General features: G+C 39.0%; 3 protein-coding genes across 5 annotated transcripts in view; 1 reads left to right on the top strand and 2 right to left on the bottom strand.

Annotated features, from left to right (window-relative positions):
- Positions 1–65,885, bottom strand: part of AP3B1 (adaptor related protein complex 3 subunit beta 1) — a 157,426-nt gene extending 91,541 nt beyond the window's left edge. The window contains exons 1-11 of one of the 2 annotated variants that reach the window (XM_071580024.1): positions 65,342–65,885; positions 52,792–52,867; positions 45,123–45,197; positions 39,646–39,741; positions 37,273–37,433; positions 31,473–31,539; positions 22,733–22,912; positions 6,463–6,624; positions 4,749–4,846; positions 2,188–2,242; positions 2,037–2,108 (exon numbers count right to left, since the gene is read on the bottom strand). In XM_071580024.1, coding sequence (XP_071436125.1) covers positions 2,037–2,108; positions 2,188–2,242; positions 4,749–4,846; positions 6,463–6,624; positions 22,733–22,912; positions 31,473–31,539; positions 37,273–37,433; positions 39,646–39,741; positions 45,123–45,197; positions 52,792–52,867; positions 65,342–65,472 — 1,173 coding nt within the window. In that variant the 5' untranslated portion in view covers positions 65,473–65,885. Of the gene's footprint in view, positions 1–2,036; positions 2,109–2,187; positions 2,243–4,748; positions 4,847–6,462; positions 6,625–22,732; positions 22,913–31,472; positions 31,540–37,272; positions 37,434–39,645; positions 39,742–45,122; positions 45,198–52,791; positions 52,868–61,168; positions 61,185–65,341 lie in introns of those variants that run through there. The other variant, XM_071580026.1, reaches the window with a different exon arrangement.
- A 33,611-nt stretch (positions 65,886–99,496) lies between these two features.
- On the top strand, positions 99,497–140,335 carry SCAMP1 (secretory carrier membrane protein 1). Its single transcript, XM_071580173.1, has 9 exons — positions 99,497–99,751; positions 113,516–113,593; positions 123,696–123,794; positions 124,058–124,169; positions 127,423–127,551; positions 133,172–133,331; positions 133,727–133,828; positions 135,511–135,628; positions 137,095–140,335. The coding sequence occupies exons 1-9, from the start codon at positions 99,695–99,697 to the stop codon at positions 137,257–137,259; spliced, it is 1,020 nt and encodes a 339-aa protein (XP_071436274.1). The 5' UTR covers positions 99,497–99,694; the 3' UTR covers positions 137,260–140,335.
- Positions 140,336–146,436: 6,101 nt separating this feature from the next.
- Positions 146,437–268,631, bottom strand: LHFPL2 (LHFPL tetraspan subfamily member 2). Of its 2 annotated transcripts, XM_071581122.1 has the most exons (6): positions 268,456–268,631; positions 210,402–210,471; positions 206,880–206,932; positions 172,083–172,184; positions 162,639–163,418; positions 146,437–147,698 (listed from the first exon to the last, which is right to left on the bottom strand). In XM_071581122.1, exons 5-6 carry the CDS (start codon positions 163,066–163,068, stop codon positions 147,442–147,444), a joined length of 687 nt encoding a protein of 228 aa, XP_071437223.1. In that variant the 5' UTR covers positions 163,069–163,418; positions 172,083–172,184; positions 206,880–206,932; positions 210,402–210,471; positions 268,456–268,631; the 3' UTR covers positions 146,437–147,441. The 2 variants fall into 2 exon arrangements, with proteins under 2 accessions (XP_071437223.1, XP_071437224.1); XM_071581123.1 differs by lacking the exon at positions 172,083–172,184.
- Between the last annotated feature and the right edge of the window lie 19,727 nt (positions 268,632–288,358).

The raw sequence follows: 288,358 nt of genomic DNA, 5'->3' as shown, positions 1-288,358 counted from the left end.
AACAACTAATGGAAGACACAACTGCAGCTAGAAAGAAATAAATTGTCCCTTATAATCAGATGAACTATAATAAAGGACATTTCAACTCAGTAAAGAAACAGTTGCATCTATCAGATACCTCAGATCTTAATCAGTATCAACAACATCAGACAATGAAACTCTTCTTCTTTGTTCCCAGTGAATGAAAGGATGATATACAACACTTGGCATATATTGCTAAGATGCTATACTTCCAGACTGTTTTAACTTTGAATGAAAGAAACTGAAAAGACAACCCTGTGTCTCTACAGGGAACTTAAAACTCAGAAATCTGTTGGCATTTTTTGAGTTGCAGGCACTCAGAAAAGGATACTAATTGAAACATTCCACCTCTACTTCAAAAACAATTGGGTAACAGCTATCAGCAAAGTCTCTTAAAGATACATATCTAGCATAGCATAGGAAGCAAGAGGATAAATGAAAAAGAGGAAGGAAAAAGGAGACTATTTTATAGTACATGATGTTATCAATGGAGTATCATAAATACTTTTGTTCGCCTTTTTCATGTATGAACTATGAAAGTTACTGTAAGACAGGTGACAAAGTTTTCAACTGATGCGACAGTTTTCAGGGAAATGAAGACAAAGGCTGAATAAGGAAAGCTGCATAAAAACTCCAAATAGTAGGTGACTGGTTAATGAAACAGTAAAAAAAAAATTTCAACTCATATATCTGCAAAGTGATGTTCATAACTGGGAAAAACCCCTACCTGTATAGAAAATGATAGGCTCTGAAATGATCACAACTAAATATAACGGAGAATTTATTATTAAAATAGATAATTGTGAAAATATAAGCTCAATGTTAACCAGTGATCAAAAAATCAAACTTGATGTTAAGAAAGAAAAAAAGAACAATATAGAAATCTGAACAGCACAGCAGATGAATTACAAGGTGCTCCTACGTCTTAAATACTGCCATGGTCTCATCAGTCTGTCTTAAACCTGATACGCTGGAACCACACAGGTGGGAAATGTAGAAAAACACAAGATTTTCTTATATATGTAGCAGTTTAGGCTGTCTTAATGTTTTCAGCCACCAGGAAACAAATAAGACCACAAAAGGAAAAAACACACATTCTACTTCACCTCTTCCACATTGTATTATCAATTAATATGGGATCTTAAATATATCAACTTCACTTATTTTGGCACTGACTTTTCTTGGGTTACAGTAAGACATTCCTGACACTATTCCTGAAAGTTATCATAATCATTAAGTGTGGACAATATCTTTTTCCCTTCAATTGCCTCAAATTTACCCAGACTTAATGTTGGACATATAAAAATATGATGGGTTTGGCACAGACATCCTGGACTGCACCACTCTTGCACATATAATGAGGGTGCAACATGCATGTAAAATGAAGATAAGGAAAAAATGTTTCAGAAAACTGTACCTTCCACTCTAAACATAAGGACAATCTAAAGGAAAACAAGAGAAAAGGCACATAATAGTGCACAATTTTTTAGCTATTGTCTTGTCAAGGATTTCACATTTGTTACAAAACATGTATAGAGAAAACAAAAGTCAAAAAACATGCACTGAGATGTGGCTTTGAGGTAAGCCTACAGTATTTCTTACATCAAATACTGACTTCAAAGGGAATTTGGAACTGTAACACTGCCCCATTTTGTACAGGAGAACAGACATAAACTCTTTTTAAGCCAACAGTATTAAAGACTCTCTTGCTCCCATGAAAATAGTCAAACTCTAGAATGTTAGAATGGCTGGTTGGATGGCTGGTAGAATGGCTGCAATGCGCTCTATCCCAGAATGCTCTAGAGGAAAATACAGCCCACCTGCCACCTGCAACACAATAACAGGAGAACTTCCAGACAGCCTGACAAGGGCACTTATGGCCTTAACTAAGTACTTCACAGTAAAGACAAGAAACCACACAGAATACTCTGTGTCATATCAGTGAAAAACATTTTACCTTATTGTTGCAAACTGATTAGTCCACCATATATAGATGAACGTGCTTTTGAACTCACCTTCAGTGTTTTGATCATAGTTGGATCAGTTGATCTAACATAGAAACTCTTCAGAAAAGGTTCAAACATGCCCTGAAAATCAGAACATATTTAAGTTGTTCTCCTATGTTTCATATAAATCATGATTTAGAAAATTCTAAGTAAGGTATACCTTTCTCTGAATTGACATAGTGGCAATATTTTGCAGAACAATATACTGCACCTCCCTAGAATGTGAAAAGAAAAATAAGTTATTCTGCAAAGTTCCAGATACATAGAATAATGCAACATGACAAAGCAAGTCCAATTCTATTTGAATACCAAGTTAGTTACACATTTGTTTTGGCGCTAACATTGAAGGCCAAGGTTGTTGCCAGCTGCCACAAGTTCATCATCTGCTTCACAAGAAGATGCACACAACCAAGCTCTCATTTTCTAAAATGCCAATATGCAAAAATATTCACTGACATCAGTGCAATGGTGCCTCTTGGGGGCCTTGGTTATTTACTTAAACCAGCAATCTATTAATCATTTTAATATCATGGGAATAGCTTACAAAAACCTTAGATTTCAACCACCTTCTTGGAACAAATACTTTAGCATGACACAGCTGGAGAACAAAAACATAATAAGCTTTATCTGCAGTGTTGAAATGGCTGCAGTAAGTTAAAAACAGTTAATCCCTTGCACAACATGCTCTGACCTGTCTGCTCTTTGAAAATTTTTCTAAAAATTCTCAAAACACACCAGAGTCTACGGTGACTTACGGGTATACACTGGCAGGCATATACATCTATAAAAAAGCAGTACTTTTACATAACAGACTTCCTCAAATACAGACAACAGATTTATGTAATATTCTAAACACAAACATATGAAACATGTCCAGAGGTCATTGCATCCTAACATAGCTGTTAAAAGCCTCAGCAGGAGTGAGCAAGAAGAAATCTGGTTACCAGTCTAAAGCTTTCAAACTCCAGTTTGTGCCACCAGCTGTTTAAAAACACAGCAATAATCTACACACAATTTTTCTGAACTATGAGTCCTCAAATCCTTGCATGCTGCAAATCATATCCTAATAGAGATCATCATATCCATTATCTCCTCTTACTCAAAACTGTCTTACAGCCCTAAGGTAATTGCAGCTGTTACTTACAAAGAAATATAATAATAGAGAAGTACTTAGGGTATTTTAAACCTATTCTTATGTAATTCTTACATAGGTACATGGAAATAATCAGCTTCACACGACGAACCAAGACTGGAAATTGCTATGAAATGCTCTTTCAGGCACTCACACTCTAACTAGATTATATCTTAGTTGACATTAATTTAAAGGCCATAGGCACATAAGCTTTTGCTGTTTGCCCTTGAAGTTATTTCAAAGTGGCTCTAATAGTAAAAGTGTTTCACCCAGAATGGTAACAGGAAACAGACAAAGCTATTCAACATTGCAAAATTAGACAACTAGTGACATTTTAAGCACTAGTTAAGGTAAAGGAAATAAGTGACTTCTCTTTTAAGGAAATTTGAGTATAAATGAGCAAAAAACTACACTCAAATAATCCTTTCAACTGTATACAGTACTACAAAAACAATCACAAAAAGAATAGTGATTCATTCTTATCTGAAATAAAATCATGAATATCTAGGCTGCTTCACTAATTTTTAAACCATAAGGTATTAGTCGTGAGTAAGACACAGAAGTTCACAGGGGGAGAGAGAACTCTATGATGCCAGAGCTTACAAAATTTAAAGTGCATCTGAGTAAACCTACCAGACAGAACAAAAGTGAATTTTTTAAAAAACCCTTTTGCCTGTTCAACACAAATGAGGAATTTTAAATGTAAATCATCTTCACAGTGAAGTTCTAACCAAAAATGCCATATCTAGTTGGAAAGGTATTCTGAAAACATCTTAATATGGTCACACGTATACATGGAAAAAACAATTTTATTGCAGAAAATACTGGCATACTATGCCAAAGCTACAAAACACAAATGAAAAAAATACTTTAACAATCTTATGAAATGTGGTGAACGAGATCCTTCATACAAAAGTAGATAAAGTAACAATGAAATTACTAAGCCAAAATTAAAAGTCCTGAATTAAACACAACTTTTTTCTTTAAAAACAGTTCAAGGATTAATGAAACACAAGAGAATAAGTAGCATCAAGTAATATTTGAATGAATATGTTGTCTCCTTTCCTGGAGGTATTCGAAAGCTGACTGGACACAGTTCTGAGTATTGTGCTCCAGGGGACTCTGCTTGATCAGGGGGTTGGACTACATAATCTCCAGGGGTCCCTCCCAAACTCATCTATTTTGAGATTTGTGTTAAAGCAAAAGAAAAGAAAATATACATCAGGAGACTTCTCTAGTGCCTAGCAAGACAGTAAGGAACTCAGCAGAACTAAATGTCCAATAAATTTCAATAATAAAAAAAAAAACCAAGGCACTAAGGAAACCAATTTGTACTGCCTTTATTTCAATAACACCAGGCATCCATGAGTCTTGCCAGAACGGAAGTCATAGGAATGAAACACAATACTGAATCATCCCTGGATGTGGCAATGAAAATGATGGAATTAGTTTCAATGATCCTAATTTTTTTGAGTAAAAGTGAGTATTACAGGGCAATTTTAAAATTAAACTAATAGTGAAATAATTGTTACAATTACGGCTAAGCAAGTATACACAAAAGCTCTCACAAAAAAGTGGACTTGACCTACCTATTGCTACGGAGTAAACGCACCAGAGACTTAGAAACAATACCAGCTTCTGATTTTGGTGCCAAATGCCAGTAAAGTTGTGCAACCGCCATTACCACCTGAAAGAAGAACATTCAGAACAACATGTTAACTTCAAATCATTCATATGTATCTACCACATTTGCTTCACAACTGCAGAACTGCCAACTCACTCTCTTCCAGAAAGCAAAGTGCATACCTACAGTCTTCAGAATCAACAAAGCACACTGAGGAAGAACACCAGAATAAATGTATTTTTACTAATTAAGTATCTTCCCTTCCTCCCAGTATTTATTGCATGCTATAATAAACAGAAGGTCACAGGAAGAGGCACAAAGAGAGAAAAAAGAGTAGGTAATTCAGATTGTAAACATACTGATGTCATCCCTAACAAGTCAGTATTGCTAAAATCACCTGTACAAATTAATGAAGAAATACAGTTTTAAAATTCTACTAATGTTGTGCTCTTATTTTATTAATACAAGTTCAATATCACCTGTTACCTAGTTTCTATATAAAATATTTCATTCCATTTTTCTATTATGCAATTTATAAAATAACAGCCGCCTTTACTGGCAACTTTTAAAATATCAAATCCAGCACAAAGTAAAAACTAAGGGTTAAAGATCATAAAGGTGCAAATCAATACCATACTTAACAGCTACAAAGAAAATTGTTTATAAAATGTGGGCAAAAAGTAACTAAACCTTTTCTCAGGGAAGTGTGATGACAAACACATAACATATACTTGTTCTTTGCATGAAATTACGAATATGGACATCAAACAGTGATTTTTAGCACAATCTTGTAAAAATTTAATCGATTTGTTTCCGAAATCTGCTTGCAAATTAGAAGTGATTTTGAAATGAGTCAGACATCAGCTGGAATCTAGAAATTTGTTCCAATGGAGAACTAAAACCTGATCTGCTTAGTTTATCAAGAATAGGTTGCAAGGTGACTTAGTCATGGTGCAGTAACTGGTTTTGCAGTGGTATGAATCAAGGTGACTTTTCTCTGAAAACATCCTAGTCTAACCTCAGGACAAGCTGAAGTTAGAAATAACATTTTGTAATCTGATTAACATCACAGTGATTCACTATCAGCATGGCTTTTTCTGTTTCTAAAAATGCATGTGTATTTTAAAATCTCACAGAAATAATGCAGAATATACTATACTCACAGTGTTATATCTGTCTTAGAACCCTGCCAAGGCAACAACACTATGCATCTGGCTTGAACCAACAAATTAATTCAGGTATATAATTGTCTAATTTTAAAATATGCGACTCGAAAGAAAAAACAAATTAATAAATCAGTAACACCTACGATTTTCTTTGTAGATCTGTACCAGTAAAACTGACAGATTGTGCCATCCTTGCTGCTGAGAGCTTTCAGATTAAAAGCCAGCAACAGTATAGCCACACATGCCACCTAAGTTGGAATCAAATGTTCTTATTTTTTCACTAATATTTTGTTTGTCCGTATTACCTGGAGCACGTATCACAATCAGTGCAGGTGTTTTGAATATAAGCTAAGTCATGTTCAAAACAGATCCACCATACCTCTCCTAGAGTTACTAAGGAGTGTTATCTCCACCTTTAGAGAGGTGTAGATTTTACTTTGCAATCCTTTAAATTTTCTAGAAACATAGATATTTAGTAGTTTAACATTTTCATCAAAAAGGAATAAGTCATACTGCAGCATTTCGGCTTTGAAGCAAGGGCTTTGTATTTCGTAACAGCAGTCTGTGATCTGGGTCCATAGTATAGGTGGTTTTCAACTTCTGATCCTTCTCCTTCTGTTCTTCATCAGATTCATAGAAATTATTTTCATTATATTCGTCCACCACCTCATCAACCTACCAAAACACAAAGTGACAAAGGCATTCACAGAATGCTTGAATCAACTGGTTATATTCACTCAAAAGTAACATGGAACACCTTATTTGCATGCAAGATTTATACAGGGTTTTTTTAAATTAGCTATTGGCTTTTCTATCCATTTGCTAAAAACAGCAGATGTACTGACATGAAAACAGATTAACAACATATACGAAATTTCTTTAGCAATAAGATGAACTGCCAAATTAAACACCTTCATTATTACTCTATAAACTATTTTAGGTCTATATGTTGGTCATCTCTGAACTTAAAGCCTATCATCCAAAATGCACATTTCTGAAAAGTTGCTTATAATTCCACCTCTTTTTGAAAACAATGCCAAGTATGTGCAATCTTCCCTCTCAAGCAATACATAAATTATCTGCGAAAATAGCAAATCTCAAAACAAGGACAGATTTTTTTTTTTAAGAAATTAGGTGGGTAAAACATTATGTATTCTGAGCCTAGTCTTCTCTGATGAACTACAAATCCCTGAACTGTTTAAATGAAGTTGGGAAAAATCAGCCTAAAGTCACTTAAAAAAACAATATGCTTTGAAAGAATTCATTAAAGTTTGAAATACTAGTAAATTAGGCCTTTCCTTTACTTCATAGAACTAAATAAAAGAACATAAAGGAACACATCTTATGCAAACACAGTAAATTAAATATTAAGATTTCTGCTGTTGATCCCAAAATGGATAAAGAATATAGCTGAAGTGTTTCATTATATTTAAATTTAATTTGCTTTAAAATTCCATAAACTTAGAGAAAACTAAGATGGAAACCATCAAGACAAGATCAAAGCAGATCTCAGATGCTGTTGTCTGGATTACCAATATTGAGAGTACTAAATATTAAAAAACTTCTTAAAAAATAAGTTACCAACTTCCACAGCTTGTTATATCCAACAGTGTACCTGCACTTCTAAATTATTCCATCTCACTTTGTTACCAGAATATCCAGTTGCAACAAAGAACCTACCTGGGCAGCTGGAGCAATTCACACTACCATGGGCTTGCTGGCACCCGACACTGACACTACCAATAGCTCTGCTTGTCTGTCTTTGAAGTCTCTGTCCAACTATCTAAGGAACATCCAACCGTACACAATGGTTTAAAGTGGATTACTTAAGCCATATACCCAAATGCTGTTTTTTGAAAGACAGAATTACTTTACAGACGAATCTTTTTAATTTTAAATACAACAGCTGATAGTACCAATATTATCAAAAGTGAATGACAAAATAGCTAGAAATTAAAATGAGACATAGGTCTTCAGAAAATTATGCAAGGGTAACTTTGAATCAGTGCTGCACGTCTTGCTCAAAACTCAGGTATAGTGCAAGAATCCATAAAAGTGTCTTCAACAGAGGTTAAGAGGACAAGGGAGGAGGAGGGAAGAAGTGACAGTACATTAAGGTTCTCTTTTTGTTGTGGTTTTTATTATAATCTGAAAGGACACTGCAAATAAAAAAATAAGAAGAAATGGGAAGGGAAGTTTTACTACTTGAAGCCAACAGTGCTTTCCGGAATCTCTAGCAAACTGCTGGATTTCTTATGCAATAGTAACTGAAGTACTTTAATTTCTTTACTTCTCTTTCCACAAATCTTTGTGTCAGTCACACTTCCAAACTAAAAATTCAGGATGTTAAATCAAGACTAGTGGCAACTGAATTTCTCCCTTGGCTACAGGACATGTAACTTGATAGCAAAACTCCTGATCCTAGTGAGTCACAGCCCTGCACTGAAGAAGCTTCCTGTAACAGGAGTAGGATAATTCAACCTTCATTGATTCAGTCTTCAGCCTTCTTGCCTTCACTGCTAATAGACACACACATCACTACTACTGAACTCAACAGGAATACAGAGTTGGAACTGTATTTAACTCATTACTAACTGTTGCAAAGGAACAGCCTGAACTCTCACACTTATGACTTTTTGTTAAAGAACTGTTCATTAGAAACATACTTGGAGCAGAGTTTCAACTAATTATAAAGCAACATATGATTCTTATAAAACCATTTTTAATTTAAATCTCATTAAACTCTTTATATCGAATCACTTTCTTCACACCCCTACAGCAGAAGTATTAATTGTGGTCTTTCCTCATAGTCATGTATTTTATTGCAGATTTAGAACATTCTTCTTCTCTCAGATTTGTTAAGATCTGGTAGGAAATAATTATGTTCCAGAAAAAGGATGATGATACACAGGGAAATAAGTTTAATGAACTGAAATTCATCAAAATCAAGTTGATGAATTCCTAATTAGTCAGAATTCACAGGCACAAGCACCTACTAAAACAAAGAGGACATGTAATACTGCAAGATTTGCACAAGACCATGGAAAGAAAAGCAAAGTATTATGAAAAAGTGCCAGAAGACTGTAAGATAAAAGCCTGCAGGCTTTTTTGTGTACAAGAATTGTTGTTTCAAATTCTGTTAATCATCCCACACATGGAGACCAGTTACCAGGCAATGTGATAACATTCAATCACTCACAACCCCTTAAGCCTCAAGCTGAACTATTGACTATATTCAATGCCCAAGGCAGACATGTAGAATCACAGAATTGTTCAGGTTGGGAAAGACCCTTCAGATCACTGAGTTCAACCATCAACCCAGCACTGCCAAGTTCACTACTACATCATGTCTTTAAGTGCCACTTCTACAAGTCTTTTAAATATCTCCAGGCATTCTGACTCCATCACTTCCCTGAGCAGCCCCTTCCAGTGCTTGACAAACCTCAGTGAAAAAATTTTTCCCAGTACCCACACTAAACCTCTCTTGGTGCAACTTAAGGCGATTTCCTCGTCATGTCACTCAACCCACACGTGGCTACAACCTCCTTTCAGATAGCTGTAGAGAGTAGTAGGGTCTCCCCCAAGCCTCTTTTTCTTCAGGCTAAATAACTCCATCTTCCTCATCCATTCCTCCTAAGACTTACTCTCTAGACCCTTCCGCAGCTCTGCTGCCCTACTGTGGACACGCCCTGGCACCTCAATGTCCTTTTTGCTGTGAGGAGCCCAAAACTGAATGCAGGATTTGAGGTGTGGCCTCACCAGTTGTGTAAGGCTGACCTGACAAAATGCCAAATGCCCAGCACAGAGAAAGAAAGACTCCACTCCCCAGCCAAGGGAAGAGGAGGGAGTAAAAAAGAAACCAAAGAGGAGAAAAATAACCCAACAAAACCCAAAATAGCAAGCTTCTTACATTATACAAAAAAGAGACAATTAAAAACAGAATATATGTAATACATATATTTACAAATGTGGGAAAAAATCAAGCCAACAACAAGAACCACCACCAAGTTGCCCACCCAACAACACGTTCTCCACCACCCAGCTCACAAAAACACCCCAACAAGCTCCCCCCAAAGGATACCCAGCAAGAGATGAGAAAATCAACAACAAAAAAAATGGGTACTTCCCAAACTAAACTGCTGTGAAGTGGTGATGAGACCCAACACCCCCAAGCAACAGTGACAGCACCCAGCCACGAAGGGGAAAGAGAGCTAGGCACCTCCTACACCTTCTTTTATACTTGATTTTGACATCAATGGCATATCTCTTTGGTTGCTTAAGTCAGGTGATGCTTGTCCCCTCTAATCTACGTAGACTCTCTGGGCCTGCTGAACTAAGGTCTAGCTAAAACTAAAGCCAAAACTATCACACCAGTATTGAGTACAGAGGGACAAACAGTGCCCTGGTCCTGCTGGCCACACTACTGCTGATCCAAGACAGGATGCCATTGGCTTTCTTGGCCACCTGGGCACACAGCTGGCTCACATTCAGCCACTGTCAAACAGCACCACCAGGTCATTTTCCCCTGGGCAGTTTTCCAACCACTCTTCCCCCAGCCTGTAGCAGTGTCTGAGGTTGTTGTGACCCAAGGGCAGGACCTGGTACTTGGCCTTATTGAACCTCATACTACTGCCCTCAGTTCATCAACTAAGACAGTCCAGATCCCTCTGCAGGGTCCTCCTATCCTTCAGCAGATCAACACTCCCATCCAACGTGGTGCTATCTCCAAACTAAGGGTGCACTTGATCTCCTCATTTAGATCATCAAGGAGTTACTAAACAGCACTGGTCCCCCTGCTGATCCCAGGGGAACACCACTGGTGACCAGCTGCCAGCTGGATGTAACTGTTTTGGCATGTACCAAGTTACTTTCACAATTTCTGCTGTCTCCAACTAGCTTATTTCTTGACAGAACAGAGTTCAGGATTCTCCTAAGTCATTTAAGGCCTACACAGAAAACCTGAAACCGAACTGCAGTGCCATGAATTGCAGCCAAGAATTCAGACCACCAAGGCAAAACCTCACCTTAAGACACCTAGATGAAATACTGCCAGATCAACTTTACAGTAAAAGTATTGAAGCCTGTACTAAACAAAGAAACTGGGACAAGCAAAAACTCTCCTCTGAAGTGGCACAGAGCTAGCTTCAAGGAGGCAAGGACAATCAAAGCCTCTGTGCATTCTGACAAAGGGGGAAAGCCTTGTGCAGAGATCAAAGAAAGGGGCTTCATGCTCATCAGCAGCAGTAGGGGTGTTAGGAGAACAGCAAACAGAAAAGCACGTCCCTTACCTTGAACTTCAATCAGGAAAAGAAAGTATGAGTGGGGTATAAAACAAGCTCTGTTAACGCTAATATTTTTACTGCCAGCACAGGACTGAAAATAAGACTCCTACAATTTGAGAGATGAAAGACTTCCTGTTTTAACTATTATTGTTGAATCATCAACTGGCAGCTTCTACAGATAATTTCCTACACTCTTTCCCATCTTCAGAGTACCTACACTAAACTGTGGAAGACATTTCCTCACATATCATTGAAGAAATGCTAGATATTGGTGACAATCAAATTTGACTTTTATAGATTTATAGGTAGAGCTCAAACTGATGACAACCAGCAACTTTATCAGAAAAAATTTCACAATATTCTGATCCTTTTTGACACTGGAGAGACAGCATGAGAATTATGGGAGTAGATGCAAATCTCCCATGCTTTGTCCTGTCATCTCACCGCTTTTAGATGCAGAGTTGACTTAAGACTAATCAGTCCAACAGAAGTTTGTTGCTTTGTTTGCTTTTCTAAAGGCATCTTTTGTTTTCACCAGGATGAGTACAATGATCTGTCTCACTTTGTGGTCATAGGATCACTGGAACTACTGGATTTTCAAAAGAAGTAGGTGGTAAGGGGAGAAGAACAGACCAGTGGCAAACATTAGTTAAACTGTATTAAATACACTTAACAGTTTGTAGTAGCACATGATTTAATTGTGCAGTTAATAGCTTATCTAAATTGCAAAATTACTAAAAACTTCAGAACCCTGAGAGAATAACGTGATTAAAAACTGAGACCACTAGCATTCCAGTCTAGGAATTGCAAAGAGACTCTGCATTCCCTATTTACTGTGATTTATTCACAGCAGGGAAGTGAATATTTCAGTGTGAAAGAACATGCCTTAATTCTTTCATACATTACTCCAGGCATACAGTTTAGGGACATACTTTATAATGTATCAACAGCTTAAATGAAGAAACTGACAGACAACGAATTCCATTAGCCTGTTTTTAAAGTCCCTAGGTAAATGAGCTAACATTTAACTGAGATTTTGCTTGAAGTTACACTTCATATGGCATAAAAGTTGAACATGTGACTCTATTTATGAAGGCACTCACACATTATGTCAATGCTACAATTACCTCCAAACAGAGCTTCCCAGACCCATGAACTGAGTCAAAGTAAAGCTACAACGAAATCCAAAGCATAAACATATTGTATTTGCCTACTTCACCAGCCTTAAATCCATTTCTTATTCAAAAGCTGATTCAAATATTTGTATTTGTAGGTTGGGTATCTGATTTGAAGTTATAGGACTTCAGTTTTTCTCCTCAGATTCATAAGGAAATACACTCACAGCTGTTTGGTTTTTGGGGTTTTTTTGATGGCTGCAATAGAATCTTTGGCAGGGAAGATTTTAGCTGTCTTCCAGAGGCCTCTGTATTATTTCCATAAACTGTTCTTAAGAGAGTTTTGGAAGTTAGGTTTTGCAGGAAAGAACAGTTTGGGGACTATTCACTAGCTGGCGAATCTGATTGCAATACCAAACCCCCTTAGCCCACCAAGATCAGTAACCATTTGCTGCATCATGAAAAGTATCCTTTAAGAAGGAAAATGGTACACAATGCACAGAGCGGTTTTCTACTTAAAACATTAATCTCCAAGATAGATCTGAAAATTTAATGTTGTGTGTGAACTTGACTACCTAAATCCCTCCATTTGCTTCAGAGATGGTTTTCAGAACACTGGAAAGTATTTATCTTTGGTCTGTCAGAACAAACCTACAGTGCCCTCTTACGAAGACCATTTTTCAGATTACGACTTAATTCAAATGAGTGTGTTGGAATTGTCCTGAAAATGTAATATAATCATACGGTTATACAGAATATGTAATTCCAATAAATTACAATGGAAACTGGTACTTCAGTTTTCAGGTTTTGATATGGGATTTGCACACAATTATATTTGTGAGTTTTAAAACTTTATATGAAGAGACAAACATACTTTCAGCTAATAAAAATTGAAGCATTAATGTAAATGGTTGTTGGGAAAAACTGAAGAAATATTTGGGTCACACTGTCAATTATATTTTCTGATTTTAACTCTCAGTGTATAAAGTTCATATTGGACAAACAGCGACATGATGTTGAAAAGCAAATTATTTTTCAAATGTAAACATCTTCCAGGAAATGATACAATATGAAAAAGGATTTGCAATGTGACTGCCATTGAAATTTTTAACCAGACTTTCTACGATTCAATGGCCATACAGTCTCAACAACCCTTAATACAAAAAGCCAAGAGGCACAAGAAAAGAGGCAAGTTGAGAATCTATGATCTAAAAACGCAGAATGGGATAAGAAGTGTTCGAATTAGAAAACTCCTCCCTTCCTTTCTGCTTTCACCGTGTTCATACAAGTCGATGCTCTTTCCTGTTTTCAGGGTACTTACCAAAGCCAGGGCATTTTCATCCAAAAGGCATCCCACTCAGAAATAATCATTTTCCCACAGATTTAATCTCACGGGGTTATACATGTTCTAAGGTGGTTCTGAGGTCAACTAATCCCTTCACTAAAATGACTTCGAATTTTACCACCACGCTGTTTCAATGAGGTTCAACGACTGAGGGAAAACAGGAGTCCAACTCCTAGAGTTTTATTTCATAAAGGCTCAAGATAGTGGCAGCGGTTTCATGGTCTAAAGATCAGTTGCACAGTCCCATGACTTAAATAATCTGGAGTTTAGTATCATCCAGACCTAGATGATCTCAGGACAATTATGCACTACCTGTAAAAAAGGGCTGTATCAGCATGTGACAATATTTCAAAGCTGCAAGAAATAAGATTCAAATGAGGTGAAGTAATCAACGGCATCTATTCTTTGCCGTTCAGACAGCAGCTTTAGTCTCAGTTCAGTTCTGGCGAACAAGAAAGCCATAGCACAAAGTCCCCAAGCACATGCTTGGTACTCTTAGCAGTTTACAGACTGATGTTCTAACATCCCTGTGAACAGCTATCGCACAGCATCCTTGAGACACTGTTCAGTATAAGGACTTGTATTCCAAGTCAGCTTACTTTGTGATATTAGCCTCTGGAATTGCATGTTTCATACACAGCAAAATATTTTCACATTTCTTTAAAAAAGCCAAATTTTAATGTGGCTAAGGAATCCACAATAAAAATTCTACTAGTTTAAAGAGATTTTATACACAATTCAAAAAAGTTTCTTATTTTTAAATATAGTAAGCTTTGATACCTAAGCCACACTAAGAAACCAAGATACCTACTCAGGCTTGAGAATCCGACTGTGGCAGGTGAAATTTAATATCAAGGCATTTTCACTCACATTGTTCTTAGTTTAACTTCTGGCATATGTAAAAGTTACGTGATCAACAACACATAAGGCAAATTTCACTTGTAGCTTACTAATGATATTCTCATCTATAGAATACCCTGTGTAATAGGGTACATGTTTATTTCATTCTAAAAATTGCCCCACAATTTCCCCATACAGTATTGAGTATATAAACTCATTTATTACATGAAAGACTCTTCAAATTCTTCAATCCAGCCTTACAGTGGCTTTTAAAAACTCACTTAAACAATTACATAGTTTTTAAATATAAACTCAAAAAGGTAACAAAATAAAAGAATTAGTGAAAAATAAATAAAAAAATATAAAACATTCTTCAGAAAGCCTATATTCATAAAAGTTTTATACTACAGCATTGAAACAAGAGCAATGCACAGGTGGAAGTACGGGTTTGAGGTCCACTGAACATTAAATTTTCCCCAATATATCACAATTACAGTAACATCTGTGCTAAGTAACTTCATAGCAAACTAATGTGAAAACCGAAGAACTGCTCATTCTTGTTTCTCTAAGAAGCAGCAATTAAAGTCTAGGACTGGTGTCTAAAAATAGGATCTAAGACTTAACTATGCTGCAGTAATGAACATCTTTCTGCAGCAACCCCAAATGTCCAATTACTGTTGTAACAAAGTATTGTTACACTTACAGCTAGAATTAAAACCATTCATTATGATTTTTAGCTCACTTTCATTTATTCAAAACAGTTTCATTCTCCTTGAAGCGGAAGTAAGGCATAAAATAGCTTTCGCTTACCACAAAAAACCAGTTCCTTTCAATATTGTGTAGAAAAGGCACGTAACGACAGCGCAAAAACAGAGATTCAAAGAAAGAACAAAAAAAACATTTAGAGAATAAGAGGCAGAAAGTACAAGTAAGAACAGGAAGGGATAAATTAAAAATTGCAAAATAAAACTAAGAAGGAGCAAAGATGAAGGAATTAATTAAAGGAAAAAGTATCATTTGCTTCTAGCTAGAAGTTCACAATTTTATTTCTCTAGTCCAAAAATTAAAGTGAATTTGGAACTTTATTCAGATATTTGGTTCAGTGCTTGAGCTGTTTTTCAGGTTTTTATGATTGTTAAGGTTTCATATCAGTTTAAGTGTTTGAAGAGGCAGATAAGCCATGAAGACAGCAAGCATATATGAACCAACTGTCAAGCAAGAGTATTCTTCCACAGTGTCGCACAATATGTGAACCATGAAGAAAACAATTTAAGTGTTAGTTACTTTGGGACTGCAACCATTCTGCATGCTCTAGAATTAGTAGTCACAACTACTCATGAATTATAGGCAAGGCATGGCAGAAGAGGAATCTCACATACCGTCAGCCTGCACAGAACTGCAATTGTTCACAGTACTTCTCCTTTTGCAGTGTTCCAAGTATACAGTCTAGTTACAACAAATCATATATAATTACTCCTTGAAAAAACTCAACTTCCTTCTCTCTGGGAAAAAAGGGATGCTTTTAATAAGTAAATTTAAAAAGAATATTTCCTATATATGCAAACAGACTTGTATCTTGAGTTTTCATGTACCTTTACGATTGTTTACAGCTACCAAAATGTTTACCCGATGTTTAAACTGTATTTGGACTACAGCCCTAGCTCTAGACATTAGTTAGGAGACTCGCATTTCCAAAACACAAAATTATCTGAAATCTCTGAAGAATGCTAACTGCACCTGCACTTAGATCAGCAATCTGAAAAGTGGAACTTTGCTATCCTCACCAGATAGCTTGCCCTACTCATCTAAACATCGTCAACAGACATTAAATTCTGCATTACAGAACTTCTTCTCCTTCATCCTAATGCCTAAGTTGCCAAACGAGCTGAAAGCATCTTAAAACATCTGTGGATTCACTTTACTGGTATTCTCACACTAAGAACTGCTGTTATATTTATTCTCATGATAAAAGGACATGTTCCTACAATTCAGGCCTAAATTGCCCCTAGTCGTCTTTTCTGGCACTTTTCCAATCATGAACTGGAACAGACTTGTGCTTACACTGTCAAAGAGATGAATGATTCAAATAATTTGGAATTTTTTATGTTTACTCTTCCCCACAGTCCTTTAGAGATCTGCTGTAACCAATCAAGAATTCTACCTGATACTACAAACAGCAGTGTACAGGATCAGATCAGGACTTTTTTAGTTTCCTCAGAGTAGAGGTCTGACCTCACGTAAGTCTTCTTCAAACAGTGTAAAAATCAGTAATTTTTTACTTTTGCAAAGTAGCTAGGGAAGCTTATTTTGCAACTCGTCTAATTACCCAGAGAAAATTCTGGTACAACAATGAAAGACCACACAAGTTACTAGCCAAGAGAGTAATATCCCACAGAGAGATGGTCAGAACAGAATCCATGAACACTTTGGCATCCAGAAAGGCTTCAAAGTAATCTAACACAGCATTCATTTCATGTTGCTTACACAATTTTCTACAAGGAAATAGCATTTGAATGGCAAAAACTAAAGCCAGAAAATTTGGTGACTCATGGTATGGTGGGGATCTGCAACATCTGATATTTAAATGAAAAATTATAAGCAGTTATAGATATTTAGATGTCTGTAAAAATATTTCTGTTTCCTTCCAATTAACTTTCATCTCTGTAAGTCAATGATTTAGACAGAGATAAAAGCAATTTTAACAACTCATTTGTAAGAGACACCTCGAATGCCTCTTATCCTACACATAAATAATAAAAATAACATCATTCAGAGTAAAGAAGGTAAGACTACAGCACTGCATGGACTACATGCGAACGCTGCAGCTCAAATTTGTGAGAAAGTCAGGGTTTGCTTTCTTAATTTGAGTCGGCACAGATGTCCTAAAGAACTTGTATACACAGACTCTACTCACTGCCACTATTCCACTGCAAGCCTATCATGGGACAAAGAGAAACCACAGCAATACACTGCTGAAAAGATAAATGGAATTTCTCCCTACAGACTGTACTACTCTTACACCAGCAGACAGTGTTTAGCAGCCACAAAGCAAAACAAACCAGGAAACTAATGTGCCTGAAATTTAACCCTCTCTTCAGTTTTTCTTCTGCTGGATTAATTCCTTTATCCAGACTGCCTTACAAACACTATCCCTACACAAGAAAAGAGCGTGAGAAGATGGAGTAAAGACAGAAAAACAGTAATGCTCCCATTCAGTGGCAGAAGGGGCTATTATACAGTGATCAGGAAAACAGTCTTAGATTATACCCATAATGACTAAAAAAGTTTTGTTTAGAATTTCAAGTAATCAACTTTCCACAACCAACTTGAGGTAATTTTTTGTTATCAATCCATGCTTTAAGTTATTCTCATCTTATTAAGCAGTACATATGATAAAACTGATGCGATAGTAAAATAGCCAGCTGGTCAATTTTATGCCTCAAATGCTTCACTGAATATCTTCAAATAAGTGCACTTGATAATAAACATTAACCCCACTTCATGAAAATCTAGAAGAACCTGGCCAGGCAGTAGTGCACTCTGATAAAAAGGGGAACAGTTACTGAATCCAGACTGCCCCAATGCAGACTGAGGATTCTGATAGGTACACTGAGAATGGAAAAAATAAGTAGAAATGAAAGAAATAAATGCACTGTAAACTAGTTTTTCTAACTTCAATTAGTTGGTCTTGTCAGGCAAATCAGGGTCAAGTAAATCTACTGGTTTTCTTGCGTCTGAAGAGGACAGCTTAGCAGAAGTGGAATGTGACATGACCAGTTTGGATCACTAGGAAAAAAAATTCTCTGGACTCACAATGTCTTAGGGCAGTGGAGAAAATGAAATAAAATCAAAAAATCAGTGAAACTATTATCTGATATATCTACAAAGAAACTTCAATGAAGTCTACAACAGACTGTAGATGATATGTTAATTAAGTAATACAGAATATACCATGATTAATTTTACCTTAAAAGATTGAATGCTTTTCTGAATATTTCTTAAATATGCCTCTATGTCTCCTTACTCATTTTCTTATGGCAGGAGAGCATAATAAAACTTCTAGATCCTCTACTGAGAGTTGAATTACAAAAGAAAGGAAAGGAATATTCAGGCTGATTTGTTATTAAATGAATAACATACATATATAATATTTTTAAAATATTTAAGCTTGCTTAATTTTTACTGCTTTATCTAGTTATTAGTAGGCTTTTACCCTCCACACACCTTTCTCTTCTGTTGTCAGCCTCTCAGCAGCAGATTTAGATGCTTTATTAAACCAGTAAAGTAGCAGAAGTGATTCAGGATGCTCATTACTCTGTCAACAACTTCTACAAAATTTAAGAAGAGACAGTATTTCCTTTGTGCTATGCCTGAAGCTTTATCATTCACAATTACAGATCACTCAATGCATACCACAACACAGGGAACAATCTTAAAAATATTTAAAGCAGTATTAGATGCTGCTGAGCTGACTCAAGTAGCCACCAGACACTGAATTCTAACACACATAACCAAGACCTATATGAATACACTAAGAATTCCTAACTAAAGGATACTACAAAAAACACTGCAAGAGCAGGAAACATTTTGAAGGATTCAACAAAAGACAAGAGATCACAGAACAGGTGAGGTCAGAAGGGACCTCAATATTTTGTCAGAGCTATCAATCCAATATTTTCAATCTGTTTCTTTCTGTAATTCACTAAGAGCTGGGCTACTTTCTTCAAATCATAGTTCTGGATATATACAAATTCAAACACTTCACATATTTCTTGTAAAAATCCTTACTCTTATGCTTCCAGATAATTTTCTTCAGGCTTAATTCCCCCTTCCCTTCCTCCTACCTCATCAGTTATGCCAAATTTTGTGCTCTCTAAATTGAGCAATACTTCAATAATCAATTCTAAAAATGCAAGCTAGAGATATGCTTCTCCTAAGTACTTAGCAGCAACTTTATTATAACTAAAGTCCATGATCAATCTGAATTCACCAGTCCGAAATGAATGCCAAGAGAGTTTATTTATGTAATGGTCAGTTGCCTGAAATGAAGCTGAGCAGCCCTGAGAGTCACTGCTCTTTTGCAAGACTACACCTCCCAGCACCATTCTGCTTGATACAAAGACTGTCAGCACTTCTGACCAAGTCAGCTGTTTTTAGAAGACACCCCTCCCAAATGGCACACACGCCTGTGGTACATCTGTGTACCAGGACAACCAAGGCAGCCACCACCTCCTGCCACCTTCACCTCCTTGCAGAAATACGGATGGCCTGAAAATCAGTTTCTGAGCTGCCAGACTGCAACTCAATGCATTCATTGGAAACAACCACCACTTTATTTTAAAATAAGCTGCAAGCTGTTATGGTTCAGGACATGGTTGCAAACAACATGGCAGTCCCAACAACTTCTGCAACAAGAGCAGGGCAAAACATTTAAGCTAGAATTCATCAGGTTTATCTGCTATGAAGTATGTTACTTTCCAGAAAACCTGAAATTGTTTTTGCTGGTTCCAGTCCCAAGCAGGTAATCAGAATATGAGTCTGCTCTCATTCCAGGTAACACATGTGAAAGCTGAATACAGCTTATATAGGAAAAAAAGGCTATTATGAAATTCATGTGTAACTATTTAAAAAACATCCTCCAAGTATTTTAAGACAAATAAGATAAACCAAGGACATTTTTCCTCACAGCATTCACAAATGGAGTTAAAAATTGTATCTTTCAAAGAAGGTAAAAATAGGAATATAAAACTTAATATTCTTGTTTAACAGGTAATTTGATTAAAGTTTTGAAACTATTTTAAGTGCATTGCTTAAACAAGATCTTCCTCCATAACTGGTAAGTATTACAAATTTTTCTTTAGATTTCTAAATGCACAAGAAATCAATTCATAACATTACACCTTTACTTGCTAGAGATTAGCTCAACCTGAACAGAGCAACATATGTTTCTCAAAAAGAAAGGTAAATTTCACTGAATAAAAATGCAAATATGCATTTTAGCAGCCTTGAATTTATTAATCTGATAGGTTTAATTTCCATTTTCCTGCATCAGCTTTATTTATAAAGTGTCGTACCCTATAAATATGCTGTTATTTTCTATAGTCAAGCACCCTCTTAACAAATCTTCTCATTAATATGTAAATTTAAAGTCAATCGGTCTTCTCCCTGACAGCACCATGAATTCCTAGTGCACTGTATAATCGGCTTTGACTTGGCATCCACTATTTATCATCAAAGATGTCAGTTAGAAGAATTATGGAAAATGCACTGCAATTGATATGACTGCAATCTACTTTGTCAACACTTAATTGTTCCTCAAATCATACATTTACATATAAACAGCCTAAATACTTATCCATAATGATGCAAATAAACTAAATTAAAAATCTCTTCTACTGCACAAGATGGTCTGTTGTATGATGAGTTCATTTAAGAACCTATTGATGAAGGCATGCATTTCAACTAGCACCACAAAAAAAATCTGTTAATTTAATTCCTGACTAGGTAGACAAACTAAATTTTACATTGAAGCTCTTGAAAGTGGAAACAAGTGTTCTTAATACTATACTACTGATGACTAATTTTCAGTTGACACAGACGGTATTGTCACACAAACCTTTTATAATCCTAGAGCAGAAGCCACAGCAACAACTGTCATCCATTCAGCTTCAGTGAAAAAAGTACATTATAGTCTTACAAGAAACCAAATCCTATCAAGGCCTCAAACCTCTCAGTCCAAGACAGGAGACATCCTTCTCTTTTAACCTTCCTTTGTCCAGTCACAGACTAAAATTGGATGAAACAAATTGTAGAACTGTAGCTTTAGGTAAAGAAAATTATCAATTTTGATTCCTTCTAAATGTCAGAGAGAAGAATGTAAGCTGCTTTCTTCCAATAAGCAACATGAAATAAACATTCTGCCCCAAGGACATTAGAAAAACATACAACCTAGATGTCTCATTATCTAAAAATACTTTCCTTATTTTAAGCAATTTTATGGGAAAAAAGTGTTCTTACAAACAACTTAATTTTCATCAGAAATGAAAAACGATGTTTCAGAATATAACTGAAAGTATGATTCTACTTCTGACATTTTTGCTATGTTCATTATAATCCCTGCTTATTTAAGAAGTGAATATAATTGTAAACTAAGTCAGGCTGAAATTAAGCGTTTGTCCAAACACATCTCTTTATAATTATTTTCATATAATAAATTATAGATACATTAACACAGAATACCACTGCATTTCAGTCTTGATTCCCAGGCAAAGGGTATTAAAAGATAGTTTGAAAGAATTTAGTGATAGCTGGTGCCATTCCCTATTCCAATGCTGAAAAAAGGAACCTTTAAAAATTGTTAATATGCTAATTAAAAACCACAATAATCTGCACTGAAATGTACATCTTTAAACATGAATGGGTTTCGAATTAAATGGTAAAACTTAACAGTAGTAATATCCCCAAGCCTATAATAAATGCAAACAACCAGAACTGTGGAGCAATTTTATTCAGTTCTTTCTAGAAATATTCTGTCTTTTAATTTAGATTGTTATTCAGAGTTAAATCCCTGTTGAAACAATAGCATCAATTTCTTGACCTGTGCACTATTTTAGTGTAAGAAGTGACAGGATTTGTATTTTTAATATCTCTTTTTACAAATGCTAGAGTACACTCATATTTACATAAATAAAATTAAAATACAACATTGTTTTTTATATTGCATATTTCACATACATGTATTCAAGTCTTCACACAGTGCATCAGTACATTAGCAAAGCCCAGGTAAGTAAGGCAATGTTTGTCATGCTGTGATAGTGGGTTTTTGTATCTGCAGAGAAAGTACATTCTACACCGTTTCAGGACAGAATGGCAAACCTCTGTTATTTTGGCTCATGTAAAATTGTTTTGAGCAAAGAGCCACGTGGCTTGAGGCACCACAGAAAATGGAGTCTCTCTGCTGCCCAGGGGTAAATCAGGCATGGGGAAATCATGGGTAACTCTCCTGGAAGAACAATTTTCATACTCTGAAGAGTGGATCCCTTGCGTTAGTGAAGTCTTAGAGAGTTAAGACTCATGTATTTGATTTCTATTTTTACTAAAGTCTTCACAGAAATGCATCTTAAAAGTCTAAGAATATCCCAACAATGGAAATAATTCAGAATGTAGGCTCACATTAGTAATTTAAGAAGTCACAAGCTTACCTTCCATGGGCTCACAAACTGCGTACGTGCGTATCGAGTTAACATGTGGATTATAACAACTTGACCCCACTCTTCCACATCAACCAACAAGTTACAGAGTTTTCGGTAGTTCTTGTGAATCAGGTCAATTCTATCTGGGCACACTTCCTCAAATGCCATGACGACACTCCCAGCTACCAGCTGCAAAACAAAATACAAACCAGAAGGTCAGTATTCCCTCTGCAGTTCATCCACAAGTGAGGATCAGAATTAATACCAGCGATTCTCAGCAATTTCAAACTATTTCTATTCAGCAAAAACAAACAAAACAACAACCAAAAAATAACCCCATAGAAATGGTATCTTACTTAAAATAGAATTGGGGTAAGATTATTACAAGAGAGAAAACACTTGCTTTTTCTATGACACACATAAATCTTAGTTCCCAACCCCGAACACACAGTGCAATGTAAGCATATTTTTTTCTTACAATTTTAGCTTCCAAATAAATTATAGAACATAGAATTAATTCACAAATAACAGGAAACAACAGGAAGTAAAACAGAGTGATACGTTCAACAAGATCTTCTGGGATTCTCTCATCGACACTGGCCTGATCAAACTAAAGAGGAGCTTGGGCAAGTTCCCCAGCATTACTAGAATTCGAACTTCTCTTTCAATAAGAAAAAGTTAACTGTCATAGGAAATTTAATATTTAGAGTTCCATGAATACACTCTGGGAAAAAAAAGGGCACAAAAATCAGCAATACAATAGATATAATAATACTTTCCCTCATAGAACACAAACAGAATTTCTGCATGTTGTTCAGCATTTCCCTACCAGTAACAAAATTACAGGGATGGATTATTTATGCGTTCCTGTGTTCTCACACAATTTTTTTCCTCCGTAAGAAATAAATCTTTTTTTGTACAAAAAGATCCTTATGCTGATTATGGTTGTAAAATAGCTTTGTTTTTATGAGAAAATTAAATAGATTATCAACATTCTAACAGCTTGGGGATTACCAAAACCTTCTGCCAGGATATTTTCTTTTAAAATAAAGGAAGGGAACATATACTGGAGTTCCAGTTAAAGTTCTGTCACCAGGTCACTGAAACTCTAAGAAAAGCTCAAAAGCTGACCATGCCTTATAAGGGCATATCACAGTGTGCCTGGAATTACTATTCTTTCTCTTCTAATTGCTTTAATTAAGATTTGTTTTGTGTCAGAGTACATGCTAAGTCAAATAACTAAAATGATGAGACTTTATATGAAGCAGCTGATATGTATGCAGTTAGCATGCATGCAGTATAGCCTTCTGGCAGCAAATTAATGTCATATTCTATCTCAGCACCAGGGATATGCATTTCAACCTCTAAAATTTCCCCAATGACTTAAAGTAAGCAATTAAATAGAAGCGTAGTTTATTGAAATGGTACTTTTTGACAAATATTAAATACAATGATATTCATATGTTACATTTTTCTCCCTGTATTTGTCTGACATGTGGTTTATTAGTATGCGCCCAACATTACAATTGAAAGAAAACAGCTCAGAATATAGTCTTGCTATTATGCTAAACAAGTCTCAGGCTCAGTGGGGATTTTATGAATTACCAATAAGAATAAACGTGAAGTTGCATTTATTGCCTCCAGCCTCATCCACATACTGGTACCTGCTGGTCCCAGCAAGAATGAGACTCATTCTAGGGAGCAAAATTTGATTATTTGATAGAGCTAAATACACTTTACATCTAAAATAATTTGCTATTTTTTACTGTATCACAAAAACAAAAGCTCTTTTTTATATGCTGTACTAAACTTTCTTCTCAATAACGTGTAGCAGTAAGCTATTGTGTAGTTAAAAACTGCTGCAATCTGGTGCTTATATGGGGGTTCAAAACTCACAGAAGGCAGCGGTTAATCCCAGGCAAATCACGATCAGTCCTGAGGAGGTATTCAATTAGGCTACAGAAGCTGAGAATGGAGGACTAGAAAGGTGGGAGGTCTCTTTATCGGGATGCAGAACTCTGAACTGCAGTTAAGGCCACCTGGCAGAGGACAGCGTAATAGACCTGCAGCTTTAGAATAAAGGGATGATACTTTTGGACCACACAAAGAGACTTTTTGTAGATCACTGTCTCATCTCAGGGGCAAGACTGACACAAAGAACAGCTTATGACTATTAAGAACAGTCCAAGTCTAATATTTAAAAATACTGTTCATAGGTGAAGGGCAACACAGATGTCCAGCTGTAATTAAGCAGTGGATACACTTGCCTTTTATTACTAGTGACCCAGAACAAACATTTTGCTGTTCTTCTCTTTCATCTGGATATGATTTAGTTTGAAAGCTGACATAAAATACATATAACACTAGCTCAGATAATTTAGAACTGAACATATATGCTATGAATATTGCTGGCTCAGTTATTGTGAGTAAAACACAACAATTTCACACAAAGAAAGAGCCAACTGAAATACAGGAATTCTAAATAATTTTGTATTTTAAGTCACATCAGTGACTTACTCCAGTTTACAATGAGAATACTGTTCCTTGGAAGACATTAATAAAAAATTGAACATACGCTATGAAATGCAAGAAGTGCACTAGACGAACAAGCATTTTATTCCTGTGGCAAGTACCTAGATTTACAAGTTAATACAGGAATTGCCATTCATTCATGACACTGTTTAAGATCATGCCTCTCTCCCCATTACTGCATTTTCTAAAATTAGGCTTTTCATTTGAAATGGGGAAAAAAAATTAAGAACGTGACAGATTGAAAATGCACTGGTGACAAGAGGATTTCTCTGAGAAAATTTCTTAATGCTTTCTTAATATGAGATTATTTTCTAGTCACCACTGTTTCCTCTGTAGTATCATCCTACTATATATCTAAACATCAGTGGAACAGCTAATAATCTTGTTTATTAAACGCTCAACATTCCATAAAAATATTTAGAATTAAAACAAAATGATTCAATCAGAACATAAAACCAAAAAATATCAGTTTCTAAAAAACAGTCAGTTAATTTCCATCTCACTGTGTCAATAGTAGCTTTTTGTATAAGGAGAAAATATAAATCACTCCAACAAAACTAGCAATGAGCTCATCAAATTCAAATGCTGCTTTCCATTTATGTATTTTTTATATTAAAGCAATAAACATGGTTCATTTGTCTTCCACTAGATGCCACATTTTTCTGCGCTGTTGCTATGAACTTCAGCCATTAGTTGTGCTCCAAGGTAAACTATATGAACCATCAACAAAAGTGACACCCAATCTATGGAGTTCATATTTTCTCCAGGTTATCTATGCTAGTTGACAAGCTGGTAATGAAAAAAATCACACTAAGCAAATGGTTCCTCTAATAACAATAAATTTTCTATAAAATTATGAAGGGTACAAAATGTTTCCTTGCATCTATTTTGTCATGAATTCTAATTAACGCTGCAAAAACCTGATAGTGCTGGGTCATCATAAGAAGTGCATCGAGGTTTGATTGATACAGTGCAAGTTGGCCCATGCTGCCAAGATTCTACTCTCTTAAATTAATGGCCACCCCACCTGTCCTAATCATACAGCCCAAATGATATTCCCCTTCTTATTTCAATTTTCTGGAGGCAAGGAAACTGGAAAGTATCAGTCATTTATCTTCTAATAGCTGGATAATAGATCTATCACAATAAAACATTTGCACAAACTCAGTAATTTTTTCCACAAAAGTGAAGCATTTACCAACATTAAATCAATAAGTTAAGAAAACATTGTCTTACACTACACATTTGAGTTCTCAACTGAAATGTTACATTATTAACTGAAACCTAGTGATGAAAAGAGGAGAGCCCAGCTTTCTTTCCCCATTATCCCCAAATACATTCCTTTAGTTTAAAAGATCGAGACCTTCATCACAAAGCCACCACCAATTCCTAGGGTCATTTTTTAATCAAGGCATCTCACTCAGAAAGACTCTCCACTTCATCTAGTAACCATGCAGTCTGCAAAAGAAATCTCAATACTCACACATTTGCATAAGGTCTTCCCCAACCACCACTCCCCCAAAACACTGTCAATATTAAGTTGTATATGTTATAATTAAGAATAAATTATCACATCAGAACAGCATAACAAATTCATCATAACAGTGGTACGTACCAAAACAAAATAAAACGAGATCAAAACTACAGCTGAAAACCTGAAATAAGTTTGGGCATTTTTAATAAACCCAGCATCCATATGACTATATTCCAACTACAATTCTACATTATGTTTTTTTTATCTTTAGATGCAGCTTTTGATAGACTTTGGGACATTTAATTTGGGACTGAGGAATGCAAGTCACAAGTTCTTTGTGCTTTACAGGTTTGGAGAGCAGACATGATTCCTTTTCAGTATCAACGTGGATTTTTTCTTTTAACTGCTGTAAGTCAAATACCACTAATGAACTTCATTTTTATTGTTGTTTATATATCAGAGCAGCACAGGCTGCTAACTACTGTCCCTCACAGTATGCCAAAAGACACTTAAGCAACAAATCTTGCCTTAAATCCTACCCATCAAAGCTAGTCTCTCAGGTTTAGTAAATGAATGGAAAAATTAAGAGTGAAACAATACAGGATTTAAAAGAAAAGGGAACTTGTTTCCTCTAAAACAGCCAATTAAACTTTCAGACCTGGCTACATGACTAGCCATATTACTTTCAAAGAAAATCATTTTAGCATAAAATACACACATGGTCTTGTCTTCCCTTCTACAGAGAATCACGTCAGCTGCTCAATTACCTTTAACTACTAGACAAACAGAAAGAGCAGATATTCATGTTCTTGTACTTCCTTATCAAAAAGCACTTTTTTCTGAAAGCAAGGGTAAAAACCTAACTAATATGAGTTGAGTCTCAACAATCAAAATACTTGTAAACATCTTACCTGTTTAATATTTAAATACACTTGCACGAAATCACAGACTTGTTGATAGACTCTAATTCCCTGTTAGCTACCCTTGAGGGTATGTTAACAATGGCTTGCACTTCCCAATTTTGCATTTTAGATTAACTAAGAGCTTGGCTTTTAATTAAATCTTTGTATTAAGACACTCAAGAAGTAAAGTGATCTTTCATTTATTTCACCAGAAATTTTAATGAAGTACTGGGATAAGGTTAGGTCTCATCTCACTTTAAGTTTTGCGTACCTCAGCTGATATTACAATTTACTACTGATTGAGACCTAGAAAAAATTAACACATCACATACCATCTCATAAAAGGGCTTAACTGTAGTCAAATTCCCATCCAGACAGTTTCTTGCTATTTCAAATGCAAAATGAATCTGACTAACTTAAACACATTGTGTCTTTTCTATGCAACAAAAACTGCATTATTAACACACAATATATGTTGTCTCTGAAAAAACGTCCTGGTTTACAGGAATTTAAAGGCATCTATATTTATTACCTATTCTATCTTTACATTAAGACAGAGATTATGCCAGTAAATTTCAAAAACCCTGCTTGAAGACAAAAAAGAATAGAAACTAAAAAAATTTTGAATAAAAATTTACTTCTCATCAATGTGCAGTCTCAAGTATCACTTGAACAATATTCAACCCTTCTATACATCGTTATAGTTCCTAATTACATTCTCCCTCCAAGCATGTCTAAAACAAATGGATTAAGAACAGAAAAAAAGTAAAAAAATAACATGGTGCATTTTGTTAGATCCAGTTGAATACATTGTGGTGTGTCTGACGATTATCAGGCCTTAAGTACACAGAAATGCCAAAAGTAACCTGACATTTACACCAAGTGAAAAAAAGCTGAAGTACCACTGACATTCAGTCAGTCCTGAAGTCACTAAGATTTTCCCATTCTGTTAAAGGCATTCTTTAAGGCACATGGTGATTTGCTGGTATTGTATTAGAGCTATCAAGAGATGAAAACTAATGTTCATATAAGGCAACAGCTTCTGTGCCTTTAAGTGGAAAGAATCCAAAGATTAGTGTCAATTAAACATTTGCGGTTCTAATTCCACATTATCATCCTGTGAATTTCAGGCATTTTGAAGTTGCAAAAAACTCAGAAATTGCATTAATCAAATACAGGCACTTCATGAGGCTATGACCAAACAATACAGTTCAATCCCATTTCTAGAATTCCTATGGCAACAAACCACACAATTTTATTCTACAAAACTGCAAAATAAAAAAGCTTTTGTCTTTTTTATGTACGTAGCAGGAGCTTTTTCTTTTAGACCAAGTGTGTGAAGTCCAGATACCCTGAGAGAATACAAAAGGTGGATCAAATTAACACAAATTTCCCAGGCACAGCCTCATTACAACCTAGAAAGTTGCTGACTTAAGGCTACATAGGCTACATAGGTACAACCCTGTACATAAGGACCACCACCCACAGGCAGCTGTATTTTCTCCAATCTTAAAAGCTAAAAATGGCTACAAGTGGCACTTTGGTTTTCCAATTGTGAGGAAATTGATGTTTTTCAATGAGGGGCAAAGAATAAGCTTATTCAGATAGGGAGTTGCCTGCTAACAAAACATTTGTGTACCATGTGCTGTTAGTACATGTGGCGGCCTTCTGGGAATATTGAATGGCACCTGACAAAAGGTAACTTCTTAAGCTAAAGTGGTGATGCTAGGTTAGTCCTCCAAAACTATTAAGGATTAAAGAGAGACTGACCCACTTTAGACCACCACAAGCTGTGGAATCTGCAATGAAAGATCACATATTAATACTTGGCTCTGATTCAGAGAGTCTTGAAGACAGCTTAGTATGGTTTCTTTTTGGAATAATTATTCTTCATATCTCTTCCCAAAAAGTAAGACTTCTGAAGCAGGTTTTGCTAGGGAACAGACCAAGAGGGACGAGAGGGAGGAAAAAGCTGCAGCAGTTAACCATATTATGTCTCCAAACAGGTCCAGAAGACCTGATTTTAGACTATCATTCTCAGCATCTTGAATGTGCCACCAGATAGCATAACTTTGCCTACTGCTTCAGCTGATATCTTCATAAATATGATGGCCATTATTCAGTCTCACAGAAGCACTAGAACCACGGCACATACAAAGCAATGAATATTTATCTCCTTATAATTAACTCCAAATCCAAGGAAAAAGAATATCCAAATCTACTCTATCCTTTGTTCCTCTAACAGTTTGTTAAATTAAATGTGTAAATAACTGCTTGTTGACTTGCTATTTACTATATGCAATAAGGACTAGAAAACAGAGTGAACTTGGGGATTTTATTTTCTTGATGGTTTTTTAGCCCTTTATGCCCCCACAGGTATAAACAATCTAATCTCACATTCACAGACTGGATACAGATCAAGACCATGAACCACAAGAAGAAAACACAAAAAGGACCACTGCAGGGGTAACTTCACAGAAGCAGGAAGGCCTCTGACAAGTACAGGTCAAGCAGAGGTGCAGTTAGGAGACATAACAAACTGATTTACTGTCTGCTGAGCCATTAAGCCCTAACACACTCCTTCAGCAACCCTTCAGTGGAAGCTGCAAGATGCCTTTTAGACAACAGCATCATTTATGTCCTGAATACCTTGTGACTGTGCTAGAACAATGAAGGCTGTAGTGTTACAAAATGTACATTACCGAAACACTTGGCAAATAGGAGATAAAGCAAAATACTACCCAGTACAGTAATATTTATTTCCTTTAGTCAAAAAGGATTACATTCATTAGATACCTGAACAAGATGAGCAAGAAAATGTTTTAATTTTGAACTCTAGTTCCTATCTGAAATCTAACTTTGATTCCTTGCTCAATTACCTTTCTAGTTTATACATGGAAAACAAAATCTATGACCACTCTGAGACTTCCAAGAGCTCATGCAGAAAACCTGTGCCTATATAGGGCAGGTAAAATATAACAGGAGGGTTAAATTTACAGAAATTGTGCCAGAAAGTCTTTCATTTACCAGACTCGAAGCGAAGATATTTGCAAGAACAAGTGCAGCACGTAGAATTTTTAATAACTGTATGAGCTACAACATAGAGGTATGCCAAAAAGAACACTGCATTCTAGAGAAGTAAGTTATTCTGGTATGGCTCGGCTTTGTGAACGCAAATTTGGGCAGGGCTCTCCCCACGTGGATGTGCCTTTCCAGCCTGCACAGTGGATGTTTTAGGTGAGGCACAGTGTGTGCAGAACTGGCCCACCCTTTAACTCCTCAGGTTCATCTGCCACGGCCGAGCGAGCTTGGATGGTGACAATGAAGTCCTCAGGACTAGAACCTACAGCCCCCGGTATTGCCAGGAGGTCTCCCATCCAAGTACTAACTGGGGCTGACCCTGAGTTTCCAAGATCTGACGGGATCGGGCATCAGGGTGGCATTTAACTGCCCTAAGTTATTCTTACAGTACTACAAACTAACTGAAATTACCCATGAAAAAGTGGGTATGAAGATTTATATATAAACATGTGTACAGAGATTCATATTATTACGTGACTTTAATTTGCAAAATAAAGTTTAAAGACACATACATAAAAACATGCTAGAAAACCAGATTAATTAAAAGACTCACGGTGCAATAAAATTACATGTTATTAAAGGAGATGGTCACTATTACAGTCATACTGTGATGCATAAATACACAATGTCACTTCTGTCCAAGAACACATAAAACCACATCAGCTAGGGTTAGAAGAGTGTATTACATACTGGTAAATGACAGCCTCAGTAGTTTACTATTTAAAAATATATGCATGTGTAATAGAAAACTGTTTCTTACCGTACTTCTATCCTTCAAAAGCTTTTCTATCACTTCAATTAACATTTCCTTTTGCTCTGGATCAAGACTAGAAGGAAAAATAAAATTATTTTTACTCATTCAGTCAGACATACCTAAAACTAAAAGAGGTTTGTTTTTTGCCCTTTAGACACACACTAGGAACAAAGAGCACTGAAGACCACTGCCAGAAAAATCAAGTGCTCCAAAGAACTCATTGTAAAAGAACTTAACTGAATATAAGTTACTAATTACTGAATTTCAGGACTATAAAACTAAATTATAAATATTATATCACTTATGTTTGTTCTACAAGAAACTTAATATTTAAACTCAAAATATTTAGGATTTAAGAAACATTAAGACAGGCCAAGTGAACATCTGAACTTCAGATGTTAAGTCATAAGGATCTCACTGCTTTTGAAGAAACGAATTTCAACATTATTTTATTCAGTAGTAAATGAAAATCAGAACAAAGAAGAATCATACCTTTATTATCTAATTATCAATATAAAGTTTCAAGTAGGATATTTTTTTAACCACTTATTTTAGTCAGAAGTATTGGAACTCAAAAATTTGGACACTTAATTCACATGTACCTATGCAATATTGGTGTGCAAGCGGATGAAAAATAGACTGCTTGAAGTCTTGCATAAATAGCAAAAACAGAGGAAAAAACCAAAAGCTGTAAACAACAATCTTTGAAGCATTCTTTCCATATTAAAAAAGAAGAGCAAGATTTGCCTGAGACATCCACTACTGTCAGACTTGCTTCTTAGGTAGGTAAGGACCAACTTTTCATTCCAGCTGCTTCCTCATCATGAATCTGCACAGCATGGAAGAATTCAAAGCCAAGGCAGAAGAAAATACAGAGGAAAAGTGAGTAGGGAAGAGCGATATAGATGTGTAGTTCTATGCCTTTGAAAGGTCATTTCAACATGGATACAGTTATAGAGACACAAAGGAGTGTTTGGCCATTACTGTACACTTCAGTTTTAATGCTGAGTGATGAACTGCCTAAATGCACAGAGTACTGTTTCCAGCTACAGATTCACAAAGTGAGTACTTAGTTGTGTACCACCTCACTAAGGCTCTAACACCTAGCAACACTGGAACATCAAAAATGGGTAAGAAAACTTTGTTAGAAGCCACCATCATGATAAGCAAAGCAACAGCCCATTGCTGCATAAGTACTGCTATGACCAGCTTTCATTCCAAGTTCTACTTTTGTCAAAGAAGCTTTTACTGATCTTCTGCCAAGGACCAAAACCTTCAGAAGAAAAGTCAAAAGTCTTCCAAATAGGCTTTACTCGAAATTTTCAAATTTGGTGTAAAATTTAGAGAGAAAGCAGTACTCATGGCCAAGAAACTTCTGCAAAACCAGGTTTCTTATGTGATCAAGAAAATCTTCACTAAGGGCTCTGATAACTGAATTTACATTCTTCCCCCGTCCTATTTCCTGACGTTTTAGACAAGGAAGGGAGCATTTGTGCAGTGAAAATAAAAGAACAGGCTAAAGAGCTCTGTGGTTTGCTCCCATTATGGCATCTGCTAGTAATAGTATGGAATCTATTAATACTACTGATGGGCCTTTTAAGTAGTCCTTTTCCAAATCTCACTCCAAGTACATGGTACAGTTTTCAACTGATAGACAGAAGCTACTAATAGCTTTAAAATGCACTCTTTCAACACACAGAAGGTCTGACGTTTTCAGTGATAAAATTACTCCAAAATACCTGGCAACGCTGATTGCATTGGGCACAAATGTTGCTGTTCACACTATGTCTGAAATCTTTTCTGTTTGATATGTAAGCTTCCTGCTGTTACAATTGATTGAACCACTAACAAACAAGCTCTTCTAGGGCAGACATCCATCTAAACACCATGACACTAAATACAAGGAAGATTGGAGTATCGAACTTCCCTCAACAATTCTGACTAGAGCACTAACTGAAACACAGGACTATCAAACAGGCAGAGAAGCTGGGGAAACCAAGAAGCAAATGGAGCACACAGACAGTATTAGAATAAACTTTTACTAATTCTTACCAAATGGTTGCACAAAATGGAGTAGTTTGATGTAGGACAGTATATAAACTGTTGACTGATCTTCACACTAAAAACCCATCCCCTCCAGAATACTGATTCTGACCAACCTAAAAGTAAGTCTTGTGAAATTACTTACTTGTTGCTGTAGGCCAATAGTCAGCCTTGCCAGCAGTAAATGATCAGTAGCACTGAATTGTGTAGCCACCAGCCATGAGTCTTGTTGAAACATATGCTAAGACTGCCTGTTAAAAACTCCCTATCTACAGGCAAGCCAACTGGTCCTGCCTGTGGACACGTTACTGTGATAGCCTCTTCACCAGTTTCCAGAACTGCTACTTCTTCAAGCAATCAAGAAAATTATACACTCTCTCTTGGTCCCACAGTAAACCAGCACTATCACATAGAGCATTTGCACAAGTTTATAAAATGTGGAAATAACAGTTCACATGCTTTTTATAAGTAGCTCCCAAATCCTACTACCAAGAACACAATTGTTTTAATACCACTCACAAGTAGCCATGAAACTTACTCTAGTCCAGGTAAAGAGGAATTTGCAGCTACAGTAGTTTGAAAACTTGCATTACGATGTCTAGGATGTTTGCATGAAGTGAAAACTTATGAAGGATGTACGGGCCCTCTAAACCGCTAAGGAAACCTTTATAGAACATTAGTTTCATTAGTTTTGCTTTTTGTGTCCTAGTTCAGCAGCTGGGACCAGTTTATCACTATGTGGGTGTGACCAAAGCTGTGTATTGTACACCCTCTGTGTCATTTCTCATGAACTGTTAACAGTGGACCATTTGCAGCAGCTGCCCAGAGCACACCTGACCCCTCAGGCTGAAAGCTGGGTGTTAAAGACACTTGTGAGATAAGAGCTGTGATAACTCCCTTCCAGGAAGTCATTAGCACCTCCATACCCAGCCTGAGGTGTCATGTCTGCTCATGGGCTATCAATGATTCCAAAACTACCCCATGACTCAGAGTTACATCACCCATTGTGGAACTCCCCACCCTGGGTGAGGGACTGGGCCTTCCCACCTGAACCTGAGGGTATATAAATCTTGGGGTTTGGGGACTGCTGGGACCACTTGTCGGATCCACAGGAGGACCAGAATCTTGGCAGGAGGAGACCACCACTCTCGACCAGACTGCGATCGTCATCTGCACCCAACAGGTGTTTCCTTTCCTTTTACTTTGGACTCAAAGGAACCACGTGGGGCTCAGCACAGGGCTAATGAACACCATTCTGTTTGTGCCCCAGAGTGCTGGGTTATACTACTGGGTTTTGTGGGTTACAACCAATTACTCTTTGTGCCATTGCATTTACTGTAATATTTTTATTAAATTGTAACTCTGACTTACAATCTCTTTTGTTCATTTCTCCTGACAGTTTATCTTTAAATCAGCACATTTTGTGAACAAGATTCCCATTTTACCACCAACAGGAACTCATGGAAGATAGAAAGCAGTGACGTTGTGCTGCTGTGATTTTTACCATGTACTGTATCTTTTACCATAAAAAATACCTTTTCATTTTAGTTGATAGGATGATTTCCAAATATTGCCACTGACATCACAGAAGCATAGAATAACACATGAACCAGAGATAAGAAAAAATACAATTATATCTGAAGATGCAACCATATCTGGAGATTAGATGAAAGAAAGCTAAAAGATCTTTTTTAATCATTAGATTTCAGCATTTTTCAGTTTTGCACCAATTACCAATAAACTCTTTAATCTGCTAGTAAAATTAACTTTGCTGTCATGGGCAGAAGAAATGGAAGCATCAATTTCACTTAAAATTCCATACAATAGCCTGCTGCCCAGATACTGCTGTGCCTTGCTGACACTCACAGATCACTTCCTCCCTCCAAACTTCTCCAAAGAGTCTTGATACTATAAGGAAAAAAACTACTCAAACAACAGGAAGAGACTTGGAATCTATTCCCTTTTGTTAGGTTACATGTAAAAAGGGTTTTCTGCACACCAAGGAATACAGAGGTGGGAAACACCAATAGCATTCTGATCCAGCTACTTCCAGGGCCATCATATGAGAGCACTCAGGAGTCCCTACCCAGGTTTTTCAGAGAGCTGCCATGGAACTGAACATACTGTGAGACCAGAACTCCAGAGCACCTTCCAGACTTGAAGGAGTATTACTGATTACAGGGCTATGACACTTAACATGCAATGCCAGACAAAGCCTTCTGGGATCATACAAGATGGGATGGTTATGGGAGAAATGGAGGGATCTAAAAGGCCTTGGGAGGAATAAGAGTCAGAAAATAGAGAAATGGGTGAATAAAAGAGGCCAGTTGTGTCTAAATGCTTTGCTGCTCAGCACACTTGTCTATCCATGCTGTGCAGCCAATGACTACAGAAGCAGTTTCTATTCCATGTGCATGTGTGATAGGGAGGTCTAAGCTCCAGCAGCTGGTGCTAAACCATGGGTTATACAAACTTGCGTAACTGAGGCACCAGCAACCAGAGCAAGTATGCATGTCAATGTGTGACTCCCTGAGAATATCAAACCAGTCGTACCAGGGTATCCAGGCCAAGTATTGGAGAGACTATAAGGTCTGAAGATTGATTGAGGGAACCATTTTTGTGTCTCAGCCTTTCTGTTTTCTCTTCATTTCCCCTCCAACTACTGCAAGACAAGTGGAGGAGATGAGGAGGTATATGGGCCACTCACAGCATAGTCTGAGTCTCTAAATCCAGATACTGGGGGATTCACAGTGTTGCAGTGAAAGGGCAGGACATGTGTGCATCTGACAAAGGGGGTCTGTAACAGGAAGTGCACTGTGTTTGCAAGCCTTATGTGCTTGTGTGTGACAGTGACAGGAAGGCTGGGGATCCAAAGCCAGTGCCTGGAAACACTGAGCATCTGTCCATATTAAATACATCAAGACACACTAATGTGTCTGTACATTGATCAGCCAGAGAGTGCTACAGAACAAGGGTGCTGGTGCTGACATTGTGTGCATGACTACTGATTTCTGCCTCTGCTGATTTGTACAGACGTTGTGTGTACATGTGTTGTACATATACCTTGTATGTTTGATTATGAATACACGCTCAGCCTTGCTCCTGAGCGGTTTGAGGGGGCACAGAACTGCAGCCATCTGAGGTTACCTGATTCAGAACTTCTAACACCTCTCAAACTCTACATTTTGGCATAAATGAAATAAAAGTGAAGTAAGTATTAGAATAAATGCCTGATGATGATTTGCAGAACTACAGGTTCTGCTGACCCCACCTCTGCAAACCAGCACCCATGTCTTCATAAGGACTCTTTCACTAGAATTTCTGAATAGGAAGATCTGGAAGATTTGGACTTGCAAGATAAAATTCCTAGACATTAGGATTCTTCTGTCACATGTACTGCAAACTACAGCAAATGCCTTCAAGATGAAAAACGAAGACTTGAACAGAGAAATCTTAAAATTCTGAGAATACCCATCAAAACATTTGTTACACAGATGAAAATAAGTGGTACATTAAACCCCAAAAGATAGTGTTATCATTTTCTTATTGTATCACTTTATAGTTATCTCTTTAGTCTAGCAAGCAAAAGAACTGCTTGAATAACAACCAAAACAGCTGAGTGACAGAATGTCTGAGCACACTTTATATTTTTTAAGAAATTGAACTTAAATGTAAGACATGTCAAACCCCCAGTAGTCTTTATAAATGTAGCCTACAACTATCTTAAAATTGCTTTTTTTTAATATCTGCCAGAATCACTTACCTATATAGTTTTTGGATTGCATGGGCTGCGTTCTTTCTCACATAAGGAGATAAATCAGAAGAGGCTTCCTTAATAGCAAGCATCATAATAGGAACAATAATTGGGACACGGATACTGGATAAGACTCTTAAAGCACTTGCGCGGATTAACTGATTGGGATCCTAAAGAACAGGAGGGAAGGGGAGAAATAAAATAATGCAGAAACAAATATTAAATTTCCTGTTGTCTTTACACTAATTAGTGACAACACATTAAAAACACTAAATCTGACTGTAAATCAGGCTTTCAAGTGAAGGTCATGCTAATATGAAAACATGCCACACTACACAGAAAGCAACTTCCAACAACCAAGAAAAGGAAAACAAATAAAGAAAACCTTAAAACATCATGAAAATCTGAAAATTTTACAAAATAAAACATTAACATAATGCACTTTCACAAATGGGAATAATGGATAAAAAATACTAATATTTTATTTAATAATCCAAGTGGAATTCAGATGTTCTCAAAAACACATTAGACTTGTTTTATTACTTATATTTAAAAAAGGTCAAAAGAAAATATTCTCAGTTGCAACACTCACACTCAAATTATTGAGAAAAAATGCATTTTATGCTTTTCTGCAAGATATAAACTGAAGACAGTAACAAAACAAATTTTTAAAGAATACATAAAAAAATTAGGCTAAATGTTCTGAGACTTTTTCTATTTCTTATCCTCCCTACTTTTGCCCCACTTCCTGGTTCTCTTACAACACTAGAGCTAGGAGAGCTGGAAGATCCAATACATTTGTATTTGCAGGAACAGTTACACAAACTTCTTCCACTAATCATGGGCTTGGGACACAAGGGAAAATGTTGCTTGTTAAAGTACTAAATTCTCCAAAATCTAGCAAACTGAAATTGCAGCATCGTTAACTCAGTGTACTGTCCTGTCAGAAGGGAACTTCCAAAAAGAACATTTCTCCCAAGAATTGAGGGCTGGTAACATGGATTTTCAGACTGGTATTACTTAATCATCAGCTCATGCAAGCTCTCAAAATTCTTAGTAGCCTCTGAGTAGGAAGAAGTATCTGATGGTGAACGCACCTAATCTGACAGGTTTTGGCAAAACAAGTTCTTGTTACCAGCATTTGCAAAGTTCCTCTGCAGTCATACATATTTAAAATATACTACAAAGTTCTTTCTACAGAGGGTGAAAAAAAATCTCCACAAATAAAGCCAAATTATCATTACAAATTGAGAAATAAAACATTACAAAAAAATGAACAGAGAAAATCAATTGCATTTGCCTTTTATAGCAGATTTCCTTAGTTGCTGACAATCTCCACTACCTTGGTGTCTTCTTCCTTGACACATCATCAGTTCTTTTTCTGCTGCTAAGCCACAACATTTGAGTTTTCCCCTCTCCTTTTGTTCTCATTACCCACAGCTTTAAAAGAGCTATGCCATGAGAAGCCTTCATTTTATACATATGTCACTAGAAACACAGGATACAAGAAACTCCAATTTTAACTTGTCATGGCAGTCACAGATGGCGCACTTGGCATTGAGATAAAAGTTGAAAGAAAAGGGGCAGAAAATTGTAGTCAGTGTGGGATGCTCCTACAGCTGCACAACTGGTATTCTGATTGCAACATTTTCCAACAAGATGTAAGGTCTGGGTTAAGTGACGTGACAGAAATTAATTCTGAACCTAGACTTACAAGAAGGGTACAGAGAAAAAGATAAAAGTAATCTTCTCTTTTTATAAAATCTGGCCAAATTTCAGAACAGAGACATAATTAGCCTTTCTTTTCCCCACAGTCACATTCCAAAGGCAGTCTTAATCTTTGCTCTCTAATCCCATTTCTCATTGTGATCTGATTTGAAACAAGGGTATTAAATGCTTTTTTTTTCAGTGCTTTTAATAAAAAAGTACCATGTGCAACACACTCTATTTTAATTTAGGTATTACTATCTTCCTTATCTTTTTTTCAATTCTCTGTTGTACACAAAGCTGTTTTAAATAAACTAAAAGGAAAACAGGTGGTTCACGCTAATAACAGGGTCTTTTTTCTCTATATGTAAGCTACGTCGGAATGAGAAAACACTTTCCAGAAATTAAATGTCAGGGATGTGGATTTGAGAGCACCGTTCTGCTGCTTTTCCTTAGTGAAATAATTTTACATCTTGCAGGCTTAGCTGCTTGACAAAGTTTGAGGTCGCACAAAAAACTCTGTCAATCATGTAACTTGAAACTACTTTATCAGATGCAGATCTTTACATGCTTTAGTTTACCATACCACACTTACAGATACTTATACTTTTGTGCTATCAGCTCAGAGTTCCCTTTGAAATGTCGTTTAGTAGTCACTTTTTAGTAGTCACTCACTTTTAAGGCACGCTGGAAAGTACTGATAGACAATAATGCTAAATCTTGCTGCTCCTCTGCGTAGCGCATCAGATAAACGTACACAAGCTTTTTTATCTGAAAAAGAAAAGGACAGAGAACATCACTATCAGAAAGTTTTAGAAGTCTATAAAACTAAGTCCTAGATTGCACATTTTCATCAACATTTTCTTTTTTGAAGAAAGAGCTAACATATCACCGGAGGACTCATATGAATCCCCAATGTCTTACAATTTAATTCTTTTAATAGAAACTCCTGAGGTGCTGCAATGTTGTTTAATTAATGACACAATCAGATGAAGGCTAATAACACAAAGTACTGTCTTACATTAGCAACTAGTAAATGAAAACTTGAATAATCTATGATGTTGATATGTGTCAAGTGATCACTTGAGCACTCCTCATATTTTTTTCTTACAGAAAATAGATTAAACTGCAATAGCCAAGAATTTAAACAAGCCCATTGTATTTTACCCTGAAACTCCAGATCAATTACTTTAACACAAAATGAATGTAACTTCCAGTTGAGGTGTGGTAATTTACACTATTTAGACCTCATTAAAAGAGCACTTCTGACTATGTTTTGCACAAAAATGAATGATATTGGATTCACCTTTCCCTGACTACAAGCACCCTAAAGATGTAGCCAATATAAGCAACTACAAAGGGTACAATGTTCAAAGATTAAGAAAACTGGAGTATGATTTTGGGGAGGAGGGTATTCAATTTAGTTCACTTTACCCCCTCATGGCCACTGTACACGCAGGAAGCAGTGAAAACATTCTTTTTACATTTGAGTTGCAAGTTGACTATTGGGATTTATAATGAAAAATTCTGACAGACCCTCAGCTACAGCTGTGCTAATAATTACTGTCACTATCAGAAGATGTATCTTTGTGCCAATTCTGGCAAAAATCCCATAATATTAAATCACAGAAGGTTACAACACACTAAATTATTTGTTCTTCAGCTATAGAGAAGTAGCAATCAACATTGACCACAAGAGGCCTGTGCACTGAATGACTGCAGGTGTGCAAAGAAAGCCTCCTTTCCTTGAAACCACTCTGTGACTAGAAATGGAAGCACTCTGAGCTTCGTGACTACACTATTCTTTTACCATTTACCTTCGTTCAATGTTAAAATGCTCTGTTCTATAAAACTAATCATAACAGGGGCACATTAGGCTTGAGGAACACAGGCAGATTTGTTTAATTAATTTATCAATATAAGCACATCAAACTTCATGAATTATTGATGAAGACTTTTTTTGTTCTATACCACCAATTGTTTATTAGGTCACTTTTTGTATCCTCACCATCCATGACACGATGCACTTAATCAAGCTGAGGTCGGCATGTACTTAAAAAAAACCCAAAACATAAGGCACTTCTGCAAACAACAAGATGCCATTTGCTTCTCTTAAAACAAATTAACATACCACTTCTTCATCTCCATTTTCCTGCATCAGAACTTTCAGCCCTGATTTAAAAAAAAAAAGATAGCAGCCATTTCTGGGCACAAAAGTCACCTGGATACAAAATTACTCAGATAAAGCAATGTAAGTATGCCACAGCATGGTATCAATTTGTACAGACAGATTTGCGTAACTGCTCTTAGGAACAGGGATAAATTTGGCAAAACACATTTTCAGAAAACAGTATCAGGATCAATATACTAAGAAACTGACTTAATCCAGTAATTTCTCATAATTTCAAAAGCATCCCAAAAAAATGACCATGATAAACATTCCTCAGACGCAAATGGTCTAACTAGATGGCTCTACATAATGCCCTAACCTTCTGACCTAACTCAACTTGATAAAAAAATTAGTCAGATAGCTTTACTGCATGTCCTGATCTCTTTGCAGTTTAACAGTTGCTTCCTGCAGAAACATGTTAACACTAAATGGTGGAAAACTAAGTAATGAGGGAACAGCATAGAAGATGACATATGTGAATTCACGTAACTATTTGTTTTAAAATTTTTAAAGAAGTCCACAAAATATAATGCTATGAGTTTAGCCAGGCCTAGATTTAGGCTTTAGTTTCAGAGCAGGACTCAGAACTGGGTCAGTCCAGCTGGTGGCTTACTCCTACTGGCCATGGTATTTCCACAGCATGTTCTGATGTCATCTCAAGTATAAATACAGTAGAGTAGGAAGAGTTCTCTCAGTTTCTGATGGCTGTGGTGCTAAGTGGTCATGCTCTGTGCTGCTCTGCTGATTAGGCCCAGTACCATCTCACCCTATGTTATCTACAGGAACAGTAAAGTGTTTATTTTAGTTTTCTCTACTTGGGTCTGTCCCTCGGGGAATTGAGTTCTCTTGGGTGATTTGTAGCTGGAATGGTTGATGGGGAGTGGGGAGTTATTGTTTGTTATTTCTAGTTTGTGTAGCTGTGTGTTATACTGTAGTTTTCTTTTAATTTTCTCTTTTCTGTATAAATATATAAACCTGTTTTAAGGGTTTTTTTCGCTTCTTTCCCTTTTCTCAGCAGAGGGAGGAAGCCTTTGACTCTGCACTGGGCAGCTGGCATTTTACCAGCTCAACACAATATAAACAGTGAAAAGCTTTTGCTAATTAATGGTAGGTTATGTGATAAGACCTTGTTTTCACACCCACAGAAGAGCCAACAGAGACAACAGGGATGGAGGAAAGCCTGCAAGCAACACCCTGTTCTAGTTTCTCCCAAGCCCATGATACGAACTATCAACCCAAAGATGCAGAGAGAGACACAGTAGTAGCAGGAAGACCAAATTTAGGACTGAGAGAAAGGACACCCTGTCACACTCCTCCCAGAACCACCTCAGGAAAGCCTCGGCTCCCAAGCCCAGATGTTAAAACCACCAAGAGTCAACAAACACAAGAGTACCTTTCAAACTTGAGGGTCTTTTATGCATACAGGTATGGGACACAGATGAAGAGCATTTTAGACAAGACTTATCATGGGATGTTTTGAGGAAAAACCAAAGTGAAGGCAAAGCAGGGAAAATCTATGTGATCTGGAGAAGAACAAGTTGTGGAAAACAGAGAGACACAATGGCTGGACACATCTGAACAGTTTGCTGGTTGGTACATCTACCCTCCTCTGTCCTGCACGTGATGAGTACAGTCTGTTGCATTTACTCATTAAATTCTATTTTTAACTATTTTCCTTGGTGAGGTACTCTTTATTCAGTATGAAGGTGAATGTATGTGTAAGCAACTATAGTCAGGCTAGAGGGGGAACATAACTCATGGGCATCAGCAACTAGAGAGACCAGAGCAAGGGGACTTAAGTGAGAGTCCAGTAACTAGAACATGACACCAAGCCAAAGAGACCTCTAGGTCTTTGATGGCCAGCATCTGGAACAAATGAGGGTCTGGCTGCCTGCATTTGGGCTGGGACCACAGGCCAGAGAGCCCAGAAGCGTGGACACCAGCAACTGAAGAGAACAGAGTATATTATACCAAGCACAACCCCATGTGTCTGCAGTGCCAGTGACTAGAACGGATGCAAGTGTACCTGTGGATCAAGCTGCACTGGCTGGGCCAGTAGGTGAAGTGGCCTGTGAAGGAGGTAGGTATGGGCATGGGCATCTAATGGCAAGAACACAGGAGGAACAGGCTATGGCACAGACCAGGGAAGTCCCATCCAGCTGCTGAAGAAACCATATGGCCTGTGGGCAAGAACTACATGTTTTTGTGCACCTCTCTAAGGGCATAACCACACGGATTTGGACAGCAGAGGACCAGGGGAGTTCTGCCCAGGTCCAGTTGTGCACATGTGAACACACCTGTGTGTCTAAGGGCGAGTACATATGGAGCAGTTACTGAGAAACCAGGGGAGTCCTGGTTTACAGGCATTCATGTATGTACAGCTGCTTGTACCAGCAAATGACACAAGGCTGCAGCCCCAGGGGCTCCCACATCCATGCGCTAGCAACAGGGGTGAATGCAATCCATACATGAGCCACTAGACAGACTCAGCGTGGATGGATCCACACTGTACATACATATGTATACACACACTCCCACTAGCAGACCTTTATCTTGAACCTAACAAGCTGCTTGTCCTGTTTGAGTTTACCAAAATTCCCTGTGACAATTTATGTGGCTGCCTCTGCACATACATATTTGTTTTGTATAAATAACATAAACAAGATTTATGTGTATGGGCACACCTACCAGGAATACACTCTCAGGGTCACTACTGTTGGGCTGAAAGCCTGGAGCATGGGCAGTCTTACCTCTGTTGGGCTAATGGTTCCAGTCCTAACAGTTAAAAGCACTCAAGGTGAATAACATTGTTTAACACATTCTTCTTGGTGTACGGTCTATATAAAACTGGATTTAAAATACTCATAACTTACCAACATGAATTAAAGAGGAAATGAATATTTAGATAGTCTGCTCCTTGTCCCATTTTCTTTTTACTGCCTAACTTTTACTGTAATGGCATTAAAAGTACAATCACAACTTCTAAAATTATTTTAATACAGTAAGTTCCACAAAGACTCTGAATTAGCCTCTTTGCACACTTAGCATCTTTGACTTACCAGAGCTCAGTATTTGCCTTGGCCAAATAAATTCACTCTCTCAAAGAATGGGAAGACCCAAAATTTTCAAAGCAGTAATTAAAAAATAATTTCTTTAATGCTAAAATTAGACTCAAACCTGACTATTACTATCCATCCATGCGAATATGGAAGAAAACAGATGTTTTAACTACTACATAACAGCATATTAGAGAGAGACAAGAGTTTGCTGGAGTCATTATTACAGAAAACATAAACTTCAGTACCATAAGCCAGGAAAAAAGTAATTTTTTGTTCCCACTAATAATAAAGGCTGAAGTACATATTTCCAGAAAAAGATGGAAGAATTGAAGCCTGCATTCAGTTGACTTAAAACCCAGTGCTTCAAACAATTGTTTCCTGTGTTCCATGTTCACTCTGCTTTCATCACGCTGATGCTTCCTAGTCTCAACAAGCATCACTGTGAGGTCTCAAATCACAAAGTTACAGATGGTATTTTTGTCCAAATCTCATTTGTCAAGTCACTGGCAGCTCTGCACTGGAGCAGCTACTGAAGCAAGCTCCACCTTACAAAGGAGCAAGAACGCACACTTTTTTTACCCAACCCTTAACTCTCTGCTTGGATCTGCAACGTACTTTTTCAAATACAATGTAGCACAACGTCAAACTTTGCAAGAAGTACCATTTCTCTAAACAACTACAGTAAGTTACCAAAACACTTCACAAACTTTCTGAAATCAGGAAATTTTTTGAAATGTGAATACCCATCACTCCTGCCTTCAAATCACCTAAATAGGTTTCCTTTATAAAATTACTACCATAATGCTGCTACTGAAATAAACCCCTAAGAATTTTTACAGTTTATACTGAAATGTGATACAATTAGATAAAATTATCATAATCAGATCTTCCATAACACTATGCTTAATGAGTTATAGGAATACCTCAATATTTTTACTGGCAACATTCTTCACAACAGCAGGAAACAGCTCAGAAGCATTTTTTCCCTTAGCAATCATCTGGGGAAAAAAAAGGAAGAGATAAATTTTAGTAATGCAATAATAAAGTTTATTAAAACAGTTTGGGTTTTGCTGATTTATTCCAGCTCTGTATTTCAAATCTAATTAATATGAAAATGAGGATAAAGTCCTTTTTTTTGTTAATTATTAGAATTTACAGGATACAATCCATACAACAAAAACACTGAGTGCTGGCTGGTTACAAGTTTGAGGGGGGGAAATGAATGAACTGGACTTTAACATATGAGATGAAAAATAACTTTTTGTGCTTTAAGAATGACTAGAAACAGAGATCTTGCTATTCTGAAAAGCCCTGCAAAATTACCTTTTGGGAGCTGAAAAGAAAAAGCCCAAAAAAACCCATCAGAAGTTACACAAGTTTAAAACTTGCTCCTTTTCTCTGGAAAATTCATGTTTTTTTGCAACGGAGCCAAGGATAAAAATAAAAATAGACATCACACTTACAAAGCAAGGTTGTTTTCCATAGCAAGTTAAATACAAAAGACTATAAAGTGTTTATCCAGAACAAAAAAGGATATACAAAAACAACACAATAAAAGCAAGATCAATCAACGCACTGATTTTCTGTTTTTTTTCTTTTTTGAAAGGAGGTTTTCATGTTTGATCTTGCAGAAATCTGAAACTAGGCATGTTGTAAACAATAAAACTGCCACAATACAGACCATAAACAGTAAAACTCTGGTTTAGCTTCAGTTCTTCTATGAACAGCTTAAAGAGGAAATTATTTGTAAGAAACCAAGTACATAAGAAGGAAGAAAATACTTCAATATACAGCTGCACAATGTTCTTACTTCTTAGATCTTCCAGCAGAATGTCTGGCAGTACTTTATGTCCCAACTGTAAACTCTGGAATTTCAGGAATATTTTACATCAAGTCAGAGTGCTGCTGAATACAGGTCTGAGAACCTGTATGTCTTGTCGAAGAGCAAAATTTGGTCAGCCAAACATCAAGTGAATCAGAAAGCTCACTAAGCAAATACAGAATCATAGAACACCAACCTTTAAGGCCACCTAGTCCAACCCTCCTGCAATGAGCAGGGACATCTTCACATAGATCAAGTTGCTTAGAGCCCTGCCCAACCTGACACTCTGTGTTTCCAGGGATGGGGCATCCACCATCTCTCTGGGCAAGCTGTTCAGTGCTTCATTACCCTCACTGTAAAAAACTTGTTCCTCCAATCTAATCTAAATCAACTGTCTTTTAGTTTAAAACCATCACCCCTTGTCCAATCACAACAGGCCCTACTATGAAGTCCCTCTCCAACCTTCTTGTAGGTCCTCTTTAAGTACTGGAAGGTGCTATAAGGTCTCCTTGGAGCCTCCTCTTCTTCAAGATGGCAAACCCTAGCTCCCTCAGCCTGTCCTCACAGGAGAGGAGACATGCTCCAGCCATCATATCACTCTTGTGGCCTGCTCAGGATCTGCTCCAACAGGTCCACATTTTTCCTGTGTCAGTGACTCCACAGCTGGAAGCAGTTCTTCAGGTGGGGTATCTGGTACCAGAGTGGAGTAAAAAGGCAGAATCCCCTCCCTTGACTTCCTGGTCACGTTTGCTGGGTTATTAGTAAACACTGTCATCTCACAACCAGCATTTCATTAACCAGCACCTCCAAGTCCTCCTTGGTGGAGCTGTTCTCAATCCCTTCATCCTCCAGCCTACATTGATACTAAGGGCTGCCATGGTCCCAGGGCAGCACCTTGTACCTGGCCTTGCTGAAGCCCATGAGGTTCACATGAGTTCCCATGGGTCTGCTTCTCAAGCTCACCCAGGTCCCTCTGGATGGCATCCCCATCCCTCAAGTGTATCAGCTGCACCACTCAGTTGGTGTTGCCTGCAAAACTGGTAAGGGTGCACTTGACCCCACTGGGATATCTAACATATATGGGATATTTAACATCTAATAAAGGTATTAAACAGTACTAATTCCAGTAAAACTGAAGTTCATAACCATCTCACATTCTGACCATTACTCAACATTAAACAGCTGATTAAAATTCTATCCTCAACTCTCAGGTCTGTTTGTATATGTTATATGGCCAGACTTTGGGAACACAGATTTGGGCAAGGCTCTCCCCACGTGGGTGTGCCCTTCCAGCCTGCACAGTGGATGTTTTAGGTGAGGCACAGTGTGTGCAGAACTGGCCCCACTGTTTAACTCCTCAGGTCCATCTGCCACGGCCGAGTGAGCTTGAACAGTGACAGGGAAGTCCTCAGGACTGTCACAGCACCCGGTACTAACCGGGGCTGACCCTGCTGAGCATCCAAGATCTGACGGGATGGGATGGCAGGGAGGCATTGAACTGTCAGGGGACGGTCCCACTGGGACTCGAACTCAGGACCTTGGGATTCAGAGTCCAGAGTGCTCTCCATTACACCACAGGACTGCCCAGTCTGTGTACTTCATTGAAAAGTACACATTAGAAGCATAAAGAATTAGGATCTCATGCAACAAAAGCAGTAACACACAAAACCAGGCAACACATGAGAAACTGTATATTCACAGAATCTTAGAAGAAAGATGCTGGAAGAAGAAAAAAGGCAGCTGTAGTTCAAGTTATTACTCAGTCTTTCAAAAGGGTTTAAGAGCAACTGTCTGGCATGACATTTCAATTTAGCATCTTAAACTATTCCTTGCAGCTGTATTAGAAGTCACAGGATGTGGCAAACTAAAAAGCAAGCATATTATATGGGTTTCAAGGGCATTTTAACTAAGAATCTAAAATAAACCACTGCTGTCAGGACCGCAGGAGGGCCTTAGTAATAAATGCCAAATTCAGAATGACTGGGTAGAATTTATCAGCAAGATGCAATGCAGAGAAGTACAATAGAATAAAATTCTATCATCTTATTTTGATGCAACAGAAGTTATATTACTCAAAAACAGTCAGATGATCCTTAGACTTCCCTGACAGGCTGTAACAGTATGACTCTAAGTGCTTGGACTATTAAACTGATCAAACACAATAGTTCCAGTGTACCATGTAAGTATGTATTTAGGGTCTTTTAAAAGAGTGTATTTTGATTCATTATTGCATAACAATTAGCATAAATCCTCCTTAGCTCATGGATCATTAACCTGAAAGAACATAATGGTTTTTTCCAAGACTAAGGTCTATCATAATATTTTGGGTGCTATGCCTAGAGATTTGCCAGTTGTGTTGTCTTATATACCTGGAGTTTCTGCACAAAAGCTGTCATTCTAGAGTAAGTGCTACATAATGTCAGGGTGTACTAAACTTTTTTTTTCCCCATGTGAGAGATACACAGACATGGATGATATACTCTGAGGAAAATAAGGCATGTGACTGCTTCCTAAATTTATGCTCTGAAATCCTCAGGAGTGAAATTCCAGAGTTTTTCCCCAGATGAGAAATTCAGATTGCTTTTAAGATATGGTACCAAGAACATCTTGGTTGTAATATCAGTGTGTTTTAAAAGAGGTATGAGCTACTGTGTTGCGCAAACAGTAGAATATGTATACACTTCAGATTTATTTCTAAACCAGCAGTACTGCTCGGTCTTCCAAAGATTGCAATTAGGTAAGGAGGAAACAGAAAATAACATACTAACTAGGAAAAAAAAAGAACAGTCACTGATCATGAGTCACACATACACATTTTACCTGTAGGTAAGCTTAGATACTTTTAATGTAAAAGGTGGCAGTGGAAAGATCAAAACTGGACTACTCCTATGCTTGAAGTTATGCTTTAGAAAGTCACTCTCTGGATGACAGATTTGCACTTATTTGTGAAAAATCTCCTCCCTAGGAGAAAGTTCATATACCATCTTATAGAGGAAGCAGCAGCAAAAAGTGCCATAAGAAGTATTCTCCTGGCAACTTCTCTATCATGCCTGTATGAATGTTCAGCCTCTTGTAGTCTACTAAAAGACTAAGGAAATTCAGTATCATAAAATGGTTTAAGTTGGAAGGGACTTTAAAGACTAATTCCTCTTTCATGGACAGGAACACCTTAAAGAGCATGTCCCCTATGAGTACAGGCTGAGAATTGGGCTTGTTCAGGTAGAAGAAGAGAAGGCTCTGAGGACATTCTACAGCACCTTCCAGTACCTAAAGAGCCCTGTGAGAAGGTTGAAGCGGGACTTATACAAGGGCATGTAGTGATAGGACAAGGGGTAATGGCTTTAAGTTGACAGATGGTAGCTTTACATAACATTTTAGGAAAAAAGTCTGCTGTGAGGGTGGGGAGGCACTGGAACCAGGCCCAGAGAACTGTGGAAGCTGTATGCATAGCTTTTTCCCCTAAGACTAGCAAAAAAAAAACCATTTCGGTGAGATACCTTAAACAACACTCTGACAACAGAGTTCCTATTCAGAGGACGCCTTTCATCTCTGGAAAACACATGCCATTCCTGAGAGAAGTAAGCCCCTCTCTATATACACACAAGCACTTTCATGCTCTGCACATTATCACCACTGCTACAAGGCCTCACACTAATTGTGCAATATCCCAGTCCTGGCCTGTAAAGCTCATTGTTTGAGTTTGTTATGTCAACCAGAGGCTGATACCAGGTGTCTGGTATGAAACACAGTTTAAACAGAGCACAGGAAAACAGCAAATACCTTGAAGATACGGAAGGAACTGAAAACAGAGGATGCAGTAATTCAAACAACCCACTTGCAGTCAAGTTTAGGTTTCAAGCTAAAAGGCTGTTTCTGCTGTAAGAAGAAGCAGCTGAGCAAGAGAAAATATCCAAGAAACAGAAGGTGTCTGCTGCTATTTGTGCCTGCTGTAGTGCTTTTCCTGCATTACACAGTGCTTAGAACAGGAACCAAGGACCATGAACCTAAAAAAGGACAAAAATCTAGAACTGGAAATTGGAGAGAATTGTCAGAATGGGAAAATGGGGAAGCAGAAGAAACAATGTGTCCAATTAGCTCTGTGTTTACTTGCTGAAGACTTCTTGAGCCTGATCACTTCAGCCTAAGACTCTCAAGGACCATGGCTATCAGTGCTAACCACATGTCTCCAGCTTCAGGGCATCACACCTTCCAGAAAATTAAAGAAACAGTTAAGAACTCTTTCGAATGTGCAGCAGCAGCAGGTATTTACAATGAGTGTGTATTTGCTCATTTCACACTCATTTATAATGATGGCATTGTTTGTAGGAAAAAAAGAAAAATAACCAATCTAGTAAAGCCTTGGTTTATAATTTAAAGCTGATTCAATTCAACGGTTTCTAATTCCCGACACATACATAAATACATTCAGTTGCAACAGCTTCTAAACACAGATAAAGATCTGGAAACTTTTTGAAACCAAGGGAACAGCAGGCAACTCTCCCCACCCCTCCTGCCCACAGCAATAGCCAGAATAACAACCTTTCTGAGAGAAGCACAAGAACGTTAAGTTACTGTAGGCTGAAACCATGAGACTGCGAAAGACCGTGTTTTTTGCAACAGCACTTTCGTATGCTGGTCAAAACCTCAGTAATCCCTCATCATATCAGAGAAGCATCATTGAGAAACCTTTCACGAAAAAAAAAAGAATGACATTACGAAATAGCAGTTGATAGGTTACCCAGATGTCATAGGTAACTGATGTCTCTGGCAGGACTTGGATCAAAGGCAAAAAGACAAACAGCTTAAGTAAAATCTTCATCACTGAAGGGTAATGAAGGGAGAAATTGCCAGCTCTAGAGTCAGAGGAACAAACAAATATGCATGATACAAACTGTACCTATTCACTTTGGTACATACTCAGATAGGATTAAGCATGTAAAAACCACACAAAACAAAAAAGCATGTCCAAAGACGACCAAAACCAAGAAGTCAAGTGGACACTGCACATTTTCCACAACACATTCTTCCAATATCTTTAAGAAGAAATAAAGGGAACTATCAACTTTATGTCTAATTCATAGAGTTTAAACACGTAATGGTATTAAACATTATTTCAAAGAATATGTTGAGTTGGAAGGGACCCACAAGCATCACAGAGTCCAATTCCTGGCCCTGCACAGAACCATTCCCAAGACTCACACCATGTGCCTGAGAGTATCATCCAAACGCTTCTTGAACTCTGGCAGGCTTAGTGCTGTGATCACTTCCCTGGGGAGCCTGTTCCAGTGCCCAACAATCCTCTGGGCAAAAAACCTCTCTCTAATATCCAATTTAAACCTCCCCTGACACAACCTCAGGTCATTCCCTCAGGTCCTGTCACTGGTCACCATAAAGACAAGGTCAGTGCCTGCCCCTCCTTCTCCCCTCATGAGGAAGTTGTAACTGCAATGAGGTCTCTCCTCAGCCTCTTCTTCTCCAGGCTGAACTGACCAAGTGACCTCAGCCGCTTCTCACATGGCTTCTCCTCAAGGCCTTTACCATCTTCACTGCCCTCCTTTGGACACTAACAGCCTTGTATCTTTCTTATACTACAGTGCTCATAACTGCACACAATATTCAAGGTGAGGCTGCCCCAGGGCAGGGCAGAGTGGGACAATCCCCTCCCTCGGTGATGGTGTGCCTGATGCCCCCCAGGACATGGTTGGCCCTTCTGGCTGCCAGGGCACTGCTGACTCAGATTCACCTTGCCACCCACCAGGACCCCCAGGTTCCTTTCCCTGGCACTGCTTTCCAGCCTCTCATTCCCCATTCTGTATGAATATCCAGGGTTGCCCCATCCCAGGTGCAGAATACAGCAGAATTCCCCTTGTTGAACTTCATATGGTTGAGGATTGCTCAGCCCTCTAATTTGCCAAGGTCTCTCTGAAGGACCTCCCTGCCTCTGAGGGAGTTAACATCTCCTCCTTTGTCATCTGCAGACTTGCTTAGTATCGCTTCCAGTCCTGTGTCCAAGTTATTTATGAAGCTGTTGAAGAGCACAGGGCCCAAGAGGGAGCCCTGTGGGACCCCACTAGTGACAGGTCACCAGTCTGATGTCAGCCCATTCACTGTTACCCTCTGTGCTCGACCCGTAAGCCAACTGCTCAGCCACCACATGATGTGTTTATTCCGCTGTGAGTTGGACATTTTCTCCAGGATATTGTGAGAGACAGTATCAAAAGCTTTACTGAACTACAAAAAGGTTACACCAGCTGGTTTCCCTTGATCAACTGGGTGGGTTACCTTGTCATTTAGTCACCTCTATGGGTGCACAGTTCACCTGAAATACCTAGTCAACTATATAGGCATCATGCTCAATTGAAAAAAGAAAATCCTTATTTATTCTAATAAAATAACAACAGTAAATTGAATTTTTCATTTTATTCCTGAAAATTTACGTTGTTCCCAGTCCATCAATTTTGGAGCTTTTCTTAAGCAGCTATTTCCTATTCAAGATCTCATTGAAAATAGTTATTTACAAGTATATTGGCACTGTTCCATAAAGATTTTAAAAGTACATGGCTGCATATATCCTGATAGAGCAATTTCTACACAAAATTCTAAATTAAGGATTTTACCATTTCACCACTACTTTAAAACATCATTTAGAGATTCAAATGTTAATGTTGTACAGGATCTGTAAAGTGAAAACATTATTCCAACTTAAGTAATAAAAATAATATTAAAACCTCATGTACCCTAACAGAAATAATAAAAAAAAAATCACATACCCCAACAATCCTTTTCATAGCATCCAACTTTGCAGAATCTTTACTGCTTTCCAACATCTGTTTCAGGTCTTCATTTCTATGGTAGAAACAGAGTAAAGCATCAATTAAAAAAACAAACCAAACATAAAACCCGATTACCATTTTTATATTCTTGCATCAATTCAGCAGCTAAAGGTGAAGACTGCTCCTTCTTGTCTGCTTTTAAATTGTCTTCACTAACATGCTGGCCTAGTATAATGAAAGCAAAAGAATCTATCAGATTCTAACAATAATGTAAGACCATGCAACTTCAATCTGCTGTTACCTGAACCTTGACTGCAGGGTTGAAGTCTCAAGGCACAAGAAGAGCTTAGTTTAAACCAACAACTCATTCACTTCTCCCTTTTCCCCCAGTAAGGGCCAGATGCAATCACCTGAGGTTGACATGTTTGTGTTAAAATATAATATCAGCTTACATAGTCATTGAAAAGCCCAACAGCAGATTTCAGTATGCTCTGATTTTCACTAAAACCCACACATATAACCTTGTGTTTTCATCTCCTTTTCTGAACTGTAAATTGCTGTCCTCTGTCCTCAGTGTTAAAAGCCTCATATCTGTAGTTTGTCTATTCTACAAGCCATATGATTAAGACAGCCTGATGATTAGACACATAACAGTTTCCAAGCACCTTTTACAGCTGAAGTAAAATTCTCACACAAAAATAACGTTAAGTCAATAAGGATGCTCTCCTGTACATACAGCTTCTCATTAGCTGTCATTAACCTCATCCTGCTTGGCTCTTTAGATGCAAACAGATCACGGTTCAACTGCATTTATACACTGTGAAGTTTATAAAAAAGATTATTTGAAAAAATAGTCTTTTGTAATGTCTGGATTGCTTAAGTACTAAAAAAATATGAAGCAAACAATGGCTCAAGAGACACCTGCAATAATCCCAAGAACTCTGAAAACTTTCTAAGTTTACAAACCCTGTGAGCTTTCACACGGTGAAGCACAGTGAGCACACCTTGGCTGGATGCCAGGTGCCCACCAAGCCACCCCATCACTCCTCAAGCAAGATGGGGGTAAGAGAAAATAAGATGGAAAAAAACTCATGTGTCAAGATAAAGACAGTTTAATAAAGCAAAAGAAAAGGCTGCATGCAGAACCAAAGGAAAACAAAGTATTTACTCTCTGCTTTACATCTGCAAGCTATGTCCAGTGACTTCCCAGGAAGTGGGGCTTCAGTACACACAACAGTTGCTCCAGGAGACAATCACAGTAAGGAATGTCCATCCCCTTCTCCTTTATTTGAGATTTTATTGATGAGTAGTCATCATACAGTATGGACTGTTTTTTCAGCTTGGGTCAGCAGTGCTGCCTGTGCATCCTTCCAAGATCTTGCCCACCCCCAGGCTCCTAGTGAAGGGGAATAGTGGAGAGATGTCTTGGCAGCTCTGCTAGCTCAGCAGTAGCCACAACACTGGTGTGTTATCAGCACCTTTCTAGATATTGCGACCCAGCACAGCATGATGAAGGCTTCTACAGGGGAAAAGAACTCCATCTCAGCCAAACCCAGTACATCCAGACAGGTTTTCAAAAGTGAATGCAAAACCTAAATGTATTGTGATTTCTCAATGCCCTTGGAACTTCAGATGGGGAGGAAAAAGACATTTAAGTCAAAGCCAGAATTAGTTACAATGAGACCAAATGTTGTTATCCATTCCTTTATAAACCTTTATAAAATGTTTTTCCTACTTGTAAGGGATAGAGACACTTTAATAGGTATTTACTCATCTTTTCAGACCCAATACTGTACCTATTTTGTGCCCCTCCATAAGAAACCCACATTGCCCATGTTTCAGTTTGCATGCACAAAATCACAAACAACAACCAGAGGAGAAAAAAACCCCATCAACATTATTTCCTACTGAGCTGTCTTTATTCTGGGCCACAGAAATAGCTTAATTTGATGACCATTTCCTCACGTCTATTCCTCACAGGATACCCAGTCTCGGTTCTTTTAGGTTAGCTTGAAGTACCTTGCCTGAGACTTGGCTGTAGCTGGTACAGAAATGCAGAGACCTCTAATTCTTCCTGCTTAAGTCTCAATCCTCACCTGTGCAAAAATCTGTATGACATGGTTATCAAAGTTACGTAGTAAAAGATTGGACTTGACCTAGAAAGTTGGTTCTAGTCATATGATTCTGCTCCCTACTGCTGTTTCAAAATGTGAAATATGTAAAAATTTTCTAAGAAAGGATGATACTTTCAAGCCTAACGAACAAGAAAGTAGATTTAATCCATGAAACAGATAGCAATAACAAGCAAGCTTTAAGTTATGTCTAGATGTTAAAAAGACAAATTACTTGTCAGTAGAACTGCCTTGTTAAGGGCTCCACATGTTTCAACTACCTCAGACCTAGAGGAAGGTTAATAAAGCTTGGGGAAAAGGATGTACCACTGATAATGGACACAAACAATGTGGAATTTATGGTTCACAAGGACATTTGGCAGAATCTCCCAGATAAGGAAGAAACTAATAAAGACAACGCAGCAGCAGTGCTGAATCAGCTCTGACTGGGTGAACGGTAATTCGGTAGTGGGAGGTTGAGATCACAGCCCACTGACTCAGGAAACCCACCGACCCAAAAGAAAAGGCAAAGCATGCGGACTAATTAGCATGAGAAGTGAGGGAAACATTAACCAATAGAAGACAGAATACCAATTAACATGAAAAAATAAGAATATGTCAGCGAAGTAGAAAATGTGAAAATAACAATTTGAACTTAAGGATCAAGGAGCAAAAATAGAGGAAGCTATACAGAACAAGATCCAAGTAAATGCTGAAGATTTTCTCCCACCACGTAAGAAATATGAAGGAAAAAGGAGAAGGTGAATTTAGCGTGAGAAGACAGAAGGAGTGTTAAATAATTAAATGTACTTCTAGCTGCTTATAGAAAATATTCTATCACACATTTCAAATTAAAACATTCTGCAATGTTAACTGAGAAGACATAAACTAGAGAAATTAAGATATGAAGACCTGCTTTCATTCAGCCTTGCTTCCATAACAGAAGAGTGGGGGGGGGGGGGGGATGGAGGGAAGGAAAGAAAAACAGAAATTAAATTACAATTACTCGATTAATCCATTTGGAAATTAACTGTTACTCAAACTGATGAGTTGTTTGGGGGTTTCAAAAATATTTTCTAACAAATTATGATCTAGGATTAGCAAACATTAGGTACTTACAGAATAAAATATTGCTCCACACATCCACATGGAGCAGCAGAAGCAGCAGTAAGTCTTTTTTCTTCTACAGTTAGACATGGTTTCAGTGTAACCTCAAAGTTTTGCCCCTTGAGAGCAGATTTAATAGTATAAGACACCTCAACTATTTTACCCAGCACTGTGGAACTTTGTTCCATTCTTTGCCTGCCAAGCTTGAGGGCTACTAAAAAAAAAAAAATCTTACTAAGTAGCAGGATACCCACTCCCTTGCTGTTTTAACTTCTAGAAACAAATATCCTACACAGATTTCAAAGGCTATTTCCCTCCAAAAACAATTCTTATCGGAAGCCTCAATGAACAATGGAAAACACAAATGCATTTCAGCCATTCATAATACAGTTTACTGTACAGTACAAAAATAATCTTTTGAGCATTAAGAAGACTTAAGGGAATTTCAATTCTTAAGTTAGATTCCTCAAAACTGAAAGCATAAATATAAGCATCACACTTTGCTTCATGTTCATTTACTCATTGGTTATTCTGAACTGACAATTCTTCAGCACAGAACATTAGACAATTAATTTCTTTATCACTTATGTCCACTTGCCAGGGGCTCAGGAAAATGCAAGCAACTCTTCAGCTGCATCAATACCTTTGCCTTTCCCTGCCAAAACTTAGAGGGTAATTCTAACTTTTTAGAACTAGGCACATATTACAGATGATTGAAATATAAGCTTTTTTACTTCAACGATAACACCAAGTTTAAAGAAACCTAATCTAACAGTTGACGAATGATGTGCAGCTATACAAAGCAAAAAAGTCATGGCCCCAAAAAAGAGCAGACACACAAAAAACCCCTTTGTAAGAGTAAATACAGTCTCTGAGCAATTTTCCCTAACAATAAGAAGAGATAAAATTCCCAAGAGCAAAAAAAGGATAAACAAGAAGACACGTGTCTGCCCAATGACATATCAATGAATGCAACAAGATTTCCCTGGGTTCCTGAGTCATAATCTAGTGTCTGAACATCTGTTATAATACAGCCCCATTGTCCTAAAAAGTTGCTATGGATTATAATTAGAAATATATATAGAAATACAATACTCTATATTTATAAATATCTATTATGTATTATATATAATTGTATTATAGTTATTTATTATTTTTATTTTATTATATATTATATACTACAGTATTATCATAGTTATTATTTCTATTATTAGAAATACTATACTCATACAACAGTGATATGAAATATGATCTTTACCATTTTTATATTATCTACCATAAAAGGCAATGAGTCAGGAAATAACATATTTAGAAATCATTTCCCACCTGCCTTTGTAATCTTTACCACCACATGCTTGTATTCCTCCATTTTAGAATTTGAAAGCTAAAGGAGTGTAAATTAGAAATGGAAATTCATCACCTAACTTTCTCTCATAACAAGCATCACAGATCTTGTGGCAGATCTGCAATGACACAACATGATGGGCATCACAAAACACATCCAGAATAATATGTTTTCCTTAAAACACTGGTTGAATGTTAAGTGGAGGAAGACGATTTCAAATTTTCTTTCATGTTTTCATATTTTTAACAGCCTAGAGTTGTATGTCAGAACCACCTTACCCTCCATGTTGATTATGGCAAACAGCAGCTGAAGAACAACTCTGAATGTGCCAACCCATCACTATCACCAGCACACACTCAGGGCATTAACACTGCCATCTTGCTTAGGTTAAACCTAGGATTACAGTTTCACTGAGCAATGTTACCCACTTCTACAGAAAACAAAACCGAAATAACAAAAACCAAAACGAACAAACACAAAACAAACAACCCCCCCAAACCAACCCAAAAATGGTGGGCATAACTACACTGATCACTGAGGTTTGCGCGCCGATGCCAGTGATAAATCTGCGCCTCTTACAGGAACTATGACAAACTTCTAATCACACTAAAATAGTAATCCATGACCTGTGGCATGCAATTTGCCACTGCATCTAAATATTCTGAACAATTCCTGTTAAGAGAACACTTGCTCCACTCTGGTAAAATAGACATTTATTTTATTTCCTATTCTTTTCTCAGGAGCACTCTAAGATGAAACCCATAAACTGCCAGGTTTCACTACAGTTCTAATGCACCCAGTTACTGAAAGAGGCACCCACTAATCATAAGGCTTTCTTTGTAAATAAGCAGAAGGTTCATGAGTATCAAAACTGAAACTGAAGCCCAGCAAGCAATGCAACAATAACCCTGGTTTAATCACCTCTGAGAAAGTAGAAGGAATTTTTATCAAACCTATGGTGAGACAAAGGGTCTTCATGTATAAGGATAGTGCTGTATTAATGTAAGATATAGGAAATGGCAACAAATCCACCATAGGGGAGGATGCAAGCTTACAGTTTTGGCATTATGGAGCAAGCTGTTATAGAACAGAAGTTACACAAGTCCCACTCGGTTGAATTTTAGCAACGCGTTTCTTGTATTAAATTTTCCATCTGCTGCATATTTTCAGTTACACAATATCAATTGCACTGTGTTCAAAGTCTTCAGCTGGGAGGACATACTTCTAACAAAGACAGGGGGTTTTTGCCTTCAGCACAGCAAAGCATTCCAACAGAAAGTTCAAGATACTGTGATTATTACCATGTTTGAAGCAGAAAATTCACACTGAGACAGCAGCTTAACCTTTGGTCCTGACACCTGCGTAGTAATGAAGTCCTATGGAGCATCCCATGTTTCCCCAAAAAATTTTTAAAAAATTGATTTTTGTTACATTTTACCGGCACCGCAAAATTCTTAAAATAAATTGGCTTATTCCAGGATGTGTTATTGCATAAACTCCAAAGAAGTTTGAAACTAACATTTAAAGAGGAACTGCATATTGATTTCAGAGCCATAAAACACAGAAGCTAAATCAGCAGCAAATACATGCTGCAGTATGAATCTATTTTTGCTGCTCATTGGGGTTTTCCTCTAGCAGGAAATTAAGAAACCTGAGTTTCTTAATAAGCCTATACCACAAACTCTTCGAATGACATCTTGTGGTTCTATTCAGTACTGCCATCCTCTTCCATTATAGCACCATACTAACTGTTATGTACAATGCAGTATTCAATGATTACTTCAAGGAAGACTCAAATCAAATGATTATGAGTGTAGCTATTCTATAGTTTAAAGAGAAATTGAGATAAGCCGTAACTCATTTCCTTTTCAGCGAGTCCTAATTTTTCAATCTGAAAAACAAACACCCTACCCAAAAAGCAAACTTGGTAGTTTAAAGGATAGCCTGCAGAGATGTGAGGATAACTACAGCATCCTCTGTAGGGCTGAGAGCCACAGGGAACAAGACCAGTTACAGTCTGACCAGCAACATAACTCATTTAGTTATTGCTTTGCCACTAGTTTCTCAAAGTACTTGCAATCTGGATGATTTAGGCATAGTCTTATCCTTCTGAGTGAGGAAACGGATAGAACAGTGTAAAGTTAAAACCTGAGTGAAGTATCTTCCCAGTTCTCTGTTGTGAACAGTATCCAAACAGTGCATCAGCAACACAGTGCATGAACATCTCTACTAAGTTGGTGCTACCACCAACATCAATGCAGACATGCAAACCACCTACACTTCAAATGCTCTAACCAGATGGCAGCTAGTACGACAAAGCAGTTTGAAACCCTTTCTGGATGACTACAATGTAATCTAAGATTATCTATTGTCAGTAGAGTAGTAAGACACACAACTTCACCCAGAGACAAGAAAGTTTTTCTAAAAGGGAAAAAAAAAATCAGTATTGCCATTCCACTGCCTAAAACCTCCTGTCATAGTGCCCACATCATCAACACCACATTGAAACTTCTATCAGGTGACAGAAATCCTCCTTGGTGGAAGGCACTAGATTCTCAAAGGTTGCAAAAGTGCTATCTTGAGGTGATGCTGCCACTTAACTGGTTGTGGCAACTCACAGCCTGTCTTGAGACAACTGATTAGAGTTTGCACACATTTGTAGATCACTTTGCAGCTTTGGTAGTTGTGAAGGGATTATAGGAAAGTGAGAAGCAGTATCACAAAATATCACAGAATATTCTGACTTGGAAGGGACCTACAAGAACGTCCGAGTTCAACTCTCAGTGTTTCCAGCTTTCTCAGAATTGGTGGGAAAAGGCTTCTTTTGAAGATACCACCACAAAGGTGGTATTGTCACTGCCAGAACCTACAGCATTAGTACATTTACGTGGATGTCCACAACACTTCAGAAACACTGTTAAAGAGTATTACAATGCTGTTCATCATCTGGCAGGATACCAAAAGAATTCTGGTTTCCTCAAAGGAACAAAATTACCAAAGGGTGGCAAAGACAAGGACAGCCTTCAAAAAAGCAGAACTAAGAAAAAGGGGAACTTCTTGCAAGCATCAGCCTTTTAACAGTTATAAAAATGTGCATTTAATACCATTCAGGATGCAGATCAAAACAAGTGTCCAAAGCAAATATACAACACAATAAATATGCAGAAAGCACAGTGAAGACGTGAAATTACAAAGCTTGCCTAAGAAAATAAAAAAAACTCAAAAAAATGCAATGACTCCAATACAGAGTACCACAGCAAATCAACAGTTCAATGCCTGCATCCTCGTATGTGCCAAGTGCATGGCAATAAGAGTATATTTATTCACTGTTTGTCACTTCCCATCAGATCTGACAGATTTCATCTGGAGAAATGTTCTGCAATAGTATTGCCCACGTTTGTACACTGCATTTAGTTCCTATCCTGTACTGACTAGAGCAATCAGATTTTATCTTGTAGACTCATCAGTTGATCCAAACCATTTATCTTTACTGGGATGTACATCCTACCGAAACTGGCATATCACCATATTAGTGGGCACAGGGCCATTTTAACAGATGGGGAAAGAAAGTAGCTGTGCCAATGAGCTAGTGGATGCATCAAGTTTGAGTATTAGAGCTGGAGTCTTCTCCAAGAATTTCGCAAACGGCAATCCATGTACAATCTCTCCGTGACTGGTTGAACAGAATATGCCAACACAAAACTAGATCAATTTAAGACTCCAAGAACACCTCTGGCAGCTGTTGAAAGCAAGTTTTTAGCTCCAATGAGTCTGGAAAAGTCTTCTGTGCAGAGAATTGGGGAATGAGTACCTTAATGAAATCACCACCTTCAGCTCTCTACAAAAAATGTCTGCAAAGCTCTGCAAAAAAACATGGGTTTGCAGTCCTGATGAATGGTTCAACAAAATGTAGCCAGATCTGCAGTAAAAAAAAAAGTCCAATAAATTATAAATGTATTTTGCTTGGCAGGAATACAGTTTAAAGATGCAAATCAGTAAAGTTGAAAATGTGCGTTATATATTTTGCCATCTGCTTCAATACTGTACTTATCAATCGATACCTAATGACTTTACTCCTGTGGTTCACCTGTAAGTTCTTACATTTCATTCAGCTAAAGCAATAGCTAATTTTATTACTGAAACTGTACCATTTTCAAGAACCAAATGTTACTATATTTTAATTTTACATGCAGGTCAATTTTCTTTAAAATGCAATTAATAGACATGAAAATCCTCTGTCCACCAGCAATTAACTGTAGAAAGTAATAGCTGCACCCTAATATAAGCAATTAGCAGGGATTGTGTTACTTATTAGCTCTCCAGGTACTCTTAGAAGTTGGAAGGTGGTTAGTTTTTACTCCTCCATATAGAGCAATAATAAAGTAATAATGCATAATGTAACTATTGAAATATTCTATTCATTTATGTGATGTGCATCACATGGTATCTCTCTACACTATACAGATGATTTGAGAGTCTTCAGTGCTTACTGCATGGATTCCATCCATCTACAGCACAGTGATCCACAGGCTGGATTCAGGTTATCCATAAAATTTACACGACCTATTGGTTCGTACTGCAGAAAACTCCTATTATAGGAAAAGACCTGTCTGCAGACTGTTTCCATTATTCTGGTGGCCAAAAGGTAACCCTTTTCCCTCTTTTTCAAACATGTAGGACATGTGAATATCTCCAGTATAACTAGTTCACAGACAAGTATCAGACCACCTACTCAGACACATGGATAAATTCCTAAAAAATGTAACTATCCAACTTGTATAAAGTAATACCATACATGTCAGTTCATGTGACAAGTGTGAAAGAGGGGAAGGAGAGGAACAGGCATCCCCAGTCATACAACAGGGCCCTTTCCACATAATAAAGTTTAGACTCATCTCAGGTACATTAGATCCTTCAATTATTCAGTTATTGAGATATTAAACAGAATGAATACGCAGTTTCCCCTCTCTGAACATAACATCCACCTCTGACATCCAAATAACCAAAAGGCTTTTAAAAGCAATACATACCAAAAAGACAAGTTGCATTTGCCTCTTCAGTCAACATTCAGTACTCACAGAAAAGGTGGGTACCAGTATCATAAATTTGCTGTGAAATCTCTTATTCAAGGACAGTTTCAGTTCAGCCAAAACCAGTAAGAAAACAGTTTCGTATGTCCATTTGTACTTAATAATACAAAGAGATTAGAAAAACTTCTTTTGTCCTGACCATTTACCCAGTTACCTGATACCAGCACGCTAAAGTTGTATTTTTACAGTATCTATTTTTTTTTCAACTGCATTGGATACCTACAATATATTAGCTAATGTGAAACATAATATTTGCATATGGTATGTGCAACCTATTGCACCAACTCTTACAATTAAGATAACTGTTTATTTTATGATTAATTTATCTTTATTAATCTTCTAACACCAAGGCTTTCCACTTCCTCAGAATTAAGATGTCACCAGGACAGAAGTGTTGAAGAACCAAGATATTTTCAATACTGATAGCACATGTCTCAACCAAACCACAACACTAAGTAGTGAAAATACCATGTTCACTAATCGAATTGTAATCCTATTTGTAATTGAGAGTTAATGGATAAATCAGAATGCTAAAGGTAAAAAAGACATCTTCAGCAGGAGAATAAGACACATGGGCATTTACACCAAGGGATACTCAGAACTTTTAGATGGTAAGTACCTCAGTTGAATATTTCCACTGAAATGTGAAAAGACAAAACAGGACAAATATTTTAAATTAGATCAACTTTTGATTTTATGTTTAGCAATACTTCTTTGTGCCTTTGTGTGCAACTTGTCATAGGCCTTTCTGCTGCAAGATCGAAGGCAACTTATCCCAATAAACAACTGGTTTATTTCAGAAGCTTTTTGGCTTGCTGCCTCTTCATGACAAACAGGAGAAGACAGACAACACAAAGAGAAGAGACTGAAATTTTTTAAAAGAAAGTGTTTACACTAGTATCTTCAACTGCATGATACTGTTCCATTAACTGGCAACAGGCAAGCCCAAGGTTCTGGTCCAACTATGTCTGCAGTAAGGTTAAGGACCACATATGACATATGTGTCTCTTTGCTGAGAAGTACTTCCTGTATCATCAGCAGGTCTAAGGAAGAATCCGCCTTTCCTCAGCAACAAAAAAGTTTGCCAAGCACTGAAACACCACAATGATATCAGACACAAGCATACCAGCAGTGATGAATGACAATCAAGAGAAATCAGCAAACAACCTCTGAAAAGCCCTAACAGTAATTTTCTTTTCACAAGTGGAATGCTCCACTATCCGCACACTTTCATATGCAAGAGGCAGGGACACATCTTGCACTTCTCTGGATTTCCTTGTATTACCTTCTACTCAGGTTTTGAGCTGTTACTAGAATGAACTATTAGAAATACAATCTACATGCTTGATGAATGATTTTCCAAACCAAGTGCAGCATAGTCTGCTTTTCTAACTGCAACCCTCACTTGCAGTCCAGCTATACAAATTTCATCATCTTCCCTGCACAGTGTCTGTTCCTCAGCTACCCAATCCACAGTCAGAGCTTAACCACACAAGTCTGAGTAGTGGATAACTTCCTATTTCAGCAAGAATTTCTTTTTCAGCTATAAAAGACCACTAAGATCAATGCCTGCTGTGCTCTCAATCTCTTTTGAGGACAAACCGTCTCCCTGCTCCTGTAAGTTAAGAGCAAGTCTGGAGTAGCAATTAATTAACCAGACATGCACACATATCTGTTTCCTCCATACTGAAGGACAACCATATACATACACATGTACAAAACACCTCAGGACCCCAGTGCTGTAATTTTTTGTGATCAGTGGGGAGCCTTGGGTAACATTAGTCATTTCAGCTTCTCCATCTAATGAAACTGAGCACTACGCTACTTCACCTGCAAAACAGTCTACTAAACAGTTTGAACTTTATGAGTTATATAGAGAATTATGGCCATGACCAACGACTGGGGTATGCCCCTCTGTAGAAAAAAGAATGTAGCAAAACAATAATTAAAAAATAACATGCAGAGCTGTTGCTATGGAGGAGGACAGGAAAAGAAAGGTGCAAACAACAAAATTCAGCTACAGCACATAGATTCACAGGAGGGCAATTATGCTAAAGCAGTGAAAATTTTAACTGGAAAGAATGAAAAAGCCGAGTACTTAGTGGAATAGAAGAAATGTGATTCATCTGGAAAACTGAGGAGGCCTATCAGCTGCCATCTCAGAGTTAAGCATCATGCAGCTCATGTTTTGATTTACTTCTGTGTGGCACACAAATAAACACATCAGTCGAGGTTTCTAGACCATGGATGTTCTCTTTGTGCAGAACAATCAAACTGAAGAAGCAGCGATTGATTTTCTAATGTACATGAGACCTTAGTTTATGGTGCTTTTTATTGGTTGCTCTTGGAATAGATTTCCAATTTGTTGTAGGATACAATTCCAGCTTAGCAAACCTTTTGATCCTTCTACCTGGACACTCTTCCTCTCCAATCCACTTTTCCTTTAAGGGGCTGACGGTTTTCTGTGCCAGTGCACTTGGCTAGGGTTTCTTTTCCCTTCTCCATTTCCTCGTTTTGACTTGTGACCAAGACACTGTTGGCACCGATAACACCCACTTTAGGCTGGCCACTTCGCCTAACTACGTCTCCAACTACAGCCCTCACAAATACTATTTTACAAGCCCTTTATATATATATATATATACCCACACACATTAAGTACATTTGAAGGCAAAATTAATACAATTCCAGCATGGTTAACTGTCGAAACAGAGGAAAAACGACAAGCAGTTTTCCCAACAAACCAACAGACAAGCTTCACCGATCACACGCTCGCTGTGCACACTCAGCCGCAAGCACAAGTGAATTTTTCCGCGGAGTGAGAGGGGCGGAGAGCGGCCCTGCCCGCGGGATGCCCTGCCCGTGCCAGCCCCGCGCTGCCGCCCCGCCCTTACTTCTTGGTGTCGCTGCTGAAGAGCCCGAAGGCCGCGGGGGCCGAGGGGGTCACGGTGGGCGCCGCCTCCTGCGTCAGCTCGGGCGCCGCCTCCCCGCCCTGCTCGCTGTAGGCGAGCCCGTTGCCGGACATGGTGACGGTGACGACGGTGCTGCCGCTGCCGCCGCTCCACGCTCGCCAAACTTGCCGTGCGGCGAACACGCACCCGCACAGTCACTCCCGCTCTCACACGCACCCCCACAGTCACACTCTCACACACTCCTACCAGACTCACTCCGTCACTCTCCCACACACCCCCAGTCTCTCCCGCACTCGCACACTCCCCTCCCAAGTCTCTCCCGCACTCCCACACACCCTCTACAGCCTCTCCCGCACTCTCACACTCCCCCCACCCAGTCACTCCCGCACTCTCACACTCCCCTCCCAAGTCTCTCCCGCACTCGCCCACAGCCCCCACAGCCTCTCCCACACTCTCACACTCCCTCCACCCAGTCACTTCCGCACTCTCACACACCCGCTACAGTCTCTCCCGCACTCCCCCAGTCTCTCCCGCACTCCCGGCCCTCCCCCCGGAAGCTCCCGGTCACGCGGCGGGGGTGGGGGCGGGCACAGCCGCGGGGCGGGGCGGGAGCGGCCGGGCTCGGACGTGGCGCTTCCCGGGGCCGGGCAGAGAGGGCAGGTGGGCGGGCAGCCAGCGCCCGCAAGTTGTGTTAGCCGGCCCTCTCCCGTACCTCGGGCGCAGCCCTATACGGGTCAGAGTGTGGTGTGCGGGATCAGCGCGGGGGCTGTTCTAAGGCTCCCCGGCCCCAGAGGCGCTCGTTCCGCACAGCGCCCGTCCCGCTCGATCCGCAGTGGGGCAGCCGCGCCCAACAGCTGCTGTTTTGTTTGCATGTGGGAGCCCAGAAATGTAAAAGGATAACTAGAAGTCGTCTGAGGAAAGTTCTCCCAATTTCTTTTTGCACTCTTGTTTTCCTGTGTGCATTTCCCCCTCTATCCGTAGTCGCTGGGGAATAATGTTTTCATCAAAAGGCCTTCTGTTCATCTCCTCACGTGTGTTAGTGGAGTGCAACCGTTTCCTCCTTAAAAGTGAACTCATTTCCAAAAGATTACGTATTCACAGTCAATACTTTTAATCTTGCAGAGAAAAATAAAATTAGGGAAAATGGCTTGTCATAAGATTTTTCTGAGGCAGCTTTTTGACCTGCTTGTCTTTTCAGCTCTCCTGTACTTTTCTGGTTGAAACTGAGTCATTACCAAGCAAAACAACTTTACAACAGGAGTTACCAACACAGGATTTATTAAGAGTGTGAGGCTGCTATAAGGGTAATTGTCCTCAATAGTCACCTTCTATGGATGCCAAAATTTTAATTTTATGATCTCTCACAGCTTTTTTCTGTGCAGCACTGTCTTGAAAGTCATGGTTTAAAGTGCAAAAGTCCCACAGTGAATATTCTTGGCCATCTCCATTTTACCTGTTGGTTATTTAGACTGCCATTGTTGTCCTGCCTTTTGCATTGTTTACAGCAACAGCCGTCATAGTTTTCTTTCCCTGTAGAGGGATACCTCATTATTACTACCATAAACAGTCACAGTAACTGTTGATGCTCATTCAATAATGTCACTTGGGGCAGACACCTCTCCAATATAGTAAGTCAGAAGGCATCCTACATCTTGATTTTTAAAAGATCAAAAACCACAGTGAGTTGCTGGAGAATTGGGTCTGAACCAGGCAAAAATGGACACCTACTTCTCTCTACAGAAAGATCTGAGAATTCCTATCAGCAGTCCGTAAAAATCATGTCTCTCTATTTTTCAAACCATGCTTTAATTTCAAATTGTAACAGTGACAGCACTTGAACTTTGAGTCCAAACATACTTATGGTTATATGACAATGTCTCTAGCTATGTCTTTTATTAGTCTATAAGGCACATACAGTGCAGGAAGGCGTAACCTACATTAGGCCAAGTCCATAGCTTGTAAGGTAGATCTGTTCTAGTTTCTTTTAAGACTCTCTGTAGCAAGAGGTTTAAACTGCTTTCTTCCTTGTATACATCTATAAAATAAGCGTTTATTAGACTGAGAAACCCTTAGGTACAAGAAATTAATTATTTTATTACTATACATTTCGCTTAAGTAATCTTAAAGACTAATGGGAAAAGAGAATAGTAGACTGGTAGAGTATTTCAGAGTAATTTGTGAGAGTACAAACATGGGGAAAATCAGACAAATGGGTTATTGAGGTGGATGGTAGTGGGACTGTGATATTAGAAGAGCACTAAATAGTAAGAATGACGCAGAGCTTGAAAGACCCTTGAAGCTGAGAAAAGAAAGCAGAGGTTTATTAAGTATCATTAAACTCTCCTATCAGGAAGCTATATACTACCTGTTCTCGTTAACTAGTTTTAGTCTGAAATATGCCACAACTGTTCAATGAGTAGCATTTCCCTGTCAATTTTAAGTCTTCAAAATCACCATACAGTGATAATATACTTGCATATTGAATTTATACCTGCAAATCTTAATTCTCCACTTATATTCATTGATTACAGTATTCTATATTTCAAGGCTTTGTGCAGCTTAAGAAAATCACCAGACAAGATATTAAAGAGGGAACATAGATGGGTTTTGCTTCTCCGTTTTCCACTTACTGTGTTTCTTTCTGCAACCATTTCACCTCCATATTCATACTATCTTCACAACTCTACTTCTATCATGATCATCATGGCTAGGCTTCACAAAAGATTTTGGGAAGGGCTCTGCCCCCATGGGTGTGCCCTTCCAGCCTGCACAGTGGATGTTTTAGGTGAGGCACAGTGTGTGCAGAACTGGCCCCACTCTTTAACTTCTCAGGTTCATCTGCCACAGCCGAGCGAGCTTGGACAATGACAGTGAAGTCCTCAGAACTAGAACCTACAGCCCCCGGTATTGCCAGGAGGTCTCCCATCCAAGTACTAACCAGGCCTGACCCTGCTTCCAAGATCTGACGTCAAGGTGGCATGGCTGTAGTTTCTACTTCTATAGTGTCTGGTAAATTACATAGATTTTTAGTTTTCCGTTCATAAATGTAAAAAACTATACGATATGTGATGTATAGACATAGTTTGTAAAAGATAATTGCACTGAAAAATAACTGCCAAGCATCAACAGAAGGGAAATGTGTTTATATAATTAGAGATAGATAGATAGATAGATAGATAGATAGATAGATAGATAGATAGATAGATAGGTATGCCTTTGCATCAAAACTCATGTATCATAGAATCATAGAAATGATTGGGTTGGAAAAGACCTCTGAGATCATCGAGTCCAACCCTTGGTTCAACTCTAGTCCATTTACTAGATCATGGCACTCAATGCCACGTCCAATCTGCATTTAAAAATCTCCAGGGATGGTGAATCCACCCCCTCTCTGGGCAGCCCATTCCAATGCCTGATTACTCTCTCTGGAAAGAATTTTTTTCTGATCTCCAACTTAAATTTCCCCTGGCAGAGCTTGAGCCTGTGCCCCCTTGTCCTATTGCTGAGTGCCTGGGAGAAGAGACCAACCCCCACCTGGCTAGAACTTCCCTTCAGGTAGTTCTAGACAGTGATGAGGCCACCTCTGAGCCTCCTCTTCTCCAGGCTAAACAACCCCAGCTCCCTCAGCCTCTCCCCATAGGACTTGTGCTCCAGTCCCTTCACCAGCCTTGTTGCTCTTCTCTGGACTCGCTCCAGCACCTCAAATGCATTTAAGGAGAAGATTCACGTGATTCAACAAGCTGGAATTTTGTAATTCCAACAAACATTAACTTGTTAGGCTTTCTAAAAACATTTACAGAAGATTTGCATCATTTTTTTACAAAGTTCTACACATTTTGTGGTTTTTTTAAGCTGAGCTGGGCTGCCAAATGCTTATTGGGTGCCCTCTTGTGGCTCAGATTATTAATAGGCTATTTGTCATGAAAAAGACAGCAGATTGGTAAGGAAATTATTTTTTAATGGATTTGGAGCTCTGTATAACAGAAATGTCAAGCTATAAGCTTAAAATATAAGCTTTGCTTATATTTTCTGTATTGCTCATAGTATCTGAAATACCCAAAATGTGCTGGTGTTGCAGATCCTACACAAGTGTGTAAGACTTTTGACTTGTAAATGTCATTCATGAAGGATAAGTAATGATACAATGCAAACTTCTAGTAATACAATTTTTCATTCAGTAATAATTTGGAAATCTGACATATAATAAGTTACTTTAAAATTAAGCATCAAGAACTCATTCCCAAACCTGGAATAATGGGTTTTCGGTCTTAGGCATAACTCAGCTTCTAGTATTCCTGAGTAGTTCAGGAAAACCCCTACACAAGTGAAAAAACTAATGAATCTGACAAAAACTTGATCTGCCTCTCTCTAAGTGAATAAAGATTTTGGACTGTAATAAAAGCATATGAGTACTCTTTCAAAAGTACTGGTTCTTCCTTCATTCTTAGCAGAGCTGGCTACTGTATTATCCACAGGAGTAGCTCACAGCAATATTGGAACAATTTTTTTGACATTGAGTGATTATGGCATGCTACTTTTCTCTGTATCTGGAGCACTAATACCACCTTCTTACTTATGCATCATGCAGTATGTGTCATGTCCCAATGGAGGAAAAAAAGAGTATACAACAAAAAAAGTCCCTGTCCAAGAAGATCAAAGAATCACATAGAATAGTTAAGGTTGGAAGGGGCCACTCTAGATCATCTTGTCCAACATCCTTGCTCAAGCAGGGTCCTCTAGACCAACAGTACTCAGGAATGTGTGCAGACAGCTTTTGAATACCCCTGGAGGAGACCTCACACCTTCTCTGGGCAATCGGTTCCAGTGCATGGGCACCCATGCAGTAAAGAAGTTCTTCCGTATGTTCAGGTGGAACTTCTGCGTTGCAGTTTCTGCTCACTGCCACTCATCCTATGACTCAGCACCACTGAGAAAAACCTGGCTCCATCCTTTTGGCAATATCTCTTGAGATACTAATAGGCAGTGATGATGTCTCCTCTCAGTCTTCCCTTCTCCAGGTTAACCAAAACCAGCTGCCTTCACCTTTCCTAAGAAGTGAGATGCTCCAGTCCTCTCATCATTTTTCCAGCCCTCTGCTAGACTCACTTCAGGAGCATCATGTCTCTCTTCCCGTGAGGAGCCCAGAACCCAACACGCCAGGTGAAGGCTCACCTGAACTGTGTAGCAGAGCAGGATCTGCTCCCTTGACCTACTGGCAATGCTTTTCCTAATGCATTCCAGGATACCACTGGCCTTCCTGTTCCCAAGGCCACACTGCTGGCTCATGGAGACCTTGTTGTCCACGAGGACCCTCAGGTCTTTCTCTGCAGAGCTGCTTTCTAGCAGATCAGCCCCCAGTCTGTGCTGGTAAAGGGATTTGCTCCTTCCTGGGTGCAGGACCCTGCACCTGCCTGTCATTGGACAGTGTAAAAAGCCTTGCTGAAGCCCAGGTAGGCAATATCCACTGCTTTCCCCTCATCTGTCCAGGTAGTGGTCTCATTGTAGAAGGAAATCAGGTTGACTAAGCATGATTTCCCTCTGGTGAATCCATGCTGACTACTCCTGATCACCTTCTTGTCATCCATGTGCTTAGAGATGGAGTCCAGGATGAGCTATTCCATCAGTTTTCAGCAACTGAGTAAGGCTGACTGGCCTGTAGTTCCCTGGGTCCTCCTCCTTGCCCCTTTGAAGACTGTGGTGACATTTGCTTTCTTCCAGTCCTCAGGCCCCTGTCCTGATCTCCATGACCTTTCAAAGATGATTGTGAGCAGCCTTGCTTTGGTGTCCGTCCACTTCTCCAGAACTGATGGATACCAAGTTTGAATAAATGATCTCTAACCCAATCCTCCTGAACCAATGGAAAGTTTTCCTTTCTCCAGACCTTCTCCCTGGTCTCCTGGGTCAGGAATTCCTGAGGGATGGCCTTGGAAATGAAGACTGAAGCAAAGAAGACATTCAGTAACTCTGCCTTCTCTTCAATGTCTGCCACCAGGTTCCCTGTTCCATTCCGTAGCAGGCTCACATTTTCTGTTATTCCTTTTGTTACTGATGTACTGATGTATTTGAAAACAAAATATAGAGTGGAGTGTGGAACTGAATAGAGGAAAGGAGAAAGTTCCTTACAGAAATTGAAAAGGAGCAAAAAGGAGAAATGAAGTCTCAGAAATCCATGATGGCTCTTTTAGGCAGTAGTGATCACAGAAGATGAAATTCTTAATGACAATGTTATAGGTTCTGGGGGATAAACATAGCAGTCTCTTACTGGAGGAGAAACAAAGTGAGAAATAAAAGAAATTTGCCAAGAAATGGTTATTCTTCACATTTTCCTAAGGGTGAAACACTTGCATTACTCCTAACATTTTTTTCAATGTATGATAATTCATAAATAATTTCTGGAAGTACATAATGACTGGCTGAGGATAAGGTCTGTAAGCAATTGCTATGCTTAAGTGCACTTGTATATGAAAGGGGTGAGAAGGTCAATGAATTATTTTTCTGGCAGACCAAGAATGAGAAAGTTGAAATAACATCATGGAAATAACACTGGATACCCAGAAGATAATTTCAGACAAGGAAAAGAGAAAACCAACTTAGCCTTTTTTTGCCAGACGCTCCACTTGCAGTCCCATCTGAATAGCAACCTTTCCTAACCTGGAACTTACAAGGCTGTGGAAGTGTGTGTTTGTATTGGAAAACATCTCTGGATTGTCTTGGAATGAGATAAAGGTTTCTCAACACCTTACAACTGTAAAGCTAACTCAGTTAACTAAATCTGAAGGGTTTTTCTTAAGACTAAGATGGCCCATTTCTCAAAAGAGATGCATGAAGTTCAAAGTAAAGAGAATTTATATTAATTTATACAAAAATTCTCCTTCAAAAATTATTTTAATGAACATTCTCCTTATAAATTAATAATAAGTTTATAATTATTTTATCACATTTAATATTGATAGTAATGATATTTATAGATATGTTCATATAGTTACAATTAATTTTAAATTATGACTACATGAATTAAGAAAAAATAAGTTTACATGAACTTTTTAATTAAAATATCAAACTGTGTCTCTCATTCTTTCGACTTCCACCAAATCACTGTAAAATACATAATTTTTCCATCCTTCCTTAAAAGTATGTGAGAAATATAGATTTCTTTCACTTATTATTTTCAGGACTAAAACAAAGAAAATATAATACACATTTATAAACTCCTATTATTAAAGCTATTTTGAATGTGAATTCACAACGCTTTTTAATAACAGTCTTCATTTAAATATAGAACATTTGTAGTCAGTCCTGTTCAGTACATCTCATGATGTATTTATCAAAACTTGAAATTATATAGAGAGATCAAGATAAAGAATGACTTACATATGAGAGGGAAAAACCTGAACAGATTTGAACTCTGTGACCTAGAAAATAGACATATGATAGAGATAGTTCTGGTTTATGATCTATGTCTATATAGTCATGAATTGCACAGAGAACTTGACTTATTATCTCATCTTCGAGTTGGCATCAAGTGAAACTGGTAGTTTGTAGGTCCAAAATAAAGGGATATTTTTCCTACGGCACAACTGAATATGTATTTTTTTCATGAGATATTGTAGCTGCAAAAGTTTCTGTGAGTTCAAAGAACAAGAAGAGAAATTCATGAGAGAAAAGGTTATTAAATACAATAATAATATCTCTGGCTCAAGCAGATCCAAACCCACAAGTTTATTACAGAGAAATGCCATTACATATTGTTCTTGTTCTGATGCTCTTCCATAAGCATCTGATACTGGTAATACTTACAAGTATAAGCATTTGGGGCTAGATAAACCCTTGGAGGTGCAACTCATCTGATATATTTCAGTTCACTATTCCTATTGCACCTAGGTAAATGTGTAGATATTTCCTTTATGACACAATTCAGTAGCTGAAATGAGAAACTGTATGGAGGTCACATATTATCTAATGGAATGGTTCAACTCTTACATAAGACTTCTAATCTAGTAGATTGGGAATGAAAGTCATCCCACCTTTCTGTTTTCTCTTCTAAGAAAAGGGAACACATCAGCCTACCCCATCTGAATCTGAAAAATGACGCACATGAGCCAAGTCAGGCTACACATCCCTGTCTGATCATAAAAGCTGAAACTTTAGTGAGACTTCCTGTTTTATTTGAAAGAAAAATAGAAACAGCCTTGTTTTCAGTCTTACTTACCCGCCAGGTCTTGCTTGACATTTCTGCTTTTTAAGTTGTGAAAGAAAATTTGTGTTCGCTCCTACCAAACCCTTGTGATGAGTCTCTAAAAAATACTAGATGTTAATAAGGCTATTATGGCTATCTTTTAAAATGAACTTGAGATGGTATAGCTAAGATAAATGATCTATTCTGCTTTCAGGGACACCAAGTCCCAGATTGCTGGTTGTCTAGACTTTGAATTGTAGTGCTTTGGTGCTTCATATTAGACCCAGTGCTCCACAAAGCAGTCCATGCTCTCTAATCACTTGAGTCAAGACAGCAAATAAAACTTACACAAAAATTATCTTTTCTCTGAAGTAGTAAACTACAATTCAGGTAGAATTCAAGCTACCTCAGTCATTCACTTTCCTATGAAAGAAACATAAAAGAGGATGATGCTACTGACATGGCAAAATCCTGTTTTGCCTTCTATATCTGTTCCATAACTGAACTCAAATGAGAAAAGCTTTTCTGCAAAAGTTCATTGGAAATGAAATAGTATCTTTTTAGATAGGAGTATTATTAGAACATTAGACTAGCAACTAGCATCTAAGAATAGCAGAGGCCTTAGATATAATGCCTGCACAGTGAATGTTTTAGGTGAGGCACAGTGTGTGCAGAACTGGCCCCACCCTTTAACTCCTCAGGTTCATCTGCGACGGCCGAGCGAGCTTGGAAGGTGACAGTGAAGTCCTCAGGACTAGAACCTACAGCCCCTGGTATTGCCAGGAGGTCTCCCATCCAAGTACTAACTGGGGCTGACCCTGCTGAGCTTCCGAGATCTGACAGGATCAGATGTCGGGTGAAAAGGACGTAGTTTATGAATCAGTATCGAAAGGAGATGATTATAATATATATTAAATTTTATTCTGTATTGGTTAATGAAAATTGTCTTGCCTGTGGCAGTTCCAATTTTGGCCACAAGAGGTGGATGTTTTCTCATGAAACCTCCATCAAAACCTCAACATTACTAATCAGCTGTTTCACTTCAAGATAAGGGATAGTCAGCAGTTGTTAATTTCCTCTTCTATGTTTTATGTAGGAATACATTTACAAAAGGTGAGATTAATCGTAAAGGTGTGATGGAGAGAATGGGAGTAGCCATGCATTTATGCATTTGGATTATCATGGTTATTTTCTTTTGCCAGAGGATATTAGGGCTTCAGAGGGATGCAGTATCTCATTAATATTTTGTTTTCAGGACAAAAATATTGTTATATGCACTTTCATGTACTTATGAGACCAGAGTACAAACAATGAAGCTGATTTTGTGGTAGATTGAGAATATATGTGACTGGAATTCATCTGACCTGTGCTGAATCTAGTGACTTTTTGCATGGGTTGGGACTCTTTTGTTAGTTTTTTCTCACGGCAACTGAAGCAGCTTAAAAAGCCAACCTGATTAAAAATCAAGAGTATCTGTACCCTCAGACACTATTAAGTTTTAAACAGTGTTGTGTTTGCATTGTATGCTTTGGGGTTCTTTTGATAAGAAGTCGTAGGGAAGAACTACATTAAAATATTTGAATTTTTGACATTGTGAGAACTTTTCTGTTCCTAAATATCACAGAGAAAAAGCAGCACACTACCTTTATTTATTTTCCATAGGAACACACACTCCCTAGTTAACTAATACATGAAGGAATGATTGTCAGTGATGTGATTATGAAATATTTTTGTATTAATGCAAATACGAAAATTGCTTTACATATTGACCTAAGTGAACCATTGTGTTCAAAAAACTATACTTCAATCTTCCCATAGTTACCTAAATATGATATTTGCTTTTTTAAAAAGACAGCAATGTAGGCTTTAAATGAACTTTTTCACAGACCTATGTGTTACACAGGCTCACAGGATCCAATGTAAAAACTGAAACTGAAATTTTAAGTAATTATTTGCCATTAAATTTTCTGAAATCCTGTGGACAAGCTCCTCTGTCTGTTTTCTATGACAATACTACCTTTTCTGTGTTGGAACTTTCCAGTGTTTGTATCATCAGCTTAAGCAATTATTTTGTGGTAATATGTTCACTGTGAAAATTGACCATTATAGATTCCTGTATTCAGTAAACTCACTTCCTTCAGGTGTCTGTGTGCTAAATTGTATCAGTTCAATTTTGCTCACAGGTTTGATGCTGTAAGTACATAATCCCTGCTGCAGCAGATGATCTATAATTGCTATCTCACACACTGCAAAATACCAACATTGACTTGTCAGTCATTAACTGTGTTCCAATATGTTGTTGAAGTTGAAAGAGAATAATTGATTTGAAGTACTGTATTTCACAATACTCTCAGAAATCCCTCAAATTTTATCCTACTGTTCCACATCAGTAAAGCATGAACATTATAACACTAGGTTATGCTAATTTCATTATTTTCTTCATGCACATATAGCATATTTCATGTAAAAGAAAACCGGTTGTGGAACAATAACTGAAGAAAACCCCAGTTAATGCAGTTTTGTACTTCCAGATTAACTTTATTCTTAAGAAACCCTTAAGATGAACAATGCAAATAGGTTCTGTAAATGCACTGTTAATACTTCAGGAATTTAAGCAGGAAAAAGCTCCAGAATGGGACAGGTTTATATAGTAAAAGGCTATCACTGATTGCCTCAGGGTGTTTCCAGAAACCTTCTTCAGCACAGGTTTGGTAAGTAAAGAGTTCTAAGGAAAACTAGTTCTGACTGCAGGAGCACCATGTGACTTTCAGTGAACCTCTTTTCACATCAGCCAGGCTGTTACGTACGGGCTGTTTCATACAGGGCAACCACTGAAGCTCTCTGCCCGGTCTCCCATGCAGTCATAAGCCAAAAGAAGCAAGCGTGCAATGTGTATTTTAGAAGACCAGACACCACAGAGAAGATTTGCAGTGGTTCCCTGCAGTGGTTCCCTTTTTTTGGCTTTGCATCCTGACTGATCCACCTGACACATTCTTAGTAACAAGGTTTGAAGCACAGCTGGCATCCTGGTTCTTTACTACGTAAAGCAAGAGCAGCCTACTGGAAGGTTGGCTTGTATGCCATAATACAGTTGTACATAGAACAATACATAAACTACAGCTTATGAGTACAGAAACTAGCTTTTGAATACATGAGCATGCCTCTGATACATGATTATTGTTTGTGAAACAAATAGTTGCAATGTACTTTTGTGCTAAATATAAAATAATGAGTCGCACCAGGAAACTGAAGCACAATGAAGCTACAAAGCTAGGTAGGTTTGACCTGAATTCATTTTCCTGTTTGAGTAGCATACCCAAAATTCACCAAACAAGATGGTAAATGGAGCTTGTAGAACCAGTGGAAAATAATGGGATGATGAATTTTCATAGCTCTTTCAAAATCCCCATCTGTTAACTTAAAATTAGGTGCGTGAAATTTAATGCTGTGCAGTTTACAGCTTTTCATGTTTTAGAATAACAATGTATGGAAAAAAGCTAAACATCAGAATTTAGTCACGGGCTTGAAAACCTTCTGATCCATGCCTGTCAGATTGAGCTGGAAAGTGCTATAGGCTTTTTATATAGAACTGGAAAGGATTACTCAAACTGCAGCTTTCATTTGAGGAAAGGTGATGGATACCTGGATATGGGGAAATTACCAATAGAATAATTTAGGCCATTTTGCATGGAGAGAATAATACTGTTGTCAAAAGGAGGTTTATTAAAATTTTTTGACAACAGCCCCACTGCTTATATTCAGTTATTCAGTTCAGAGCTAAGTTTCTCAAAATTTCTTATTGTTTACCGGACAACTCTTTCTGATATTAAAATGGTAACTAAATTGAGGTTAGAGCTAATGAACGTGCCATGAAAAAAACCCTCGTCTCTCAGTTAATAGCACAAATTTAGATTATCCCAGAAACATAATTACAAAAGTGTGGAATAAGTTAGCAAAACTGTTTTAGCCACTTTATCTGGGTCAGTAAAAATAATCCAGAAATTTTGGCTGTTAATTTTAACACAGAGCCTCTAAACATGTGATTGAAATTAACATGGCTCTCTTCACATAACTAAACTCTTTCTGAACAAAAGCTAGCTTTGAAAAAATTTATCTCTATTTAATGAGAATAATCTTGCTACTTCTACCACCTTAACTTAATATCTCCCTACCGCAAATTCCCCCAAACGGTAGGCACTATATGATTCAGAAAAAAAGCATACATCAATGTTTTCATTGATTAGACTAGATGAACATAATTTTAATATTTGTGTTTGAATAGCAAGAGACTAACAGATGTTCTTTGCTCAGCCTGGCTAAACTTTTAGAAATATGCTAACTAATTTGAAACCCAGAAAGATGCTCAATGCAGAGAACTGTGTGCCCAATGATGATGGTGATGATTTTGGAAACAGTTTTGCAGCCAAACAGACAGCTACCAAGAAACTGTTGCCGTAAAAGTTTGTAAAAAAAGACTCCGAGCCAAGTTTTGTAGGAGATAAGATAATGGGCAGGCACTTTAATGAGCAACCCCGCTCATCCAGGAATACATCAACGCGCACGTGTGCAAGCTTTGATTTCTATAGCTTTTACAATATAATCTATCCAATCACTACTGTCCACATGTCCAGTTCCACCTCTGTCCCCTCCCAGTTCCCACCCCCTGCTGAATTGGGGCTGGGGTCGTCAGGACCCTCTGTCTTCATCCACCTCCTCTTCCTCAGCACCCAAAGGTCCTTTGGACGCTCTCCAGGGCTTCGGGTCACACTGCTCTGTGTTTGTGTTTACCTCTGATATCCTCCAATATTGTATCTTGAGAAAGAGACTAAATAGCCTGCAGATCTTAGCTGCCTGTTCTGGAGCAGCGGTAGAGATAGAAAGACTTTATACTATAAACTGCTAAATATTAATCCAGCAAAATCTACAGTGTTACATTTACTGTGTTCCTACAATCTACAAAATAATAAAATTGGAAAATCAAACACCTCTCCAGCATCAAAACCAAATATTAAAAAGAAAAGCTATTCCTGAGACAGCAGTAATATTGTTTTCTCAACTATGGAACTATTATTTTAAGCATTAATAATAGCTTAGCCTTGCCAGCCGTTTGAGAGAACTGAGCCTGCCCCTCTACTCAGCCCTGATGAGGCCACATCTGAAGTGCTGCGTCCAGTTCTGGGCTCCTCAGAACAAGAGAGACATGTAGCTCCTGGAGTGGGTCCAGCAGAGGGCTGTAAAGATGATGAGGGGACTGGAGCATCTCCCTTATGAGGAAAGGCTGAAAGAACTGGGCAGTTCAGCCCCCAGAAGAGATGACTGAGAGGGGACTTCATCAATGTCTATCAGTATTTGAAGGGAGGATGTCAAGAGGATGGAGCCAGGCTGTTCTCAGTGCTGCTGAGCAACAGGACAAGAGGCAGTGGGTAGAAACTGGAATGCAGGAGGTTGAGGAAGAACTTCTTTACTGTGTGGGTGACTGAACACCAGAACAGATTCCCCAGAGACATTGTGGAGACTCCCTCTCCAGAGATATTCAAAAGCTGTCTGCACACAATCCTGAGAACTGTTGGTCTAGGGAACCCTACTTGAGCAAGAGTGGACTAGATGACCACCAGTGGCCTCATCCAACCTTAACCATCCTGTGTGATTTTGTGAACAAGAAAGGGTGTGAAAGAGACTGAAAGTGATTTTTTTACAACTTGAAGAAAGAGAAAGCCTTATAGAAACTTAGAACTTTATCAGTTCAGTTTGACTGGATAATCAAAAGAAAGATGAAAGATGACTTTATTAGGATGTGTATCTCATCAGGGGAAAAGAAAATCTAATGAAGAATGAAGTCACCCAAGATAAACACAATAGCAATGAGTTGAAATTAAGGCCATAAAATACAAAATAAGCTACTTACCAATAAAAATTAAAGTGTCTAGTTACTGGAACAAAACAAAACAAAACAAAACATATTTACAAATGAGGACTAAATGTTGGTTTTCTTCAATAGACTCCACTTCTTTGGTTTAAATTTGACTTATTTGGCTCAAAACTAGATTAAGCAGATAAAGCTTTGTGGCCCTTGTTACATGGGAAATCTGAACCACTGATTGTACCTGACATTTGACAACTGTGATTCTGTGATTTTCAGATTCTAGAAAACCCACGTTTATTGTATGTGACATAGACAAATTTCAAGAAAGCATCATGTATTTTTGTCCTGTTTTCTATGCCAAAACAAACACTGTAAAATAAAGTTGATCTGAATCTGACAAATCTGGGTCAGGTTATGGAGCTTGTAGATATGTATGCAATGTCAGTAAAGCAGTTCTATATACAAGTCATCTTATAATAACCTATCATTTTATTACTCTATCAACCAAGTAAATGCCTTCGATTCTTCATAACCCAGAAGTCACCTATCCTGAGATTTGGAGTAGTTATCACTATCTTCTCACCTCTCTAGTACCATCAGTATGTAATGGTCTCCAACCTAGCCCTGAAAAGGACTTACTGTATGGCCTGCCACTGTGGGTGGCTAATATTTCATAATGTTACTGAAAGATGATTTAGTAAGTTGATGAATGTGATGGACAGCTACTTAATTGCAAAGGAGAAAGTTAATTCTCTAGTGAAGTGTCATTATTTAAGTAATGCTTGTCTGTTCAACAGGCATCTACTTAACGGGCATGTTATTAAAGTTAAATTACAGCAAAGCTGTGAGACATCTCCATCTAAATAAGACAGGCAAGTTGAAATGAGTGATGAGATACTCATTTTACAAATTTTTAGTTAAGCCATTTATTATAATTACTATTGGCTGCTATATCTTTCATTGCTTCATTTGTCGCTTCGTGTGTGGAGCCACTTGATTTGTATTTTTGTTGTTCTAAGTAAATAACTAATATAGAAATTTATTTTTTTAAAACAGTTATTTAGTTGAAGAAGCGCTATGAAAAGAGGAAGAACTATGAAGCAACAGAAATTAGGATTTAATAGGAATTAAATTAACCTCAACTGTTAGATGAAAGTAGGTATGTGAGAATACCTATCTTAAATACTCAGCCTCTCATGGTTGCAACAGAAAAGCTTTAAAATGTAATAAAGTTGCTACCTGTGAGATATAAAGAATATATAAGAAAAGATATTAAATCTCCTCTCTTACTATTATTTAAATCTGACTTGGTTTTAGGGCACGCTTTTGTTCTGGAGTATAGAGAAGTTACATATTAATATAAATAATGGATCACAGTAATACCAATCTTTATAACAAAACTTGTATCAAAAAAACCCTAATCCACCCAAACCATTAAAAACATGGAGAATAAAAATTTAGTGGAAAGTCAGTCGCTCCAAAGCAATCATGTAGATACAACATTTAATGCAGAATTCCTGTGTCTGTTGCCAACTGCCTTGAAGAAGCTAGATGTTCCTTTAAAAAACTATGGAATTCATCTAAGAGACTAACACTACAAGAATTAGTTTTTCACACTAATAGCCTTAAAATTTGTTTTATTACATAGGTCCCAGATATGCTCCCCGATATGCCAAACCCAGCAGGTTTTAGTGCTTTCTTGCCTAGTATTAGCCAAAAGCAAATCCCACTTCCTTCCTTGTGTGCTTGTTGCACACACAACAGCAAACCAAGTGGGAACAGTCCTAACAAATGCCCACTACAAAGCAGATAGTTATAGGCTCTGTAAGTCCATCCTACCTTGCCTCCATCAGATGTCAGGAAGTTCGTGGCAGCCTCTCAGAGCCAGTAGTTCCCTCTCTCTTGCCCTCCCCTCCATTTTCCGAGCCCTTGCTACCAAAACCTTGCCATGCATACCCCATACACCACACTAGATAAGAGAGTGACTTTGAAGCTTTTTTTGGTGCAAATACAACCTATGAAAAACAAGAGGGTAGTGTTCACACCTGCTCTGCCTTATGTAAGGAAGTTTAGGGAGGCCCAGAACTGCAGGCTGGTCCTTTAAGGAGAGAACTGAACTGAACTGAATTGAACTGCTGATTTCTTTGTACTGAATGTGCATGTTAATCTTATAGAATTAGACAGGTTGGAAAAGACCTTGAAGGTGGTCAAGTCCATCTGTTTACCAAAATAAAGCCATGAAAATCTTGTGGCTTGGTGAAGAAAACAAACAAAAAAGCATTTTATCACTCCAAGTACAGTGACACAAGACTACTAATTTAGATCCAATTATTTGAATTAATCAAAGCCTCCCTTTTCACTCCCACTTGAGATTTTTAGGAACCAAAGGATAAAATCCCACTCTTATTTTGGTGGCAGTGGTGAGGACCTACCTTTGCAGCCCTCCAACTGCTGAGCAGGAAGCTGGGCCTGCAGAACACACATACTCAGGTTCTTTTTTCAAGGCAAATGCTGTGTTTGCAACACCAATCAAGTGTAACAAACTTTGGATCATGTTTTCATAAAGACAAAAAGACAGAATGGAACAAACTTTGGTTCAATGATTCAATAAATACAAAAAGAAGGAAGATAGAACATAACACCAAACCTCTTATATTTACTAATAAACTGAACAGGAAAAAAACCTCAACTCTAAAACCTAAAAAAAAAATCTTATATACATCAATTCCTATTCACATCTAACTCTTGCTATCCCCAGGCACCCCTTATTTGGTCTTTTCTTCTTGGGGAGAGGCTCATCTTCCTTGCATGGACAATGGCATCTCCTATGTGTGTTCCTTTCCTTCTTTGTTTCAAACACCCTGGAAGTTAGGAAACAAAGCAGCATTTTGAATACCTTCATTTTTAATTCAATAAACACCATTAATCCCAGCTTCAAGATTTCTGTTTTTAAGAATTTCTATCTTTTTGGGATGTGACCTATTCTGAATTTGATAGCCACCGGGAAACTGAGCTTTGTTATTTCAACTCTTTCAGATTTCTTTCTTTTCAGTACATCATATTTTTAATCTGATTAACTCCATTAAACCAAGTTTTGGTGTTCCTACTTCTGTGAACGCTGTCTTGTTGGGATGGGTTTATTCTGAATGCTGAGATTTAAATAAGCTGGTTGGGCTTAAAGTGGGTTGCAATGCTGAACGCAGCTGTGAGGGGTGATCCTCCAACTACCCTCAGTTTGCCCCATGGTGTCTTTGCAAAGTTCAGTCTGTTTAGTTCAAAGCAGCAGGTTTTTAGCAGAAAGAAGAATAACTTTCGTACCGTTGGCACACACTGCACGGAAAGGGGCCTCCTGCTGGGCAGGAGGGCTGTGACAGCTCACAGCACGGACACACTGTGCTGCGGGGCCTCCGCTGGCTTCTCCTCACCTTATCATTCTCCTTCTTGGGAGGGTCTTCACTCCTCTTTGGTCTGCCCACACTCTGGAAATCAAAGACCTTTTATAAATCTATCCTTGTTTTCAGAAACAGTGTCCAGCACAAAAATGTATTGGCCCAAGTAAACTCCTCCAAACACTACAAAGCTGAGAAAATGCCTGCATTTGGCTGTGAAGACAGAGAACAAACACAGTACTTGGAATAAAAAAAAATCTCATTTCTACTCCCCAAAGCAGTAGGATAAATATTTAATTATCTCCTACATCTATCATTTATACCTCTGTATTTAAAATCTCTTTGTATATTTTTTCCTCCACAAATGTCTAGAGAATGGGTTGAAAATTCAGTCAAATTACTGAAGATACAGTTACACAGTTTCTACCACCCGAAATAATTTCCATCTCGATGAACCAAATTCCTGTTTGCCGGCAAGAAAATTTTTACCAGAGCCTCAGCACCAGCAGCACCTTTAATGGAGTGGGCTGGGATGCTATGAAAGATCCCTGAAAATCTGCAGCGTCTAGTTCAATGCAATCAGGATTACTCATGTTAGGAAGTAGTGGGAAATTAAGGATATGATTGGAGTCAGTGAGGGTGCCAGCATTCAGAACAAAGTCTGTAAGAAGTCAAAGCCTGTTTTGGTTATGGCACTGCTTTGCTGGGTCATAGTTATTCTACAGAATTCAGTATTTCAAAGCAGCATTGCAATAAAGCCCTGGGCAGCATCTGATGCGCCTTTCCCAGCGCACAGGCCAGCAGTTTTCTCCCCTTTACCCAGCCTCTTGACCCTCCCTGCATTTTTAATTTTACCCCACTCACCTGAGCAGGAGTGGTAATAATTTTATGTTCTTTTTTCCAGGAGTAGTAGTACTCCACACACTGTGCCACAGTCTTACTTTGAATCTGTTGTGAGACAAACAGAAGTAATCTGAAATGGCAATCCTGTTTTGTGCATTGGAGAAAAATTAGAGTATGGAATAGGATAGCCAGTAAAAAAAATGGAGTAAAATTAATAGGGAGTGAAATCAAATAAATAGGGAGTAAAATAGGTATTCTGTGGTGCAGTAAAACATGCATTATGTGATGTTGTAAAACATCTAAGGCACAGATCAACAACAGATCCTTCTAGCATGGTTTTTCTTTCCCTCATTCTCTTTGGTTATCCCACCACAATGTGCTGGGAGAAGCATGGGCTCCCATAGAGGAGAGGTCTGACAGAACACGAACCTTCCTTTTCCAAAACAACTCAGAAAAAAGGGCTGGAAGGGCAGAATCACACCATTCACACAGGCAGCTAATGGAGCATTTCATTATTATTTTAATATTTCTGGTATTTGAGAAGAGAGATATTGAATTCTGGTATTTAGTATCAGAAATAATTCCATTATATTTATGCAGTAGGGCAAATAATGTCCAATGACTCTACCTCTTTCTGGATGAGATAAAAATTCTTCCCAGAGCTGTGAAAAGCCTTTTGAAATGACTTCTTCTCCTCTGGTGTCCATCTACTGGAGCCTGGCAATAAAGAGCAACAGATAAATCGACCACTCTATGAATTTGGAATAGATCCCTCTGGTAAAACAAATCACTCGCAGCTGAAGAGAAATAGCATCATTCATTATTCACCTATGGACATCTCTCCTTTAGAAAGCAATGAAGACAAGAACAGGCATTCCCCAGGGAAAAAAGCACTGAAAACAATTAAAGCTGAGGGGATAGATGCTACTGCTTTCCCTGTCCCTGAAGAACATGAGACCTTGTTCTCTTGTTACTTTTTTAACAATAAATACTTGACATGGCAATTAAGCAGATGGCAGCATCTGTCAGCAAAGAAAAAAGCTCTACTTCAGTTACCTGCATAATAATAATCAGCTAAGGGATGGCCTTGGGGTGTCTGAGGCCCTCCTGACAACAACATCTTCAGAGCCTCCTGAAAGATTGAAGGGAAAAAGACTTTAGCTTCCCAAATACGAGGAACCAAAAAGGTAAATGGTTTCTTTCCGCTCCTTTGCCACTTCAGTGCTTCAGTCCACTGGAGGAAGATTGGTTCATATCAGTATGTATGTATGGCCAGACTTCAGGAAAGCAGATTTGGGAAGGGCTCTCCCCACGTGCCCTTCCAGCCTGTGCAGTGGATTTTTTAGGTGAGGCACAGCGTGTGCAGAACTGGCCCCACCCTTTAACTCCTCAGGTCCATCTGCCACAGCCGAGCGAGCTTGGACAGTGACAGTGAAGTCCTCGGGACTGTCACAGCACCCGGTACTAACCGGGGCTGACCCTGCTGAGCATCCGAGATCTGATGGGATGGGATGGCAGGGAGGCATTTACTGCCAGGGGACAGTCCCACTGAGACTCAAACTCAGGACCCTGGGATTCAGAGTCCGGAGTGCTCTCCTTCACACCATGGGACTGCCTGTTTGTTCATATCAGTAAAACCTTGCGATTTTTCTCTTCAGTTCCTCATTTTGCTCCCCAACCTTTCGATTCCACTCCCCAGTATCATGATTTTGCTCACCAACCCAGTGATTTTTCTCATGTTGCATCCAGGATCACCTCAGCCTGCTGAGGCTTTTGGAAATGTTTCCTCAATCCATGCCAAAATGTCTTAGAGAACACAGATCCCCAGGAGTTTTAAAGGGAGCAAGCTGCAGAACTGTTCACCAGTGCTTCCAGAAGGGTTTTTCCCTCTGCTTGAGCCATTTTGGGCTCACTCCTGCTGCAGCAGGTGGGCTGGCAGAGCCTCCTTGTGGAGACACAGCACATAGCAAGTGCTCCTTGTTAATCCTTTCAGGCTGCCCCAGTCTGCAGTCCCCAGTCCTTATTAATTTCCTGTCCACTATTCATTCCACTCAAATATCTGCTTCTTACCAGAACACTGCCTTGCGCCTGGTGCAGGCAGTGAAGGGCAAGCTCCAGGTTAGCTGCTGCCCCAGGAATGCCACTGGAGCTAGCCATGTCAAGCAGATCTCTCACTACAAGCACAATAAAAACCCACAGAAAGTCAGATTTGGGCAAAGAAAGGGGAAAAGTTGCATTACAAGTAAAAGGAAAGCAGAAGAGCTGAAGACAGTCTGGAGAGTCCTGTTTCTCCCTTCAAAGCAGCCTTGGTAATGATAAATAGGGGTAAATCTCTCTTTCAGGCTTGCTGGACAGTGACAAATGCCCTTGAGCAATTCTGAGAGCATGAAAGTTGTTCTTTTTTGTTGGTCTACCAAAACTGTGTAATCTCCTTCTAACGTTACTAAATGGGAAGATGGGAGAGACAAAGAGACCAGCAGAGCATACAGGAAACTTCTGTTTACCAAAAAATGAGGGGTTTTAAACCCAAGTGTCTCAAGAGTGAAAGAAAAGCATGACAAATACCTCTGTCATGTGTTTCCATGTCAGAGTCAGTGTCCTCCCAGGGCTTCCAGACCAGGGATGCAGGTTCTTCATCCTCAGTTGCGGGTCTGGCCTGCAGCTCAGGGATCTCAGCCTGGAAGTCACTGCCAACACTGATGTGCCTAAAGGAAGAAGGAAGTGGAGGTGGAAAATGCAAGTGGTGAAGAGACACTTCCCATGGACCCATATGCTTGAACCAATCCCACCCTGACTCCAAACTGGCAGTTGCCTCCTCGCAACTCCCAGATGTGCTGTCCTTTAACTACTATGTCAGAACTCACGGCTTAACATGGACTCTTCCTTTCCTCTTCATTTGCCCTCTCCTATCCACCTGAAAGAGATCAAAACAATGCTCTGGGTAAAAATCATTCTGCTGACACTGCCTTATAGACTTCCTTCTCATCCTTGTTACAGACCACTAACTATTCTCTCTGAATTCCCCTCAGTTTGGTATAATTGGTGAGCTTTTCTCTTGGAACTTCTGAGGAGAGACCTTGTAGCAGTCTGTATCTTCCTCACAAGGGGAATCGGAAGGGCATGCACCTATCTCTTCTCTCTGGTGACCAGTGACAGGACTGAAGGAATGGCACAAAGCTGAGTCAGATTGGATATTCGAAAAAGGTTCTTCACCAGAGGTGGCTGGATATTGGAACAGGCTCCTGAGGGAAGTGGTCACAGCATCAAGCCTGACAGTGCTCAAGACACATTTGGACAATACTCTCAGGCACATGGTGTGATTTTCAGGGATGTCCTGTGCAGGGCCGGGAGCTGGACTCTATGGTTCTTGTAGATCCCTTCCAGCTCAGAAGATTCTGTGACTCTGTCCTTGAGAAGGACCATTCAGAATAGGATTTCATGGCTGCCTCTGACAACAGGGTAGAAGAAGCCCCACAGGGATTGGAAAACATAGGCAAACTTATACAAATATCTATCTAGAAAAGATATTCAATGTATGGGAAAAATAGAAGTCTATATATATACATTAAAATAGAATGTATCTATAATTTATGAGAGTACATAAAAATAGAAGAATCTTTAAAACCGGAACATTTTTATAGATGAAAGACAGTATTGGAGGACAAGTCCAGTAAAGTGGTTATGTTCCATGCACAAGAGAAATTGTAGAGGAGGAGTCACATCATTCTGTTTTTCTAAGCTTTGGGGAAGCTGTGAGCAGAGGCAGGGTCAAATGGTATTTGCTGACACAACTCCTGAACTCCTCAGTAGCAACAGATTGTTTTGGGGTAACCACAATGTAGTTTTAGTATTTAAACAGGTGCCAAAAACTGGTAATCAGGTCATCAGTGGATGAGGATCTGAAACTGTGCCATGATATCTCCCTATCACCTCTATGAAAATGACTATATTTCCACTGGAGGCATAATTATGCCTACAGAAGGTGGACCCCACTCTAAACCATAACCTCTTCTGGGGAAAGTGACCACAGACCATGTTAGTTATGGTAAGTGGGACAACCAATTGAACTCTCCTGCAGTTCTGTTAAGGGTTTGAGGGCAAACGAAGATTTTCTTACCTTTGACAGCCCTAAAGCACTCCTGGGAGCAGAGGAGGATATGAGGATGCTGACCCAGAAGCCAGATCCAGGGCTGAGGCTAGGAGGTGGCTTTTTAGGGACAGACCAGGACCAGATCCTGCAGCTGTTGCTCCACCTGTGATCTACCAATGGCTGCAGGAGCAGGGAATGGCTGTTGCTATGGGCACAGCCCAACATTCCATATAGAACCCCAGGGAACCCAAGGTGGGATAAGTAGGGATTGTGCTACCTTTACCTCTTTTACTTCTTCTGGGGCAAGTTTGCTTTGAGGACCTTCCCATCAGGGCATTCCTCATCAGTCCCCTGGACAGGGGAAAGCAGTGCAAGGAAGGCTGTGTGTCTTCTCTATGCTGCTCTGTCAGATGCTTCCCGCTGAACATGCACAGGATCCTGATACCCTCAGAGCTGGTACCACATTGCCTGAACTGGAGAACTAGAAGAACTCCTGCATCTGGCTCCCCTCTGGCTCTGAGAAGAGCAAGAGATTGCAAGACATTTAGTGGAGAACAAACTCCAAAGCTTCTCTTTAAGTGGAGGCATCCATCCTACTCCTTTTCTAAATGGTCTAATGTTGCTTACTGTTGCAAGTTTTCCTTCCTTTGGGGCACTAAAATGATCTCTTACCTCAGCACACATTACTTGAAACTTGGAGAAACAGGATGTTTTTAAGGGGAATTGATAGGGTCACACACATACATGGACACAATAACAGCAATTCCTTAGGAAACATTTAATAAAGAATTCCTATTTCTTTCTGCCAGCTCCCTTGAAGAAGCTAGATGTTCCTCTGAAAACACTGTGGGGGATTCATATAAGAGACTAATATGACAAGGATTATTTTTCCACACTAATAGCCTTAAAATTTATTTTAATACTTAGGTTCTTATTACTCCCAAACCCAGCATATTTTACTGCTTTTCTGCCTAATATTAGGGAAAAGCAAATCTCCCTTTCTTCCCAGCAGGCTTGTTGCACATGCAGCAGCAAACTGAGTGAGTACAGTTCTTAACAAAGGCTCACTGCAAAGCAGGTGCTTTGTAGACTCTGCAAGTCCCATCTTTTACTTCCAGAAATCAATGGCTGGAAAAGCAATGTCCCTTCATGCAGTGGAAAGCTCAGAGCTCCAGCAAGCACTAAGAACCTCCAAGTGATGAAGTGGCTTTTTCTTCTTCTATCTTTTCCAAACAAGGAATATCCCCAAAACTTAGTGATAAAACTCTGACATTTTCTGCCTGTTGAGAAAAGTGGGGAAATTAGTTTGCCAATCAAACTGAAGTAGGATAAGGAGAAATAAAACCAAATCGGAATATCTCTATCTTACTGCAGGTGTATTGTTTTTTACCCCTCCTTCTTAAATATGTTATCCCAGAGGTGCTCCCAGTTTTGGCCTTGGCCAATGGCAGGTTCATCTTGGAGCCAGCTGTCACTGGCTCCATCAGAGAGGGGGAAGCTTGTGGCAGATTCTCAGAGAAGCCAGCCTGCTAGTTTCCCATGTGGAGTGCAGTCAGAAGACCATCAGCTCTCATCTTTTCCCTAGGGAGCCTGTGAGCTGTGTTTGTAAGAGCAAGAACCACCAAAGAAAACTGCAGGGTTTTTTGTGAGAAAACACTGAAAGAATAAAATAATAAATTTAGACATTGTTCTGTAATTTGCTAAATTACTGAGTAAAATCCAAAGTATTTGCCTTGACATCGTAGCTGTTGGTACTTTCTCTGTCACTTTTCTTGATGTAATTTATGGGTTGCATATTATTTTGCCAATAAATAATTGCAGTGATAATTTTTTTATTTTATTATTCCAGTTCATTACTTATATGGACCCTGAAACCTTCACCAAACCTATTATTGCAGTAATTACAATCAAGTCCTTCACTGTCATGTCATTTAAATATAATTTGAAGTATCTCAGTATATTTTGGGGATGTAAAGGGGTCATAGTATTGGGCTGTGGGCTAAGAGAAACTCACAGACTGCATATATATTAAGATACTGAGGAACTTCATTGCTTCAAAAGTGTATAGATAATAAGCTCAGATATATTAGCACTAAATTTCCAAAGAAGGAAGACCTGCTTCAATGAAATATGGAATAGCAATTGCTTACTCTTTTGTAAATATGAAAATATTATTATCAGTGAAATGACCTGGTGAATTCCTCAACTTTAAAAGTATAGTTGGATTTTAGTATCTGTTTTTCTTGAACCTCTCTAAATCCACAGAATCTTGAAAAACTCTATTAAAAAAACTGAAGCAATTCCTAAAGGTTAAATTTCAGTTAATACACAAAACAGAACAACTGAATCAATGCTGTGGGAGGACAAACCAGGACAATGGTGTCACAGAATTCCTGGAGGAAATGTTTCTTCAGAAATAGTGATGGAACAGAACTTACTGACCTCAATCCTATAACGTAGCTCAGCCCAAAACGCTCACTACATTTGCTTGCCAACTCTAGCAAGCATGAAACAATCTCTAGAATTTAAAAGCACAGTATAGGGCACTTTGGGTGATATGGAATTAACCAATATAAATATAATACATAGATACTTACTAACATTTACATATACAGAGATAGAGGGGAAAGATGTTTTCACTCGGGCTCAAATTAATCATTGCACAAGTCTTGAAACAAGACTACGGATTTATGCATGGCATACAACCTTAGATGACATTATATTTTTAATAGATATATTTAAAGATAAACAACTGTGATAGGAATTTTTAAAAGCAGTCACTTATAAAAATCCCTTAGAAAGCAAGCTGATAAAGCTAATTACCTGATGAAGTTTTGTACAGAAATCTGCAACATGTAAAGGCAATGGAAATTGTTTTTCAATATGTTATTTCAATGCTATGCTTTCAAAAGAAAAAATTCTGAGTCTTTAAATTTATGAAGTGTGGATTGCAAATATGAACAACATCAAAAGATTATAATGAGCTAACACAGGTCACAATATCAAAATTAACCAGACAGCAGAAATTCAGTACTGTCTGTTTCAAGAAACATTTTAATCTTTATACAATTCACTAGTACTGCTGTCCCAGATACCAATGTGAAATGTAAAATTGCACAGGCCCTACTTTATACAGAATATGTTGGAGAAGGTAGAGCTCATGTAGGGCTGTAAAACTGACATGGAAATGAATTTTGCACCAGCATTCTGGGAAGATATGAGCAGTGAAAAACAGATTAGTCAGGGAAAGGTTATTATAGTAAATGAGATAGTAGATGATGAAAGCCTCACTGAAGGTTTTTAGCTGCTATGGTGGATAAGAAAGGGGGCCAGTGTGACTCTGTATTGCTAACATTTTCACTTCACTTTATGTTTCATTGCAAATGCTTGACAGAATCATCGACCAAGCTTATCTTTTGGATGGGATATCTACAAGAAATAGCATTGCTTTTTTACTAAGTGGTTGCAATACTAACTCTTTTGTTGTATTTTTTCACATCAATCTTCATCTGAATTAAATACCAAATATACTATTTTGCTCTCTATGTTTTCTCAGCATTTCTTCAATGCTCCAATAGATGTGCATTCACAAAAAATAAGAACAGTATTGTTTTATTGCTAAATATTACTTAACTGCTAAGTGCATCTCACTACATAAGCATGGGCATGAAGAGGAAAGTTTACAGCTTCTTTAATCTGTTACTACAAATATAAAAAATCAAAGAAATGTTTTACAATGCAATTGCCCTTTTAAATAGAAATTCTGCAAAATCAGTATTTTTGAATCAAAATTTTCCACTTGGCATTCTATATCATATTTGAATTCTGTATTATTCATATTTCACTGATTGTAAACATGGGTTTTCTTCTGAGTTACTCAGCAAGTAAGCAATTTTGAGTTACGGTCATAGCTTGTGTCAAAAAATGAACTCTGAGTCTAAGAATACGCTTCTCTACAAGTTTCCTAAAAGACAGTTTAATTTGTAAAGGAGAGAGGGAATTTTCTAAGGGGGAAATTTGATTTGCATGGATTCACCATATTTTAGTGGTACACATGTATTTCTAAGTGTTTTTCTTTCAATGATAATACAAGCTGGAACAAAGCCCTCTGCATGCACTGCAGCCCTACCACATGGAGATAATGGTACCATACTATATTTGAAATAGTTTGATAATCCAAACTAATAGATCTGTACTAAATATATGCTCTGTCTACCACTCTTCATCCACATAAATGCTAATAGTATTATCATTCTTATGGAAAGACTGAAACAAGAATATCCTTGCCAAGCTATTTCCTTCCTCAGTGGCGAGTCTATTTCATGAAGGACCTGCATGTATTCTCCCCAACACTTCAGGTCTCTATTTACTAAAATGATGATCTGACATTTACAATTTTGAAGTTATTCTGAGCTTTGAATTTTCAAGTATGGCATAGAGCTTGCTGCATATTTGTACTCTGGTATTTTACAGGGAACATTGATCTGACTTTAGCATAGTTACCAACAGCAGTTCTACATTAGTATCATGGCCCTTAATGTGAAGCATTTTTGTGAAGTTCTGGATTTCCTTAGCTGTTTGTTTCTGATCATGTTCGAGTTTATCAGCATATAAAACTATTTTGTGGTGTAATTTTTCATTATCATTCATATAATAGGCTGCATGGTCAATAAAGGCAATGGGTTTGAATGCAGATTAATGGGCATCCTTGGCTAATTTTGTAATTTATTTTAAACAGCTACATTTGAAACTAAGAAAAAAGCAGTTATCTGTTTTAAATGGGGGACAAAGAAATGTAGCTCTAGTAAGAAAATTCTTCTTCATGGATTGTATGTGTTCTTAACATGTAACCTCCTGAATAACCTTGAGCTTTTGAGCTAATTGTGCAGTTTTGCTTCCTTTTATGCAGTGCTTCAGAGAGTCAGATTGTTTTTCAAAGGCAGAAAGATATGTAGGGCTTTTCCCCAGTTTTGGTGCTTGCAGTGAGGTTTGTTTGAACCATTGAATGAACCAACTTTTGGTAACTTAACATGTTAAAGATTTTACTTACAAGACTTTTGTAAATAACAGACTAGGGCCACAATAAAATTAGTGCTCTGGTTCCAGTGTTCGATTTCTTTTCAGCAATTACATTTAGTGATATGCCTGTGTCCTTTGCTTTCTGCCACTCCCCCATGTTTTAAAACACAATAAAAAATCAGCACAAAATGGAATCAATGTTGAAATACTTTTCTCCAGAGATCTGCCGTGCTTTAAGGAAACAATGATTTTAGTCCTGAAAATGTGCACTGAACTACTGTTACTGAAAAGAGAGAGCAATTACTGCATTTTAACATTAAATATACTCCTTTTCTAACTTACTTTAAATCTGAAAGGCACAAGTTTAATAAAAAATTCATTTATGTTTCTTCTTCTTCTGAAAAAGCCTAATCTGCATGCTGAAATCTGTCATTTTTCATATCCGTAATTTGCCCCTTCTGAAAAGAAGTCTCTGAAATTAATAAGTAGGTGGTTTTTCTAGTTCTGCCAAGATGTTTTTTATTTAAGGATATGATTAATAACCTGTTATGAATGTCAAAGGGCAAATTCAAAGGAATAAGTTATTTATTAAAAAAAAGTTTTTATAGGAACCCTTGTGCAATAAATCTCTGTCATCTCAAACTATGATGTCTCTACACCTGTGTGCATGAATAGTTATGAGAAACCACCAGAGCTATTTTCTGTGTCCATCCCCACTGTTGCCTCAGTGCCTGCACATCCTTCAAATATGCAATATACAATTGATTTTTCAAAAGTCAGCTGTTAAAAGTATGTGCTTTCCTAAACCATCCAGAAAACACCTATGAGAACATAAACTACTGAAAAGGAGAATACACAAATTCCACATTATATATATGCTATCAGCTGGTTTTGTTCACAAAAAAAAAAAAAAAAAAAAAAGGCTAAATCCCCTACCGTGATGTTTGAAAGATGTAGTTCCTTTGGCTTATTTTATAAGGATTTGCCATACAATGGAATATATATACACCTTCTGTGCTAGGTCACTTGTGTATTACATGTGTTAGACCACTGTTTCTGGTTCTGTCATTGCCCTAAAAAAAACCCCAAACCTCTAAGGAATAAAGTTTGAGCAGAGAAAAATAACAAAAATACTGTATACTGTTGAAAAAGATACTTCTATCCAAACCAGGATATGTAGTTATCTCACTTATGGTTATCTGGTTACCTAGCTTATGGTTTACTGTCAACTTGCTCCTTCCAGTTTCTGGCATTTCTGGGAATCACTCTTTTTATTAATCCAAAATGTGCTTAATTCTCCTCCATCACTGTATCTTTCCTATAGAATGTTTAAATTGTATATTTATGAACCCCTCTGTCAGCTTCACTTCATGTCTGCTTGTTGTAGTCTTCAGAATAACTGCACCACACCGTATCTTTCCAGCAGAGTAGTAGTCTGCAGGATGAATTTCACCAGTAGATCCTTAGATCTAATAATTATATTTTGTCATTTCAAAGACTGTTTCAAACTGCAGGTGGCTGCCTTACATTTCCTTTGTTGGCTAAAGCTGTGGTGGCATGTTTGATGTTGTACATTTTCATATTGTCCTGGAGTACAGGTTTGAGACAGCTCAGATGCAAGGGCACTCTTCCAACGCTTTTGCTCACTTAACAAGAGCTATTGCTGGAGGGTTTTGGATGGTGAGAAGTCTGATACTCTGCTGCTTTGTGTGCAACCATTCACTTGCTCATCATCTTTCTCTGTGGGACTCCCTGTGGACTGTCCTCTTTGGAAAGACTGGCCTTCTGTTTGCAATACCAGACTTCCCTTACGTTGGTGGCCAGAAAAAAAACCCTGTCCTTGAAGTGCTGCTTCACTGCAGGACACCATTCAGCTCTGCAAAAGCAATACATTATATTTGCTTTTGATGGGGCAGTGACTGCAATGGCAGAGGCACAGATTCCTGCCTTATGACTGCTGCACATTTCCTGACAAAGCTGTATGATGAATACCCTCTGTGCCAGGCATGAGACTTTCTGTCCACTAATGGTCATGTACTGGAGAATAGACACATGTAGAGAGAGAATGACACCAGGCTACCCCAAGCCAAAAATTCTCAATTGTTTTGCTTTGTGTGAAGAAACTACTTGCACCTGTGCACCAAAATCAGGAGAATTGGACTGTGAAGAATGCACTCTGAGCTATTTTATGCGAAATCCCATATTTGATCTGCAAAACTGTGTATAGTTGAATTGAACCAAACCACAGTAATTCCTTTTGTTCTCCATATTTCATCTTTTATTTGTTCAGAACTCCAAACATTTGAAGTCCACAGTTTTGAACTGTTTTCCAGATTCCAGAATTGCAATTCATTTGCTTTCTAATTGATATTTAATAATTTAAAACTTAATAAGAAAATACAAGTGACTAAAAGCAATGCAAAATATAAAATAACCAAAATAGAGACAACTATTTATGTTCAACTATTTAAGCACAGTTTTAAATTGGAAAGGGTGAGACACATGGAAAAGTTATTTGCCAGTAACATTAGTAACATTTAGATGGAACAGATCATAGCACAAGTCCTGCCATTGTTTAGATAATTCCCATTGAAGTCTACCTGTGTACTTCTTATTGAAGAATACATATATGAGGAGAGGCTGGGGAGGTGTAAGAAAAGGACTGCAGAAAACAAGCACCTGCAGAATAACACAGCAAGTGATAATACAGTGGTAGGGGGAGACAGGTGAGACTGAGGCCTGCTCACTGGCTGAAACAGTTCTTTTATCACTTGCCTTAGCTTCCACCCTTCCTCCCACTCTCAAGTTGGTATAGGGAACATATGCAAGCTGCTAGTGCTGCTTGGCTTCACTCCACAGTGCTTAGAATACTCTTCCCACTCCCAAATGGTATGTGTTTGTTTTGCTGTATCTTCCCTCATGACTTCAGCTTACTACTCACTGCCCCCATGTGCTGGCTTCCATGAAAGATTAGCCACCCTCCTAAAGGTAGCATTTGTGGCAGTGTGTGACTGTTGAGACTCTTAAGCCAAGAGAGGAAAAATTGCTATTTTGTCCCCAGCTAGATGGATAAATAGGTCTTCTTTCAGCAGGAATAGCTCTTCTTACATTGTTACATCCTATTGTCTTGGCCAGTGCCTATGATTGTTGGCCTCTGTAAGTGGGGGTATGCCTACCTTTGCTGTTTATGAGATGGGAAACAGGCAGAAAAATTCAGTCTGGGAGAAAAATGAAGATGCCTTGCTGGTGGCCTGCACATTCCTAAAATATAGGCATTCCCTGTAATGGAAGAAAACCTCTACTGCTTGGATGAAGACAAGCAACTCATCCACAGGGGGGAAAAATGGAGGGAAAGATGGTTTGCTGATTATTTACTCTTTGAAGAATCCCAGAACTGATGGAGCAGAATACAACTAAGGGGAATAAGAGGAGCAGCAGCATCTAAGGTCTCCACTGGGGCCAGCTTTTACTTTTCATACAGCTTTGTTTCAAATAACATGACATTGACCAAGGTTATTTGATTTCAGCAAAAATGATTCCTTTCTGAATCCAAGAATGGCCTGATTTTGTCATTGTGCAGCACACCCTTAAAGGACTCGGACATTAGTGAAATCAGTTACTTCAAGAAGGAAATAAGGGAAGTTTGTTCCCTGCTACAAACCAAAGATCCGTTCTGATCCTCCTCAGGGACATGAGGAACACTGTCTGGATTCAGATATTCTTATCTCAGTGTGGGTTTGGGTTAGACTGTGCAGGCCAGGGACAGCAAGAGGGTGGGGTAGAGCATGGGGATGCAGGGCACGAGGTCCCTGGCAATACTACATTGACTTTTGGCAAAATGGCCATAATCCAGCTGTGCACCAGTCACCTGTTCCCTCCTACAAGTCAATGGCCCTGAAAACCTTCTTCTCCTTCCAAAGAGATATGCTGTTTACAAAAGAATTCCAAGTATCCTGCTATAATTCTGGAACAGAGAGGGGAAAGTCTAAGTGTGGGATGGATTTTCACAGATCACAGAATATGCTGACCTAAAAGGGACCCACATGGATCATCAAGGCCAACTCCTGGCCCTGCACAGGACACCCGAAGAGTCACACCATGTGCCTAAGACTATCAGTTTCTTTCTTGCCTTGACACTCATACAAGATTATTCCCCTGAAACTGTGTGCAAATTATTATCAGAGAGGTGTTACAATGTCTGTAACTTGAAGCATCCAGCAACCATACAGGAAAACGCATTCTTTTCAGCCAAAATTTCATTCATTCATGCATGCACACATTCATTCAGGTTCAGCTCAAAGAGAAGCGAGTACACAGCTGCCAATACACACAGCTTTTGGAGTATCAACATATATCATTGAGCCATGGGATAACATATAATTTAATTTGATGTCACTAGAACTGAGCTATACCCATGATTATGACTAATACTGTAAAATACTTTTGTTGATTGTACAACAGTTGCATTTGTATTTTACATCTTATAGCAAAAAAAGTTGAAAGTGTTTTTTTAGAAGCTATGCTTTTATGATTTGCCCCATTTCCATACCACCATATACCTGACATAATCATATACCCTTCCCACAGTATTGAGAAACTTCTGCATATGTCAGAGCAGGCCTTGAAGAAATTACTGCTTTCCTTACTGATCCATGCAAAATCAATTCTTGTGCACACATGGGATTTCTCCTGACTTGTTGACGGAACACCACCATTGTAATGACTGGCAGTCCAAGATCACAGTACAGATATATATATATGGCTATTGAAATGATAATAGTGTTAATATTCTGAGCCAGCATTCAAAAACTCTGAGTAGTGTGCCCCATAGTTAATCTGGATTATTACATTGGAGAAACCCCCACATTTGAATACCAAAAAAAGAACAGTTTTATAGCAATTTCTTTTTATTTGACCAGCCTCCAACTTTCTTGTTGTTTTTTTTTTTTTAATTTAAATAAAAGATTAAATCATTTATTTAAAAAGCATGTAAAGAGATTCAGGTTTTGAAAGTGTTGCATCAATGTAAACTGTTGGGTATCAAGGATGCTGGATTTCAGATTTCAGTCATAGCTCTGAACCAAAGGAGCTCCTCCTCTCATTTGCATCATTTGGATCAGGTTCTTCAAACTGCAATGTCGGTATTTCTGAGGAAGTATTTAAAAAGTCATCTGAACTGTTGGAAATGGTTGAGTAACTCCAAGAGGCCTTTTCCCAGGGAAGCAGGATTGTGCGAGCACGTTCAAAGCCGTACTGACCCCCCAGCTCTGCCGAACCTTTGTGTGAGACCCCTGAGCAGCCATGCACCTGCTGAGGTAATTCACGGTGCCAACAGGGGCAAGGAGCGAGACACCAAATTCCTGTCTTACCAACAAAACCTTAAATTCGCAGACTTTCTTACCACCTTGGCACGCCCACGTCGCCCTCCACACCAGTCCGTCTGTCCCGCCCCTCCCCGGGATAGCGCAGGGCGGAGGGCTGGGAAGGTGCACACCTCGTGGTGGGCATCGCCCGCCCGGCGCCGGCCCTGCCCCTGCTCTGTCCCGCCTTTGCCCTGCCCCTGCCTCTGCTCTGCCCCTGCCCCTGCTCTGCCCCTGCCTCTGCCCTGCCCCTGCCCCTACTCTACCTCTGCCCCTGCTCTGCCCCTGACTCTGCTCTGTCCCTGTTCTGCCCCTGTCTGGCCCCTGCCTCTGCCTATGCCCTGCTCTGCTCCGCCCCTGCCCCTGCTCCGCCCCTACCCCGGTTCTGCCCCTGCCTCTGCTCTGTTCCTGTCCCTACTCTGCCCCTACCCTGCTCTACCCCTGCCTCTGCTCTGCCCCTTACCCCTGTTTTGCCTCTGCTCTGCCCCTGCCCTGCCTCTGCTCTGCCCCTGCTCTGTCCCTTCCCCTGCTCTGCCCCTGTTCTGCTTCTGTTCTGCCTCTGCCCCTGCTCTGCTTCTGCCCCTGCCCTGCCCCTGCCCTTACTCTGTCCTGCCCCTGCTCTGCCCCTGCCCTCACTCTGTCCTGCCCCTGCTCTGCCTCTGCCTCTGCCCTGCTCCTGCCCCTGCCTCTGCTCTGCCTCTGCCTCTGCCTTTGCCCCTGCCCTGCTCCTGCCCTGCTCCTGCCTCTGCTCTGTCCCTGCCCCTGCTCCGTTTCTGCTCTGCCTCTGCTCCGTCCCTGCCCCTGGCCTTGCTCTGCCCCTGACTCTGCTCTGCCCCTGCTCCGGCCAGCGCTGACCGGCGAGGCCGCGGGGCAGAGCCCCCTATGTCTCCCCATCCGGAGCGCCGAGGCCGCCCGGCCGCGGCTCCTCCACACAAGGGCGAGTGCCCAGCCCTGGCATAGCGCTGCTCCCCTGTCCCCCGCCCCCACCCCGGGCTGTGCCGCTCCGCCCGGCCGCTCGGCGGCTCCTCCCCTGTCCCCCGTCCCCACCCCGGCTGTGCCGCTCCGCCCGGCCCCTCGGCGGCTCCTCCCCTGTCCCCAGTCCCCACCCCGGCTGTGCCGCTACGGCCCCGCAGCGGCTCCTTCCCTGTCCCCTGTCTCCTGTCTCCTCCCCGGTTGTGCCGCTCCGCCCGGCCCCTCAGCGGTTCCTCCTCTGTCCCCTCCCCGGTTGTGCCGCTCCGCCCGGCCCCTCAGTGGTTCCTCCCTTGTCCCCTCCCCGGCTGTGCCGCTCTGCCCGGCCCCTCAGCGGTTCCTCCCTTGTCCCCTCCCCGGCTGTGCCGCTCCGCCCGGTCCCTCAGCGGTTCCTCCCCGCGCCGTCCCCGCCCCGCGCTGCCGTAACTTCACTTCCGGGGCGGCCATTTTGGGCGGTCTGAGGCCGGTCGGAGCGGCGGGGCGCTTGGCCCGGGCTTCGGGCAGGGACAGCGACAGCGCGGGGACAGCGGCGGGGAGCGACACCCGCGCCAGTCACTGTCGGGGCGCCGCCGCACGGCCAGAGCCGCCGCCCCGGGAGCACAGCGCAGCGCCCGCCTACCCGCGCCATGTCGGACTTCGACAGCAACCCATTCGCCGACCCGGACCTCAACAACCCGTTCAAGGTGAGGCCGAGCGCGGCCCCCGCGACGGGGCCGGAGCGGGGCCCGGTGGATGCGGGCCGGGCCGTGCCCTGGGCGGGCTCTGCGGGGCGGCGCGGGGGGCCAGGCCGCGCAGCGTCTCTCAAGGGGTCCGTGCCCCTTCCCTAGCTAAAATAACACAAGCCGCATTTCGGGTGCATTATTTCGAAAGAAAAAAAAAAGAAAAGTGTGTCGTTTGGTTTGTTTGCGTTTGTTTTACTTTGACTGTAGCTTTGTGTATGTATAACGCTAGTATAGCCTTTTTTCCCTTACGTATGATTGACCCAGATAGTTAAGCTTAGTGTATTTACCCTCTTTTTCCTGTCTAGCCTCCTCCCGCCCCCCATCAAGCTTACTTGTTCACATATTGTATTTCTGAAGCAATATAGGCTAGCGATGGCTGGACATCATCTCAAAACGCTGTGTTGTAATGTATTATAGAGATTTTAGGTTTTGGACTCCTGACTTGTCATACAGCTGCGAATTTCTTCACTTGCTGTTACGGCTTCGGCTGTCAAAATGGGCTGACCTCCCTGGATGCTTCCCCTCCTGGTCTTTCTTTATTATTTGAACCCACTTCTATCAACATGTTGAGCTACTTAACTTTGATAATGTCACTGAAATGTTGCTGACCCTTTAAAGCATAGACGTAGTATATGGCAGTGAGTTTAGGATGTCAGCTGGAATAATTAAGCTTTTAAAAAATAGAGCTGTTACATTTCAAGCATACTTCTGTGCATGTAGGTGCTGGAAACATTGTGTTCCTGACATTTGTTCCTTAGAGTCTGCCTGAATCATTAGTTTAGCTTTTATGGTCATAAAACATGGATGATAGTTAGAATTCCTTCAGCTAGAAACTGTGTTTTCAGTTGTACACAGTGCAGTGACCTTCCAGATGAACAGGAGTCCTGGTGTTGGGTTTGCTGCCAATAATAGTTTGGACTGGTAACATTATCAGTGAACCCTGTTTTTTTAAATACGTTTTGGCTCCAGGCACTGAAGAGGTGTCATTTTTCTAGAATGTGTCTTCAGCAACAGAAATATGTGATGCCTTTTCTCCTCTTCCTTACTTTTTGTGATAGTTAATAAAATTGCATGGATAGATGTTGGAGAACATGCAGGTAGGTCTGTGTGAATTAGGACATTGTGACAGACTCCCAGAGCCGTTGTGGGTATTTGGAAGCAGGATAGTTGTCCCTGCATAGCTCTTTAGCCAGTGTAACCAGTCCTGCATGGTGGTTCTGAGACCTAAACCAGGGACCTACCTGTACCACACAGCCAATTTGAACACATTGCTTGAAGTGCAGTAGCTTATTCCACTTCATCTTCGGGCAAACACTTCTGCTGCAGCTGTTGGGCAGAATCCACGATCTGCTTGTCATCTGCAGTATATCATGATAAAAGGACTCTATAACAACTTCTCTGTAACTTGAAGCTCACTGTCAGCACATTGCTGGATTTCTTGTTTGCAGAAGATGGTTCAGGAAAGCTGTGCACTTTTCCTTTTTCAGAAGCTTTTTTAATTTTCTTCAGTCTTTGCTAACTTCCATCACATTCTACTGCCTAGAAAAGGTAGTATTGCATACCTTTACTTATTCATGTATTTAACTTGAAGGGGCAAAAGGCCTCATACATAAGCCAAAGCTTGATTAGCATCTTGTTGGCAAAACGCCTCTGAAATTAGTGGGCATGAATGCATGTCTGCATTTAAGTTTTGTCTGGCTACATGTTTTAAACAACTTTACACATAGAACCAGAATTTCCAGATGGACCCTGACAATCTTAAGTCATGTTGTCTGAACACTGTATTCCAATGTACTCATATTTTTGTCTTTGCTTGATAATCTTATGTATGATTTGATTGTTTTTTTCGTTGTTTTTGAAGACCTGTCCTGTGCCAATGTAAAATCATAAAGTAATATGGGCGACAAAAGATTGGAAGGCATGACATGGAAGAGTTGTTGCCAAGGTGTCTAAAGTTAGATCCTTCTTTTTCTTAAATATTTTGGTTTTACTAATTATCTGTGATCTACTTGTGAGGTTTCCTGTGACTGTTCTTATGCCTTTTAATAAAAAGATTAGAGCAGAGGTTCTTGCTTGATATTGAATCAAATAGAATTGTGTTCTGGAAGGATAAAGGTGAACCAGAAACATCTAGTTTGCTGAGTATTTGGGGTAGTTGATAGTTTCAGAAGTCTAAATTTAACTTGTCTGCTGGAAAAATTGAAATTTAATTTGTAAAATAGAATTTCTTTTTTTAAGTATTAGCTTACGTGGATTGATCATAAAACAATGTGCATTCTGAGACTTTGAGATTTTGGCTACTTAACCTCTGCATTTTATTTACTCTTAAAAAACCCAACAAACTTGAACCAAACCCAAAGGCAGATACTCTTTTGGAGTCATAGTATTTATCTGTAAGTGTCCTCTTAGTGCTGTACCAGCATTGATGTACCAAGGTATGTTTTGGTTTGGAAGACAATAGAGAATGAAATGAAGAGATAAGTAACATTCTAACATTAAAAAGCTCTTGATCACCTTAGAGTTATGCAAAAGAAATTGCATCCATGTACCATAAAAATGCAGATGTGATAGTCCTGCTATAATATGGTGTAGCAGCAAGGTGAAGAAGTACACAGTTGGTGTAACTTCATGTATCATAAATAGAAGCAGACTAGTAGTGAAATCTATTTAATTTCTTTTACTAAGATGCACGTGTCATAGTTCGTGAGTGTGAATTCACACGTGATGAAGTTCTCACTGACAAACAGTGCAGTCCCACCGCACCCAGACAGGGTGGGCAGTGTGGATGTGGTGATTGGAACTGCGTTCAGTGCGAGGCAGATCTGTAGAGGAGGAAGAGCTGAGTCCAAGTCAAGACAGTCAGGCCGGGATCAGGATCGTGACCAGTGAAAGTAAACAGGGTCAGCCAACAGTCCTGTGACAACCAGCTAAATCATTAGTTGTGAGGGGGGGGTCTGACCACCCAGGAGGGGTTTGGGGATGCTCAAGACCTTAACAGTAGCCTGAACCATCGTGAAATAAAATTTTGTATGCAAAAACAAAGGCACATTTCTAATGTAGCTATCTCGTTGTGCCTCTTTTTTTAATGTTACAGGATAGGTGACAGTTGTAGTCTTCTGTCTTGGGAGGTGATACAGTTACAAAGGTTCTGAACTAGCAGTCTCAAACTTCAAAGTTTCATTTACTTTGAAACAATCAGCAGTTCATCTACAATATAAATGTGTTGATTCTGTGTTGCTGATTTGTTTTGGGGGGTGGGAATATTAAGTATGTGAGTAGTTTCTTTGGGTGGGGTTAGGTATCCAAACTGGCTGGGTTTGAGTTGTTGCTCCAAAAAGACACAGACCTTATGTAGTTCTGTCATGACTGACTTTCTTGCATGGATGGCTGAGATGCTCTAAGATGGCTAAAAACGGCATTTTGTACCTTAATGGCTCTCACAGAGGTCACAGGGATTACTTCAGTCACTGGAGCTAAGTGTATGTTAGAGTTTATATTTACAGAAGTAATGCCGGTTATAAGTTGAATATTACACTTAATCTTGACTCATGTGAGCACAAATTAATCTGTCTGGTTTGGCAGGAAATACATACTGGAGTTTTGATGCTGAAGGTAATTGTGCGAATGACTGCTATCTTCTGTGGTAGCAGAATCTATACAGTTTGCATCTTGATTGCTGAGGTGAAGCTAAAGTGATAGAAACTTACAGGAAGAAAGAAGTCCTGATTATTTTTGAAAGATTGGGGCCCTTTTTAACTAAAGTGTTTCTGCAGCTTTTCAACTTCAGACTTAAATCAGTAAAGGACATAAAATGCAGATATTTTTTCTGAGTTTTACTACCTCGTGGGGCGGTCCCGTGGTGTAAAGGAGAGCTCTCTGGACTCTGAATCCCAAGGACCTGAGTTCGAGTCCCAGTGGGACCGTCCCCTGGCAGTTCAATGCCTCCCTGCCATCCCATCCCGTCAGATCTCGGATGCTCAGCAGGGTCAGCCCTGGTTAATACGCGGTGCGGTTACAGTCCCAAGGACTTCGCTGTCACTGTCCAAGCTCGCTCGGCTGTGGCAGATGGACCTGAGGAGTTAAACGATGGGGCCAGTTCTGCGCACGCTGTGCCTCACCTAAAACATCCACTGTGCAGGCTGGAAGGGCACACCCACGTGGGGAGAGCCCTGCCCAAATCTGCGTTCGCAAAGTCTGGCCATGCCATGCCATTACCATACCATACCGCCTGGTTCCCCTTCATGTTTTCAAAAATTATGAGTGCCCCTAAATCTTGCATAATTTAATGCTGCCACAGTAGTGGCAGTGTCCCTTAGCTGCCCTGCCTGGTGGTTGGCTTTCAGGAGTAGCTTCCTCAGGGCTGTAACTGCATTATAGTATGTTACAGTCTGTTACAGTGTTTTAATAGATATTTAATATCTCTTATAGCTACAATTTCCCCCCAGATTCTTAGTAAAGTGTTGGCACATACTGCATTAGTATTGTTGTTGCACTACATAAAACGATGTAACATTTCAGAGGGGATCATAACATACGTATGGGAGCTGAGAACAGACAATGATTTGAGAACAGCTGTGAGATGGAGGTGATACTTTGTTAGCTGTCCAGTACTCCATTGCAAGATTGGACTGATACAACAAGCTTTAGGACAAATTTGGCCTTGCCAGCCCCTGGTGTTCTTCTGGGTTTCAGGAGTGGGCAACTTGCCTTGCTCAGTAGCTCACAACCTTTCACAGCTCTGCTTCCATGTGACGCTGAGCAGCCACTACTTGAAAGCCAAGTATAAGAAAGCCCAACTGGGTACTTTTGCATTATCCTATTTAATAATTGTGTTCTGGCAGTGTGGGAATGAAAATCTTTAGAGTGTCATTTTAAGAGGGGGGCCTAGGAAGGAGCTGATCAATGAATGAAATATTAAACTTGCAATTGTGCTAGAAGTGTTGTGTGACTACTCAGATTTTTTTTATTATAATACGAACAGAAATAGTCTTTATGTTGCCTCTTAATTCACTGATTCTTCCAGGTGTTACATGTGTAACCTTTTGGGACAATTCATACTGAGAGGTTTTTAATCATAGTTTAAAATATATTATTCTAGGTGCAATGCATTAAAGCTTCCTTTATACTGTTAAATGTAAGCTGTTTATTCTGCCAATGTACTCTTAGAGTAGTGAAACATGAAATCACAACTCAGTTCTTGTTTGTGACACTTCTGTACCTTTACTTGTTCTTGGGCCTGAGATGATGAAGGAAGAAACAAAGCATGAAGAGCCAGCATCAAAACATTAGTTGCTTGTTGAAACTTAATTTTTCCACGTGCAGCTTGTTCTTGCATGAAGAAAGAGGAAGTCTTTGAGGGATTTAGCTTTTTGCTTTATACCAAGTGCATGTTGAACGGGGCTGAATTGCAGTTTCAGAGGCTTCATGCCCTCTGGCTGAATGCAGAGTGTTATGGGACTGAGAAACCCATCCTCCACAGGCAGGCTATCATCTGTTTCAAGTGCTGGGTCCTACCTTAAAAGTTGAAACCCACTAGTTAACATAGAATGATATCCAAATAATTTTTTTCCCAAAAGCAAGCTTTGTCAGAAATCTCTTCACAGAAATGCTGAGGAGGACATTGTGAAAGCGAAGTATATCCTGTGGGGAATTTCAGCCGAAACAGTAACAACTGTGATTGCTCGCCAGAACTCATTTATGAGAAGTAGGATGGATAGTTTTCGGTCAAGGAATCAAAAAACACAGACCAACAAACATAGTTTTGGCAACTTCTGTTGCATTTTTGCTTAGTTTTCTGAGCCTGTGGTGGTATCATCGTAGGAAATAGCCCACAGAGAGCAGGTAGTACATCTGCTACTATATCACCCTTCCCCTCCACTCCTCCCAAAATCCAACTCCACGAAATCTCTGAATGAATTCTTACTGAAAAGTGTGCCATTCCTGTTACTAATTTTTATAAAAAGCCTAATACAAAGTGGGTATAAGGAATAACTTGTAATAATCAATGGAGACTTTAAAGTGAAATAGAGATTATCCTTTTCCTGTAGCAAAACAAACTCCTTCAGTAGGAGTAGTAGGGTTAAGAAGTCCTAGTTGGTCAGGATTGACTTTGCTAGATTTGTGGAGCTGATCTCATGATTTCCCCAGAGTGGATTCACTAGTCCAGATTTAGTCCTGGTAGGCCTCTGGCTTCTACTTCTATTCTGTATGCAGTCAGAGTTTTTTGAGAAGTGGTATCTTTGCTGAGCATGTTCAGTGTTGGAAGGATGAGATGGGGATCATGCCTCCTCTTTCTGGGAACTTCCTTCCAAGCAAAAAAAGCAGCAGAGAAAATGCACAGCTCGGTGAAGGTGGGATTGTGGAACAGTAAATGCCAAAGAAGCTGCAGAGTAAAGACTGGTGCTGTCAGGGACTGGTAAAGCAGTCAGGGTGGATGAACTATGTGGGAATCTTGAAGTAAAAGAGAAAAATTGTAGGGTGGCAGAGCTGAAGGGTAGCCAGTGACTAATGGGGAACTGATACAAAGATACTGTCTTATTTTAAGAGCTCTTGTGATGAGAGTGTTTTCTCAGCTTGGACTCCAGTCATTAAGAAATCATTCTTAATGTAGAACTGAGGTAAAAAAATCAAGATTTCTATGGTTTTCTTATGTAGCTCATTCTTCCCTTGGCTGTACTTAAGAAGATGCATAACTGATAAGGTGGTTTCCATATTTTGTTCTTTTTATTTCATTCACTAAAAATAATTAGTCTTCTTCTTTTAAAATGCATTTTTATGTTTATAATCTTTTTTTCCTAAGACTAACCAGATTTACTTATGTCAGCTTATTTGAATATTTGATGCTGTCCTATAAACTCCATGAAAATGAAAAAAAAGTAGAAAAAAAGTTGCTTCTAAGCATAGCGTTTCAGTTTTATGCTTTTTCCAAACAACATGATTATCTTGTTCTTCTGTTGAGCAGTACTCCTAGTATCGAAGACTTGGAAGATAATTAATTGTCTTGCTTTCTTCCCCTTATCAATGAGGGTTAGAAATTTACCCTCCTGTCCTGTTTCCTTTGTTCATCCTGTTCTTTTCCTTGTAAATGTACCCTCTGCATTTTCCCCTGTTCCGCTTTCCAACTATTTTTTTTGGTTCTATTTAGTTTAAGTGATTTTTACTTGAAATTGATTTCAGTTGCTGATGTGTTGTAAAATCATTGTGATGTCTATCCAAATCAGTGTTTAGTGTTTATAAACGCTGTTTCTAGATCTCTGCAATAGGATACTGCTTTTACTTCTCTACCTGTTCTTGGGAGTAAATTGCTGTAAGATGCTGGTCAGTTAAATGTTCTGTGTGGAGCACTGATGTCATTTATTTCATTCCACTAGGGGGAAAAAAAACGCAACACAAGCCTGGGGTTTTTTCTGTGTTCATTGCATTGAATTTATTTATGCATATGATAAATGCTTTTGTCTTTTTGTTAGAAGACCGGGTATCCCTCAAAGTCAAATTTTTTTTCCACAACCCAAATGGCAGTTTGGAGGGGATGCCTCCTAATTCACTGTATTCTTTTCATTCAAGTCAGAATCGCAACCAACAATAAAAACTTAGCTCATAGTGTTTTTCAGAGTGTCCCTGGATTGTGTATGCTATCAAAGCCTTTAATGATGGTGAAACAATTCTGGGCCCATGTCCAGGGAACAGTAATGCAAAGAATTGTTACAGCTGTATCTACTTCTTCACTCTGTAATTTTCTAGTCTCTTCTGTGTTAGTGTTACTGGTAGCTGAGGACTAATTGTGGTCTCCCAGACAACAGAGGTCTGTTGCTGCATTCAATTTGTTTTTAAAAAATCTGTAAAAAGTTATGCAGAATGGATTATTTGGCTCCATTTTAAACATTCTGATTTGTAGGTAATTGTGTTTGTGTACCCTCAGTGATAACTGGGTATTTAGTTAATTTTATCTATAATAATGTGAGAATAATTTGTTAACTTGGCACAGGAGATGTTTTCAGTAGTGCTGGAGAGGATCATTCTAATGCGAATACAAATACATTCTGTTTTCTGGGCTTGTTTTGTTTGTGTTTGCTGGTTTTTTTTTCCTGAGTTTCATATTCTTGATATAAAAAATGGGTTGCTGCTTGTACCTGACTTGTTGAGATTAAAAGAAGTGTAATAATAATCTTTGCTTTTGAGATTGATGTTACAGGAGAGAGACTGCAAGAAGCAGGTAAAATGAAAGATTAGATGGAAAACAATTAAATTAAGTTGTGCTAGTTTCTTAAAACTAATTAGTGTCCTAAACTAATTCAGATCTTGAAAATATCATCTGAAATGACTGTGTGTGACTTAAATGTACCAATAGCTACAGTAGCTGGGTATGAAAAATGATCTGGTCTTAATTATGTTCTGTAATCAAATGACTAATATTTAAATAAAAATATCAAAAACTCAGGGGCTGAACTGGCAAGAGTTTGGGTGAGATAAGTCTGGTTTGAATATCAAATATGTAAGTTATGCCAGCATAGAGCTAGTTATTCCCATGGAATATTAGTTTTCACTGTTTTTCACGACCAGAATATGCATGTCATACAACATAGAAATTTGATAGCATTCACTTAAATGCCACTTTTTCTCTGAGTAGGTGGTCCGGGACATTTGTTGTTCATATTCATTATTCAAACCCTGAATGATTTCTAACTTCAGTGGTTTTTTATTCTGCAGCAATGACTCCATCATAGTTTTCATTGCTGTATTTAGATCATTTGCTCAGCTTTTAAAATGAGATGCAGTGAGTGTAAGGCAAATGATTCAAAACAATTATTTGTGTTCCTTGGGATGTCAGGTCTAATCTCCAGAAATATTGTAAGTAGTGTTTTGAAAAGGGAAGTGCAGCTCCTGTTGGCATCAGTCTTTTGATGCACTGTAGGTGTTTAGAACAATTAGTCTGGCAGCTTCTACCTGTGCACTGAGACTGGGAAGAGCCGTTCTCTCATTAGACCAGAGAGCTGTGAATGAGGGTAGCACAGATACAAATCTGCAGGCTGGTACTTCCCTCCTGCAACTATGAGATTACTCTTCTCCTGTGAACTCTGGTTTACTCTTCCTTCAGTCTTTTTGCTTGTTGGAGAATCAGGTCACAGACTCTATTGAAGTCCAGACTGTGTAATTCAAGTTTCTTGAGAGCAGAATTTGAGTTCAATTGAGTTCAATTTGTGTATTTCAGTACAACTGTAACTTTTTTTTCTTTACCAGGTAATGAAACTTTTCTTGACTAGAGCTGTTATTGACTGTTCTCTGTTTTTTTTCAGAGCTGCTGCTACTTTAGCAAACAGTGGCAGTATTTGGCAGAATTATAGCAATTGTTAATTCACAACGGGATGGACTTCTCATGGAAGGCTACTTGCTGTACTTACTGTGTGTATTTAAATGTACAGCTCATTTCTGAGCACTAGGACTTTTGCTGTAGTCAGCTTGTTTGTCTCAGTATATGCTTCCTTTTATTTGTCAGTGTTAAAATGTCACAATAGCTGTATGCAGAGATCCGAGAAGCTTTTTGCACCTGGTGTTCTCTAAAACACTTGGAGGAAAAAAAGGCTTTCTTTCATCAGATATTTATTATTGTTTGCATATTGTATTTCTGAATATAGATTGCTCTTCTGAATTTGACTTGACCACTCTTTCCTGCTTTTTGGAAAGTGGTTGCTGTTGAGTGGGTGTCTCATGAGACTGATACTGTAGTTACTCAAATAATTGAATTTATTATCTGCAGACACAATCAGGCTGAGTTATTTACTTAGTAGTGCACTATGTAAACACAGAAGTTTAATGTTGGAATGTACTTTTTAAGCATCAAATTCAGCTTAAAACACTAAGTGCTATTCAAGTAATGATAATTGAACCTGCCATTCCACTAGATGGCTGGTGATTGGCTATCACTAGTTGCATATGTCTATACATGAACATTTTTATGTGTGAAAGAGGGAATGCTGTGGAAGCATTTTTGGAAGGGGTCCCTGTCCTGTGTCTCACACTGGTGACCAGAACAGTGCTGGTAAGGCACCAGTGCTTCAGCTGTTGCTGAGCAGCACCAGGACCTTCTTTGTTCACACTCTGCTTTTCCCTGGTTGTAGACTGGGGTTGGGCAGGAGGCTGGGATGGGACACTGGCAGGGCCACTGATCCCAGGAGACCAGAGAGATCTTGAATCCTGCACTGAGCTCGGCTGCAGCACTGGTGAGGGTCGTGCAGGGGGATGCTCCGACACAGCCGGTGCTCAGAGGCTCAGTGGGCATCTCTCTGCTGCTGGGAGGGAGGTGGTGAGCAATTGCCTTTGTGTGACTTGCAGGGTTTTGTTGCCTGTTTCTTTTGCCTCTGCCTTTCCTCCTCCTCCTCCATTAAATGTCTTTTTTCCTGACAACCACAAATTTTAATTACTTTGGTCCTTGTGGTTCTATCTCCCATCCCAATGCTGAGAGCAGCAAGGGGGCATCCAGGCTGGGGGCTTTGCTGCTAGCTAAAGTAGAGCCACCACAGTAAGCTGAAAGTTTTCAACTATGCACAGATTTCTAGTCTGTATATTGAATCATGAAATTGCCTTATTTATATTAGCTTTGTTTTAGTTCATCTTTTTTGGCCTCGTACTGGTGAGTCTAGTAAACTAATGCATAATTCCAATGTTACTTTCAATTATTCCTGTATGTTTTATGTTCTTTTTATTCAATATTTCTAATAATTTCTAGCTGAATTTTGACAGGAAACATTCTCCCCAGATACATGCTTTCCCTATCTTTTGTTGTTCATCTGTACAGTATTTTGTGATAGTCTTTTAACCAAAGAACACATTAACAATGAATTAGTCCATCAGTTTATGCAAGACCTGATGATATTTTAGTTGTAACAGTCTATTCAAGTCTAGGATGGCAACTAAAAATATGGCAGACGTGTGGGGGACTGTCACTAGGATGGCTGTATTGAAGTAGCTAATTACGGTATAAGTGAAATGTAGAAAAGCTGCTTTTGGATTGCATTTAACATTGTTTTGTATACATTTTTAGAAAGGGTGATTATTTTTTAGTCACCACTAAAATGCTACTTTGCAGCTGAATATGTACTTTAGCTAGTGGTAGTACATGATTAGAAGGGATATTAGGAGTCTCTTCCTAAAATCTAAACTTACTATCTTTTAGTTTGAATCCATGCCTCCTTCCTGTCACCGCATGCTCTTGTAAAAAGTCTCTCTTCATCTTTCTTGTAGGCTCCCTTCAGGTACTGGAAGGCCACAATTAGGTCACCTTGAAGCCTTCTCTTTTCCAGGCTGAACAGCGCCAGTTCTCTCAGCCTTTCCTTGTAGAAGAGGTGCTCCATCCTTCTAATCATCTTGGTAGCCCTTCTCTGGGCTCACTCCAGCAGGTCCATGTCCTTCCTGTGCTGGGGACCCCAGGGCTGGGTGTAGCTCTTGACATGGGTTCTCACCACAGCAGAGCAGAGGGGCGGAATCCCCTCCCTCACCCTGCTGGCCACGCAGTTTTCAGTGCAGCCCAGGACACAATTGGCTTTCTGGGCTGTTAGTGCACATTGCTGGGTCATGTCCAGCCTCTCATGCACCAGCACCCCCAAGTCCTTCTCAGCAGGGCCGCTCTTGATCTGTTCATCCCCCAGCCTGGACTGATACCAGGGCTGCTCTGACCCAGGTGCAGCATCTTGCACTTGGTCTTGTTAAACCTCATGGGATTCCCATGGGCCCTCTACTAGAGCTTGTCCAGATCCCTGTGGATGGCATCCCATCCTTCAGGTGTGTCAGCTGCACCACTCAGCCTGGTGCTTGCAGAGGGCGAACTTGATCCCTCAATGTCATTAATGAAGATATTAAATAACATTGGTCCCAGTACAGACCCCTGAGGGACACTACTTGTCACCAGTGCCCACTGGGACTCTGAGCCACTGACCACCACCCTCTGGATTTGAGCACGCAACCACTTTCTTATCCATCTAACAGTCCACTCATCAAATCCATCTCTCCAGTGTAGAGAGAAGGATGTTGTGGGGGACAGTGTCAAAGGCTTCACAGAAGTTCAGATAAGTTCATCTATAGCCCTTCCCTTATCCATTGATGTAGCTACTCGATCACAGATGGCTAGTAGGTTGGACTTGCCCTTGGTGAAGTTGTGCTGCTGGCCATCTTGTATCACCTTCCTGTCCTTTATGTGCCTTAGCACAGCTTCCAGGAGGATCTGTTCCATGATCTTCTTAGACACAGAAGTGAAGCTGACAGTTTGGCACTTCCCAGGGTCCTCCTTTCTTCCCTTTTGAAACATGGGATTTCCCCTTTTTCCAGTCACCTGGGACTTCCCCTGACTGCCATGACTTTTCAAATACCAAGGAGAGTGGGTTAGCAACTACATCAGCCAGTTCCTTCAGGACTTTGGGATGCATCTCATTGAATTCCATAGACTTACTTATGTACCTTCAGGTTCCTCAAGTGGTCATGAACCTCATCTTCTCTTAAAGTGGGAGGGACTTTGCTCTCCCACTCAAGAGGTGTGGAAAGAAAGGCTGCCCTTGCAGTGAGAGGCACAAAAGTTGTTGAGCTTTCTCCTCACCTGTTGTTACCAATTTTCCAGCACGGTTTACTGGGTGGATACACCTTCTTAGACCTTTCTTTTCCACTTAACATACCTGTAGAAGTCCTTCGTTTTATTTTGTGCATCTCATGTAAGGGTATTAAATGTATGTGTCTTTAAAGGAAATTTGAATGTGTATGTGTATAAATGTAAGTACTTATTTTCTTCCCCATCTTTATCAATTACAGTTGGTTTTCTTGTATTGAACTACACTGTTGGAAACAAGAAAAAATCTTTAGCTAAATGTAACAGTTATAAAATAAGTATATAGTATATTTACAGCTCTTTTTTGTTTTTAATGTACATAAAAAAATCTTGTACACTTACACATTTATGGAGATAAAAACATAACTAACAATATTGAATAAGTGTATTTATTAATTTCCAAGAAAACTTTCATTTTATCCATTATTATATTCTGAAGATGCAAAAACTTTAAATTGAGATACAGAAACAGTGTGGTGGAATCAGGCAGCAAATGGAATAAGTACAGGTTTTTTCAAAGTGGGTGTGGTCTGTGGTGGTCACTTCTGCTCTTCTGCAGAACAAAGCCTGCCTGTCTCTAGCACAGAGAAATACTTCCTTCTGGAATCGTTTTCTCAGAATAAATCTCAAACAATCTTTCTTACTGTACGTTAATTGAGGAAAAACAAGTTACCCTTGTTTCTTATTTTTTTATAATTCTGGTAGAAGCTGAACCAAAAGTGCTTTTGGCATTATGGGACCCTACTTCTCAGATTCATTTTTATGAAATGTTTTTTCTGAAGGTATTGGATATACTTCTGGGTAGGGACATCCAAGAGTTCCAGAAGGCTTTGCTCTTCTGTTGTCCTTTTTTTGAATTATGGAGTCCAGTGGTCAACATAGCTCTCTGAGAGTTTTTCTTGGAAATCTCTGTCTCTGTCTCTCTCTTTTATGCTGTGGTAGTCTAGGTTTATAAGAAACTCAAAATGAAATTATGTGATTTTGGAGATAGAGTTGGATGTTTACTGACTCTTCTAGTGCAAACAAACCTTTTTTACACTGAAACAAAAACAAGTTTTGTATGATATAATGATATAAGTGTTGACTTTTTGGTTATATACATGTGCATACATTTACTCAACTGTTTTCTCTTCTAGGATCCTTCTGTTACACAAGTGACAAGAAATGTTCCTCCAGGGCTAGATGAGTACAATCCATTCTCTGATACAAGAACAGTAAGCACATTTATTTCTTAATAATGTTGTTAATCTTAGACTTCCAAGTTTAGCTTCACTTACTGAGAATACGTTGCGGGAATTAATCTCTTGGCCTCGAGGAGTAGCTTTGAGAGGTATCCCTGCTCAGGGGGAGATCCTGGTGCGCAGCCACTGCTGTGCAGGAGAGCTCAAGGGGCCCTGGGCTGTCCGCTCTTTATGGAGTAAGATGATGGACTTATATTTGCATACCCATTACAGGAGTTAGTTTATTCCAAATTTGGCTTGAGTCAAATCTTTATCAGCACTTTAGTTAGGTGGGGGGCACTGCTCAGGTTAGCCTTGAATACTGAATTGTGTTATCTGTCTCCCCCAAATCTACTCAGAGCTGGATGCAGTCTTCACGACCAGATAGTTCATTACACCTGTCACTGGTTATAACTTGAGCAGGGTTGTCAGAGGAGACCAGACTGATGACGAATTCACCAAGTGGCAGATATATTACAAACTCTGGGTGGACGTGGGGGAAGGGAGAGGTCACCATCACAGCAGTGAAACAGTGAGGTTTCATACAGTGTTAAAATGCTGTGTGGGGAGAAGCTTCGCTTTCAGTATGCCTTGGATCAGCTGTTTAAGGCAGAATATTTACAAATAGCAACAATATTAAATAAGACTCCAAATTTTTTTTCTTCTAGCTCACAATGTCAAGAATTATGCTGGATTTAGTTTTCTGAAGCTTGAAGAGCCTCAAAATTGCTTTGTATTGACCATAAGTTATAACTACAGTAGGTCTTGTCTTAAAAAAATATATTTTTGCGCTACTCTGACTTTTTGATATTACTTATGTACTTATTTTAACCTGCTTATTGGATGTCCGTGAGGGGTATAAAACCCTGTGACTTCCTGACCATAGGGTCAGACCTGGGGTAAAACCCCCTTGGGTTTGATCGTGGAAGGTCCTTCTAATAAAACCCAATATCTTTCTCCATTAACTTGTCTGCAGTGTGTCTCTGTTCACAGGGGTACGCAATCTACAGGCATCAGTTTTTAGACTTGGATGAATACCATAGGCATGAATGCCTATGAGTAGGCATAGAAATCACTCTGTGGTTTGTGCGCTGCTCAGAGCAAGAGCATCCAAATAATTTTGGGGGAATTTATTTTCCAGTTTCTAGTGGTCGTGGCAACATGGTATCTTGCTGTCTCTAGAATTAACTCTATATTCAGTTTTGGTCCCTGCAGTACAAAAACAGAGTGGTGGAGGCTGGAGGTGGTCCATAGAAGGGCCACAAAGACAATCGAAGGCCTCAGAAGCCTGACATGTGAGGAACAACTGAGAACTGGGTTTGTTCAGCCTTGGGAAAGGAAAGCTTAGGGGAGACCTTATCCCCATGTTCCAGTATTTAAAGGATGGCTACAGAGAAGATGGAAACTCCCATTTTTTTACAAGGAATCACATGCAAAAGATGAGGAGTGATGGCTACAAGTTACTGGAGGGATTTCAGTTTGACACAAGAGGAAAATATTACACAATGAGAACAATCCACCGTTGGGCTAATGTTTCCAGGGAAGTGTTGGATTCTGTAACATTAAGCACTTAAGATCGAGTTGCATAGTATGCCATCTTGTCTGAACTGTGCTTCTTCCAAGAAATGTTGGACCATATGGTCCTTGAGGTCTCCTTCTGACCTAGTGTTTGGGATTCTTTCCCCCTTCCCTTCACATGGAAGTTAATGAGGCATGCTGGGCTGCAAAACTATTTTTCCATTGCAAATCCAGGCAGGATTTCAGTGAATGTTTCTTTTGTGAAAATGTTACTTTAAACTAAATACTAACATTTGTTATCTTATTTCAGTTGTATTCCCTTTTTCAAGAGAGAAGCTTCCTACCAGTTCTTTCTTGGGTGTCAGGACAGGACAGGGGAAATAAAGAGTAAATTCTGCTTTTTCTCAGTATTCTTTATTGTGTTTGCTTATTTCTAGTATTTTGCTACCTTGGCCTTTTTGCAGTCAATTTATGTCCTTTACCTTCAGTGAGAATTTTGGTAAGAAGATAATGCATAAGACAGAAGGATGGAAGTGAGTAGACATAGAAGATTTTAGGTCTCATGTGTCACCATCTTAATACCTAACATGAGAAATCAGGAGTTTTGTTAGGTTGGTTTTTTTCCTATTTCCTTATCAGATTTCAAAACCTGTGTTATTTTTGATCATTAAACCAAACAAAATTTTGTGTGAATGGTGTTAATATCAGATTAAATATTGCTGGCTGTGTCTTCAGTGGTTTTGTCTCCAGCTCTAACAGTCACCATGGAGATTACATTGTGTCTTTTGTTGTGTTTCTGAAATCAACAAGAAACAAATGAGATTAGACTATTAGTATTTCTGGTTCATCATTTAATGAAACTCTGTTAAACAAGACTTTTAATCTTTCTCTTCTTCAAAGTTTTGTACTCTTGTGAGCATCCGTGAGTATAGGTGTGCCATATATACCTATACAGGGCGGTCCTGTGGTGTAATGGAGAGCTCTCTGGACTCTGAATCCCAAGGACCTGAGTTCGAGTCTCAGTGGGGACCGTCCCCTGGCAGTTCAATGCCTCCCTGCCATCCCATCCCGTCAGATCTCAGATGCTCAGCAGGGTCAGCCCTGGTTAATACGCGGTGCTGTGACAGTCCTGAGGACTTCACTGTCACTGTCCAAGCTCACTTGGCCATGGCAGATGGACCTGAGGAGTTAAACGGTGGGGCCAGTTCTGCGCACGCTGTGCCTCACCTAAAACATCCACTGTGCAGGCTGGAAGGGCACACCCACGTGGGGAGAGCCCTGCCCAAATCTGCGTTCGTGAAGTTTGGCCATAAATATGCCTATACACAAAAATACATGTAGCAGTCAATTTCAAATTGCTGCATAAAAATGAGAAAAATCATTAGTGGAGTTGTTTTGTTTCAAGAGACATATTTCAGTGGCTTTTTTTCCCCCAGTAAATTCCTGGGTAGCTTCCCTAGTTGTGTCTTGCATCTAAACACAGTGAGGAGTCCACAGGAAATTAGATTGATGATCCACACCTGGCTTGTGTTGGAAATCTTCTCCCAGTAAGTAAACTACTTCACCTGTATAAGAAGGTCAGCTCAAGAGAGAATTTCTTTGAGCATTTATCTCTGTCAGCTGTTGTCGAATTAGATTAATTTTTTAATGTCTTGGCTGAGTATTGCTGAAGCCTGAGGCTGCAAACTGCAAACTTTCATTGTGAAAAGCTGAACTAATCTAGAACTGTTACTTAGTTTTGTGAAGGAGGGCTCTGAGACCATTTTAAACTGAAAGATTAGGAAGCTGCAATTGTCAGCAGAAGCTGCAACCTGGCCAGATAAAAACAACTACAGAGGAAGAATCCTGGAAAGAACTAGAAGGCGCAAGACCTGAAATTACCATGAAACCAAAAGGCATAATGCAGGGCGCATGAAGTGCATGTGGAGAATGGATTCATAGGTTGTAAAAGCCCAGGGATTTCTTTGTTCTAGGTCTCTCTCAGGAGGCGCCCAGCTCAAGTTTTCCGTCTTGTGGTACCACTCAATTATTGGATGATTTTTGCCTGGAATTAATCATGGTCTCTGCTGTGGGAGACCTAGGGTTAAGAAGTTTCTTTGACTTCTTCTCTTTAAGAGAGGTCATAATGACTTGCTCTATCCCTCAGTGCTGCTGCGAGAGGAAGTCATGAAACAAAAACAAAAAAAAATCAATCTCAGAAGTACCTTTTGGAATACGAACAAAAAGGGCTATTGTAGAGTGGGGTTGATTTAATTTAAAGATGCAATATATTCAAGTTATCATAATATGTCCGTGAGGGGTCATACGCTGTGGAGCTTGAAGAAAGTCCATGTAAAAACAATTGATGTAGTTCTCCTGTCCAAATCTAGGTGAGATACCATGATATGATGTGGTCTCCTTACTGATGCCTGGAGGTTAGTGGTGTCCTCACTACCTTCATGGTAAGGGATTTCTTGCTAATATTTCATCTATATCTACCCTCTCAGTTTGAGGCCATTACGCCTTGTCCTGTCACTACATGCTCTTGTAAAAAGCCACTCTCCATCTTTCTTGTAGGCTCCCTTCACATACTGGAAGGCTACAATTAGGTCATCCTGGAGCCTTCTTTTCCATTCTGAACAACCCCAACTTTCAGCTTGTCCTCACAGGAGAGGTGCTCCATTCCTCTGATCATCTGTGTGGCCCTCCTCTGGACTCACTGTGTCTGTGTTCTTATGTTGGGGGCCCCAGGGATGGATTCAGTAATCTAGCTGGGGTCTCTCAGGAGCAGAGCGGAGAGGCAGAGTTGCTTGCCTTGACCTGGGTTGCTTCTGGTGAAGCTTCTTTTGATGCAGCCCAGGATACAATTCGCTTTCTGGGCTGCCAAGTACATATTGTTGAGTCGTGTCAAGCTTCTCATCCATCAGCACTGTTCTCAATCCATCCTCCACCCAGCCTGTCCTTGTACTTAGGATTGCCCTGACCCAGGTGCAGGACATTACATTTGGCTCTGTTGAACTTCATGAGATTTGTATGGGTCCACCTCTTAGGCCTGTCCAGGTCCCTCTGGGTGGCACCCTCTCCCTCCAGTGTTAGAGAGGGGAAGGAATAGGTTTGACTTCTGCTGCTCTGATGCCACGTGAGAAGGCTGTGTCTACTCATCTTACTCTTGAGTCGAAAGAAGGCACAGCAGGTTTTGAGATGCTCAGCTATGACACACGTTTGTCAAGAAGTTACCTGGCAAGTGCCAGATTCACTGATTACCTTCAGAGATGAGTCAGTGATTTTTATTCCTAGAAATCCTTTGTCAATAAAAGTAAAACAACATGAACAGAAGTAGATGAACAGATGAGAATTCCTGTTCTGCTTATTTAATAGTTACAGACCTCAGTATCTCTATGAAATGACCATTAATTCTCAAAGCTAGTTCCTGTACCTATCTCCTTTGACATCTTGAGGATTTTGATAGTTACTGACTGTGTCTCTTTGCACTTGCACGTTTTGTGCCGATAGGAACCACTTAGAAAGTGGTTGTTTGCTTTGAGTCTAAATAGCAAATCAATTGTTTCTATAACTAGCTGTAGTCTGACAGCTTGGTTACTACTGTGTTTCCTCAGTGTGATTTACATTTACTGTGTACAGTTTTTCTCTGTATTAAGTGTATGTCACTTGGCAACTTTTTAAAAACCTTTATCTACTACAGCTACTGCTTCCAGAATGCCTCCAATTTTAGTCTTTGTGCATCTTGCACAATAGCACTCAGGCCATTTCAGAGTTTTTCAGTAGAATGGCTTGAAAAATGCCATTCACCACGTCAGAATGTAAGAAACCTGCTGTATGCAGGCTAATATTCCAATAAATGTTTTTACTGTAACTGTTTTACAGCTTTTCATTATGAAGTTAGCTTAGTTCTTAATTGAGCTAGCAACACAATGGCAATTTGAGCAAACTTGTGCATACCCTGTTTTGGAGATTGGTGAAAGACATCAGCTGCTAGAACTGTCCTTTATAAAGAACTGTCTGCCTTACTGCTTTGTCTTCTAAGCCAGTTAATTTTTATTTCTTTGTCTTCTATTGAGTGTGTTTTAGTTGCACGCGTGAAGGAACAATTGAGAACTTTGTTTGCATTAAGGCTGAGGGTGCACAACCTCAGTTACCCCTTGTTCTTGAGGGGTTGTTTTGGCTTCTTTGCATTTTTATCGATTGTCTGTTTTTGCAGTGATTGCAGTATACTGTATATTTATATAGGACAAAATAACATGTTAAGTGGTTTCTGACAAAATGTTCTCACCTGTAACTTCTTTTTCCTTCTTTTTCTTCTTGTACTTTGTACTCTTTCTTTAATACCTACATCGGTCCAATAATAGATGATCTTTTATTTTGGCCTCCCTCCCAACTTGGTGTCATTAGCAAATTTGCTGATGATGGACTCAATACCCTCATCTAAATCATCAATAAAGATGTTAAACAGGACTGGACCCAACACAGACCCCTGGGGAACACCACTAGTGACTGGCTGCCAGCTGGATGCAGCTCCGTTCACCAGCACTCTCTGGGCCTGACCCTTCAGCCAACTCTTAATCCAGGAGAGGGTACACTTGTCCAAGCCATGGGCTACCAGCTTTTCCAGGAGTATATTATGGGAAACAGTGTCAAAGGCCTTGCTGAAGTCCAGATAGACACATCCACAGCCTTCCCCTCATCCACCAGGTGGGTCACCTGATCGTAAAAAGAGATCAGGTTGGTCAGACAGGACCTGCCCCTCCTAAACCCATGCTGTCTGGGTCTAATCCCTTGTCCACCCTGAAGATGCTGTGTGATTGCACTCAGGATGAACTGCTCCATAACCCTGCCAGGCACTGAGGTCAGGCTGACAGGCCTGTAGTAGCCAGGGTCAGCCTTGCAGCCCTTTTTGTGGGTTGGGGTGACATTTGCGAACTTCCAATCAACTGGGACCTCCCCAGAGAGCCAGGACTGTTGGAAGATGATGGAGAGCGGCTTGGCAAGCTCTTCTGCCAGCTCCTTCATCACCCTGGGATGGATCCCATCTGGACCCATAGACTTGTTAGGATCCAGCTGGCTCAGTAAGTCACTATATCCTCCTGGAATACAGGAGGGGTATTCAGCTCCCTCTCCCTGTCTGCCAGCTCAGGAGGCCAGTTGTCTTGAGGGCCACCTGTCCTACTGGTGAAAACTGAGGCAAAGTAGGTGTTAAGTACCTCAGCCTTCTCCTCATCTCTGGTAACTGTTCCCCCCCAAGCCCAACAAAGAATGGTGGATTTCCTTTCCCCTCCTTTTGTTATTAATGTATTTATAGAAGCATTTTTTGTCGTCCCTAACACAAGTAACAAATGGACTTCAAATTGCACTTTTGTCTCTCTGATTTTCTTTCTACATGACCTAACTATATCCCTAAAATCTTCATGAGTCTTTTTTCCACAGTGGGTAAGCTCTCTTTTTTCCCCTAAATTCCTTCAGAATCATGCTGTTCAACCAAGCTGGTCATCTTCCTTACTGGGATGCCTTCCGGCACACTGGTATGGCCTGTTCCTGCGCACTCAAGACTTCCTTCTTGAAACAGCCCATCCCTCCTGTACCCTCTTGTTTTTGAGGTTTGTTTCCCAGGGTATGCTCTGGACCAGTGTGGCCAACAGAAGTCCAACGTAGAAGTTTTATTGATGGCCCTACTTGCATCAATGGCCCTGAGTATTGAAAACTACATTATTTCATGGTCACTGTGCCCCAGACAGCCTCCGACTACAACATCTCTCACCAGCCCCTCTCTGTTTGTGAACAGCAGGTCTAGCGGGCCCTTACCTGTGGTAGGCTCAATTATCAGCTGAAGCAGGAAATTATCCTCTGTACAACTCTAGGAATCTCCTAGACTGCCTCTTCTCTGCAGTATGAAGCTCCCAGCAGATATCTGGCAGGTTAAAGTCACCCACAAGAACCAGGGCTGGAGCTTTTGAGACATCTGCCAGCTGCTTGTAGAACAATTCATCTCCTTCATCATCCTGGTTGGGTGGTCTGTAACAGACACCCACAAGGGTCTCAGCCTTGTTGGCCTTGCCCCTGATTCTGGCCCACAGGCACTCAACCTTGTCACTGCTGACCTCAACTTCAACAGAGTCAAGAGACTCTCTAACATATAAAGCCACTCATCCACCTCTCCTTCCCTGCCTGTCCTTTCTGAAGAGCTTGTAGTCCCTCATAGCAGCACCCCAGTCAGGCGAGTCATCCCACCATGTTTCTGTGATGGCAACGGCATCAAAGCTTTCCTGTTGCATGTATTGACCTAGCAGAAATTCTGGAGTGATACCCAGCAAAAATCAACAATGGATGTTGAAGCAGATGCATTTTTCTTGTCTTTCTATACTACTTTTGATTCATTTATGAGCTCTTTGTACTTCTAGCATCATGCATTAATTCCATCAATTGATATAAAATAACTCATAAGTGATACTACACACACAATAATACTTAATACTCATGAATATTGTAGACATACTTACTGTAGCTCAGAATTCTTTAGATGCACCATAAAAAGAGACTAACCATGCTGGCTTTTTGCTGCTTTGTTGAGACAGCCTTTGGAAATGTGGAAGTTGTTTTCAAAGAAAGCTTAGGAGTTTAAACTCCACTGAGCTAAATGTGAAACCATAAGGCAAGCTCAAAGCACTGAGTTAAAACTTGTACAACAGCTTGGGAAACCTTCATTCTTGGAATCAGGGAGCTTCTGCCATACTTTAAGATTTTAAGAATACTAATAGAAGATAATGATATAGGAAAAAGCTAAATGAGTTATTTCTTTGCGGGGAAGTGTCTTAAACTTGACTTCTCATAGGATAGAGATGGAAATAGGTGGTGAGCTGAGTGTTAAGAAAACTAAGACGGAAAATTGCTAAAGCATGAAGTGGAATTTGTGGATTTCATACCAGAGGAAGAAAAAGGGGCAGCTGTCACTGTCACTATAGAAAAAGCTCCTAAAAATATTCAAAAAGTTAAGAAGTCTGGAGGTACAAGTTCTTTGCTGGGCAGTTTGGAGCAAGGGGGTCACAGAAAAGTCTACTAATCATAAATATTATTTTGTTGGTTGCAGTTTTTGGTTGTTTAGGTTTTATTTTGTTGGAGTGTTTTTAGCAGACTCCTACACATCTGCTTTAACCTTCAAGAAGACCATGGAAGCTGTCTTGCCTGCTTTTTCATTCCTATGTTAAGGAATGGGCTATAGCACACAGATCTATCAGTCTGAGACTCAGGGCAGCTGTTTCCTTGCATTGCAGTGCTTGAAGTTCTTCCATGTTATTACAATGATATGGCTCTGTGGTTTTGGACGGCCTGAGGCCTGAAGGAAGACCATTGCCCTATATGTTTCTGAGACATGAGAATGCTCTGATATCTCAGGATTCTGTTAGGAGCTGTTACATTGGGTGAAAAGATAATTTTGAAATGCTGGAATCAGATGCTGTTGCTGAGATGTGCTGGAATATCACATGCAGAGGTGGAGTTTACTTGGATAGGATGTTTTTTCCTCAGTATATTGCATTTGTGCATTTTAAACAAAGGTAAGAAAAGATGCATATAATGTGATTCAAGTCATAGCTTGCCAAGTTAGTGATATTATTTGATTCCTGCTGTGTTTTAAGGTGCTTTTATATTGAAAACTTGACAGTTGTCATCATATTTTTGTTCTTGATTTCAATCTTATTAGGAACAAGTGGTTCTCTGTCTTACCAGATGACACAACAGGGAAGTCTTTTAAGTTTCAAGAACTGCACAAAGAACTGTAGTTTTCCTCCAAACATACTTAAGAATAAAATACATCGTAGTAGTGCTATACAGTTCTGCTTTGGTCACATTCAGTTGATAACTTCAATCTAGGCAACTTCAATCTTTTTAATTGGTTTGATGGCTGCAGGTTAATATTGTGTGTTTTAAAGAGGTGTGGACAAAATCAGAGAAGATGGCAAATAGTAATAAAAGGAGGAGAAGAATTAAAATAAAAAAAGAAAGAAAAATTAAAAACTGAGCTGCTAAAAGCTCCTTATAAGCTGTATTTCCATAGGTGGTGGCCAAGTGAATGAATTGCTAGCAGTACTTGAGATCAGATACTGTGGTACATACTGGTGAAATAGTCAAGCGATGTGTTATGGATCTTGAATTTAAAAACTTGATACGGTACGGTCCTTCTCTAGTTAGCCAGGTGATACAAGACTTCGTTAAGTAGAGGGGTCTGGAAGACATTATTAATAAGTGGCATTGTTTTTCAGAATTTGAATGGATCACTGTTAAATGCTGCAACTCTCTGAAACAGAAAGTGTCTGAACAAAATCAAAATTCTGTTTACCTTTGACTGATTTATAAAATTCCATGGTGTTTATCCAAAGTAATGCAGTGTAAAACCAAGTGAGCAGAACACCGCACCACAGAAGACAGTTAACATCTTTTTCCTGAAGGTTGTAAATATTGCAGGCAGCGTACCAGATTTTCAGTTTATCAGGAACATTTCTTTTAAAACAGCTAGATTAGTTCTTGCGGGTTTAATGAAGTTTATTAGAAAAGGAGACTGTTTCCCCATAATTGTCTTTTGTTTTCTTAGCCTCCTCCAGGAAATGTGAAAATGCCTAATGTACCCAGTACTCAGCCAGCAATAATGAAACCAACGGAAGAACCACCTGCCTACACACAAATTGCTAAGGTTTGTCTGTAACTTTTAAGCACTAGGTTAATTTTAATTATAACTACTTAAATACAGTTCTGGGATAATATATTTTATAAATAAGCATTGCTTTCCTAATTAAAACTCATACTGCTTTTTAAGTAATTTCTTACTATGTGGCTGTGCAATATCGAGTCAGTTTTCTTCCATAACTGGAGATGCTTAATTATAGTAAACAAGCCTGTAATATTTATGCTGTGTTCATACTTTTATCAGTATCTAATGATGCTTGCTTTGTTCAGGAACATGCCTTGGCCCAGGCAGAACTGCTAAAACGTCAGGAAGAACTGGAAAGAAAAGCAGCTGAACTAGATCGCAGAGAAAGGGAAATGCAGAGTCTCAGTCAGCAAGGGGGTATGCCTGAAAAATATACTTTAAATTTCAGAAATTTCATTTTTTCTTAGAAATGATACTAATTTTACAGTGGTGTTGTGAATCAGATCAAAGAGGGATTTTTTTAATGGCTTCAGGAAAAGAAAGGTCTCCCTTGAGGCAATGCATATAGGGAATAAAAACTGAACTGTGCTTTGCAGACTTCCACTGAAAAATTTTTAAATGTGGTCTCTGTAACACGTTATTCTCTGCTGTCAGCTAGTTTTATTCTTCAAAGTTTTTAAAGTAATATTACTGAATAGAAATGGAGCATTTTGAAATAAGGTAAAGTAATTTCCTCTGTGATTTCTCATAGGTCGGTATTTATAGCTGTAGGAGAACTTTTCTGTTTTGAAACATTTTCTTTCTTTTTTCTGTTTTACAAACATAATATTCTGTGCAAACAGCTGAAAGATCTATTCCACTGTTAATCTTTTATTAATTTTTCATATGACACTTTGGAACCCATAGTCAAAATCAGTATCTGATTTTGCCACAAACTGTGTGCTGTGCAAACCCATCAGTTTTTGTGTAGGAATTTCACAAATAAGATTTACATCCTCTTAACTAGAGATAATTTGATACAAGTAGATGTATGGGAATTTTCCTTTTCAAAAAGAAGAACTTCAGACCAAAGTTCAAAAAAACCATAAAACCCAAAGAGTTAAAACACCATGCACAATGTTGTCTTTGTCTGGTCTTTTCAGTTGTATCTACATTTCCATTTTTATTTCCACGTGTTCTGGTCTTTTTTTGAATATGCAGTGTTACAACTCTGATTTGCATTCCTTAGTTATTCAAGTTGGGGAATTTTATAGAGTATAGTATTTTCAGTTGGAAGGGACCTAAAGTGAATCACAGAATAGTTAGGCTTGGAAGAGACCCCAGGAGATGATCTAGTCCAACCCTCCTGCCAGGGCAGGGTCCCTGGAGCAGGTTACACAAGAACATGTCCAGGTGGATTTTGAATGTCTCCAGAGATGGAGGCTCTGCAGCCTCTTCCAGTGCTCTACATCCTCAATGTAAAGAAGTTCTTCCTCATGTTGAAGTGAGAATCTTGTATTTCATTTGATGGCCATTTCTCCTTGTCCTGTCATTGGGCACCACTGGAAAGGGTCTGGCACCATCCTCTTGGCACAGGCCTTTGAGATACTTACATGCATTAATGAGATCCCATCTCAGTCTTCTCTTCTCCAGACTAAACAGGCCCAGCTCCTGTAGCTTCTCCTTGTAAGAGAGAGATGCTGCAGATCCCTCCATCTTTGTGGCCCTTTGCTGGACCCTCTTCAGTATCTCCTTGTGTTTTTTGTGCTGAGTGGCACAGAAATGGACAGACTACTCCAGATGTGGCCTCACTAGGGCCGAGTAGAGGGTGAGGATCACATCTGTCTACCTGCTGGCCACATTCTTCCTGCTGCACCCCAGAATACCATTGGCCCTTCTGGGCATTCATTGCAAGCTACCACCTGTATGGATGTGTCCTTCCTTACCAGTTCTGTCTGGGTGGATGCATCCAGAATTTGCAGGGGCTGTCTCAGTAGACACAATTATTCTGGTTCTGAGTCAGGTGCCCATGATTATGGCAGAGACCTACAGCACTTAGAAGTTATGTGAGGTGTGAACCTCCCTGCAGATTGCAGCACCTTCCCTGCTCACTCTGTCTGTGCGAACTGCCGCACTGCATCTGGTTCCTGGGGCTCTGTTTCACTCATGCTTCCTAGAGCTGTTTGAATCTCCCATGCTGCTCCTAGCAATGTCCCCACTGTGCCTCTGGCTCACAAGAGCTACTGGGTCCTGCTGGTGTCCTCCTGCTTGGGTGTCTCTGAACTTGGGAAACCTCCTCTACAGCTTGATCCAATGCTCACCTCTGAACTCACCTTGGTTGCCTCTGCTGTCACCTTGTCGATGAACAGCAATCATCTGGTTTAACTGCCTGACTGCTTCAGGACTGACCAAAAATTAAGGCATGTTATTAAGGGTGTTATTTAAATGCCCCTGGAACACTGACTTGAGGCTCAGAGCATTGACCACTCCTCTAGGAAACCTGTTCCAGTGTTTGACCACTTTCCCGCTAAAGAAATGCTTTCTGATGTCCAGTCTGAACCTCCCTTGGCACAACTTTGAACCATCCCTTGTGTTGTATTACTGAATCAAAAGGATCTGCACACTGATTTGGACTCCTTTGGAAACACTGTGGAGTTGTCTTGATAGGAGGACAGGGTCTTTTGTAATACTCTTGCTATTTGCATTTGCTTGCCTTTAAGATGCTGTCTGCACATCTAGAACACTGTTGTCATGTGTTGTCATACTGACTACAGTGAAAGACCTTCAGGCTGGTAGGTAACTTCAGCTCAGTGCCTTCTGTCCTCTCTGTGTAGGTCCTGTGCAGCGTTGCACCTGATCATGTGGTGCTTCCTATTTCAGCGAGTTCATTTGGACATGTGGTGATGAATGTGCCTCTTGCATCCAGAGGCTGACATGCTGTCGTAAAGGTTTCTTGTAGCGATTATCTAAGTTGAATCTCAGAGTATGTGCTTGGTATGACTTGTGTTCAGCAGAATGTACACTCTGGGCTATGATCAGGTGTGCACGCAGGAAATCCAGGTGTCTGATCCTGTGTCCTTTGCAGTGTCCTCACTGTATCACACAACCATATCAAAATACATTGGTGCTGTAGGGCATATTCGTGTAATAAAATGGTAGTTACAGACCATTTCAGTAGCTGTCTTTCTTGAGACTTTCTGCCTCTTAGGTAAGTTTTGACTGTAAACAATATTGGAAAGTAGCTCAAATTGTTAAAGATAGCCTCGTGTTAAAAATACCATGATTCTGAAAATGAGGAATGCTTTTCAGTTCCCCTCTTTGTGTTCAACAAAATATGTGAGTATGGTGGGACTTTGGGGATATACTTTAGGGAATAATTCAAGGAGCTCTGAGAAATTGTTTTTCTGCCCATATCTATTTATTTTGTAAAAATTCTCTCTTCTCGTTACTTTGTAGGAACTGTCAGATTACATAGATAAAATGCTGTACTTTACTTCATCTGCCTACACTTAATTGTTTTTATTTCTGTGGTTTATTCTCACTAATATGTGAGGATTGCTCTTAAAACCCTTAGCTTTTGGTAGCCCAAGTTATCCATCCACTTATAAAACTCATTCATAAAACAGAATAAGTTCAAATGTAGATCTCTTTTATAGTAAACCATTTTTCCCCTTTATTTTCTGTTTTACAGGTAGAAAAAATAACTGGCCACCTCTTCCTGAGAATTTTCCAGTAGGTCCTTGTTTTTACCAGGATTTTTCAGTAGACATTCCTGTAGAATTCCAGAAGACAGTAAAGATTATGTACTATTTGTGGATGTGTAAGTATTTTCTTTTTTTAAAAAAATAACAAAGTGCCTATTCACAGTTGGTGATACATAACACCTGCTGCTTTGGCTTTTGTAACATTGGTAATGAAACATTGCTTTAAATCCACAAGCCAAATGTCAAAGTGAAATCTTACGGTCCACTTCAGTTTTAAAAGTATAGAATTATTTCATGAAACTGCCACAGGAAAAAAGGAGAATTATCTTAAGGCAATTTGGTTCTAGTTTGTTGCATATTTCTGGTTTAAGTTTCTCTGTTGTTGTAGTGGTAAATTGGGCTTTGACCACTAATTAACTTAGAAATAATTTTACTGGTTTTAAAATCAGGTTATATATTAAAAACTAAAACTCAAAATCATTGTTAATAGACTTTTGAGTTTAAGAAGTGTAATATCCATTTGATCTAAAATACATAGTTTTATATATTTTAATACAGTTTTTCATCTTTACTGGAGACTTAATATAATTTTAATCTATTCAAAGAAATAGTGTCAATTAGCTGAAGAATCAGTTCATATTGAAATTGCTCTTTGTACGCAAAGAATGCTCTACGCTATCTTCGTAGAGTTAATTTTGCCCTCATTCTTGTGCTGTGTTTTGACTGGAGAAATGCTGGATTAAACAAATGTGGAGACAAAAACTTGCTTCTTCTGCCTTGTCCAGTGTGATGAAAGTCTAATAAATAGTCTGTGACTGAGGAAATTGCAAAGATTTGTGTACTTTGATACCTTCGATATATTTTTAACCTTCCAAGGAAATGGGAATTTCAGACCTTTTCTCTGTTTTTTCATAGCTTCAGACTAATTAGCATATCTCCTTAATTTTACATGCTACTCTGGTAATCTTATTGCTGTGATTGAACCACATAATTGAAACCTAAAATGAGCAGACAGCATTGAATCAAGTCAATTCCACTTCACCATAAGCCACAGCTTTCTGTGTTCATTGCTGGGTCTTTAATCTTCAAATAAGCAACTGTAGAACATATGACTAGTCACTCTCATGAAGCAGACTGATAATTAAGATTTATGTGAGGTCTCAGTTGAAATACTCGGTATTTTAGGATGGTTACTAATTCTGGCTGTTTGCAGAACTGAGTTCTGGAAGTGCATATGTTTCATACAGGAGCTGAAGTTGGGCAGCAAGAATTGGAATATTAATACTGGTTTTAATTTTCCTTCTTATGGCAACAAATAAAGGAAGTAGCAATGTTACATTATTTCAAAATAAATGTGAGCTGTGCTTTTATAGTGACATGACAGTTTGTCTTCTAGATGGCCTGAGGTTTCAACCAAGTCTTCTTGCACTTGTCCTTCTTTGGCTCTAGTACTCCCTCACTTAGGTATTACTGAGGAAGGAAAAGGGCATAATAAAGCAAAAGAAAGAAAATTATCTATTTCAGGCTTAAAAAAAATATGAAAAAGACTGAGTATAGAATTGAACCCCATGTCTTAGGGTTAGCTGTTGAGTCAATCCTTGAGACTCTTCTTTCCTAGAAATTGCATTTACATGGTTTGGCTCATTTTTCACTAGACTATTTTTCCTCAGGGGAGGAGTTCTTACCATAGTAAACCAGCCTGCTTCTGCTTGTCATTGTGCTCTACATTTTATTTCCTCTTCCAGAACTTCCTATGTCTTATAAGTTCTAGGGTTCTGTGAACATCATCATATTTGGATAAACCTAGTACTGCATTCTCAACGTTTTATAAAATAAGTTTTCCTTTCTAACAGCCCTGGGAACAAATGTATTTTAGTTTTCTATGTGTTTCCACAGTTAGTATTAATATATTTATCATTAATCTTGCTTTTGATACCTCTGAGAAAACTTCTTTACCTGTTTAAGATCTATATGCTCTTTGTTTCATGAGAAAACAAGTCTCTCTGTATCCCTATGTCATTAATTTCTCCTTTTGCATCAGAAGTCAGATTTTTTTAATTCCTTGATGTCGTTTTATTTTCACACTTTTTCTTTCCCGTGGGGAGAGACTTTTTCTTCACTGAGTATTCACATGTTTTTGTGAACTATAGCAATCAATTAGCAATGGCTTTTCGCAGTTGTTTTTGGAGCTTTTCTGTTCTATCTTCGTTTTGTGACCATTGCTTTTTTCAGGGCTTTGCAGATAAGAATGACAGTTTCCCTTGCTCATTAGCGTTGAACAGTGCTTTTTAGATCCTTTTATGTTATTATTATGTCCAATGTAAAGTAAAATGTCTTGATCTGTACTAACACCAAACATTTTTTGCCTCAAAAGCCTCTGTTTTCCAGCTACATTCCCCGCAGGCTGATTGTGTGCACTAAATAAACACTACTCATTTTCAAAGAATATTTCTTACTTGAAGTTGCAAACTGAAAAGATTTTGAAAGAAAAATTAATACCCTAAAGTGCCAACTTGTATATTTTTTTATTTTTCCTGTTTAGGAGTTGAATTTCATCCATTCTGTGTCTGAGGATATGATAGATAGTGTATATATATTGGTCTGTGCAGATGTTTGTTCTCCTGTTCCTGAAAACCTCAAAGGATGGATATTCCGTAAAGTCCCCACAAGCCTGTTCTAGTGTGTGGCTGTCTTTTAGAATTAAAAGGTGTATCTCAGTATATAATTTATTCTCCCCTGCTGTGTTTGATCTTCACTGTTCTATCCACTGTTGTTATGGAAAACACATTTATCCCCATTAGTCATCTCCTTTTGCCTTAATTAGCATAGTTTGCTCAGCCTTTCTTTGCAGGTGACATTTTCCAGAGGTTTGACTGTTTGCTGCCTTACAAATTCACTGTTTGGTCCACTCCATGTTTTTGTGTGGGTTTTTAGTATGCAGCATCAGTAAATTGAAAAACCCCCACCTTCCTGTTTTTCATACCATGTGCCTATGTTCCCATCTAAGGCTGTTTAATGCTTATGTACTGATCTAAGTCTGGTTTGGAATATATTTTTTGCCTCTGGAAGACACTTTTCTTGTTGGTAAGACATGTCCTTGTCTCTCCCTGAAGAGCAGAACAGACAAGGAGCAAAAGCCTAATCTACATTTGAAGCTACTCGGTGCTCCAAGGTTGCATGTGATCAAACTTCACTAGCCCTATCCTCACTTGTGAGTTGCCTTGTGGCTTCAAACCCTCCATTCCGTAGGCACCCATTCCCCTTGAGGCAGTCCCTTATGGAGTGATAGTCCAACTGATTCGTGGGAAGAGAGGCACATTCTTTTGTCTTAGGGTAGACTGGTTTCCTGAGAATACCATCAGTTAAACATTGCTGAAATTAAACTTAGTCCAAAAATCTATTTTCATACAGTCCCAAATGGGACAGCATCTCAGTAATGTGTGTGCCAGATAGCATCAGTGCAACTTGTGGTCTTTATCTGCAATTCACTTTCAGACATTTATGGATGGAAAAGTGTAGCTAATTAACACAGGGAATATATCTAAGTAGAATTTTTCTGTTCAAGCATGTTCACACAAAAAAAAGTTGAGTCTGAATATTTAATAAACGAAGGTTATTTCCCATTTTGTGCTCTTATTCTGGCATGAATGCCTTTTTTTTAAACTCAGCTGCTTCCATGGACAAGCCAGGAGAAGGCTTTCTTGGATCACATGGAGTACAGTATTGGTATAACTGTGGAGTTGTCATGCAGACATTGCAGGTCACAGACTTCTACCAAAGCCTTAGGTGATTTCAGCCCCCAGGTAGTCATTGCCTTCTAATAACTTTTATCATGTTTTACTCTGTTGAGGCAGATAGGTAGAAGGTACTTAAAAATTGTTACCCTGAACATAGAGCACCTGTCTGTTCATACAACTGCAAAGCTTACCTAGACCCCTTAGTGAAGGTGTTGGCTGGAAGGACAAATGGTTTTCTGTACCTTGTAGCAGGCAGAGAGAAGGGGAGGCACACTGAAGCGAGAACTGTCAGCCAGGTCTGCTGTCCTCCTCTGAAGCTTTACAGCTGAAATTGTCTGTCACAGTGGTGTAGTAGACCCCTCTGTTGCTGGTTTTAGAATCAGTGGTGGGGCTGATGTTTCACCCCTCTTGTGCACTGATGTTATTCCTGTTACCATAATTGCCATTACAAAAAAAAACAAAACAAAAACCCCCAAAAATGTAATTTTGGAAAGTTCAACTGCACCAGGATTTGAATGTTTCTGGTATTCTAGAGGGTCTCCCTGTTTGCCAGTATTGACTAGAAAAAGACAATAATACCCCTTTCTTATGTTTACCAAAGGAAGGCAGGAACTGGATCTGTATTCTTTGTTGTACTTTATGAGGCATACACACACAAATTCAGAAATTAGTTGCTCTGCTGAACTCTTGGGGCAGTGCCAAGATATGTAGGTGCATTAATTGCTTTTTATGTAAAAGCAGAAGTTTTTTCAATTCTGGTGACTCTTACAGGAAAATGTGATTTGTGTGAGTTAAAATATTTATCAACCTTTTGTGCAATGATCTGTGCATTTTGCTTCTAAGATTCCCCCTCCCCCCCGCCCCCTCCTTAAGTTGATTGAAGGCTTATTTAAGTACTGGTTAAGACAGCGGTAAAGAGTTTGAGCAGTCTTTATTCAGAATCTTTAGTATCTTGCCAGTTTTCCTGTTAATTTTACCTTGCAGTAGAAGGGATAAAGTGTTTCTCTGAACTTAAATAAAAAAATCATTGCTGTCAGAAACAGTTATAATTACCCTACTTCATCCTGGTCCATAAGGACAGAAATTGTCCTCTGCGATAGCAAAATTACTCCTGAATCACTAGATGTTGCTGAACAAAAAGAGAAGTTCATGTTCATCTTTTAAGCTTGGCAGAACTAATTTCTCTGCCAAATAGCATGAAGGTAGTACTTGTACTGTTTCTTAGTATTGCTGTATCTTACTCTGTTTTAAGAAGTGAACTTAGTTGAAATAAAATGCGAAGTCATAATCCAAATGCATTTTGTTTAGTAGGAATTGAACAGTCAACCTGTAAACAAGGTCTGCCAATGAGAAAATGATAGAATTGAGCTAAGAACAGAGCACCGAAAAGGCAGATGTTTAAGACCAGTGTTCTAAGAAATAGTTGAATACGCAAAATATATTAAAGCATCTAGAACAGCTTCATGCAGGTCTTCTTTTACTGAGGGATGTGTTTGGAAACTGGGGGGTTTTTGTTTTATTATATGAAAGATAAAGAGGTTTTCATTGAAGGATTTTGTTAGAATTTTTATTTTCAAATTAGAATGATTATTTTGTGGTGCAATTTATGTAATTTTTAAGTTTTCTGTCAAAAATTATTCTGTAGTCTATTAAATATTTGTATCCAGTTACTGTTGTAGAAAAAGTACCAATTAGTGCAGCTGTAGAAATGTCTTTTTTCTTAATTTTATGTTTGAAAGTGTTTTATTTCAGGATTTTTGCCGTGTACCTGGTAGTACTTGAATTTTCATGTTCAGTAGTCTCACTTGTGAATACAGGGTTTACCTGAAAGTTAGAAAGGTGTACTGTATAAAAATCAGTTCATTGCTGAGGGCATTGATTATTGTCAGCATGATGATGTTTTCTTTAAAATGCTTAGGTTGGATATTACTTTAATATTTGTAATAATTTATTGTATAAACATAACCTAATTAAGACTATTTTGCTTTTGCTTTTACAGTCCATACAGTGACACTGTTTCTTAATATCTTTGGATGTTTGGCCTGGTTTTACGTTGATGCTACACGAGGGGTTGATTTTGGATTGAGTATTCTCTGGTTCTTGCTTTTTACCCCTTGTTCTTTTATCTGCTGGTATAGACCACTTTATGGAGCTTTCAGGTAACAGCTTCAGCTTGACTTGGGATATTTAAAAGCTTATCAAAATGCATTAACATTTCAGAATTTGCTTAATTATCATTATGATAATCCTTCCATATGCTTTCATTAGCAGCAGTTCACCATTAATTCAGTTGTTGAATTTGAAATATAGATGGGCAAGAGAACTGTTCTCACCTTTGTTAGAGGTGATAAATGTTGCAAAAATACTGTATTAAAGAAGAAAGAGAAGCTCTTGTAAATAAACACTCTACAACACCACAGAGTTGCTGATACTTCAAGCTGATAAATAAAAGGACTTTTCATCTAGTTATTGTAGAAAAAAATTAGATTGTTACTACAGAATTTGAAAAAAAATTAAATGTCTGGCTAATTTAATCTTTCTCCCCCTCTTTCAGGAGTGACAGCTCATTCAGATTCTTTGTGTTCTTCTTTGTATATATCTGTCAGTTTGCTGTACATGTACTTCAAGCTGCAGGATTTCAAAGATGGGGAAACTGGTGAGTATTCAGTTTGCTGTAGCATTGCACTGGTTGTTAGACAAATGATCATATTTGAGTACAGTCTGTATGTTTCAAAAAGAATTATCTTGTGTTCACTGGAATTGTTACATTTAACACTAAAACAAAAGTATTTTCGGACCGCTCTTAACCAGGAAAAGCAGGTGAAATGTATCCCAACGTGAGGTAATTTCGTTGTTAGGCTGATCCAAATTCTATCCTTCCACTTTGAACTATTCTTTTGTACATTACTTCCTCTGTTTTGGTGGCATGAGGAGTTATTACTCACTCTGTATTTAAGGTAAAGGAAATTGAAAAAATTTAGACATTTGCATATTATTTTGTATCGTTAATTATTTCTAATGGATTTAAGGAAATGTATGGCTAAAATTTGAAGCATGAGTCAACAATGTGTTTGGGTGAATATAGTGGTATACCTTTGATATTATTGGAAAAGTTCATTTGTCTGAGTCACCTCCATATTCTGTAATAAGTTAATTTTTCTTTAAGATGTTTGTAAATACATAAGCTTTTACATGAACCTTCTGTGTGTATTATCTTTTATTTGAGCCTGTGAGGTCTAGTATTTAGATTTTATGAGGAAAAGCTCTGGAGAATCCATCTCTGTCCTTGAAAAAAGGAATTAACTGAAAGCATGGTTGTAGTAGCCAGCTGGTAACATGAAGAGCCATGACTGGCACTATATAATTGGGAAATGACACTTCTCTCTGTCAGTACTTTTTACTGTGACCCTCCAAACATATGTAAGGCAGACAAAAGAGCATTGTGTAAGGAATGATCCTGTTTTATTATTTTTGTTCTGGAGTTGTCTATTTTGCTTTTTCATCTAAGCCTATGTAGAGGGCTTTTAAGACTAATTGGGGAAGGAGTATGGAAAGTAGCCAGATCATCAGAAAATGCTAATTACAGTTGGGATTTGGGAGTCTTTTGGTATATTCCAATAGGACACACAGGATATCAAAGCAATTTGAAGGAGGTAGAGGAAAATTTTAAGGTTGTTTGGATTTACTAATTTTTTTTGCCTTTTTTTAACCTGGAAAACTCTTTTCCATCTTAATGTAGGGTTTTTTAGTCTTAAGGTAACATGCTTTTTTAATTTTCAAGTCTGATACTCTTGTCTGTTAGTGTTTCAATTCTGAAGAATGGGGAAATGTTTGAAGTAAATACTGATACACCAATCTTTTCTATTAGTTCATCTATCTACTTAAAAAGTTATCACTTTAACCTCAGTTGAGAAAGTATCACTGTGTGGATAGAATTGAATGAGTCTTATGTGTGCCATGTTTCTGTTTTATACTTACAGAAGTTAGAAGCTGTCTTTTTAGTGCTATTTTCTGTTCTGTGAATTCATATAGTCTTAATCTAAAATGACAGTATGACAAAAAAACCTGAAGAAGTTGATGAACAATTCTAATTTCTTCACAGTTCTGCTCAAGGATAATAATCTTTACTATAATTTTTCTTACTGTTTCACTGCATTCTTGGGGAAAAAAATGGAAACTAATCTATAAAAGTGTATTATAGAATCAAAATATGCTTATATAACATTCCTATGACTTTTTCTTCAAAATTATTCAAAGTTGGTCAGAGGTTGTAAGTTTTCTTTGGTTGAATGGTTCATGTGCTGTTCTGGTAAAGTGTGTCCTTTCTTTTTGCTTCAGTGGGTGGATTTCATCTCTTACTGGACTTAATAAGAGTATTCCTGTTGGCATTATGATGATAATCATAGCTGCACTTTTCACGGCATCTGCTGTTATCTCATTAGTTATGTTTAAAAAGGTGAGTTATGTATTATTTCTATATTTGATCTGGATTTTGCTTTTTATCTTGAGAAAGGTGCGCTTTCACAGAAAGTAGTGGGGATTAAATGACATTTTTGAAGGTGAGCCTGACCTGTTAACAATGGTACAGTTTTACGTATACTGTGTGGAGTTAAACTGCTGTTTGTTCAATGCACATATTTTCTACAAACTGAAATGGGGAAGGATAGCTCTGAATAAGAGAAACTGAGAGGTAACCCCACCATGAAGAGGCAGGTGAACTCAGTAGACACTGTGATTGTAGCTGAGGATGCCAGGTTGTAATTTTCAAATTTGTGGTGATTCATCAGGCAATGGGAAGTGTGATTCAAGTGATTGCTGCGTTTCAGCTGTTAACAAAATCATTCCCATCAAAATACATAGAAGAGGGAGATCCTTGGCACCTCAGAAAAGAATTTTTATTTCTCTGCTTCTATTATTTTAACATTTTTGCCATTTAATGATTCTAGAGCATGAAAGTTTAAAGAAAGATGTGTGATTCTCATGGTTACATTTGGTGAGTTTCCATCCAAAAGATGTAAATCTTGGTATTGTCATGCTAGTAAGTTTTTGATGTCATTGAGATAAGGTGTAACTGAGAATTCTAATGATGATGTGCTGGCAGTTCTAGTAATTCAACCTAAGTTACAGTTAGGCTTAAAGATTTTCACATACACAAACTCTTCTAGCCTGTTTACAGCAAACTAGAAATGTTAGGTGTTGCCTGAAGATGTACTTTCTTGTTTTCTGTATAAACACTCAGTAGAGAAAGAAGCAAACAAGAAAAATGTATAGTGGAACACGTATTTTCACTTATTGTATGCATCTGTGTTCTTTTCAAAAACTGACATACTCATATGTGACCTGGTGTATCTTTAGGGATTAGGAGTCACGTTTATAACAAAGCTGCAGCATTAATTTTCTTGCTACACTGGAATGAAAATGTCTTTGCAGTATTATTTGACAGCTTTATTGTGACTTGACTGAACATGAGTGGGAAATAGTGTTTGGATTTTAATAGGCAGTTAGAAGTTGCTCAGGATTTTTTTTGTCTGTCTGGTTTTGTTGTTTTCTTTTTTTTTTCATTATATGCCTTATTGTTTAGAGTGTTTGTTGTAAGTCATACTGTTTATACCTCTAATTTTTATGCAGAGCTATTGGTTATCACAGTAGTTTAGCAGATACATACCTATATAAATAGGATATTTTTTTACTTTTTAGTAGTCAGTGTTCTTTTAAACAGTCAGAGTAATTGAAATGTTTCTAAATATTGATGTAGGAGAAAGTTCACCTAATGCATCACGCATTTTAGTAAACACCTGTGAGACCCCTCTGGACTTGCAGATAATTGCAGGTATCTCCCACAGTCAAACTGTGTGTGCGACAGGGCAATCAAAGGTTATAGGACAGCTCAGCACCGTTTTCTCACTGCTGCTCCCTCTCCAGGTGCACGGCCTGTACCGCACGACTGGGGCCAGCTTCGAGAAGGCGCAGCAGGAGTTTGCAACGGGAGTGATGTCCAACAAAACTGTACAAACTGCTGCAGCCAACGCCGCATCCACAGCAGCAACCAGTGCAGCCCAGAACGCGTTCAAGGGCAACCGAATGTAGGGAAACAAAGTCGTCACGGCTCACTTCGATTGTACTTTATTTTCCAGTCCCTTACCATATTCCCTAAAAGCCTAGCTCAAAATTCACACAGCATGTTTGTCTTTTCTGCAGCTGTGCATGGGTAAAATGGGAAATTATTGGTTTATTTTATTACAAACTTATTTAAGAAGAAAACCAATTTTTGCCTCTCTTTAAGATGTTGCATTCTAGAATAAAAAAGCCTTCCATATTTTATGCAGAACAAATAATTTTAACAATTGGCCAGAGAATGAACTGTGGTATATAATGATCAAATAAATATATTAAGAATCTGGAAGGTTTTTTTAGTGGTTCACTCCAGAATTTGTTTAACTTCAGGAAAGCACTTTGGATCAATTTTTTTCTTCATAAGAACTGATTTCCCTATTTCTACTATAAGAAGTGGGGTAGACTGAGAGGAAGTTAGGTTTGGCTACTGCTTTTGCAACTTCAGCAGCTGCTGGAGAAGTTCAAGTGTAAGGTAAAGAGTACAATCTTTTTTTTTCGGATAAGTCTTTTGATATAAATCTGTAAGTTTGCATGAATACTGTTGAGTTATCTGATCTTGTTTAAGTAGTGGTTTGGTCCAGAATTTACGTGCGCCACTTTATAGCATTTGTTTGTATCTATTTCCATGGAGTATTCTCTACCTGTGAGAAGTTACTATGATGCATAAACATTCTCTGTAACAGAATGTGTAATGCGGTGTACAGTTTAGGGAAGTTACCTGGTGGTTTCAATTGCAGAGCTAAATGATTATGTATTTACTATTTTTAGTTTCAATGTTCATGTATTGGGATAATTTTGCTGGAAAAGAAACCATTGTTGACTTTAGAATACTAGTTTCTTGTCTGCTTTCCCTCTTCTATGTGCAGTGGTACTTTTGTTTTATTTGTGATTTTTGGCTTTGTTGTTTTTTTTCAAAGTATAGATTTGTGTTTAACAGTGGTACTAAATCTCTAGCTTGGTCATTTACTCTGTTTACTGCTTGTCCAAACACCTAAATATACAGAATTTAATTTTCTAACAGGAACATTGTCTAAGTCCAAGCTCTTTAAGCAATGGCATTTAACAGATGTTTGAATTAATGTTAACTCAGCCAACTCTGTGATGTGATTTAAGATGGAGAAAAAAGCTTTTAAGCTGTTTTGAGTTGGCAAAGTGAGAAATGTTCATTTTTAATAGTGTTAATTTTAACTCACTGAACTGGATGCCTGAGAGATTAAATTGGTGCTGTGAAACTGAACAATCCATAATAATTGCACAGATTTCACAGGATATTCTGTGTTGGAAGGGACCCCCAGGGATCATAGAGTCCAACTCTTGAGTGGTCCATGTGGGACTGAATGGCCCATATGGAGATCAAACCCACACCCTTGGTGTTATTAGCACCATGCTCTAACCAACCGAGCTAATCTCAGGGTGGTACACACCTTCATAATATTCTGGAATATAATATAATTGGAACTTAGTATAGTATCATGTATTTCTCTTTTGAAGACTCTTTGTATGTTTGGATTGCCTCATGAGTCTTACGTACAATACTTGGGCAGTTTTTCAAACCCTTCTAGAAAATGAAAACAGGAAGGGCAACATCCCAAAACCTGTGTAAGTACACACCATGGCTGAAAATTAATTCAGCTCTTAAGGTGAATCATATTTAGTTAGTGTAAAATTCTGAGCCTCCTTCATGTTCTAACTGTGGACTGAATTTCACAGATTCTTTTTCACTACACTGTATTCAAAATAACAGAAGATCATTGAAACAATACATCCCTAGTTTAATTCTTCTATCAGTAGTATGTACGGTTAGCATGAAGTCCCCTATCAGTCTTACCAATTTCTTTAAATCTAACTTGAATTTGCATAAATGTCATAGCTTTACCTATGCTGAAGTTCACATTAATGAATCCACTTGCTCTAAATATTCTATGTAACAAGGCCACTAAAGTGTCATAGTAGTGGATATGCTAGCATTGAACTTAAATTTGTGTGGAATGGTTTTAAAGCTTTCCAGATATATAAGTAACTTTTCTCTGCTGAGTTTGGGCACCATCCTTCTAGCAGCTGTGTATCAATTATTCTTTTCATAATATTTTAAACTTTTCTTGAGGGTTGTATCTAGGAACTCTGCTAAGGATTTAGGCAGTTCTTTCGGTATCTCTTGGATAGGGATTCTAGGGACATCACCCTTACAATTTAACTGACATTGAAAATGGCATAGTAACATACCTTATGGGGGAAAAAAAACACATCAAGAATAACACCTGATTTTGACAGGTAGAATTTTTCTCAAATGTTTAAAGGTTCCTTGAGAAAATGTATGTGATGTTTTGTGTATAAGAATTGTTGATTTGTAATGTCACGGGTTCAGTGTATGGACTTAAGTCTTCTGAGTGAAACTCAAGGTTCTGTTCCATGTGAATTGTTTGCATTAGAAATCTCTAACACTGCAGCCCAAAAAGGAGGGAGAAATTTGTTTACCTTTGACAACAGAAGACTAAGATTTGTTAAAACATTTTATACCTAATCAATACTAGGTTTTACAGTCTGTAATTAAATAATCAGAATATGGCGCCCAATTGAGTTGTCATTTTGTAGTATTGTGACAAATTGAGTACAAAGTATGAAGTTTAAACACTGGAATGTCAGTAGTAATTGATCTGTAATTTAGGAGTTCTTTTTATTTATCTGAGGATGTTTGTATATTTTGTAAATTACTAACAATGCTCTCCCATCCTGGTGAATGTCATGGTTCTGTATAAATGCACTTCTTCTGTCCCTCTGTTGCATGTCTGAGTAGTTCAGAAGTTTTGTATATTTATTGTAATAACAGTGTCATAGAATAAAAGAGACTTTTTTCCTTAGTGTTTGCTCTGTATAGTTTCAACCAATATGGGGATATTTCTTCTAATGGTCAGAATTATGTTCAGGGAGGATGATGTATGTAAAAGTCTGACTTGTTTTTTATAATTCTGTATATAGATGCTGTAATCTGCTGAAATGGGGATGCAAAATGTCCACTATCAATAAATGTGGTTATTGAGAATTAGTTTACTCAACTGTTACAAAGAAAATTCTTACAATACTTGCAGTCCACTTTCTTGTGCTGTAAACCCCACATGGGGTAAAATCTAAACATGCTCTGTCATGACTGAATGAAATCCTACAGGTATTAAGTGAATCTTAAAACATTATTGAAAGTAAAATGAAGTTGCTGAAAACAGCGTTGCTTTGGTAGTGTTTATTTTTCTAATTTCTGCCAATGTGTCAACATTTCTGTGTCACTGCTGTATCTTGCCTTTTTTTTTTTGAAGCACTATCACAATCTGTTGGTATTTTTTCATGTAATGCCAATTGTAGCACCTGCTCTTGAGTGCTGAATTTGATCCTGGGTTTTCTTTGAAGGGCAAAACAAGTTCATCTAGACCACTCTGATGTAGTTAAGTTTGCAAATGCACAACACAGAACAGTGTTCTGAGGTACAGTCAGGATTTTGGGAGATGGCAGATGTTTTTGAAGACACTTGCACATGCATGCATAAATCAGTATTGAAATTCTCCATCGACTTGATCTGTTTCTTCATAATTTTCAGATCTAGGGTGGCAGTGACAGCAGACTAAAGGAACAGGTTTTATAAATATCATTATGATTGTGCTGTATGATCCACTTATGTTAGTGTTGTTGGGAGGAGACAATTCCTCTGGTTTGTTGAGGCTGGTTTTCCTCAAGAAGCTGTGAATGGCTTAACACATCAAGAGAAAAGCATGGGGGAAGAGAACTGTGATTAGGAATACTCAGTGATACTTCTGGAAAGATACTTCTGTCAAGGAAGAGGCACACACCTAGAGCATTCTGGCTATCAATCAGTAGATCCAATAATTAAAACAATTAGGTCTGACTCACATTAAAACATGTAAAAATTAGTTTGTACTTTTTCCCTACATATTAATTTTATGTCTGCAAGTAGCTTTTATTCTCATCAGTAGAAAAATCAGGAAGATTTACAAAGGAATTTGTTCAGATTCCTTAGCAGCAGAATGGCAGTTTAACTTTATGCAAGGATTAAACTAGATACTGTGTCACACACAGCTGAGGGGAAGAAAAAAGCTATGACTTATGCATTTTGTAGATTTTTTTCAGGAAAAAAATAGTATTAGTCAGCTGTTTAATTAAAGTATATACAGCTCATCTAAAATGTGTTTTTTGTTGGATGAAAGTGATTACATCAAAGACTGGCACTTTTAATTCATTCTATTGTTTCTCAGTACACTTGATGCTGCCATATGACTGATTTTTATACATATATATATACACAGAAATATATACACACACACATATACATTCATACATATATACATATATATATATATATATATATATATATATATATATATATATATAAAAAATAAAATCTTTGTCCTGCTTCAGTGAGTGTTCCTGGACATTGCTGTTACATCACTTAGAGGTGAAAGAAGACACCAATTCAGAGAACTTTCTGTTTAGAGTGCTGAGAATACCATGTTTTACTTTGTACCACAATTCATGAAAGGGATCTTCCAGCTGGAAAGATGGGAAATGCTGGGGACTGATTTTTGATGATAATGTTTGAGGATGTATTTATAATTGTCAGTGTTCTTGGAACACAGCTAGGCCAGGCCTGGAAAACAGCCTGATTTAAAGTGCAGTTACCTGTGGCCATGCTCCCAGCATTTCCGTACTCAGCTGTGTTCAGCTGGAGCTGGGTAGGATACACTGGCTGAAGCCTAGGCCAGTGTACAGAGCAGCTGCCTCTGACCACTGGAGCCTCTGTGGCATCAGCTGCTCTGCCACTGACAGTGCTGCAAGGAGATTTTACCATGTTTAAAGCCTAATAGAAACAACTGTGTTATGCCTGAACTGTAGTCGCTGTCTACATACCAAAGCATGGCTCCTGTTTTGCACTGCAGGGCTATTGTCTTTGCATATATTTTTGAAGTTTTAGAGGGAAAAGTGGATATCCTGGATTGGGCACTGCAGTGATACTTTTTGTCCAGCCTAAGAGAATGATTGGAAGTAGTCAGAGTACAGAATCATTTAGGTTGGAAAAGACCTCTGAGATCGTTGAGTCCAACCTATGGCCTGTGCCATTAAATTAGGAATCTTTTTTCTTTACCTTTGGTCAGACCAAATTCCTGATCTCACTGCATCTTAGTGATACCTAAAGCTGGTTGGGGACATTGATTCTTACTCTCACCAATATGTAGATACTCCAAATAAAAGGCATCTATTTGAAAACAAGCTTTCAGTGAATCGTGGAACAGGTTATATCCCTGTCCCTCTGGTACTGATAATACACATCCACTTTGTCATTGCATCACATTCCTAAACCCAGCTGGAGCTTGGGGAAGAAGTTACTAGAACACAGAAATATGTAACAATACACAAAATTACAGACTTGCTCTGTCCTCCCTATTGCCAACTCAATTGACTTCACTGAAAAGGGAAGGTAATATTTTTAGCTATTCAAATCAGTACATCATAATGTCTTCAGGCACTATTTTACATTTTTAGAATAACTGCTGTAACTGAAATTTATAAAGGTGACTAAGGTAGTGGTGCATTGAGAGGCACCTATCCCCTAAGTTCTCTTGACTGTAGCTTTCTAAATGTTGCAAGTTTTAACCAAGAGCTACTTGTTGGAAGTTTAGAAACTGTAATTAAGTGTAATTAAACTACATGCAAAGTAATTATATATAAATTTGGTACAAGTGGACCATAGCAACTGTAAGAAGTAAGTGACATCCTGACTTTTCTTTAAACTACTGAAAGCTTTAGTCCTGGTTCTGCCACAGATTGGCTTTGTAGCCTTTCTCTAATGTTTGTCAAGCCACAGTGAGAGGTAAGACAGACTGTGGCAAACACTATTAAAAATCTGTGTGTGATCAAGCAGTATTTGTTTTTGCAACCTCTGCTACCCCTTTTCACGAGAAAGGAACTGCAGTGCTTTTGTTGGAAAATGAAACACGCTTCTCAGACCTATATTCAATTACAAAGTCTCTTTAATGCAACTGTACTGTATAACACATAGTTACAATTTCAGATCACATACTTTTGATCAGTAAGTGGTAATAATTGTTAAAGTCAAGATGGGAATCTGGAATACATCACTGGGCTGGGATCTTAAAGGCTGTTAAATCTACAGTTAAAGCTACCTGACTGTGGCTCAACTTGTACAATATGTTCGAATAGGTAGTCAGACTCCTGTTAAAAGTTTGAACACTCACATTTTAATTGAAACGTAGATAAAAATAAGGCATTAGTTACATCATTCATGCTAGCAAATGTACATAGTGGTGATCCAAGACAGAAAAACAGTACCACAAATAAACTATGGCTCAAAAACTACTCTAGCTGGATCGCTGCTGCCACTTTTCCTATAAAGAGGAGCTGTGATACATGTGTTGCTGCCAAGCTCTGCTGTTGTTGGACTCTGTCCTTTCCTTCAGGTAGGCACCAGTGCCCATGGCTTTCACAGAAGGCCTGAACTCTACCACTAGGACATGAGAAACTCTGATAGGTGGTAACAACGCAAAATGGAAATGATTTAGCTGAAAACTCGGAATCTACAGAATTTTATTAAGTAAAATAGATACACAGGTGATATAGACAACCCAGAAATAATAGCTCAGTGGCAATGTTTTTTGCAGTGCTGCATTATAAATAAAGCACATCAAGAAATCTTGCTGAGCCTTTTCAGCCAGAGATGGACACAACTTCACATTGGAAGTGTCTGTATGACATTTGAGTAATTCAAATCAGTCTAGAAGATATTTCCATTAAATCTTCAAGCTGCTGAACTACTGTTGTATTAATCTTCAACATCAGTGATTCTATTGCATTATTTTATATCCACACCACCAAACTCTGGCCACTTCTTCCCTGGGAAGTCCCTTTTCAAATCACTTGTTTAAAAGCAAAAATTTATGTTAAAAAAAATCATACGAAAACAACAACCAAAAAAAACCCCAAAACAAAACTCAAAAACCACCACAAAATCCATTCTTGGTATTGCACATCTCACACAAGTTTGTGTATATATAATTTTTTTAAATATGCTACAATTAAAAAGGTCTATGGCACTTTATTGAATACAAGTTTAAGAAGTCGATGAAACCACAGATGTTTGAAGAATTCTTCAATACCACAAAAACAAAGAGAATTAAATTGGCACACAGGTTTGAAAAAATCCACAGCAAATTCTTCTAGATCTATGCAGTGCATGTACATTAAGAAGCAGTTACACTCTGCAGCCCCTTCATGAAATCATTAAATTAGCTTTAAGCTGATTCTTCTTTTTTTAATTTTTTTTTCCCAAAGAATGTTCAAAAGCTACTGCTGAGGTGAACTTCAGGAGCAATTTAAACAGCTGTGTAATTCACTGAGTGCATCCTGCACCTGAAAACCTCACCCAGGAAAAAAAATTGCAATATATACCATCTTATCACTTGCTAGAAAAACAGAACCCTGAGAAAAGAAATTCTGATTATTTTTTCTCTGCATTTCTTCCCAGCCTGTCTTCTATCTGTGCTCTGTGATGAACATGGATATTCTTGCAAGTTAGTTGATTATGTTGTTGCAGAGCAAGCTGATAACATACCAACAAGCAGAAAAGTTGGTTCTCCTTGGTTATAAATGCAAACAGAAGCAAAATGTGCCACTGAAAATATCTCCTTTGTACTTGAAAAAGATGACTAAAATCGCACAATTGAAATTTTTTTAAGCATTGTGTAGATCACAGCAGAGGTCAGATAGTACTGTGAGTGAAGGTTGCTCATTGTTTATGTCTCAGCCAGAGTGGTGTATGCCCTCTGTATACCTTCTGAAGAACTGACACGATTCTGACAAATCAAGTGCTCAAGCCAAAGCAGCATCTGTCACCCTAATACAGTGTCAACAATTGTTGGCAGTGGTGACCTGGACATTGGACTGCCAGCCACCCAAGAAAGCTAGAACTGTAAAACTACTTATTAAAGAATTTTTAGCTGAGCTACATGCTACTTGTACAGCTGCTAGCCCCTCCTTCCCAGCTGCAGAGCCTCCGAGGTGAGGGCAGAGCTGAGCTGGGGGCCAGGCTGCAGCAGATGCTGCAGTGGGGGACAATGAACCAGGGACAGACCCAGTGTGTGCCCTCAGGTATGCAGGATGTGTACGGACCAAAACCCAGGAGACAAACAGAGATGTGGACAGGGGGTGCGGGCTGTGATTTTCATCCTCGGGCACCACTTTGTGCTGGTAATTTTGCTTTGCTAAAATCTTGCTTTGTGCAGGCAGTTGGCAGAAGTGGTCCCAGACCGTAACTTTTGTGGACAGTGTGTTAAGTATTTAAAAGAAAAGTGAATTACTCGTTTTAAACTAGAAGATAGTGGATGTGGATTGCAGGAGCAGGTGAATGCAAGAAGAGGCTGGATTAAAACAACCCATTTTTAATATGGGCAGAAGCTGACCTTATTCATTGCACTGCATCTCAGGTCACCTCTGTATCCATCCAGCACAGAGTCTGCAGGTGCTCTGGGAGCACACAGGTGCAGGCTGGAGCTGCTCGGTGTGTGTCATGGTGTCTGAGGTGTGTAGCAGGCATGGGAAGGGGCCTCCACTCACTCTGTGGCTGTGCACCTGCCCCGGAGGCTGGCCCAGGGCATGAAGTCAGCACCTGCTGAGCAGCTCTTGTGCTGCAAAGAACTTGAGCAGTGTCTTGAAATTGGCTCTCTGATATTTTAGTACCTATAAATAACTAATGGTACACTTGTAGGGACTGATCAGGCATAGACAACAATCTCTGCTCCCTGTTACACAGTGAAGCAATGCTGGCACTGGATGATGTTAAACTACCAAAAAGTAAAAAGAGGAATATGAAATTCACCTACTATTTAATTAGAACTATTTATCAGATTAATTATCCCCAATGCTCCTATGGCACAGTCAAATAATTTTTTTTTAAAATGTCTTTCAAACTTGTCTTCTGAAGTAGTTCTACTAAGTGAGGCAACACCACAAGTAACAAAACCAACTGCCTTTGTGAAAGGAATGTCATTTGTGGCAAAGTCTGTAATTTCTGCTGATTTAATTGGAAAAAGGGTCCATACAATACAAAATTTTTTAAAAAAAGAAAAGGTTAAAAAATAATAATCTTCTCAGTCATCTAGAATTTGGCCAGACTTCCTGAAAAATTTTAATTTCCTCAAGACTCATGTGCCTCTGGGTCATGAGACAGACTGATCTGTAGACTAGGAATGAAGTTTCACTGATGAGAGAAAAAGTAATACTGCTGAAGTAAAACATGAGATCCTCAGTTGTAGGAGAGTCTGCAACCCAGGTCAGGCTGTGGAGAGTTGTTGTCTGCTTGGGACTTCCAAAATTTCAATAAAGGCTACTTCAATTTTATCTGAATCAGGTGAGAGCCAGCGTAACTACTTCTCTGTCTAATCAGTGGAAATAATTTACCAGCTAAGTAACAAGTTGCACACACCTTGTGCTCTTAAGTTTCAAGACAGAGAAAGCTGGCAGGGACTTAACTTTCTAAATGCTAAAGGATTGGTGTGAGCTGCATCATGTCAGCTTTGCCCTCTCCAGCATAGACTTACTATCCAAGAAGGCACTGTACTTTTAGGAAGTTCAGTATCAAAAAGGACCTCAATGAAAAGTATGGTACCAAACCAAGAGGTGGTGAAGAAATACCAGTGAGGGGAGCCCTTGGAAAAACAAAGCCTTGTTAAAACAGGCTTCCCTTTTGCATAAGAAAAGATAAAAATGTGCTGGTTTTTATTATTTTAAACTCAAATTCTTCAAAGTGACCAGGGTGGGTCAGGCAATCCAATCAATCAGAATTTGTCAGTTAAAACATTGCTGCTATATACATGTGATTACTCACATCCCCAGTTGGATTAATATATTCCACTGTGTCCTGATCACAGAATGAAACTAAAAATATCCCCAAGTATTTACATTCTAGTTTCTTGGGATCCTTTCTCTGATCCTCATTGCCCAGCAAGGAAGAAAGACCCTTTCAGTAGTTCGGTGCTGGAATGCCTGGGGCTCAATCACAAAAACAGGTAAGTGGATCTACTTGTCCAGTCAACGGAAGGCAGATAAAGATCCAGGTGCTGGTATTTTTCCCCACTGGAGTTAAAGGAGGCAGATAAGGTTTTTTCCTTCTTCTATTTCTTCTTGCACTTTGTCACTGGATGTGGCTATTTCAGCTTGTGCGGAGAAGACTGCACAGATGAAGGTCAGAACAGTGCCACCGATGGCTGTGTAGAAAGCCCAGCCCAAGGAGCAGTCCCCTAGTTTGTAAGCAGAAGCATAAGGTCCACAATAGCTTGTTGCCTTCTGGCAGCCCCAACCTGCAGGGTAAAGTATCAAGCCTAAGATAAGGAAGAGCCCTGGAAATAAAAACAGAAGGAAGTTTAACAGTCAGTTTAACACCAAATGCAGCACAGGTAGTAATGGTTGCTACCCACTCCTGAGCAGCAGGATTAGGAGAAAACTGCTCCTCCTCATCCATTCAGTCTTCCTTTACTGATTATTCCCTGCTGTAATGCCATGCAGTCTTTGAACTACATTTGGAGTAAATTGGTCTATTGTGTGAAAGGTCTATTTTATATGATAAGGGCCTAGTTCCACTAACTAGTTCCTAGTTTACTTTTCTAGTGATGCAGGAGCAAAAGTCTTAACTCCCCATCTTGCTAAACTGCCCAAACACTGTGCCTCAGTCTGGAAGTGAAAAACTCAGACTAGATGTTTTGCCCATCTGATTGTCTCTTGTGTTTGCAGTTTTCACTATGAGGACCAGTCTCTATTGAAGCAGTGAAGGGCTTCATTAGAGAAATTAAAAGTCACCTTAGTGTCCCTGCACCCATGATATGTGATGGGAGACTTAATCAAAAAGCCTAATATGCTAGTGGCTACAGTGCTCTCTTATGGGGCCTGCTGAAAAAAATCACAGTGAATTAAACACACATCTCCCTCCAACAAAATATGTAGGAAGGAGCTAAACATCAGGACAACTCACAGGTATCCAAATTTGCTTTTTGTTTTCCTTAAAATTTTAGAAGCACAGGAAAAATTACAAAAAACAGTTTTGCTTAAACGCGACCAGTTTATCCAGAAAATTAATACAGCCTTCCAGATCCCATAAATATTTCTGATTCATTTGTCCCAGGACTTTTATTCGACCTGGCATCTTGATGAAAATAGCTGGTAAAAGTGCTGCCACCTTCTAGAAGTGGGCAGAAAGTTATGCACCTAGAAACAGTCTTTTTGTCTTCTCTAAACTAAGTTATGACCAAAACCAGCTGTAGAGACTTGTTCTTCCATTCAGGCAGCCTTTTCTGCAGTATGTTAGGTTTCCTTAATTGCTTGTTTAAGGAAATTCAGCCAGATGCAAGCTGGGTCCTAGCTAGTAAGCAATTTACACAGAACACAAAGAACATCATCCAATTGTCTAAAATCAATGTCTATGAACGCCAGACATTTCACAAAAGAAAGTCCTTCCTCCAGCATTTTTCTAATGATGACACGACACCATAGGCATGAATGACCAAATGTCATTATTCTTTGGGGAGGCAAAATCCATTAGTGAATGGATTTCTGTGAAGGGATTTCATCACTGCCTACATTTAAGAACCAATGACAGGTTTTATGCCGTATTTCCTGGCTGGTTGGCCAAACTACATTATGAATAAAATATTGCTTTATCTTGGACAGACCTGGATAAGCTGTGCTTTCATCCTGCTGAGCCTTCCAACCATTTCAGACTAAACACCAGCAGTTCCTTCTCCTCTATTCATCACTAGTTCACTGTTCTGTGCAACCAGCATGACCACACGATGTATCTTTCTGACTGTATATTGGTGTGGGCCAGTGGCCATTTTTTCTCATGGTCACAAGATCTTTAGTAGGTAAAACCCACCACCACCAAATTAAAAAGCCAGATCTGAAATGCCAGTGCAGCTGCTGCCAGCAAGGAAGTTTTACAAGTTTACTACTCCATCACTCACAAACTCAGAGCCCAAATTTAACAGCAAACCTGCCCTTACGGCTGAATCATAAACAGGACCAAGAAGAAACTTTTTACGAAATCTGGAGCACTGAGGAACTCCTGAAAGCTACTGGTTCATGGCATGTATGCCCCAAGCAGAAAAGCCATTATGCAAAACTCAGCCCCTCAAAAGGCTGCAGCACTACTGCCAAATGTAGCCATTGGGTCTTTACTGACTCAGAACTTTTTTTTTAATAGTACAGAAAATTCCTGAAGAAATCCTGACTAGATGCGATAATTTTACAAAATCATTTAGGTTGGAAACAACCCCTGACATTGTCAAGTCCAGCTTCTGACTAAGCACCACCTTATCAACCAGATCATGGCACTAAAGTGCCTTTCTAAATGCCCAGCATAATAAAAGAAAAAAAATATGTTCACTACCAAAACTCCTTTCTACTACTCCCTTTCAGGGCAGACAGAAAGCTCATGTGCCTCTTAGCACTATCACTAGTATTTATCATAATTTCTTATTTCATTAAAAACTGGTTCTCACTTGCCAGGAAAAATGAATAAAGATGATTTCATTAAGCCAATTCAACATACCCACAACAGCAACACACTCCTTTGATTTCATGCTAATGGCAAATGAAGAGGCACAGACTCCACATCACATACCCAGCTCAAAGCTCAAATACCCAGAGCTATGGCTGATCTATACAGGGTCCCTTCCTGACTCTCCTGATGTGCCCAGAAAGGAATGTTCAGTTAATCAGAAGCTTTGCCTCCTGCTTCACGGTAACTACAGAAGAGACAGTCACAGGCTGCAGAGCTCACCTCAGTGACTCCTACAGCTTGAACAAAACAGACAGGTTATGTTTTACTACCCACCAACAGAGCAAACCATTGACTAAATTAGAAGTCAAAAATCCAAACCATTTAACTGTTCAACTACCTGCAACCAGAAACCCCTGAAAAAGAACCATCTCTCCACTCCTGGAAACATGGATGCAGAAGGGCGAGAAGGGAAAAAAATACCATGTGGAAAGGACAAAGTAAGACACAGCAGGGGCAGCAGAGGCAGGAGCGATTGTGATGCTTCTTAGAAAGTCATGTTCTGCTTTTACATAGGCACAATGGTTAAATGCGAAGGGAATAGCTCATCAGTTTCTGTGCTCTTCCACCTCTGACCTATGGAGCACTGCAAATCCCTTCATGCAACACAAAAAAGCCAATGAGCTGCTTCTACAGAAAACACTGTAGCCTTGATCTAGATCAAACACACATTCAAACAGCTGCTGCACTGAGCAAAACCCACTTACAGGCCAGTCAGTGGTGAGACAATGCACAAAGAGAAAAAACACTGTAAATTCTCAGTGCTGATTATTCATGCCAGGGCCCATGGAGCAGACCTGACCAGGTCCCTTACCCCTCTTTGCCTCTACGACAGAACTTTAAGCCTAATTGCCTATATCCCTGCCTTTCTGTAGCTGCTGTTTAATCCCTGGGGCTTATCTGCACGCAGCTCCCTTGCTTTGGTTATTTCTTTGCCTAACCACAGAGCCTGGAATCTCTGCTCGCAGTTCTGCCTCCAATACCTGACAATCTGCTTTTCAAAGGAGACACACAGAGATAGAGTGCAGAGCACGAGTGATAGCCCTGAATGGGATCCCAACAATAACTGCATCAAATCCATAGCCTGTCGGTTACCACATTTTTCTTTTACAGCTTCTGCAGCAAGAGAGTCTTAAGAAAAATGTGGAAGGAAGAGAAAGAGGTTTTGAGTTGACTGTGGAAAGCATGAACCAGCATGGGTCACTTGGTTTTGTTTTCTGAAGAGTCACTGGGGGAAGATGGAGATGGGAACTGGATGGGCTGCACAGAGCCAAGAGCAAAGTATCTTGCCAATGAATGAAACACGTAGGGGGCATGGCCTGGAGGACTGGCTCACCATGGGCTGGAAAGGGGAGCCAAGTGCCTTATCCCCAGCATTCCTTTGTTCCAGCAAGGCACAGGAACAACTTCTACTACAATCTACAGATTTGTGTATAAAATAAAATCATAGGATACCAGGTTGAAAAGGGTCCTGAAGGATCATCTGGTCCAACCATTCTTGGTGAAAGCATGGTGTAGGCAAGATGGCCCAGCATCCTGTCCAGCTGGACCTTAAAAGTGTCCAACATTACAGAATCCACCACTTTCCCAGGGAGATTAGTCCAATGGCTGATTGTTCTCATTGTGAAATATTTTCCTCTTGAGTCCAACTGGAATCTCCCCAGTAGTAACTTGTAACCTCATCTTGTCACTCCTGATCTTTTGCATGTGACTTCTATAAGGAAAGCCAACATCTTCTCTGTAGCCATCCTTTAAATACTGAAACAAGGGGATAAGGTTGTCCCTAAGCCTTCCTTTCCCAAGGCTGAACAAACCCCGTTCTCAGCTGTTCCTCACATGTCAGGCTTCCTAGGCCTTTGATTGTCTTTGCGGCCCTTCTATGGACCACCTCCAGCCTGTCCACTTCTTTTTTGTACAGCAGGGACCAAAACTGAAAATATCACCCCAGGTGAGGCCTGACAAGCACTGAGTAGAGCGGGATAAAGATTTCTTCATCTCTGCTGGTGATGGCCCTGATGCCACCCATCCTGTCACCTTGCTGAACCACAGCAGCACACTGGTCCCTCACACTGAGCTTTGTCCACCAGGACCCCCAGTTCCTTTCCATAGAGCTGCTCCTCAGATGAGTAGATGCCAGCTTCTGCTGCACTCCTGGATTTTGCTTTTCCAGGGCCAAGACCTTACACTTCTCCTTGTTGAGCTTCATAATGTTCTTGTTATCCAACTCTTCCAGCCCATCCAGGTCTTCTTGCAGGGTGGGTGTCCCTTCCCAAGTGTTCACTTCCCCACTCAGTTTGGTATCACCAGAAAATTTTGTCAGGGCAAACTTCATACCATCTTCCAGATCACTTATGAAGATATTAAGTAGCACTGGGCCCAGTAATGATCCCTCAGGGACACGAATTGTTATTCCTGGTAAAAGTTGCTCTCTGGATTGATTAATTATTGTAATTCTCAGATTACTTGAATTTCATTCAGTTGTTCTTACACTTGACTCATTCAAATATTAATTCTGTATTTAGTCTGTATTGTGCAGCTTTCTAAGCCATTTAATGATATAAATTAAGATTAAAGATTAAGATTAAAGATTAAAGCTTTTTTTACCCAGACCAGTACAAAGCTTAGGTTTGTGTTGTATGATTTTATGTCAGCATAATCTGATAAAGCAACAATGATCTCCTTTCAACAGTTTGCCTGGGGACATATCTGGCAGGAGGACAGTAAAGTTAATGATAGAGATTTCTTTTTCTATTAAATCAGATTTTGCCCTTACCCCTCTGTCTTTGAAGTGAAGACAATATTCAGGAGAAGGGACAGAGAACAAAAATTGAGTACTCTGTCTGAAGAAAAGTTCTCTGCATTGAATCCTTTCAGTTCTTCATGCTGCTGTACAGTAAATGATATTTAATTCACAGCCAATCCACCTGTGGAATTTTTGCTGTTTTTCCCCCTGCTGAGATAAAGAAATTCACTTTGAAAACATTATGAACTGTTTTCCACTGCACTCTTCTACAGGCTCACAAAGCTCAGGCTTGCTCTGTCCTAGATTTTACCCTCCTCTCTGAGCAGAGCTTTGCTCCTGAGAGTGCAACTTCTGCTGTAAACATACAGTTGTTCCTACTTTTTAATTAGTTCTATCCCACTTCTAGAAATCAATATGATAATTTTTCATAATTACATATTTCTTTTTGATAGTTGTTGCGAGTTCTGTTACCTTCCTTCCTAGGATTCTTTAAAATTGAGGTCTGAAAGAATGCCACACAATGTTGTTAGATGCCTAGGAATGACAACAGAAAACTATTCAAAAGACTTTTTTATCCAGAGACCTCATCTGTATCTCTTGGGTGTAAGTCTGTCAAAAAGGCAGTTAAATGCCTTCCTGACATCCGATCCCGTCAGATCTCGGAAGCTAAGCAGGGTCAGCCCCGGATTAGTACTTGGATGGGAGACCTCCTGGGAAATGCCGTGTGCTGTAGGTTCTAGTCCTGAGGACTTCACTGGCACTGTCCAAGCTCGCTCGGCCGTGGCAGATGAACCTCAGGACTTAAACGGTGGGGCCAGTTCTGCACACACTGAGCCTCGCCTAAAAAATCCACTGTGCAGGCTGGAAGGGCACACCCACGTGGGGACAGCCCTTCCCAAGTCTTCGTTCGCGAAGCCGAGCCACACACACACAAGTCTGTCAGCAGAGAACATTTTCCCATCTTTCACTGGAGGCAATTTGGCCACATAACCTTTTATTATAAGGCCATAATTACTTGCTTTCCAAAAGAAGCCTTTATGAGATTTAGACTTTAATGTTACTATTAGTTTAAATATGTTTCCTGATTACAACAGCCTATTAAACCACCAGGCCTTCTATACTCAAATAATGTAAAAGCAAGTCCTTTCTCCTAAGACACCAAAGCAAAACATTACAGGACACCGAGTATCAATACAGTAGAATGCATCGCTGTGCAACAGTGTTTCAGAAGACAGTTAAGTAATGCTTTTCCTATACGAGTCCTTTTGTATTTGTGGACAAAGAACTTTCCACCTTTTTAAGGGCCTGCAGCTGCATCAAGCAATTGCTTCTCTTGGTTTTTATACACTGCCGTGGTACTGCCAGGTCAACCTTGGGGAAACCAACAGACCAGTCTATTGTTGTGGGCATTTGTATGCCACATTATATGCTGGGGTCAGAGCTGAGTGAAAGCTTTTCCATTCCATCCTTGGAAGCAAACCTTGAGGCAGGAGTTAGGCAGATGCTTGTTTAGCTAAGCGAAGGCATGCTATTTAGTTTTGACAGTCTCCTGCGCAGCTGCTGTTCTGCCATACTAAACAAGAGCATATACTAACAAAGCCAATTTCCATTGCAAAGCCTCAAACTATCTACTCATTTCCTAGCAAAATAGTATAAAAGCTTTTTAAATATTGTTGAAGAAACAGGAAATTAAACAGCTGTGATCAACGAGGTGGCACTGCAACAGGCTCCCATGGAGCAGCACAACCGAGCAACAATATTTCAAAGGAGGAAGAGAAAAAGGGTAAAGGCAGGGAGGGACAAGACTTGCAGTGCAGTGCAGGTGGGCCACAACCCCAGGGGAAGTGATCCTGATTGTTTTCATCTTCTGTGCAACCCAGAAGATTAAGGATCAGCCCAGGGACACTGCAACAGCAAGCACCCCTGCCTTTATTGCTCGTATTTCCACATATCAATACACTACCCAAACAATTTCATGTGTTAAATATTTCTACAAATGTACTGCTCTAGCTGAAGCCAAGGAGGCTTCCAAATACACAAACTTTATCTGAAAACCCAGCAGGGATACCACTAGGTCACCACTGGTGCACTTTTGATCGCTTCACGCACTGACAGACAAGCAAAGTGACGGCCTCCAGCTCAGCAGCTGCACAACAGACCTTCAGCCTGCGAAATGATTCACAAATACCGCTGCAATCACCAGATGAGAGCTGACGAGGTGGGGCAGGCCCAGCTGACACGGTGGTTCCAGCACTCCACACTGGCAATAGGAAGTGCACGAGGGTAGTGCTGAGATGCCCAAGGAGCACTGTTGCAGCACCCACAGCACAGGGCCCCAGACCTGCTCCTGCAGTTGCTCTCCATCCCCTTGGATGGCTGCCAGACCCACAGATACATGCAGCTGACCAGAGACAAGGAAGTCTTTGCCCCAGAAGAAAGGGGAGCCTCTGCATGCCCTAGTGCCCTGGAGATGGCCTCTGGCCCCCCTGGAAATGCTGCACAACAAACCAAAAAAACTTCATAACCTTAAGAAGATCAATGCCTTAAAAAAACCTACCTGGACACCACAATTAGTGAAGGTTCACACAAGCAGAGGTGATTTGGGATAAGCTGGAAGCATGGCTGTTGAGGTGGAGGAGGGTTGCCAGCAGGCAGTGCGTTGAGGCAAGGTTCACACCTTCATACCTGCAGTCACTGCAGATAACCTGCTCCCATATATAGATTTCAGTATATCTGGGATACCCTAAGCTAAGGTAGGAGAATTAGTAGCTTAAAACTATGACCAGGTGATGGCTCAAAAGCTGCACAGATTTTTTTTCCCTTTTAAAATTGTCTTAGTGTGATATAAGAGTATGCAGTTCCCTAACCCCTACCATCACCAAGCTGAGGAAGAGGATAAGATCCCTACTCTCACGTTTCTTTTCCCACATTGGCTGGCTGTCAGCCATGGAAGGTCACTGCACTATGGGAGCTCCCATGTGCTGGATGTCAACCCAGCAATTAAGACAAGATAAAGCATCTTATGGGAGAAAAGCCTAATGCTTACAAGATTTTAGCAATGTAGAGGTAAATACTTTCCACTCATAGGGCCACTGCTCATGCACAGCCACCTCTCACATTTTACCTTAAAAGCCGATAAAGCATTGAGTGTTTTTAATCCAGGACAACCTAATAAAAGGCCTTCTCGAAGATGCTAAATGAGAAATTCGGTTGTGGATGGTAAATTTGCGAGGTTCACAAGTCAGAGAAGGAAGTATTAGGCCATATCAATTCCTCTATCCATGAAAGAAACAGAAGAGTCAGTACACTTCACATCATTCACCATAACCTTTTTCATTGCTGTTAAACTAGTGAGGGCCATGCGCTTCAAACCGTCCATTAATCCTGCTGAATTAGCAGAAATAGAATGAAAATTGACCACAGCTTAATAAGGGAAGCCAAAGCAACAACCTGCCTTGGCTTAAGCAGAGGTAAAAGGGATGCAGGTCATCTTTTTCATGGCATTACTTTTCCTCAACACTGATTCCACAGTACAAGCAAAACCTCAAGGGTGCAGGGGTGGGGGTGAGGAACTGCAGAGGAACTAAGGCTAAGCAAGCAGGAAAAGGCAAAGGGAGATGCAAGAAGGGGGGAATTCCATGTAGCTTCATGAGTTGTACAGCAGCAGAGTGCAGGGCATCTGTACTGGGGAAGGAAGCAAAACTCAAAGTGACAGATTTCCCCTCCACCACACCAGGACCAATAAAGACTAAAGTTAGCCCCCTGTCTTGAAAGAGCTCCTTTCATCTTTCTTCTTGTGTTTGAGTGAAAACACAGCATTTGCTGAGTTTAAATATTTTCATAGTGTTTGCATCCTATATACAAACAACAGCATCTGTCTTGGCTCTGAGGCCTGGAAAAGAAAATCTGACAGCAATGGAACCCTGCTGCCCTCCCATCAACCCCCTGCCTCTCTGGGTCACCAGCACTCCTTTCCACATCACCAGGGCAGGGGTGGAAAGAAATTCTCAGCATCTCACCTATGCTGGTAAAGGTAAAGGACCTCAGTGTGCACCTGTGCCACAATAAAATTTTTGCCAGTGGGTAGCATGAGAGTCTAAGCACTGTTTGATGGACGAGATTCAGGCTTGCCAAGAGAATCAGTTGCCAGACCTGGTCACTGAAAACCTGAAACTTTTATTATTCTTCTATTTATTTTAATCTGCCATGTATCTAGTGGTTCCCAAGTGCCCAGCTTGATAGTGCAGGAGATGAGTTGACCATGAAATCCAAAAAAACCATTGAAATCCTAATTTTTTTCTTTGAAGTTATTTAGCACTTGAACTTAATTTTCCTTCCCTGGCATATTCCAACACAGCAGTCCCCTTTGCTTGAACTTTCAGCAGCCAAGTGTGTATTAGATGTCATGCTGGCATTTGGCCATATAGGTTACAGGAAGCAGACAGCAAAAGCAGTTCAGACTGTCAGGATTTCCATTAGAAATCCCTCTCCCCTCCCTCTTTCTTTCTTCCCACCCCAAGAATTCAGAATTCTGGCATCAGAAAAGAAAAACTCTGAGCTGAATCCAAAGAGGAAATATGCTTTTTGAAAAATGCATGCTCTGCATTTCAGAAAGACAAACAAGAAGCTTCCTTGCCTTTGAGGGCAAACCCACTCTTGCTCTGTTCTCCTACTGCTTGGGCTCCCTGTCTGTGCAACAGCTTCTGTAGCCTGCAGGCAACAACATGAGCTCACAAGGTGCTTTTTCCCTTGCTCGCTGGTTTGTCCCTTTCTTAGACAAAATAATGCCTTTTTACAGTGTGATGCTACCACAGCCAAATATCCTAAACTATACTGCAACTATCATAACCTTTCATGTTATGGTCTGAGCATCAAAGAGCTATAGAAGCCTCATGCCCCTTCCACCACAGCTTATGTCTCCTGCTTTTTGTCCTTGGTCCAATAAAAAAGGCCTGGCTGACCTTCCGTGTTCTCCTCTGCAACTCCCAATGGCCTCCTTGCCTTCCAGCAGCCAGGAGTGTGCAGTCCACATGGCTGCACACACCTTGAGCCCACCCTGCACAGCTGGATCCTACTTCATTCACCCCCTACAAGAAGCTCCAGATCCTCCTCCCCTTCAGATGGTTCCCATCACACTGCTCAGGCCATCTTCCTAATTGCCCAGCCTCCCAAAATGAGAATGATGCCCAGTAAGTACAACAGGCTGAACTATTTCCAAGTGCAAGAGATGTAAAAAAAAATTCTTTCAGCAGCAAAGATAGTTACACACGCAGATGGCTTCAAACTGAATTACATCTCTTCATTTTACAAAATTGCAGAGAAGTTTTGCATGTAAGAGAAAAGCTGCACTCCTGGCACTGAACTATTGCCAAGGTACTGCTGCAGTTCTGCTGCAGGAACCCCCCAAGACATGGCAGAAGCAAACTGGAGAAGACATGAACAGTAATACAGTGAAATCATGGAAAGGTCAGAAGAGTGAATCCAGGAGAGCTTGTGAGATACCTGAAAAGAGAAAGTAATGGGGACAAGTGTCTGGGGAAAAAAAACAAGCCTCTCAGACCCTCGGAAGGAAGAAGCTGAGTCATCCGCCAGCAATGCTGGAGGAGAAACTGCTGAGGTGACAAAGGGAGGCACAGAGCTCCAGCAGCTAGGCCCAAGCAGACAGACTTCAGCAAAGTGTCCAACCTAATGCTCCCAGCCTGCCTGCAGCTGCCTTGGGAAACACAAACCTCTGCTTTGGCTCACTGGATGTGTACCTGTTAAGGATGTGATTGCCAGTGGCACAGCTACCTAACACAATGCAGCCATGCATTCCCCTGAATAAACCAGAGACACCCCTCACCATGCAGCCAGGACACAGATGCTCTTTGGATGGATGCAACTCAATTTTTACATGCTTTTTTCCCCTCCATGTTCCTGTCAGGAACCAGTTTAGTCAAGCCCATTTGAGCTAGAAGACAGTGGACTCTGAACAGAGAAAGCGATGGGAAGGGGGTGACCTGTGAGAGGCCTCTCAGTTGAAATCCTTAGCACCCTGGAACGACTAGAGAACAGGAGCTATTTCTTCCTGTTTTGCTATATATGTGTGGCATGGCAGGCCTACTCCAGCAAGGCAAAATAGGAATACAAGAAACTGAATTGCCAAACCCATTTTGTCTTCCTGACATGTCAGCACCCTTTCCCGCTCTCCCCAAGCCTTTGTGGGCACACGATGTGCAGCTCCCCAGAAGCAAACACAGGGCCTGCTCAGGTGCTGGACCGACACAATATTTGTGCACTAATTTAGCTGCCACATAGGCATGCACTAAGGAGCTGCTGGCAGGTTGTGGCTCACCTGCAAGTCAGGCAGCTGCTGGCTGTGGGGAAGGGTCCTGTCCACCCAGCCACGACAGGGCTTAAAAAAGAAGTCAAGTAAAGTTGTTCATTGTGAACTTCATAAACTATCAAAGATGGAAGCCAAACCTGGTTTAGGCTCTGTCCTAAGCTCCCCCCACCTTCCTTTAAGGTGAGGTTATGACTGGATTATATTACTCAGCACCAAAGTGAAGTACACAAGCCCAAATGAGACTTGTAAACCCAAACGCAACTACACTATATGCATACCAAGGTAAGTCAATAGGGGATCACCAATTTTTAAAATTTTTTTAGTTTATTTCCTATACGCACATGATTACTGTGAAAATTTACTTTTAATTGATACTTGTCAGTTACCATGTAATAACATCCTGCCTCTTCTAACCTCTGCATTTCAAGTGATTCATGGACTGTAAAACCAGAATACTTTACCCAAAAAGACCAAGGAAAGTCTGCCTGATCTTCTTGCTGCTGGGTACTAATCATCTATTCAATTATATGGCTCTATTCTCTGCACTCTCTAATGCAGAGAAAAGACGCTTATCCAGATCAAACAATCCTCAAACATCTCCAAAACCAGGGCTACTGATTACTGTTTCTACAGCTATAGAATGAAAAGTACCACAGTCTGAAAGCAAGGGTAGAAGATCCTGCTCTATAACAAAGGAATTACAGGAGTTCAAACAAGAGCCATATTTTCTTCCTTTATAGCTTTGAATGTCTCATTTTCTGAAAAAGAAAAACCAAAACAAATCAAAACCCCACAAAACCCCACCCCCAAACAAACAACCTAATGGACTAGGTATGTGTATGCCTTCTCCCTGCTCACCTAAATGAGAATTTGTATGTTTGTCCAAGGGCCATAACAGAAGAAATGTTGCTTTCTGTTCTGCAATTTCACCATAGACATCATCCAGGTCACAACCTATCTTGCTAGACTGGAAAGAAATATCCGGTGTCTGTTATTGTTTTTTCATTATGAATTCCAGGAATAAATTAACTTGTTGTATGTTTCTAATTATATTAAATCTCCACTGCAAAAATATAGAGATTTTAAATAAGATTAAATCTGTAAGATCCTGAGTTCGTGTAGTGATTCTACCATGAGTGTATCTCATCTTTGAAAAGGAGATGTTTGACAAACTAGCAAATATTGGACTGATACAGGCTGATAAAATTATTTTATGAATTCTTCTCCTATGCTTATGAAAAATGTAATTGTTCATATTTGAAAGAATAATATGCTTAAACCCATTAAGGCAGGGTTGTATCTTGTTCTCTGGTCAGGGCATTGGTTTAGCTATCATAATTCCTGTATGGATTAACCATGCTGACAACTGTCCCTCTTGAGCAACTTGCTCAAGCATTTTTCAAAACTCAGGAACTGAGAAAGTTGAAATTAGCAGCCATTATAAGTCATAAGGAAAATAATTGCAACTAAGTAAGCAGATGCTGTAATGCTGCTGGCACAAATGTGCCAGTGGATCCAATAAAACTAATCTTCCCAAACGAATTGTGAGACACAAGATGCCTGGCTGCAAACATCAGCAGTGTACTTCTCGTAGCAACTGTTTCAGTAACGTGACCTTTCTATTACCCGGTTTCATGCTGCGTCATTTATCTGAATAATAAGCAGGGAAGTATTTGTATCCTCAGGACAGCTCAGGAAGAACTGATCTATCCCCTAACATGTAAGAAATGCTTTGTCAACCATATTTTTCAATCTCTTAGGCCGCAAGTCCGATTACAAGTACAGCCAGATTGATAATAAAACATAAAACTGTCTTTGCACGTATTTTCTCACAAATACATGGTCTCCAGAACACTACTCTAAGATACAAGATACTTCCTGCTAATCCTAGATTACAGATTAGGTATTTTGAGATGGTATCAGTTTTATGTAAAGTCAGCTTTTTAACACACCCAAGTCTAACATGCCAGAGATGTACTTACTCTGCTAAGCAATCTTTTTCATAAAAATACCCCTCCAACAGAAAAGAAGGAAAAAAATTGCATCTCCTGAAAAAATGTTTCTTGGATTGTAACTATAGGGTAAGAAAGCAAGAAGCTAACAACTTCTGGCTTAATCTGCACTGCCAAGCTGTTTCCTTGTCACCCTGCTTCTGGCCAATTCTGTAAAGCAGGAGTGGTTACAGCAAAACTTGTCATGTTTATCTGAAGGACACTCATATGCGAACAGAAGCATCTTTAGCCAATTTAGTGATCTAATTCTGCTCTGAAGCACAAACCTTACATTGTGGGTAGCATGAAATAAGTGTTACAACTTTTATACTGAAGACGTATGAAGTAGAAAACAGTGAGAACTGCTGTGCCAGTGCTTCAGGAGCCAGCATCAGCCAGAGCCTGGCATGTAACGCTGGCTCTGGGGGGTTGCAGCAGGCAGTAAATTCAGTTTTCAGCTACTTCTCAACGTGTGTTAAGAGTAAGAGTAATTTGGGTGTCAACCAAGCAAATGAAGCCAACCAGCTCTATAAAGGCCTGAATACCTATTATTATACCTCCTCACCTCCTGGATAGGTACTGCCATCACAGATATGGCTGGCCACCTCAGTGAAGGTGAAAAGAGGTTAAGTTGGATTCACATTTAAAGCTAACAAGTTAAAACTCCTAAGTTTTGTTATAATGAAATAATTCTGGGAGTTGAAAATATCTGCTTGAGAGCACTACCAGGTGAGAAAAAGAGAAGTGTCCCTGCTCATTTCCTCCCTCCTCACAGACTCTGAGGGCTCCCTGAGGTGTGGCAGAAGACCACTCTCCTCCTCCACATGACCACACACACACAGAGCACAAATGATAAAACTCTGTGTATGAGACAGGTTCTCCCCACGCTTTCTGTCAATTGCAGAAAGCTGAATACTTCTCCAACTAGGGCTGTCCAGGGTTGGTTTACTAACAGTCATTTAATCTCTGTAAAATCTATGGTTTAAGCAGAAACACCAAATCTCTAGAACAAATTCATCTTTTCAGGCAAAGCACAGCTGATCCTTGGCCAGTGAAAAGATAAGCTTACTGAGCTGTGTAACTGCAGCTGAACAATAAGCTGGCTAACAGAAGAGTTTATCACAAGGTATCATTTGCCAAACTCACAGCTTTGAAGCAGGTTGCTTAGCAGTAAATGCTGGAGGAACTGGGTATGCAACTACATGCAGTTCTTAGCCCTGGGGTGGTATTTACTCTCACCACAGTCATGAAGCCTCTGAGACACTGAGAGAACAGCCTTTCGTCCATGGAAAAATGACTAAAGTAGCGAGAGGGAGACAGACTGTCTTAATGTGAGTATTAACTTTGTTCTCTGCTGGTGACAAAGAAGAGAAGTTTTTATAACTGAAAGAAATTCAAAGAGAGGGGACAAAAATGAACAGCAAACAAATGCAACATTGGTCAGTTCATTTTGGCACACATCAGGCTGCAATGCTGCTGCCAATGTCAATGTATTACATGCTGTGTAGCTATAAATTTCAGTTGTGTTTGAATAAACATCAGCGTATAGAATCACTCTAGGTCTGCCTAAAGGCTAAAGCCTGTCTGCACACAGGCCAAAATCACTACTTTTCTTCCACTGAATGGGCCCCAAACTAAAAGTGTTACTTGCTCTCAAAGTGTACGTACCTGCAATCCCTTGTAGCAGCCCACAGACATTAAAAATGCTTTTCTTCATAATACTCTGCACACACATAGTAAAGACAGACACAAATGCCACGGTACAGAGAATCATGATTCCCATGGCTAGGAAAATAGCGGTCGCCTGCCAGAACCCACTGGCAATCTCATTGAAGTTTTCAGCATAAGGACCACAAAATGTGTCTCGTCTAGAAAACTGCATGTGGGAGATTCTGGTGCAGCGCCCATAGATGCCCAGTGTGGGGTGGTAAGGCTCCTGTGATCCCCCTGTTCTGTTGTCCACATCCTCGGAGCTTGAAGGCTTTGCTTTGCCAATCAGCCAGTCTGCGCTCATGAAGGCAATGAGCTCTGCGAAAGCCACCACGATACTCAGGAGAGTCCATAGCATTGACCGACATGTTACAATGACATGACACATATTGATGTTCAGTGCTTGTGATCAGTGCAGCAGACAGTCTTAAAATCCAGGCACCAGGGAAAAATTAAATTAAGAAAGGAAAAAAGGGTCTTAAGAAAATCACTGTGGCTGCTCTGTCTACTCTTTAAACGCACAGAGGCCAAGGTCAAGCTTTTCAGGAGAAAAAGTGAACAGCGCCAAGTTTCCCAAGCAGTGCAGTCATTTGTTCTCTCCGCTTAGTTCCTCCTTTTTTCCTTCTGGGATGATGAGCTTTGAAGTACACTTTTCTTTCTTAATATTCATACTGGCACATGACACTGAAGGCTGGCAGGGGAGGCTACAAGGACTGCCCACTATTTGACATCACACACCTACAAGAAAAAAGAGAAAACACATCTACAGTGAGAAAAAAAGTTATTTCCACCACCGCAAAGAGCCAAGACCTGGCACAAATCCACATCAACATACAAAAGCTCTAACAAGGGCCCATCAAGCAGAGCCTGCTGGAAACCTCCCTGGTTTGTCCCAGGGGAGTAATTAATCTTTCCCCCCACCACTATACTTAAAGTACCTGCTGCCGATACTTATGCTATCTGTTTTGCCCTATCCCACTCCGAGTGTTTGTCAAACACTTTGCAGGCAAAGGTCTCAGTAACACCCAGTGGTCCCACCCACTCCTACTACCACACCCCCATCACTTTCTTCTGGCCGAAATTACCAGAGGTGTGGCAGTACCCCGGCAAAATGTTCAGACATGTTTAAGCAGTTTCACAGATGTGCAGCTCCTGCTTTCAGTTTGGGGAGGCAGCATGGTGTGACTTTCGGATGGAAGACGAACACAGTGCCAGGAGCAAAGGGCAATAAGGGAACCATGTTGCCACTCTCTCCATTTCTGCTCACTACAGCTGAGTCAACTCCATCTCAAGAGGAGATGAGAAGGATTACAGCTAAGGACAGACGACCCTGTGATGTGGTGACCCCTCTGAAGCCTGGATTTTGTAGGAGTAGTGTTTCCCTGGGATCTGTATCCAGGTTTGCACTAGTGTTTCAGAAAAACAATCTACCTGCAGGTATTTCACATGCTTCATTTTGAACTGATGCCAAGAACGGCAGCCTGTGGTGCGTGGTTTATGCCATTGTAAACAGGAATCTGTGGAAAAGTGCCCCAGTCACTGCCAAGTGGCCAGGAGTGGTGAGCAAGGTTGCCAGTCAGCCTTGAGCTTCCTAACTCCTCTCAGTTCCTCTCTTCCACAGTCCTGTGTGTGCTGCGACTGCTTTCCCAAAGACTTAATGCTGCCTTTCAGTGGTAACTGATGACATTCCCAGAGTTATACTTAGTACAAGAGGCAGAGACCACTATACTTCTAACTCCTCTCCAAATACTGGCCTAAAAATAACAAATGGGTCATTGCACATGTTTCTGCCCTAACTGAAACAGTGTTGCCTGAAAGCAACGGTGGGAGCAGCAAATGCTCTCATGTTACCCCTCCATGATGAGAACATAGCACTTCCAAGTTGTCCTCACAAAATCCAAAATATTGACATTGAACTGCAGGCAAGAGAGTGAAGAACAGATCTGGACCTCACTGCTGCACTGTTACCAAACACTAAGAGGTCAGCAGATGCCAGAAAAACAGACACCCCTAATATTTTTTTAGCTTTGTCATGGGGTTGGTATTTAATTTCTTAGGAGTTTTGAGCCCAGTGGCTGAATACTAGACCCACTGAATGCAAAATGAAACACACCCACCACTTCACACATTCAGAATTTCATCCAGCAATTTCTACTCCCTCCTATATGAGCCATAGTGAATCATCCACAAGATTTCATCCAGCAATTTCTACTCCCTCCTGTACTGGTAGTAATGAATCGTCTAGATTTGGCAGATTCCCTTGGTATAAGGGGCTTAAGCTCATGTGCCAACAACTGAATTAGTCTGCCTTAGTTCAACGTTATGGCATTGCCTTAAAAAAACACAAAACATACTTAGTCGTGCCTTTAGACATCCTGAGGTAACAGCTCAGCTACTTTTCCGTTTTTCTGGGGGGAAAGCATGAAGTTTTCAAGCAACCTGGCATACTAATGACTCGAATACACCCTTTGTAATAACAGAGCACTGTAGTGTCAGCCTGCCAAAAAAAAGTTAATTTGCTCAGTATTTCCACTTTAAATGACTGGAATGTAGGAAATGTCCACTACAAACCCATATTTTTCTGATGTCATCTGCATGGTTAAAGAGAGTTTAAGTGAAAATGTCTCCATTTTTTAAAAGAGATGATCCAAAAAGCTCTAGAATCTGTTTTTCTCTGCAAGACTTTCATCTATATGAGCTTCTCATCTTTATAATTCTGGGATTTTAATTGAGGTGCAAGGGACATGAGAGCTGGACACTCATCATAGCTGTTATTGCTTACCCTGTACCTGCTGAATATAAAATACTGTTTATTGAACACAGATGAGAACAAAGTTCATATTTACATAGGTAGGTGGAAATTCCAAATGAACACCGGCAGTCATAAAAGCATGTCACTCATAACATGGTATGTTATACTAGAGGAAAAGACCAAACCATGGGGCTCTTTTCCAATTGAAATGTTAGTGTGAGAGTAAATTGCATCAACATTTTAAAACACAGTATCTCCAGAAAAACAGCCTGTCTAAAGATAATACAGAGGTCATATCAATTCTCAGAACTTCACAGGAGCATATGCTTCCTTGTTGTGTAACACAGGGAAACTTTGCAGTATCTGAAAGTTAGTTGGTAGATGTCACTGAGAGCTATAGTCCAGCTGAATATACTTTGGTTTTCATTAGAAACTTCACAATTTGTTTTTTCCTGGGCAATGAGTATCTTATTCTGGTGCAGAGCAATGTATCCTTATTCACGGGAGAACTTCTGCATAAGTTCATTCTCACACTAGTGATGCCTTGAAATGAGAGCACCACTCACCTACAACTCTTTTTTGTTAGCAGACAGTCAAAAATTTACAAAGTAGGATGGTGAGCCCAGAGGAGGGACAGAGGCATTTCTTCTTTCTGAGGCTTAGCAAGGAAAGATTGCAGAGAGAGTACTAGAAAATAGTTACATTCAGTAACATTTATGTACTTAACCTTTTCCTTCCAACAATCTCCTCGTCCCCTTGGTTTTTCCAATGAACCTAACCAACACAGCTCCAACAATCTGTTTGTGCGATACATGGAAGGCTTTCCAGCTACAGTCTGTGCTAAATATCTGTGCTTCATGAAACTTCCTTCCAGCACTCTGCTCATCCCACCCCTTTTTTTTTTTCAATTTTGCTCAACAGAAACTCCGGCTAGGCCGTTGCAAGGCTGACAACTGGCTGTTTATTCTTCCACTCAAGTTTCCCATCCCTTAACAAGTTTTTTCCACAACAGAACAGTGTGTTCTTCACAGCATGCCACTCAATATCCATTTCTGACTGACTGTCAAAATATTTGCTTTGACAACTCAATTTGAAAATATACAATGGTTCTTTAACTCTTTTGGTTTTAACTCATTCAAAATAAGTCTTGCTGAAGAAGCAGACTACAAAAAGTAGCCTCACTCCTTAGTCATTTGCCACTCTGCCCCCTATTTTACTATAGCATTCAGTGCACAGGAGTGGAAGGAAGCTATCCATGCTGGGAAGCAGGTGCCCCAGCAGTGAGACAGCCCTGCACAGCAAGTGCCCACAGGAACTGCACGCCATGGCAGCACATGGGTCTTGGCAGTACCGTCCTGCCCCAACATATTACCCACCATTCCTTGTCTGGATGGCACAGCGCTTGGATGGGTCAAAGCTATACTTTCAGCCTCATTAATTGGCTACTGGAACCATGTTCACGGTCAGGCTTCGCAGTAAGTGAAGTCTAACACAGCGAAAAGATGTCAATGAGAACATCAGATTCTCACAGCATCCAGAGAGAATAAAACTGGTTCTCAAATGCATAATTTTTTTGTTGCTTTAAGATAACAAAACAAACCATCTTAAAACATCATTAAAACTTTCTCTTCAGATGCAATTTTGACAGCCAGATACACTGCCTCCAGTCGTACTTGCACATCTCTAGTGAAGAGTATTCAGCTCCTGCCTTTTATTACACAACATTGCTGTATACAAACTATATAAACAACATCTATTTTTCTGAACTAGAAACACACTTGCCTCCATTTTGCTTACACTGCCAAAACCAAAAAGTCAGAAGCAGATCCAGACTGTAATATTTGAATTAAGGTTTTCATTTTAGAGTCATTGAATTGCAGGGCTTTGGTTTGACATACCAGGCAGATAGGAAGCAATAGCTGCAAAGTTCAAATCTGAGTCAATCACATACCACGGCTGTTTATTTTAAAAAGGTGTCTGACAAGCATTGTACAAGAAAAGCACAAGTGCCCTCCAGAACAACGTTATGGTCAGTCATTCTTGCTCACCATATGATTGGACTGAAACCAGAGGCTTGGACTTAAAAGCTATGCTTCAGCTTTCACCCTTTCCAGCCTGGTTTTCTCAGCTCAAGAGTGAGAATAAGACATTTTTAGGTAAGTGGCTTTTGGCTTGGCTTAAGCAAACAGCTGAATGGAAGGCCACACAGACTGCTGAAGCCAATCCCAGTTTATGAAGTAAATCCAGGCACAATTAGACATTTTCTTCTAAGTCTTGATGGGGTCCAAAGCACAACTACATGGAGGAGTTTCTAAACCTTGTTTACAATACACAAGCTTGAGCACCTCATAATGCAAAATGTGCAGATTTTGGGAGCCTGGGGTACTGCTTTCTCTGAAATGTTGTTCACTACCAGTCATAAACACTCTGAAAATGCTTTGAACTGTGAGAGTGGATGGGGCTTCTATTTGTGTTGATGTTTGCAGACTCATTGTTTAAAACAAACACTAAGAGACTCACATACTAAGACTCAATTACCTCAAGCTGACCCCCACCCAGATTAACATCGAGCTCCCACTTTATGCAGCTTCCATCACTGGGTGTTGCTGGAGGCAACCATCAAACTACTGACGCAGAAGGGACTACAATTCAGACAATGTGGTATGAGCATTGGAGATTATTAATTTTCTGGGTGAGTGATAAATGTGGGTAAATAAACTTTTCCTCCCATTTTGTCGTCTCACTATTCTTCCAGGAGGAGATGACAGGATTCTGCCAATTTCCATGCAGTGTCCAAAGCAGTGGACCAGACACCAAGCATCATTTCTCAGGAGACAGAACCACGAACACCAACCCATCTCGCTGAAGGTGCACCTCTGCATTTCTGTCCCCACACACTTAGAGGTGATTTGCAAATGTAAGAAAAGGTATATTCCTCACATTCCCCTGTCACAAGAGAACAGGGTGAAGGTTTAGTACTTAAGGAAAGCCCAGTTATCCCAAAAGGTTTGGTGTAGGCTTTCTCTGCAGACCACAAGGAGCTATGCTGGCAGTGGTTTCTGCTAAGCAACACATAAGCACCACAGGAAGCACCTGGACCAAGAAGAGGGAAGGACATTCAAATTGACTTCAGTGTGTCTTTGTTTTGTTTTTTTTTTGGATACAACACAGTTCAAAGTCATCAAACATATTCAGGGTCAGATAACAAAACCGAAGGTGCTTTAAAGCTGAAGTTGTTGCACAGCTTCAGGGAAGTAGCAGAGAATAAGCAAAGGATTCCCACCCTTTTTCAACCACCTTCATATTTTCATCAAATTATTGCCTACTAAAACAACATTCCAGAGCAGAGCTTTTTACTTGAAGAAAGAGCAAAGCTTTGATTAGTCGTCACTTGTGAATTAAAGGAAGACAGCAAACATTTGCATATCTCATAAATATTTAACTGTTATAAACCTACACACACATACTAATGAGAGCATTATTGTGACAGGCGGCTGAAAATATGTCAAACTCTCTTCATACACAGATGAATTTCACTGGTAAGGGAAGGAATGTAGACTTACAATACATCATGTCTTGTTCCCACTGGCATGATGCAAGATACGAAATTGAAAACTAAAATATTTGGCAAAATAGTCAAAACTCACTGAAGTATCCTAATCAAATCCCTATTTCTTTGCATTTCCTTTGAATTGTGTACTTGAGCCTTTTCCTACCAAAGGCAGAGCTTGTAGATGTAAAATTTAAATGAAACTATCCCACATGGGCCCAAACACTAGGTACACCAACAACTGAAAAATAAACATAGAAACAAAAAAATTAAAAAATGCTGGCAGTGAATGTTATTCTCCTGAAGCTACGCAGGATGTTTATTCCATCTCATCCTGCAAGTGCTATGGAAAACGCTATTTAATTACAGTGGGATTTGTTTCTAGAATATATCACTGTAAAAGAAACAAATATAAAACTTCTTTCCAACCTAAAAAAAAAAAGGCTGTTGAAATGTACTATTCTTTTTCTGACCTCATTAAAAGCCATGGCAAAACTCCCACTGACTTTAATGGGGCCAATACATCACTGAAAAATCACTACAAGAATGAGAGTTTCCAAATTTTCAGACCAACTGCAGGGGAGGTTTAAACACAGGATTTATTTCCCTCTTCCCTTATCCAGACAAAACTTTGCTTATTGCTCCCCCACTAAGAGGAGATCAAGCTAACTCACATTTCCAGCATTGCCTCTAAAGCACAAATTCTCAAGAAGAAGATTTGTTCCATTGCTTTGTATTTATTGACTTACAGAATTCCTTAAGCCTACAGCCATTACACTGTGTTTTGAAAACTTACTCAAGATCTTTTGCAATTCCAAAATTTATTAAAACCTACAATGCTAAGAAAAGCTAATGCATAGTATTCCTATTGTTGCTGTCTCAGGACAAAATTACATATCACATCAAAAATCATCACTAAGGAAGTAATCTTGGCTACAATTAGTGATGGCCTAACTGCTCAGGAATTTACCAACTGGGAGTAGAATCATGAGTTTCCTTTCCCACTTTGATTCCCTCACTAGCTCACTTAAGTCTCAGTCTTCAAGAGTCTCATCTGAAGCCTCCTTTCTTGGTTACCTACATTATCACATCTGTCAAGCAGGCCCAAATATTCACTGTGTTGTGGCTACTTCTTACAGCTCTCAGCTACAGCGTCTAAAGGAATCTGATTGGGAAAAAGCAAGGTTAGGAGGAAAATGGGAAGTCAGAAGGAAAGAACTACTAATACTTGGTAGTAACGAATCCTTGCTATTTTTATACTAAGGATTTTTACTTTAAAAGGAAGCTAGTCTGTGGCTGTTTAAATAGTTAATAGTATGTGCATGAGCTAGAGTATCAGCTCAAAAAAACTTGGAATCTGTTGTAAAAAAAATTCTCTCCCATGAGTTCATCATGACAGATTTGGAGCTACTCTAAATCATTTATTAATATTGTGTTAAGATATTTATTATACTAATATATTGGTTATTGTTTAATATGAGACTAGTGAGAAAAACAGGCAGGAAAGGAAAGAATGACTCAGTTATGACACTTCTCAGAAAACTCTGGGGAATTGCTTACTAAAAAGACAATACTAAGTCAGGAAAAGCCTCACAAAAACAAGGAGATCAAAGATTCAAGGACTGTTTAGGAAGGAACAGTCTCTCAAACTAAAGGGAAGAGAAATTGTTTTAGACAAACAAGCTTAAGAGAAAGGCACCTATCAGGGGTGGCTGATGAGGTTAAGCCAACATGGGATACTATATTGAGCTCCTCATTTGCCTTTAGACAAAGCAGACAGCCCTGCAAACAGCTTTGACCACTCGTATGAAGGAAACACTGCTTCAGTTAATTTTCAAAAGGAAGCCATTGCAGTATCTTCTTTCACATTTGTGCCTGCCTTAGCAGAGCAACCACAAAGGTTATGCCTCTCTAGCCTGTCTGAACAGCCAGGGGTGGGTCATTTTTCTGCTGAGACAAGATCTAAGGCTGTAGATCTGAGGATTGACCTTTGAAGGTAGGATGGACTCAGAGGTGTTTGTGCTGTTACTCACTGCAAATACCTGTAAACAGTCTTCTACGTCAGTCCTTTCAGAAAGCCACTACTTAGAAAACCACCTTACAGGTATCAATTGCTCCCCAGTTTCATGATGTGTAAGTTCTCGCAGTGAGGAAAGGACACACTTTTAGCAGAACAGGATGCACTTTGGATCTAAGCCACACAGCTCAAGCAAACTATGTGCTACAATATCAGTGACACGTGAGATGGAGAACCTATCACGTTTCAAAATCTACATAATCGTTTCTGTTCTTCTTAATTCAAACTGAAAGTGAAATGTCCTTCAAAAGCAATCAATACAGACAAGCGTCTCAGCAGAGTAATGCATAAAACTTGTGTACATGACAGGAATACCTTTACTAACCGAACAGTGACTTTTTGTTGCACTAGAGCTGAGAATAACTAGTGGCTCAAGTAACTGAAAAGAGTTGTGATGTGTCAGAGCTGCCATGTTTCTGTACTGGCAAGGACGTGTGAAGTATCTGAGCATGACACACAACGGTAATCTTGAAGGAAGCACAGGAAAAACCTTTTACTTGGTCTGGGAAAAGGTACTCTACTCAGAGAGACACAGGCATATATTTGTGAAAATCTACTGAATGTGAGCTTTAGTTGTTATTAATGGTTAACCTCTTAATCATGGCCAAAGAGAGAAGAACTGAAATGAGGTATTTTCAATACTGCATATTTCATTAATCAATATTTACAGGATTGCTGGGTCCAGTTGGGATCTCTAAACTTTAAAATGGAAGCTCACCACAAAGAGCTTGGAAAAATCTAGACTAATAACTGAAACTCTGGAAAACTCATTTAACAGCAAGAAACAAAAATAAACAGATGATTTAGTTTAGCAACTGGATTCAATTCTAAAGCCCAAGATTGGATATACTTCTACAATCTGAGCCATGTGCAAAATTCTGGCTTGTTTTATGCTATTTAACTTGCTAGACTAGGTATTGTTAACAGCCCTTTTCTGTTCTTAAAATGTATACAACCATGAAAATGAATAACCAACAAAAGTTTGTTGAGGCTGAAAAGGGCTAGGGGAGAAAAAATCTTCACCTTTCTCAGCTTCACTTTCTTTGAAAATGCTCTGTCATGCCTCTGCTTCTGATGTCCTCTGGTTTGCATCACATCAGCACTTAATGCAGACTAGAACTGAACCTGTGTGAGGATAAACATATAGGTATAGTAACACATGTAGATATAAAGGAAAAACAAAAGGAAGAAGGCATTATTAACCATCCCAGTCCCTCAAATCAGATGTTCCTCAGTCATATAATTAAGTCTGTAGCAACATTTGCAACTGAATCTGAATGCTGCCATTAAAACCCCTGAAACTCTGGGGGTCTATATACTCCACAGTGTCATACACTGTGCCAGACACTTTTCTTGTCATCTTTCAAGCACAAACCTCAGCTATTCCTAAGCTACTCTGAATCTCTCGTCCTGACACATCACCTCTCCTTCTCCATAAAGTATGCCCACAGACACAGTCACATAGTGACACTGATTTTCTGGTCGCTGAGAAACAATTTTGTTACTAAACTGTAGTTTTTTTTCATATTCTATTCAGTATTGAAACAGATAATTCCCATAGTGTCATGCCACAACTGCTTGTTCATCCTATCAGGAAATACAAATTCACCTGCAGTGGAATAAACTCACCTCTGTGGCTAACCTTCTCTACTTGTGCTTCAGAAAAGGACAAAAAATTTGCTTGTAACACCTTTAGGGGATGATTCTCCCACATGCATACCTTACTGAAGAGTATGAATCTACAGGACCATAGGAGATATTCACAGGTCCCACAAGGTCACAGGTAGTGGATTTATGTCATGACAGACCACCTTTTTATGTATTTGGTTTGTTAATTTATTTTTAAAGCTTTCACTGACATTAATCCTTTTGAGAGCAAATGCAGTCTAAAGACTAGTATGAAGCTAACATCTGATTGTACCATTGTCAAAAGGTGGAAAGTGCTTGATTGTGTCTTCCCCAGTGGCAAATGCAAATAAGTCAAAAACAAACCTGTGTATCTGAAGATTTCCCAAGGCATAGATAGACAGCTATTACTAACAAAAAGACCTTAAGGAAATTTGTCTGCTCTGTAAGTTTCAGACATTTAACTGAATTCTGGAAATTAACTTTAAATATAAGCTTATCTACTAGATCTCCTTGTACTTCAAGTTCTATGTAAACACAGAACTTCAGTACAAAATTAAAAGTACAGTGTAAGTACACAGTACAAGAAACAGTTCCTCTGTTCATCGTGGAAATTAGCGTTTCAAAACAATTCTAAACAGTGCACTGCATTTTGTACATTGGTAATGTTAATTTTTAACATTAGTTTGTTCTTCAAAATACATGGTTACAAATTATGATTTTTATCTTCCATTTACTAGTAAATGCTCTCCTAAAATACCAACTCATTTCACCCTATAATCTCTAAAAGAGGAGTTTGGGGTTTTTTTGGTGTCCTTTTGTTTTTTTAATAAAGCATTGCTTAGTGTATCGAAATGCTTTCCAGGGACTGCTACCCATTATTAAGCTTCAGATCTGTGACAATGTGTAAAATCTTGCTATCTGACACAAAAGTTTTGTCTTGTATATGTATATATGTATATGTATATAGTACAAAAAGCTTGGAAACATTCTCTCCTTACAAAATCACTTTCCATTCTTCCTGAATAAAAGGTGAATCAGGAGATTTATCTATTTTAGCAGAGAAAAGATTAGGGACATCAAAGTTCTTAATTTATTTAGCGTTAACCATAAAAATACTTATTTAAAAGATAAACTTCAAAAATTATTATCTCAAAGCATTAAGAAAAAACCCCAAGCTGTAACAAATTCCACAATCCACTGAATAAACCAAAAGGGAAACAAAACAGCTCTAATGCACACTCAGTACCCTGCCAATCTCCAAGCACTGTTTGGATGAGCAGTGTCTGCAACTTTTGCAGATCATCAATTTGGCATCTCTTGCGCCAAAATGGCACAACAGCACTCCTTCCTTATGCATATGTCAGGGAATTCAATTTTATAGGAAACTGGACATAAAATTAATTAACCTGTATTCAGTTAATGCCATATTTATGAAAAGGAAGAGGTTATTTCTTTTGGGATATTGTTTATATTTTACACTTTAATTAATTATCTAGAGTAAGAGATGACAGAGACATTTGGTGTTCTGCATAGGATTAAATTCCAACAACACACTGCTACATTTTCTGCTCTAGGGTAAAACAGAATTTACCAAGTTAAAAAGCAAAACAGAAACAGGATGAACCAACTATTTGAGTCCTTGCTCCTGTAATCACTTTTTTCTGAACTGTCATGATGGCAGAGAAAAAGCCCTCAGCTTTTTTGGTGCAACCTGGTCCATTTGCAGCACAGCCAGAGCAAAAGATTTAACTGGACTGACTCATAATTTGGATAATGATCTCATCTGATCTGAACTGTGAAAATACCAATTTGCTTGAGATGATATAATTGTTGTTGCAAAATCTAAATTCTCCTCTCCTAGAAAGAGGGCTTTTTTTGTAAGACATAAGTGAGAGGCTCTTAAAGCAGATGGTCCTGGGGATGTGCCCAGAGGCCAGTTGGTACATGTGCAGAACTAGCTCAGAGCTGTCAGCAGTGCTGCAGTAGCCTCCTGGCAGCAGGCTGTCTTCTCACAGATGCAGTTTGTGTCCTGTGCCCTTGCTGGTTCTGCCGTTTTAGGTCTGAGATCCACGTTGACTGCTCATCTTTGCATTTGGAAAAACACAACACGTACCAAGTTTTGATAGTGGAGCTGTCACAATTGGCTTCCCTGCTGATGTCACCTGCACTGCTGGTGATGACTGTTTTTATATTGAGTCATTTTGGAGCAATATTTTAAGATGCTGCCTGAGCAACTCTGGATAGAGTACAAGGAAATGCAGCTTATTTTTTACCAAAATTCACAGGCTTATCTTTACTGGTTTAGAAGAGACCTACACAGATTGGTACAGAAGATGAGTAAAACTTGGTTGTAATAATGCCAAGGTCATGGGTTCAACCCCCTATGTTGGCCATTGACTTAAGAGTTGGACTCGATGACCCTTTTGGGTCCCTTCCAACTCTGAGTGGTAACTGTGTTTCTCTGTGTTAAACGTGTATATCACTGACTTCAAGAACACTCCCATTTGTATACTGCACATGTTTTCCCCAAGAAAGAAATAACTACTTTGTTCCTTTTTCACTACAATCAAAACATACTATCCTATTGAGGGAAGGGAACATAGAAGGTAGATCAGATGGAGAAGTCAACAAACTTAGGATAATTTCTGCCTTGTAAGCAGTAGTTTTATTTGCTCATCATGACTCCGGCAGAGTGATCTGGGACTTCTGTGAGTCTTGGCAGCTGTACTGAACTCTTTGATGCTTTTACAAAATACAGTTACAATAGAGGGACATCAGTATTCACTACAGGTTTGAAGAGTTTGAGAGTCTTTTTAAGTAGGGCATGCCCAGTATCTTGTCTTCCAATTGCAGGCTGAAATAAGAAACTGCAGAAACTGTGTGGCAACATTGCACTTGAAGCAAAATGCTGCTTGCAGCGTGTGCACACCCCTGATTCTCTGTATTCCACAGACACTGCCTTGCACACATAAGGGCTTATAAGCAGTTGAAACTGCAAAGAAATATACTGCAAGAACAAGAATGCATATAGCTCCTTTCCCCAAAGGTAATAAAACTACTGTATACCAGATTTTGGCTTCTTTATGAGTTGTTACAACAAGACTATATACAAATTGTCAAGTTGGTTGGTTTGTAAACAAACAAACATTACAGGTTAGGTTAGATTAGATGTGCATGTTTGAAATGTAAAACTAACATGCTGGTCACAGTTATATGTAATTAAAAAAATCCTCTCCAATGTTTTCAAACCCATCTTTTTGTTTAAGGATTTTTTTTACAGGAAGCTATAAAAAGAAACAATAAGCAGAAAGTACTTAAAACAGAAGCAAATGCAAGGAAGAGATAAGGTGAAATACTAAAAATAAATCTGGAGCAGTTGCAAATTGCTGAGGCAGGAAAGTAATGGCAAAACATCCATGTCTTTATGCAAATATAGTTAAAAAGAAAATAAATAGGAATTAGCTGGTGAGAGGAAGAGAGTGGTGGAACAAAGCACAGTATGGGAATGAAAACACAGGCTGTTATAATAACCTGTGAAGGAAAGCTGAATGCACAAGTGAAGGTCAATGCAGTATTACTACACTCAGAGACAATGACACTGTTAAAATATCAGGAGAAACACCAGAAATTATGGACATTCTGTTGTACCTGTGTGGAGACTGACGTGCCCACTCATGCTCCAAGAGTCTGGCTACTAACAGCCAACTCAGAAAGCCTGTTCCATTTCACAGGAAAGCCAGCAGAGCAGCTCAGCAGCACCACTACTTCTTGATAACACTGGAGCAGAATAAGGTCTGCCATATTTTGCAGGTTTGACACAAGAAGGCGACCTTTCTCGAGGCACCTCTGAGCTGCAGATGCATTATACCACTCACCAGTATAAAAACTGGTATTACCAGAAGTCTTATAATACAAATGCTAAATGATTACTTACAAAAAGTGACATTGAATTTTATAAGAAGCTGCAAAAGAATAGCAGATAATTGAAATGTGAGCAAAAGAATGGTCAGCAATGGCTTAAGCTTTGAAAACTTTTGGTGAATTCATAAAAAGAAGTTTAATATAATAGACTGAAACTTATCAAACAGCAACAAGCTTTCAGCATTGAAGAATGTAGTGTTGGGGGGTAAGAACATCAACCCACCCTCAACCAAGACCAAGAAACAGGACACCTATGAACTTCTGTAAGCAATTTCCTTAAACATATGAGATTATGGAAATAAGTCTAACCTTTTAATGGACTTTTCTTTTAGAATACCTGGCTAAATCCCAAAGCTTAAAAGAGTATTTCTTTGGAAGGAGAAAACCAAGAAGGGTCTTAGGACAAGCAGGCAGTTATCCCTCTGTAAAATTTAAATTATATTTTGTCACCTGAAAATACTACAAAGAAATACAGAGAAGAATGCTGCTGATGACAACTTGAGTTAGACTATTTCTGAATACATCCTTTTATCAAACCACAAAAAAACGAGTTTCCTAAGGGTAGGATACCATTGAAAGACTTGTAACTGAGGGATCACTGCACTCAAGAGATCAATACTGCTGCTAAGATTCACAGAATTTTTGATCACTCTGCAGACTCATGTCCTGAAGATCGTTATAGGCAAATATTAACATTGTTTGGAAAGCAGGAACTACCTTGAGCTTGGTTTTGAAATAATTCAAAACCAAGTGTTTAGCAGCACTATACTGAGAAAGATGCTGATGACTTGCCCATTTTTCCATTTGCTTCATGAGACAGACAAAAAACATGAATTTAGGCTTGTTCATAGTGTACTGAGGTACACATCACTCAAGAACAGGCAATTTCTTTATAAGACAAATGAAGGATGGAAACAGTCAACAGAGAAAACCACTATTAGCCTTTTTTCCTTCCTGTTGTGATAGACACAAGCCATATTTGCATCAATAGTGAAAAAACAGGGATACTGGTTTTGAAAATACACTACCCCTCACCTAATTAAGTGAGGCAGCATACAAAGAAGATATAAACTTAAAAATATTTATATTTAATTTGATAAAATTAAGTATTAGCATAGAGCAGATTTTTAAGTCTGACAGTACTACCACATGTACATCTAAATAAATTTAAAGTCATGTTTCATCACAGTTTCTCAGGGAGGCAAGGCTATTTCAATACCCATAAACTGATGCTCTGCAAGAACCAGACAGAGAGAAAACAAGAGAGTACACTCCACCCACTTTTTTCTCTTCAGCCATGAAAGTGAGAAAATGAAGTCCATTTGATTCCAACAACAAAATTCCGGCAATGTTCACTGGACTGGGGTGAAGTGATGGGGACTTGTGGGTTTTTTTTTTCATTTTGAAAAATTTTGCTAGATATATTCCGCAGTAACTTAACTTCCATAATATTATTTAGCTCCTACTTAAAATAAAATTGTAGCTTAAAGCACAAAACAAATACAGACTAGGATACTGATATTTGACCTAGTAAAATGCTTTCATGTATCCACCAGAATATTAAGACACAAATCCCTCTGATTAGTGACATTATCTGAATTTGGTTCCCAGAAGACACTAATACACAATATCAAGGCTGTAGACATATCAAGCTTCTCAAGTACAGTAAAACTTTTGAAACGGTAAATACATTTGCACAGATTTTTTTTTCTCCTAAGCAGAAAGATTTTGCAGGAGATGTTCAATATAATTTAAAAACTGTAATTTAATTGCCAACAGTTTATGAACTCATTGTTTCCATGAGGCTTGCCTTGCTATTTGCTTTTTTTGACAATTAACATGCACCTACAACTGTAATCTTGGAAACAAAATAACAAAGTGACTCAGTTGCTATGTTTTCACTTAGATTGCCTGGTATTCAGGAAGTGAAACTCTGATTACTAATCATATGAGAGAGCCCTTGAAATGATGAGTGACCTTTTAAAAGTTCAGAATAAACATGTTTCATGAAATCACTGGGAACCAGTTTAAGAAAACAGGTGATGGAGAAACTTAGTTGAAGGGGAACGTATCACCATGTATCTGCCACGTCCTGACTTCAATTTTGAACACAAGGGTGAGCAGCGGCCCTCTCCTGGAGACAGGGTTGCTTGTTCTTTCTTTTCACAATTAAATCCCATGCTTACATTATATCTGCATTGCCCATATATGCTGTTAACACTGTAAGACTAATTCTTGGGCTGTGTTGCCATACTGTGAGCTGAGACAGTGGTTTACACTAAGTCTGCCAAGCAGCTATCAGAAGGTACAATTAGGGGCTTTCCAAGACTGCATTTCAAAGGAACAGACACATCTGAAAGGACAATGAAAAAACATAGAGTAAGATAAAACTGATTAAATCAAAGATAACCCTTACAACCTTTCACTGTAAGACAGACATGATCTTTGGTAGAGAAATTCATGAGGCATTCAGGTAGACGTATTCAATTTATTGAAATAGAAGTCAGTAATTGGATCTGCATATAGCACTTATGTATCATAAACAAAATTAACTTGGAAGACTTGATATATATCAAGGGTTATGAATTAACTAAGACTAAAGAGATTAAATGAGGAAAAGGGCTAACAGGCTACTGATGCACTTTGAAACAGCTTTGCTGCTTTCTCAGCTAGAAATAGTACACGAGGAGGAGACAATCTTTTGCCATATCTCAAGAATGTATGTATGTGTTCAGATGTCCAGAGAACTGCAGACAGACAGATCCGGAATGTCTCTGGCAATGGGGAAAAAAAGGAGGGGGGATGGGCAGACAGGGGAATGGGATCAGAATGAATCCAACTTCAAAACTGTTTCATTTTCTCCTTCTCAGACAGAAGGAGATGATGAATGAAGATTTGATTTTATTTTTCAAAAATAATTTTAGAAACAACTAAGCATCCAGGAATCTGGATATAGCAGAACATTACTCAGTTATTTTTTGAAAGCACATGCTATAAAATAGCATGAAATCAAAAAAGACAACATTCCATGTGGGCAAGTAGCAAGAAAGAGAAATTAAGTTTATAAATACAGACTGAAGAACAGCTAGAAGTACTACAGAAAAGGAAGTGACTGTAAAATGGGTCACAACTGAGTAGGAGTCAAGAGTATGATAAAATGACAAAAGCTAAATCAAAGATGTTTCAGTACTCCAACCAAGGCACAGAAGGCAGTGATTTCATGTACTTTCACGTGTTTTGCTCTACACTTGAGCAAAAGATGTAAACAAGAGAGGTCAGAGGACAGCAACAAGAATGGCCAAGGAGCCTCAACTTACATGAAAGAGTAGATCCATAGCATTATATTAACTGGAACAATATGACTAGGATTTTTGAAACAGAGTCCACAATTGGTGCATAAACTCTTCATAGATTAACGTTTTGTCCAATCAACAATTTTGACCTTGAATACAAGACAGAGGTTTATTAGGGTACTTGCAAAAACAATTGCAGCGTTGAATAAAGCCAAAAGAAATCAGAATGGAACAGGAGAAATCCTGTCTGGGATTACCATTATTAAAAAAAAAAAACAAACCTGTATATGGACTTTCTGTACCTTTCTCCCAGTTTCAAGTTTCAGCAAGAGCTATGAAAGCAGCTGTGTCTGGGGTAGGCTTGCAAGGCTGGACAGAAATACGGTAAGAATTTCAGGGTGATCTGAAAAGCGCTTTCTTTTACTCTGCAATCAGTCAAAGTTGAGATTCATGCCCTTCACATGGCCAGTCTATACATTACAGAACAATAAATCAGCCAAACCAAAACAAGATGTGCAGGGCAGTTGCTGTGTTTCTCAAACACTTCCTCTGGGATGCAGATGCAAGACACCCAAGGGTGTTTGCAGTAACTTCCAGTCAAGGTGATGTACATGCTCAAAATGGTTCAGAACTAATTATAAAACCGGATCCCACAACAAAATCTACAGCTTGGCTTCCTGTCATCATTAGCAGTGTGCTGCAGGAACCTGCCAGAAAAGTTTTGTATGCCATCACAATTCAAGGTTAGTTTTTCCTGAAGTTCAGTAATGCTAGCACATAACTGCTCCACATTCCCCTTGGTAACAGCTAAGGCTGCATAAAGTAACTGTGTATGTGCTAGAAAAATGTTCAGCTGACACAGTTGTTGGAGAATTTCAAGTTGGGTAAGGGCTTCCTCTTACAGGAAAAGGGAATGAAAGCTGTTGCAGTTCAGCCTAGAACTTAATCACAGGTTCCCTTTATCCACCAAAATATAAGTTCTGCTTTAGTACAGAGATTGTTTAACACTTTCCACTCTTAAAACACATTTTCACTGCTTACAACTTTGCCAAAATAGCAGTTTGGGCTGAAACTTTCCACATCAGATGCCTGCCTGAGGCTGAATTTTCTTGCACAAATTTCAACCATACAGTTCAGATGTATTAGAAAAGGAAGATTCTTTTTTTCAGTATTAAAATCTTCTCGTGACCTTTTCTTCAAGAAGAAAAGAACTGTAATAGAGGATAAAAGCTACTTCAACACATTATGTGTGACATTGAGGAGTGCACATCTGCCCTGATTTGCCTTTCATAAGTTTGCCTAGTGACTCAAACCTCCACAGTCTGCACCCTCACATTGCACACCTTTCCATCAAGCTGGAATCCTGAACAGAGCACCAGAGCAGTCACCATACACAGGAGACAACGTGTGATTTCAATCAACTGTGCACCATGGCCGATCAGGTCTGAAAAGAGAGCTGAAGACAGGGCATGCTTTTTCCCTCTCCTGCCAGTGACTGGCTTATGCTAAGGGCCACACAAGGGGGACCGCTTTAGAAGGAAACAGTGAAAGAACTTTAAAAACTAAACCCAAAAAAGCAACCCACCAAACATCCAAACACAGCACACCACACCACAGCTGGAGACTGGGTAGGCCTGAAGGAATTATGTGAGCCAGAAGAAGATGAAGAGACTGGATCTGGGAGACGGGACTTGCTGATGAAGAAACAGACAGTGCCTGTTCAGGAGGCACCCCAACTATCTTACTCTGGGCTAGCAACTGGGTTAATAGTAAGAGATGAAGGGCACCTAGAAGCATACAGAAAATTTTGCACACACACCCTTAATCATGGCATTTATTTCCCTTTTAAAACTTCTTAAAGCTCTTTGGTTCTGTATCTGAAACACTACTTTACAAAACCCATACACACACTGTGAAGAGTGAACTTAAGATGCTACAGCAGAGCCACCCCAGCCTCTTTGGAGACTAAAGCTAACTTCTTTCTTCCCATTCCCAGACACATTTCCGTCCTTTCCCTGACCATTCTGGTAGTCATGTGAACCCTCCATGGGCTGACCGAATCTACCAATCCAACAAAAAGTTAATCCAGAAGAGAAGTGTAGGAAAGAAAAGCCAGGAAGCAAGCACACAGGCATCTTCTGAATGAGCAAGTTGAACTGGTTCCCAGTAAAGACAAGAAGCACCCCAGCTGGCAGTAAGAAGGGGGCAGAACCACACAAGAGGGAGTAGGGGGGAGGAGAGCAAGACCTACCCCTTCTTTTCAGATAAGGGTCTTCAGTATCAAGAGTTGAAGGACATTTATTATAAAAATTATAGTGTGACATAACAATTGCTTAAACCTCCCCAACACTCGGGGACCCTAGAAACAAAACTTTCTTCCAGAAAACATGAGAAAACTATTGACATTTCTTCACAGTCACAACTTAAGTCACACTTCAATGACTCACATGCTTGTGTGCAGTACATCAGCCACAAAGAACTCAGCTTTATTATTTAACTCATATCTATGTGGTTTAAAAACAATATAGTTTTATTCAGTCACTTATTTTCCTCTACTTCAGTCACACTGGTCCAATTGTAACCAGGAGCACCCCGACCACTTGAAGATTAAAACTAGAAAAATAATTCTTCTGTTTTCATTAAAAGTTCTTCCTCCTTTACCCGCATTACAACTTGGCTTGCATTCAGACACTACACTCCAGAGAAAGTTTTGAGGAGTTTTCTTTCTATAATTTTTTTTGCTAAACAACAGCCTGCTGACCCCACCACAATCCCAAATCCTGGCAATTCTTGCAAAAATATACATTTAAACCCATTTCAAAAAAGGGATCATTGACTGAGCTCCCCACTGTAATACTTTTGTTAGAAAATAACAGCAGTGAGTGGCCTAAAAGGCAGCACCTCTGGCTCTGCACTAGACAGCTCAGCCTCTGCTTGGCTCTGACAGTAACCAGGTGTGCTGCTACGACAGAATGAGCAATGCTGGTGCTGGCACAAGAAGCCTTTTGGTCTCACCAGACTCAAGACATCCATTGGAAAGTACTGGGCAAGACCCCTCAAAGTGTCAGAGAGATGGGGGGAGGGCAGCTTCCCTCATGCCATGGGCTCAGAGCAAGGATGCTGATTATAAATGTGAAGCTACTGACCATTCTGAGTGTGCTGAAAGACACGCACAACTTAGCTTTCCAAACATTTCCCTGCAGGTCAATCAACCCTTCACAGAGAGATCTGGCTGTGGCCTCTCCCTGCTTCACAGTCCTTCTGGACAGAGCTGGGTCTGCATCACAGATCTGCAGCATGAAGTGTCCTGGAGCACGGAAGGAACTGCCACACCATTCTCCAGCTACAGACTAGCACCATTCATCACACCAGATGACAGATTAGACTTGTGCACTGGGGAAAAAAAGGAAAAGCAACAAAAACCCTGCCACACACTGAGCAGTCTGCAGCAAGAATCAAAGATTATTGCATCACATTCTCCTTGTGCTTCAGGGCCTTTTTGGCCTGAACTCTCTTCCTGACCTCATCTACCATGACTATCCTCCAAGTCTCATCTCAAAGCTTATTTCCTCATGGGAGCTCAGCAGTTAGAAACAGCAGCTACACATGCACATTAGAAAAATGAAATATACAGACTGTCCAAGTAAACTCTTAAAGAATGAGTTTCCAGTGGGTTTCACTATCCATTTCCAGCAATGTACTTTGTTTCAGAGTGTTGTTCCTATCTTCAATATAGTAATTTTATTGCAGGATGCTTTTGACACCAGAACATCACACACAACATCCTGACACAGGATTAATGACAGGAGGCCTCTGTTGGAGGCTTCTCTGGGCTCTCTCTTTTTGAGAAACTCCATCTCTTTCTAGACTGTCCAGTGCTGAGTGCTTTTAGTATTATAAACATAAATGAAAATACCTTTACACTCAGTCGCTTGAGTTGTGTATACTAATCCCAAACACACAATATATCCTCTCATAGTTTTCTATAATCATGTTTAACACATATACCTAAATGCTCCAATTGCAATAAATATGTACTTTAAAAATGTTGCAAGTGTTTATCATATAGAAAAATAAAGTGCATCTATATGGTGTGTCTAAGTGCACACAGTAAAGAAATTGACAAGACTCAGCTTCCACCAAATAATAAATGCATTAATAAATTTGTATTTAAAAACATTTTTTCCTCTTTTTTCCCTTCAAGAAGAATAGATACTAACTTCAGTAATTTGGTTTTCAGATAACGCACAGGAAAGAATTTATCTGAGAGAGATGAAGTAATTTAGGTAACACTGTATATAATTATAATTCTCAAATGTTTGTACCACTGGCAGTTCCTTCGGGTGCTGGGGGAAAGATAAGGCTTGACTAAATTGCAGACTATGCAAGTTTATTTATGGATTCAGTTACGAAACACAGAATAAAAATCTATATGAGACAAAGCTATTACCCATTAATATCTAGCTAAAATATCTGAATTCAGTTTCCCAATTATTTTCAACCTAAAAACCATTGTTTTAATGTGAGCTGAGTAATAAATGAGGTACCTTGAAAGTGTTTGATAAAGAATCAAAGGGATAAGAAAAAATTACTTCAGTTCAAGAGTCTGATGTAGAGATTTCACTGCATATTTGGACAAAATACACACTTCAGATGTGTTTGTCACATGGTTCCAGTTCATGTAGTGACTTATTCAACTCAACTGCCACTTATTTTCAGCACTAATTACTCATCAGCACATCCTGGATGACAAGATTTTGGTAATGTGAAGGTACTTCCTGGATAGTTTGGAAGTCCTACCATATTCTAAGCCAGATGCCCAGAAGGTTGATTAAAAAATTAAAATGCTAAGGAATTATCCTCCCCAGTAATGTATTTCAACAAAGAAATTTGAGGTCACAGAGGGAAAGACATAGAAATTTAGCAGAACATGCCTTCTGGTCCAGTATTTTCCTGACATTGTCCAGGACAATCAGACAACAAACAGTAACCAACATTCTTCATGGGGAAACTGAATGTACTCATTATTGTCAAAATAGGTTTTAAACCTAATTGAACAACAGTGAATACAGATTTGAAAGATGTGCAAGACCTTACAGCAGAAGCAGAATTTACTCTGTTCAATCCACTTCCCAGAATCCTTTATAGGAGGAGGACATTCAGCCATTCTTCAGATTTCAAAACAGTAAAAGAAGTATCTGAGATGGATTTGGGTTTGACCCCCATATTGCACCACGTTGCTGAGACAAAAATTTGTTTCTGCTCCTAGAAGAGTTCAGACAGTCCAAAAGCAAGCACTTCTTTTCAGGAATTTGGATTTAGATGCATTACAAAAGATTGTCAAAATGTAACTAAAAGAACAGCAAGCTTTTGCTTCCGACTTGGCATGTGAGAACAACGAAAGCCCCAAAACAATTAAAATTACAAGCCAGAGCATGAAATACTCCCTCCTTTGATTTTTTTTTTGCATTGTCTCCATTTGTCTAGGCTTTGAAAATGTCATAAATTGTGTATGTGCCAGAGAAATTGCCTTTCCAACTCACAACTCTAAGCAGTTGTTCCTGTGAAATACACTGCTGAGTTAGCCTTCACCCCTCAGGTCTAATCATGAATTATACTGCCAGGCAGATTTTGTAAAAGCTTTTAACACCGATTTAGCTATGGAGATTCAAAGTAAATGCCAAAATGGAAAAAAACAGTTATTAGTGCAACATTCTCTTACTTAAGCCACTTGTTAGGGTGCTCTAACATGAATCCTGTTTTAGTCACCCAGGCAAAAGACATAACTAAGCCCTTCAGGGTCTTTCACAATGCAATAGAGGTTGAAGAATTGAATTCACAACAAAACCTTGAAAAAATTGAAGTGGCTTGTGTAGGGTAGAGTTAACCAGCAAGAAATGTGGATGGTATATGGCAACATGGGAGACACTCTGGAACTGGTTAAGCTGCCATTTGATGCCCAAAGTCCCCAGTTAATGCATTAGCATGCCAAAAGACAGTATGATCCTAAGGGAAAGCAAAAACTTTCACAGTATATTTGGGATATTTTCTCAGCCATTCACCTCATTCTCCTTAACAGAAGCCTCGGGCAGTAGTAAGAGAAGTACAACAGCCTTCCTTACTTTCATTTTTGTAATGCAAACATAATTCACATAGTAGCCTATAAGAACGTGCTTGTTTTTTAAACCTTGCTACTTACATAATAAGCATAAAACTGTGCCTGAGTTTTGTTCACATAGCAATGAATCTCTGTTTTGCAGAATTAAAGATCATAGTGGGCTACTGAAAATAAAAAACACATACCCACAAACAACCATTTCAAGAGAAGGGTTCTCCTTGCTATGAAGAGTTCTTGCAAATTGAATTTCAATGCTTCTAACATCCTCTTTCTGAAAAACACCATTCACAAAGCTGAAAATACACCATTATTCTTCAACTGCAGCCATCAGCTAGAGCTGACAAATGTTTGAAAGAAATTTGAAAAGAATATCCAAATTTATCCAATTCAGTCAAGAGTTACTGCACAGCTTGCATCAGAACATATAGAGAATGCTCTCTAATCTCATAGAGTTAAAAGAAAGTGACAGATGAAAAATATGTAGTTTGAATAACATTTCTCCTCTAGTGTAGTAAATTGTATCTAGCTATGACACATATTATTAGGTGAAAATAACCTTTTAATGACCTTTTTAGCTCAACATTAATTCACCCTGTTGGCAATTGTCTTTCTTAAAAAAAGATAAATAATTGAGCTTCTCAGGTGTGAGTTGAATTGATTTTCCTGTTCTGTTTCATTGCCATTAATCTATACTTTTCAATTTCTGTCTAAATAGTTTCTTTCTATAGAGTTATAATATTTGGGAAAAAGAAGGATATTTACCCCTCCCTCCCTTGTCCCTGCTCTCTCCCCCATGAGAAGTGCAATCTACAGGCTTTCTGTTTATCACTGTTGTTAGTGTTATCCCAAGAGCAATGGAAAAATTTAATATCTTTCAGCAAGTCCTTACACAAAAAGCTGATGCCTGAAGTCAAATTTCTGTTTTAAGAAGGAAAGATGCAAGGTTAATTTAAATTTTCCTTATGCTGTTTTGTTAATTAATGAAAACTGTATTTAAAGTCCAGAAGTCAGTCCTGACAATAGGAATAACTTTGCCATGTTCGTTTTAAATTACCTCCCTCAATATCTAGTATGAGAACATTTTAACAGATAAATAAAGCAGAACACCAAGCCAGTTCAAAGGTACCTACAAAACCAGACCATAGAAGTCACCATACAGTTCTGTAGGGCTGTATTTGACCTTGGTCTACCACAATGGTAGGGAGATAAAACAAGCAGTTAATGTTCTGCCAGCGCATGCCCTTAACACTTTGTGTCACAGATAGTCATCTGTCGGATTCCTATCAGCACATCTCTGCAACACATCCTTAGGAAAAAACAAACTTCCACTGCAAGATCTCCTCTCTCAAAGAGACTCTGCATTAAATTCTAGAAAATATTTTCTCATCTACAAGCAAAGGTGTCATTTTTTTGTAATCATGTACCCTTTTCCTCCAAAGAAAAGCTCTGCTCCTACTGGCAGACCTGATCTATTGCAAAACTCATTGAATGGATGCTCTCAGGCTGGAGCAGCTGCAGAAGCTCACCTGTGACACTTCCTTTTCACTTTTGTGATCTATAACATTTAGGTATAGATAAAAGAAGCAAGTGTCTCCATTGTGGCTAGCATTGGAAGAAAAAAGGAAAATTATGACAAACTGATGAGGAAAGTGTGGGGTGATGGCCCCTGATAAGGCCTGATGGGTTGAGGGAGACGCCTCAGCCCCCTTGAGGGGTGCTCCCTGTAGAAGACAAAAGCCAGGCCATCTGATACAATTAACAAAGGATGGAGTGTTAAAAAATAACACGGTCTTCCTTTGCAATATCTTCTGTGACTGCTCAAGGTCCCACCCTTTCTCAGGCATCTGCATCACCCCCCCAATAGACTGACTATTAGTCACAAAACCACCTAAAAAAAAGAAAAGGTATAAAAAGAGATGCAGTTTAAACTGCAACTGAGAAGGGAAATGCCATGCCTTTGTTGAGGTAACTGCTGCAGCTTGTCCTGCCTTCTTCCACCTCCTGGAACAATGTAGGCGTAAGATGACCATGTGCTTTCTATTTTTTATACTTTACTTTCTTAACTTTACTTTCTTACAAAGCTTATTTCTTTATACATGCTATCCTACATCTTATGCTACCAGCTACTTTGATTCTCACTTCATAAGCACCTCCTCTATTTACTGTGTTTTGTTACCTTAATATTAATAACAGTAACTTGCTTCACACTTTGCTGCTTCATATTGGTTACTGCTTTTTGCTATTCTTTGTAAGACCAGCTCTGCTTTACTACTAGAGTAACTTGCTTTACTTTCAATGTGCAGTTCTTTTTCAACATGTGTGTTGATAAGAAGCAGCTCTGTTCTTTCTTTTCATTTTGTGTTGCAGAGAGAGTGGTGTGCAAGATATTTCATTGTCCTATGTTATTGAGAGAGTGTCTAGAAAACTGTTTTAGGTGGCTGTGTTTTTAGTTAGCAGTTCTTTGATGCTTTTCTGTCTGTTGTGAAAATAGGATACATTGCTGTATTGTAACTTGAGTTTAGTGTGTTTGTCTCTGTAAAATGTGTTTTGTGCTGGTTTCTTTTGGGTCTTTTATTATCTTGCAGCTAGATGTTATCACCGGCAAAGTGAAACCCACAATAACTGTCACATATTTGTATTAATAAATGTTATTTTGGGAGCTGTTGTAGGGCAATTTCTTTTCTAGCTATTAAGTGTGGTCCTCATATCAGAGGTTAGAAAACCTTCCAGCCTGTGTTCTGTCCTAGCTGGGCAGGCAGTGCTGGGTTCATAAGGGTCTAATTTTTCTGGAGGTGCTTATTGCTAATAATTTTCCCCTGGCTTAAGTGTGGTTTTCATAGGGAGTCAAAAATCTTTCCAGTCTGTGTGCTGTCCATTAGTCGACAGACAGTGCTGGGTTCATAAAGCTTTGATTATCCCAAGGGCACTTTATATTCATACAGTTAAGACTAGAAATCTTTGCATTTCTGTCTCCCTCCTCCCTTTCACGTGACAGAAACCAAGACAAATAGGGACAATAAGCTAGCTTTATCAGCAGATGGGAGAACGTATGGTGACAGCAACGCGTTCAAATGGATGCAATACAGAAACATAAAAATGTTAACGGCCTGGAAAAGATAAAAAAGATATCTCATGCATATGTGAGATGTAATCACCTAGCCTTAACAAATTTTCAATTTTTTTTTTTTTGAAAGATAGTCAGTGCAATTCTGTGTTTGGGAAACACAACCTCACAGAATAATGCTCTGTTTAACTGTTTTTATTCTGTGCAAATATTGACATTGTATTAGTGGAAAAGTAACCCATAGGCTTCTCTCCCCAGATTAAAGCATCACCACCAGTTACTCAACAAGTCATGGTTAACTGGAAACAGCTGCTAAGCCACTTGCATCTCTGTTGCTTTGTAATACCCACTAATAACTCAGAAGGATCATATCTTACATCTGCTTCTCTTCTACATCAAAGTCTTAATAGATAACTTGTAAGTGAAGTTGTCATTAGAGCTAAGTCTTGAGGAGAGGGACAGAGAGTCATCCTGTGGCTGCTCCAGATGTTCCTCTCTACATTTACTAACAGCTGCCTGCTGAGTTTTAACATTTTTGGAGCCAGGGTTTCCAGATGTCTCCTCCAAAATGAATACAAAAAACCAGAAAGTTTACAGAAGTAAGATGATCTAAAAATTTCTTTTTCCACAATTTTTTTCCTGATATCTGCAGAGGATTATACACAACAAAACCTATTTACTGCCCTCACATAAACATGCACAACAACAGCACACCAAATAAAAGTGCTGCAGGAAACCCCAGATGACGTGTTTCATGTACCAGAGACAGCCTTTGATGCTCACCAGCAGTAGTCAAGCCACCAGGCTAAATGGCCTCCTCCTAGTGCCAAGCATTCTGTTCACATGCTATCAGAATCCCAAAATGGGGAGCAAAGGCTTGGTCTGACATTAATGCCCACCACCTTTGAGGAGACATCATTTATAAGGTCTGACAGTATAAATGAGATAAAGAAGTCAACACACTAAAATTTAATGAAAATTCTCTCCAGCAACCTGACTGACATTTTTCTGTCCATCCTATCCTACACTGCCTTCAAGCAAGCTCATCTAGTTTATTTTCCAAAGAAGTAATTTGAACACAAAAGAGAAATTATGATATGACTCACACCCCCAAACTTTCAAACCATGTTTTATTATAAAATGAAAATCCTGCCAAGGCCCTTTATCAAATACATCAAATATTTTCCCATTCCTATTGAAGAATGAATGTGTGGCTATCCTATTCTTATTTTAAAAATATTTTTAAAAGTGCAAACAAAACAGATTGTACTTAGGAACTTACCTTCAGTGTTCACTGAATTTTATTCAAAGACTCGTATTGTTTTCCGCCAGCAACCCACAATGGTGTTTGATTATCACACAGCCATTCACTTTTCAGAGACCATTTTACAAAGATGTGCACACACAAAACAGGTCCCATGCAACCTGTACTTACACACCTTATTGCCTTCTGCCAGAAATTTTTCTTCATCTTTAAATAAAGAACTACCGCTTTTCCTAATGGGATGAATAGTTCTAAAGCTCAGGAAATCTAGCTGCAATTAGGCATTATAAATCAAACCACAGTAATGAAGCACAGAGATGACCCAGTTTTCTAACCAACATAGCATGAAGGGGGTTTTGGAAGTATTTCCAGCAATTTTTAGCATTACTATGCAATATATTTTAGTCTGTCAAACAGCTATGCTCCCTTCCTGGAAAATCAAAATTGAATTCTGCTTTGTAAAAAAAGAAAAAAAAAGAAATCCCCCCCAAACCAAAACCCAACCCAAAAATATGTAAAATAAAGCAAAACAAATCAAGCAAAAAAACTCCCAAACAGCTGAAAGACATACTCTGTGTGAAGAGCAGAAATATTCAAACTTCCCTCCATCACCAGAGTAAGTCACCTCAAAAACAGAGCAGACTTTCAAGATCTTGACCTAATATTAGTGAACAAGGACACACCTTGGGAATTTCGACTGAAATGTGGCCAGTCACTTTTTTGTTCACTGCTCCAGAGTAAACAAATCTGTCTTTAGTTTGTGCCAGTAATTCCATTCTTGTCAAAGTCTGTAATACAGGCCCATAAAAATGCTGATTTCATCAAGTTTCATGTTTGAAGAAAGTTCACAGAAAATTCTTCACCAGCTTGAGATCAAGCAGTGTAAGCTGAGAAATAGCAAGTTCAAACAATAGCAAACTATTCTGGAGAATACACTAAAGCTAGAAAGAGATTCAATGAAAGCACATTTCAAAATAGTCTTGACACAACATCCTTTCCCAAACTAGCATTGTGTACTTACTATTGACCAACATTCAAACTGTTGCTATAGGAGCTTACCCATTAGCCTCCCATCTGCTCAGCACCTCTTTATTTTCCTTTCCTCTTTGAGATAGAAGTCACCTTTAAAATGTGAAGATAGCAGTATGACTTCAAACCTCAGACCACAGACCCTGTCAAGAACTAGTGTTTTCTTATTAATCCTAGGATAAGAAAAAACAAACCCATTGCTCAATTTCAGGAAGAACATCATCTAACTTGCAGATAAAACTTCACTGTCCCCTCTCCAGCTATACACAACCACAGAATAAAAGTTATTGCTCTCACTAAAGGCACAAGAGTACCTTCTTTTTAGAGAAAGGATTACAGACTGTCCCTGAGACCTAAAAATAATGTTTGAGTACTAATTATTTTTTATAACATGTAAATGTCAGCTTATAAGAGCACAACAAAGAACTTCATGAAACAACTCTGCATTTCAAAGGTGTCAGCTACAGAAAACCAAAATACTGTGCTAGAATACTGCACTGACAGAAGCTACATAATTTATAGTAGCCAGCATACAACACAGCCAGCTCTGGAGGATATTCCTACAATGGCTGAAAAGGAGCAGAAGTTAAGCAACACTGAATGCTTTTTGTCTAAATATCGCTGCAGGAAGGCTTTCCACTCGGCAAAGAAAGGGCTGGAATCTGCTCTTGATTCACTAATATTCAACATGCTGCACACAAGTTACCAAATGTCTGCATGATTTAGCATCCCAAGGTTCGCTTTTTTCCTTCTGCAAAACTACAGCTCCCCTTAGCCTTTTGTACTTTAGAAAGGACCAGATGCCTACTAAGGATTGCTCTGTACCAAAAGCTGTGCTCTGTCTTGGAAGAACAAAAGGGTACAATTCAATTTACCTTCTGAAAGGAGCAAGCAAGCAATTTTGTTCAACTACAAGTAACAGATGTAACGACTATCTAGTACTAGATAACACTAATGCTAACATTTAAGAATTAAAGGTGATAATAATGATCTGTGACAATGCCTCTTGTTTTGTTAAAATTATAAAGGCAGGATGAAATCAGCGTAACTGCCATCAACCCTTATTATGTAAGCCATCGTGTAAGCCATCAAAATGCTTTAGCAACTGGAAAACTCAATCTTGATCTTTATCAAGTGATAATCAGAATAAAAAGATCACAAAGACTTGTGCATCCATTTCATTAAAATAATATGTTCTTTACTACAGTATGTACTTCATCACACTTCAGCAAACCTACTTCATTCCACCAGTGTTTAAATAACTTTTCCATGGCAAAAACATCTACTCTGTTGCAATAAATTTAGATCAAATGATAAATGTTTTACTCAACAGACTTTTTTCCAGACTATGTCATAGAAATACAAGACTTAAGGCTTTGAGAGACAGATTTGAGTTTGACTAGGTCTTTATTCTTCTTCCTCAAATCACAGAATTCATACAAATTAAGTTGTGAGTTGTAAACTACTTATAAACTCAAAAGCAGGAGAGTTTAAGCAGTTCACAGTTCAACAGATTTTTCCATCTTAATAAACTCATGTACTGAAGAATACTGCTTTTGTTCCAAAAATAATTAGGGCAATGACAAAAGGTCTAATGTTTTATGTCCTGCTCTCTGTCTCTTGCCCTCTTCTTCGCTTAAACTTTTAAAACATCCATGGCTAACATTTGTTACATTTCTGCATAGGTCTCTTCTAACTCTGTGATTTATATATGCTAGAGGTGAAAAAATGCCTCAAATATAATGAGGGGAAAGAAACAAAGCTACTTAGTAGTGCTCTAGTAACAACTTTTTTGCAGGATTTTTTAAATAATATGCCAAATTCTGTTAAGTTCTAGAAGAGCCTTTTAGCACCAGATGTGTTTCAACATATACTCCACTATTAAAGGTCTAGTCACTGATCACTACAGCCAACCAGACATCTTCACCTACCTTTAGTGAACACTGGACAGATGTGTACCTGTATTACTACAGATACAGAGATACCCTTCCTTGTTCAAACTTAACTGCATGCACAAAAACATCAGAGGAATAACTCTTGAAAAAGCCACAGCTGTTTCTCACTTCAAGGATTAAATCCAGGTGGATCATGTAACAACTCTTAGAATTCTGTTGATTATTCCAAGTTTGAACATTGCCAACATTTTAAAAATGTCTAAAAGAACTGGGTGGATTAGGCCACCCTGGTTGGAAAATCTGACAAAATACCTAACTTCATATAATTCTCACTGATTTAGGCATGCTGCAAATTGCTGGACCTGTACAATAGAGACTGCAGCATTGCACCCTTTGCCAGTTAGGTAACAGGACTGACACACACAAACAGCTGAGAATATGGAACTGATCTACAGATTAAACTCAAGTGGAAAATGGTCTCATAATCTTTTCACCTAGGAGTCTGCTATTCTGACTTCTGTTTCTCATGTGTAAGATTGTAAATATTGTGAATATTGAAAGCCCAGCTTAACAGACCTATTTTGGAAAGTGATCCTGTTGTTAATGATGCCGTAAAAGTCTCTGTGGTCCAGACCAGGTAATTGAGGTGAATCAGGTCTCGTTTCCACCTTTCGGGCAGCCAAACTGATGCCGTGAGTGACCCCCCCCCCCCCCCCCCCCAAAAACAGGACTTCGAGCCACGTTAGTGTAGGGTAAGATAAAAAGTAAAGGTCCTTTAATAACACAGGGCCTACAGCCCACAGGAATACATGATGACATGCATGTGTCCCAGTTCTTGTTTCCATGGCTTTTATAATAAGATCCCTCCAATCATTGCTTTACACATTTCTCAGTCCAGCCCCAGTCCCACCCCTGGACCAACCCCTGGAATTGGGTCTGGGGTCATCAAGACCCTCTGTCTTCATCAGCTCTTCTTCTTCAGGCACACAAAGGTCTCTTGGAGTTCATCCAGTTCTGGCTTTTGGGTCACTTTGACCTGTGTTTGTTTCGTTTTGCAGGCCTTCCGATATCCTTCAGCTCTACCTTGGAAAGGAGTCTAAACAAGATTAATTAACTAAAGGAATTTGAGCTCCCTGTTCTGGGACAGGGGTAGTGATAGAAAGGCATGAAACTTAAACTGTTAGAAATATTAACCTTCTAAAATTCTACAACTACTGTGTTCCTAAAATCTACAAAATGTGAAAATCAGAACAAAACCCCTTTGGCATCATTAAATACATTATATTTTATAATACATTAGCTTCCAATGAATCAAACTGTAAAGTTCCATGTCATGTTATTTAATATACTATGTTTAATGAATATGAAGTCAAATTTATATAGTCCCTTAATGAATTATGAGGATAACTACATAAATCAATACTTAGTATTTCATCAGCTGGCACAGAAAACAAAGTTCCATCCTGAAAATACCACTGCAGAGTTCTCAGTGTTATTAATTTCCATTTTTTAGCATGGATAATACCACAAAAATATGCTGCTACGTGAATCTACAAGAATGATCCTGTAAAGAAATGTGCAACTATAGCCGATACCTATCGAAACCAAGAGAGCTCAGATAATTTACAGCTCTTGTGATTTTATCATGAGTGTTTTGCTTGAGTCATACATTTAGGAGCCCCAGCCATGGTGCCCATAATTACATTTTACAATTTCATTACTGTGGTGAGGGGGAGAGGAATCTGTCATTCTACATATATGCACCAAGTCACTAAGCATGCAGATGACACCCTTGGTCACATGCCAGACTATTTGATATCAGATTTTGTTGCAACAAAATCAAGAGGTAATTATGAAAGTGCTTTTCATCTGTTAACGATAATTTCCGAATGACAGTGCACTAAGATCCACATATGTGAATTCCAAAGTGTATCTTTGTTGGGTACTTTCACTAAAGAGAGAACTCCCATTTTTTTACTTTCAGAGAAAAGCAAGTATTTATTTATTGGACAGCTTATGATAGCAATGGTATGACATTCCACCCATATATAAGCTGGAACAAGTCAAAAGCTGCAGGAACATAGATGAAGCTAAGTTTTCTAGGTTTTTGTTGTTTTGTTTTCCTTTATTAACCAAGTAAAATCAATGAGTAGTAAGAAAACAATATTCGCTAGGCCTCTGTTGCTAAAAGCTGTTATTCTGTTCCATGGTTTCAAGACCATTCAAATGCTATTCAAGATGCCAGTGGGCACCTAAGAATGAACACTGTCTAAATCAGATGGTGAGAGGAAAAGCATAAAAGTGCTTGTATATACATACTTATATATTTTAAAATTCAGCTCCTTTGAATACACTTGAAACTCTTAATATATTTTTGAAAAACAACTGTCATAAACATCTGTAAATCCTAACGATTGTTGAGAGCACATACTGCTATTCCAGTACTGATCAAAATAGTTTAAGTCAGTAGAGGAACAAAAGAAAAAGCAAAACTTCTCATGTCCTCATTTCCAACACTGAAAATACTAAAACTTTCTCTCAGGTTGCACCAGCAGGAAGCAATTCTGATTCAGCAATGAATTAAACAGATGAACTAACAAATCTCTGTCACATTAGATTGTGATGATGTTCCATATTTTAACTAACTTGCCATTTAATATGGAAAACCAAAACGACAAAGTCCCTCCAGAAGACACATTGAGGCAAGCATGAATTTAAGGGTTCCACAGAGCTGAATGCAGTATGGGAAACCTGCAACATAACCAAGCTTCTAGAATATGATGTTATATGCTAAAATAAGTAAGACTGTGCTCTGGCTGCTATTGTTACAAACTTCCCTATCTGGACTCCACAAACAGGAGAAAAGTGATGCAATTTTCATGGCACCTACAGCCTCAAACTCAGACACTCATCACCTAGGTGTCAGCAAGCCTTTACACAAGGCTTCTCAAATTACTCTTTCCCACTAAAACTTGAAAATGGCTCCCTTTAACATCTGTTAATCTAATTGGTTCCTGTGAGCCTGTAACAATTAAACCTGTTGTTGCAAGGAGCAACAAAGAAAGGGGATTTTATGTATCCACAGCTGGGCTCTTAGCAGGAAAAACTGCATCTGACTCAATGGCCATCACCAAAATCCAGTTATTAAGCTGTGAGAACAAGCCCCAGATGGAGGTGTTTGCCTGAGCAAGTGGGGTGAGCTCAATGCTCTTATCAGCTGCTCTGTCACAACAGTAGTCATAAAAGGGGACAAAGGCTGCCCAACTTCTCTAGTCATCAAACTTAACAACCCCGGAGGAAGGTATGACTAGTCATGGCAAATATGGATTGAAGAACTTTTTCAAAGTGTAAACAGAATTTCAGCATGATCTGTTATGAAGTTGACAATTTTTAGCTGGCCTATAGTAAGAAGGAAAAAAAATGGAATCAAAGTCCCTGTTTAGACTCAAGATATTTTCACAAAACGGAAAGTAATGCAACAGCTGAGCAAACTGAGCTCTTTACTTATGCAAAACACTTCAGTGGATTTCAAGTAGAAAAACCTTCTTTTTCCCTGAAGGAAAATGGAAAATGGAACATAGCAACACCCAACTCAGTGTCAGCCCTTGTCCCTTTTCCACAGACACTTAAGGACACTCTCTCTGTACTTACAGTACATTGTCACCTTCAGAAGGAATTTTCATACATCTAAGCAATGTGAATAAGGGCTTGCAGAGCAGGAGCTGATAATATCCTCCCTGGCATCAGCCTACAATGCTAAGGAGAGGAAATAAGATTTTTTCAAAAGTCAAAAGATATCTAAGCCCAAAGTCTCACATAGTGCGAGAGTAACTCAGCCCTGCAGCTTCCAGAGCACCAGACTAATACAGATAATTTTTTGTCCTTTCTACGGTCTAGTTTTAAAATGACTTAATGAAACACTTCTCAGAGTGTTTTTGTTCTGTGTTCTCTGCTATAACTTCTACCTTTGTATTACACCCAAAGGAGCTGGGCACAATGCTGTACTGAGGTGACACTACCACAACATTTAGAAGCTCCTCAGAAGCTCTTACAACAGTCTAACAGATTATCTACCTTACACTTCCACATCTGAGAGTTCACTAGCTCCTGTCTTAGGCTGTAGAAGGAACAAGTGTTACTTACTTTGTGGGAGTCAGGGAATTAATACATTTCAACCTTTGTATCTTTAAGAATTTTCTAGCCACCGGGTTTTATTTTTTTATCTGTTTTGTTGGCTATTCATCCCTTTCTTAATATGTTCCTCTAATTTTCACCAACTATTGTGAAATTTCACGAAGTTGACTGTTAAAACAGAAATGTTTTTAACAGAGAAGTTGAGACTTAATACTTGCAAGTGAATGCAGAAACTTTTCATTTTTCCAGAGTATTATTGAAGAAGGTCCATGGAGCTGAAAACCTCTTTATTTTTTTCTTTCCTAGATGTTTTCTTACACCATCACAACTACAGACACTTAATACATTCCATAACATCATCCAAGAATTCATCGGTTATATAATTCCTTTTTTTTTGATAACTGCAATACACTTGAAACATCTTAATTGCACTTTGTAATAATTTCCAATCAAACTCAGGCAACACTAGAGGTTACACAGTATGCAGAGCTATCTGATGCTGTAACAGATAAAATTATTAAAAGTGTGTCAATTTAAGCATGTTTCTTCTAAGTGATGCCTAAGGATTTTAGTGTATATTTTGTAGATTTTTGGGATTATATTTACATAGATTCTTCTAGGTTGCTTACATCTTAGATGAGTTACTAAAGCTCTTTCTCACAGATTCATGAGCTTTCTCATGCCCTGCCAAGGCCATGGTGTTTGTGAGAAACCACCTGTAGACAGAGAAAAAACAAAACACAAGAAGGTTTGGAGGTTCTGGAACTTCTCTAAGGGGCAGTTCTGAGGACCCCTATGGGTGGGGCACAGAAGGAAATGAGAATCATGGTTAGTTATAGATTTCTCATATGTAACTTGCTGGAGAAGTTATAAAAGCCGCGACATCCCTGGTCATGGGCGTGCATGTCTGTGTGCATGTGTGTGCACAGACCTCGGGTGTGCACCTTGAAAGCTTTCAATAAAGGTATACCATCTATCTTTCTCCATTAATATTGTTCCTGAGTGTCTATTTCCACAGGAATTTAGGCCTCAGGCAATGTAAGGATACTCAAATACCTGGAAACACACATGACTCGTAACAGGCTTTCTGTAGGTAAGAAATTTTGAGCTGTGCCTCAAGACACATTTGGAAAAAAACAGCATTCCAATTTTTCAGACTGTCACAATACATGCACAGCTAATCCTAATTTCCATTTTATTGCTATTACCTGAGTACCATCCTAAAAAAAAAAAGTGTTGAATTTTTGGCATAATTTGCTGAAATTTAGCGCAAATTAAAGTGAGCTATTATTATTCACATATTTACTTTACTAAGAAGGAACCATATACATAGACTGGTGATTAAAAGAAGTAAAAATAAATAGGATAAGGTCTTTCCAAGTTAAGAGGCATGGCATATGGTCAGTTTTCTTTTGATTCACTTAGATATTCCACATGTAGTCATGCCCTCTATATTCCACACCACTGGTATGCTAGGAGTACCTCTGAGGTAGAGCCCCTTGAGCTGGCAGGAAAACAGTCATTAAAAAAAAAATCAGTAACAAAGAAAAACAGCTTGATAACCATCCATGAGAGGACAGACTGGTGAGAATGCCAGGAGGGCAGACCTAAAAAATGCTTTAATTGCATTGAGTATAATGTTGCCTTGACTTATGTGCATGCAAGAGTATTTTATTATCATACTTTTAATGGATTTGACAGTTTCAGGAAGGAATATGAATAGTAGCCAATTTCCAGAGAGAAATATGCTCAACACAATCTGGAAAACTAGTTGGATTTCAAGGGATGTTTTCAACCTCCCTGGTATAGAATTTCTTTTTGTTCTTCTCAGCTTCCACTTTTCCAATACATGGAAAAAAAATTATCTGCAGGGAAAATTTTTTCCCCATTTAATAAAATCCATAAATCTTTTTCATTGTCTACTACATTAAATTTTACCCCAAAAGAATCTTTATGAAAATATTTATCTTCCTGTATGATTTCTGTAAGAGGTGGATTTAAAATCATCCAGTAAAGGACAATGGCAACCTTATACCAGACAAAACGATTTTGCTTTAGAAAAAATAAAAAATTGTAAAATGAAATAAAATAATCAGTCTACATTTAGTATAGTTGTTTTATTGGTGGGGTTTTTTTTTCAGTTACAGCAATATCCAGTTTTATCTGGGTTTTTAACTATATTTCACCAGAATACCATTACAATATTTTTGAACAATAAGATACTAATTTAAAAGCATTTTTCATGGGCATCCTGAAGTACTTTAGGAGGTACATAGCATAAAAAGATACTCATCTCTGGGTCAGATATGTTACCTCACCTCTCCCAGCACTTCTTCTCATTCATTCTATTGCATCAAAAGTTGGCAATATTCTCTCACTGTTATTCACTCCATGTCCCAAGTCCTTCTGCAGTACCTTGCAGGGATCTGTCACTACTGGACTGAGGGAAGCACTGCACCTATGCAGAACTGCAGAAGCACGACCAGACCACTGCACTCGACTGTCAGGGTTTCCTGACTACATGTATTAGTACATGTCCTTGATAAGTCACATCTCTATTATCTCATGCTGTTTTTAAAAATCAGTGCAAGATGGATTTTAGTGTTTCTCTGGTATTCAAAAAAAATTCAACCAGCAACCTTTCTCACCAAGCTGGCCAGTTCTCAGTTCATAACTCTCACTGAATGCTTTTCCCATGGTCTGCCTGTATAAACTATCAGGAAAAAATATTTTGTACTCTTGTATCTCAATTCCACAACCTATTTAGACACACAGGTTTGAACAGTCTTCAACGGGTTACTTGCAAGCTTGCTTAGAGGCTGCAATACCTCCCTCATTTAATAGCTTTGGGAAATAGTCTGACAGCTTCGATAGCTTAAGCTAGAGAGGACCAGAATGATATAACAGAAATCCTCTATGAGACATTGAGTACAAAGGGTAAGAAAGCCTAAAAAAATGCAAAAGGAACTATTTATTTCAAGCAGTTCAGTTCTATTTGATCATAAAGTACTCAGCTCCACCACTGAGCTCTGTGCACTGATCAACATACTTTCTGCATAACATCAGTCACAGCCACGGTAGAAAGCGGGGTTTCAATGGTAATAGTGGTGATTCCTGACCATCAGTCCTTCTCAATCTATACAGATTTCTTTTCTTTTTTGTTTTTTTATAACTATCTCTTTCCTCAGACATCATGATGGCCCTATTTCTAAGAAATCATTTGTATACACAAGGCTAACACATCTACTTATCTTCAGACATGTGTACAGCATGCAACTGACAGATCCTGCACTTCTGAAACAACTGAGTGTGCCGTAGTACATGGTAGAAAAAAACAAGGGGGAGGAAAGGTAAAACATAGTCTGTCTAGCACATCTGAAAACGAGCTCAAGCTGTTTTAAGTTCCAGCAGCCGCCTATAATGAAAAAAAATGAAGATTGCCTGTTGCCAAAGAAGTGGGCAGTAATAAATAACAGATGTGAAATTTCAGCAACATCATTGGCTAGGTCAGTTGTACAGACGGACGGAGAGCCAGGGTCCCTGCTGGGCTGCAGCATTCTCAGAGGTACACTTGCTTCTTTTGCTGCTGAACTCTTGCTCCTCTTGCTTAGCTGAATTTACCCGGCAACCTCACCCATGAATGCAACTGACAGGAAATATTCGTCCTCACAAGCTTGTGTGGGCTGTGTGTAAAGGCTCCTCAATTAATCACTCCATTTTCCAAAATCATTTTACCATTTCGCTTTTCTCTCCCTTGGTCCTGCTCACTGCTATTTATTTCATGGAAACTTATGGTGAGTGGGGAAGAAAAGACAGGTCCTTCAACACAAGATCTTATTACATGAGGCTCACAAAGAAATTAAGTCCAAAGAAACGGATGTAATCTGATGTATACGTTTTAAAGAGAGAGGGCACTGGGTGAAAAATGCCCTTCAAAGAGTCAACTCCAATTAAATAAGTCAGTTTCAAAGATGAATCAAGTTTCTTGACAGTGTTTAAAGGGGAAATTATGAATACAAAGTCTGTAGAAAGAACCATACTGAGAGCAACTTGTCTCAGCTAAATTTGCAAGATTTAGTGGACTTCAATTTAAATTAAAGTTAAATAAAAGTTATGTTTAGGCATCAGAAATATGCCTTGAAATTATAATGTGGATCACAAAGATAACTATTACTTTAGGAAAAAAAATAAAAAGCTGTACTAGAAAAACATACTTCCAGTGAAGAACATCTAATATCAGCAACTAACATCAACACAACTGAAGCTGGGCTGTCACATCCTCTGCAAGACATTCTTCTGCTGTGTCCAAAATCTGGTTGTAAAATGCAGCTCTTAATAAGCTGGGTTTTCCTGCTATGCCTCATCTGGTATATTTATTAACTGTTGCTGAAAGAAACAGTACTACTCTCCTAACCTACTTCCAGCTGCTTATTAACTTTTTGTCCCTTTTGTTACATCTAGTAATTTCTCAGGCACAAGACAAGCCAGGCCAGCATAGTTATCTGATTTAGGTTTCCTTCCCGCGCAGTCAGGTTCTTTTTTTTTTCTGAATCAGATGCTTACCTTGAACTCACCTTGGGACTGGGGGCTGATGCAAGAGAAGGAAAGAACATACTGAAGTGACACTGTCCCTTCTGGCATCAGCCTGCTGCTGCACAAGACCAGATGCACTATTAACCTATTTTCTGAAAAGTATTACTAGCGTTCTTTTTGTAGAACAAATATTCAACTGTCTTCAGGATTTCATGTCACATGGTGAGCTCCTGAGAGCTAAAGAGAAACTGCAAGTAGCAACAGTACTGCTATAGCAAGTGAAGGAGTACACAGGTAGCAAAGCACAGTGACAAGAACTGAGGTGCAATACCTGGACAAAAGACCTTGCAGACTAAGTCAACAAAAAGATAACAAAATTAATTACCTTTCCTAATATCACTCAGCAGGTTAAAAGCAGAGACAGTTGTCAAAAGCAGGAGTCAGACAGCTCTATCTGCTACGCCACACTTCTTCCTGTACCAGCAATTGCTACTTAGTCACTCCTTGCAGCATGGCATCTCCAAGTCGGGAACTGCACTGGGTTCCAGAAATAATAACGTTAAAATTAACCATTCTATTTTCTATTCCATAAGCAAATTATCAGTTCAGTGTGGTTTACAGCATCTAAAAGTTCCCAGTGCCTTTCCAAGGAAAGAACTTGAAACTGTAATATTTTTCTGACATAGTAACTTGCCATTTCTTCCCTCTGATGAAAGACAAAAGGAAAGAAATTGAAAAAAAAAAGTCCACTGCTATTGTTTCTATTAAATGGAAGTGGGGTGCAATTTGTGATTAGTACTTAAAAATTCCTTTAAAGTTCTCCAAAGAAAGAGTAGATAAACTATATGAAAAATAAAAAAGAAAAGACAAAGCACAGACACAGAAAGGAGATTGTTCAAAGAGGAAAAGCAGTACAAATATATAGCTTCCTATTTACTCTGGCTGTTACCAAAACAGAGTAAAGTCAGCAACACTGGTCACACCTCAATTTTTCGATTCCAGAGGTAAAACTCCACCCTCTCTCTGTGCCATTATGTACATAGTACAAAACTGTGCTGTTGTAAACAAAGCCATATATCCCAAACCAAACATAAAACTCAACAATCGACTCCCTGTCCCCATCTGTATTCTGCTGCAAATTATGTAAACTTAACACAGAGATCCTTTAGTCACCTCAAAACTATTACCATATTTTGTTTCAGGCTAGAGTATGGTATGACCTTATCAGAAACAGATTATAACTCCTGAAGTCACAAAGTTACCATCATGATGCAAAGTTCAGCACACAGATGACAGCTGGAACATCTTGAGCAAACCACAGCTTTCCTTCTGAGGGTTATCACAGCACAAAGAAAGACCTTCAGAAAGACAGTCTGCTTGCTCAAATTGGTTTCTCCCAGTTGTCCCCAAGGCCAGAAGCAAAACCCTCATCCTTCAGTGCCAACCAGGCTTCTATTCAGGAAAGTTAGATAAGTATTATTACCTGAGGAGGAACAGGACTAGATAGTCAAAACATTTTTCATATAACGCAGAAGAATATTTGCCACATCAGCTGGCAGATTCCAAAGTAGCTGAGATGACGAAAGTCCGTGGTCCAAGAACTGCACCTCTGTATCAACCTCTGTCAAAATTACTAGCAAGTTGTTGGTGAAACTTCAGCTATAAAAGAGGGGATCAAACCCCCAGATCTTCACCAACAAGTCTCACCATCATTCATCAGAGCTCTGAGGGTAACATTACCCAAGCACCTGCTATTTTCCAGGGATGTCCAACACTAACATCTAGCACAGCATCTGCCTTTGCTGAGGCATATCACTGGAGTATGGATCACCATCACCTGTGACATGCAGGTCTGGGAAGAATCTTAGCACCCCTGCACTAAGCAATCAATTCATGATTAATAGTATTATATGGAGAACTAAAATAACTGCTGCTTTGTTGCCCAACACAATTTCAGAGTCTATCTTTCATGTTTATTACAAAAGACATTATAAGCTTCTATCCTACTCATGTTGCAATAAAACGAGCACACATACAAGTCAGGAAGATTGTGAGTGTTCTTATGATTACATTGAAACACTGAGGAGAAAAAGAAGAGCAAAGTGCCAACAAAATACCAAAGATTTCATTAAGAGATTATCAGAAAGTAATTTGATCTTTTAAATATTTCTCTTTGTTGTTTATTTCTTTCTTCCAGTTATAAATTTATTGATTATTTAACTACAACTGATGAAAATATTTTTATGGAATTAAGTGCTTACCTATTTATTTCCTATTTTATGGAATATAGTGCTTACCTATTTCCATGGAATTAAGTGCTTACCTATGCCTTTGAAGAAGACTCAGACAACTAGCCTTTGTTGTGTTCATTAGCACATCTGGAGAGAAACTATATTATTTATGTATTTTGTTATGAAGGAAAAGTTATCATTTCAATTTTCTTTCAATATATCAGATTTGCACAGAACTGTTTTTATTAACGATGCAATTTTACCAGTTACCACTACACTTAACCCTCTAAATGGGCTTCCCACCTGCTGCTGCTGACAGATGCTCAAGTTGTTGTTTAAGTCAGGTTCATGTTAATGCGTGTGCTAGTGTTTCCGTTATGTTGCTATGTAAGTGTTATAGGGCTCCCCTCTTTACTGGTCTGAGGCACATTTTTGTAAAATAAGTTACATTATCTGTAACACTTCCAAAGGAGCAATTTTAAATTAATAAGTCTCTTTAATTCCTAACTATCAACTTCTTATACAGCATCAAACTTGAATGAAAGAATACCTACATTTTGTGTTGATTAAAGATGTATAAACTGTCTATGATGGTTTCATTCCACTTGTGCATTAATGACATAAATGCATCATGTTAGTCCTGACAACTGTCAGACATTGGAGGATGGAGGCACAGGGGTAGATCAACAGTAGGCAAAAAGGAATTATCCAAAAGTGACTGACAAATTCACTTAAAACTCCCTTACTTGCTTTTCCTGGCAAAATACAAACATAAATAGAAAGGAAATAGTAAATATAGAACTACATGAGTGCTAATATCTAAACTGATAAATTCCTTCAGAGTTTTAACTAAATGTCATTTTTAGAAATGAAGAACACAATTTTCAGAGGTCATTAAAACAAAAAATAATACAAAAACAAGGCAAGGGTTTCTCATTGTATTCAACTCCAAAATCAACAGCACACAGAACAAACATGGGTGCTAAAATCTTGTATTTGCTGCAAACAGCACTAAAATCAAACAAGATCCCCTAAATAAGTTTTCACATAAACTGGATCTATTATGGAAACCAGAGAAATAGAAATATTACATTACTCCAAATAACTATCTCTTGGCAAGAAAATGCAGTTGATTTTTGAAAGTAGTATTATACTCCTATTAGCCTCTTCTCCCAATGAACTGGAAACATGACAAGAGGAAACAGCCTTAAGCTGTGCCAGGGGAAGTTCAGGTTGGATGTCAAGAGCTTTTACACTGAATGGGTGGTTAAGCCCACGGAAGTGGCGGAGTCACCATCCCTGAAAGTGTTCAAGAACTGACTGAACGTGGCACTTAGTGCCATAGTTTAGCTGACATGGTTGTGATCAATCAAAGGTTGGACGCAATGATCTTGGAGGTCTTTTCCAAACTTAATGATTCATTCCAGGATCATTAAATACAATTAAGAGTTGGTGAGTTTATCTCTGCCTTTGTAAGGCTCTAATTGCCAGTCTACACCTACAGACAGGGAAGCACAAACAATATATCTGTATATGCATTATAAAATTCACTTTGTAAAGTAGTTGAAATTTTTAAAGTTCATCCTTAGATTCTTCCTGCATTCTTCTGCAGTCAAAACAGTATGTAATTAGCATATGAGATGCAAAGAATCAACAATGACCTTAGGGAATCAAGAAAATGGTCTAACTCTACAAAGGACTCGACAGTTTGTAGAGGGGAAGTTAAAAAACACAGACCTAAGTTTGGATTTTATGGAAACAAAAAATTCAGCTTGCAGTAATTTATGAACTTACTTTAGGTTTCCATGTATTTTAGGATATATAATTACTTAACGTATAAAATGGCATGATTCTGACAAGCTGATTCAGGCATCATTCTTCTAATACAATGGGTCATGTTACACATCAACAAGTACAGATTGAACTGTTGTACCTGAAAATATTTTAAATGTTTTCTAAGTCAGCATGGTGTGGGTAGGAGGCTTCACTTATCAAAAGCAGTCATTGAGTCTATATGCTGTTCTTTTTAAAATCCGTGAATGCTCTGAACAGAAACTTGGTGCTCATAAGAAAATATTCTTCTACTGCACATTCTCCATCCTTCAAACTGCAGTGTCACAGGTTTGGCCTAGCTGTTGCCAACCCTGGACTGGCCCCCCTTCCCCCTCCCAGAACCTTCCCAGCAAAGGAAAGGAAAAAAAAATGAAAAGAAACGCACTCTAAAGAAACTGAACTGAATAAAAAGAATAAGTTATATTTACTAACATTTACAAACCACACTGTATACACAATACATAGGATCCCACCCCCCAGGGGAGAGGGGAAGGGAGAAAAGGGGATTGATTAGCCGGAAAATAGGGAAGACACCAACCCAACCCAAAGAAACCGAATGAATCAAAACAAACACAATTAAAAACCTCAAGGAAGGGGAACAAGAAAGAAACAATCTCACCCAGGACAGGAGAAACACCAGGGACTGGAGGGACCAGACTTCAACCACCTCCCTCCAGCTCCTCAGCCAAGGACCGGGAAGTAAGAACCCCACCACTCCCCCACTGCTACGTGGAAGACACGCGTGGAATACTTGTAACTTCCTTAGATACAATGGTTACTGAGGAAGCCATGGGTCAAACCATTACACTGCAGTTAAACTTCAGTCAGCCAGCATGTGAAAACACAGATAATATAATCTGAATTTCATTTACTCACCACTGTTCCAAGTCCTTAGGTCTTGGTCAACCACTTCAGATGCCTGGCAATACCTAGAGAAATAATTGATGTAAAATGTAAGAAAGGTGCAGAGCCAAAAACATCAAAACAATATTTATGATTAGTATTGGTGGCTGGAATGGTAAAAACTGCTTGTAAGAGATTATAAGTACATGAGTAACATTTCACTACCAGGACACTTCTGTTTGGCTTAGAAATGCAGCATTCTAGACATCACTCCAACCAATGAGGAGCTAAGAAAAAACCACAAACCACAGACTTGAGGAGTGCAGACTTTGGTCTCTGTAGGGATCTATTTGGTGAAGTACCATGGGATAAAGTCCTGGACAGAAGAAACCCCAAAAAAACCTCACTAATATTCAAGAATCACCTCTTCAAAGCTCAGGAGCAATGTATACCAACAACAAGGATGTCAGGCGGAAATGCCAGGAGCCTGCATGGATCAACAAGGAACTCCTGGACACAAACAAAAGGAAACCTACAGAGGGTGGGACAAGGACAGGTAGCTTGGGAAGAATACAGTGGAATTGTCTGAGTAGCCAGGAATCAGGTTACAGAAGGTAAAGCTCTGATAGAATTAAACCTGGTCAGGAATGACAAGGGCAACTAGAAAAGCTTCTGTAAGTATTTCTGTAATAAAAAGAAGGCTAGGGAAAATGTGTGACTTCTGCAGAAGGAAACAGGAGATGTGGTTCCCAGTACATGAAGAAAGCAGACATACTCTATGATTTTTTTGCTTTGGTCTTCACCAGCAAGTGCTCCAGCCACACTGTCTGAGGTGCAGAAGGCTAAGACAAGGAACTACTCGAGAGGGTCCAGTGAAGCACTACAAATGTCATCAGAGAATCACAGAATATCCTGAGTTGAAAGGAATCCATTAGGATCACTGAGTCCCACTCCTGGCTCTGCACAGTACAACACCAAGAATCACGCCGTGTACCTGAGAGCACTGTCCAAATGATTCTTGAGTTCTGGCAGGCTTGGTTCTGTGACCACTCCACAGGGGAACCTGCTCCAGTGCCTGACCACCCTCTGGGTGAAGAACCTCTTCCTAGTCTCCAACCCAAACCACCCCTGATACCAGCTCTCAGGAATCTCTGACCCAGGAGATGAGGGTAAAGGAATGTTAGAAGAAAGGCATCCCATTCCTCAAGGAAGACTGGGTTAGAGACCGCCTAGGCAAACCTGACATCCATAAGTCCCTGGGTCCTGATAAGATGCACCTATAAGTGCTTAGAGAGCTGATGGACACCATAGCAAGGTCACTCATGACCGAAGAAATGTCTCCCCAGTGTTCAACAACAGAAAGAATGAGAACCCAGGGAACTACCAGCCAGTCAGTCTCACCTCAATCTCTGAAAAGGTGATGGAGCACCTTATTCAGGAGGCCATCTCTATCCACCTAGAGGACAAGAAGGTGATGAGCAGTAGTCACCATGGATTCACTACAGTTAATTCATCCTTGACTAACCTGATTGCCTTCTCTGATGAGAATGCTAGCTGGATGGACAAGGGCAGAGGAGTGGGTATTGTCTACCTCAGTATCACCAAGGCTTTCAACACTGTCTCTCACAATGTTGTCATAGGCAAACTCAGGAAGTGTGGGCTAAATGAGTGCACAGTGAGGTGGATTGAGAACTGACTGAATGGCAGATCCCAGAGGGTCAAAATCAGTGGCACAGGGTCTAATTGGAGGCCTGTCATGAGTGGTGTCCCCCAAACCAAGGTTCAATACTAAGCCAGTGTTGTTTAACTTGTTCATCCCTGACTTGGATGAAGGGCCAGCTGCCTCCTCAGCAAGTTCACTGATGGCACAAAGCTGGGAGAAGTGGGTGATACCCCAGAGAGTTGTGCAGCGCTTCAGAGGGACCTTGACAGGCTGGAGAGATGGGCAGGGAAGAACTGCCTGAAGTTCAACAAGGGCAATGCAGGGTCCTGCACTGGGGAAGGAATAACCCCCTGCACCAACACAGGCTGGGGGCTGACCTGCTGGAAAGCAGCTCTGTGGAGAAGGATCTGTGGACAAGCTGTCCATGAGCCAGCAGTGTGTCCTTGTGGCCAGGGAGGTCAATGGGATCCTGGGGTGCATTAGGAAGAGCACTGCCAGCAGGCTGAGAGAGCTGAGCCTGCCTCTCACTCAGCCCTGGTGAGGCCTGACCTGGAGTGCTGTGTTCAGTTCTGGGCTCCCCAGGACAAGAGAGACATGGAGTTCCTGGAGCAGGTCCAGCAAAGGGCTACAAAGATTATGAGGGGACTGGAACATCTCACTTATGAGGAAAGGCTCAGAGAACTGGGCCTGTTCAGTCTTGAGAAGAGATGACTGAGAGGGGACCTCATCAATGTCTATCAGTATCTGAAGGGAGGGTGTCAAGAGGATGGAGCCAGGCTCTTTTTGGTGGTTCCCAGCAATAGGACAAGAGGCAGTGGACAGAAACTGACACACAGGAGGTTGGTTCCACCTGAATATGAGGAAGAACTTGTTTATTGTGCAGGTGACTAAGCACTGGAACAGATTGCCCAGAGAGGTTGTGGAGTCTCCCTCACCAGGGGATATTCAGGAAATGTCTGGATGCAATCCTGTGCAATGTGCTTCAGGATGACCCTGCTTGAGCAGGGGGGTTGGACAAGAGGACCCATCGCAGTCCCTTCCAACCTGACCCATTCTGTGATTATGTGACCCTCGAACAGCCTTCCAGTACCTGAAGAGGGCCTAAAAGAAAGCAAGAGAGTGACTTTTTACAAGGGCATATAGTGATAGGACAGGGGTAGAGGCTTTAAACTGAAAGAGGGTAGATATAAGGAAGACATTCATTGTGGGAGGGGTGAGGCATGGAAACAGGTTGCTCAGAGAAGTCATGGATGTCCCATCCCTGGAAGTTTTCAAGAACAGACTGAATGGGGCTTTGAGAAACCTGGTCTAGTAGAAGGTATCCCTGCCAATTGCAGGGGTCTGGAATCAGCTGACTTTTGAGGTCCCTTTCAAGTCAAACCATTCTATCATTCTGTGATTTTGTGATTCTATTAAAAGGTAACACATCAACTAGGCATGCACAATTCACATCTTTTTGTCTTCCTCTATTTTACTAACAAACGTATGCCAAGACTTGAAAATATATTTAAGATTATGTGTATACTCTATGCTAACTTATAATAATACTTCAAAACTATGTATGACTTAATAAGAACTCCAAAAGTTCCTAAACCACTGGAATAAAAACCTGAGTTACATAGCATGTTCACCCCGTAAACTTAAGAAATGCATGCCTAAACCCCTTTCGCCATCCTATTTTAAGCAATTAAGCAAGATAAACATGAACTTCTGTATCTGAGATGGACTAATCCCTTGGACAGGCTGGGCACTGACTACCCAAGACACAGTTCCCTGAAATGGAGCTGGGGATCTGGGCAGAAAGTGGGCTAAACACGAGCTAGGCAGCAAGGAATGCCAAGAACATCCTGGAGGTATATATCCTGGAGGCTAAGATCCCACTAATAACTTACTATTTGCCTTTAGCCATCACTCCGGGAATACACATCTGGAACAGGCAATCCAGGTTTCAATCCCCAGTACCTAAAAGGAATAAATTAAGGTTATAAAAGTTAAGTAAGGTTGATTCAGCAATACTGAAGTATGGGATTTCCCACAGTAACAACATATCCTGCATTTTTATACATTCATCAGGACAGGATGTATGAAAAGCCTCCCCTTACATAAAGGAACAAAGTGAGCCAGAAGGTCAATATACTCTAACAAAGACAGGTAACTTGGTCTTTGTAAAGATGGTTTAACAACAGAAGAGCTGGTGCAGGACTTCTAACAAAGTGTACTGCTGAGGACAGATGAAAGTGTACTGGGAGCACTGCAAAGTCAAGCACAGCTTAAAATGGCCTCTGAATTCCTGACACACAAAATATTCCTCTAGAAAAAAACCAAACCAAAACTAAACCAAACCAAACCCCAAAACAACCCACCCAAAAAACAATTGACAGGATTAACAAGCTGTGATTACTCCAACCTTTCTGTCTCAAAAAGTTAACATGGCAATGAAAATATAGCAGGGTTAGCAGAGATAGGCTGTAGAAAAGTATTCTCTCACAGAGCTGTCTATCTGTCAAAGGCAATGATCTAAACCTGCAGAGAAGAAACTAAAAAACAAACAAAAAAAAAAATTTAAAGAAGAGCAGAGCAAGTATTATATTAAAAAACAAGTCTTCTTTTTGCCACCACATTTGTGATCAAGCTAACAAGAAACTCTACATGCCTTCCATTATCCCAACACCACACAGGCAGTGTGCACTTCCCTTATGCTGCAGATGGCCAGATCCTCCCAAACAAATGAAAATGAGAAAAACACATGTATGTTCTCATTCTTTCTCTCAGGAGCTCTTTCAAATTTTGCAATACCTCAGATGGATTTCTACAACAGTTGGCAAAAACATATAAAATCTGTTTCTTTCTTTCTACTCAACTAGCTTTAAATTTGATTGCACCAGCCTCACCCCTCCAAGAAAAGGTGAAAACATTACATTCTTTATTTCTTGTTCCTTTCTCATTTGCAAGGGAGAAATGTTTTAGCATAATTCAGGAAGAAGGACTCTCTATACCAAGCAGAGCTACTGATTTAAAGGTTGTTTTTTTTTAATTTACAGTCAACAGGAGAATCAAATAGGCTTGACACTGTCAAGAGAACACAACTGGTTTGATAAGATTCCCATGTCACATACCCTGTCTCTGTACACAATAGAAATTGGGTATACTTAGGCTACCCAGCTTAAATACAATAAAAAAAAGAATACAGATATATCCGCTATATCTTAAAACATTCTTTTCAAGTAGCTTTTTCTTCAGATATACTACTGTGTGATACTTCCATGTATTATATAACAGCAATTACTCAAATCAAAGAAATATTTACTTACTTCAGGAAGGTTTGTATGACCAATTATGTCATTATGGTTAAAAATAATCCATTCAATGGGTTCTTTGTCTTTTGCTATCAATGCAGAACAAAATAAAACAAAATTCAAAAGAAGAAGTATTTCATAGGCGTCATCAAGGCTACGTTCAGAAAAAACAGCAAAACAAGAAGTGGAAAGTCTTTTCTTTAGGGATAAACTGCTACCAGGTTAAAAGAAATCCAACAAATAAAACCAACTTCTAAATTAATTTAAATATGAAACATTACAGGAAGCTAACAGCTCAAAATAGAAAACATGGTTTTTAACATTTTTTTCTCAGGCTCTTTATTCTCTGTTTCATACAAACCCACAAAAGACAAAATTTCTAGTTGTGCGTTTTGGATTTTCTACCTAATCTGTTCAATCTAGAGGATCATGTTACATATCAATATATATGTAATTTAAAGCAAATTCAAAAGAGCCATACAGAGCAACTTAATTTGCAAGCTATTTCAATGAGAACAAAAGAAAAAAATCTTACTTTTTTCCACCACAAAAAATATGTTACCGAAATCCACCTGCCCCAAAGTTTACACCTAATTAAAGACAGATGTACTTCTAATACACTGCTGATCCTGCTCTTAATGCATGTTTTCCCACTGCATTCCCTTAATCAAGAAAGCAGCACAGCATAGTTTTACACATCATTAAAATGTTTAAACCAAATAGTACATTTTTATAATCCTAGCAATTCTCACAAAACTAAGCAGAATAAATATAGAAGCATTAAGAGAACTGCACTATGAACGAAAAACCCTCTTAGCCTGTTACCTAATACAGTAACACTTGAGTGGTAAGTGAATCAAGTTACATTTCTTAAACAAGCCAGTCATTACCAACCAAAGCAAAAGATATGCAAATTTATTTTAGTGAAGTTATTCTCTAAAATTGGTTTTGGCTTCTAAGGTTTGTTTTAGGCAAGAATAAAACTTTATTTGAAGTTAGTAATATGGAACATCCACCAGAAGCCAGATCCCACATTCACTGAAATCGGTGAGAACCCTTATCTTTAGCGTTATCCATGAGGATAAAAGGACATAAATTGTTTATTTTAAAGGCACTGTAAAAGCACTTAACAAGTTCACTTTACAAACATGCTTCTTGAGTCACATCTATGTGTCACAGGGCCTGTAAACCCAAGTACCAAGAGCCCCTCCCACAGCTGCACCATGAGTTACACCACATCCAGATCATAGCTCTTCCTCCATCAACCCATCCTCTCTGCCAACTCAAGGCAGTCAGAGCTTTTCAGTAGTATCTCCATTAAGTACATCCACAGCCACTGAAATTGTTCCTTGCTCCACTTGGGCCATAAAGCTGCTTTAGGTAGCCACAGCTTGGCCAACACAGAGAGGAACCAGACAAGAAGTGATTTGAGAAAGCAGCTTCCCTCTGAGACCAGTACTGCCCAGCGATGTGTTGCCTGCGGGATGGTGAGAGAAGCAGGTTCCATGGGCAGCCCAGTGACCATGGGACAAAGGGAGGCTCCTGTCAACACCACAGCAGCTGGGACCAGAACAGGCACACTGGTAACACAGTTCCAACATGACCTGATGGCACCAGGCTAGGCTGACACAGCTTTTGAGCCTCCCTGTAAGAGCATGGACAGGACCCAGAAGAAACTGAGGCTCATTAGTGCCCACAGGCCCTGACATGAGCTTGATAATTAATTGCTCTAAGCAGTGGCATTCTCCTCATCAATAGGTAGAATCACTTGGCAAGTTCAGGCTATTCTTCATAAATATCAGCTGACTTAATAAATAACAACTTCTGATAAGTATTATTAGCATTCAAATTATTGCTCCCAGATTACCACATGCTGACCTGCAAAACACTGAGTTCACAAACAAAGCTGTCTCCTGAAGAAGTGGAAAAGAATGTCTCCAATGGATACAGCTCAGTTATCTTTTCCTGAAGGTCTAGAGATGGCAACTGTGGAGTTTTGTTAGGGCATAAGCAATTAATTCACTGTTTTATTTAATCAGTAGACAGCTTGAGCCTGTTGCAGAAAGCTAAAGAGCTATCCCATCATGGTGTTCTGGAGAAAAAAGACTTCTGTCTTACCCACCCCCACAAGCCCTCGACCAACAGTTGCAGGGTTTGTTTAGTTTTAAATCCCACACTTCCTTCTCAGACCAAAGTTACAGTCAGAGTACCATCCTGGTGACATAAGCTGTGACTATTACAAATCAATGAAATAATCATTAAAATCTCCAAACTGCCTGATGACATTCCTGCATTATCTGGTAATCCTGTGCCATGACTGAATTAGGAACCTGTTTGTTTTGTGGTTTCAATGTAAACTAAAAAAAAAGATGCCTTAAGCACAACCCTTCTCACCTTTCCAAAGAAAAGCAGACCTGATTTAACACTTAAACTTCCTTTACATTTAAGACATCTAAAAAAGCAACAAAACACAGAACTAGTGACTGATTTACTAAGACTAACAAGCTGTTAAGAGTCCTCAAAAGACAAATTCAAACTTTGCTGTGGTGTCAGGAAAGCAAAATTGTTTACCTTATGCATATATTTTCTATGTTGAACTAATTTCCGTGCCTTTCTCACAGCTTTCATCACCACAGATGCAATTAAAAATACACATAAACAGTAGTTTAGCCAATTAAAACATCCAGAGTTACTTCCTGTGACCTTATACCAATGAAAAGCTGCTTTTTAGTTATGAAAAACTTCAGTGACAAAATCTTGAGCTTAGGCCATTCAATTTGGCCTCAAAGCACAGTTACTTCTATGGAAAATCTGAACTTTATCCAACAAATAGATCTATCATGCACTCAAGATCTTAATTCAAAGATAGAACTACTACACACATTCAATTGTATTCTGCTCCTCTCCAACTCATGTCTCAGAATCCATTTTTAGTCTTTTAAAAAACAAAAACAAAGTCCAAACCCATGTTAAGAAAAATTAAAGATGAGACCCTGAGCAACATTCCATGTGAAATCATGTTATAGACATGAAAATCCTTACTCAAGTCTTATCTGCTCAGTTTTCCAGCTCTGGAGAACATCCCGCTCTTTCTGCAGCTCTCTGAAAGTCCTGAGCCATCTCCACCCAGAGGTTTCTCCAACATGAGCTTACAAACCCACAAAGAGACACATTTCTGATGCTAACCCAAGGAAGAGGAAATGAGCTAGCCACTGCTTGGTAAGAGTTAAAAGGCATACTCAGTTTGCAGATGGACGAATTAGCTACCCCAGAGATGGTGGGAATCAAACAGCAACTGTTAATTCTGGTTTTGTATACCACAAAGCTGCTTTCCTTTGCCTTTCTAATTTTTGTAATTTTATGCTTTTTCTGGAGCATATTTACTTAAACACTGATAGAGAAACAATCTTTTCAGAAACGGACAGGTAGGATATGAAGTTAAAAGTCTGGGTTTAGCTTTTCCTAAAGCTGATAATGTCCTCTTTGAAGACTGTCACAGCACACATTTCATAAGAAATTCTAAATATTCTTTAAACTCCTTTATTCTTTAAATCATTATTTCAAATCCATTTCTGAGTAAGACTGAGATAGAAATTCTTGATAAGAATGAGCTCCTAGTGATAGCATTTTATTTTCCCTAGACCTATTCTTTTTACTACCTAAAAGAAGGTCATGAAAGATTGTCTCAACATAAAGATATACGCACAAAGAGGAGAATCACATTTAAAAAGTTCCCCTGTTTCAGAGGGCAAAAAGACCACTCCATTTTTCTTCTCCCTTTCAAGATTATGGTAATGCTTTAAAAAGACATATTGGTTGTTACCTTTACCACTTTCTGAATAAAGGTACTTGCAGGCTGAAGTGTCATAGGCCAACTTCAGGCTCAAATAAAGGGCTTACAGAATAATCCATGAAGGATTCAATTCAAATAGGAATGGCTGGTGCAAGGTGCAGAAGAGTACTCAACTTTTTTTTCCCCCCTCTTCCCCAGCTGATGGTAAAAATGACTGTTGCCTTCAGTGGCACATTCCAACCTGTATAATTGTAACGACAAGTAACTGAATATATTTTTTAGTCAGGCATGTTTTCCCTGAATATGCATTCTTAAGCTTCCTGCTTACTTATCTTTTATCACTGAATAACCTTCACATTCCCAAAGGTAGGTTGTGCAAGACCATTTATATCAAATGTAAGATTCTTTTCTGGAACTCATGAGAGTTTGCTTCACCCAAACTTTTAAGTCTGATGCAAAAACTCTTTGATGTCTTCTCCTTTAACTTTTATCAACAACTGTGAGAATGAAAGAGAGTCTTTGCTCTTCTTATGTCTCCAGATCATGGTGATATGAGTAAGTTCACTTGGGCTTGTTATATAACTTTAAAAAAACCCACTGTACTTTCTCATTAACAATTACTTTCTAAATTAAAACAATGAATTAGATAAGAGGAAAAAACCTAAAGACCTTACTTAAAGTTCAGGGGGTATTCTCCACCAGTTTTGAAGTATACTGGTAGCTTGAATTTTTAAAGAATGGTTGTTTAATATGCATATATTGTTTAGAGAACAGAAAAACCTTCAGAAGCGTCTCACAACTGACCTTGAGCCTGTTGGGCAATACCTCTAACACAATATGGAGGTGATGATTGTCAGTATAAACCTGGAATAGATAAGCCATCATCATCCCAAAGGACAGTATTACCAGTTGCTGAAGACTGCAGTGAGGTTTAACTATGAACAGTACAAAGAATTCTTACAATTCTTAAGTGAAGGGAAGACATCAAAGTTGCATTAAGAACACAAAAGGAATACTGTACTGATTAAGAGAACAGAGCTAAGAAAAGATACAAGGTCATGCCTTCTTTAAGCTAACAAAATGGTGACCAGAAAGGAAGTATAATTGTTTCCTACTGTTACCATAGGCAGTTCATTAGGAAGAAGAGATACTTACATTAAAAGCCAACATTGCAGCAGGAAAAAATAATTGTAAATTGACTGCAAACACACTTAAGATGCAGCCTAAGAGATGATTTCTAAACCAGCTGAAAGAGCAAGATTCTGCAACAGCCTTTCAAGAACAAAAGCAGACATAAGAAAACTTTCTAATTTTAAGTCAGAGGCTGATGACATGATGAAACAAATTGCACAAACCTGATTGCCTATAGTAAAAGGGAACAAACTCCCCTACAGAGGCCTTCTCATCCAAAGATCTGTACATTTTTTAAAGTATATTAGCATACCTTCCACTCACCTCTCAGAAAGTAAATATTAAACAACTTAACATCATCCCAAACTCCACTGTTAAAACCAAAACCCGCATTCTAAAATACTCTCAAAGTATTAATCATAAAAAATGCAGTTTCTATTTGAGTTTTAACTAGCACCATACAAAACTACTGTTCATATCCTTTCGGTTATTAAAGGCTGAAAACAACTGCATTCATTAAGTCTTGACATTGCACACAATGTCCACATCAACTACATTCACAAAGTCATGTTTAAAGAACATGAAATACTTAGCCACTTACATCATTCTAGACAGAGGCTAGAAAACAAAACATGGGGGTATAAAGATGTTTATTTTGAAAGTTATTATCTCTTTTTTCCTTTTGCAAAGAATATAAACAAACTAATATCCATGAAAGAAAGTTATTTTGAAAGAAAACATGAAAAACTAAGGTCAAGCAGACCTCCCCAGAACCACAGAAAAGGAAGAAATTGGTCACTTCACAGAGGACAAGCAAAACAGCCCCAGGAAATCCATATGAAAGTTTTTTTAAAGAATACATAAATACTTCTATAACCTTCACAAATCTCTCCAGAAGTCAAGCTAAGAGACAACATGTCTTGGGAACATAACAAACATTCAGAAGGTTCCTTCTGTTCTCTCCATCTCTCAAAACATTGTACTTGCTATTTTAGTAAGAATTAACATTTTAATTGGCTTTGGCCATTTGCTCATTACCAGAATAAATGTATGATGAACATGCAAGGTGAGAAGTTAAGGAATAGCCAATGAGGCATTTAGATGGATAACAGATTGGGAGGTAGGAAAGCACATCACTATTAATCTCATCATGACCGATCTCAAGTTTAGTGGGTAACTCCATTTTCAAGTCAAAAGCCTCATGCAGCCAAATTTACAGCCTTTTTAATGTTTCAATATAATATGATAAGGCTCATTTTAAAACTTTTAAGGGGGTTTAAAATGTTCCAAGGAACTACTATAAATCCTGCAACAAGATATAATCATCTGTTAATCAGATTTAAGAAGCAATAAATTTGTGAGAATCTTTCTTCACATCCCCACCCCTCTTTTTTATTTTGCAGGTTCATGAAGGCAAATTATTTCCAGGCTACACATATCAAATCAAGTAACTGGAAATAATCACATATGTGTAAGCTACACATTTTAACAACATTTTCAATTCAGCAGCAGCAGCAGAAAATGTAGATTCCTACTAGTAGGCACCATTTTTCAAGACTTATACATACTTCAGTGAGGGCAATCACATTCAGAACAACTATCAATAGCCCTTTTCCCATGAGTTTTCTTATCAATGAAAAAAATAATTCCAAGAACAAGAACCCAACAATACTTTAAGTCTCAATGACTGTCTAATGCACTGTTTCAAAATAACAGTTCTGTAAAGCTGAAGTTCTAAGTTCTAGAGTCCCTATATACTAATCCATTCTCCCCTAAAACTAGCTTTCTGAAACTGTATGTCTTTTTAAGTGTATTGTATTGTCTTTTTAAGTGATTTGTTCAGGGAAGGCTGAAGTTCAAAACATAACATAAGTAGGTTTTCTGACATTATTACTTTCTTATGGTTTTCCAGCAATTGAACATGGACTCTAAACATCTTATAGGCAAAGATGATTGGTTTAAATAATTGTTTTTGAAAGCACAGTGTTGATATGCAACTACTTTGCTCCTCAATATCAGCATCAAAAGTGCTCTCAAATAAAAGAAATTACACATACAAAATCCCTCTTTCGTATTCATATATATAATATAGCCCAGCTCTATTCAGGTGGTTGCCTGAGATTTTGGCTTTCTAGAAAGAGTTAAAATATCTGAAACAGACCCTTGTCTTGTTCATATATCAGTACTCTTTTGAAATGACTCTTCAGAGTGAGAAGACTAAGAAAAATGCAAATTCTCCACTCCATGCTCAACACACAAAGCATCCAATCAGTTCCCACTGAGGTCCAGTTCATTTTGTGTCCACATATAAGTGATTAACGTACAATGTTTGAAACTTAATTCCACATCTGTTCTTCTGTGGGACTTGGAAAACAGATGAAGTTTTCTGTCAATTGTTTGCAGAGTAGATAATCGCAAGCATGTGTAATAGTATCCCAAAGTGCTAGGGGAAAACACTATGAGTCTAAGAAGCTTTTTTCACTGAATGTTTTTGTTTCTTTTCTAAGTAAGATTAAAAAAATAAGATGCTCTCAGATGGAAATGATTAATAAATGCTTAAGAAGTCATAGACTGTAACTAAAAAGGCAAAGCAAGCTCCAGATTTTCTTCCTAAAGATCATCATTTCATGTCCCAGTAATTTGCCCAGAGAGCAAAAATCCATTTTATAGCCTGTCAGGTAACTTTTAGAAGTTATGCAAAGTGGCAAAATCCCACAGAACTACAACACAGAAAATCCATGGTTTGTCATGGAGCAATGAATGTTTCATGCTATAACAGTATGATAGTCAGCATCTTTTGAACAGATCACAGATTAAAGTGATAAGGATCTATTTTCTTTTGATCTCTATAAAATACAGGTAAGCACAGAAAGGAAGACTAGGTAGCAACTTTTCACTGTATTTGCCAATGCAAGCGCAGACAGCCTTGAAGCATATTGGGATCCATTAGTCTCAAAGAACCACTTTTGCCATGCAAGATGCATCTGTGCTGAGAAAATCTGCCACAGTTTGCTGTGGATGCTAAATTCCACATTTGCCCAAGAAATAATTGGATAAATTAATGAAGAAGTGATCCACAGACAGTCATTAAATGAAACAACTGCCGCCTTTGGCTCAGTAAGTCCTCTAGGTGCAGAACAGTGGAAAACCATGAAAACATCAGTGCAAATTTGCTCTGGGTTTTAGGCCACTGGCTATTACCAGGTAGTTCTGGTTAACTATTTATTTATGGCCTTATGATATTACCTTGGACCTTCGTTTGACCTCCACATATAACAAGTGCAAGAATGACAATATCTACAGTGACTGAGAAAAATTCACAGAGAGGGCTCAGAGTAGATTAAAGACACCATTTTTACAAATTTTATTTTAATTAGTTCTCAGATTAAAGTAACCATTACTCATATAGGAGGATGCCTCAAAGAAAGGACAAAATTTCAATTTAGTCACATAAACTGATGCCTCAGTCAAAGAAACCAGATAACTGCTGCCAAGTGCTACAATGGCACGGTGAACTTTCCAACACTTGGTGTTTTCTTAAAATGGCAGATGCCTGTGATTATCTTACACTGAAAGAGGTGTTTTCAAACTTTTCTCCACATTCAATAAAGTTAGAACTATGACAGATGCTCAAAAAAAAAATCCCAAACAAACAAAACCACACACCAAACCAAAACACTTAGTTTGCATAATGAGAAGTGCCATTGGTTCAAGTTCTGTTAAACACACACATATGGGGACACACACCCCCTTGGTACTGGCAGCAGTGGAAACCAGGTTAAACTGGTTAGTACCATGTGGCCAGCGCTGAAACATATTGTCACCCTCGACAAAACAGATGAAGAATATGAATGAGAACCAGATGAACTTCCTAGAAAAAAAAATGGAGAAAAGGTGCAGAAGAAATCAAGTTCAAGTAGAATGCTAATAGTTTAGGTAAAAAGAAACTATTCAGATAAGGAAAAAAAGCCTGTCTTCTACAGAAAAGGACAGTGATGGGCTCTATAAGTATTCTGCTTGGCAAAATTGCCAACATTACTTAATTAGGACTTCCATTTAAAATGCATAGAATAACCAATTACATAAATGAGAAAGGCACAGAAGATCCACTGCTTATGATAATTGTGGATTTCCAGCTTCATTATGTAACTTAAAGAATATTAAAAAGGGAAGATTTATAATGCAGATCAAGTCAGCACTGTGCTTTGAAAGAAATGTTCCTAACAAATCTGATAAAGTCACTGAAACATCAAAAGGACATTAAATACAGCTTGGCTAAAAGTTAAAATACAACAGATATCTTTATTTATATGAAAAAATAGGCAGGTTATGCAGATACAACTATCATACCCATCAACAAGGTGAACATAATAATGACTGAGTTTTTATTTTATTAATTTAAAAGCAAATTATTTTTATGTAAAGAATTACCAAAGGTTCCCTGAGGGAAAGGGATATTAGAAAAGTCATTAACTGTCTGCAGAGAAAATCAGGTGAACAAACAAAATTCCCTCCTGCACACACAACCCTACTGATGCCAGGATAGTACCAAAACTAAGCATCCATGCTGCTGAGTTATGCACCAGTCCCAAGTAAATGAACTTACTTCCAATATTGGGAAATGTCTTGACTTTTCTTCCATGTGCTGTGGGCACTGAAAGAAGGGTCCTTTTATTTTATTTTTTTCTCAAGTACCCTCTGCCCAATTTCCTAAAACACGACAGCATACATATACACATAGATATATATACAAAAAAAAAAAAACCACATGCCCATATTTATACACAAAAGACTACAAAGATATCTACTTTAAAGACTGCTATAGGGCTTTTCTCTGTTGTACCAAAAAGCTAAACGAAATTCAATACATATAGGAGTCCCATGGGTCTTCTCCACTTTGTCCTTCTCTAATTGTACTAAAAGCTTGTCTGGAGTCTCTCCCTCAAGGCATCTGCACTTGACACTTCTCTTATTTATCTAGCTAAAGAATGGTTCCCTGCTTCTTCCCTGCCAATACTATGAAGAGTTTAACGTATCAGCAGGGACATGAAGCTTGAAACTCGATCCAGTATTTTCATAAAATGATTCACAGACTTGCACTGACTTTTTTGACTTAAGAGCAAAGGGTTTCCATACAGCAATTTGGGGCTAGATTAATCCATTCATATTTCCATCAGTGGGGGAGGGAGGAGGAGGACCATAACATGTAGCCATCAAATTGATTTTAACATACTAAGACAGAAAAGAAATTCCTATTAGTGTTAGTTCATACCTTCTTAAAAAATATCACAGCAACTATATAATGTCTCCTATGAAATAAGTCAGGATGAACACAAAGCAATGGTGAGTAAATTAAGGAAATTTAGGGAGCCAAGCAAATTAAGGGAACCAAGCAAAAAGTTTGGTTTTTTACTTTACAGGAGGGAGATAGTGGTTTGGAAATAAATTTTACTCTATACCAGTACCCTGGGAAACAAGGAAGGAAAATCAAAGGAAAATTTGGATCAAAGTACCATTGATGTCCAAAGCTAAACTGATTCCCATCCTCATAACTAAACAACATGGCAGGCACTTAACACAGAAGGAGATCCTATTCTATCACAGATACTCAGGAATTTGTCAAATGCTTAACAACACCTCTATTTGCAACACGTTATTCAGTTACTCTTTTTGAGAATAGACTATTTTGTGCTTGTTATTACTCTGCCTTGGAAAAATTGCTTGCTTTTGCAAAATGACATCTTCAGTTTCTTTGATTTTCAAAATGTCCTCCATTCATCAGCAAAGTGTCCAAGTGTACAAAACATGGCATTTATTTATACTAAAAAGCCTTATCCAAGCCTTTCTGAAACAGATCAGAAGTTTACAATGAGTTTTCTTCCAGTGATTTAAAGAAAAAGATAGCTCTCAAAAACTGAAAAGAAGCAACAGAAGAGTAAAGACTTAGATGATTAAATAAATTTGTTTCTTTGTTAATTTTTGGCACCAGAAATCAGACAGAAGTGCCATTCATCTATATGGAGTCTTAAATAATATTAAATCTCAAAAAAGCTTAAGCATCCTTATAACTACCAGGGCTCCTGCTGTTAAGATTCTAAAATTTATTTTCATCTTCCAAATTATGAATCAAGGTCAAAAACATATTACAGAGAGTTGGGATTTATAAATTATAGTCTGAGATTTATCAGAAAAATTTGACATAAGAAAGAAGCAGGTTGTTATAGACAGTAATACAGAAGCACATTGGAAAATAAATTCATTATACGACAAAGCCCTTGGTTTTCTTATTATGATGCATTCACAAAAATCACAGAATAACAGAATAGTTAGGGTTGAAAGGGGCCTCTGGATAGGCCAATTCACCTGCTAAGGCAGGGTCACCTGGGGCAGGTGACACAGAAATTTTCCAGGTGGGTTTTGCATGTCTCCAGAGAGGAAAGCGCCATGACCTCCTTGGGCAGCCTGTTCCAGTGCTCTGCCACCTTCAGTGTGAAGGAGATGTTGAGGTGCAATTCTTGTGTTTTAATTCATGTGTTTTAGTTTATCTACTTAGAATGAACACCAGAAACATGAACTGCATGTAACAGAAGACAGTTTCCACTGTCACTAAAATATGTGACTTCGCAATTCCAAACAATTGCAACATTCCTCACAGATATTAAACGTGAATTAATAACCCTAATATCAGGTTACATACAGTACATATACAGTTAGTTATCTCTAAAACATATTCTTCTGAAAGATTCAATGTCTATAAAAGAGGAATGCCTTTTTGTTGTTGTTTTTGGGTTTTGTTTGTTTTTATTTGTTTGGTTCTTGTTTTGGTTTTTGTTGTTGTTGTTGTTTTTTAATTCCTACAGCCTAAACAGCTTGCTTTCAATGAACACCAAGCAGGTTTAGATGAGATGACGGCACACATTGCTATAAAGCTTGGCTCTCAGATCTTCATGTCTAATATAATGGCTTCCTGCAGAGTCAATCAAAAGCATCTTGCTTCTGAAACAAGTATTTTTTTAATGACTAGAACAATGGTTAATTAACTAAATGCTACTTCACTTTCTCTAATAATTACAATTATTTTTTTCCTAAATAATAACTAATGTTTCTGTGATCACACGAAAATCAAGCTCCAAAAAGACTTATATGTGGTTTTAAAAGCCCCATCAGGGAAACATATTACTCTCATCTTCCTTTTCTGGTCAAAGATTTTATTCAAGCACCACAGTCTGGCTGAAATGTAAAGTTCTGCGTATTGATAAGTTTTTAGAGTTTTAGTTTGAATGTCTGCTCACATTCAAAGAACTGAATTGCCCAGACAAGAAACTGCTGAAGACTGAAAACAATGAACAGCCTAACTGGCATTGTTTGAAGATGAACCTGGAAGCTATTCTGGATCTTCACACCTGAACAATGACCCAACATGATATGGATAAGCTAATGAGCTTCTTGATAGCAATGAAGTGGCTGGATATGAAGGTAAAAATGCCTTTCAGACAGGTAAAATGTAAGCTACGGTACTAAAGAGCCTGTGGCCAAACACCTCCTCACCTGCACACCAACAGTCTGGTCACAGATCAAAATTCTACTTTTTTTTTTTTCCTTTCAGCTTTACGGAAAACCTTCATTTATTTGTGAATCTTACCCTGATACAGATGCAACTCACGTTTTTCTGTCTGTATGAAGGACAACTTTGTCTAAACTTCTTTTAAACATTAACTTCAGACCAATATTTTTCTATTTCTGGTACAGATTATCTAAAGTGGAAGTGGCCTAAGTATTTAGAAAATTATTAAATAAAAATAAAATAGAATAGGAAGCAAAAATAGACCAGAGGTGGGAGAATATGCTTTAATTACCTATAAAGGTAAAGAGAAGCAACAATACTTCCTTTTAGTTACCCACTTTGTGAATATCTGTTATAAAACAAATTGAATGGTTTTGACTAGATTATAAAACAAAAGTCACTGTTACAAAACTTGACACAAGATGATAATTATGCTTAATGCTTTCAGCAGAAAAAGAAACAACTTTGAGACTTGCACAGGAAAGTTGTGCAGGCAACCACAGAGTCAAAGTACATTTTTAATAGTCCTACAAAACAAACAAAAAAGGTTTCATAGCATCTTGCTGTGCTTTCTTTATGTCGCAGTCAAGTATGACTTTTATGCCATCATTAACATAAGCAATAAATAGTAGGAACTGATCTTTAAGGATATTGCTGAAGTGTAAAAAAACATGAAATTCCTACTAGTGTTTTTTCATATAGAAGCTCTCTGAGCAATACAGCTCTCTAGTAATGAGCCTGTATGCAGTAAAGAGATGAAAGACTCTCCTTAAGAGGAAGAAGAAAAAAAACCCTTTAGTCCCTTATAGTTTATATTGCTTATTGTAAATATAGGTTATATAAATTACTACAACTTAAAGCAAAACATTAATGTCTAAGGAAAAGCATGAAGTACACGCTTCCTTCCTTTAAGTGTTTTAGGTAAGTAATAAGCTTGCCTTATCCCAACAGCTTTTAAATTCAGTATTTCTACCCATTTTTACAAAGCAAATAAGTTCCCTTATTCAGTTAAAACAGTATCTGTGAATTAAGAGTATTTTCTGGTTCAACACAATGTTAATGGCATTTCCATTTGTTTCCTGTTTGACTTTTAAGGAAGGGTTTCTGATAAATGCATCTTTGTTATTTCTATGTATTAACCTCCCCCAAAAGTTAAGAATTTGTTTGCCAGACCCTCATCTGCATAAACAGCTGTATTCACACACCTAACACCATGAAAATCCACCTAGCTGAGCTGGTCTGATGTGCATATAGTTCATTTTATGAGTTAAGCACTTTAATTTCCCAGCAAGTATTTTCATTTCTTTCTTTCTTTCAAACTTCACAGACACACAAACTATACTGCAGCCACTAAAATCAATCACAATCTGCTACCATGGTGATTCCAAAAGTACACTTTGCTGTGGGAAACTAGGCTAGCAAATTAAAAGTGGTTTAAAACCAGAATACTTGCATCTAATGCATACCCTTTCAGGGACACACATACCAGGTTAAATTAGTGATACCAGATCAGCTTGTAGCAATTTCCTGTCTCACATTTCGCCCCCCCCCCCCCCCAACACACATACAAAGTCAAGATGGGATCCACAGAGAGATCTGCCATTGTTCAGTGTTTAAGGCCCTAAGAACAGTCTCTGTTTCAGAGACAAGATCTCCACACTCTTCTCCTTAAGCACAAATAATGAAGTCAAGGACAACGATCCTTTCCCCATTGCACAGAGAGGGCTGCGTTCCCCCCTGAGGAATGGCACACCTCCAGCAGGACCACAAAGGGTGGCTGCATCCTGGTGACCTACCTGATCCAGGTAGGTCTGCCTGCTTTTTCAAAGCTCTCGTTTTGCCTTCCAACCAGTCTCCTTCAGCTGTGTTTGGCCCCTCAGCTACAATAGCTCTGCTGCCTCCAACAGCTGTTCTGTCTCTCCATTCTGGCAATGCTCCCTTCACAACCCATTCCACCACAGTTCTTAGAGGGCTGTACCAATGGCTCTTATCTTTGCTCCCTTTCCTCTGAAAACTAAAATTTCTGGAAACTTTATGACTCCAAACAGCAGCAAAGGAAACTAGTTTTATCTAGTGTGCAATTCTTCCTTCACTCTGCCTACTAGGACCTGCTAGATTCAGCAACTTACTTGCAGACTTCCATCCCAGTCCCCTCGCAGAATCAACATACAGAAAGTGGACATAAAAATAGGTATAAATTTTCCTAACATAATCTTTAAATGGCATCTAGACAAGACCCTCTATGATTTATAAACTTCAATTTTAAATCTTAAGTTTCAAAATTACAATGCAGGGAGGATACAAGTTGCTCTTTTACTTTCATAACATAGTTTTAATGTCTGTTCAAATGTATGTTCAGAAAACAAAGGGCTTAGCTAAAGCATACATTTTCTAGAGAATTATTTTTAGCTTGTTTAACATTGAAGGAATTCACTATAAGCTCTCCACAGCATGGAACAACGTTCCCACCAGTCTCTCTGTTACAAATTAATGAAAAGCTGACTGCTCATTCTCTGCCTAAAGGCATCTACCATGCATCATAAATTTCAGTCGTGGGCACTGAGGAGAGGATCAGGGTACAACCTTACCCAAATTGTCCAAAGGAAGATCTCCACATTTATGGCAGCAAGATGATACCTTGAACCTTCTACACAATTAATTCTCATGGACTCTCCTCTTTCTCTTATTACCAGACTTCTCCAAAACCATCACATGTACAGAAAATACTGGTAGGCTCTTGAATCGTGTTTAAATAACAGTATGCAGGACAATCATGTATTTTTAAAAGCCATGCTCCACCACTAAAATGCCATGTTGAGTCTGAAGGAAAACAAGAATGAAGTATTTGCAAAACTTCATCAAAAAGACTCTGCAGTGCTCTTTTCATTAAAAGTTCTGCTCTAAACAAAACCTATGAAGCATTTTAGCTGTGTACTTTGGAACTATGCCCAGAAACAAGGCTAGAAAGATCCCCCCACCCCCCCAAACCATTGCAGAATGGTATTCATCAACAGCAAAGCAAGTATATAATATCAAATCACTTGCCTATACAAAAATACCCCACAACCTCTAAAGCAACAACAAAAATGTTTCATAATCTAAGTAAATTTTTAAAAGTGCTAAATACTCCTTTAATTCAACTGCTCCTGCTTATGTCAGTGTGAATAAGCTATTACGGAATTACTTAATTTTGAAACAAAAACATATTTATATAGTGTTTTAGTACTACAATGAATTTGATCTATTGGGCCTTGTCAAAGAATTTTCTTTTTCTAAAGAAAAGGAACATTTTGCAATTTAAAACAGAGAAAAACCAGTGAATTGTAATAATCTAACTTAAACACAGTGTGAATTATTAGTTAATAGTAAAAGCTATTTATTTTTCAAAAACATGTTTTAGATCATTGTTTATGATCACCAGGCTAGCAAGCATTAATCTACCTGACAAAAGCTGTGGCTTGTTTTTGACTTCTGTAACTCAAAACACATTAACAAATGTACAGAGGAAAAATCCATAAAACATTTCCCCTTAATTCTAAGTTCAGTATTTCACAGCAGGTCATATATCTGTCCCCTCTTCTGCCTACTAACCTGGCCTATTCTCTTCAGCAGGCTTTCCCCAAAGTTCTTCCAGGTAAGCAGCACCAAGCTATGCAATGTAGATGATTACATGGCCCGTACAAACTTGTAACTTTACCAGCATAGAGTTGCAATCATATATACACAGTATCTTTCACACGACCTAACAAAAGCAAGGACGAGCCATCCATCCAATCCTCATCACAAAGGTTCCGAATACAATATATGAAGAAATCACACAAAACAAAGAGAGATATTTCATTCAGTTTTGAAGAAGTGAAGTCTGAATTATTTTAGTTAAAATTTATAGTGTTTGTCTGCTAATGGAAAACTTGCATCTGAAATAAACCCTTATATGGTAAAGAATTCCTCAGCCATGGTAAACTAATTGAAGCAAGCAGATCCATGTGCTCTGCTATTAATGAAGCTTACTCTTGTCAGATTTGTGCTTCACAGTTAACCAAGATTTTTGACAGGATCTTTTAAAGCCCCTTCTCTAACTGGCCACCTATTTTTGAAAATAAGAGGTCCTCTGTTACCTTTCAGTCTGCCTTTGTGGATGGCTAAAATCAATCTACCAAACAAAAAAATTACACAAAGAAAGAAGCACGTACAGATCCCAGCCCAGAAATACAATGCTTTGCAACAAAGGCTGCACAAACTCTGTAGGGTAGGAGGCTCTCTGAGCTATGCACACTCCTTACCACCTAATCCCACAGAATGATGCTGTTTCCTTCTAGACAGGATTGAAAAGCTGAGGACTCAGACATGTTGACAGGCCACCTGGGCCACATCCCAACAGCTGCTCTGCTCAACCTTCTCCCAGCATACACCACCTCATGCTCAACATGCTCACATTCAGCAGCACTGCAGTGTCTAGCCCTTTCCACTACTCCCTGCTCCCTAATCCTCCACACTGTATAGCACTAATACACACACCAAACCTATCACAACCTACAACCAAACTGTCCTTTCCACCACTGTATGCCAAATACACTCTCATTCCTTTGTGCAAGACCACAAAGGTGCAACAACTCCCTGCTTATGCCACAGCAGGGCATTTGATAAACACAACCAGGCATGTATGGCTGGCTGATGGGCAAAGAAAGGAACAACTGGGTAGCCAGAGCACTTGGAGAGAATCTGCTTACAGACTCAACAGATTGGGTCACAGTTCAGATTCATTCATGATCAGGTAAATGTATGGTTTTCTTTGAAATGAAAAGCAAGTGTTTGGGGTTTTTTAAATCTGGAGTAATTTTGTTTCCATTTAACTGAAATTTGTGTAACTGAATTTGTTTCTCAGCCTCATCAGCTGTTTGTCAACATGCTTTTCATCAAAGTAAGATGCTATAATAAGATTGCCTTCATTCTTCTGAAATTTTACATAAAAATAAAATGAGAAGCCATAAAAAATACAGCTATTACAAGTTCATTTAGCAACCAAAAATGCCTGTGGAAGTATCACATAACAGTAGTCACCATTAATGACTATGTACAGCACACAAAGGGAGGAACTTTCATATTATACTACTTGTGGAAATTTATCATAATTTTCAAATTACAACCTAGTTCCTCCTTATCTTATACAAGCCATTTAACCCATAATTCAGAGAACCTTAATTAAAGAACTCTTAACTCAGTTTTACTGATAGCAAATTAAAAAAAAATCAGTGCCTTGCCCACTAAGTGGATGGTAGTGCTTTCACAGTGTTGTGAGATTGACTCTTGCAACAAAAAACACTGTCAAACCTTCCAAGACCAAAGTGACTGGAAGTCTTCAGAAAAGAAGAAAAATAAAGAAGGAGAAGAATGCAGGGGCTGGCAGAATGACACGTCTGGAAAAGCCAACAAGGAACCATTTCTCACAATAAAAACTCGTGGGCAGGTTACTAAATGACAGATCTGTAAAAAATGAGGAAATGTGTTTTCTTCACAATGTATACCTGAATTATGGAGTCATTGCACCAAGACATTGGACACATATAAATGGCCAAACAGGCTCAAAAAACCCCCCTAAATTCTCAAATGACAGACCCAGTGCTGGTTATTTAAAACACAAATGCTTGGGTTGAACCTTTAGCTAAGGAGGTCCCTAAATCATGTAATTAAGGGACCTAACCATAGGAAAGAATTACTACTTGTACTTCATGCATTTCTTACATTTTATCCCAAGCATCTTTACTAACTGCCTTTGAAAAGAGTATGGACACTTGGCCTGACCAGAACACTGGTAATTGTCTGTTCTCATAAAACACAGGAAGATGTGCCAAATACCAGATGAAGGCAGACAAAGCAACAGGCGCAATATACATGTAGACATTAGACTCTTAACTCTTTCCCACTTCAGGAACAGCATTAATCAGTGTTTCTGCAAACAGCAAGATATAAGGTAAAACATAACAGATTTAGACAGAGTTATATATAATTATTTTGAGAAATAAATTACAAATAAAAAAAATTACTTAATTTCTCTCACATATGTGATTTTATTCGCTACAGGGAAAAAAGCCATGATCCATGGACAACTCTCAAACAGGAAAACAAATTGACTACAACCAGCTTTAAAAGCCAAGGCTGTATTCTACAAGGCAGGTAAATGTTGCTCCACCTTTAGAAAGCTTTTCTAATTAAGTGGAAATCAAGATTGGTCAGGTGGACCCTGAAGAATGCCCCAGCACAGTACACAGATCCCAGTATAACAAGTCATTTATGCCAAGATTTCTGTTTCTTTCACATATTAAAAGTTGCTTTCAATTCGATTAACTATTAAATTTCCATCAGGATCAAGAGTCCCTTCAGATTTATCGGAACATCTGTAAACTCAGTGCCTATCAAGTGCAGCTACAGAGCAACCTGGTGGCTTTGGGATGTTTTAGGGGTTTGTTTGGGTTTCTTCAGTAGTATGGATATTTATTGTGTAAGAGGTAATGCAAGAAGAGTCAGGTACAGAGGAGCTTTTCAAAACTTCTAAAAATGAGAGTGATAGTAAAAGTGATATCTTTTTGAAGGGGAAAATAACAAACCGATCAAGATATGATTTTGTTATCTCCCCGTTCATAATGAAATAAGATTTTGTTCTTTTGGACAGAGCTTCCTGTCCAGTTTCTATTCACTGCTACACTCAATAGTCATCAGAAATGACAGTAACACTTCAGCCTGGAAAGTTAGCATGACTCAGATACTTATGGATGACAACTGACATTCTCTGATGATCTCCTTTTACGTGACATGTGAGAACCTGTCCCTTCTATTAAACCAAATGAAACAAGCTAGTCAAAATACATAGAGGGATAAAACACATAATACACACAGGGTATTAGGCAGCTGCCACAAAAACTGGCATATCTAAGACATTCTATTATCCATCCAGAGTCATAGCACTATTTTTTCTGCCCTCCTCTAATGGAAGACAGTATCTCCTATGAAGCTTTTCACTTTTCATAAGATGTGTCCCACAAATCTCAGTTTTTCCCTCTGAGACTAAACAAAGTCAATCCCTTTCAAAATCTTCTTGCAGGTTACAGTATCAAAGCACTTTATTACAGCTGCTGTACAGAGTCCGCTACCTGAGACCTCAGCAGTGCTAAACAGAAAATAGTAGATATATCCCCTCACATGCCAGATTCCTTATTTGTACATCTCAGATTTATAAACAGTTGTATTTGTCCTTCAACTAAATAAAAACACCAGGTTTTCATTGGCTAGACTACTTCAGGTTTTTATTCCTCTTCCAACAAGTAAGGAAAACAGCAAGTTCTGCTCACCTTTTGGAATTTCAGCTCATTGTGTTAGGACTTTCTCTCCAAATTGTCAAAACCACTGCATTTTAACCATCTTTTTTGACATGTGAGACCCATTTAAGTTTTCCTGTTGAGCTATAGGATCCTGTGTACTGAATTTAGATCTACTGATAACAGGATTGCTTTAGTTAGTTACCTATTGTGACTCCTTATAAGCAAGCAATGGATCCACAAAGTCTGCAGACCACCCTTGATAATCATTTACCGTAATTCATGTACTGTAATCTCTGCACTCCACTAGCCAAGCATCAAATAAAAGTACGGACTAAAACACAGAACTGGACCCCTCTGAAATGTCTTCTCAGTTCTCAGTAAACCACTAAGGACACTTGCAGACCTTTTCTCAACCACTAGTGTGTTCACTTTACAACAATTTCATGTGGACATTCCCACCATTGTCTATGAGTGATGTGAGAGATAGTCAAGAATATCACACACAGTCATTGCAGGATAAAAATAATGAAGTGAAGATACCTCATCCATCTACCACTTATTTTTTGTCTGCCAGGCTAGCTATACTGTCAAGGAAGGAAATTAAAATTGCCTGACGCAGTTGGCGCCTGACAAATCTATACTGGTTGCTTATCAACGTTATTATTCCACAGGTGCTTATAAAGCAACTGTTTAATAACTTGTTAAAAAATGTGCACGGATTAAAGTTTCATTGACCAGCTTGTAATTCCTTTCCTTTTTCAGGTTTTATTGACTAGCTTACAATTCCCTTCATTTTCTCCAGCACCTTTAAAATAGATACATATATTAAAAAAAGGAAAGAAGTAGGGAGTGTATGTTTACATTTGGCTTTCCCCAGTCTTCTGAAGACTCTTTTCCTGCTCTCCCAGACTCTCTGAATATTTGGACTAGAGTAACTGACAAAGAGAAGAATGATAATGCTGAGTTTTCAGTTTTGCAATCTTCCAGTTCTTACCTGAGCACAGGAAGCTATTAAAATTAGTGAAAGAAAAAGATAAGTTGATCATACAGAAGCTGAAGTAGGAGGGAGGGGAAAGTGATGAGAAGGGGCCTTCACTAAGACCCCTGGCTATCTAGATAGATTAGATAGATAGATAGATAGATAGATAGATAGATAGATAGATAGATAGATGATAGATAGATAGATAGATAGATAGATAGATAGATAGATAGATAGATAGATAGATAGGAAAATATCACTAATTTGAACCACTGATAGCCCCTCAGGCAGCAAATGTTTGTGGTTGGTTGTTGAGCTTTTTGTTCTTTAAATAAAGATAATAAAGAAGTCTTACTGCTTAGCTTCAAAAGCCTATTGAGGGGCAATAAAACAGACTGGTTCAATGGAAGTTTAACAAAACACTTCATTATGACTTAGTAGAGCCCTTTGGCCTGACTTGGGAGGTGGAGGTCTACTCACGTATTGCCTTCAGCTGCACTGTTGGGAAAGTGCAGGAAGGCAGTGCCTCCATTGTTCTGGCCCAAGGTGCTCCTTATTGCTATAGTAGGAGGCTACTGTGCAAATGGAAAGCTCCTTGGCACTGTCACTTTCCTGCCACGTTTTCCCAAAATGTGAGTACTTATAAAGGCCTACAGTTAAGAAATTCTCCGTACAAGTGGGAGGGAGCTCACCCTGTTACGGACAGAAGAGACATAAACCATTCTGACAGCCTGTCAGGACACAGGCAATGCAGTAGGACTAGCAAGAAAGCAATCTTTCCTTCTTTTACTGTTTTGAAGTAAAAGGAAATGTCAGGTTACCTAGAAGGCTGTCTGGGATTCAGAACATGAAGAAGACATGACACCACTGGTATGTGTTGTTACAGACTGATCAGTTAATGTGGCCTGCTAATACTGCCAGAAATAACCCTATCATATGTGCATTAATTTAAATAATTTAACTAGAAAATATTACACTAACCTAGGTACATCAAAAGGTGCTTCTCTCTGTCTCTTTTCTGTTTTTTTTAATAGATGAAAAATTAAAGCAAATTAAGTTCTTTAAAAAAAACTAAACCAAGAGCAGGAGACATCAAGCAGAAAGTGGGTCTCCAGTTAACAGATATAATTTCTGGCATTTATGCACTTCAGTTCCATTCTCCATCAATGCTAGCTGCCACTACAGGTGCTGGGTTAGGTTAACACACACATTGTAGCTTCAAAACTACTTGTAGCCCAGAAAGTATAACAGTAGAGTAATTCCTTTTACCAGTACCCAATTCATCAGTAAAATATCCATATTTATTCTTTTAGCTTGCTCAGCCTAGGGCCCATGATATCACTTGCGCAGAGTTACTGCACAATTTCAGTTTGCTATGTTGACTGCATACATGGGACTTGAGCAAGCATAAGGGCTCACTCACACTTTTTCTGTATTTGGCAATAGTAATATACCTCATCAGACAGTAGATAAATAGAGAAGTTAAAAGATGGATCCAAAACCCATTAAAAAGAACTGAAATTAATACTAACATGCTAGACAGAACCACAATAACATAAATGGATGAAGGACAACAGGATCAGCTCATTTCTTAACCCTTACTCCTGACAAATGTCCCTGCTTCATTAATTAAATTCAGAATTTGAAATTATTTTTGTGGGGTTTCTTTGTTGTTGTGGGTTGGTTGGTTTGCTTTTTGTTTGTTCTGGGGTTTTGGGAGGGTTGTTTTGTTTTGGGGTTTTGTTGTTGTTTCCTTTTTTTTTCTCAGTGGTAACTATTTATACCTTATCATTCAGTCTCAACAAAGACTTGGCTGAAATCATCTATGCCTTTAACATGACATCTTAGTCATCCAGAAACACAGCTGGCAAGGTTCTTGATCCGCACTGGTAAATACCAATTTAGGTAAGCAGCAATCCTTCTACTGGGATGTGGATCAAAATTTTACTGAGTAGGATCAAGGTTATAATACCTATACTGAACTTCAAATACACTGCACTGAATTGAACTAATTAATTTTGATTTGTAAAGTTACATACTAGCAGAAAGAAACCACTTTTCACAGAATATGGCTGCTGAAGGAATTGGATTGGACAGTCTTTTACTAGTTTAAGAAAAAGAAAAACATACTGACTGACTGACTGACTGACCCTTTGTTCAGGAGTAACGTGCTGCCATGAATACACTGCTGTGTGTCCATGTTTCCTTCAACTATTTTGTACAGAACTACAGAGATGAGCTGTAACACACCTGTCTAAAGTACAGCATGAGGAAAGGCAAGCCAAATATTTAACTAAATTAATAGTTGTCTTTCTAGTATTTTAAAAATATGCACTTACTATTCACGTGAAAACAAAACATTTCATAAGAGAAAAGTCTTGTTTTGACCCACAGCCCATTCCATGTTTTCTCCTTCTACAATACCTATTTGTATTTCTTTGTACAGGGCTTAAATAAGGACTTTGTTTAAACAGATCTTTTAATCTAAAAGGATGGTTTACAGCTCCCAGCTTAAACAATTAAAGAGGCGCATACCTGACTAATGGATGCCTTAGTAGACTTTAACAATTCACAGACTTGCTGCAGGAAACATCACAGAAGCAAAAATGCCAGTATTTGAATTAAACAACAGAAAACTTAAGTGCAAGGATCAGCATTTAGTTTTACATCATAACAGTGACCCCCATGAATTCAGTTGTACTTTCAAAATAGATGTCTCAAAAACAGTGGTAATTCCCTCTCCTTTTTAACGTTAGGGTCATTTACTTCAACACAAAAACACACCTACCTGAGGTGAATAGAGATGAATGTTTTGAATAAGATTTTGCCAGACAAAACATTTTCAAACACATAAAATGTATTTATTACCCAATTAACATGCATTTATGCTACATGTTAAGACAAGCACATAATTAGAAAACTTATTTACTCGTTTCTAATGACACGCTAATTCACATCATTAGAAAACAAAACATGTGTTTCTGAATTGGATATCTTCCCTTCCCAACACCTCGACCAATTCAACCTCCTTTATCACTATACTTTTCAGAATTCCATGTCTTAGTCCTGGCTGTCTATGTGACTAAACTAGAATAGCACTGTAACTTGTTTTACGTAAGGGAAAGAAAAATATTCACTGTATATGTATGTATAGATGTTACATCCCTACAAAAATAAACCAAAAGCTGATAGCTCCCAGTCAGAGAAGAAAGGATTTTACTTTTGATGATTTCACAATACAGCCTGGCACCATATATTTCACTTGGGGGTTTTTTCTACTTTTGTTCTTCTTCCCTCTTGAAGGACTAGAGCAAGCTCCATTATTCATGGATTCAGAAACTACAAGTCAGCCAAAATTCACAGATCTCTCACAATAGACATGTCCATCTGTCACTTCACAGCAGGAGAACAATAGCAGTTTCAATATAGACACAACAAGCTCACACAATCCTTACACAGCCAGACAGAAAATCTGCCGTAGCTGATAGCTAGCTGCCTTTGAAACTCTAGACAGATGTTCCTGTGTAACACCAGCATCAACTGCTACTTTCTTGTTTCTGTATTTTCAAATTCCTTGTTTGGCTCAGAGCAACCAAAACACAGTCAGTTTACTGCTAAGCTCCACAGAGCCTTGGAAAAATCAGACTTCAGAGGACAGAATCCAAGATATAGAAGCATCCAGTATGCTATTCTTTAATCTAAATTTTTCTACTCTTGGGCCCTGTTCTAAAAGTAGGTTATCCATAAAGTTTGACAAAGACTTTGATAGTATTTGTATAACGATTTTCCAGAGCTTTGCTCAACAGCCTTCAATTATCTGCTCCATGGATCTGTTTAACAGCTTCCCCTTCTACTGTTGAAAAAATTCCACTTTGATTTTTATAATTATTTATTTAATATCTGGAGATCTTGAAAACAAAAGTCATATCCAGAATTATTTGTAAAACATTTTTATTTAATCTTTGAGTGGCTAAGTAGAAAAAATTGACAAAGCATTGGTTGCAGCTCAATTAAGAGAAAGTGTTACATGTTTAAAAATAATTTTATTAGGGACATCTGTTAAACTTCTGTTTCAGTGGTATATGGTGGGGGTTTTTCATGGTGAGTCTCATAGGTTTCTGATTACAGCAAATTTGCAAATTTGCAACACAGTTTTCAGACGTAAACAAAAGACTCCTTTTAAACAACAGAATAGTGCCTGTGTCCTACTCTCAATACCGCACTAGAAATTCAAAGTTTCATTTCAAAATTTATCTGTGCTTCTCAAATATTTCTGGAAATTTAACAGGCTCTGGATGTAAAGTTTTCCTTAGCAAAATCAACAGACCTTTTAAAAAGATAAACTCTTTTTGTTAAAACTTTCCACAAAGATGAGTTCAGTCCCACCTAACTAGCAAGTAAAAGGAAGCATGCATCAACTTCTAGTCCTTTAAAGTTTGCTGGGTAGAAACAGTATATGAAACCTGAATAAAGATATCTCAAACATCAAGATAGATTATGTATGTCACAGCAGGGAGAAAAAAAGCCAAGAAAAACTCTTTTAGAGGGGTTTTGTTTTAGTTTAGTTTTCAGATGGTACAGGTTGTTTGCTTTCTCATGTGTACTGAAGTTTGCAACTGCACAAATTAGGCAAGAGTAAGAGTGCAGCTGGAAATGTCAAAAGGTAACACTGAATTGTATTCCTCAGCATTAAGCAATGGAACAAGAGTTAAACCTGCCACAGAGGAAAATGAAATCTGAAATACCTGTTTTTCACTTGCATCCAGATCTGTTCATATGTTGGTCATTTTCCTTATACACTATCACTTTTCTGAAGGTCTTATACTACATAACTCCTGTATTTTCCAGTAAGAGGTGGTTGCCTAAATAACAGATTAGTTTAAGTATACATCAATTAATATTCTGCCAAACAGGCTATATTCTATGCAGTAGCAAGTTCAAACTCTAAAATGTCAATTTCCATTTCTTACCAAGATTAAGTAAGCTTAGCTGATCCTGTAAAGAAAACAAAGTTTCTTTTATTTTTCTCTTACATCAAGGTCCAGGAGATTCATTAGAATGGGATGTGTGCCTCCAGGGATCAGAGTCAGGAAGAGTTTGCTTCTCCAGGAAGCAGAGCAGAATGTTCCAGTGTACATACAGCAGACTGTAAATGAGCAATCCTCTCCTTAGTCTTCTCTTTTCTCCTCTGCTTTTCTCACTGTCCTGCGCCCCCTCAGATATTTGATATTGGTAACATCTGCAGTAAATAAGGACCAAGACCAAAATATAGAAGTGCAGGATACTTAACTAGCACTTGACAGCAACTAGATCCTTACTTGAGTTGTACATCTGTTCAGGGTCAAAAATTCATCTAAAGCTAAATATTGAAAGGAAGGAGGAACAGTTTTCATATTAATACAGAAGAGTTAATGGTCATGGTAGTTTTAGGGGATGGTTTCAGGATACAGAAACAATCCTTTTTTCTAGGAAGGTTCCTAAAATCAAAATTTCCAGCAGGGATACTGTAAACTTTAAGACAGAGCAAGACAATTTAATACAGTGTTGGGAGAAATGAAGTCACAATCTATAAACTGCAGAGCTGGAGTAAAATTTCTACTTTAAGGAACCATTTATTGCTGGATCCTTGCAGAGAATGTTTCTCCTGCATGTGTTAATATCATCAGTATATCACCATCATAATTTGCCCAGACTTTCATAAAAAGTCATTAAGATTGTGCTTCACGTGTTTAACACAGTATTTAAGTGCTGGACTTTACATACACCAGTACAACACTTGTTGACGTCTTTCTGGAGCCTGGCTCAGCAATGTACCACATCATCAACACACTCCTTTTAAATCCACACAAACCCAGATGCAAGCCTGCTATTCACCAGGAAACACCCTCTGCTAAGGTGCATTTGCAAAGCTTGCGAGTTTGGTTAAACAAAGCAAAGAGCAAGCAGTTCTCCTGACAGAAGTGTATAAAAACAGTGCCAGGGCCACTTTCTCAGTCCTATCTTTTTCCATTATGGGTGATCACTGAATTTATGAGTAAAATTAAAAAATTCCTTACCCAAATGCATACTTTGAAAAAAAAATCCAAACAAAAAAAGAAACACAAAAACCCCGAACAGTTTCCACTGTGTCCTCACATACTGGCTGGCAGACTGGGATTATTACTAGTAGTTTCCAGATGCAAAGACAGTGATCACAAACTCCCTGGCAGGTCTGATGATCTGCTCTGTGCTTCCTCCCAGCTGCAGCAGCGGGTCTGCCCGCCAGCACCGTCACACAAGTGTAGGTCCATCTTCCTTCATGTAAACACAAGAAGTGCATGGACAGTTCACAAAGCAACGGGAAACTCTGATTCCCCTGGAACAAGGGGAATTGCTCTGCAGGTCAGGCCGAACAGCAGCTTTCATAACAAATACAGATGTCCTCGTCAGCACATGCCAGCTGTTCATGCAGGTAGGGGCAGTGTGACACTGCAGTGAGTGGCACATAAATGCAGCAGACCCTCAAATGCCCATTGCCACAGCCAAATCAGGAAGATCCCTTCAAACAGAAATTGCTCTTTACTGCCAACAGATGCAGAAGTGGATGAGCCCCACAGCAGATGAGGACACAGAAGGGAGACATCCAGAGACACCACATAAGTAACTCAACCCATCTGTCTCTGCAAGACTGCAAATATTCTGACAGGCCTCAGAAGGAGCTAGGCTTTGTTTCTGTGATATCACTTAAAACCTCACTGCTGACAACTGTATGTCCCACACAGGTTTTTTGGGCATAGCCTTGTACTTGGAAACACTCAGCACAGCCAGTGCCATGTCTCCCAGTCACTCTCCACCCAGAGGTACCACGTACAGGGGCCACAGCACCACGTCTCTCCTCATTGCATGAAGTACTATACTTTGATTTCCAGGAACAGACCAGTTTATTTTCCTCTTTCCAAAACTAACATTACTGCTACTGTAATCTTGGAAAAAGAGATACCCAGGGGAGCATCAAACAGTAACAACAGAAGTTGTGAAAACAAAATGGCTCCCTTCCATCTGTGAAGCAGCGGCTGAGCAGGGTAATGGGGAATGCTTTGAACAGCAATCTCTGCATTAGGAATTTATTTAGATGTGTCAGACAGACAGTGTCCTGCTGTGCTTGTCCACAATTATCTGGAAGTAGAAATAAGATGGGGAGAAGATTGCAAAGCTTTGATCTGAAGCAGAGCAAGGCCAGTCCCATGGTATCAGTCATGTCACAGCCTTACAGGCAGCCAAGCCTGAAATCTGTTCCTAGAACTCTCATACATCTTACAGTCTCCTGTATTCACTGACCTCCTTTGATCAAAATGATGAGTTTCCCCTTTTGCACACAAAATTAAAGCATCTTGTAGAAGAAAAAGGCTGCAGCTTCAGGAGCACCCAAACCAGTTTGAAATTTTTTTGACACCTGAAAAGGAACATGACAGAGGGCTTCCCCTCCTGCCCTCCTTTACTCAGTCCCACCTCCTCCCTCCCTTACATCAACACATGCATGACAAGCCACCCTGACAAGCCACCTTGATGAGGCACTGCAGTTAAAAGCCTGGGTACTTTTGAGTTAGTTTGGGAGAGGGCACGAGCAGGACTGGTCAGATGCAGAGCCAGGCTATGCCCTGCCTCAGTTCTGGGCGAACTAGACACTTGGTTGCTCCCAAGACTGCCTTCTTTGAATACCACTGGAAAGGTTTCACATCTACGGGATTTCAGAACACTTCTAATTGTCCACTTTTGCAACTTTTTTTAATATTATTTGACTGAAGTTAATGGATTACTCCAGACATCTCTGCTTTCTGTTAGGACTGCAGTACTGCACATATACTGATAAACAGAAACTCACTCAGATCTAGAAGAGACCTACCTAACAATGTTATTAGCTTGCTGGTGTTATGTTTTAACTGACCAAAGGGTACAATGTTTAACATAAACAAAACCATTTTCTTACTCAGTAACACAAACATGGTTAAGTTCATCACCCACTGCTTCATTAAAATAAAACATCTGTAAATTAAGGCATGGTAGTATTGTGTGTCATAAGTATTTTAATGCACATATTTACAGTACTTTGTGCAGTAACGTACAAATGGACGTATTTTACAAATATGTATATTTATCCAAATGCACATCTCCCCATTCAGTTAGAATAATGGAATAATATACCTATGGCCTGACACCCCTCTTCACTTGCTTAAGAAAACTATGCTTAAAGTAAAAGATAATAGCTGCTAATGATATACTGACCTACCTTTCTAAGGATACTTCACATTGCAACAAAACACAAACAACCTTTCTCTTTTACTTCCACTATGCAAGCATACAGGATCTCCCAGAACACTACATGCATTTTAAACTGTGTTTTAGAATTACAAGCTTAATCTAAGAACAGCAATTTAAATGTCCTAAACTTATCTATCAGTTAACAAACCAATCTGTCTGACCACATGTGAACACACATCTGATCACATGAAGTGTGCACCAAAAGGATACAGCACTTCCAACCCATGATTTTTAAATCTAGAAAGACAGTGATCTTAGAAAAATCAGCTCGTTCACCACTATGTTGAATATCGGCAGAAAGTCTTCAATGGTTAATTGATCAAAAATGGCAAACAAAAAAATTATTTCCCTCATACCATCTGAATACTCCTACACTTAAGAGAGAGTGCTAAAATAATGTCAGTATAAACTTGATACCCAAGCTTCATTACTTGCAAGGGTAAATACCCTCTGAAGCTAAACTCTCTCCTGATTGAAACATGAAGAGCTGGATATTATGGAAAACCAACCTTTATCTTTCTGAGTCGTAACATGGTAAATTGCAAATCTCCTGTTCCAATCTAGATAAATCTCTTTTCATGTAAGTTTTCATTAGCGACTTTCTTTGGTAGTAACAGAATTGGCATGCTCATCTCTTAGAATGGTGGAGATCTCAGGAACAAAAAAACAAATTAGCAACCCCCCCGAGCCTTTAATAAAGAATTTCCAAGTTTTCAAGAACAGCACCTAGTTATCACAAATTTAGCACAAGCTGGTAATAGAGATACTATACTTATTGTGATAGATGAGATAAAAACACGAAGATTCCTGTATTTCTGTGAATAACAAAAATGTCTGAAGTTACACTGCACAGAAACACAGGAATATTAATAAAACCAGTGTAAGTAGGATAACCAGTGTAAGTTGTATTCAGTTCAGCAGTGTACATGCCATGAGCAGGTCAGTGGCTCTTTTTTGACTATGTCAAGCTTCCTGAAACCTGTCTGCACTGGATCCTTTTGAAAATTAAGAGATGTCTTAGTTCACTTGGTTAGAAGGCATTCTTGAGTTATATTCCTTGGATACCCCAAATAACAAGGAAAACATTAAAGAAAAGGCCATTCTGTATACATTTAGCAGAGCCTCACTTTGCTCATACCCAGCCACAGCAAGACTTACTTTCCCAGAAAAATGTTTCTTTGTCTTTCTTTCCTGGATACAACCAGCCTCCTTAAAAAATTTAAAATTAAAAAAAAATAACCTGATCCTTTTCTTCTATCTTTCCTCTCTATGTCAAACTTCTATTACAGGTGTTGCACATAAAATTTGATAAGCCTATACTTTTAATTAATCCTTGTGTAGCCAGCCTACTACTTACATACGACATACAGTAAAGTTCAGTTCTCACCAAACAGGATAAATCCAAAAGAGTCTTCAAGATATTCCAAATTTTAAACCCATCCACAGAAGAGCTGGCTTTAAATCAAATCAGTGCACTTACAAGACATGCATTTCTGTGTCTGTGAATCTGTCATCTGTATCTCTAGTAACCAAAAAAAAAAGCCCACAACACTTCTCTGACAATATTAAATTAGACCTCATGTTATTTCAGAAAAAAATGTTATACCCAAGAGTTCAGTCAGTAAACATTAGCCCCTTACATCAAATGTAGCTTAAAAATGATTAAGCATTAACAAACCCACCCCACTCCAGTGGGTCAGATAAAATCTGCTGCTTCTTAATTGACAAAATATTTAACCAGTCTGAATAATCACTTAAAGAGAAGTTAACCCCTTGATTCTGTGTGTTTAAATATTAACATTTACAGTGTGCAGGAAGTATAAGCCAGTTACTTTAAAAAACCCTATTTGCAGCTCATTTCCTTTGATGTGGAAATAAACACAATAGCCACTAGCACATGGCAGTATTTACACATAAAATAGCTTTTTCTTAATGTTTATTATAATTAGCACTAGGAACCTGGTGGTCTGAATGCTATTTCTGATTCTTTATGATCCAAGAAACTAATTTAAAACAATTTTCTCAATTAAAGTCTTTACAATCTTACCTAACAAGAAAAAAAATCTGAAAAATTCACCCAGTCAAACAAATTAACTCAACTGCTGGACAAAACTCATTCTTCCAACAAGCAGAAAGCAGAGTATTTTCTTATATTTCTTCAGAAGAAGAATATTAATTTTAGAAAACAAAACTAAAAAAAATTTTTTAAATAAATCATTTCTGACAAGCACTCTGGAAAAACTAATATATATTAGCATAGCTCCAAGTAAAGATTTCTAAGCAAGCACCAAATGCAAAAGAAAATCTGAATTTTACCCCTAATCCTGGCATGTTAAAGAAAACCAAAATCATTTCCCTCTGATCTTTAATAAAAACCAATCAGGTATAGGAAGCAGTACAACTTCCACTGATTTTTACTGGAGCCATCGGTCTCCTTGGAAATAATCAAGCTTTGAATATGAGGAATGTACCACAGTAATAAACAAAGGACACATCACATGATACACTTCCAAAACATACTAGTCAATCACACTGAAGTCCCTTTTTCTGATGATACTGTGAGTGAAATTGTCGACAGAGTTGATAGTTAAGTGTTCAAAGTTAACATCAAATTGCTTCTACTGATGCCTAAAATTCAAATTGGGAGCAAGTTGATTTCTGAAATACACCTCTAAGGAGACAGTGGTGCAGCGCCCAGCCTGCCTGCCTGCCCCACAGCACTGTCAGCTCAGTAGTCAGCAATTTGTTGGGCTGGAGAGTTTCTGTCACTGGTGCCAGAACATGGGTGCTTTTAATACATGTTTTTTTTCTGTATCAGAAATCTAACACCAGCTGTCATAAGCAGTGGCAGGAAACAACTCAAAATTATAATCAAATCATAAGATCATATAATCATAGAATTGATTGGGTTGGAAAAGACCTCCGAGATCATCAAGTCCAACTCTTGGTCCACTCCAGTACATTGACTAGATCATGGCACTCAGTGCCACGTCCAATCTCAGTTTAAAAATCTCCGGGGATGGTGAATCCACCACCTCTCTGGGCAGCCCATTCCAATGCCTCATTACTCTCTCTGGAAAGAACTTTTTTCTGATATCCAGCTTAAATTTCCCCTGGCACAGCTTGAGCCCGTGCCCCCTTGTCCTATTGCTGAGTGCCTGGGAGAAGAGACCAGCCCCCACCTGGCTAGAACTTCCCTTCAGGTAGTTCTAGACAGTGATGAGGTCACCCCTGAGCCTCCTCTTCTCCAGGCTAAACAACCCCAGCTCCCTCAGCCTCTCCCCATAGGACTTGTGCTCCAGTCCCTTCACCAGCCTTGTTGTTCTTCTCTGGACCCGCTCTAGCACCTCAATATCTTTCCTGAACTGAGGGGTGTGAGATAGATATGATGCTTCACATTTACCAAACTTTCTGATCATTTTGTATTCTTTGTATATTTAAGAGGTCACCTATGACTAGTCATGGTCCTAAGCACAGGGATCAGAAACTGCAGGTAACAACAAAAAAGTCTCACAAAACTGGGTTCTCTCAATCATTTTCTCCTTCTTCCTAGCTCCTACTCTCAAAATGAGTGGGTCAGCTTCAGTAAGATGGGAAAATCCTCCAACTCCTCTCCTTCCAACAATTCTGTGACCTGGTGGTGGACACAGCACTCAGAGGAGGTGACTGCCTGTGAGTTCTCCAGCCTGCAGAGAGATGTGAATACAGGTCATTCATTTTCAGTGCAAGCACCCAAACTGACGGGCAAAGGGAGGTTATGGCAATACCTCTTTAACTAATATGCTGTGGGATTACAAGGCACGCACATCCTCCGGGCAGGATCCCATGCTGGCAGAGATGACCAACACCCACAGGCCAGGTACCTGCACTCCAAAGGCAGGCAGTCAGCAAGCAGCAAGAGTTTCCATGGGCTAATTCTGCAACTTTCACTGCTCCCTTGGAGATAGATCTCTGGTTCTCTCTACTGACTCTACAAATGTTGCAAGCTCTAAAATCAGGTAAATGAATCATGTGGTGGTGTTTTCAGCTCTACATGGAATTCAACACAGAGTTGCTTTGAACCTGCACTCAGAACTTTTATGACTTAATATACTTGCATATCAATTTCTGGCAGAATTCAAAAGCTAGACATTCTGAAAATAAATTTATGGAAGAAAAATGAATCAAAGGAAAGATTGTTTCTCTTTACATGCATGACTCATTTTAATTATCATCCTGCAGGCATACCAGTAAATTGCAAGAAAGAACTGATTATTCATTCTTTTTTTCATTAGGTAAAAACATTGCTCACTCAGACTGAAAATACTAACATGAACTGAAAATAGTCTAGCTCTATATTTCTAGCATTTTTACTTAATTTTGCACTTTTACCCTATTTTTGAACTATATGTTTTGGAAAAGAATGGTAAGCCTACATTGTTATTGTATGTTTTTCTTTCTTTTTTAACATCTGAAATTGGTTATATCAGCTAACAAAGCATTGTGGTATCTATTTTTAAACTAGTATCCAGATGTGTCTCTAGAAGTTTATGTTTAAATCAGTGAATTATGAAGCCTTTATTTCACAGCATAACTCAGTATACAGGATTTTCTTCAAAGCACTCATCAGATCAAGGTTTGGTTTTGTTTTATTTTACTATACCACAACAGATCTCAGACTAAGCTAATTTGTCAGGGTAGGGCAAAAAAAGACAGAAGTTTTACTTCTTTTACTTTTTCTGGTTTTTTGGGGGTGTGGGTGTGTGTGTATGTGTGAGAGAGATTTCCTTTAGGTTTTTTTGTTAAACAGCAGAAGTCATGCTGGAAAGTAAAGACATAAAAATCAGTCACAGCTCTGGTGACATGGCAAGTGCTCAGCTAATAAGATTATACCAAAATGAGCACATATAATTGATACAGAATGATAATGACAAGAGATTTTGAAAAGTTATCTTTCATTCTGTCTGAAGGAGTTGTGTAATGCAGCCTGGAAGACATATTTTTATTTCTAAAGAAATCAAATACATATGTTGGTATTTCAGCCTGGAAATATGACCGACCTAGGAGGTGTAAATAATGCTGCCATGATTTATTATTGAAGAGTAATATACCTATAGAAATAATTCAAATTTATAGACATTCTCATCTTCAAGAATGTATTATTGCATACAGGAGATTCCTGAAAAAATCATTCAAGCTTGTGAAGTGGGGGAAACCCTAAGCCACCGGCTGCTGACAAGGTATGAACTAGTAGGGTCCAGTCAGCCAGCTAAATGTGGCAAAAACTCCATTGATGTGTAGAAAGCACAGCCAGGTGGAAAGCCCAGGTGATCCTGACTGACATGACAACAGTTCTGCAGCTCAATCACTTTAGTAACATTTTTTGTTGTTGTTTTTTAATCAGAATGAGTTCTCAAAGCCCAAACCCTCACGAGACTTCAGTGTTCACACGGACTGTGTGGTGTACAGATCAGCTAAGAATCTGATGCATGAAAGACATTGGTTTATGGCCTCTATGTAAATACACACAGCTAGAAACATAGCTAATCTTCTGACCAGCAAGTGATGTGGGTCCTGCACCTGGGCTGGGACAAGCCCTGCTATCAGTACAGGCTGGAGGATGAACAGGTCAAAAGCAACTCTGCTGAAAAAGACTTGGGATTGCTGGTGGATGAAAAGTCAGATGTGACCAGGCATCGTACACTTGCAGTCCAGAATGCCAAACATATCCTGGGCTGCATCAAAAGCAGTATGGCCAGCAGGTTGAGGGAGATGACTCCATTCAGCTGTCATGACACCCCACCTGGAATTCTTCATCCAGCTATGGGGTCCTGTCCCCCAAAGGACAGGACAGGAATTATGTCAACCTGTTGGAGCAGGTCTGTAGGAGACCACAGAAATTATGAGAGGGCTGGAGCACCTCTTCTGTGAGGATAGGCTGAGAGATTCAGCCTAGAGAGGGGAAGGCTCCAGGGAGATCTTAAAGCAGCCTTCCAGTACCTAAAGAGAGCCTACAAAAAAGATGGAGAGGGACTTCTTCAAGGAGTGTATTGACATGCCATTCTAATGTACTCATTTACAAGGAGTAATGGCTTTAAACTCAAAGAGGGGAGATTCAGATCAGATATAAGGAAGAAACTTTTTATGGTGAGGGTGGTGAAACACTGCAATAGGTTGCCCAGAGAGGTGGTGAATGCCCCATTCCTGGAAACGCTCAGTGTCAGGTTGGACAGGGCTCTGAGCAACTTGATTTAGTTAAAGATATCCCAGCCTGTTCTAGGGGTCTTGGACCAGATGACCTTTGAAGGTAACTTCCAACCAAACTATTCTACAATTCTATGCAACAGATTCATACCTTGTGGAACTAGAAAGGAAGGACTGCTATGTAACCCAAGCCACATGACTTCCCTGAAATAATTCTATGTTGAATTACAGTTTATTTTTCAGGGGGAAAAAAAGTGTAATCTTGATTCTGGAATTGTCCATAACTTTCTGACTCCTTAGCTCAGTCCACTAAGGGTTTTTCTCACTCTTCTGTGGTCACAGTCAACATCATCTTTGATTCATAGACACAGTACGTTATTCCAGTACCACTTGTACCAGTGCCAAATGCATGCTATTATCTCTGTTCCTAGGGAGAGCACCTCATTTTTATACCCAGGAATTGTGACAGTTGTTTTGTCATATCCTGCTATATTGAGAACTGAGCTGATTATCTGGTGTGACTCTCTATTCAGTATTGCCACATCTCCACATGACATGTTTCTGGGAGTTTTCATATTTACCATCTGGATTACTTTGACTTTAGAAATTCCATTAATCAGAGTCAGCTTACCAATGTGCCCACATCACTGTCTCTTTTCTGTTATTTGTCATTCCATCAATTGATGTATGTCACTGGCAGGGAAAGTGTTGATTTTTCACCATCACTGGTGATTTCTGAATGCTTTTCTTATGTTGCAGATTAAACATGAATTAATCCAGAAACATCCTCCACTGCCCTGAAAGTCATGCTGTGTGACCAGAGGGGTCCTTCAGGGCCTCGTAAGCTCTGGTTTTGTGACTCCAGAGGCTCACATGGGTAATGTGATTTTTGGTTTATGTCACCAATGAAGCCATAAGTGAAGAGCTAGCACCGTATCTGCAAACCCAGCTAAGCAAGAACTCCAGTTACATCTGTCAGCCAGGTCAAAGCTGATACTTTGGTTTTGCTCTGGTTTACTTTGTGAACAAAAATGGGTGTTGAAAGTACTTCTCCTAGGCCTATTACATGTCTGAACTTGTCACTTCACATGAAAAAATTATCAAGTTAATTTCATCAGATAAATTTTCTACAAACCTGTAACAGTTGGTATTAGTTTTATACACTTATTCCAGTGCCTATTAATTCAATCCCATCATAGACAGCCCAGTGTCCTACCTGGCTATTTGAGCATTTCGAGCATTTCTATCCAGTCCACCCAGCACCTTTACTCTGGAGGTAAAAGAGTGTGGTTTTCAGGTAGCACCCACTGCTTGAGGAGCAAAATACTGCTGCCTACCACAGCTTGATGCAGAAAATCGGGGTGAAACTACTGGTGACGGGAGCCAGTGATCATTTCTGGTGTATCACTACCTGCTACCATCAACCTACTCTTACCTTCTCAGACAGCAACAGCACTGAGTGTTCAGGGCTGACAGCACAGTCCACTCACAACTGTACATTCAGCTGTCTTCCTAACCTCTCCTCCCCAGCAGCTCATAACAAAACACAGATCCAGCCTACAAGTCTGTCATCAACATTAACTCATCACATGTAATCTAATAAACTAGAGACAGAACACTTATGTCATATTCTAGTCTCTGAAACTTCTCCAGAAGAAAAAAATTAAATAAATTGAGGATACAGATGTAAGTAGCATTAACAGAAGAGAGAATTTACTGGTCAGCTTTTCCAAATTTTCTGGACGTACTTTCTTTGGCCCTGGTCATTTTAAAGGATGGTGTTACAGCTGGAGTTATTGGACTGGAATCTGTTTTGCTATAGAGATGTGAAAAGAGCTAGTGTCTCTTCTAAATACTGAACAACTCTATAAAATCCTTGTTGTTTTTGCACTGTCATTTACAGTTATATCATTCCTACTGGGTAATGCTCCAGCTGTAATGCTGCAGTTTGATTTGCTACATTCAGAAAAGCCCTCAACACAATGATCAGGACAATCACACACACTTATAAACAAGATGTGTAGCTGACTCCTCATCAATGTCCAATGACTGATGTCACCTGTGAGGTGAAACAGGAGGAAACTGAGTTCTGAGAACACTGGCTATTATCCTACCCTAATATATTAAAAAACAAACTATTAATGCAAAAAACAATCTCATTTTCATGTATTTCAGATTTAGTACATCCTAGAAATGAGCAGAATGTCTAAAGTTCAATAGGTGACACTGGGAAGCATTCTAAGTTGTGTGCCATGGTGAACAAAGATATTCTGTGAAGTTCTTAAAATTTAAAATTTACTGTACAGCTGCATTCAGCAGCTGAAGACCAGACTTTGGGACCCAGAGGCCCTCTGGCAATTCTGTGTTCTCAAATAATTCACAAAGAAAGTGCCTGGATGTTCTTTCAGAATTTTAGGACAACTGAAAATGGCGTGGAGCAGTTGCTTCTGGAAAGGACTTTAACAGTGATTACATCAGCTTTGCTGGATTGGGGTTTTTAATCAAATATCCAACTCACCATTTCCATTTCTGCACATGCAGAACTAATTTATTCTCATCTATCTGATTCTAAGTATACATATCATGTATGTTTTGATGGGTGGAAACCATACATTTCCATTCACTTCCTTTAGCCCTGCATATACCCCTATAAACTGAAGTCAAATCTCTGGTACTGCAACACCACCACAACCAAATGGGTAATCTGTTCTTTCAACACTTCTGAGAAAAGCAATTTTCTTCCATTTTAGATCAACAGATTCATATAAACTTGAAATATAAATATATAACTAAAGGCTATGCCTTGTTATTAAAATTTCCATCAGAAGATGATGTTGTAATTGATGATAGACTTATCTAACATATGCCAGTTCCTTTTATTTGTATTTTAAACCCCAAAATGAAAACTGTGTCCTATCACCCTAACAATTGCAGTTCTCCAAAAACACCTGGAAGTATATCATAGACAGTTCATGGTGTAACTGTTATCCAGGCTTACCATGTTTTAAGAATCGGAATTTGTGTCTTCAATGCCATATTAAATAAATAAGTAAAATAAATAAATGGAATTAGGCTTCTCTAAGTGACTGAAAAAGGTCCATGTTCATAACCACTTCCCTGTACTGGATGCCTCTCCAAAGCTGCTGACATCCAGTCTCAGAACATTCTTCTTCCATCAAAGTCAGACCAACCATAAAAAAAAAGGATAACACTGTGATGTATCCACAAGAAGCACCAATCTAAGCACAACAATTTCCTGCTTAACAATCACACTCCTAAAGGCAAACTTTTATTTCAGGATGGGAAAACAATAAACTTTGAAGAGGTCTCAATCACATATGGGAGACTTACATGATCTTGATTCCAAAAACAAGATCTTGATGCCAAAAGCTAATCAAGAGTGCCACAAAATGGGGTCACATGCCCAGAATACACAAACGTACACCACACACACAAAGAACATATGGAAAATGCATTAACACACACAGCACACAGGTCAGTGTATGCTTCTTTGAAAACAGCAATAGATGTCTTAAGTAAATACCTCTCTCCTTCCACTATTATCTGCAGTCATTTCTTTCTCAAATGCTCAACGTGAACTTTATTAATTGACTAAAAAGAATAATAAACACAGGGTCTGAGGAACTGTCAGGCACAGGAGGTAAAAAATTCAAGGTGAATATGCAGTCTCTTTTGAAGCAAATATCTTCATTTCAGCTGAAACAAGACAGATAGGCATATTTTCAATATAAAAATCAATACTTGAAATTTTATCAAGAAACTGACATCATCCAGTCAAGATGGCTCAATTTTCTGCAGTTCAGTTCCTGTCTAAACAAAGGAAACATCAATTTCAAATCCAATTTTGCATCTTCATCTGTTTATAAGAGGAAAACAAAAATACTACTGGAATCTGTTTTAGAATAAAACTATGCAGTGTTAGAAATTTGCAGAATGTGTTCTAAATTTTCACATTAAAAAAATCCCTAGCTGTAAATGAAAGATCAACTGATACAACATATGTTTTACTAACCACAAAACAATATCTCTCAGGTATATTTCAGAATATTGAGGTTTCTTAGAAGCACTTTTTCTCAATAGTAGCCATGACAGAATACAGAGAACTTGAGGATTTGGTTGCTTCCTTAAAAGTCAACCAACTCAAACCATTCATGTCACTAAAAAGCCTAGTAGTTCAATAACACAATGAAAAATAACTGTAAAAAGGGATAAGAAAACTTTGTCTTTAGGAACTAACAGAGTTCTTTTTTTTTGGCAACATCCATAATTTTAAAGTATCAACTAAAATAAAAAAAAATAAAAGCAGGCAGAATCACAGAAATTTGTCTAAAATTATGAAGCAAACAAGTGCCTCATAATGTCAAAATTTGCATTTAACATAGGTAATTAATTTAATAAACCACAGTTTGGCAGTGTGCCAAACCTATCTCTCCAGGAAGCACCAGAAGAATGTGGTTGGTCACTGAGTTATCTGAGAAGAACGGTGTTAGCAGTACTCATTAATTCATGAGAAAGGATATTGTTATGAGGTTTTGCAATGGGAATTGAAACAACTCAGCTGTTTCTCTTGATAAAAAAAATTCTGTATTAACATTTCACTATTTTTTTAAAGTAGAGGTCATATTTGCTTGTTTTCTTTGATGTAGTTCATTGTCTGGGGCTTCCCTTTAAAGTTTCCAGTGAATGATTACATGAACCATCACTTGACATCATTCCACATGAAAGACTGGGAAGTTTATTACCAGCTGTACCATCCCAATCCAAAATATGAAAGTCTCCAGTACTTGTCCGTGCTTCTAAGATATTGACGACTTCAAACAAACTTCATCTAAAATGAATTACACAGATGGGTCTGGTGGATGTTTGATGAAATGGAGCATCCACTCTTTTTGTTACTGCAAGACATACAGCTTCTCAAATAGTCATAAATAACTACATGTAAATATATTCACACAATCAAAACATAAAAATACCAGTTAACATAATGGGTACGGTGTGTGATCTCTGATTTCCTAACTAGTAGGTGTCCTCCAGTCATTTGGTGAAGCATCCACATCCTGCTGCCTGTAGGACTGTGGAGTCCTCATGAGTGAGGAAGATAGGAGAAGGATATTCTTGCAATTTATCCAGCTCCTTGCCCTCTCTTTGCTTATGACTGACATTCCTCAAGAGAGGAGGTGAGAATGACAGGCTTGATTGCATCATTACAGGAAACAAAGCAGAAAACCAAAAAGAGGAAAAATAATTGAAAACATGGTAGTTTAAATGCATGAAATGGAAAGGTTTCTCAGACACAGAGAGAGAAAGGGTTAATTGCAAATCTACACACCTAAGTATTGTGGTGTGTAACAGATTCTGCATATTAAGATCAATATTCAGCAAATGTTTCCATTACAACTTCTAACAAAAGTTCAAGAACTAGTGAACTTTAGCACTACTGAAGCTGAAGTTTATCTGAAAACAAAACAAACCCCAAAAGTTGTTCTTAGAAACTGGAGATAGGGAACAGACAGTCTGCTCTGTCTAGGTCAATGCAAGACTACTCATTACAGCATTGCCTTCTGAACAAAGCATCTTACTTAATTTTATCATATATGACTAATGCAAGTTTTGGTATTTGACAGGAAATAGTTACAGAGAAAATTATATCAATACACAAAGTAACACTAACATACAGTCCACATTTTCTTCATGTCATCCTGTTATCACCTTCCTCTTTTGACCCAATCTCACCACTGTTTAACAAAGACATTAAAACTAGTTTTGTTTTCATCAAGAATCATCCCATCATTTGATCCTTTTGACACCTTCTTCTTAATTCCTTTGATTCCATCAACATCTTTTCATAACAGGCACCATGAAATTGCCTGTAGTTCAAACAAATGTAAACGTACTCCAGGACAAAGAGGTGTGCTATAAAACAAGGAAGAACCACTTTTTCTTTCCCCACTTTCTTGGTCCCTAGAATATTTTTGAGACAACTGGAACTGATCTTTTTTCATTACTACGTCAAACTCAGATTTTATGTATTTTTCTAGGTTTTTTAAATAGCAACAGTTTTTAGGTTTCCCAGACATGTTTTCTTTTTAGTTTAAACTGCATAGCTGAATAGTATTAAATAACATTTCAAGATAAAACTCAATACAATATATTCTTCCCTTTAATTTAATTTGGGAGGCTTAATGCTAAATGAGGGATGATACCATGATGTCCATCTCTGATGGTATTTTCTTCACAGATTTCTGTCCTGAAAAATCACACATTAGTCCTGCAAAAGACTCAACTGTGAGTTGTAACAAATTATTTATGAAATAACATAAATTATCATCAAATAACACTTTTCTCACATGTCCAATCAAACATTAAGACTGTTTTTGCAAGACTCAACATACATCTCAAAAGTTACCACTGTAACAAGCAATCCCATTACTATAAATATTAAATATCATAAAAACTGCAACATATGACCACTTGCTATTGTAATATTTTTTAGACAGTGCACATGTTTAAAGACTTAACTGTTCACATATTTAAACAGCTATCTATCTTGTGCTGGAAAAAACCAGTGTGTACGTGGTGAATCTTCCAGCTGACCTGAGCAAAAACATTAGCATACAGAAAAATTAGTGAAAGGGAGCCAAAATATCTCCCCTCTAAAAGCAGAAACTCATTTAGGCATAAGAAAAAACATAGTCATTAGGGAAACTAGTTTATCTTTTGTTTCTAAAAGGATATAATAAATAACAGACACAATTACAGTATGGGCCACATCCAGGAAACCTGTGAGGTCTCTTGGACCACACACTCCCTCCAGAATGTCACACATATTAGTGATGAAGCAACTCACCCACTCACGGCAATGCTCAAATCACTTACATATGACTGGAAAAGTAGACAGAGACATTCACCCAATGATTATCAGCACCTCAAAAACTACTACCATGGCCAGACTGAATGCCTCCTATCCCAGTGGCATTTAGGGATGCAGGAGTATCTACAGGCCTCCTCACAGGCTTACACTCCCCAAAAACTCCAGTGCAAAAGGAGAAAAAAATTCATTTTTAGACAAAGTATTCAGCTGACTCTTTCATTTAATTTTTCAAACTTCAAGACACAAAAGCCCTCAGAACTGCAGAGCTCTTTGAACCCCTGTCAGCAGCAACTGAAGACACATCTTGTGCCAGCCTACAAGTTACAAGCATCCAAACCTACATGCAAAAGGAAAATCAATTACTTCCTCATCATATTAAATTACAGAAGAAGGAATACAAAATCTTTCATTCAACGGTTGCTACTCGTCCAACCAGATGACAGATTAGGTTTTTCTGCCCTTTCTGAAAACTAAATGTACCCTATCTTCAAAACAAGACAGATTATATAGAAGCTATTCAAAAACCTGGCTCTCAGCAGAGCCATAACCAAAAGCGAAGGACCAAACCCTGAATCTTATTCCACTACGAGAGCATGGGACCTTCAAAGAAAAAAATGGGAGGGGATGTGTGAAACAAAACAGAAGAAAAATACTGTTCCAGCAGCATAGACAGGTCTATGCTGACCATAGCCATATATAGTAGTTTTCTGCTTTAAAACTTTATCTCTGTCAAATGAAAACACACACACAAAAATAAAATCAACTAATATATAGTATTCATTGAAAAATTAAGATTCAAAGCTTAAAATCAGCCTCTACTCATTAATGCCAACACTGAGCAGCAATTTTCATTCCTCTTTTGGTTCATAAACAAAGATTACATTACTAAACCATTAATGGAGTAACAGCATGCACATGTTAAAACATCAGAAACACACAATTCAAACTACTTAAATCCAGAGATACTGGGACATATAACTCATCTAGGATCAAACAATCAAATAATTAACAGACTAGTAATGTACAAAGAGACTTTAGCAAGTTGTCCGTTGTGAGCTTGCTGAACGGACAGACAGAACTGGTACATGGACAGTCCCTTGAACTGTCAGTTGGACCATCTGCATTCTCCTGTCTTTATGAAGACAATGGCCCATATGCAGGACTCTTTAGACATCTCTGAATACTAAGCAGTGCTTATTTGTTACTATTTCAAGTAATGGGTTTTTGTTATTCTTCCAAATTAGCACTTCTTTAGAAAAAACAAACACTTGTCCTTACCTGCTTCCTGCCTAATTACGGAGATACACAGAGAGCTTCTGAGGTTGTACACACAACCACAGGAAACTAATGTTAAAAATTAAACACTGTTTTCTAAAAAAGAAACTTTGTATTTCTCAGAATTTGACTGAGAAAGAACACATAATGGTCTAAGTCAGCCCCTCAAAAATAGGTAGCAGGTAATTTTGTTTCTCCCCAGATTGCAAACTGCTTCACCATACATTAGGACCATAATTGCTCATTTCTAAGTTATCAGACCAATGCCTTCCTCATATGGGCTGCAATGTCTGAGGACTTCAGAGTCAATGTGGAGCATATTGCACATGTTTGCAAACATACTGCTGTCTCCATCAGATAAATGATGATTCAGCCCAGACAGGTACAAGTCTGATGTACTGAATTTCAATTAACCATTAATTTAACAACCTTTCACACTATAAGGTACAGAAAAACCCAAGTGAGTAATGATAGCATTCATTTTGATCAATCTTTATCTTTGTTCAGACCTTCCAGTAAAGGAAAACACAATGGAAAGAGAGATATTTATTTTTTCAAATTAACTGGCCTGTTTGAGGCAAATCTGAACTCACCATCCTCACTGGAAAAAAAAACACATGCTCAATATGTGCTCAATAAAATAATATATTCTAGTTAGTTAGAAGTGTAAGCAACAAACATCAATGCCTGCAAATGTAGACTATTCCTCGGCAGAGATCATAGATATGGATTCAGCATGAAAATCTTTATATGAAAGATTTCTTAACTGGTTATTAAGTCATTTTTTATGACGTTAGAACTTTTTGTACATTTGAGACAATTTCTGACTTCTTTCAGTACTGTATCATACACAAAGAAGAATAAAACAGTGTCTGACTGCTTTCTCAGAGATGCCTTATTATTACTAGCTTTTTCCTAAAAAGTATGGTCTGATTACATAGAAACTTAGAAGAAAAATCATTAAGTCACTATCATAAGTAATATATCTGAGGTAAAAGATCAATCAATCAAGTGACTGATTGATAGCCAGCTAGATAAAAAGCCATTTTTCTTTTCTCTCTTTTGCAGCACAATTCAATAGCAAAAGGTTAAACAGAGAAAAAGCATGCAAAAACTTTTTTTTTACTGTTTTCACAGATCGTATCTAAAGTATGAGCCCCTCAGATATATTCCTTGAATCTCTGGCAAAGAACCAGGCACTATTCTTCAGCTAAAAGGCAGTTAGATATCTAAAGAAGAGCTTCATGTTACCTGACATACTTCTAAGTATAATTAGTTAAAGACATAGATGAATCTCCCCCTATCCATACCAGAGAGGTGTTTTAGTCCAACTGAAAAGCTGGACAACTTCATTGTCTAAACAAAAGAGTAAACTTCCTTTATCAGTTCCAAAATACTCAGCTGCGATGCTGTTGACTATGACTAATTGCATTTGGCACAGTTTTAAAAATCTTCAGAGAAGAGAATTCTATTTGCTATATGCAAATACATCATCAGTTCAAATATTTGAAGGTATCAGATTATGATATTTAAAAATGAGAATATTTCTGAATTTTTCTAGAGTCCATTCTTAAGGTAGTTACAAAGCAACTTGGCTGTAGTAACATTGATTAATGTTCACTCTGTGTGTAGAGATCAAAGCAGTTACTAAATACAAACATCCCAACAACAAAAAAACAGCACTTACATTATTTACAACAAAGCTCAATAGTCTCACCTACACAAACCCAAATCTTACCTTTCCTTTCCCACCTCCAAAGCCACACACTTCAGTAAAGCTCACTTTGCTTTGTGAAGCAAACTGTCTAGAGTTTAAGTATGATCAATCTACCCAAGCTACACAGGCTCAGGAAGGAACCTCCTAACCTGCACAATCCTTGTCTCTTTAACCCAGACTCCACTGTAGCAGCACAGGATAAACCTGGAAATTCAACCACTGGGAACACAGAACAGTCTAATACCTGGTACAAAAAACTCTCACTGGCACTACAATCACTGCACAGCCTTTCCACCTCCGAGAAAAGGAGCATAAAATGGCTTATTTTATATTACAAGAAGAGATGAAACATTTCAGGCATAAGACATGAAGAAGGCTACAGATAAGAGCCTGGAAGGAAAGATGATAATTTAATGCCCATAGTCACTTTGGAAAACCCAGCAAAAATATGTTAAACACATTAATACACAACAGAAAAGTAAAGAAGACATGTGCAACATATGGCTGTGTCTTCATTATTGCCAGACTACCATTTGGTACATTACTATTTGGTATGACCAGCACACCATACAAATCTATGCCCAGGCAGGTGCAGACACAATCACATTTAAGTTTGCCTGAGTGCAAGATGCTGTATTCGTGCTGACTTCACACCAGCTGAAGAAACACAAACAATATCTGTTCAGGCACTGTCAGAATCACAGAAAGATGAGCAACATCTGGCAGAGCACAAAGTCTACTAGTGCAGGGTTAACACTAAAACTGGAGATGATAAGTTATGTTTACATGTGTGCTTATGAGTTTTTGATCTGCTGATGCGTGCCCCAAATTTAGACATACCATTGAATCATAGATTCAGTTGGGTTGGAAGAGACCTCTGAGATCATCAAGTCCAACCGTTGATCCAACCCCACTTTGATTACTAGATCATGGCACTCAGTGCCACATCCAGTCTCACCTTAAAAACTTCCAGGGTTGGAGAATCCACCGCCTCCCTGGGCAAGCCATTCCAATGCCTGACCACTCTCTCTGTAAAGAACTTCTTCCTGATATCCAACTTAACCTCCCCCAGCAGAGCTTAAGCCCATGCTCTCTTGTCCTACTGTTAGTTGACTGAGAGACCAATCCCCACCTGGCTACAACATCCTTTCATAGTTGTAGAGACTGATAAGGTCTCCCCTGAGCCTTCTCCAGTTAAACAACTCCAGCTCTCTCAGCTTCTCTTCATAGCACTTGTGCTCCAGCCCCTTCACCAGTCTTGTTGGTCTTCTCTGGACCCGCTCCAGCCCCTCAATATCTTTCCTGAACTCAGGGGCCCAGAAGTGAACACAATACTCAAGGTATGGCCTCACCAGTGCTGAGTACAGGGGAAGAATCACTTTCCTCATCCTGCTGGCCACACTATTCTTAATACAGGCCAGGATCCCATTGGCCCATCATGCCAGTAAAACACAGTCTGCAGGGTAAGAAGTAAAACAGCATCTTCCTCCCTCTATACTTGTCTGTCCTTATCACAGATCTTAGTGCTTTCAGTCTTTAACTCTGCAGGGAATCTCATGTAGCTTGTGGTCATGTCAGCAGTTAAAATATCTATGGTAAATAGGCAGATGGGCAGAGAAATAAAAAAAAAAAATTCTATTAAATACAATTTCACACAGACATAGGAAAAAAATAAAGCAGAAAAGCCAAGTTGAGATTACAGACATAGCTGCTTAGATTGCCTAAATGAGACAATATGTATTATCTCATCTGGCAGTTTAGCATGACTGAAATGAATCATAATTTGCAGTTGATGCCAACTGGCAGGAGGCAAATGTTCCTGGTAATCTTTTTGCTTTATTAAAAAAGTACTTCTGTCCTAAATTATATGAAAAATGGATCGGAGGCTTTCAGTCTAAAAAGTGCAAGATTTGCAGATGCTACTCTGAGCTCCAAACTCACAGAAAAACATGTCTTGAGTTTTTACAATTTAAAAAGACAAATCTAAAATTATGCCAAGTCAAATCTCCTACCCAGTACCTCTGTCTCCAAAAGAAGCAAAAAGCAGATGTCTGGGGAAGAGCATAAGGATAATGTAAGTGTTTAGTCATATTTTCTCCAAATACGCCCATCTCCAATAATTTGTAGCTCAGGGACATTCAAAGCCAGAGGTCATGCTTATGTATTTAATAATGCCCTACAGACTCTTTTTCCACTCACTTTGTCCCTCCTCACTTTGAATCAGTATAGACTTTCCATATCCACAAAATCCTGTAGAGTTACACAACTTAATATATGTGCATGGCAAAACTCCTCTTTTTGCTATTCCAAACCCAACACCTGCTAGTCCATTTTCATGCTCATTAATTCTTGTACTGGGAGAGAAAATGAACAACTGATCCCTAAGCCCCTCGCCATGCCATTCGTGTTTTTATAAAACTATCATCAAATCCCCAGTTGTCTGTTCTCCTCACCAGCTTAACTGTTCTTTGTATGGAAGGTGTTAATGCATCTCTGACTGTCCTTCCCAGTACCTTGCCTTCCACAAATGTTCTTTGTATTCTTCAGTAATCTGCTGGCCCTCTGTAGCAGGCTTTCTGCTCACTGACTTATTCCTCAATATTTTTTTCTAACCTGTGTTCCTATGGACACTTATTTCTGCCAGAATTTTACCTTTCTGTTTTTCTCTTTCACTTACAACTGGTACCTTTTTAACTACACCTACTACCTAAGAAAATGCATTTTTCAATTTTGATTACAAAATGAACTAGTACCAATGTTACAAAATATAGACAATTATGAAGGCCAAGGGATTCTTGTGAAAATTTTACCTCCTGTAAATTAATGAAAAAACAAGAGGAGAAAGGTTTCCCACTGCTCATTACAAGTGGCATAAATTGCTTTCCCCACTCCACAAGACTACCAGAAATCTGATGTTTTTTTCTTTTCACAGGTTCATTAATACACATTGTTAATTTAAATTACTTACACCACACAGAAAATACTTTGTCCCAAAATTTTTTCTCCTCTACATTCCCTTCCTTGTAAAGGTTCATTATCCACAGGGAAAAGAGACAGTTAAAAATTTCATCCCGCTTTTTCAGGTAAGATTTCTGAATAATTTTTTCAGTATTTTCAGGGTCTGTATGATGTGACAAAGGAAGTTATTATATTACCATGCAATGTTAGCCTAGAAAAGGTAGTTTGTTTATTGGAAAAAAACATGACAGCTCAAAATGAGAAACTGGAGGAACTATCTGAAAACACAATGCCATCTTTAGTGACAACATGTGACAACAAGATGCAACAGTTAGGCAGAAATAACCAGCTATAAAGTGATCAGTGAGAGCAATGTCTTAGAAAAGAGTCCTTGGATGAGGATCTTGGATGAGGATCTGAAAGAGTCACTGTGCTGAAAAAAACATCCCCATCGTGTCAGTAAGTATGAAGAGGATTCTATTCTGTTTCATTCAACATTATTAAAGCCTGAAGGGGAACACAGCCTTAATTTGGATGAACAAAAAATAGGTGTGAAGTGATTAAAGGTAACCCTAAGGAAAATAACAAAAATAACTGGTGCATGAAAACCAACACCTGTGAAGTGAGAAGCCACAGGAGTCTATGACAGTTAATAAAATACATTGTAAGAAGAAAAATAATTATTTGGTGTGTCCAAGACAGATGTAGTTGTGACATTAAATTGCAACACGAAAGGTGAGAATTGGATAACATGAGAAGAAACTTTTCTCATAGCATGATGATATAAGGGAGACTGCCGAGTTCCTTAGAATAAGTCACAGATGACAGGTATGGATGATCCTAACCGGACACAGAAGAATGGACTAGGTGACTTCACAAGACCTCTTCAATCCTATCTTTTTAAGAACTTCTTGGGACCTAAGGTAGAATCTGTTCAGTGATTTAACAGCAACAAAATAAAAATGGGGAGGCAGGAGGATGGTTAAAGGGAGCTGTGGGGTTGCCTCGGAAAAAAATTAAGTTACAACCTCCTCACACATGAACTTTTCATTTACACCCTTTCCCCGCCCAACTCCAGGCAGCCTATGGAGAGTGGGAAACGAGCAGCCAAGAGCTGAAGACACTGCTGAAAATGTGGACTTCTATTCTCTGACCTTGCCTGGACATTCTTTAAATCTAGCTTCGAAGCAGAGGCACACTATGCAGAGTACAGTGCACATATAAAAGTGAGACACTTCCAATGCACCCTTAAAGCAACAGACTCTCTACTGCACAATGCACCCAGCAGGCAACAGAAAAACAAGGTAAACTCTGCTGATGTGGGCTGGGGAAGCACCAATAAATTAGAATATTTCTAAGGCTCTGTTTTAGACTGGACTTTCACTCTTTCACGTTAACATGTAGCAGGCTTGCACTAACTAAGCTCAAGAAACACTGGATATTTCTGTACTCCAAATCTGGCTGCGATTAAAGGGAAGCTCTAATTCAAGCTGTCAGGGCTGTCATGGAATGTGGTCTGGGTCACTTAGATGTAAAGATTGGTTGAAGGTAATTACACTGATTTTATGCAGTCATGATCATGACTAATGATTGAATAAACATGTATACGCAACACAAACCTCATGCACATTTCTGCAAACTGGATACCTCTGCTAAATTATCTACCATCTCAGCAGAGCAATCAGCTGGGCTGTCTGTGGAATATCTTGCATGCCAGCTGTCATGTACTATGTCTATTAGTAGCTTAAAGAAAACCTAAAACAGAGAAAAATGAGATCTTTGTTAACTCCTCAAAGGTAAACCATACCAGAGCAACACTAGCCTAAGAAAAATCAAGGCAGAGAGAGAGGGGAAGAAACAAAACAATGCATGAAACTTTTATTATTTTGCCAAACTTGTCCCACCACTTAATGTTGAACTTATAAGTTAAAACAATTTTATAAAAGCACAGAAGCCATCCACAAATATGACTGAATATGAAATTAATATATATGCTGTTATCCCAACATATAGAAACGAAAGAATACATTGCCATATTTAGAGTAGAAGTTACATTTTAATTCTTCTTGTAAACTTTAAATTATTTGGACTTGCCAGTGCAAAATGATGTTCAGGTTTTATTAGGTGCTTGTTCTGAAATCAAATTACAATTACTAGAATTGCAACAATAACCATGAATACTTACTGTCTTATTTTGTGAAGTGAGTTTCATAGAAGGCTGCAAGAACTAGAGCATTTGCCTGAGATATCCTCCAATATTTATATTTTATGCACAGTTCAATATGCATTATTCATCAGTACTAAACAATTGTGCAGAAAAATACTATCATTCCTTGCACACAAAGAATTCTCTAGGGAAATTCTGTACAAATCTTGCTTTAGTTTTCACGACTGTCACTTACTCACTGCCCCTCAGTGGGATGGGGGAGAGAATCAGAAGAGTAAAAGTAAGAAAAAATCACGGGTTGAGATGCACACAGTTTCATAGGTAAAGCAAAAGCTATGCACACAAGCAAAGCAAAACAAGAAATTCATTCACTACTTCCCATGGGCAGGCCAGAGTTCATCCATGTCCAGGAAAGGAGGGCTCCATCACAGCTAACTGTGACTTGGGAAGATAAATGCCATCACTGCAATCGTCCCATCCCCTTTTTCTTTTCACCCAGATTTATATGCTGAGTACATTGTTATAGGGTATGGAATATCCCTGTGGTCAGTTGGGGTGAGCTGTTTTAGCTATGTCCCCTCTCAGCTTCTTGTGCACCCCAAGTCTACTTGCTGACAGGGCATGAGAAGCTAAGAAGTTGATGACTTACCTAAGTACTGCTTAGCAACAAGTAAGTACTGCTTAGCAACAACTAAAACATCAGTGTGCTATCAACATTAGTCTCATACAAAACCCAAAACAGCACTACCTCAGCTCCTAGTAAGGAAATTAACTCTAATCAAGCTGGAAGCAGAACAGCAATAAACTTCAAGTATCTGACAAACTGTACGCTTATCTGCAGCACCTTCTCTTTTACAGGTACTTTAATCACAGGAGCAGGAACTATATTTATATCACATTTCAGTAAAAGACACCATCCCTATATATGAAGATATTTTCAATAGAGACTTCCCTCTCCATAATTTTTATTTGCACAGGATGTATCAAAGCAATACACACTAATACTGCTAAGAGACAAAATAAGAGTAGGTAACCATTAAAATAAAGTTTCTCTCAAACGTGTTTGTCAAAATATAAAACTGGTGCATTATCACCACCATGCAATTTAGCAATGAGATCAGGTTTTGACAAATGAAAGTTCAATGAAAAGTCTGAAAAACCTGTTTACAATGATCCCAGACACAAGCCTTGCAACCTGCAATTCACTGACCTATGTAAACTGATTTGGCTTTCAGATAATCTCCTGGTGAATACTATTGCAAAATCTATAAACACAGATGGCACTAAATGGCACTCTTCTTGCAATCTCAGCAGAAGATCAAATAAATACAGAGACTGATTTTATCCTCCCACTTCACAGGTGATTCTTTCCAAACAGTTTTAAGGGATTATGTTTGGAAGCTGAGCCAAAAACGTTCTACACAAAATCTCGGCCGCCCTGAGAAGTCACACTGCTCAAATGAAGCTGATTTAAAAACTGTATGGCTTTTAATAAACTAATGCAACATTTAATTCAGACCAGGCTCTGGTTATAATTGCTACAATTATCATGTTGACCATTTCTACTAGCAGTAAACTTACAAGATTTTTTCCTAAGGCACCATTAGAGAAAAACCTACTTGGTATCAAAAAGAATCCTGCAAAATGAAAAGGCCAAATACCTACAGTCAAACTTAAGAGAAAGTATCAATTGTACTATTAAAGCCTATTATATTATTTACAAAACTTACTGCTATTCGTCTGGAACAGAGTGACAGCATTAATTTTTACTGGTGAATTATCAGAAATTATGTATGAGAAGACATACAACACATGTAATGTCATCTGTCAGTAAACATGATAAATTAGTGAATTTTAAAGCTAATTCTCTCTGTGTGTGTGTGTGTGTGTGTGTGTGTGTGTGTGTGTGTGTAATTCCAAGACATTTTCACCAGTAAGATGTTAGATACCATGTAGACCACAGGAATCTAACAATACCTTCACAGTCTTCAAGATCAGACAGTACTGAGACAAAGATTTTTGAAATGGAGCACTGACACCAATGCCAAGAGACACTGTACAGCTGCTTCAGCTAACACTACTTCATTAATTGTTTCTGAGTACTAGAAGCTGTTAAAAGTGAAAACGAAAATATTTGAAAATCAGCTTAAAGTACATCTTCCTTATGTGCCTGGGTTCATTATAGTACTCTCACTGGCTGCAACAAAAACTTACACTTTCTCCAAGACACTTTTTCCTCTTCTTACCATATTTCGTTCTCATGGGTCATCATTTATTTGCCATATTTTCACCATGGGCCTGAGATAAACCCTCAAAGAAAACCCCAACCAACAGTATCTCAACCAATATACATAAGAAATGTTTTAAGAAACAAATTGCTGCAGCATTCTCCTTCTGCAGCAACACCTTAAATATTCTGGATTCTCCCTTGATGAGCCCACATCTATCTACACTATACAGCTACAAGCTGAAAAGGACAGTATGATTATGAGAATCAAAAAACAAGGAAGACAGGACAAATAAATATTTAGCAACAGACCATCTTTTTTTTTATTATATACAGTGAATCAGAAATTGTATCCTATTGATTGTGTGAACAGCACAACAGTCTCTATCTTCCACTGTGATTTATTTATGCTCAGTCATGGAAAATATAACTGTCCAATTGCTATTTGTATTGTCATAGTTCAGAATTTCATATACATTCCTGATCCACTCACATAAGTCAGGTACATTGGCAGTCACCTGCTTGCCATTGAAAGCAAATTTATAATTCAATTACTTTTTCATTGTGGATTTTGTTTTCTTTGGAACTGCTCTCCACAAAAATATTTTTAATGAAAATACTTCTGGGAAAATTGATTATTCTCGGATGAACTGACATCGAAGTACTTACCTGTGCTTTATGTATCACTTCCTAAAGTCTGAACATAAGGACAAACAAGGGTAATTAGAAAAGAAATTAAGTTTGCAGATCAGCATTATTTTCCAAAATGCATCAACTGCTTTCAGCAGTAGAACACAAAAATATCACTTTACTTAGAAGACTGTTTAAAAATAAAGTAATAGAACTTGTTTAGACAAGCAGCTTTTAGAGTCTCTGACCACACCGCCCCAGCAGTTTAAAAAGATAACACTATTTTTTTCATCTGGGCTTTATGGATAATCTACATTCAGCTTAATTCCAGTTCATCTGTATGTAGGACAATGATTTTGGAAGAATATATCCTGTTAGTTCCACGTTTCCAGGGCAGATGTCCACAAACCAGGAGAATCCTGTCACTCTTCTGAAAGCTGGAAACCCAGAGGGAAGAAATAATCTAAGCAAAAGTCTTTAGCATTATTTTAACAGACTTGTCAACTATAATCACATCAGCAATTGTCTCTGCATCAAAAAAGGGCTCTGAGAGCCAGTAACACCTTCCAGCCACTCGCCACCTCCACACTTGCTGCCAAATGAGTTCAAAATGCTGACACCCCAAATGATTTATCCTCTAGGCAGAAAGCAAAGAAATGGAAACTGTTGAGGGGGAAGGGAGGCACCAAAAACACAGAGGAAAGCTGCAAATGGGAAGACACAGAAAGCCCTTGTTCATGGGGAAGGAAGGAATGGGGACACAAAAGGGCTTCTCTCATTGCCACCAGCAGTTCAGAAGTTGATCATTGCTCTCCTCCTCACAGGATGGGTGGTGCAGAGTCAGCCAACTTGTGCTTTGCATGAACACACATGTGGGTAGGCAGGAAGGATAGATAGGGACAGTGGAACAGCCATCCTCATCCTTCCACTTCAAGCTTCACCTCGGGCTATTCTGAAGTGAAGGAGTATTTCCTTTTGCTCTTGTAACAAGTTGGCTTTAAGATACTGAGGCGAAAGTCCTAGAAACTGTTTTTTGCCTGCAGTGGATAACCAGAAATCTTACATCAGATAGGAGCTGCCATCCTCTGTTCAACATGTCCCTTTGTGGCAACCACCGCTTCTCTTCTAGTGGGGAGCCCTCCAACAGGTACTGAACGTCTAACAAAGTTGAAGCTTCCGGAAATACAAACTCTGATGAACAATAATTCTGTACTTTAAAACACTCAAGAAAATAATCAATCCTCTTTTTCAAGTAATTATTATTTAAATAGCAATGTCTATACCATATGAAAAATAAACACTGGGTTTCTTGTCTGGTGCCAACTACACAGTCACCTGCAGCTCGACCAGGTTCTGCTGATGCAATAATATGTAGAATTTAGTATGTCACTGTCCTACTGTATTACAAAACACCACAAGCAATTTTCACAGCTACAAGATAGAACATGAAAAAAGATCACAGCGATTATTGATTTCCTTTCAGTCTTTGCCAGAAGTACTCCTGAACCAAACTTACCAGCCCAGCACATTCAAAAGTGACTTTGAATATGTGGAGGAATACTCTGATTAAAGAGGTAACAAAAGTACTCTAACATTCTTATACATAAATGCCATTGCATTCATTCCCAGTGATTTCTAGTACTAGAAGAAAATGACACACCACTGCTACTTGCCTGACATGTGGGTACATCATCATGCAAGCATTTCCCAGAATGCTTAATAAAAACAGATGATTAACTAAAAAAAAAGAGAAAGTGGGCAATTTTCTACATACTGATTAAACTCACTCAGACAAAGAAATTCCATGAAGAAGTCAGCAATGTGATTGAAGTTGGAATAACTACAACTAGCATATGCAATGAAAAAAATCAAGGAATGGTCCCATGAAATTTTGTCTGAGATAAAACTTTCTTGGTAACAACTGTCCTAACAGTCTGTCTATGTCCTGCACCTAACAGTGTGTGAACACGGAGAAAATACTCTAGAATGTGCCCTAGATTAATTTGGATTAAATTTCTGTAGTGCGTTTTATTCAGAAAAATAAAATCGAATATTTATTTCAGTGCCCATGGCATTTCCTAATTAGCTGCTCCTTATGTACAGCATAAATTTTGGCCTCTATGAATTACAGCACTGAGGTTTCTGTGACCAAAGCAAACCCATGAAAACAACAGGGCTTCTTGCAGGTGTGAGCTTGTGCAGGCAGAACTCACTGCAGGACTGTGACTTGAGCACACATCCTCATTAAGGTATCTGTAATGGTGCCAAGGAAGAAAGCCAAACCTTGAAATTAATATGTATAATATTTTCTTCTGGATGAGATCGGCTAGAGTTTTCCAATTGTGATCCGTTATTCCTAATAACATCTCTGATTAGGATGCACCCAATTGCAGTGTCTCATTTGCTTATTGCTGGCTTGGTGTAAACTTACTATGATGGTGCAACCCAGCAGCTCTGCCACCAGGTACCAGCAGTGTGTGCACTTGTCTGGACATAGCACTGCCAGTCCTGCTGTTTTTACTTGATGTTGCTCCAATGCATCCACAACTTCTGAATTATGGGATCCAATCTCAGTGGAGCGTTCTTTTGAAGTGATGCCTAAACCACCAACAAACTTGCACTGGTAACCTGTGTCACCTATACCCTGAAGCGCCCTAAAAAACAAAATACATTCGGAGACACACACATCCTTCCCTCAAAATCTGGGCCCAGAAGGGCACGGCGAAGGAAGAACGCATTGGAAGAGTAAAGGCGTCAAGGTGAACTTTCAACCCTCTCTCCCCACGGCAGCTCGCGGAGAGAGGAGAAGCCTCCGCCCATCACCCACCGCAGAGGTGCAGGTGGCCCGCGCTGCCTGTCCCGCAGGGAGCCGGCCGAGGGCTGCCCCGCTCCCGCTGCCCGCGCTCCCCGTCCCGCACGGAGCCGGCCGGGGGCGCCCCCACCCGTTCCGCTGCTCCCGCGCCCCGTCCCCGCCCCGCTGCTTGCGGTGCCCAGCGAGCGCGGCCGCCCCGTCGCTCTCCGCCGGCGTGCGCGCGGAGCCCGGCCCGCTGAGCCCCGCCGGGCCGGCTGCTCTGCCGGCCCCGCCGCGCTGCAGGGAGTCAGCGGGGGAAGGGGGCAGAGGGAAAGGAGGTAGCGGGGGAAGGGGACAGCCGGGGGAAGGGGACAGCCGGAGGAAGGGGGCAGCCTGGAGGATCCGGGCGTCCCGCCGGGTCGCGCCCGAGTCCCCACTGCGCTCCTTGAGGGGAAGGCGCCCGAGTGCCCTCCCAGTCGCCGCTGCCCCAGCGCACGCCGGGCGGCTCTGGCCGGCGTCACAGCCCCGTCTCGGCCGCCACCTCCCAGCCGTACCCGTCTGGCCGCGGCGGCTCCCCGGCCCGTCCTGCTCCAGCCCCAGCCCGGGGGAGCGGCAGCGCGGCCGCCCCTCGGGCAATGAATGGAAGCACACGCAGCGGTCCCCGTCCTCCCGCCCTGCCGTCCGCCCTCCCTCCCCACTCCGCACAACTTCAGAGGCCCGCCGCCTCACCTTGGTCGGGCAGAGGTGGCTCCGCCGCGCTGGAGCTCCGCTCTCGCCGCCGCCTCCGGCCCGCGACTCGCGGGGCTCGTCCTTTTCGGCTCCCACCGCGATCATGCACCGAGGGAGCAGGAACTGAATCACTGCGACCGCCGACCCGGCAGCCCTCAGCCGGAGGGAGGGAGCGAGCCGCGGCGAGGGGCGGGGAGGGATGGGCCGCGGCCGCCCTGCCCTGCCCAGGACCGGCCCCTCTCCCTGACGTCCCCCGCTCACACCTCAGGGAAGCGCCCGCAGCGGTGCTGGGCGAGGGGGGAGAGGCTTGGTGTGCCTGGGTCAGTATCACAGCTGCGGAGAGAGGCTCTGGAAACAGCCTAAGTAAGCGCTACCCTGTTGTCCTGGCGTTTGAATAACCAAGGGCTCTCCACCTGCCCGCTCCGACGGAGCCGGCTGGGAACGGGCGCTGGGCTGCGCCACGAGCGGGGTCAGACCCAGCACTGCCTGTCGCGCTTGGCACCGCGGTCCGTCAGCTCCGCTGCATCCAGCCATGCACTGAATGGAAAGCAAGAATGGTAAACACCAACTTCCCCTATCTCCAAACATTCCTCTTAAGTGTAGACCTTCTGCAATATAATTTACATTGCATGAAAATGTCTAAAAAAATGCCTGCAACGCTTCTGTTTTCGAACTTTCTCCCCATGGAACAAATAATTTCCCACCAGTTTCCCTTTCAAGTCACAGTTAACTCTCTTCCAGTTTCAAAGCAGCATTCTGATGACTCAGGCTTTTCCAGAACTTCATAATTTTGGAAATATCTTAAGAAGTCTAGAGCCAAGCACATACATATCTGCAAGTAGTGACGCTCATTTAAAGGATCTGCAGAGAAAATTAAGGTTTAGGCTTGGACATGTCTCTGCATGCCTCTGCTATCCCCTGCTTGTTGCATCCTTGTGCAATATGCTGTTCGTTGCAAGTGTATGACAGGTGCTAACTTCATACAGCCCATCTCAGTGTCAGCTCCACTTGCTAGATGGGAACTGGCTGTTGCAATAGATAAAACCAGCTACTAAGTGGGTCAATAAAATAAATTACTCTGTGTGTCTCAGAGACATAAATGAAGTGCTACACCAGTGCAAAACTTAATTTGCTGCATAATAATCTGTTCTCGTGGGAAAAAGTAAGGAGTTATTTTTTCACAGCTATCAGAATGGTATCTTTTGCAAACTTTGCTTTCACTTGAAACTATGGCTTTGGACTGAATTACCCTTTCACTGTGATGATGCAGAGGGATCAGTACAAGTTGGTCCTGCTGACTGCTGGCACTCAGAAGCCTTCAATTGTCAAAGCATATTCCATCTGACTGGACTCAGTTAGTGGATCTGTGCTTTTTTACTTGGTGTCCACTGCTCAGAAAACCAAAGGTCAGTTAATGTTTTTTGAAGTACATAGGTTGAGGAAGAAAAAAGGACAACCCCCCAAGAATTATGTTCCTATGGCAGAAATATTAAAAATATACACAGCTATCTACACTTACTGAGAAGAGAGGATATGCTTTCATGTCTGATTATTGTCTGAACTTGTATCCTTACATTACTTTTCCTCTTTCTGGACAGGTTATCAAATGAAACATTCTAAAACAGGTTTCATTATACATATTTTTGTTTGTTCCCATTAAAGACTCTGAAAATTCATTTGCTACAAGAAAAAGGGTGTCTTTGTAAAATTGAACTCTCTGTGACCTCTGAGAGCAGCTACTTTAACATACAATAGGAGATAACTTAAAAGGTTAATCCAAAATAAACATCTCTTTAAAAAAATATTTTAACCCTAGAGACTTTAAACAAATAATGCAGTGACAACATTATTCAATAACACAAAATTAATGTAATAGTCATATTAGTTTTCAAAAAGCTATGAGGCCTTTTGCATTCCAGTTTTGGAATGCATTTTTGAGCTACTGCCCATAATAGAAGGGTCTGCTGCTTTTGGATCAGTGTTTTCTGAAACAAATGTTCCATGCTGTTTCAAAAAGATGTGATAGAAACATAATAGTCCATCAATAACACAAAACCAAAAAAGTATAAAATCTGCCTTGAAAATATGCATGTAGCAAGTATCAGGTTTCTCACTGATCACCTATTATTTTTTAAAATGATAAAGTGAAATGCTAATAATTGATTTAATAAAGCTTACCTGTAATGAAAGAAAATAATTATTATTAAGGCATTCCTACTATCTTCATGTATGAAGTCCACTTTTAAACCTAGACACCTGTGTGTGTCCAAATCACATGCAAGTCTCACAGCAAGTAACAGACTGGATAAAGAGTAGTGATGTTGTGATGGCTGCTGCAATAGTGGATCCAGTGTGCAGCAGCAGATTCTTATTCCTCCTCCAATAATTATAAACAAAATTGTTTGCTATTTAAAAATACACAGTAGGAACAATTACACAGTGCTGCTGTCAGTGAGTGGTAATGTGCAGGTTCAACCACTGGACAGGGTCTTTACCAATGGGAATGAAGACACCTGATAATAAGCAAAAGATAACCCACAAAACACTCTGATAAAGTTTTTAAGAAACTCATTACAGACTCAAAGAGTAATGCAACCTGGCTTAGAACATTTTAATTTGGGCTAACAGATAGTCTGACCCCATCGGATGGTGTCTTGTCCTCAGCATATATTGTTACAAATACTTGTGACATACTAGCCCGGATACAGAAACTTACGTGGCAGGCTCAATTCATCAGGTTGTGAGGGTGAATGAGCCTGTGGCTTAGCAAAACAGCCAGAACAGGCAGTTTTCAGTAAGAGGTAGGAAACAGAAGTCTAAAATCCCCTGATTCAGCCTGGAAGGCCAAGGATTGGGACCCAGACAGATCTAAGCATAGCATATCATTTTCTTAATCTGCACTTCTTATTTATTCAGAGTTGGTGTGAAGAACTTGGTATTTCCTTCTATTGAAGTAGTAAGGTATTAATGCTAACTAATTACTATATTGGCTTTGATGTGCAGCTCTAAACGTTTTTATTTTGCTTATCTGAAGCCAAACTGCACAAACAAATAACTCATCACCAGAACTTAGCACACATGCATTATCCAAACAGGAAATAGAGATGTCAAACAAGCACACTGTGGATTAAAAAATGATATTATGTTTTTTCCTCTTGCTCATAGATCTTCCAAAGTATTAACTTTGTAGGTATTAATTTGTTTAGACAGTTTTCCTCCCTAAACATTGGTTTACTTATAGCCCCAGATAGTACTACCTGACCTCATTTTGATTGATCGATTTGAATTCTCCACAGACTGCTAGAATGAAGGATTATTTTACTCTGAAATTTCCTGAAGTTCACCTGAACAAATATAGCCTTGGATGTGGCCCAGAAAACATTCTCTGAAGGTTGTAAGAATAGAATATAGACAGGGCAGACAAAACAGGACAGCAGACAGTACAACCAAAGAGACTACGACATCCAAATAACTAGAAAATAACATATAGGTTGGAAAGAAGAACAGACACTATTTGGCTCAAAATGAAGTTCTCACTTAGTCTGTGAATAGTCACTGGAAACTATTACAAATATTGGAAAAGATACAAAAATGTCTTTATGGTACCTACAAAAAGCTACAATTGAACACAGGGAATATCATGTAAGCACACCGCAATTAAAAGAGACTAAGCAGCAAATCAATCTCCATTTTTTAAGCTTCAGATATATTCATATTAACTTGTTCCCTCATTGTATTTGCTTCTCTGTTTCTTTTTGTTATTGAGTTTGTTTGTTGGTTTGTTGGTTTTTTGCTGTTTTTTTTTTTTAAGTGGCTGCTCTTCCAAAATCTTCTCACCGTAAACAAATAGAACAAATATTCTATTGAAATGAATTTTCTGACTGTGGAAATAAACAAGGAAATTTCTTTTTTGAGTAAAGTAATGTTTAAAAAAAATGCTACACTGGGAACTTGCCCCAAGAACTCCAATGAAAATGGAAAAAGAGGAGTTAAGGAGACAGAAGATGGCGGGATATGTATAAAAGGGAAGACTCAACTCTGGAAAAGTCAGAGACAACTGAGTGAGAACATGGGCATTATTTTATTTCGGGGTTTTTTTGTTCTACCCCAAAGAAAAGTGAGATGTAAAACATCAGCTGACATACATCTCCAAGAAAAGATGTCTTTCTCAACCAAGGCTTGTTTTTGTTTGCGGCTTCAGAAATCTCAGTTACTGTAAGCAGTTAGTTATGACATTTAATTTTTCAGTAGTTCACTCCTCTTGTGTCAACCAGCATGTGTTGTACAGAAAACAATCTGATCCGTGTACTGTATAACCAGTGACAGCAGGGGGGGAAAAAAAAAGACATTTAAAGGATGGGGAAACCCATCTATTCATAACGGACGCTTCAGAAGCAAATGAGAAGTGAATGTAGTTAACTTAAAGAGGTAATTCAAAATTAGCACCTTATGTTGTAAATAATAAAAAAAGGTGCAAGAGCATCCTGAGTGGATAACAGCAGTACTGTATTGAATTGATAGATCTCAGAAAAAAAGAATTTTAGAGTTCAAACCCCCAAAATAGTTTATGTGAGAGTTTTAGCCATGGGTAAACAGAAAAGTTACTATCTCAAACTTGTTATGTACAGAAACAATATACAGTATGTAGACTATCTGCCTGTGATGAGCTAGGGAGACACCGGTGTTGAGTAGCAGAAAGCAGGGAAATGTTTCTCGCTGTAGAGAGAAAGGCAATGGGAAGGTTTGGAAGGAAAGACTGGGAGCTGCCTTATACCATACTGAATTTGAATGGATGGCTGAATTCCAACATATCCAGAGAGATATCTTGATATTTTCATCTCTACAGGAGAAGGAAGTCTAGAGTGACTCAGGAAAGTTAGTTTAATAATCTGCTAATTATTTTGATAGAAAGTGAAGGGGACAAAGGACAGAGTGGCTTAAGTTTCCATGGGAAAGCAATGAAGAAAACACTCTTAGAGACATACAGACTAATGCAAGGCAGCAGCATGCATTCATCAAAATAAAAACAAATTGAAAAAAGGTCAGTTAAAACAGTATCTTGGAGTTGGAGACCTCTAAAAAGAAGGCAACATGAGAAGAGACAAAGGCCTTTGATGGATGTCAAGAGATATCTGTTGACCCTGGCTGAGTTATTCTGAGGTCCCACATTCCAGTTCTGAATCAAGCTTGGTGTTTTGTGGACCCTAATTATTAAAGTAATTTTGGGACTCCACCAGTTTGGTACAACAGAGGAACCCACCACTATATTTTAAGAAGGCTGTAATTGAATGCAGACACTCAGGCTCACTGAAGAGATCCAGATTTATCACTGTGTCTAATCTGTATTTTTGAAACACATATTATTGTAAGTATTATGAAAAAAATGCTGTCTAGCCAAATAAATGTTGCCTGACACAACAGCAGTAGCAGCTGTTTTATCTCCTTTCCCATAATTTTGGGCTCTAGGACAGGGAATATTTTAAAGTGTGCTTCGAGGCAGTAATTAATGGGAATTAAAATTAAGAGTATCCTTTCTACTGTACAAATTAAGACATACATTAGGTATAAAAAATTAAAGTGGCTGGGTTTTAAATATGATCTTCATCTACTGAAATTCCCACATTAATAACCAGCTACGGTAATCTGTTTCTCTTCTAATGTCTTAAAAGCTTGTTTCATGTCCCCGGGAGTGCTAAGAGAAAACATACACAATCAAATGACTGAGTAGGCAGGCTACTGTGCATATAATATTTGAAATTATTCTATCAAGTTGAAAAAAGCAACTCTGATACCTTCTTCAACTATTAGCTTATTTATCGCAAATGAGCCGTTTTCTAGGACTTTTTCCAAGATACTCTACACTTCTATTGGCTGTGTTACAAATTATACAAGGAAATAGCCTAGTGCTATTTCTAGGAATTATATAACTCAAAATAATTTAATATCTTTCATTCATCAGTGCTAACATCATCAGAGATACGAAAATCTCGAAGATTGTAACACTGATGAGTTTTTCAAAGCAATTTAAAACTTGAAGAAATTCCTTAAGAATTGGATTCGCCCAAATTATCCAAAGAAATTCAGTGAAACAGTCTTCTTACTCCATATTCCCAGTTCTAGCATAACTGCTTGAAACATTTTTCAAAATTAAAATGGGCATCCAAATGAACAATCTTACCTAAGGAACAATTTAGCCATGATTACACTAAAGTTTCCTAAGCACCATGTGGCATGTCAGTGAGAACCAGATGAGCACAAATCAGAACAGTCACAGACATCAACTACTCCTTCTGGCAGTTTATGCTAGTTTTGAGCTAATTTCTACACATTCCCCACATTCAAAGATAGGAAGTAGATTCCTAGCATATTTTATGCTTATCTGCATGCTCAGGATTGTACACACTGGCCATGACATTGCCAGGATGGAAAACAAGGAACAAACAATAATGCAGACTGGTTTTTTTGGGTTCCCCTTTGTCCTGTAGACTATCACATTTCCACACCTTTCACTCTAATAAAACTGTTCTTCAAGAAGATATAATTATGCCTTCCAGTCCAGGAGTCCAAATTAGTAGTCTATCCTCATTTTCTTTACTTGTCAGCCATCTGTAATACAGTATTTTAGGATGTTTTTGAAATTCTTTCCCTATCTAGTGTCATGTGAGTCTAGTTTCACTGTATTCCTTTCCAGCCCTTATCACAAATGTACTGAAACTCTTTCTGTTTCTGAATATGGATAATACTAACTGTTCACAACCATCTCCAAACGGAAATTACAAAATAGGCTCAATCTATCAGCTTTCTATTTCCAGACTGTATAAGAGAAGGATGTAATTCTCATTTACATGTATATGGTTAGCCTCATTGCATTTTCAACCTTGATCCTTGTTTTTCCCCCCAAAGCATTTTTTGTTGTTGCTGTTTTGAGTTTTGTTGTTTGTAAAGCCAAATTGGAAGGCATGCAGTCAAGCACTTTTGTCAAAACCATACATTTGGATTAATCCAGAACTCTGAAAATAAATTCAAAACAAAAACAAAAATACAGAAGGATAAGTTCTGTGTTTAAATTTGAGCTTCCTGAGAAGTAATTATTTTTCCATCTGCTTGTACCTTGCCACAAGCTATTCCAATAAATTCAAGATTCAAAAAACCCCACCCTAACCTTTGGAGGACATATTCTGCAACATCATCTTTATTAAAAGAATGTATTTAATTTTTCCAGAAGGCAGTTAAACACATCATATATAATTTTTTAAAAACCCCAACCACCATGAGACAGTTTTAGTGGTAGAATATGTGCAATACCCATCAAATTGAATTTAAAATTATAACATTACAGGTCAGACATTCTCTCAAAAAAGCCTGCAATAGCATTAACACATCTTGTGGGGCTACATCATGTTCATGTTTATGGCCTCACAGGAGCACTAATCAGATTAAAGAGATCAGGTGTCCTAAGCAGCCTGGGGGCACACAACTGCACATCTCTTCCAAAGAACAAAAGATATGTAGAGTACATACTAACATCAATTTGGGGAGGATCTTTTAATATGGAAGACCACATACAGCCTATATGACTTGGGGAACCTGGATCTTGCTAAAAGACTTGTAAATTGAGAAAATGCCTTTTAAGCTTGAATCATGTATTTTTGACACCAGGCAAACTAACTACAGTGTGTTATAATATTAACTTCCAGGACATGGCCGTGTGTTTCAAGCTTCAGAAGGAAAACTTAATGTAAGACATATAAAAAGCTTTAAACCAGCAAACTTGCTAATTATACTCCATTCAGAAAAAAAGTACAATCTCAGAACTCGTTCAGAGAGCTCAAACAAATTTGTGTCAGCACACTTACAACTGTTCCAGTGCCTGAACCTCTTAATGACAAAGTAATGAAATTCTTTGGTAATAATATAAAACCAAATGAATGCAATAAACTGTTACTTTTTACATAACACACTAAAGTGTCTTCAGAAAGAGCACAGTGCTGCATGAAGCGTCTTTGAAAATATTGTGTCTGTAAAGTAATACTCTAACTTTGTATTTCCACTTCATAATAGCTTGTATGTATTACTAAGCCACAAAACGTTCAGTGAGTGTTTTGGTTTTCAATTCCCTATAATTGCACTCACTAGATTTTAGCAATAAAGAGTTGTGTTGATCAGAAAGGTGTCTAAAACAAACTTCAAAATCAATTCAGTGACTGAGAAAACCCTGCTGAAGGAACCTGGTAATCAGTATTTATGGTACTTCCCTATGGGGAGCATTATCTTTCTTCAATAATTCACTAGAACCTGAATCATAGAACAGAATCATAGAATCAGAGAATTGATTCGGCTGGAAAAGACCTCCAAGATCATCGAGTCCAACCCTTGGTCCAACTCTAGTCCATTTACTAGATCATGGCACTCAGCGCCACGTCCAATCTCAGTTTAAAAATCTCTAGGGATGGTGAATCCACCACCTCTCTGGGCAGCCCATTCCAATGCCTCATTACTCTCTCTGGAAAGAATTTTTTTCTGATATCCAACTTAAATTTCCCCTGGCAGAGCTTAAGCCCGTGCCCCCTTGTCCTATTGCTGAGTGCCTGGGAGAAGAGACCAGCCCCCACCTGGCTAGAACTTCCCTTCAGGTAGTTATAGACAGTGATGAGGTCACCTCTGAGCCTCCTCTTCTCCAGGCCAAACAACTCCAGCTCCCTCAGCCTCTCCCCACAGGGCTTGTGCTCCAGTCCCTTCACCAGCCTTGTTGTTCTTCTCTGGACTCGCTCCAGCACCTCAATATCCTTTCTGAACTGAGGGGCCCAGAACTGAACACAGTACTCAAGGTGTGGCCTCACCAACGCAGAGTACAGGGGAAGGATCATTCCCTGGTCCAGCTGGCCACGCTATTTTTGACACAGGACAGGATCGCATTGGCCTTCTTGGCCACCTGGGCACACTGTTGGTTCATGTTGAGCTTCCTGTCAATTAGTACTCCAAGGTCCCTTTCTGCCTGGCTGCTCTCCAGCCACTCTGTGCCCAGCCTGTAGCGCTGCAGGGGGTTGTTGTGGCCAAAGTGCAGGACCCGGCACTTGGCCTTATTGAACTTCATCCCATTGGAATCAGCCCATCTCTCAAGTCTATCCACATCCCTCTGCAGAGTCCTCCTGCCTTCCAGTAGATTGACACTCCCTCCCAACTTGGTGTCATCAGCAAATTTGCTGATGATGGACTCAATCCCCTCATCTAAATCATCAATAAAGATGTTAAACAGGACTGGACCCAACACAGACCCCTGGGGAACACCACTGGTGACCAGCCGCCAGCTGGATGCAGCTCCATTCACCAGCACTCTCTGGGCCCGACCCTCCAGCCAGCTCTTAATCCAGGAGAGGGTACGCTTGTCCAGGCCATGGGCTACCAGCTTTTCCAGGAGTATATTATGGGAGACAGTGTCAAAGGCCTTGCTGAAGTCCAGATAGACACATCCACAGCCTTCCCCTCATCCACCAGGTGGGTCACCTGATCGTAGAAAGAGATCAGGTTGGTCAGACAGGACCTGCCCCTCCTAAACCCATGCTGGCTGGGTCTAATCCCTTGTCCACCCTGAAGGTGCTGTGTGATTGCACTCAGGATGAACTGTTCCATAACCCTGCCAGGCACGGAGGTCAGGCTGACAGGCCTGTAGTTGCCAGGGTCCTGCTTGCAGCCCTTTTTGTGGATTGGGGTGACATTTGCCAACTTCCAATCATCTGAGACCTCCCCAGAGAGCCAGGACTGTTGGAAGATGATGGAGAGCAGTTCAATCACTTCATTTGATATTTCTAAATCAGCTTTAAAAGAATGTAAATATCAGCCTCAATGTAAATAGATGAGACCTAAATAGGAGCTATTTCTGGTCCAGAGGTTGAGGATTCTGAACTGCAGGCTGCTAAACATCTTTAGGGATTCAGCCCTATGTTAAAACGTGTATTTCTCACTACCCTTAGCTTTCCTTTAAATTAAGGACTGGCATTTTCATAACACTACCTTTCACCTTGTTGCTTATTTACCCTTCAGGTGCATATATGTGTATGTTAGCATGAAAGATTTGCCAAGATCTTTACTTCAGAATTCTACTCGCTGTGTTATAAGAACTCAGAATTTGAATCCCTTAATATAGGTTGATGGCAGTCATGAAAAATTATAATTTTTTAACAGCTCTTAAAGTTATCTACCCTGTAAATGCTCCTGCAACATCTTGCAATGACGTATGTAAATTTCTCTTCTATGCTATGGGTTTATATTTGTGCATGTTCAGTGATAAACCCTGTCTTCTGATGAGTCAATTGCCTTGACTCTGTGAAACAAACAAATATCTTACTTCCTTCTCACAGACAGTTCTGACTGCAGCATAAAACTTTTCTCCACAGTATCTACCCTTCTTAAAGACAGATGTCTTAGATCACACACACTTAGAAGCTCAACAGTCTTTTATGTCTCAAAGATTCTCTCACATGCTAAGTTATGCCTAATCTTTAACTGTGTGTAAGTAGAAAAATTTAAATCACCTTTTTGTGATTTTCAACTCAAAAATAATTAAAGTAGCTTTTTAAGAAATGATGAATGATCTACATTAAAATACAAATGAAAATTATTAGCTGGAGATAACAATAATGAAACACTACAGTGATTAGTCCTAGCAATTCCTGTTTTCCTTATGTGAACAGATAAGATGGAATAAACATAATATCTTGGAAACAAAGTATTGGCATTTAGCTGCAGATGATACTGATATTGCAAGGACACTGCAACACTTGAGAATAATAAGGAAGAAGAAATAAGAAATGAGAATTAAAATAGCACAACTGATTAAAAGTAAGCACAGTTAATAGTGATAATTACAGGGTTATTAAAGACAAGAAGAGAAAGGAAGAAACTAATTATTGAGAAAAATCGGGCACATATTGATTAAGAGAATGGTCCACATTCATTAGGACATGCTTTTACTGCAGTACCAAAACATCCATAATGAGCTGCAGTGAATAAAGAAAATTCCAAAATAAAAATAATAAAAAATACAATTTCAATGTGTAAGATCTTACTTAGCTATTACCTACATCTTAGATATTGGCATCATAATCAAAATAATTATACAGTACATCAGCAGTAGTTCACAAAATAATACTATGGTGGCCACCACACAGTAATAAACCTGGTTAACTATCCCACAGAAACCCTTAAAAGATGGGGTTGTCCTAAGTGGGTCAGTTGTAACAAAATGACAAATTTCAGCTAGCACTATTTCTCTTAAGAGTGTTTTTCTAGACTTTCCTTATTAGGTAGTCAGAAAATGGTTACACAAGAAAGTGGTAGGTGCATTTGCAAAGTCATTGAATGACAAGTAAGCACAAGTCCTATCCTAACATCAAAAATAATTCAGTTGATGATCTTTCCTTCGAATCACATTTGGTTATGAATTGTTGAGACAGCACTTGGAGACAATCCTAAAGAAGAAAATTTTAAGTACAATTTAGTAAACTAAGAGGAATTAGAATTCTTTGCTCCAATGGAGTGATGTGCCATGTTCTGTCTGGGAATTCACAGCATGTCCAGGATACAGGCAGTATGCACAGTCATTCTGAGTGCTGTGGGAAGGAGAGGTTCGAGGTGATTACAAAATGGCTCCATCAAGCAGTTTCTGACCAAGTTCTAGACAGTTAAAATTAGGATTGAAGTCACTGTTAGTACACAGAATATATATTCTGGCTTTGAAACAGCAAACAAGAAAGCCAGCCTTGTGCGGCAAAGTGCACATGGCTTCCCAATGATATAACAGCAGTAAAATTAATAAGACCGTAAGCTAAGGGTACATTAGGAGCTCTTCCGTATGTCTGCTACTGATTGTGTGTATGCCAGTCTTCTGGACTCACGTTTTTGGAACAGTCATCATTTCTAACAAGTTAAGATTCTTGTGGTTTTGCCTATCTGATTTCAATCAAAACATCTGACTCAGAGCCAAATCATGGTCTTTTTGAAACTGATTGTAGGCCAAGTGGATTTCAGGAAGCCCAGACAAAGCACATGCAGTAAAACAAATAAAGAGTGTATTTTTATCTTGTCTTCTACATCAATTAAAGAATTATAATTGCCCTGAGGCTCCATTAAGTGCTATTCTAATCAGAGTAAGTTAATCACTCCCTCTTTAGAAAACAAAACACAACAGCCAAATAGCAATGCATATTTTTTTCTTTATAGTTTGGTCATGAAAAGTAAAATCCAGTGAATAAATATTTTGCAAGTCATGAGTCTACTAGATAATTTACATTTTTCTCATGTAAATACAGGGAGACAAGATCCGTGGAATATCTTAGAAGATGAAAAAAATCAAGGTTTTTCGCCCTGTACTTTGGGAAACTATATTTATTACCAGAGAAATGAATGGTCTGTGCCAGAATTTGAACAAGTGATAATCATGGCTTGAGGCAGAGATCCAAAACCTGAATCAATATGGGGAGGTTACACATTTAGGCATGTAGTGAATCATCTGTGACATCCTTTGCCCCAAAAATTAGTTTTCAGTGGCATTATTCTGCACTTAGGAGCTGTTAAAGAAAAACAAACATATTCATCTTCAGTTGAAGTAACTTCTAAAGAACCAAGTAAGTCAATCAAGGACTTGAGAAAACATAGTGGTACAGTAAATGGATCTACATTCAGCATCTTTATATTGCTTTATTTTTCCCATAACGTTCAAACTAATAAAAATGAAAGATGTCTTTTTTTACCCCATTAGAACACCATTAAAATTCAGTTTCACTGATTATAATTCACCATGCTAGTAATTTTACTTTAACTGTGTAATTAGGATTTCCCATTGTTTTTTCCTTTAAGTTTTTCTGAATACAGTCTTTCTTTGTTTAAATACAGCAGGCTTTATGTCTCTAACATCTTCCAGAACAGCACCAAAAAACCCCTTACTAGAGACTGCGAAGAATGCATAAATGAGTGACCCTTAGACTTGTAGGTCATTAGAGAAAGTTGATATAATTCACCCTCAACAACAGCACATTCTGTCAACTCAGCTGAAGTTGCCAATATCATCACATTTACGATAGAGATACAATTATGGCTGGAAGATTCCCACAGTCCTGCCAGATTCCTCAAGGGGATTAGCACATGTCTGATTGCAGTACACAACAAAGACATCGTTAAAATATTTGTGCATCAATCAGGAGGAGACTTTGAAGTTTAAAAAAATAAAACAACAGTGTGGGAAGAAGGAGCAGTTACAACAGTTAGGTGCAGTTTGGTTCATCAGGTTTAGTTAAATGACACAGTCTCTGATGACAGTTTTATTCTTAATTTCTCATTAACAGATTTTGAAAAAACTTTTTTTTTAAAAAGAAAATCATTAATATCAATAGTTATTTGAAAATATTTCAACTTTATGTGATCTTTTCCCACAAGGAAGAAAGTAGCAAAATAGAAAGGAACATTAATCACCATTAACCACGAGCGTCAGACTTCTAATTAACAGAGTGCAGAGACTGAGGCTGCACTTCCTTAATGCTGTTGCCACTGTTCCTTCCCCCCAGCAGCTGATTTCAGAAGGTAGTGTGGAAAGGCTAAGGTGTTGGACGTATTACCACAGAGTGCAGTAATTGCCAATGCCTTCTTTTTGTTTTGCAGGCAATGCATAAACTTGTGACTATATGACATTTTTGACAAGAGTGACAATGAACAATAGCCACATCATTTCCTATAAGAATAAACTTAACGTGCTGGAATTCACTGTTGCAACCTTACAGTAAACATACATAAATTTACAGGCCTTTATTTTTCTAATCTACATTAATAATTTCTGTTACTGTTTGGATATGGGCAACACTAGAGGTGTCAGCTACAGGGATTATTCAAACTCAAGGTGTGGAAGTCATCAAAACCCTGCTATGATTTCCAAAAAAAATTTGCACTAGCTGCAGGAGTGGACTTCTCAGAACTTCTTACGCAAGTCCAGCAAGTGTCACAGTTTTAAGAAATGTTCCAAAAATACATATATCTTCAAAAACATCTTTAACAGCTGAGTCGTAGAAATGACTAAGTTCAATATATACAGATGAAGTGCATATATTGAAAGCACATAGAACATCAAATAGAGATTTCCTAACTGCTCTCCTTACTACATTTGTTCCTACTACAAATAAGTCTTACAGAAGTGTATACAGTTCCAACTGAATTTTCAGCTCATGTCATGTTTGCAAATAATCTGTTGGGGTTGGAGTTTTTTTCCAAAATAGCATTGAGATCTTTCAATGAAGTCAGAGGGCATGCTGACACCAGCGTGAACTTGAACAAATCCTAAATGAGAAAAAGAAGCCAAAGCAACCTGGTTCACAGACTATGCAATGACTAATGTAAAAATACATATCCATCACAGAAAGAAGAATTAACAGAAACTACAGGAGCAAGTAAAACTGTATGGCAAAATACTTCCTTTATCCAGTGTATTACAACCATGTTCTATAACCAAGGCAGCCAGGGTCATCAGATGAGCAGGCTTATGCACTGTTAGGACAGAACTGCACTTGAACAGACATACAGAAAAATTGTCTGCTTTTAAATTGTATAGCTGCCTTTAACCATAACCATATCATCACCAGAGAAATAACGAGTCTGTCAGAAAGAAATTACAGACTGACTGGAATTGAGTTACTCGCTCTGCGCATGAAAAGATACAATTGTTACCACTGCATAAATATGCAACAGCATGCCACTGCCACATGCTTACTAGAAATCAACATTAAAAAAAATGAAACAGGAAAAAAGAACTAATATCTTTCTAATAACTCCATAGTACTTATTAGTATGAACTAGCACAGTTCAGTTGGCTACAACAGAGGTGTATCAGCCTCCTAATATGAAGATCTCGGCTCTTCTATGAGTCCTTTTATGCCTCAAGAGTTTGGAACAATAGGGCTGAAACCAGAGAAATGCAGAAGCATGAATTCTCAGTGAAATGTGCACAACTAGACAACGTGATGAGCACAGGAACTGACAAGAGAAAGGCCAGGTCATGAAGTTTTCAGTTTGTACATGCCAACAAATTATTAAAGGTGTGTGAGGATTTACAAATGCTACATGATTTAAAAATGTGTTCTGCCTTTAATTTTTGGTTTACAGCCTTTGAGAGGAGAGGAATGAAAAGTGTCAGATTACAAAGTGGAATTCCTACTGCTGACCAGAAAACATTGGATTTCCTTGTTCAGACCCAAAGGGAAAGAATGGTAGCCACTGTTACAGCTTTATGGAACTTGATTTCTAAGCAGTAATGTAAAGCTAAATATGGGCCTGTTTTAAACTACAGAAATCTACCAGGTTTACTGGGCTCTCTCTGTCTCTATGGGCTTTATTATGGGCCTACCAAAAGAAAATTCTATCTTAAACATGTGATTTCTTTCTAGGGTTTATAGCTATAGTTTATTCTTTATTTAAAAACCCTTTCATTTCCAGGTCTTGAGTAGAATGATGACAAAATGGAGATTATAAAATTTTCAGTGCTGTAGATTTTATTAATGATAGTTCCTAAGGTCCATTCTGAAACTGAAGTTCTATGAATAAATGTATGTTTGCTAACTTTCTCTGCAATTACATTTATTTTACTTTAAAGATAAACACACAATGAAAAAAAACATTAAACATAAATAGAATGTTTGCAATATGCATAGACTAAAAAAACCCTGTGAATTATTAAATGAGAAAGATTCTCCTCTTATAACAGTGACACTAACAGTTGTTATCACATCTTCAGATTACTGTTCAAAACAAGCCCATGATTCCACAACAAATATAACTTTATCAGTGAAAAATAAGATGAGTTTTCTCTGAATTAAGACATGATTCCATTTTATATGATAAAGAGGAATATTTAATTCTGCTCTACAGCTGGACTCGGACAGTTCATAGAACAAGCTGGAACCATGAATTCACTCAGCTTGAGTGATCAACATCCTGAACAAATTTTTTCCAAGCACAGCCCTGTCTGTTTCTCACAATATCCTGTTTTCACTATCTTTTTATATGAGCAACTAGGACACACAGATGTCAATTAATCATTACTTAATTCAGAATCTTCTGAGTGCAGCCCATGCAAATATTTGCCCAGGCAAATATCTTCCACTGCATTCATTTAAAGCTATAGTTTTGAGCAGAATTACTCAGACTTTCACTCTGATAACACAGAGAGGTCTATGCAGTAATCAACTCCTAAGACAGCACTTTCAGGAAACAATGCTTTAAGGGCACTGTAGTTGTGTGTGCATTTATGGCTGAGAGTTATGGAGCTAAGCAATACCAAATCTCTGCTACATTTAGAATTTTAATGATTATCAGTGTAATACAGTCACTTATGACCTGAATAATGCTTAGGATGAAGTCAAGTGTTCCTTAAATATTTTCTTTTATTCTAAAGCACATACGTACATTTATGAAAAGCACAATGAAAATAAACTATAGATAAAACCAGTATTTACATTTAAAAAGAGGCCAATACTTTATTTGAACATATCAAACAAAAGTCATTGAATTACACTAAGTAAAAGGCTGGACAGTGGCTGCTATTAAAAAGTCTGCTTTTGCTAGCAGCTTATGATGCTTATAGTCCTGCAGGACCAGAAAAGAATGGTTGTTAAGCAATGTTGTGATAGCAGGGTTTCAGCATCCTTACTACTGAAAAATTACATACTGACTAATTTCATATTGGTATCTAGAACCAAAACCCCAAACCACAAAATTTTGAAGTACAACAAACTTAGACAATGTTTGTAACTTAGACTTGCTTTGTTTGGATTTTGGTTTTGGATTAGTTTCATACATATTGTACATATTTTACGTCACAAGTTAAATAGAAAATGTATAAATCACTGCATAGTACAGAAATCCTGAATTATATTTGTGGGTTAATAATTCCACTTGCTTCAACACTACACTCAGTCTTAACAGTCAGAAAGATAGAAAGATGGATTCCTGCAATTTTATTTAATACTATAAATAGAATAAACATTTGCATTAAAAACCTTATTTTTGTAAGAAAATGCACTCCATTTTTAGTAATGGAATAATAATGAAAGAAAAATCTGCTTTTAGACATTTTTTCAGTATACCATGGCCTTTTCTTTATTACAAAGTAAAACCAGAAAAAGGTGAATTCTAAAAACTTCTCTACATAAAGCAATGTACATTAAATTCCTTTGTATTGTGAGTCAAAATAATTATCTAAAATCCTGTTGTTAACAAGTAATTATAACTCAAAGGAATTTCAGACATCTTATACCTGCTAACTCTAAGAGACAATCTCTCAGTCATTCACATCCCTACATGTTTCTTCAAAGTGGGCTACTTTACACGGCAAATATAAACAGAAATGCAATTGTTCTACTCTATTTCCTCTCACATTTCTCAAAATCCAGCTGGGATATTTTCCTAAGTCTTCTTTGATATTATAAATATGTCTATTTTTTACTGAGCCAAAGGCTATGCCATTTCAGCTGTTCTGGATTTTTTTCTAATGCTAAATTAATGGCAAAAGAAAATTGTCAGTGAATTCTTAGCCAGACTCCTCCACTATATTAGTTTTGGAGCTTTATCTAGAAGCAGAGTAATGGTAATATATTGTTCTTATCCAGTTGTTTAATATACCATGACCATGCTGTCTTCATTGTAGAGCAAAGTCAAAACAGAAATGAAAAGGCAGGAGAACGACTTTGTTTCTACAACATGTCAGTGTGGGGGCTGGGAGTATGACCAGACAAGACTAATAGCCACTTTGGGATTATTTCAGACAGTGCTTTATCAATCAAGTATGACTTGTAAAACAGAATATTTGAAAACAAAGCAAAAGGGACAAGAATTAAAGTGAAAATACAGGACATCTACAGGGGCCACCTACAAGGCAGCAGTGCTTTCATGGTTCTTGGGCTGGCAGTTAATAATGACATTCACAGTCTTTTAAAAAGACTCTTACCACTAATACACAGAGAAGAGGGGAAAAAATTACATTCCTCCAAAAACTGTTTCCCTGGATAACGGCACACTGTTGAGCCACATGGAGGAAACAGTTTGGAATCACAGAACTGCCATGACTGCAATCTGTAGATAAAAAAAACCCCAAACTATTTGTTACTGTAAGTAAAGTACAGTTAAGCTGGAACTGAAAGTATGTTTGCTAGAAGTGAAGACCAGCCTCTGACTCAATGCTCCTAGCATTCATCTTCTCATCCTCCACACAGATTCATTAAACTTTTTTTCCCAGTAAAGCAGGATAAATGTGAAGGGTAAACTTAAGGGCTCAGATGTCCTTGAATAAGCCATTTTGGAGCATTCTATCCAATAAAAATTGATGACTCCTACTTCATGAGTGTGCTTGGAGAATGTACACAATCAAGACAGGCTCCAACATCCCTGGTTAACTGGCCCATCAAGTGATGTTCCTGGCAGAATTGCAGACCCCATTAAATGATCTGGGCAACCCACAGATGTCCTGATCAAAGTTTTCCATTCATTATTATGGGCTCTATGCCCAAAACTACTCAATAAGCATTGCTGAATACGGAACACAGCTTACTTTGTTTGTACGTGTATTCACTGTGTTCTGACTCCTTGTTTGCTTGAAGAAATAGCAAGAATGCACAGCAGAAAAGCAAGACAGAGCTCTTTTATTTTTATCACTGTCCTGAATACCAAAATCTGGCAGCCCAGAACTGTGGCTTTGGTGCAGTACCTTGTTGTGGCTTTTGAATATTTGTCCAAATAAACAATGCGTTCCTTAGATCCAAATCTAGCAATTCTGACTGTACTTTTTTCTGACTATAGTCCTGCAGACAAAATATAACAGCCTTTACTGCTATTGAGTTTAGCTAGGACTGGGGGATCAACATCCGGTAGCTGCTTTGATGATGGCAGCTGGTAGTCACTTTTTTGAAACTTGGCAGCAGATATATTGCCAACCTTTCCAGTATCTCCCCACTCCACTCCGCAAAAATAACAGTCTCAGGAGGGAATAACTAATGCAACAAGAACTAATGCATCATCCTCTTTGCCTCTGCTAACTATGGTATGCAATAATCACAAGGGCCATCACTGAATCCGTCCATGGTTGGATGGTTGACTCACTCTGACTGCTTTGTGCCAAAAAAAGTTCTCTGTTCCTTGCAGCAGTTCTGTTTGATGTAGATGAGCTCAGACATGAAATGTAAAGCACTGGAAGAAGACATGTGAGAGCACTGGAATCAGAAAAAGCAGCTTGGGACCCAAGGGAATGCTTTATACCTTATATTTAAACAAGGATCTCATATAACAATGCAGCTTGAAATGAAATTGAGTCCACTGCCTGCAGCAGACAAAGACAATAAGCTGAAAGAGTTAAAACACTCAGCTGGAAACCCGCTGGCAAAAAACTTAACTTCCTCAAATTTAGAATTGGCAGGTTCTTTTCTCCTTCACTTAGCAAAAGCACTACTTTCCTGTTACAAACCTCAGCTTATTTATAGTTAGAGAGACATGAAGCCTATGGGTCCACTTAGGGTGGGGCTGCAAGGGGCTGCCAAGGGAAGGGCTGAGCTGTAGAAAGGGTCTTCTGACCCCTCCATCATGCCAGAGCTAAGTTAATGCCATGAAAGAGACACAGCCTTGGGGTGCAGCTGGATGGGGGGCCTGTGGTGGGCTGCCAAAGGAGCAGGTAGGCAAGAAAACAAATTCTCCCTTGATAACTACTAAGTCTTGGAAATGGTTTGGTGTTCCTGGGCTTAGGACAGAAACCTACGAATAGATTCTGGATTCCCTGGTAATGCTTGATATTGTGTACTTTTCATTTGTCAAGTAATCTTTCATTTAGACTTTGACTTACATGTTTTGTGATTCACCTTCCTATTTCTCATTTGGGTGT

Source organism: Pithys albifrons, chromosome Z, assembly GCF_047495875.1.
Source record: "Pithys albifrons albifrons isolate INPA30051 chromosome Z, PitAlb_v1, whole genome shotgun sequence".
In the NCBI taxonomy this organism is placed as follows: Eukaryota; Metazoa; Chordata; class Aves; order Passeriformes; family Thamnophilidae; genus Pithys; species Pithys albifrons.
The sequence above is the reverse complement of the archived record's forward strand: the minus strand, read 5'-3'. Positions and strand labels throughout refer to the sequence as shown.

Excerpts from the sequence above, each read along its gene's own strand:
- SCAMP1 (XM_071580173.1), top strand. The coding sequence starts at position 99,695 with ATGTCGGACTTCGACAGCAACCCATTCGCCGACCCGGACCTCAACAAC. Across the intron at positions 133,332-133,726 it reads CCACTTTATGGAGCTTTCAG|GAGTGACAGCTCATTCAGAT; the intron begins GTAACAGCTTCA and ends CCCCTCTTTCAG. Across the intron at positions 133,829-135,510 it reads TTTCAAAGATGGGGAAACTG|TGGGTGGATTTCATCTCTTA; the intron begins GTGAGTATTCAG and ends TTTTTGCTTCAG.
- LHFPL2 (XM_071581122.1), bottom strand. The coding sequence starts at position 163,068 with ATGTGTCATGTCATTGTAACATGTCGGTCAATGCTATGGACTCTCCTG. Across the intron at positions 147,699-162,638 it reads GCTGCTACAAGGGATTGCAG|GGCTCTTCCTTATCTTAGGC; the intron begins GTACGTACACTT and ends TTTTATTTCCAG.